Source organism: Myripristis murdjan, chromosome 4 (assembly GCF_902150065.1).
Source record: "Myripristis murdjan chromosome 4, fMyrMur1.1, whole genome shotgun sequence".
Lineage (NCBI taxonomy): Eukaryota > Metazoa > Chordata > Actinopteri > Holocentriformes > Holocentridae > Myripristis > Myripristis murdjan.
In genome coordinates this window covers 16,504,499-16,782,673 of record NC_043983.1, presented here as the reverse complement: position 1 = coordinate 16,782,673, position 278,175 = coordinate 16,504,499, and the positions used below count along the sequence as shown (strand labels likewise).

The 278,175-nt window shown below is 40.9% G+C and overlaps 26 protein-coding genes across 37 annotated transcripts; 15 read left to right on the top strand and 11 right to left on the bottom strand.

Annotated features, from left to right (window-relative positions):
- Window positions 1-591: 591 nt before the first annotated feature.
- On the top strand, window positions 592-7,654 carry rabggta (Rab geranylgeranyltransferase subunit alpha). Its single transcript, XM_030050187.1, has 17 exons — window positions 592-727; window positions 1,096-1,131; window positions 1,284-1,394; window positions 1,677-1,801; window positions 2,249-2,436; window positions 2,546-2,803; window positions 3,048-3,131; window positions 3,259-3,341; window positions 3,462-3,557; window positions 4,286-4,391; window positions 4,499-4,550; window positions 4,629-4,717; window positions 4,822-4,910; window positions 4,991-5,107; window positions 5,239-5,352; window positions 5,486-5,573; window positions 6,710-7,654. Exons 2-17 carry the CDS (start codon window positions 1,129-1,131, stop codon window positions 6,856-6,858), a joined length of 1,752 nt encoding a protein of 583 aa, XP_029906047.1. The 5' UTR covers window positions 592-727; window positions 1,096-1,128; the 3' UTR covers window positions 6,859-7,654.
- A 3,466-nt stretch (window positions 7,655-11,120) lies between these two features.
- On the top strand, window positions 11,121-22,251 carry LOC115358500 (protein-glutamine gamma-glutamyltransferase K-like). Its single transcript, XM_030050516.1, has 14 exons — window positions 11,121-11,168; window positions 13,676-13,962; window positions 14,069-14,260; window positions 15,673-15,924; window positions 16,918-17,036; window positions 17,152-17,259; window positions 17,403-17,580; window positions 17,686-17,824; window positions 17,937-18,129; window positions 18,274-18,427; window positions 19,610-19,894; window positions 20,670-20,830; window positions 20,931-21,067; window positions 21,224-22,251. Exons 2-14 carry the CDS (start codon window positions 13,677-13,679, stop codon window positions 21,372-21,374), a joined length of 2,355 nt encoding a protein of 784 aa, XP_029906376.1. The 5' UTR covers window positions 11,121-11,168; window position 13,676; the 3' UTR covers window positions 21,375-22,251.
- A 1,388-nt stretch (window positions 22,252-23,639) lies between these two features.
- Window positions 23,640-32,160, top strand: LOC115358453 (THAP domain-containing protein 4-like). Of its 2 annotated transcripts, none has more exons than XM_030050440.1 (6): window positions 23,640-24,001; window positions 27,273-27,416; window positions 28,125-28,204; window positions 29,139-29,318; window positions 29,430-29,627; window positions 31,022-32,160. In XM_030050440.1, the coding sequence occupies exons 1-5, from the start codon at window positions 23,734-23,736 to the stop codon at window positions 29,607-29,609; spliced, it is 852 nt and encodes a 283-aa protein (XP_029906300.1). In that variant the 5' UTR covers window positions 23,640-23,733; the 3' UTR covers window positions 29,610-29,627; window positions 31,022-32,160. The 2 variants fall into 2 exon arrangements, with proteins under 2 accessions (XP_029906300.1, XP_029906301.1); XM_030050441.1 differs by having other exon boundaries at window positions 23,644-24,001; window positions 29,139-29,306.
- A 6,996-nt stretch (window positions 32,161-39,156) lies between these two features.
- Window positions 39,157-45,876, bottom strand: LOC115357952 (histamine H3 receptor). The gene is made up of 3 exons (XM_030049714.1): window positions 45,377-45,876; window positions 44,289-44,455; window positions 39,157-40,250 (listed from the first exon to the last, which is right to left on the bottom strand). The coding sequence occupies exons 1-3, from the start codon at window positions 45,612-45,614 to the stop codon at window positions 39,393-39,395; spliced, it is 1,263 nt and encodes a 420-aa protein (XP_029905574.1). The 5' UTR covers window positions 45,615-45,876; the 3' UTR covers window positions 39,157-39,392.
- A 3,460-nt stretch (window positions 45,877-49,336) lies between these two features.
- On the top strand, window positions 49,337-87,988 carry osbpl1a (oxysterol binding protein-like 1A). 3 transcript variants are annotated; one of them, XM_030049622.1, is made up of 30 exons: window positions 49,337-49,347; window positions 66,023-66,286; window positions 67,883-68,012; window positions 68,916-69,001; window positions 69,146-69,220; window positions 69,341-69,452; window positions 69,652-69,737; window positions 70,915-71,059; window positions 71,478-71,545; window positions 72,064-72,108; window positions 72,206-72,279; window positions 72,576-72,639; window positions 72,824-72,925; window positions 73,082-73,204; window positions 73,330-73,411; window positions 74,937-75,043; window positions 78,373-78,535; window positions 79,594-79,777; window positions 80,850-80,925; window positions 81,485-81,619; window positions 82,377-82,474; window positions 82,803-82,985; window positions 83,117-83,224; window positions 83,495-83,584; window positions 84,798-84,924; window positions 85,192-85,305; window positions 85,494-85,617; window positions 85,716-85,806; window positions 86,302-86,322; window positions 86,766-87,988. In XM_030049622.1, exons 3-30 carry the CDS (start codon window positions 67,889-67,891, stop codon window positions 86,866-86,868), a joined length of 2,910 nt encoding a protein of 969 aa, XP_029905482.1. In that variant the 5' UTR covers window positions 49,337-49,347; window positions 66,023-66,286; window positions 67,883-67,888; the 3' UTR covers window positions 86,869-87,988. The 3 variants fall into 3 exon arrangements, with proteins under 3 accessions (XP_029905482.1, XP_029905484.1, XP_029905483.1); XM_030049624.1 differs by lacking the exon at window positions 86,302-86,322; XM_030049623.1 differs by lacking the exons at window positions 49,337-49,347; window positions 66,023-66,286 and adding an exon at window positions 65,966-65,984.
- impact (impact RWD domain protein) lies at window positions 49,744-65,680 on the bottom strand. The gene is made up of 11 exons (XM_030049625.1): window positions 65,503-65,680; window positions 64,527-64,655; window positions 64,389-64,441; window positions 64,200-64,262; window positions 63,953-64,038; window positions 62,389-62,514; window positions 62,163-62,257; window positions 60,049-60,122; window positions 58,299-58,389; window positions 53,540-53,674; window positions 49,744-50,208 (listed from the first exon to the last, which is right to left on the bottom strand). Exons 1-11 carry the CDS (start codon window positions 65,548-65,550, stop codon window positions 50,149-50,151), a joined length of 960 nt encoding a protein of 319 aa, XP_029905485.1. The 5' UTR covers window positions 65,551-65,680; the 3' UTR covers window positions 49,744-50,148.
- A 2,960-nt stretch (window positions 87,989-90,948) lies between the features above and the next one.
- Window positions 90,949-102,548, bottom strand: ttc39c (tetratricopeptide repeat domain 39C). The gene is made up of 14 exons (XM_030050150.1): window positions 102,403-102,548; window positions 101,081-101,129; window positions 99,236-99,364; window positions 97,397-97,511; window positions 96,091-96,451; window positions 95,245-95,413; window positions 94,806-94,899; window positions 94,603-94,710; window positions 94,318-94,427; window positions 94,080-94,203; window positions 93,372-93,469; window positions 93,177-93,281; window positions 93,003-93,041; window positions 90,949-92,881 (listed from the first exon to the last, which is right to left on the bottom strand). Exons 1-14 carry the CDS (start codon window positions 102,546-102,548, stop codon window positions 92,792-92,794), a joined length of 1,737 nt encoding a protein of 578 aa, XP_029906010.1. The 3' UTR covers window positions 90,949-92,791.
- Window positions 102,549-104,279: 1,731 nt separating this feature from the next.
- lama3 (laminin, alpha 3) lies at window positions 104,280-111,614 on the bottom strand. The gene is made up of 15 exons (XM_030049726.1): window positions 111,543-111,614; window positions 111,182-111,306; window positions 110,845-110,995; window positions 110,299-110,403; window positions 110,026-110,111; window positions 109,773-109,890; window positions 109,479-109,613; window positions 108,360-108,487; window positions 106,170-106,350; window positions 105,849-105,998; window positions 105,166-105,331; window positions 104,920-105,047; window positions 104,737-104,830; window positions 104,533-104,646; window positions 104,280-104,425 (listed from the first exon to the last, which is right to left on the bottom strand). Exons 1-15 carry the CDS (start codon window positions 111,612-111,614, stop codon window positions 104,280-104,282), a joined length of 1,899 nt encoding a protein of 632 aa, XP_029905586.1.
- An 11,035-nt stretch (window positions 111,615-122,649) lies between these two features.
- cts12 (cathepsin 12) lies at window positions 122,650-126,687 on the bottom strand. The gene is made up of 8 exons (XM_030049436.1): window positions 126,649-126,687; window positions 125,397-125,542; window positions 125,133-125,252; window positions 124,505-124,669; window positions 124,194-124,415; window positions 123,805-123,973; window positions 123,604-123,709; window positions 122,650-123,476 (listed from the first exon to the last, which is right to left on the bottom strand). Exons 1-8 carry the CDS (start codon window positions 126,677-126,679, stop codon window positions 123,377-123,379), a joined length of 1,059 nt encoding a protein of 352 aa, XP_029905296.1. The 5' UTR covers window positions 126,680-126,687; the 3' UTR covers window positions 122,650-123,376.
- Window positions 126,688-127,104: 417 nt separating this feature from the next.
- ankrd29 (ankyrin repeat domain 29) lies at window positions 127,105-132,227 on the top strand. Its single transcript, XM_030049513.1, has 10 exons — window positions 127,105-127,262; window positions 128,260-128,370; window positions 128,861-128,959; window positions 129,413-129,511; window positions 129,794-129,892; window positions 130,291-130,389; window positions 130,665-130,763; window positions 131,523-131,618; window positions 131,773-131,871; window positions 131,968-132,227. The coding sequence occupies exons 1-10, from the start codon at window positions 127,251-127,253 to the stop codon at window positions 132,049-132,051; spliced, it is 897 nt and encodes a 298-aa protein (XP_029905373.1). The 5' UTR covers window positions 127,105-127,250; the 3' UTR covers window positions 132,052-132,227.
- Window positions 132,228-132,797: 570 nt separating this feature from the next.
- LOC115357807 (vacuolar protein sorting-associated protein 4B-like) lies at window positions 132,798-139,882 on the top strand. Its single transcript, XM_030049512.1, has 11 exons — window positions 132,798-133,015; window positions 134,535-134,646; window positions 134,783-134,924; window positions 135,075-135,133; window positions 135,285-135,404; window positions 135,485-135,641; window positions 135,766-135,914; window positions 136,616-136,697; window positions 136,812-137,031; window positions 137,894-138,034; window positions 138,169-139,882. The coding sequence occupies exons 1-11, from the start codon at window positions 132,995-132,997 to the stop codon at window positions 138,268-138,270; spliced, it is 1,305 nt and encodes a 434-aa protein (XP_029905372.1). The 5' UTR covers window positions 132,798-132,994; the 3' UTR covers window positions 138,271-139,882.
- A 587-nt stretch (window positions 139,883-140,469) lies between these two features.
- On the bottom strand, window positions 140,470-145,801 carry plekhb2 (pleckstrin homology domain containing, family B (evectins) member 2). 2 transcript variants are annotated; one of them, XM_030049514.1, is made up of 8 exons: window positions 145,631-145,801; window positions 144,764-144,814; window positions 144,444-144,596; window positions 144,218-144,320; window positions 143,950-143,989; window positions 143,398-143,484; window positions 142,366-142,480; window positions 140,470-141,984 (listed from the first exon to the last, which is right to left on the bottom strand). In XM_030049514.1, the coding sequence occupies exons 2-8, from the start codon at window positions 144,798-144,800 to the stop codon at window positions 141,848-141,850; spliced, it is 672 nt and encodes a 223-aa protein (XP_029905374.1). In that variant the 5' UTR covers window positions 144,801-144,814; window positions 145,631-145,801; the 3' UTR covers window positions 140,470-141,847. The 2 variants fall into 2 exon arrangements, with proteins under 2 accessions (XP_029905374.1, XP_029905375.1); XM_030049515.1 differs by lacking the exon at window positions 145,631-145,801 and adding an exon at window positions 145,536-145,614.
- A 2,983-nt stretch (window positions 145,802-148,784) lies between these two features.
- Window positions 148,785-154,628, top strand: ing5a (inhibitor of growth family, member 5a). Its single transcript, XM_030050049.1, has 8 exons — window positions 148,785-148,918; window positions 150,174-150,245; window positions 150,440-150,606; window positions 150,752-150,863; window positions 150,959-151,058; window positions 152,867-153,002; window positions 153,161-153,222; window positions 153,381-154,628. The coding sequence occupies exons 1-8, from the start codon at window positions 148,882-148,884 to the stop codon at window positions 153,418-153,420; spliced, it is 726 nt and encodes a 241-aa protein (XP_029905909.1). The 5' UTR covers window positions 148,785-148,881; the 3' UTR covers window positions 153,421-154,628.
- A 15-nt stretch (window positions 154,629-154,643) lies between these two features.
- Window positions 154,644-156,796, bottom strand: cep19 (centrosomal protein 19). The gene is made up of 2 exons (XM_030050050.1): window positions 156,572-156,796; window positions 154,644-155,884 (listed from the first exon to the last, which is right to left on the bottom strand). Exons 1-2 carry the CDS (start codon window positions 156,699-156,701, stop codon window positions 155,538-155,540), a joined length of 477 nt encoding a protein of 158 aa, XP_029905910.1. The 5' UTR covers window positions 156,702-156,796; the 3' UTR covers window positions 154,644-155,537.
- Window positions 156,797-157,169: 373 nt separating this feature from the next.
- Window positions 157,170-160,558, top strand: pigx (phosphatidylinositol glycan anchor biosynthesis, class X). Of its 2 annotated transcripts, none has more exons than XM_030050047.1 (6): window positions 157,170-157,326; window positions 157,683-157,773; window positions 157,872-158,007; window positions 158,172-158,385; window positions 160,001-160,101; window positions 160,230-160,558. In XM_030050047.1, the coding sequence occupies exons 1-6, from the start codon at window positions 157,263-157,265 to the stop codon at window positions 160,365-160,367; spliced, it is 744 nt and encodes a 247-aa protein (XP_029905907.1). In that variant the 5' UTR covers window positions 157,170-157,262; the 3' UTR covers window positions 160,368-160,558. The 2 variants fall into 2 exon arrangements, with proteins under 2 accessions (XP_029905907.1, XP_029905908.1); XM_030050048.1 differs by having other exon boundaries at window positions 158,172-158,387; window positions 160,006-160,101.
- Window positions 160,559-161,583: 1,025 nt separating this feature from the next.
- pak2b (p21 protein (Cdc42/Rac)-activated kinase 2b) lies at window positions 161,584-170,981 on the top strand. Of its 4 annotated transcripts, none has more exons than XM_030050038.1 (15): window positions 161,584-161,901; window positions 163,214-163,582; window positions 163,730-163,836; window positions 164,034-164,184; window positions 165,246-165,277; window positions 165,375-165,488; window positions 165,659-165,791; window positions 165,909-165,972; window positions 166,745-166,793; window positions 167,153-167,265; window positions 167,471-167,588; window positions 167,735-167,834; window positions 167,979-168,175; window positions 169,559-169,696; window positions 169,836-169,922. In XM_030050038.1, exons 2-15 carry the CDS (start codon window positions 163,396-163,398, stop codon window positions 169,920-169,922), a joined length of 1,590 nt encoding a protein of 529 aa, XP_029905898.1. In that variant the 5' UTR covers window positions 161,584-161,901; window positions 163,214-163,395. The 4 variants fall into 4 exon arrangements, with proteins under 4 accessions (XP_029905898.1, XP_029905899.1, XP_029905900.1 ...); XM_030050039.1 differs by having other exon boundaries at window positions 161,586-161,728; XM_030050040.1 differs by lacking the exon at window positions 161,584-161,901 and adding an exon at window positions 161,940-162,620.
- A 1,038-nt stretch (window positions 170,982-172,019) lies between these two features.
- Window positions 172,020-173,877, top strand: rpp21 (ribonuclease P subunit p21). Its single transcript, XM_030049725.1, has 5 exons — window positions 172,020-172,178; window positions 172,284-172,384; window positions 172,814-172,971; window positions 173,055-173,189; window positions 173,786-173,877. Exons 1-5 carry the CDS (start codon window positions 172,122-172,124, stop codon window positions 173,875-173,877), a joined length of 543 nt encoding a protein of 180 aa, XP_029905585.1. The 5' UTR covers window positions 172,020-172,121.
- On the top strand, window positions 173,180-181,714 carry LOC115358184 (uncharacterized). Of its 3 annotated transcripts, XM_030050041.1 has the most exons (8): window positions 173,180-173,189; window positions 173,786-173,905; window positions 178,259-178,407; window positions 178,871-178,971; window positions 179,519-179,654; window positions 179,781-179,886; window positions 179,970-180,114; window positions 180,646-181,714. In XM_030050041.1, the coding sequence occupies exons 2-8, from the start codon at window positions 173,895-173,897 to the stop codon at window positions 181,447-181,449; spliced, it is 1,452 nt and encodes a 483-aa protein (XP_029905901.1). In that variant the 5' UTR covers window positions 173,180-173,189; window positions 173,786-173,894; the 3' UTR covers window positions 181,450-181,714. The 3 variants fall into 3 exon arrangements, with proteins under 3 accessions (XP_029905901.1, XP_029905903.1, XP_029905902.1); XM_030050043.1 differs by lacking the exons at window positions 173,180-173,189; window positions 173,786-173,905 and adding an exon at window positions 177,385-177,405; XM_030050042.1 differs by lacking the exons at window positions 173,180-173,189; window positions 173,786-173,905 and adding an exon at window positions 177,416-177,539.
- aqp12 (aquaporin 12) lies at window positions 175,068-176,386 on the bottom strand. The gene is made up of 3 exons (XM_030050046.1): window positions 175,792-176,386; window positions 175,298-175,414; window positions 175,068-175,195 (listed from the first exon to the last, which is right to left on the bottom strand). Exons 1-3 carry the CDS (start codon window positions 176,384-176,386, stop codon window positions 175,068-175,070), a joined length of 840 nt encoding a protein of 279 aa, XP_029905906.1.
- A 438-nt stretch (window positions 181,715-182,152) lies between the features above and the next one.
- LOC115358185 (UDP-N-acetylglucosamine/UDP-glucose/GDP-mannose transporter-like) lies at window positions 182,153-188,721 on the top strand. Its single transcript, XM_030050045.1, has 12 exons — window positions 182,153-182,262; window positions 182,543-182,576; window positions 182,683-182,769; window positions 182,886-182,953; window positions 183,071-183,142; window positions 183,315-183,383; window positions 183,632-183,734; window positions 184,459-184,551; window positions 185,298-185,365; window positions 185,659-185,737; window positions 185,832-185,914; window positions 187,134-188,721. Exons 1-12 carry the CDS (start codon window positions 182,153-182,155, stop codon window positions 187,237-187,239), a joined length of 972 nt encoding a protein of 323 aa, XP_029905905.1. The 3' UTR covers window positions 187,240-188,721.
- Window positions 188,722-191,916: 3,195 nt separating this feature from the next.
- On the bottom strand, window positions 191,917-194,867 carry LOC115358521 (transmembrane protein 205). Its single transcript, XM_030050552.1, has 4 exons — window positions 194,764-194,867; window positions 193,606-193,824; window positions 193,181-193,344; window positions 191,917-193,089 (listed from the first exon to the last, which is right to left on the bottom strand). The coding sequence occupies exons 2-4, from the start codon at window positions 193,703-193,705 to the stop codon at window positions 192,787-192,789; spliced, it is 567 nt and encodes a 188-aa protein (XP_029906412.1). The 5' UTR covers window positions 193,706-193,824; window positions 194,764-194,867; the 3' UTR covers window positions 191,917-192,786.
- Window positions 194,868-195,946: 1,079 nt separating this feature from the next.
- dhcr24 (24-dehydrocholesterol reductase) lies at window positions 195,947-204,682 on the bottom strand. The gene is made up of 9 exons (XM_030050252.1): window positions 204,297-204,682; window positions 201,658-201,813; window positions 200,601-200,706; window positions 199,834-199,952; window positions 198,497-198,760; window positions 198,251-198,394; window positions 197,471-197,668; window positions 197,203-197,381; window positions 195,947-197,051 (listed from the first exon to the last, which is right to left on the bottom strand). Exons 1-9 carry the CDS (start codon window positions 204,525-204,527, stop codon window positions 196,898-196,900), a joined length of 1,551 nt encoding a protein of 516 aa, XP_029906112.1. The 5' UTR covers window positions 204,528-204,682; the 3' UTR covers window positions 195,947-196,897.
- Window positions 204,683-213,857: 9,175 nt separating this feature from the next.
- Window positions 213,858-215,523, top strand: bsnd (barttin CLCNK type accessory subunit beta). The gene is made up of 3 exons (XM_030050253.1): window positions 213,858-214,360; window positions 214,489-214,568; window positions 215,217-215,523. The coding sequence occupies exons 1-3, from the start codon at window positions 214,184-214,186 to the stop codon at window positions 215,311-215,313; spliced, it is 354 nt and encodes a 117-aa protein (XP_029906113.1). The 5' UTR covers window positions 213,858-214,183; the 3' UTR covers window positions 215,314-215,523.
- A 712-nt stretch (window positions 215,524-216,235) lies between these two features.
- On the top strand, window positions 216,236-220,590 carry pcsk9 (proprotein convertase subtilisin/kexin type 9). The gene is made up of 12 exons (XM_030049799.1): window positions 216,236-216,544; window positions 216,746-216,937; window positions 217,258-217,390; window positions 217,473-217,606; window positions 217,801-217,942; window positions 218,031-218,227; window positions 218,343-218,526; window positions 218,655-218,834; window positions 218,941-219,089; window positions 219,185-219,350; window positions 219,775-219,941; window positions 220,071-220,590. The coding sequence occupies exons 1-12, from the start codon at window positions 216,317-216,319 to the stop codon at window positions 220,266-220,268; spliced, it is 2,070 nt and encodes a 689-aa protein (XP_029905659.1). The 5' UTR covers window positions 216,236-216,316; the 3' UTR covers window positions 220,269-220,590.
- A 1,173-nt stretch (window positions 220,591-221,763) lies between these two features.
- Window positions 221,764-259,051, bottom strand: usp24 (ubiquitin specific peptidase 24). Of its 2 annotated transcripts, XM_030048929.1 has the most exons (67): window positions 258,611-259,051; window positions 254,451-254,619; window positions 254,160-254,227; window positions 253,945-254,088; window positions 253,350-253,475; window positions 252,507-252,542; window positions 252,297-252,362; window positions 251,015-251,080; window positions 250,584-250,658; window positions 250,320-250,478; window positions 250,094-250,208; window positions 249,827-249,930; window positions 248,752-248,859; window positions 248,354-248,449; window positions 247,681-247,842; window positions 246,518-246,610; window positions 245,743-245,850; window positions 245,483-245,632; window positions 244,475-244,606; window positions 243,612-243,723; window positions 243,441-243,517; window positions 243,185-243,325; window positions 242,421-242,474; window positions 242,210-242,325; window positions 241,975-242,041; window positions 241,754-241,864; window positions 241,560-241,658; window positions 241,077-241,250; window positions 240,861-240,946; window positions 240,625-240,733; window positions 240,290-240,445; window positions 240,084-240,181; window positions 239,663-239,758; window positions 239,224-239,446; window positions 238,941-239,103; window positions 238,420-238,581; window positions 238,018-238,088; window positions 237,753-237,913; window positions 237,609-237,670; window positions 237,097-237,288; window positions 236,804-236,918; window positions 236,441-236,585; window positions 236,215-236,334; window positions 235,913-236,038; window positions 235,109-235,207; window positions 234,915-234,997; window positions 234,672-234,813; window positions 234,462-234,581; window positions 233,567-233,781; window positions 231,707-231,831; window positions 231,405-231,546; window positions 231,093-231,243; window positions 230,831-230,926; window positions 229,903-230,006; window positions 229,668-229,781; window positions 227,695-227,902; window positions 227,506-227,595; window positions 226,651-226,753; window positions 226,445-226,563; window positions 226,236-226,349; window positions 226,081-226,146; window positions 225,896-225,962; window positions 225,632-225,710; window positions 225,350-225,425; window positions 225,128-225,214; window positions 224,910-225,020; window positions 221,764-224,610 (listed from the first exon to the last, which is right to left on the bottom strand). In XM_030048929.1, exons 1-67 carry the CDS (start codon window positions 258,887-258,889, stop codon window positions 224,548-224,550), a joined length of 7,866 nt encoding a protein of 2,621 aa, XP_029904789.1. In that variant the 5' UTR covers window positions 258,890-259,051; the 3' UTR covers window positions 221,764-224,547. The 2 variants fall into 2 exon arrangements, with proteins under 2 accessions (XP_029904789.1, XP_029904790.1); XM_030048930.1 differs by lacking the exon at window positions 246,518-246,610.
- Window positions 259,052-259,432: 381 nt separating this feature from the next.
- bloc1s2 (biogenesis of lysosomal organelles complex-1, subunit 2) lies at window positions 259,433-262,228 on the top strand. The gene is made up of 5 exons (XM_030048931.1): window positions 259,433-259,630; window positions 259,868-259,984; window positions 260,194-260,313; window positions 260,466-260,570; window positions 261,302-262,228. The coding sequence occupies exons 1-5, from the start codon at window positions 259,465-259,467 to the stop codon at window positions 261,331-261,333; spliced, it is 540 nt and encodes a 179-aa protein (XP_029904791.1). The 5' UTR covers window positions 259,433-259,464; the 3' UTR covers window positions 261,334-262,228.
- The last annotated feature ends 15,947 nt before the right edge of the window (window positions 262,229-278,175 follow it).

The window sequence follows — 278,175 nt, the reverse complement described above, 5'->3', positions numbered from 1 at the left end:
AAATCTTTTTTTTTTTTTTAACTTGTGATGGCACTAGCCTTTTTTTCTTTTCTTTTTTTTTTAAAGGGGATTCTCAGCAGTGATGTAATATCTCTGTATAAGTCATCATATACAATATGTTTTGAAGTACACACACACACACACACACACACACACACTTTTAAGTGAATACAATAATTAAGCACTGCACACTGAAATAACTCCAAGAAAAAAATACAGTTACAGTACAGTAAAGTTATTTCAGTGTGTGGTTATTTTTCGTCTTCACTCACACATATCATTATTATTATTATTACTTATTTTACTTTATTGTATTTTAGTTGTTTTTAGGTGTTTTATGTAGGTATGTATGAATCGTTTGGGATTAATATCACAAGGTATATAATAATAATAATAATAATAGTAAGAAGAAGAAGAATGTTACAAGTTATCATAATATGAGTACTAGAGTCTCTTCATGCTCAGACTGTACTTGTACATTATGTTGTTGTTGTTTTTATTTATGAATAAAAACTAAAATTTCACAGTGCAGAGTCGTTACCTGCTTTGTCCAGTGGAGGGCGCTGTAGCCTCAAGGATTTGGAAACAGTTCCTCAGTGACGGCATTTTCATGAGACGGAAGTAAAAATTTGTAGTCGTCAGCCTGTGGAGAGTGACACAGACAAATCAAACCATATTCCAGAGAAGAGAAAGCGAGCGGAGCAGAAACAGAGCCGCGTGTTTCGGGGTAAGTGTTGCGCCGTGCAGAGCTGCTGACTGCGGCGTGTGAGCCGCGGCTGCCGGCCCTGTGAGCCGCAGGCAGTGAGGAGGAGCCCTGCTCTGTGTCTGTGTCTGCAGCGCTGCTCTGCTAGCCAGCTGACTTCAAATGCTCCACGAGTGTTGCTGCTGTGGTTTATAACTTTGCTGAGGGCAGGATACACACACACACACACTGACAACCAAGCAGCGCCAGGGGCTAACAAAATGTAGTTGTCACAACTTTTGAGCCAATTTGACAGGGACAAGTTTGTGTGCGGCTGTGTAATGTCACACGTTGCTGAGGCCTAACCTGGACTCTCACTCTGCACCATATATGCTGTTTTTTTTTTTACACAGATTTTCCACAAGTCCACTTCCCAGGCATAAAGGATGGTAGGAAATCATTTTCATATTAATTTTGTGTTGAAGAGTGTACTCCTTTTTTGGCAGGGTTGAGGCCAACATACATGTAGCAGTAAATTATTCATTATTTTTATGCAAAAGTGATTTATAACCGCCTGGTTCTCCCTTCATGCTACTGACAGCATGGTCGGGTCAAGATCAAATCTACAGCCCAGCAGGAGGAGGAGAAAAGGAAGGAGCGGGAGAAGAAGCTGAAGATTTACGTGGCTGCAAGAGATGCCTGTTTTTCTAAGGTCCTTTCAATGAATAAATAATAGCATGACTGGAGGCTTTATATCAAAGATAAAGTACTTCAATCTGATGCTCTATTTTGTGGATAGGGATTTGTGGAGTTTATCGAGTCTTTTAAGTAGTTTCAGATTTCTTTGGTATCATTGTTTCTAAGTGTTACCACACTCAGTTAATCACTAAATCCCTTTGTGCTCATTGGTCCTGCGTCCTTCACTCTCATCTGCCTGTCCCATCTGTCTGCTTGCCTCGCTCAAAACGCTCGCACACCCCGTCCTGTACGCCAGAGGAGAGAGGGGGTTTGGGATGACGAGGCCCTCCAGTTAACCCAACAACTGCTGTCATCCAACCCTGATTTTGCAACCCTCTGGAACTACAGGAGAGAGATTCTGCTGCACCTGGAGACTGTGAGGTTGGATTACAGGATTTTCACCATCAAATATTGTCTTTCTGTCAGGATAGCTATTCCAAAACTTGGTCCAGGGGCTTAATGGGTGGGGATTTGGTTGTTGTTTTGGATTTCTTGTTCCCTAACCATTTACTGTGACAAAGCTTGTGCGTCCAAATCATAGTCACAGGTTTAAAATGATTGACAGTTAAAGGAATATTCAGAAATCAAAATTGGTTATCTCATAAACATTAACCAATAACCATTAAAATAAATAGTGTAATACAGTGTCACCAACATCTGTTTTTTTTTAGTGAACTGACCTAAAGTAACCCTAAACAGTGCACAGCATAACCTTTTTTTTTTTTTTTTTTTCCAAATATATAGGCCTATACAAGCAGTCGATTTGACAGTAGGATGATGCTTTTTTCCTCTTTTTTTTTCTCTTTTTCTTTTTTTTCTTCTCTTCAGGGAGGAGGATGAATTGCAGAAGATATACGAGGCGGAGCTGTCCTTTTTGGAGTCTTGTCTGAAGATGAACCCCAAGTCGTACGGCAGCTGGCACCATCGAGGTTGGGTCTCAGCCCGGTTGCCTCGACCAGACTGGGCTAGAGAACTGAGCCTCTGTGATCGCTGCCTCAGCTTGGACGACCGCAACTGTAAGTGGTTGAGGGCAAAACTAGAAAAGAGGAAGGAAACGCATATATGTGACTCCTTGCTTTTTATTCCCATTCCCTTCTCATGCCATATCCTCCCATCTTGCCCCAGTTCACTGCTGGGACTATCGCCGGATGGTTGTGAAGATGTCCGGCGTGCCCGTGGATCAGGAGTTGCAGTTCACCGATCGTCTCATAGGCTCCAACTTCTCCAACTACTCCAGCTGGCATTACCGCAGCACCCTACTGCCCCTGCTGCACCCGGAGTCTCCCGAGCCCCCCTCGCCCTGCCGCCAGCCTCCCCAGTCCTCCCCTCCGCCTTCCCCGCAAACCCACTCCCACCGCGTGTGTGAAGAGCAGCTGCTCAAAGGTGAACATGTTGACCTTGCAAATGAATGATCATATTGTGTAGTCAGTGTTTTGTAGTTAGGTAATACTGAATAGAAACAGACAGGGGGCACTCTGCATCTTCAAAAGCACTGTAGGCAATTTGTTTTTCCTCAGAAAGGTCCTGATGATTTCATGTATGAATTGCATTGTAATGTTCACCCTGCAAGATGTGATTTATTACAGTTACCACAAAATAATATCCATTTGTTGATGTTTTTGTCCAGAATATGAGCTTGTACAGAATGCTTTCTTCACTGACCCCAATGACCAGAGCGCCTGGTTCTACTATCGGTGGCTGCTAGGCAGAGGTGTGTATGTGTGTGTATCTTTAATGGTTTTACATGTGTATGTACAGCATGCTTGATGTGTTTGCTGTGATCACCTTCCACACGTGAGCTGTACACAACTAAAGTTCTCTTACTCTCTGTTTCACAGCGGAACGAGAGGAGATGATCAGCTGTGTGTATGTCAGTCGGGAGGAGGAGAGAGTGGTAGTCGCCTTCTCCCGGCCCGTCAATGTGAGCGCCTTCACATGTTCTCACAAGAGGAATTTTCTCTTTCATATTCCAGTATTTACACATGGCGGCTGTGTCATAGGGTTGCTCATTCACCCACCCTCTTGTCTTTTGTTCTCTTAGGCACAGTCTGTAGGTCTGATGCTGGTGTTGGATGGCCAGCCCCAGCGAGTGGAATGGAGGAGTGTCCACCCACACTTCAAACACAGTCCGGTTTGGGTATCCTTTCCATTATTACAAACAGTTAACAGGTTATACCACATCCTTTGATGATGACTGTTACTGTATGTTGCTGATTGGACAGGAAATAGGTTTAACTCTCTGTTAATATCTTTCTTCACATACCACCTGCTCATTAATACCTTTATAATTATACCTTTATTATATAGCGCGTTTGAAAGCAAGCTACAAAGCACTTTACACACTATAAAAAAAACACAATAAACAAGAGTTAATGAGATATTATGATAAAATACCATGAAAGATAAAAACAGAATACCTGGCTGCGGTATGTATAACAGTGACAAAAGGGTTAGGGTTAGGGTTACACCATGCAAATGAACAATACACGGTGATGAAATGCTATCTCTGCTGCTGGAATGTATTGTATGTTATTTCTTTGGCAGCTTGTTCATCCTCGCAATGCACAGTCGCCCAGGCGTTTCTTAGTACAATCAGTTAAACAGCTGTTTAACTTTAGATTTTTTTTTTTCGTAAAGCAAGTTTCCACCTTGCTGAAGTTACATTTGTCAAGATACTGAATCCGTCAGCAGCAGGAACAGTTCCCGAGGTTACATGCTGTCGCTGCCCCCTACAGTGTGATCTCCCTGTGGAGGGGGGCCAACCAAAAATAGCATTTCTCCTGGAGGAATAATTACATTATCTCAAAAAATGCCTCTGTAGTAATACACATCTGGAATTTTGTCCATTTCTTAACGTGGACTCAGATCTGTGATCTTCCTCCTGGGACAATAAGTGACATCACCAATGAGCATAATCTGACTGTGCACTGGACAGAAAAACATACTCACAGAGACTGTGCTCTGTACACAGGTGATACTTCTTCTTCTTGTGTATGTTTTGAGCTTTACATGTCATACATAAAGAGTTTTTCACTTGCATTTCTTCAAGCTTTAGTTCACCACCTTTAACTTCCCCAGGTCGAAATGAGAGCTGGTGTCGAGATTCTGCTACCGATCAGGAACTTTTCAGGTACCGGGTGTGCATTATTGTGTGTTTATCATGTAGTTTGTTTAAGAAATGAGACATGACTTTGGTCTTTCTGTTTAGGAGTGAACTCTCAGTAGAGAAGACCTCTGTGTTACAGTCTGAGCTACAATCTTGCAACCAGCTGCAAGAACTGGAGCCGCTGAATAAGTGTACGTGCTTCTGTATTTGTTAACACCCACAGAGCTCTTTGTGTTTGTGCCCCTGAACATATTGTGTTTTATTTATCCACTGATGTTCTCTCTTGTCTCGGCAGGGTGCTTGCTGACTATCATCCTTTTGATGAGGGCACTCGACCCCCTGGGATACGAGAAAGAGACTCTTGCTCATTTCCAAACTCTCAAAGTGAGTACCGCCTGGTGAATTGTATTGGCCCAAAACACTGGCGCAGATCACTCAACAAACTCTCTCACTTTCTCACTCAGGAGGTGGACTCCATGCGCTCTGCCTACTACAGTGACCTGTGCAGTAAGTTTATGATTGAAAACACCATTCTCAAAATGGAGTATGCAGAAGTACGCGTCTTCAGCATTTCTGACAAGGTTGGCTCATAGTTGTGATGACGAATTATTTTGAGTTCTTATGAAATCCTCTCTGCATATCTTGTCTTTTTCAGTATGTTTGGACCGTCTATCGTGAGGTCACTTTGGTATTTCTCTCTCTTTCATAACAGAAGTTGACCACATTATGCCACCTGGACCAGCTGTTACTGGTCACCCATATTAATCTGTCGTCCAATCTACTGCAGCGGCTGCCTCCGCAGTTTGCTATGCTGCAGTGCCTGGAGGTAATAACCCTGTGATTCCAGTACAACTGTTATACATATCTACCTCTTTTTCAGCATAGGAAAGATGCATTTACATATTGATTTCTTTGCCTGCACAGCAGATCTGATTAATAGGCCTGCTTCAACCTTCCAGGTCTTGGAAGCTGACAACAATTGCATAGAAAACTTGGAAGGACTGTATCATCTTCCCAAACTGGAGGAGGTATACTTAAAGAACAACAGTATCCTTAAATCAAAGTTTCCTATTCATTAGTGTGTTGACTCAGTTCAGTTCTGTTCACAGGTGACATATGGCTTGTCTGTGGGATTTTGCTGGTTTTACAGGAGCGATGCAATAGCAACATAAAGCAAGAGACTGTCCTAACCTATTCATTTTATAGAAAAAAAGGCCGTCGGGGGCCCCTTTTTATGTTTTGCTCATGTAATACTTTGGATCATGACCCTATTGATTGGAATTTATTACATTTGGGTCCTCGCAAAAACCAGTAAGGTCTTCTCTTACACTTTGGAAATGCATAGATCAACTGTAGTGCAAAAGGCTCGGTTCCACACACCTACACTGGTTCAACTACGCTTGGCTTGCTGCTACTGAAAGGTTTACTGCAATAGAAGGGAGATCAGATGCTTACAAAGTTTAAAAACTGACAAAAGACACTGCATTTCAGCAACACTATGATTAAGGTCATACAGTGATAAGTTGGGAGAAAAAAGTTCTGGAAGTTTTACTTAATACTAGTGTTTAAATAGTGTAAATGATGCCGGCATCATTTAAAGATTAATACCAAGCAAAACTTCCAGGATTTGATTCTAAATGGACTTTTGCCTGCCTCACTAAAGAGCACCAGTCATATAAGCCACTAGAGTCATGCAGGGCTAGCTTCTCCCTTTGTTAAAAGTTAGGAGAAACATTTGCTTGGTGATCGAGTAAACAAAATCAGCTCTCTAAGTTCACAGAACAATCAGTGTCCTTAGGTTGGGACACAGACAAACAGCTACCCACGGCACACCTCTTCCTCTTCATGCTTCATTACCCTGCATCATTTCAGTTGATTCACCTCACAGGAATATGTCAGGTTTGCAGGTTGTGACACCGAGGCCACTTTCACACAGGCAATTTTCAGTAATGACAGGGGGAATTAAGTTTCAGCATGTGCATGACCTGAATGTACAAAGACTCGCCTGTCCATATATGATTGAGTTTGTATTTCTATAGATAGAAAAATAAATATTTAATTAAGACATTTTTGCCTTAATTCCACGTTTTTTCCTTCTTTTGCACCAGAGTAATTAATACCTTTACATATGCTCACTGATGCTGGTTGTAATATAAAGACTTTTCCTTAACTTGAATGCACAGAAATTTCCAAGCTGGCAGACCTTCAGCCTCTGGTCTCCTGCCCCAAGCTGAAACACCTTGATCTCCGAGGCAACCCCATCACCGAGACTACCAACATCCAATCAGAGTTAGCTGAGCTGCTGCCATCAGTCACAGACCTTCTGCTCTGATCAGACAACAGGGCAGGACTCACTGCCATCACCATTTCTTTGTGTGTATGTCCGTGTTTCTGGGCATGTATGTTTGTGAACAGCAAGTGGGTGTTTTCAAGCGTCTTGTGACTCTGTACCACTATTAATTCCACTTGTTTGGGAGAATCTGAATCACACCCACCCTGAGGATTTTGATGCCTGATGGTTTGGAGCATACGTCAGATGTCACTGAAACACCTTCACAGAAAGTCTAGATTTGTATGAGTGTGTGTGTATGTGTGTGTGTATATATGTGTCTGCATACCTGTGCATTTGCAAGTCTGTATTACTCACTGTTGCATTGGTTTGTTCAGTTGTGTGTGCATACGGATGCTTAATACAACTCCCAAATGCATGCTGCAACACTGATAACGGAGTAAATTGACTGCACACGAATTGGCAGACTGCAATGCTGGCTTATTGCTTCTAGTAAGATTTAAAAGTCAAACGTAACGGTTGAATTGTGAGAAAAGCTGAGGTGAGATGTTAACAAAAACAGTTGATCAGAGCGTTGCACATTTTATAAAAGGTTGTGTAAACCATTTACAATATGGCACTATGCTGTTGCACAGTAAGTCACTGATCCACTAATAAAACAGCACACATTGTGTCACTGCCTTCCAGTAAGCCTCTTGTGTGGTTTTCTATGGTCAGTGAGACAGGAAAATCAAGGTTTTCCTGAGTATGGACAACTTATGGCCTATATACTAAGCCTATACCAGGCTGAGTTGGCTCCATAGGTGTGTCAGGGCAATAAAAGATTGTGTCACCTGAACTGGATTTATGTCTTCGGTTACCACCTCTTTTTTTATGTTAAATTTGATTTTGCAATTTAGTCAACAGTTGACGCCTGCTTGTCTTTCACACCTGTCTGACGTCAAGAAGGCATTTTGGCATTTTCAGTGGGAATCTTGACGAAGCCTTGAGGGTAACACCTGTCCTTTGGGAGTGCCATTGCCAGTTTCATGTCTGAGACCTTTGGTAACACTTTCCTTTGTTCATCTTTGTTGTTCCTGGCCTGATGCCAGATTTTACAGCAATGTCTGTTCAAGGGGGAAAAAAAGGTGGCGATAATGATGCAGTTGTTAAAACTCTGCAGGCATAAGAAATTTTTGAAACTCACTGCTTGATGATTGTGATTTGTATGAGTGACACGGTCACGTATGGATTAAGAACAGGTGAGGAAATGTTCTGAGACGCTTGTGTAATGTACCAGCAGTACGTGAGCACAGGGCTGATCTCATAAAATACAGGTGAAAAACAGGTTTCAGAGTTTAGGGTATGGATCATCTGAAATTTTGGATTGTATGTGCTGCACACAGGAAACAAACAAACACTTTATCAGCTCATGTTCCATAAATCAAATAATGACAATCAATGGATGAATATAGATTACCAGTCACTGAAATGCAATTAATAGTTCAATATTCATAATGTCATAAACTGAACATCACTATTTCAAAGCTCAATAATTCCATTCAGTAAATTCAAATATTAAACAAGAATACAATGCAGGTAATTTAAGCAGGATAATTAAGAATATCCCATACTTCATAAATACTAAGTGTAAGTAGACATAACCATAAATGAAATTCTGCCTATTATTTCATGGTAGAGCAATAAAGAATATTTTAAATCAGTGGATGATTTGTTATTTTTTAACAGGGTGGTTGGCTCAATGGGAGTAACCCACTGCTCCCACACCACCAGCCTACACACACACCCCATATACACTTCCCAAAGGACATAATTGTGGTTGTAATTTTGATCTAAAAGAACTGCTATTAGGCTACATACATATTTTGCGTGGGCTTATTCTTCAGCTGAATGTGGACATCAAGCACCTTAATATTGCCTATTTTCCAAAACATACAGTAGTTTTGATGGGATAAACTTTATCTCAAATTATGAAACCAGCCGCTCAGTGTGATTTGGTCAGTGCAGATCCTAAGTCACATTACCCAAGTCATTTTTATTTATAGAGGCCTTTTTTTTTTTTTTTTTTTTTTTTTTTTTTTTAAGTACATTACAAAGTTACACCAAGCATCTATAGTAATAACTACATCTGTTGTCATGTCTCCTAAATTATTTTATTATAGAGGTGGCTCGGTCTGGGGTGTATTTTCAGCAGCACAGATGCTACTGAATGATCACAGAAATATTAAAGGAATATTATATGAATACCTCTTGCTCTTCTGTGACTTAACATTGCTAGTAATTTGATCATGAAGGTGACACTACCCCATACAGCACATCGACTGTAATATAGTATAGAAATGAGTATTTATAATATATAGTTTAGAGAATATTTTAGATCCAAGACAAAACTGACAGAAGGGTGGGACTGAGAGAAAAAGGCGCACTCACAGCTCCATCTGCCACTTCAGCACCATGGATAGCCCCATGGATTAATCAATACACAGCACAGTTGGTCTGCTGATATTTCAGGGCCACGGCCAGGGTCGTAAATTCAAACTTTGCAGGCTCAACTAAACAACCTCTCTGCACTCTCTCTGCAACATGGGAATGTGGGAGGGGGGATTGCAGGTTCACAAGGGAGATGAATCTGTCATTTTGCAAATAAAGGAAATGGCATCCCCCCTCAAATCGCTTGCTGCTTCAAAAGTCTGTTGGCATTTAGAAGTTCAAACAGTCAACATTTTGAGCAGTTCAGTAGTTTAAATACTATCGTCCATTGCTTTTGTGTATTAGAGTGTGCGCTCACCATGTACTGCTGTGTGTTGCAACAAACAACTGAATGGACAATTCACTTTTTGCGCTCTCCTGCACACGATACAGTTTCCTTCATACAAACTTCAAAGGAATGATGGAGATCTGTGGACTTAAGCTGTATTCATGGACGCACACAGTCTTGGAGTTTGCAGAGCACAGAGGCCGGGATGTTTCAGGTGGGTTTGATTTGTTAAACTGATCAGTAGACATAACTGTAGACACCTATCTAAATAATCCTATCCAGCTTTTGCTGAAGGGTGTCAGGACATCAGGTAGTTTCTATGGGTTTGTACAGCATAATGCAGCTGTCAGTGTGTTTGTGAAACCAATATCAGTTCAACCTCTCTCTCTCTCTCTCTCTCTCACACACACACACACCGTGAGTGTCTGTCTTTTCCAAACACGGCAATTTCAACCTTTTTAGCAGAATTGCCTATCTGAAGTATCATTCATGCAGAGGAGTGCACCACACATAATGCGCCTTTTGTAAAACATTAAGATCTTTCAAAACAAAACAAAACAAAACAAAACAAAAGATTCTTGGCTGGGTTAGAGAGAGAGAGAGAGAGAGAGAGAGAGAGAGAGAGAGAGAGAGAGAGAGAGAGAGAGAGAGAGAGAGATTTTATTTTCAGACTCTCCTAAATCTTTTTAGCAGACTCCTCTGGTAGTCATGAACCTTTTTGTTTAGATAACAGGACTTGAGGTTAATTATGCAGAAACAGCCCCCCTCTCTCTTTCTCTTTTCAACAATCATCCAAATAACCTATTCCAATGACATTCGTTAAGGTTTATGCGTCCCTGGCACTCAGTAGTGAACTTACTGAACTTACTGTTGCCTACTTAAAGACATTTCTATCACCCACGGTATGCTTGTGCAGTATCCCTATAAACTGTCATAGACTCTTATTGTTGAAAATTAACCTATCACACACTCTGCTATGGACTCGAGGCGTACCAACTTAACCTGTCAGTGGAGATAATTCAAATATTTGTCACCTTCAACCCTTCCATTTTCTGTGTCTGACAAGTCTAGGAGGCCATGTGCTTCCCGTTGCGTATTTTTCCACTTTCAAACCTGAGCCTGAAAGCCATGTCATGTCAAGCCATGCCTGAAAAAGACATTTAGGGGTATCAAAAGTATAATCATGACCTTACTCATTATTACTCCTCAGCAGCAGTAACTCGCTGATTCAGCTGTTACTGCCCCGAAATCCTCGTGAAAATCCTCCTAAAATAGGCTGCCAAAGGTTAGAAGGAACAAATAGCCTGTGAATCAACTTTTCTTCTTTTGCCAACTTTTCTTACAAATTGTCATATAAATTACAGGTCGACAACTAATATCATCTTCGAAACGAGGGCTGAAACTGAGGGCTTGTCTCTCAGGAGGAAGGCGTGTCTGCATTTAAAAAAAAAAAAAAAAAAAAAAAAAAAAAAAATGACGTGTGTTCAGTGTCTTCGCTCCCAACTTTTAAAAGCCCTGAACCTGTTCTTCTGAAACACTCACAAAACAAGAACCACGCCGCTCCAAGATCACACATCTATTGCTGCTGAACTGCGTGAGTGTGAATTTTTACCATTTGTTTCACATTTGGCTTTATCTGTAGTCTGTGACCGTGTTTATAATCTTACCAGCTTGACCATAATTCTTGACGTTCAGCATGGTAGACGGTATTTAATCAAGGCACGGTTGCATTCAGACTCAGATTCTTTAGAACATAAAAAAAAAAAAATACTGCCAAAATAATTTTGTACCATCCAGCTAAATAGGAAAATTGTATCGTTTCTAAGAAATATGAACTGTTTTCACATTACTATGCCAACATCAATATAATCCTGCGGCTTCACTAACTGCCTCTCATGGCATCAATAAATCTGTGCGAGTGTTTCAGTTTGATCTATGGCTTTACACACTGTAGCCGTAACTTTAGGGGAAATGAGTCTGTTTAAATCAGATACTCATCGGAGCAAATGCTTTTGGAACAGTCAAATTGTTGTAGTGATGTCTAATCACATGTAAGGTCTGTGCTCATGTCAGTGCAGGCTATATATTCCAGCTGACCTTAACAGTAGGTTACAGTCATTTGCAAGGAAGACTAATCCCCAAGCAAAATACTTGAAGGGGGGAAACTACATGAATTCGGTCAGAGTCTGAATGTCAGTGGGCCTTGAACACAGTGAATGCTTTAATTCTGATATGAAACACACAGGAATGAGGGTGCTTTTGTTTATCTTAGTTTGGCATGAATGCAACGGTCCTGAGGCAACGGGTCATGGGTGTAGATGATGGATGTTTACTGGATCACCACCCTCCTCAAGGGAAAAGCTTGGCTCTGATGAATAGCTTATAACACATCTGTTGCTATGATGATGAGAGTAGGGTTAGACCTCATTTGACTTGACGTTTGATATGTGACCTTGAGGACACCAAGTTTGCTTAATCTAAAAGTGTGACTGATTACCAATTCACTTGCACATGTTACAATGAGGTCAGAGAGCGGGTGCACACACCCAGAAAGGATGCAGCCCTACAGTCCAGTGGGAGTCTGAGAAAGTCTGGTCTGAGCTGCTATGCTGCAAGACAGAGAAAAAGAGATGGATTTTGTGAGGACAATTTCATCGATCATACTGGGTTCAGTTGTCGGACACCATGTCACATAGTTTCATTGCGCTGTGCTTCAGTCCCTGTGAGGAGACTACCCTCATATCAGTGTGGTGGTGCACTGATTTGCATGTGTGTAAAACTTGTTTCTGGGGATACGATACACCCCAGGCAGACTGTAATTAGTGCCATGTGCAGTACACTGCCATTCCATGCAGGTTTTCTCCTCGACCCTGTGTGTATTTTTGGCACTGAGGCAGGTTGTGGTGGATTCCATTTTCACCTCAACAGTTTGTATGGAATCACCCTGTTTTACATCTAGAGACGTCATACTTAGAGTCTAAGTCAGGTAAATGTACATCAAATGTCATCAGCAATATTGGATTTTTCCATTGTGTTATGAAGCCACCTTTACCCCTCTTCTGTCAGCAGTCAATATGAGGCACAAGCCTAAAGCGGGGAGAGGCGTTCACTTAATCTTCTATTACGGCTGTCTGTGATTTATAAAAAATGTGTCAGTTTTTTTCTTGGCTGTCCTAAATGAAATGAGAGCATGGTGGTTGTTTTGGTATTGCTTCATCAGAGCCTGTTTTGTCACCATGTAATAGTCAGTGAGGCAGAGGAATGCAGAGAGTGTGGGAAAGGCTTTCAGGGGGACCATAGCAGTTACCGGAAAGGTCTCTACAAAGAGGATTACTACCCAGGGATGCAAGTACAATCAGATTGAGGTGCATAAATGAGGACTGAGAGAGCAGAAAGCAGAAGCATTAGGGGGCAAGAAAACTGCTGGTTGTACATAGAGGGTGTGATTGAGGATGTGAGAATTTGGAGCCTCTTGTTAAAGTTTAAATCCAAGCACAATTCACATTTCCTTGTGCTTTCTTCTTGGATAGTTCAGCCAGTGTTTGTGAACATGGAAAATTATCAGGAATCTCCCAACTGCATCAACCACAGAGCTAAATGGTGCATACTTTAGCTAGCTTTGGCTTTGCTATGTAATGTTGCAATTTGGCTGAACATGACATGCAGTCAGTAACCAAACCTCAGTTTTTGTAAACATAGAAGATAGATATTTAAGAAAATCCAGGAGCTTTATATATATATTTTTTTAATATTAGGGCATTTTCTAAATTGTAAGCTCTTTCAGTGAAATATCGATAGATAGATAGATAGATAGATAGATATTAATGCATATATTTTTTCCCTCTTGTTTACATTGATTAAGACAGGTTTTAAAGATATATGCCCACATGCACTTGGAGACCTTTTGAACTTTCAGAAAATCCTGAATACTTCAGCAATGAATAGTAATCCCACAGGGTTTAAACTATGAAGAAATGATTTCACAAGAGCAGCATTTCAGGAATGGTGTTGAAAGAAGCCAGGACATAATTGATGTCAAAGCCCAGAGGTCTCCTTCTACTAATTAACTTTATTTGCTGTACATTTCTCTTTTTTTCTCAGGATGCCTGTAGAAACACGGTCAGTCAGAAACAGATCTGCGATTGGCCGATTTCCATCTGTCACTCTTGGATTTTTTGACGATATAGAGAAAGAGAAGGAAGAACCAGAGGAAGATGCAGCTAAGGAAGGGCCGTGTCGCCGGTGGTTTCGCAAGGTCTGCCCATGCTGCTATCCCGAACCAAATGATGATGATGTTACAGACACAGTTGTCACAGGGCTCGATGAGGTGGAAAAGGATGAAGGGATAAATGGCGAGAAGCCTTTGACTGGTGAAAGCGAGCTTGACGGTAACTGCCGACTTTGAAAGTTTACTGTGTTATCATTTATGAACAAATTAATTGACACCCTTATGATAAATGTCCTTCTCTTATATACATGCATGTGTTTTGACAGAATTAATTCTCAAAGTGCGATCAGTGGACCTGATAAAAAGCCAATCAGGGCAGAACCGCAAGGAGCATCACACAGATCTTTACCATGGCGATGACCTCATCATCCGCCGAGGGCAGACTTTCCAGATGTGGATTACCCTCTCACGACCTTTTAACCCCAAAACTGACCAGCTGCACCTTGAACTTAAAACAGGTCAGTCCATCTCCCTGGTAGAAACATAATATGCTGACCAATAAACTTAAATACTACACTGAATTTGAAGGACACAGTTCAGCAGTTATTCGCCAGTATTACTATAACAAAATTTGAATATATCATAAATTTACAAGGGTAAGTGCATTTGTTTTTATGCTTAAGTGCTGGGATTGAATTGAGCACTAAAATAACACCACAAGACTAAAATAGCTTTATAAGTAATGTTTCTAAATTCTGCAGGCAGTATGCATGCCAATAAACACTAATAATACTACTAAATAAAGCCACAAGCCATCCTAGTCAAGTAGGTTAAAGTTCCTGCCTGCACCCCAAAGAATAAGAAACAGTGTGCAGAGGTGCACATGATAAAACTTCCCCTTTTTTCGTCAGTCATGGGACAGTGTGTGCATGTGTGTGTGTGTTAGGGGGAGCAGTGTGTGAGGAAACAAAATGCACAAACAAGAGCGAGAGACAATGCACATCTGTTTCATGCTCATTTGCAAATGATAATATGTATGTACATAAGTGTAGAGAGAGAGACAAAGAGAGAGAGGGAGAGAGACGAGGGAGAGAAAGAGAGAGAGAGAGAGATGAGAGAGAGAAAGAGAGAGAAAGAGAGAGATTTTGGGTTACTATTGCTATGGTAACAGTTCTGAAGTCACGAGCATGGTTGCTATGCTCCAGCAAGAGTGTTTTACAGAAGCGTGGTCTCTTGTAGTCCTGCCCTAACTAAAAACCCCTTCAACTGGCAGTCAACACCATCAACACTAATGCTAAAAGCTCAGCCGCACCTATTTTCCTCTGCTTATTTCTCACTGTATTGCCTCTCAGAGTGTTGCCTGTTGTAAGATAGAGGACAGCACACAGAGGAATACACAGTAGATTATACAATTACAGCTTCATGTTGTCAGGAATTAAGTGTAAAGAGAATGAGAATGATTCCAAAATGCTGCCTAACCCTTTACACCCAGGACGCAGTGTGTGCAGTTATGTGAGTGGTCTCACTAATGTGACAAACAGGGCAGTAATAGCTGCTCAGTAAACTGGTGCCTGCGCTGAGATTCCATTTATAGTACAGCAGCATAGAGATCAGATACTGTCATGACCTGCACAGTAAGCAATGTGTGTGTGTGTGTGTGTGTGTGTGTGTCTGTGTGCACACATTCACATAGAGGATTGCTTCCACTTTGTTTGCACAAACACTCCTCTTGAGGTAGGAATGCAGGTGTGGCTGTAATTAATGGTGTTTCTTATGGTGGAAAAAAAGTACTCAGTTCCTGTTGAGACATGGTTTCAGCATCAATCAGATTTCTGCCCTTCACATGCTGCATCTTACCGGTCAAACCAGTGCATTTTCTTATACCTCTTGTGCCTCAAACTTACTGTGTGTGGTATGTGTGTCTCCCCAGGGACCCTGCCAGCAGTGGCAAAGAGCACCCATGTCATCATTCCTTTGGTAGATATGTTGGAGGACGATCGCTGGGAAGCTTTAATTGTTAAACATGATGGCAACAGGATAAAGCTGTCGGTTAACTCTCTACCTACAGCAGTCATCGGCCGATACCAACTCACTGTGGCAACAAGTTGCCCAAAAGGCGAAGCCACCTCCACACATGACCCAGCAAATGACATCTACATGTTGTTCAACCCCTGGTGTGAAGGTAAATACAGGACTTAAAAAATAATGCTTTTACATGTCAGATGCCACTCATCCTGCATCATGATTTCCAGCCTTTACCCTCCAGCAGAAGGTTTAGGGTCCTCAGGTGCAGGCTGCACCACTTCAAACACTCATTCTTACCCATGTCGATTAAACTCATGAATAGCTTATAATTCAACAAATTATAATCCACTACAGGATGTTACTCATGGATGGGTCTAAGACACGTTTTTTTGGTTATACATTTATTTACAGTCAGGGCAGACGTTTATTTTGGTAATAAGTGCAATATGAAAACTACAATGTACAATATAAGCCCATCTGGTTATGATACAACCGTATGTGCAATACAGTAACCACTGAGTGTGCATACATTATGTGTATAAACACATAGCATGTGAACGTGACTCCTGTCATGTTTCCACATGACAGGAATCACGTTCATGTCTCCAGTCTCCACGGGGACAATAAAAGTATATCTTATCTTATCTTATCTTATCTTATCTTATCTTCTATCTGCATATTTTATGTAGTTCAGTGCAACTCTTACTAGAAAATTAAAAATGAAATCTAGGCCGTGCTGTAACCTGAGGTTGGGAGTCGACTAGCGATGTCATGGAGTGTAAAAAGAATACATGAAAAGAATACATCTACATACATAGCATTAAGTTTGGCAGTTATCCAACCAGACTCATGCGTGCATGATGACCTGGCTGACTGCCACAAATTAAGGGGTTCTTGCCTATTTTACTCAGTGCCATACAATAATATGCCTTCACTGACATTATAAACCTGTCAGCTATGTGTTATTCCTCCTTCTGTTCAACAAAACTGTGGGAAAAGAAAAAGTTGAAACTTTCCAGCTAATGTATTGTATGCCAATGATGCTACTCCGCAATGTCAGAAAGAAATAATCCACTCTACCTACTGTTCAAACTGATCTGATGTTGGACTTAATAAAGAAAAACTATTCTTTTTCTCCTCTGTCTTATAGAGGACACAGTGTTCATGGATGATGAAGATGAGATGAATGAGTATGTTCTGAATGATATTGGTAGAATCTATTATGGCACAGAGAAACAAATTGGAGAGAGGACATGGAACTATGGACAGGTGAGGGGTTGTTTGGTCTTCCCACATTGATGCCTGGGTACTGGTGAAGGAAATGAGCAGGGCCAGCTGATTTGCTCACGACATCATTTTCTCCCTTTTCTGTGTTTGGCATTAGTTCGATGAGGGGATGCTTGCTGCTTGCCTCTACATCCTGGAAAAGAGCGGAATACCTCCATCTGGTTGGGGAGACCCTGTTAACGTGGTGCGAGTTATCTCAGCCATGGTGAGACTACAGCAGCTACACACAAAGAACACATGGAGTGCCACTTAGAAAGCACTGACGCCAGATCCATCCTCACAGTTCTGCTCATATCATCCCTATATGTGGCTCAAAGCTTTAAAAAAGCAATTCTCCATTTCATCCAGATCAACTCCCCTGATGACCGCGGCGTCGTGGAGGGAAACTGGTCATCAAACTATTCATTTGGAACTGCTCCAACCGTTTGGAGCGGCAGTGTTGAAATACTGAACAGCTACTACAAGAGTGGAGGCAACCCTGTCAAATATGGCCAATGCTGGGTCTTTGCTGGTGTTACTACTACAGGTTAGCTGCTTTTGTCTTATATGTGTTTATCTCACATATGTTTTTCTGTGTGAGACAAGAGATATTGATCGCTAATCATTCACCCCTGCTCTCTCACCCCTGCAGTGTTGCGCTGTTTGGGCATTCCCAGCCGTACGGTGACCAACTTCAGCTCCGCTCATGACACAGACGTCTCTTTGACGACAGATGTATACTTCGATGAGAACCTGGAGCCTTTAGATCACCTCAACTCCGACTCTGTCTGGTGTGTTCAGTCGCTGTCTTTGTCGTGATTTTTTCTATCATAATATATTTCTATGTATAATGTGCATGTCCTTCTAGTTTATGAAACCTGCCCTTCACTTCTTTACCTCAAGGAACTTTCATGTGTGGAACGACTGTTGGATGGCTCGTCCAGACTTACCTCCTGGCATGGGAGGCTGGCAAGTTATCGATGCTACCCCGCAGGAGACCAGCCAGGGCACCTTCCGCTGTGGCCCTGCCTCAGTTAGTTCTGTCCGTAACGGTCAGGTGTATCTCAAGCACGACTCTCCCTTTGTCTTTGCTGAGGTTTGTATCGTACATAATTCCCTCTATTCTCCCATAGCCTTTTGAGAGATTTGTGGACAACATTGCTGTCACACCACCACAACACAGATATCTGCAGTCTCATTAGCCAGCCTGTCTATCTCTCCTCTCTCTGTGAACCTTTAGGTGAACAGTGATAAAATCTACTGGCAGAGGAACCTGGATGGGACCTTCTCTCAAATTTACAGTGAGAAAAAGACTGTGGGCCACTTCATCAGCACCAAGGCTGTCGGCTCCGATGAACGCAATGACATCACACACCTTTACAAACACCCTGAAGGTATCATCAACAAAGCAGACACTAAAATGCAACAGTTCTCGTAAATGTCATCACAGCGGGGATTTTGGATAATGTCCAAATCCAAAATGAATGGGATTTTTTATTGTTGCTTATAAAATGGGAGAAATAATGTATGTCAAGATGGCGTGTGATGGAGTGATTACACATTGCAGTGCATTACTGAAATTTTCAAAACCACTTTGCTAAAAACAGTGGGTTGGATTTTGTGTTTTGCTCCTTATGGTCAATTCATTTCTATTCAGTTCAAGAACTACATTGTTTGTGCAGGAACAACAACATTGCAGTTGTCAGCATCAAACATTTCATTTATCTTCAAAATATTATGCATATACAGAAAAAAGGCATAAATGTAAAACTACACAATATACAAAGAACTAAGGTGCAATGGCATCTGCCAAGGTACAGTGAAGTTGAAGTGTGACAGATGCAGATATACAGAAATATTGCACAAAATCAGTGTTTTGCATGTATTCTTTAAGCAGAGATGCAACAAGGCATAAAAAGATAATCAATGTATACAGATATAGAAATACTTCATGTAATCAGTGGCGTGAGATGATATGTAGGTAATCATTCCATACACTATTCAGGAGTAAGTGAATGTATGTAAATATACAGAAATATGGCAAATGATCAGTGGCTGAAATGGACATTAAGGTAAATATTGCACATAGACAAAAGGAACAAGTAATGAGAAAGATAATGAATGCATGCAGATAAACAGGAACGCTGCCTGGTGATCAGTGCTTCAGTAAATATTGCTTTTACTCCAGTGTACCTCAGTCTCGCCAGGCTGAGGAGATACATGAGTAATTACCCCACAGCTTTCAGGAAGAAGCTATTTTTTAGTCTGTTTGTGTGTCTGTGTGTGTGTGTGTGTGTTGTTGTTGGTGCTTCATCAAGCCACAAATGCTGGAACACTGAGGGAGGAATGTCTAGTTATATTTTCATTGCAGCTTCAAAATCAATTAGAGTACACATGAACAAATAAAGAAGTAGATAACAGAGGAACCCTCAGAAGAATTAGTAGCCAATGTTAGGTGAGATCAAGAATTCCTCCATTAGGCTGAAAAATGCTGTCATGCTTGAATGGACAATCTAGACAAGATTCTCAGAGGTATTAATCTTGTTTTTTAAGATCTAATTTCTTGTTATTCCTAGGCACAGAGGAGGAACGCATTGCTGTGGAAACAGCAGCTCGCTATGGCTCCAAGCCAGAGGCCTATTCCTCTCCCACAGCAGAGGATGTCTTTCTAGATGTGAGCATGGATGGAGAGGGTCCTCGCATGGGAGGTGATGCACAGCTGAACATTGTGTTGCGAAACAGCAGCTTGCAGAATCGCAAAGTCCTCCTCCACAGCCAGGTGGCAGTCATGTACTACACCGGTGTTCAGAAGGCCACGGTGAGGAAGGATGTGACAGAGGTGGAGCTACTGCCCAGCGAGGGTGAGTGTCCAGTGTTCATGGGCTTTTTGGAGCTACCTGACCAACAGTACGGTAACTTTTTCTGTAGCATTCCTGTCATCCTAAAATATTTACTACACAAGGGCTATTTTATAATTATACCTTACTGGTGACAACATAATGTATCCTCAAACAAAACATACCCACGATAATATAATATTCCTGGCAAATGTTGTCATGACTTTGGGGCTTTCAGATTATATCTGCATCCAAAATGAATCAGAGGATTTTTGGATCCTTCCTTTTGTTCTGTTCTTAAAACATCATGCATATCACAGACCTTTAGACACACCCTCAAGGTACCATCAAAAGACACTAAAACATAATTTTTCTCTTAAATGCCATCACTTTGGGGCTTTTGAACAATGTCCAGATCCAAAATGATTGAGGTTTTTTATTCCTGCTTATTGTTCCTTGTAAGACAGGTGAAATAAAGTAGAAATGACACATGATGGAGTTATTACACATTTCAGTGCAGTACTGAATTTTTTTTTTAAAACCGTTTTGCTAAAACCCACGGGGTAGAGGTTATCCTTCATAATGCTTTCTGGTTGCATTCCAGTAATTCTGAAAAGAAGAACTGGCACAGGGCTATTTTATAATGATACTGCTCTGGTGACAACATAATGTGCTCCAATTGCCGTTGCAGAGTAACAGTGAATCCTGCAGCGAGAATCACTTGCAGGAAGCCAAAACGTACAATACATCATCTTAAAAACTGTGACCCTTATCTCACTGTGTCCTCCCCCATCTGCAGTGAAGAGTCTGGAGTGGATCTTGGAGTACAAAGACTACCAGGACCAGCTGGTGGACCAGGCTGCTCTGATGCTGACACTGTCAGGCCGGGTCAGTCCGACACAGCAAGTTGTGGCTACTCAGTTCAACTTCCGACTCAGGACACCAGACCTTATCATAAAGGTGAACCAACAAGATCATAATGAAAACATCACTAGATATGATCTTAATGCGTCATTTCAGATTTAAAACGTTTTTCTGTCTTTGTTTCCCCCCTTTGCAGCCAATTGGGGAGGCTGTAGTAGGGAAGAAGATGACAGCAGAGATCTCCTTTACCAACCCTCTACCACGGGTGCTGAAAGGAGTCATTCTCCATGTGGAAGGACTAGGTCTGCTCCATGCTAGAAAGATTAGTGTCGGGTGAGGAGAAAAAGTCCTTGTTTTGCACACCTTCCTTACCAGCTTTGTCCATCCACCTTGTCTATCTATCTACACACACACACACACATACACACACACACACACACACACAGTCTCACATTTTGATCGCACTGTCATTTCCTATCCTCCCCTCAGTGATATTGGAAGCCGTGCCTCTATGTCTGTGACTGAGCACTTCATCCCCACCCTGCCTGGACCGAGGAAATTACTGGCCTCGCTGGACTGCAAGCAGCTCACACAGGTTCACGGTGTAACTGATATCATTGTTCAGGAAAAAGCACCGTGACTCCTTGTTGGCCGCTTTGAAAAATGAGGCACTTTCACTCTGGATGTCTTTTCTCCATCTTTGTGTAATTTATGTTGAAATTTAAGTACCCAATTCAGACTTTATTGCTATTTCAAGTACTGAACCAAGTTTTGTCACTACAGAACTTCTGCTTTACATTAAATTTCCAACATTAAGTTTACCAGTAGGACGGAGAGTGAATGAATTAGAAAGCATAGCGGCTGTACTCCTCATTTTTGATTTTTATTTGATCTTATTTTTCTCAAACAGATCCAACAAATATATCATCAAGTGTAGGAATCAAAAGAAAAAGCTCTCCCCAGAGAATAAATCAAACAGTCGACGTGTAGAGAACACACGTGATGCGTTTGTGAAGGGGCAGAAGAAAACAAAAAGCTTATCTGGTCCTTCCCTGTCCTTACAATATCAAATCACTTTATAGAAAAATATAAAAATTATATCCTAGAATAACATACTGTGGTTGAACTTTTTTTTTTTTTTTTTTTTTTTTTTGTACATGCTGTGAATATCAGTGTTAGCTTCCTCGTCACGTCCCATTTAGTTTTGATAAAGAAAGTCGCAGCGGCACATTTGTACAGGATGCACTTACAGTGATGCAGGATTCCTGAGATTCCTGCAGTCGTTGCAGAGGTTGGACATGATGGCAGCTCAAATGAAAGAATTGTGCTTTTTCAAAGGAAGCCTGTAAACTGAACCTACTGTATGTATCCATCTAGCCTATTTATTCTTTATATGATGTGTGTCTCATATGTAAATTGCTTTGGATAAAAGCGTCTGCCAAATGTCAGTTGTAATTGTTGACAATAAAGTTTGTTTATGTAAATGTATACCAAATGTAAATGCTCCTGAGTCAGTATAAATAATTTTAAGTCAAGATATAGGTCTGAGCATCTATTTTTAACGCCTTACTGTTCTGATGGGCCAGCCAACTTACTGTCTTTATGAGGCTCAGTTTTAAAGCTAGAGAGAAGACTCTGGGATCATATGAACAACCTAAGGAACTGATTGATGTCAAGATTTCAAGAGGTTTATTTGTCACATGCATGGTTGTACATGTACAGCAGCATTGAAAAGGGACTACAACTACTCCAGCAACAGTGCAATTAAAAATAGAAAAAGTAATAAATATAAATGACTTGTATTTACAGGAGAGGAAAAAATTAAAAAATAAACATAAAATATAATAACAATAATAAATAAGAAAATAATGGCATATTCACAGGATAAATAAGAAATGAATGGCATATTCACAGTCAAGTTTGTCATGCAAGGTTGTCATGAAGTGGGCTCAACATCGCTGCAAAATTCTGCAAACTTTTGGTGAGAGAAAGGTGGCATGACTATTTTCAAAGGAGTTCCCTGACCTCTGACCTCAAGATGTCTGGATGAAAATGGGCTCTATGGGCAGCCACAGGTCTCCCCTTTGCAGACATACCCACCTTATGCCAATCCAATCCAGTCTGGAACACAAATCATGCAGCTTTTTGCAGGCAGCACAAATGTGTTATTTTCGCCTATTCTAAAATGGTGTATTTCTGCATACTGGGGCCTATTGGGTTCGACTGGAAAGCTGAGAATCTCAAATGTTGAATGAGCCCGGTTTTATTCATGTGTGATGATGTTAGCCTCCATAGTAGACATGTCATTGTTGTGAGACCATTTTTTGAAACTTGACGTCACTGCATAAAATGACCCATTGTGATCTCAAGGATAATCACAGCTGAGACTTGAAAGTCACAAACTAGAGACTGACAATAAGCAGGAGTGTCTGAGCAATTTCCAGAACATAATGCTCACCATCCAATCTTACAGAAATCTCGAAATATCAAGTTTTAGATACCAAATCACTGCATTGATTTTTCTATGGTGTTCCTCTGGGTCTCGGTGTCCTAACATGGTATTTTCAAGTGATTTCTGGCCATCTTTATTAATTTTCAAGTGGTCAAAAATGGCTACGCTTTGCATCATATCTGTGTAACAAATAGTATCAACACAAAAACTGCAATAACTTATGACACACAACTGAGCATGGTGAATATAATAAATAAGAAGGCGCCTAACCAAAACACAATGTTCATTACAGATTTATGACTGTTATAACTTGACACACAGGGTTGAGCCGCATCTCAAATCAATGATGATGATGTTGACCATTTCTATGTAGCATCTATTTTTGATCTTTTATTCCCCCCCTCACTGAGACGGGTCTAAGGGTTAACTCAGTGCGAGCATGTGCACACAGGTGGTGACCCGTCACTGGATGTTTGGACAGCGGTTGCCAATAGTTACCGGTGCAAACCGCCATGTTGGAAGATTGACAACAAAACAATGAAGCGGTATGGTAGAGGCAGAGGACCTGGAGGGTAAAATGCCTAATTTTTGCGCGGTGGTCGGCTGCTCCAATCGCTCTGGGAAAGGTCTGAAGAAATCGTTTTACAGAATCCCGAGCATCGTGAGCCACCAGGGCGAAAAGACGCGTCTGCTGAGCATCAAGAGGAGAGCGGGCTGGCTGCAGGCGCTGCGGAGGAAGAACCTAAACCTGAAGCAGAGCAACTACCACTATCAATATGATCAATACCGCATCTGCTCCGATCACTTCATCACAGGTGAGTGACGCACCATGAGCCCAAAGTGAAGAAAGTCAGCTGACGAAGCCAAACGAGTTCACCTGAATAACATTACCTGTGTTGCTTAGTTAACTTTAACATCTAGTCAGTGTAGCAGGGTGTTTCGTGAGGTTTAGCTGATGTCTGAAAGCTCCTGGCGAACCGACACAGGAGGTCGCGTCTTTCAAAAAAGATATATTTAATATTTGGCTAACGCTAGCAGCGGCATTCACCCTGCGTTAACTCCTTTTACCCTTTATTTAATCCTAACGCAAACCCCCTAGCCGCTCCGTATTCAAGCGTAGCATTATTCAGACACTAACATGTGGTTTATTAATTTGCCCACTCGCACTCTTATCGTCAATAAGCAGCTGTTTCATGTTAGCCGCTAAGTGGCTAACGTTAGCACTTCCTGATGCGAAGCAACGTTCGGTCACGTGACGTTTACTTTGCTGACGTGGGTTTTTAATCCGTCTAGGAAACTCTTCGTAAACAATTAAACAAACAGCAAAAAGGCATCTAATTACATGACACAGTGGAAAAATGTTTTCCAAGCTAAATGAGGTAATTTTGTTTTATTAATATCGGTCAAAGCGACTATTAAATACAAGTTATTTGTTTTTAGTGTCAGAAAAAAAGGAAACATGTAATTAACACAAAGCTCCCACAAATAAATATTGAATTTTTGTCAGCATTTAGTGTGTGCACCCTTTGCCTTGGTTCCAGCATGTGCACTTGGATTTGTTATCTTGCTCGAGAACGAACTTGTGAAAAATCAAACATTTTTCTTTGTGTTTCACAGTGTATTAAAATCTGTATAATATTCATAATGCTTTAAATCAAAACAAACCTCTAACTCCAGATGTTATTTTTTTCCCTATCTCTGAATCATGACAGCTTTATGTCCCATCTGTCCGATGGTGATTGATTTGGCAGGCTGCTGGGTCTTGCACCGTTGTTAAGACCTCCATTTTCTCTATATATTGCAATATTTGTTTATTTATTTTTTACACATTGTCTTTAGCCATTTTAAAGACACATGAAAAAGAAATGTTCAGTGAGATGTGCAGCTGTGATGCACTTTGGTAGCTGTTACTGTGAGTATTAGAAAGTGTGCTAACACAACATGTCACCAACACTTCTGAGAAGGAAATGCTTGTAACTGTTCAGATCGGAAAGATAGATGAGTTAAAGTGGCAGTAAGGTGCACAAAAGGAAAGAGTGGACAAACTAAATGATGATAGATTATACACCATGCTGGATGCTCTGTGTGATTGTCTGCTGCATTATTGTTTGACAGCGAAAAATAAATGAACAGTATTGAATGGATGGGAATCGAATGAATGAAAGGGCGAGCTCTGGCTCTTGTATAGGGCTGCACATTTTGAAAAGTAATCAGCAGTTTAGCATTTTATAAGAATATACCTGCCTCTAGGTGAAGTTTAATCGTAATTGCTCCCGCTGAGCATAACACTAACTTCCCAGATGGATTATTTTGTGTGGATGACCTTGGCTTGCTTCCTGTTCTGAGTTGGCATTCCCCATGCTGATTAAACTGCCTCAGACTTAATTGTAGGCTCTGCTGTTATTAAAGATAAGTTACATGGAAACACAGTTGTTAATATTCACACTCATGAAGGTAAAGCTCAATTCCATCGTCAGAATCCTATTTTTACTTGTATTTTTACATGTTCCCCATTGTTTCATGATATTTTTCTTTCACTAAAAATACCCAAGATCACATTTCTTTCACTGGAAAAGACATCTACTGTAAAATGAGACAATGACACCTGCCCTCTAACAAAGAACGGAAGCTCCTCAGAAGCACTCATATTGGGCTGCTCTGGTTTTATTCAGTGTATTGCTGTGGATCATTTGTTGTTTATTCATCAGGTTGTAAACTTATGTATAATTCCAAAATTACAATATTCTGCAAAAAATTAAGGGTACAAGGGTGTGCTCCTTTTTGGCATAACAGGACAGAAAATTAAGTGTACTGTACAATAGCATATACTGTTGCAGCATCTAATGGGATAACTCATTATATATTAGGCCACTTAAAGTAATAGCTTCACTTATTAGCTCCATTTAACAGAATTATGCCCTAACATGTGACAGTATTTGTAGTTTGTTAAAACACTGGCCAGAAAAAAAAATTATAATACGGAACTAAAGGTTTTGTCAAAAGATAATTTGCATAACATGATGCAGTGTAAAATCTGGACACTGATGGGAAGACATAATTACAGCTATTAGCAGTGATGGCAGTGGAAATAAATGTCTGTTGGAGTGTTGAATGGGAATTTAACTCCAGCAGCCGTGTGACATCAGACTCCCGAAGCCGATGAAGCCGCCCTGTCATGTGATACTTGGGACGTCAGCAAGTTTCCAGAGGGGTTTTGGACGTCCATTTGTAGCACCTGGATTTCAAAATAACTGATTCCATACAGTGCCACTCCTTCAGTCGGCCCAGTAACCTATAGTGCACAAGCTTGTTAACTGAACTGAACTTAATTTAGCAGTGAGTAGACAGCAATGTTTTTGATTGACTGGCTGGATCTTCATGGTAAAAATGCTACAAGCCACACTGTTCAGCATGCCCAGATTTATCGATTTTCTGATCCTGTCTGATCAGTTGACTCACCCCTACAATGCACTGCGCCCACAGTGTATCTACATTAAGTGATCAGCTTTAGGGACATTCAGTAACACTTCCCTGGACTAGAGCCTGATGTTGCTTAACCAAATCACCGTTTCACATGGCCGCTATCTATCTAAAGACACTGTTTGTAGCAATTGGTAATTTTTGAACTCTTCAGCTCAAAAATGAGTGTTTTTGGGTGGTTGTGGAACAATTATATTTTAATTTCTTCACATTTTAATTTTATTCATGATCTTAGTTGCAGAAGGGAGAGCATCGGTAAAGCAATAATTAAAAAAAAAAAAAAAATCAAAGAGCCAGTAGCTGAAGTGTTACTGGCAAGGAGTGCCATGTAGAAACATACTCGAGGTAATACAGATGAAGCACATCAGAGAGTGTGGTGTGTTTCTGGCAAGTTTTCAGATTACTTTATCTGGAATGCATAATATAGCCCACAGCGGGAAAGACTTGTATCCAAAAAATGAAAAAAACTGAATACTGTTGATCATGTAACTTTGCCAGTTTGGGAAATTAGTTTCGTGATGGGTCTGTCTGATGTGGGAGTGCCACAGATACCTCAGCGTGTGTGTGTGTACCACCAGTGTTAACTTGATCTGCTACATTTTTCAGGTGCCCCTGCCACATTATATGATGTCTCCAATCCTGACTGGATTCCCTCGGTTAATATGGGCCACCAGTATTTCACATCCGATGGCCAAGCAGGGTGTGGACAGCACAAGAGAAGCAAGAAACTAGAAAACAGAAACTTCAAAGGTAAACTGTACTGTATGTCATTAAACCAATTAATCGCTGCCAGCAAAATCAAGTACAATTGTGCTATGTTTGTCAGAGGTGCTGGTGGCTTCTGTTGATTATATCTTCTGCGAGGGTGGGCTCCCCCATGGAGACCAGTGTGTCAGATTTGTTTTTTACATAGCGCATTCAAATTAGGAATTGTTCTGAAATAACACTTGAGTTAGCCTAATTTTCTATTGTTGCATAATGTGAAATGCTGAAAGTGAGCATCAGTTTTTATACTGTATACAGTGATGCTGCACTGGTGAAGGTCATTGTTTTTGTGGCCCTGCTTGTCTAGATTTGAATCTTATTACTGTTTACCCTCCTACTCTCCCTCAACCCAAGCCTGTCCACTCTCCTTTTAATAAACTCCAGCAATGTGTAGCCTGTTAAATAACCTTCCACCATATGTAAGTGGAGTTTTAAGAGACCTGGTAATTTAGATGGCTGTGGTAAGTGAGCTGTATGGGGCGAAATCTTGCGCTGACTGGAGTCGAACCATTTGTAAAAAAAAAAAAAAAAAAAAAGTCTTTAATTTAATTTTAAGGCTGTCCTCTGTCCATTCTCTTTCTGTGTATCAGAGATGCTAATTTCCCAATTTCACTCCTGCGCGATTTTTGCGGTTTATAATTGTCAGGACAGCTCACATTTGTTGCACATGTGGTTTTGTGTGTGTGTTGATAGATCGAGTGCAGATCTCCTGTGACACGCTGGCAGACACCACTGAAGGATATGAAATAGCAGATTGCTTGGAGTTTGATCAGGTATGATTTCATTACGATGACCAAAGTTGACCTTTATGCCTGATATTTGTCTTGTGTAGTGAATCGGTTTAAATAGCCCACTCGTAATTACCTGCATTAAGCAGTAGGGCTGGGACGATATGCTTTCATGTATATCCTGATTTAGAACTATCATAATACTTGGATGCCAATTCGACATGTTTTGCAATTCTACAAGTATTCCACTCTTTGTGTTTTTTAAAATTATACTCCTACCCTGATCTTCAGGGGGGAATCAAAGGTCAACAGAAGTGATATTCGTCATGTGAAAGCTGGGAACTGGTAGATTAATTTGAGATGCAGCTCTCAACTGTGTGTCAAGTTTATCATGGTCATAGATCTTGAGCATTATGGTTGACGCATGGCCATTTCCATGCTCAATTATGTCTTTGACAATTATGTCTTTGACATAATTGAGTTTTTGAAGCAATTTTTGGGTTGATGCCATTTGTTACACAGATTTTGAGCAAGATTTAACTACTTGAAAATTGATAAACATAGTCAAAAATCCCTCCAGAATGCCACATTGAGACACCCAAGACCTTGCATAGTTTGTGCCCCAGACTGTATTGGACTGTCTTCAGGTGGGCATGTCTGCACAGGGGAGACCCGTGGCTGCTCATGGATCCCATTTTCATTCAGATGACTATTCCGGACTATTTAGCCACCTTGCCAACAACCTAGCATGACATGCTGGGTCCTTAGAGCTTTACTGGATCAGGAATGAAAAAAAAAAAAGATTTAAAAAAAATGGATTTAAAAAAAGGCATTGCAATATTTAAGTGAATTGATTTTCTTCTGTCTATTAAACAGTAACGCTTTATTAGGCAAATTTACTTGAAGCTTTTGCCTATATTTTCGGCTTTTTGATTGCATATCAGTACAGTCTTAACCTTATGACCTTTGGTGCCCTTAGGATTATCATTCATTGCACAGAAAATTACAAGTGAAGGAGGAGACAGAAGAATTTTTGATACAAGACAGCCACCCAGCATTTGGTGAAATCCGGTGTGTTACCATTAAAGAAGAGCCCGATGCCTCCCCCTCCTCCACCGTATCGGACACACAGGGAGTAACTGAACTGGTCAGTACATCTGTGAGTCCAGAGTGAGTGTGGAAGCGTTTGGAAGGATGTTTAGAGTTTTATCCGCTTGCTTTACAAATCATTTTGTGATTTCCTTATTTTAAAATGTGTCCACCTCTTCAGGCACCGCATTTACCAGACCAGCTGAACGAAGAGATGGAGAGATCGTCCTCTTTCACACAGTGTGAAGACGCTGAAAAATTTTTTGTGAAGCAAGAAGGAGAGGAATTTGTGTTGGTTAAAGAGCGTGCAGTATCAGGACTTTATGGATCCTTGGAGTCATCAGACATAGAAGAAAATTAAATTAATCAAATATGAAAGGTAGGTCTGCACAATTCATAAAAAGACAAAACGCAACTACTTCAACAAGCAACAACCTGGTTTTTAATTTAAAAAGTTTTTTTGATTGCTGAATATATACAGTAGGCTACTGAAATATCTACATCTGTATGGTTTGTTGTATTTTATCCCATGTTTGTGTGAATGTTTGTGTATCCGTGGTTTGTGTGAATGCTCATTTCTGATTGGCTGGAGGGTGTGGGGTTAAAACTGTAATGCACAAAATGTCTGGCTCAAGTTTAATAAGAACTCCAAATTCACATGTTTGTCATAAGGTTTTGCACCAAAATATGTAACCATAGCAACAAAATTAAACTTTGGCATTAAACTGCATTAGCCGTTAACCACCACAGTCTGCCTCATTTTTAAAATACTGATCATTTCAAAACTGTTATGAATGTTTTAACAGCAATACTAAGCTAGCCAACCCATTTTGTAGATATGTGTGGTTTATTATCTATTTTGCAAATTCGCAATGTCCACAATGCCGTGGCTCAAGTTGAATAAAGTTAGCCAAATTAGCTAACATTCACATATCAGGCTGTATTACTAATTTTTATTTCCAGACCATATCGCTCCCAAAATTAACCAGCTCTCCCTGTTTTGTTTTGTTTTGTTTTGTTTTTTTAATCACTGGCAAGTGGCCATTATGTGTGTTAAAGGATTGTTATTGCACTCTGAGGAGACAACCATCCTCTGCTTTGCATTTTATGGTTCTTTGCCTCCATGCCATGCAAAACTTTTTAATACATCTCATCATGGATTATCCCTTACGTATACCACTGATATACTACTCAGCTAAATATGGCATCCATTAGAGTGCATACTTCCACCACTGGTATGTAATTGTCAAGATACACCAGTTCCACATGTGGTTAGTTCACCAAAAGTGAGTTATTTTTTCAGTGTCCCATTGCAGTTTAGTTTCACATCAGGAGATGTGCACATTGTCATGACATGAAATATGTCTGTTCAAATTCCTCCCTCTTTAAAGCATTTTCCACTGTTATTGCAACACCATACAGTCAGTCAGCTTCTTTGTGTGAGGCCCTGCCAATCGCCACGCCGCCCTTCAGCCAACTGATATGAAAAGTTATTCACTTCCTTTTCCCCTTATATTTTATGCAAATTAATTCATAACCTTTTGGGATAAGCTGTCAGCAGAGGAAGGAACGGGGTGTTGATTATTTGTCCTTACCGTGCAGCTGTGATAAACAGCTGCATCTGAGTCGCTTATAGAAGAAGTTCCTTCTTAAATTAAAGTCGTACAAACAGAATTGTCCAGACCTGAAAGAAAACGATTCACCGCTTTGATTAAAATTTTTATCTTTTGTGTGTTTTCCTTGAAAGCATTTTGATGCATTTTCTCCTTACAGCTCCAGTTGGTGTCGTACCTCTCGTATTGAACTGTGCACGCTCAAGATTCATAGATGGCAGACTGAGGTGACTGAGTTGACGAGAACCTATACGGCCCCTCAGAAACAGAACCTGGAAAATCTGCTTCTCTGAAAGATGGTGACATAATCATAACAGAGCATCCTGAAAATAAGAAGTGAAAAGGTCATAATAACATTTCAGTGGTTTCCAGGCCTGCACAAGAAGACTCATACACATACAAGCCTATGTGAATTTTTGGAGAAGATGGACATTAGGACTTTTCAAATCCTTGACATTGTTCTTTTTCCCAAATTGAGAAAAAACAATTCTATCAGTATTCTAATATTCAGAAAGTGATTGCACATGTTGCTGAACAGACCAGACATTATGCCTGTCAGCTGGCTGGCTGCCTTTGCATGGCTGTTATTTTTTTTGTACAGTTATTTCTTTGAAGACTGCTGGCATTGTGAGTCACACGTTGCAGCTGTAGCAGATGTTATATCTGTGAGGAGCGTCCGCTCACTCTACTGACTCCTTCGTTTCAATTACAATACACAAGTCTGAACAGTGATTACTTCTACAGCATCCGCTCTCCGCCGTGTTGGCTGTGCCTGCTTATACCAGCCGACAACAAAGCACAGCTCTAATCACAGTGGGCTGTGACTGTGCAAAAGCAGGAAGTCTTTCTTATTACTTCAGTAAACTCGACATGATGGAATAGAAGCCGTTTTTGTGCCGCAGTTCTTCAGGCACTGTTCAAGACCGGCTACTTCACCAGAGAGACACTGCATTGCTTCGACAGAGGATGCACCAAGTTTATGCAGGAATGATTGATTTTATGGAAACAAGACTTCCACAAGTGTACTGCGGGACCACAGAACAGCTAGAAGTCACCGCTGGTTTTGTGAAACCGACTTCATTGATTTCAGCTCAACAGACAAATCCCTGCAGGAGAGGCTTGGTGTGAAATGTCTGAATTCACTAAGCCCATTTTTGGATGACAGGTGCTAGGAGAAACAAGGCCTAGGAGCATACTGTACAGATAACAGCTCACATGAAACTGTTGGAGTCAGTTTTGTGCAAAGACCAAGAGTAGGGTTCCACCATCCGTCATGTTTGACTATAATTAAAAAAAAAAAAAAGCAAGGCATCAGGCCCTCTGAATCTCCCATACCTCAAAGTTTTGCCAGTTTATGGCCAATTTACAGAAGACTTTGAAACTTCCTGTCACTGAGACTGTTGCTCATCAGTGGCAGACACCCTCTCACCAATCAATAACACTTACAGTTCCCTAATTATCAGTTTCTTCTGATTCAAAAGCAGCTTTAAGGCGGCAAGTCAAGCCCAGGGTCTCACAGCCCGTCGGTGATGTCTGGCCTGCCTGATAACAACATGGAGGATGGACTATAACTTACTGCAGTGATATTCTTAGTGCAACAGCAGCGCTTTGTGTCACACCACCAGTGGTGATGAATTATTCCGGGAGCACTGTTATGATCTTTTTAGAAAATATTATGTCATTAGTTGATCTTCATACTTTTTTTTTTTTTTTTTTTTTTTTTTTTTTTTTTTTTTGGGGACAAAATAGTGCCTTTTAATTTGATCCAAGTGGTTGGATTTGTGTAAATATGTTGTTTCACTTGAGATTATTCTTGTAGATATCTTGATCAGCCAATTTATTTTCTGACTGAGAAACACATGGAAAGCCATCAGGATGCCTGCGTGGCCTTTCATACTCTAAGAAATAACATATCTGTCTGTGTGAGCTGGAACTTAACATCTCCCACTTATCCCGGATGATGATTAAAACTTGAAATATGAAAACTGTTGAGCAGAAGCCTGTGGTATTCCTGGTGAGTACCAATGATAATGTAATTGGCTAATTATTTAAGTTCATATGGTATAACTGGAATATGACTTGGCATGTGTTAGTTTTGTTATTCATAAAATGCGATTTTTTTCTGTGGAGAGAATTGCTGTTATTGCTGCAGATTATTCCTCAGTAAAGAGACAAAACTGCATGTGAAAATAAAGCTTCACTTGGTGTGATGAGTTACATTTTTCATTCTCCTTTTTAGAAAGAGGCGATGTGGCATCAAAGTCCACATTCAGAGCCAAAGTCTGACGGTCTCTCCTAGTTTATTAAATATTCTGAGGCACTTCTGTCTTGGACTTGCACAGCAGGAGGAAATCCAACTTGTACTCAGAGTGTCTAGTGCTTAATTATCTTAAGTGCCATTAGTGTTGTCACAGAGTTGCTCACATTTTGCATGCTGTCTGCACGTGCACAGCGAGGTCCACATGTAATCAGGCAGCAAATAGGGATGAGGTTTCATGAAATCAGTGAGATTGTTTTCAGAGTACATTTGTTATGCAGGATAAGAGGACACAAAAAAAAATCGCCATTACTTTTTCGCTCGTCAAGTATTGTTTGAGAGTCTTTTCACATATGTCTATCTAATGATTAGGTGTCAGGCAGCCGCAGGAATGACCTGATTGTGCAAGAACATGATACAGTAATTGGTTTCCCATAAAACAAACAAACACACACACTGCACAAGTATGTGCATCAAGACTAAATCCTGTGTTTTTTAACATCAAAATATGTTCCCTAAATATTTGATGGCTGTCACAAAATATTTCCATGACTCTGTATTGCAACTATTCAAAAGCAAAAAGTAGATCTTTGGTTATTTTGAAACACAGTTGCAATAATATATTAAATTTATGAGACAGTTGAGGCAAGTTTTCGTGCCTCAGGATTTGTTGCTCATACAGAATGTCTAGATTAGAATACAGTAAGATTTGTCTTGTGTGTTTTTTTTTTATGGTGAATTTGCTTTTTCATAAAGAAGACATGTATTCCAACAGTATACCGCATTAAAACACACTGTGTGAATGCACAGTTTCTCCAGGTGAAGCGTTTGCCAGAAGCATCAGGACAAAAGGAGCTTTAAACAGGATATGGAGGCTAATCTACCTTTACTGCTGACCTTTGATTCTAAATACCAGGATAGGCGTTATTAACAATAAACTTATATGGCACTTGTTAAAACAGTGTTAGAAAGTGCTTCAAGGTCAATTAAGTGCATTACAGACCTATTCAAAGAGGATAGCAGGAGAAGCAGATGACGCAAAACAATCACATCTGGAAAAAAAAGGTTAAATAAAAAGCCTCCTTGATATTATATTTAATAACGTAATGTAATTCATAATGAGTTGCATTGCTGTTAGTGTCTGATGTATGTAAAATAGTTTAAAGAAGAGGCTGGATAGGGACCATCTAATACCTCACCTGTTCTCGAAATTCACGTGACACACACCAAAACACTACTTAAATTAAAATACCAAAGCTTAAATGTGATACTGACATACAAGGATGTACCCAAACACAGTTTTCCATAAGCAGTCTTATAGGTAACAAGCATACCGGGAGGGGGCAGAAGGCATACCCTGCATCAATCCCATTCATCAGCTGCATCCTCAAATCTCCCTCCTTGCATGGGTTAAAAAACGCCACAACAGTGATGTAACCTGTTACATCTGTTTTTAAAGCAGTGTTAACCTTGGCTACTGATGGGCAAAGTAAAAGAAAGAGCAGTAGCACTGTGGAGGCTTTGTTTAGGCAAATTGGCTGCCTGGCATTGTGATTGATAATGATTTTATTATTCATGTGTCCATGGCCGAGGATACCTCAATTGAAATTTTAGGAACTGGAGCTTTTCTCAGACCTAGAAACCAAAGAGCGTTACCTAAACCTGTGAGGAACAGTTTCCCTGAGCTCTCAAATTAAAATTACCTATTCAACCATATCTCCTTTAAACTGTCTTCCTGCTGCTACCAAATGAGGTTCAGAGGAATTGCAAATTAAGTGCAAAATCCCAGACAAAAAGAAGATGTTGGTTTCTATTACACAGATTACAAAACTGGAAGAACTCTAATTTTTTAGTATTAGATGTAGTAATGAAGTCACTGGAGGCTATAATGCTCCAGGAAATAGGGATTAGGCTTAATGATATGTAAAAGTCAGTGACTTTGTCCTTTAACTAGTTTTAGCCAGAGCTGGACACAGTCATACTGTGTATATGCTGTTCCAAAGGCAGCCTGCAGGTTGAAACCGCTTCCACCAGTGTGCCCTTGAGCAAGGCACTCAACTCAATGCCCAGCTGCTCTGCCCGACATCGGTAACTGTGTTTGTACTGGCAGCTCTCTGGTGTGAATGTGGAGCAGGATGGTGCTGACATTCTGTGGATAAATAAAGGTAATGAAAAAATACTCAAAGCAATGAAAAACATGTTGAACTAAATTAATGAAACCCATCCGAAGTCTAGTAGTTTGACCTTTCATCAGTTTGTTTTGCATGATTCTCTGCTTTTCACACCTCTCACCTCTGCCGCTCAGCAGATCTCCAACACAAAGCTGGAACAACAATGAAGCGATGCTGATCAATTAACTCGGTTTCGTGTCCAAATTATTTTACTATGTAAAAAGGCTGATTCACACTCAAAGCCTTTATGCATCAATAATTTATTCAAGCCAAACTTTTTCGGTATTCGTGAAATGTTTTAATCTGTGCGGGTCGGCATCAGGACAGATATCATTTTGAAATAATGATTGATTTACGAGGTTTGGTTACATATAACTGTCTGAATGTCAAGCTCATAACAAGCATTTTCCTCTGGCACAGAGATATTACTACTGCAATTCTATTATTTATTTTCACGTGATCACACTTTATGGGACATGATCTGTTTTTGTTGTTTTTGGCTGCAGTCAGAATACGACAAAACATAACTGAGGTTCATGATCTGTAACGGATGTTTCCAAAAATTTGTTTACTAGTGTCACATAATGAGGCAAATACGATCTTTCCTGCCTGCAGCCTTTCACTACATGCCACTCACCCTGACATCAGTTCACTAATGACTAGCAGTAGACAGATGAATTAACACTAGAAACCCCCTGGCGGGAAAAAATCTGCCCTTAGAGGACAAAGTCTGTCTGCCAGTAAAATGTACCCAGAACAATAAAACACGACTCTATAATCAGAGCAGAAAAGCTGAGTGAGACCAAACACTACTTTCACTTAAAAGTCCCTGAACTTTGTTGCACTGAACAGAAAATTTGGTTTGCAGGGAGGCATAAAATAAATCTTCACAATACAAAGACGCACTAAAATGAATGGTAAAAAAAAAACGACTTTACTTTTGTTGCTTTTACTTTCACTTACATAATTGAACGGCAACAGAAATGAGTGCACAAAGAGTTTAACTGGTGCAGAGAAAATTTAGGGCATGTGGGATTGTCAAAAACTTTTAGTTAGCTTCTGGTGGCCTGTTTCAGATTGTCTTCATGACGGGGAGGTCTGTGACCCTGTGGGTTTTGCATACGATGGTCTCATGAAGCCATGTGTTAGGGTTTGTAACATTCACCATACTGCTTTGTTTGTATTTTTTATATATAAACCACTAAGTTTCTGAGGGTACAGACATTTTGTCACATGTGCTTCATCTACAGCATCTCTGACATAATCCTCTATTCAAGAATCCCTTCCCAGCCTCAAGGAACATCATCTGTGTTTTGTGTTCACAAGAAGACATTTTGTTCGGTAGCAATTACATTTGTAATTCCCAGAGCAGTCCAAACATAAGCCAGTACTGCAGTAGGATGTGCACCACTTGCAATTTTCTTTTTCGAAAGGCTGTGAACACTGGTTCGTAGATCTCCCGCAGCGCGCATAAACAATGTCAATACTTGTGCTGAGCAATTTGTTTTCAATTTGCAAGTCCACCTGTGTCTCAGTGCGGGTCACCAAAACTCCCAGTCTATTCATCTCATCCACCACTGACCTTTTCAGAAATGCCTCCAAATTGACTTTGTCACCCGTTTTTCAAAAAAAGACACTCATACTCCTTCACGCCGAGGTCTATTTCCATTCTGACTGGATCTGAGAGGCGCGTGTGAAAATCTGGTCTCAAATGTCTCCATTTGTGTCACAAAATATGTATCCATACTGAACTACTGCATTAAAACAACTGTCAGCTGCCAATTGGGTAAACAACACCATGGAAAGATCTGTTCATCTTCATGCCCTCATGTCAAATGGGACAGCTTTGAGGTTTTAACATAACAGGTTGTACCATGGTGGCAACTAGAGAGCAATATACACAAAATGTACAATAATTACCTGTAATGTTTGGATTGCAGACCAGCACAATGGGAAGTGATGGGATTTTCTGTCAACAGTGATGTTATATCTGGAGGCTTTTAATAAAGAAAATACTTAACTCTCCCAAAACAGAGGCCACTTAATGTGACACGCTGTATCCACAGTCAGAGGAGATGGAAAATATGATGAATAGGATAAGCTCTACCAAAGCTTTACTGAGAGAGAGAGAGAGAGAGAAGACCATTTCCCGATCTTGCTTCTCTCCCTTAACGGGCTTAAAAATGGCACAACTTGAACTTTAACATCTAAACAATTCATACACACTGGACGCTTTACGTCTCCAGTGCAGCAGGATCACTGATTAGAAAGCTTAACCTTGGAGACATGCTGATCCTTTGCTTGGCTTCTGTCCTTGAGGAAGGACAGAAATCGCCAGCTAGTTAGAATGACTTTCCTGTCAACATGATCATTTGGTTGCACTGTGTGTCCCCAAGGATCTCTGAGGGTCTGTTTTTTCACACAAGTAACAAATCCCACAGAGTTCCCACAGGCCGCATACTACTGTTATTTCCGGGTGTTCTTCAATCCCTAAGGATGCTTTTTTTTTTTTTTTTTGGACATTTTGCGGTAATAAAATATGAAACTAAGGTCAATGCCCTGAAGTTCTGCTATGTCTGTCATTTATCTTGTTATCAGATAAGATAATAACAGCATGACAACATTCTTGCAAACAAGAATTCCTTGTTTTCAATGCAGTAATGAGTTTTCTTTGAGTTTTCTTTTTTTCATAAATACTCTACACATCTGATTACCTTTTCTAAATTCATCTGAAAGCTCTGTCGACTTTTGAAAGTTTTGAAATTTCTCGGCTTAGTATTTATATCTGATGGGAGTTTTCCTGAGATCATAAGTAATTTGCAAGGTGTGGTCTTGTATACGATACACACAGCGTATGTCGTGCCATGTAGTGCCATTCACATTCCTGTGAGTTTCCACTCCGCCCACTCACCTCTGAACCAAATGACACCAACCTGAGGGCCTGCAAACACTTACAAACCTTTAGACCTTGTAAAATCTGTGAAAGTTGATGTATTAAAAGTCGTCATATCAACTGTTGTATTGTAGACTATCTCCTTTTTATTCTCTCTTTGGGACTTATGCCACTTTTACTGAACACACATTCATAACCTAGAGATACAAAGGAGTCTAGCTGTTGGGTAAATATAAACCAACATAATATCTGAATATCTGAAAGAACACTGAAGACCACAGTAACGTAGCTAGGCATGGACATTATGGTACAAAATTGTAATACTTCACTTATGTAATAGTGCTGTTCTTTTTTTCTGCATCCACAAGAACTGCTCTTAAAATGAGTGTTGATTCAGTGCTGGCACTCAGACACAATTGATGATCCCTCACTCCCACCCCACTTTTTAGATAAAATTGTTAAAAAAACAAAAAACAAAAATGTGGTAAAAGTGCACTCAGTGGTCAGTAAACAAATGCAGGATCTCTTGTTTTCATGTAAGTGCTTTCAGGCACTCAACATTTGTAATCCTATTGCTGTATGATGAAAAGCTTGCGATTTTTTTTTTTTCAGGAATTAAGCAAAAGGTCAGATTTTCAAATTGACACCCATACATTTTGGAAACTCTCCAATGAGCACTGGATGGGTTTCATGCGCCCAAAAGTAATTAAACTTGATAACAACCGTTTAAAACCACACAAACCCTCGTGTCAATTTGACCTAAACTGGAGTTTGAAGGTTTTTTTTTTTTTTTTCAACAGCAGTGCTCTGAAAAACTGGCATCTGTTGTACCACTTAAATATCCTTTCATCCAGTCATGAAATATATACCAAAATTAAACAACTTGATGTGCTTAAGTTTTTTTTTTTTTTTTTTTTTTTTTGTAACATCTCAGACGATGTTATGGTAATACCCTTCTATGTGACTGTAAAAAGCCACTTCATAGTCTTTAGGAAGTAAAGAATTCAACAGTCAGGAAGCATGATAATATCCATGCTTGAATGTGGCATAAAAGTCCGGTGATTTACAAAGTTAAAAATAATGTTACAACTACAGCTTCATATCCTGTACTTTTTCCAAGATTTTGTTTTGTTTCTTTCAAAATTGATTTTGATTGAACTTTGAAGAAATTCTTATTTTGGAAAAGAAGAAAAAAAAAGATTTTTCCTCCCTAGCAAGACTGAGTCTCTATCTGAGGTTGGACTGATTGTCGTTTAGGACACAGGATCTTCGAAAAAGCCCTTCGAAAGCTTGTGTGACACAGAGGGTACAAGAAAGGGTTGATGGCAGAATTTAACCACAGAAGCCAGAAGGTCATCTCATACCAATAGTTCTCCACACATTTACCACTGCAGGCGGCACGGATAATCATCAGTAGTGTGTAAGGGGCCCAGCAAATCCCAAAAATACAGACAATTATGGCCAGAGATTTGGCAATCTTTTTGTCACGAGAAAGACGAGAGCCTTGTGTTCTGCGTCCAGGCGCAACGCAGGAGGCTGAGGGCTGGAAAAGCCTGGAGTCTTTACGGCATGGAGATAGCTTCTTCCTCTGCATGAAGATCTGGCTGTTATTGGGGTCCTCAATGGAAGAGGGGGACAGAGCCTCATCATCCTCAATAACTGCAGAAATAGCAGTGGGCTCGCTGGACGACACCTTCCGAGTCTTAACAAAAAATACAGACCAGCCGCCGCCGTCTTTGTGCGTCTTACTGTGTTTTTGAGTCTTGGTGTCGTCCTCCACGCAGGCTGCCCGGTTCTTGTTCCTGCGGTGGATGTTCAGGTAGATGCTGAGGTTGAAGAAGGCCACTGATACGAACGGGGAGAAGAACTCAAAGGTAGAAGCACTCAGCAGGAAGTACCAGGTAAAATAAAACTCAGCAAAACACTCGTTGGCTGGTACAATGCTCTGACCGACGATTGTCTCCCAGAAGATGATGGCAGGCCCGTAAAGGAGGAAGGCCAGCACCCACACAGCCACCATCTTGGCCACAGCACGGCGGGTCATGTTTCGCTGTGCCCTGTATTTAACCTGAGTCAAAAGAACAGCAGAGGTGTAACTGGTGAATAAATGAGTGGTAAAGGCAATTAAAAAATATGTTACACATTAAATGATATTTGTTAAAGGTGCACTATGTAAAATTACAGAACAGATACGAGGAGCTCCAGGATATCCCAATGTGTAGATTTTTCTCCTCTGTCCACTGATCTACATCTGTTGAAAATTTTCAACTTGACTGACAGAATTCACTCCTACACCTGACGGAAAGTCAGTAGCGGTTTTAGGCACGGGCGAAGCGGGCAGCCGCCAGGGGTGGCATTTTTTCATGTCACGTGGGGGGCGGCATGAGCACAAAAAAAAAAAAAAAAAAAAAAATCATCCTCGCTGCAAAGCAGTTTTCTATTTCCATATTCATCTGAATATAAGACGATATTTTTTTCCATTGAAAATGCCCTGAAAAAACACCCTCGTCTTATATTGGGGGTCTAAGCAAATACTCATGTATTGCACTTGCATATGTAAACCAGTAGGTAGGCTCGCCTGATGTCGCGATTACCGGCGAATGGCCACATTGCGCAGTCAATAATCAACCTTGTTGTCTGTGTCACGGAAGGGCGCAAGGCAGTAATTTCGCCCAGGGCGGCAACCGCCACTGTGGAAAGTGTTTTTAGCAAGAGGTCAGTGGAGAATGAGCAAAATCAGTAAGCAAATATTGATACTAGTATTGATTGAATTTGACAGTTAAAGTTGATGTATAATGTTATGTTACATGTTGAATAACTGCCGAATAAAAATGTCAATTTTTTTTTTTTTTTTTTTTTGTGGTTTAACATTTTCGTTAAACTGCATGAGTAATTTGGTCAAATATGCCAAGGTATTTCAAAAGTCAAACTGTTGACTAAGACTGTTGACTTGTGATTACAACAAACAAATGCAAAAATGAAAAAAAAACAAAACAAAACAAAAAAAAAACATCAGCGCTACATGAGGCCGACAAGGGCCAACCATGAGTCTGGCTCTTTTTTCAGTTGAGTTTTTTATGCAAAAAAAATTGTGGTAATATTCAAAATAGCCTATCAAATCAAATCACCCAAACAACCTCAGTCACTGCTGTAGAGATTAATCTAGATATGCACCCTCTAACTCAATTTGATCTGTCTCCTTAGACAAACTTTCCAATTCTGTCACTTAAATCTGATACCTTTAAAGTGGATGTGATGAGGCCACTGCTTAACAAAAAAAAAAAAAAAAAAAAACTTTGACCATCTAATCTCCTGTTTTTCTCCAATATACTTGAAAAAACTGTAGCTGTTGAGCTTTATGACCATATGTCCTCCAATAGTCTCTTTGAAGCATTTCAGTCAGGCTTCAGGTGTTTTCAATCTACTGAAACCACACTTACCAAGGTGACAAATGATCTCTTACTTGCCATGGATGCTGGTACTAACTCTGTACATATACTACTTGACCTGAGAGCAGCATTTGACATGGTCGATCACACCATACTGTTAAAGCGCCTGGAAAACTTAATAACTACAATAATGTGACCTCTGAGTGCCAAGAGTTTAACTATGGTGTTCCTCATGGGTTGGTCCTTGGCCCTCTCCTATTCTCTGTCTATATGCTCCCTCACGATAGCTTCCATTATTATACTGACGATACTCTTCATACCTATCAAACACAGTAACCCCCCACTGGCCGCACCCTGTGTGCCTTCCACAGCCACAAGCTTTGCTTCATTCAGGCATTTATGTGCCATATTCGCTCCTTCTCTATTTTTTCTTCTGTGTGTCTCAAATGCTAGGGCATAACTGCCTTGTGTGAGTGTGGCAGTCTTCCTCCCAGATGTGCCCCACCCTCCTAAACTCCCCCATCCCCCTCGTCCTTATCATCCCTCCTCTTCATCCCCCTCGTCCTCTTCATCTTCCTTGTCCTGGCTTGCCACAGCTTTGTGGCTGATCATCGGCCTGCGCTGCTATGGTTTTGCCATCTGCCCCGCTTAAGCCCCCTCTGCTGCTTTTGTTGTCTTAATTTTTTCTTCTAGTATGTTTTCTTCTGTAATGTGACTGTATTGCTTTGGTAATTTGCCCACTGGGTTGGCACATATTGCACACTAGAGTGCAGATTGGGCTGCATATTTTTGTCCGAACCCGAACTGAGGCTAAGAGCATAGTAACCAAGCCTGACGCGAACCTGACAGGTATTCTTGTTTTTCTGTCCAAACCTGACCTGAGCCTGAGATTCTGCTGGTCCTCCATCGCTAAATTACATTTATTGCCTGAAATAGCCTACATGTTGCCTTCAATGTCATCATGTAAACTCCATCACTACATAAAAAGTTTCCCCTACCAAACAGTAGGTCCATCATTTTTCACTGAAATGATGCCAGTGTTACCAAACCTGACCCAAACCAGAACATAATTTCTAAATATTTGTCCAAACCTGGCTGGATGGGTCTAAACAGGTCCAGGTCGGGTATCTACACTCAGTTGGACACCTGTCTGGCCATGGAGGCATGTCCATTCCCTGTGGTCCTCAAAATTTCTTCCATTTTCCCTGCTACCCCCCTTTTGGGGGGGAGTTTTTTCTTGCCCACTGTGAGGACTGAGTTGGGAGTGTTCTTCTGTTTTGTCTGCTGTAAACTTGTGGTCCTCACTTAAATCAACCCTCAACAATTTTGCATATTGCAGCTTTAAATTTCAAGCAGTTATGGTCGTTCACAGCTCAACTGGATGACAAACACAGTGGCAGCTCATTATAATGAGACACTGTTTGTACTGTGCTGATATATAGCAGCAAAATGTGATATGGTGAAGAAAACCCACTTGTGGGGCCGTTTTGTGATAGCATGTCAGTGAAGCCAAGGGAAAGAGGGAGAGTTTCAAGCTGAGAGCAATATTCCCTGATGCAACCCAAGAGTGTGAAGTAGACATCTGTTTTTTTTTTTCTGATCCCTTCCTCCCTAGTCATCACCCATCATTTATTCTCTCCATGCTTGCCCCATATGCATTTCACTTCCTCTCAGCCTAAACTCTATCTTTTGTCATCCACCTCTCAGTCCACTTTGTTTGTGTTCTCATTTCTTTCTCTTCAGCACAAACCAATGAATATCTCTCTCTCAGAGGTGGGTAATGCACTGAGAAACACAACTGTGCTTTACTAATGTTGCTGTGGCTGAGTATGCTAATATATCTCTTCAGCATGAAAACAACTCTAGCAAACTACTGAGATAAAACCACCCCTGAAAACTATTGGAAAGGCGTTCTTTGGCTTCAAATGTGTCCGTTACCTTGTACCATTTAGTAAGCCTATTCCAAACAATATATTTAACTAAAAAATGAAGATTTTTCATGTTGGCTGCTGAGAATTTTGATGAATTGAAAATGTTGCAGGCTGTTAGACCACAAACAGGCGTATCAACCATCAATTGAACTGATTAGTAATAAGACAGGACAATTAATGTTCTCTGAGAGACTTTCAAGGATATGTGTGTTCTTTACTCTCAGAAATGAAGCTGAATTAATGTGATGACGACCAACGCAGACCATTGTGTGAACGTTCCATGAAGTAATCAATTAATTAGATAAGGTATTATCAGGTCCTACACTGACGAAGCCAATAATGAAGAGGCAATAAAGATGAGGTTGCTTTTGTTCCAATTAGAAAGCCCTCAGTATGAATTATGGGTATATTTACCTCCTCCATCTGTAATGCTGTCACTGATAAGCAGAGTGGACAGCAACTGCTACCGTTTACTTTCAAAATATTTACCAGGAGAATACTCATATTGTTGGAACTCTGTGCTGAAACTGACTGGGCAAAATGACAGATCTAAACCAGGCCCCCAAAAGCATTAAATGTAAATGATTTTCCACTACAAAGCAAAGTGCCTAGGGAGTACCAACACATTTCAGAATTGGATGGGGTAATGCTAGCTGCTTTTACATATGCCAAGTATGAGTGTGTGTGTGTGTGTGTGTGTGTGTGTGTGTGTGTGTGTGAAAGAGAGAGAGAGAGAAAGAGAGAGAGAGAGAGAGAGAGATAATGAGCATCTCCACCACTACTTACTGCTCTGGTGACTGACAGGAAGCGGTCATAACTAATGAGGACAATGTTGAAGACCGAGGCGCTGCAGAGCAGGTAGTCCATGACCAGCCACACCTTGCAGAGGCCCCTGCCCAGCATCCAGCGGCCTGTCAGGTTGTACGGGATGTACACTGGGATGCAGAAGGCACCTGGGACAGACACCGCATGATGACTGAACCCAAACCAACACCCTTCCCTCCCTATTTGCCATAATTCAGTGCATCACGGCAGACAGGTCACATATGAGCACTCACACACCTTAAGACTTCCACACAATCTGAAGGAATATTTGGACTCAACTCAAGGTGAAAAAATTATGGATTTATTTTGGATCGACTGTATTTTAACTGCAACGCCTGCAGTGTTTTGTGTCCCAATGGCATTTTAGAAAGATAACCCAGCAGTGGTGGCTTTATTAGAGAGCACAATATGTCAAGGCAAACAAACAGGAAAGGGGCTGAATATTTTGCAAGGGGAAAAAATGCAATTCTATCATAAACTTTAGAGAGATATGAATGTAATAGCCTACAAAAACCCAATTGCATAAAGGATGATAAGGTCACCTTAAACTCACAATTGAATACCACAGACATACTTTAAATCCCTATTGGAATTGTATAGGAGTATCATAATTTGTTATGACAATGTGAGTAACATAAAGCCCCATTTTGATCGTTTTCAGTAGCAAAATCGTTATATTGATGACCCTTAACACAGTGTCTCCTCTGTAATTTGTCTGCAACTGTGGTGCTTTGGATGATAATTCTAGTTTTGTCCCGTTAAGTTTAAAAATGAGATTCTAGTGTTAAAAAAATGCCTCAATCATATCAGTAGAGTCATTGTTTCTAAAACATTTAGATGATGCTTATTTCAGTTTTAGATAACAGTAAGGCTACATTACAGTCTTTATTTCAATTTCACATTTTCTTTGTCTTGTGGTGGTGATTTCCTTGCCGTGTTATAGCACCACTGCCAAATAGCTAAACACAGAGGAAACTGCTCAGCATAAGATTAAGGGTCATTTGAACGAAACAAAAGGCAGGCACAGAGAGAGAAAGGTGCCAACTCACCCACGAGAAAATCAGATATAGCAAGGTTGAGGAAGAAGTAGTTGCTTTGATTTCTCAGGGTTTTATCCACAATAAAAGCCATGATGACAAGAGCGTTTCCAGCCACAATAACGACAACCAGAGTCACCATGAGGACCGATAAGATGACCAGCAGGTAGCCCGGGAGGACGGTCCCAGCCTCGTGCACCGCAGGAGTCAAGTTTCCGCTGGAGTTGGCCTCCAGAACGTGCGCGCCCATAGTTACTGAAGTGTCAAAACCATTATAGACCTTTGGGATTCAGCGCGTGGAGACACCGAACTACTCGAGTCACGCACTCCGCCGCTGCCTTCCACATGACCACAGAGTCAAACATGACTGGAGACCAGTGATTACATGACAACACTTCCCACAGATCTCTCATTTTCTCTTTAAAGTTTTGTGGCTCGCAAAGACACAAGGCTTTAATAGAAGTAATAACAGGTGTATCCTCTGGGCGCGCGCTCCGCTCAGCTTGCGCGGTTGGTACAATGGTGCGTGCTGGGTGTGCGCTCACCGAGGAGCGCACCGCGGCTTTTGTCACCACCGTGAAACACCCGCGAATATAAACAAACACGACTTCCGATCATTGTCTTTTCCCAGAATAAAAGCCTGGTTGATCGCAGCATATACATTGCAGAGGCTTTTGTAAGGATCATTTGCAAAAAACAAACAAACCGAAATATTAGAATATCAATCAAGAGGAAACTTTTAGGGTAGCCTATCTCTAGATTTCTTCCATCCCTGGGCCCATAAAGGAATATCCTGCCTACTTCAGAATAGTGTGACAAAAAAGCATTGCATCAACTCTGCCAGAAATAACATTCAAAACATTTTTTTTTAACTGAGAAAATGCGCCTTTATGACCAAACGCTAATTTGGTCATAAGTCCTAGTGTTTAGAACGTGTAAAAATAACAGTAAAATTCTTTTTTTTTTCCCCCAAGAAAACAATAGGTTAGTAGGTTATATTGAAAATATAGTTTGTCTTCAAAATATCCTGCGCAGTAATGTGTAGGCTAATCATAACTGTTTGGTCTCAGTAAAATACACACAGTCCAGAAACACAGCATGTAGTCTGATTTTCATTATTATAATCGATTTTAATCTGTGATACTGGGGTCTATACTCAATGTTGAGCCACCTACAAGGAGAAGTGGAGCACTTCTCTATGCTTTTATTTTGGCAAAGTCATTTCCGGCCTTCATCTGCTCTTTTCATCCAGATTGACGCTCTGCCTCTTTGTCCAAGGCAGAGGTGGAGGGGAGAGGCAGGCTGTCCGGCACCTTCGGCCAAGGTGATCACTGCTTTCACATGACTTGAACCGCCTGCATGCTAGTGAAGCAGCTTCCCGCGGTTCGGCGAGCTAGATATTTACACAAATTGTAAACTATTGTTAGTTATTGATTCAGTGATCCGAGGTCAATCTCCTCATTTGTATTCAGCCAAGGCCGCTTCACAAAGGCTGAATAAATGTAAACCTACCATCCGCCTGTTTCCTTTGCGTTCCCAAGATTCCCCTTAAACTAATACCTGTGTCACAGCTTGAGCCCAATTCATTTGATTATCCAAACAACACACTAATCCGTTAATCAGCATATGAAAGGCAAGGCCTTCCTTTATGAAATTCAAATGTACTGTTTTCACGGGAAGAAATTACCTCAGGACCCTGTTGTTGGAATATGGAAAGTGTCTGTAGGGAACTTGTTTGTGTTCAGATTTTGGAAAAGGTCTTGTGAAGACCGACGTTTATCAGCCTCTGAACAATAATCACTGCCCTGATAATATGAAACCCCTGAATGGAAGCGGTATCAATGAGTTATTCAAAATCACAGGCTTAATAAATTAAGTTACATAGTATGAAATTATTGCTGTACCTGGAAAAATTAGGCCTATTTTTAGTTGAGCTCATCTGCACAATATTTGAGACCTTTTCTAATCCCCTGAGACAATTCACAAGTTTAAAAGCCCTATGAAACCTGCAATAAATGCACATTAATATATTTTCATATAGAAAACAGATACAAAAGTATGATGAATTTTTTTCAATTCAGAATAGTAGCATAGCAATAGGGGAGAGTGGGGTAATTTGTGCCAAGGGGCAAGTAGTGCCACCCCTGTTATCTAGAAAACCATAGAAGAAGTTGGTCATGTGACCACATATTTTTGAAGAGGCATCCATTTCACTCATCCTGCAAAGAAGGGAGACACATGGCTTGAGAGGTAAGCATATTTAAGTTCAAAAAACATTTTTTTGCCCTTCAAAGTAAAATTTCCATGATCAAGGTTTTTTGATTGCTGTGTTTGAACAATTATAGAAAACTTTGAAAACAGTTCACACAGGTTTTAGTACTTTAGTAAGCTACACCATGAGTCTATACAGTTAGCATGATGTTAGCTCAAAACAGCTGGGGGATGCATTTTTTTCAAAATGGTGAGCTTGGGGTAATTTGTGCCAAAGGGCCTTGGGGTAAGTTGTGCCAGTGCACAGCTTGTGATTATATACTATATATTACTTTATTGTATTTTATTGTTATTGTATGTTGTCTTCTTACCTTTGATCACTAAAACTATTCAGATTCAGATGAAGATGATTTGCAGGTGCTCATTTTTGAATTTTTATTTTGTTCTGGGTATGTGTTCATGTGGCGCTAGGCCTTGTTATAGAAAAGTGGCCTGTGATCTTGTTAAAATAATAAATAAGCGTTAAATAAATAATTTTGTATTGAATTTGTTTTGCTTTCATATAGCATTATCATTTGTGAGATTAAAATGATCTGTTTTACTTCAATTATCAATGGCACAATTTACCCCAGCGTATTCTCTCTAATGGCACAATTTACCCCGCACTGGGGGCAAGTTGTGCCACAAAACCACTTTTTTTTCGAAAGCTGTATTTCTCAAACAGTTTATATAAGATCCAAAGTGATTGTTCCCAGGGATGCACAACATCCTAAACTATATGTGCATATTTTAGTTGGAGGCATTACTGTAATTCCCTTGCTTTAAAGGCACTTTAAGTAAAAACTGGCACTATTTACCCCACTCTCCCCTATAGTTTTTTCTGATATAAAAAATCGCCTCTAGTACTATTGTATGCTGACCCAGTTTAAAGAGTTCTACCACTGTATACAGCAGATTTTACTATATTTTCCTCAAGTTTTATGTTGTTTTTTTGTCCTTCCAATATATGCCAGTTGTCTCAATCAGCATGACACACAACTGACTGAAATTGCATGGATCCAACAGAAATTTCAAATCTCCTAAGTAGGCTAATTATGCTCCCCAGGGTTGAGTACAAATTTAGCCACGAGTTCTCCACAAGACACTAAAAGATGTGATTAGGGGCTGATAGTTCAGTGTGATGACAGCTTGTCAAGGAGGAGGCTCTCAGATAAATGAATTGGGGTGCAATTACTCTCAATGGCTGAAAAGAATGTGGAGCTTTAGAAATTCAAATCCAGAGTTGGAACTTGAGGATTTTACGCACTTGGCCTGCCATCTGTTTTGGCCCTGATTCAACTTTTTTTTTTTTTTTTTTTTTGGACAATTTGACACAAGCCTGGAAAAATACTCGGCGTTATATCACAGTCAAACTTTCTTCCTGGATAAGATCAGCATTTTCATTCACCTAACACAGCACGCTGAACACAGAGGTGCTCCAACTGTGGCAAAGGAAGCCAAACCGACAAGTGCACCGATGAACGGGGTATTTTTAGGTAGAAATCCTCTGCTGTCTGAAACCAACCCTGACGTGGTTAGCATGCAGACCACGTCTTCCAAGGGATTGAATGACACAAAAATGGAGAGGTGAGGCAAAACCCCACAGGAGCCACAGGGAGAAGAAAATGCTCCAAAAGAGGAGCCAACTGTGAAAAGCTGAATATTTAACAGCCCTGAAGTGGACATCAAATGCAGGGGGGAATAGGAACAATATACGTGAAGTGTGTGTGTGTGTGTGTGTATGTGTGTGTGAGAAAGAGAGGGAAAGGGGGAGTTGTTGGTGAAATTCAATGAAATTAGACATTGGCAGGGCAACAATGTCTGATCATATTTCTTGGGAACAACACGGAATAAACTGTGACTGAATTTGAGTTGCAGATTTGGCTGAAGGCTGAATTAACATTTAGAAGCACCGAGCAGTGCAGTAAAAGCAAGAAGGTGAGAAATGTGGAACAGCATTTCAAGCATCTTATGCGATTCATCAAAGTCAACTTTTTAAGTGTGCAATGATTACAATCTCATTAAACAAAACAAAAAAAGCCCTCATGAATAAATAGTCCTTGCATGAGACATCCACTGGTAAACAAAAAGAAGCACATGTCAAATTTAACTCAAACTCAGATATTCTGTATGGATCCCGAGGCTTTATTGTTTTAATGTAAACATGTGCACTGCATGGCAATAAACACAGCAAGGCTTCTCAAACCAAAGGGAGTAATATAAAATCCATTCCTCTAAACAAGATAACAGTGACCACCTCCTCAATATAAATTAATTCCAGAATCAAAGACGAGATTATAGCCCTGGGGCACCTGGGGGTATTTGGGATGATGTGACAGCTCATTAACTGCCAAAAATAAATGGCTTTACCAAGATTATCATTTTTATTGAAAATAATTCCCCGATCAACTCTGTTGGGATGTCTCTGAATCAGCTAAAATGACCTGCCAAATAAACTGCCAGGTGGCACCAAGTAAGAGCATTACTATTATTATCATTATTATTATTATTACATTTTTTTCTCCCTCCTGGATTCATTTGGTCTTCTTGTTTCGTGTTTTTTTTATCTTCCCTCCTGATTTCGCGGTTTCATCCTGTGCAACAACAGAAAAAAATATTAGGACATGATCACAGTGATGATTCTCTTACATAAGCTCTCTTCTAAAAGCTTTTTCCACGCTGAACAGTTAAGTGTCATCTTTTAGCAGCTCATGACTCAATTCTGACAGACACTTTTGTCTGGTTGCCTGTTGTGTTTTCCTGCCATACTGAAATGTGCAAATTACAATGAGCTGATTGGTAATCATCATACCATTGTAATGTATTCCAATTACTGCATCAAGCCAAACACTGCAATCTTAAGTACTATTATCAAAACTGCTGTGCTAATATTTGCCCTGGCAGTCACGGCTGCAAACTTGTGGTTCATCTAACACCTCAACAGCTTGTTTGGAGAAGCATTAATTATAATTGTTCCAAATGCAGCAGCACTCGGGCCAACAAAACAATTGGGATGTTGTTCATACAGCTCTTTCAGAACTTATCCAACCTCCTTGTTTTTTTTGTTTTTTTTTTCTGCATTTTACAGTGTTTACAGCCTGAATTCAAACAGGATTTCAATCTGTTTTGAATATGAAGTTTCAATTTACACATAACAACCCATGACAAAGAGCGTTTTTACAAAATGGTCTTTCAAATAAATAAAAAATGAACAGCTGAAACATTTCGAGTAAATGGATAGTCAATCCTTTGGAGTCACACTTTAACTGACTGTGTGAAGGTGCTTACAGATTTATTCAGATGTCATGAGGATGTCGCTGTGACTTGACTATATACGGTTCCTCAGATGACAATACGCGTGGGATGAACAGAAATTCTATTGTGAAGTCCAAGGAACTGTCTGTAACAGGCAGAGACAGAATTGTGATCTGGGATGTAAGTAATTTTCCAAGTGTTAGACGTTTACAAGAGCACAGTGGGCTCCAGCATCAGGACACGGGAAATATAATGCAACTATGGAGATGTTCTCCCTGGAGCTGCTTGTCAAACCAAAATGAGCAACCAGGACCAGGAGAGACTTGGTCGGAGACGTGATGAGGAACACAAAAGCTGCTCCGACAGACCCAGAGGTCCTTGGCTGGGATGGCAGATCTTGGCAGACGGACAACAGTCAGTGTTGCACATCATCACGTCTGGGCTGTTGGCAGAGGGGCCAGAGGGGAAGCCACAAAGAAAATTTTAAATCCTCAGCTGTAATAAACGGAGCGATGTTTGGTGAGCATGAGATACAGCTCATTACCCATATAGCTTTTAAAATACAGGATTAGTCTTGAGGAGAATTAGGGGAGATTATTTATGCTGTGCCGAGGATAAAGATCCCAAGCATATAGCTCAGTTAAAAAAAGAATGGCCTCACAACAATAATGTAAATATCATGAGTGACCCAAATAAAACCCAGCCTCGGATCTCATTGAAAATATGACTAATAACAGAAGAATTGCTCCTCACAGATCACAGATTCTGCCTTTCAACTGGACCAAGCCTGAGCAACAGTTTGTTTTTGTCGCATTATTTTTAAATCAAACAGAATAGGGTGGCAATCAAAAAATAAATTTGAGAGCAAAACTATTAGCATTTCAAAAAAAAATGTTTCATTGCCAGTGAAACAAATCTGTGATCTGAATGTGAATCTGAAAGTTTTGCTTGTGATTCCAAAAGTTTTGCTGTCTGTTGGCTGGCATCAGCGTAGGTCCCGCCCACGAGATTCAGCTCAACAGAACGCAAAACTTCTGGATTCGCTAATAAAAATTTTGGATTGGCAAAGGTTTCTGATTCACATTTTAATCACAAATTTATTTTACTTGTAATAAAAAAAAATGTATTGCAGTGTTGATAGTTTTGCTCTCAAGTCTTAATTGCCGTTTTAATTGCAAGCCTGTTCTGTTTGATTGCATGATAAAGAAACAAAAAACTCTACATAAAGAAAATCTGCAAAGAGGGATGAGAATCCTAAAAATGTGCTGTGCTTATCTGAAACTTATTTAAGTTAATTATTTCTGTATTTCGTCTTTAATAACTTTGCAAAAATGTCTAAAACATATTTTTGCTTTGTCATTATGAGCTAATTTGTGCAGACTGGTGGCAAAAAAACAAGAAAGCGACCAAAAAGATATCTAATTTCTCTGTAGCTCAGGCTGCAACACCACAAGATGCCAAAACAATCAAAGGAGTTAAATACTTTCTGAAGGCTGAGCATCGTTTATTTTTTCTCCAAGACAACACCCAAGAAAGTTCTTCATGCCTCCTGCTGCGAGCAGGATCCGATTTTGTAGGAGCAGCTGTAGAATTTGGGTGAGGTACAACATTGGCTTTTTGTTTTGCTCTGTGTTCTCAATACACAGATAACAAAAGATTTAAATCTCTTTGAAACCGGCAAGACATGCATCTTAAAGCTGCAATAATAGAAATCAATGATGGACAATTTAGGCTAGATGAAGACAATTTAGACTTGTCCAACAAAAAGGTGGAACGAGGTTGTGATTGGCACAACCTGCTATGAAATTACCATGCATATCCGATGTTTTTGTCAGCTGAGTATAAATGGGTCTTGTTTTCTCCAATTTCAATTACTGTAGCTTTAACTAGAATATAAAAAGGCTGCAGTTAGGTATGAGGCTGTGCTCATAACGGTTATGAATGAATCTGCTTTGTGTTTTTCATTTGAATTAACAACTTTCCACAATAACAGGACAAAAAGCTACAAAATGATGTCCTCTAACATGGGAAGCACTACAACTACAAATGCAGAACTCAATAAATCAATAAAATATGAACATATAGAAAGAGGGGAGATCACACAGAGCGCAGTCGGGTTCTGATTTTTTTTTTTTTTTTTTTTACAGTGATTTGATGGGGTTTTAAAGTTGGCTACTTTTAAGTCTAGGTTTGCACTACCTTTAATCTATATGTGGCAACAGCTCAAAGGTCAATTATGCTATCAATGGGATGACTTAGCAGCACACAAAGAACACTTCAAAGCGGACTGCCCTAACTTAGGCTGGTGAAAGCAAGGAGAAAGTGTTTGATCTTCAGGACATGTGGTGTAGGCACACAGACGTTTCAAATGAACCGATATCCGTAATGTTACGGCCACTGTATAGCTATAGAGATATTATGTTTTACTGTTACAATAATCATTTCCTCTAATACTATATATAGCACACATGTGGGACACTTGGAGCTCTTACTGTCTAACCTTGCTTTGGTTGTCAGCAATGCTGCCAAATGCAAAATGAAAATCCATTTCCTCTCAGATAATAAGAGAGAGGACAGGGTCTTTGGCAGTGAAGCCACAGGACACATAAGTGGTTTTCAGTATCTGAGAGCTGATTGCAAAGTTTAAAAATTGTGACTGTAGTGTCTCACCGCAGAGGACGTGTATCCTTCCTGGACGAGGATGTTTCTGGCACAGTTGTTGATGTGTTTAAAGCGGTCCGGACCCAGCAATATTCCCCCATACCATCGAGACACAACCACCATGACATTACGCACGTCAAGAATCTGTGGTGAGAAACGAAAATTAAAGGCAGTGTTTGTGAGAGGGTGTGTGTCCCCGTGTGTGGAGTGAGTGAGTGTAACTACAAACAATGTCATCACTGGTTGTTGTTTTATTTACACCTGTATATTCTGTGATTCTGGATGGGAATATGCACTAATTTCTTGTCCTACATGTAATGTCTGCTTTGGCAGTACAAGTGCCTATCCATCATGCCAATAAAGCCCTTTTTGAATTTTAAATTTGGATTTCAGTGAGTATAAGGAAGGGGACACGGAGACAAACACGGAGCGGGAGAGGGGTCAGGGAAATGAGTGACAAGCTGTGCAGGTTGCACACTGTGGCACAAACATCCTTGCTTGGCAGCCGGGCTCCACCAGGAAAACAATTCACACCAGATGCAACACAGAGAACACGGCCGTCAATCAAGAGCTTTTAACATATACAGAGGCAGAATTTGGCTCTGCGCTGCCACGCACACACAAAAGTGCAATCTGAGGGCTCGGGGAACTCATCCTCATCTGGCTGCTAACTGTGTTAATCAGAGCCTTCATTTATTCATTACCTCACACTTCCCATTCACAGGCAGAGATGAATAAAGCACACATCTAAATGAGGAAACGGGAAGAAAGGGATAGAGGGGAATGAGATTAGAGAGGAAAAGATTAAAGACAAAGCTCTTAATGTAAATTGTTCAGTATGTTGAGTGTCACAAGAAGCAGATTAATCAGTATGTTAACCAGAGGGATGAGCAGGAGGACAGAGGACCCGATGCTATCTCTTCACTGGTATACACAAGGTCACTCATCTGGAGGAAGTCACCGCCTACGATCTGATAGTCTCCCATGTATCTTTGAGTTTGGTGTCACATTCACATAGATTAAGAACAATCAGCATCGAAGGAGCAAGCCGGGTTCATATTTTAGTTTACTTTAATCTAGCTGATAGGATTTATTGTAACTATTTAATGGAGAGGAATATTTATTTTATTTTTATTTTACCTTTAATTTTACCATTTAACAAGGAAGTCCCTTGAGATAAAATCTCTTTTCGAGGGGGAACTGGCCGAGATAGCACACAAAATAAAAGGTCACAAAATAATAAAACAGAGCTCAACAAAAACAAACTAGGGATAAGTAAAGCATTTTAAAAACAGACAAGGGACAACAGATACATAATACAAAGTCTAGTTTAGGAATAGCAATTGCATTCTTCTGCTGCACAGTTTTTTTTTTTTTTTTTTTTTAAATCAGAGCTTTAAACTCTCTCAGGAGACAAACTCATTAAGCTGTAGTGTGTTTTGAAGGTTATTACACGACAAGGCTGTAGGCAGACATAGCTTTTCAACTTTTTAAAAAATTAATAAAATCATAATTAGGAGCCAAGAATGTTGAGCTGATTGATGCAGTTTATGAATGACTTTCTATTTTGGCTGGGACTGGTTATTAGTCAAAGGCAGCTTGATTCATCTGAACTACACTCCTGATCAAAATCTTTAGACCAGTTGAGAAATTGCAAGAATTTACATTTTGCACTATTGGATCTTAAGAAGGTTCTAAGCAGAGCTTCAAAATGCAAAAAGAAGAAATGGGAGTGAGACAAAAAAAAAAAAAAAAAAAAAATTGAGTAAGCAATTTATTGCAAACAACCATTAAACTGAAATAGGCTGTTCATCAGCTGATCAAAAGTTTAAGACCACAGCCTTTAAAAGCCCAAATCTTGGCAAAAATGTGGATTCAGTGTCATTTTCTGTCAGGTATCCACACTGTCATGACCTCCTGATGGCAAAGGCAAAAAAGGCAAAGGCTTTCTTGGTAATCACCTCAAAAATTAGTTTCGGCATGCTTGATGCTAGTGATTCCAGGAGGCTAGTGAGAATGTTGCTCCAAGTGGTGAAGATGGCTTCACGGAGGGCATCCACTGTCTGGAACTGGTGTCCATTTCTGTAAACTTCCCTTGCCATCCAACCCCAAATGTTCTCGATTGGATTTAGATCAGGGGAACACGCAGGATGGCAGGCATTGTGAACTGCAGCGCTGTCCTGTTGAAAAACCCAGTCATTACCACACAGACGATGGCCTTCAGTCATGAGGGATGCCCCCTGCAACATCTCCACATAGCCAGCTGCCGTTTGATGCCTCTGCACAACCTGAAGCTCCATTGTTCCATTGAAGGAAAAAGCCCCCCAGATCATGATGGCGCCCTCTCCACGGTGCCGTGTAGAAAACATCTCAGGTGGGATCTCCTTGTCATGCCAGTAACGTTGGAAGCCATCAGGACTGTCAAGGTTAATTTTTTTCTCATCAGAGAATAAAACTTTCTTCCACCTTTCAGTGTCCCATGTTTGGTGCTCTCGTGCAAACTCCAAACGGGCAATTTTGTGCCGTTGAAGGAGACGAGGCCTTTGAAGACGTTTTTTGTTCTTAAAACCCTTCTCTTACAGATGCCGTCTGATGGTTATGGGACTGCAGTTGGCACCAGTGACAAGCTCAGTTTGGGCCGAGGATCGTCCCGTGTCTTGACGGACAGCCAATTGGATCCTCCGGCTGAGGGCCGGTGAAATTTTTTGGGTCTACCACTTGACTTTTTTGTTCCATAACCCTCAGGATCTTTTAGGAAGTTTAAAATGACTGTCTTACTGCGTCCAACCTCAGCAGCAATGGCACACTGTGAGGGCTTTGTTGTTGGGCCTTGCTTATGCAGCTCAACAATCCGACCGTGTTCAAAGAGAGAAAGCTTTTTTGCCTTTGCCATCAGGAGGTCATGACAGTGTGGATACCTGACAGAAAATGACACTGAATCCACATTTTTGCCAAGATTTGGGCTTTTAAAGGCTGTGGTCTTAAACTTTTGATCAGCTGATGAACAGCCTATTTCAGTTTAATGGTTGTTTGCAATAAATTGCTTACTCATTTTTTTTTTTTTGTCTCACTCCCATTTCTTCCTTTTGCATTTTGAAGCTCTACTTAGAACCTTCTTAAGATCCAACAGTGCAAAATGTAAATTCTTGCAATTTCTCAACTGGTCTTAAGATTTTGATCAGGACTGTATGTACAGTAAGGCTCAACATCTAACAGACACACCAAGAGCCCAATACAGCATTTCAGATTGATTTTCCTCTCTAACAATGTCACACTGGCATTTATATTGCCTTTTATTATCTTGTATATGAGTATAAAGTTGGGCATGAGTCATGGATCTCATGTGGAAAAGCTTTGATATTTAGATCCCATGGCAGTCCCTGCTGCTATTGTATGACATAATTATTATAACTCATCATTCAGCTTTGATCACACAGAACTTTTTTGTTTTCACAAAGCTCGTACTGGCCTTCAAACAAAGCCAAGAGGAAACCAAAAGTCTTGTGTGGACAATGGCACACTTGAGTGTGATGTGGGTGTCTGTGAATCATAATGCCATCTGACAACAAACCAATGACAAGTGGCTCCATGAAAACTTTAAGGATTAAAGAGTGGTGTGAAATTACTCTCATGGAACCAAATTTGTCTAGAGATGGACATGATGCCAACCCGTCACCGTGGGGAAGCTGCACGGTGGAGTAGAGGCATAGATGTGTGGTGGGAGACACTTAAGAGGAGGCAATCCACAGCTCTGTGCACATAGCAAACAACAACCAGCTAAATACCGATGATGTGTTTGTCACCGCTCCTGTCATTTCCCTTTGCAGAACTCTGTACGAGCTCCGTCTCTGTGCAGACGCCCTGTTGTCACAGGAGCCAATCTGATCTAAATGAAATGTTTGCCTGTTGCACTGCTGCCTTAAACAAAACCCCTTCATCCCTTTGGTTTAAGGTGCGTCATCTCTAATAGTCACCTGCGATAGTATTTACTCTCAAAATTGATTTCAATTTTGATGCTCGCTCGCTGCTTCCCTTTCCTTTCATTTTTCAACATAGTTTTGCTTGGAGAGACAGTTGCCATGGTCACCAGTTTACCATTGACAAGAAAATTAGATTTTGGTGCAAGTGCTTGTCAGGAGTCAGTGGAAAGCTCCATAGCCATACCAATCATGGTTTAAAAGGCGCAGCAGGTGTCAAATTATGTGGACCATAAAAATGAGTGACAGGAAGTTGAATTCGGCATCCAGACAGTTTACGGTGAGTTTTTTTTTTTTTGTGCTGCACCGAAGACTTAAACATTTTTCTTGGTATTTTTTTTTCACAAGCTCGATATTCAATACTGTACAGAGCTTTAAGAGTGATCTGCTGGTCAAGCACTGCAGATTAACCTCCTCATCCCTGTTGGTGCCATCCGTAGGGTTTATCATTGCTGCATGGCTGAGATTTGTTCCAACCCACAGAACTCTATTTTAAATTCTAGTGGAAATGTCAAGGTTTCTAAAGATACCAAATATGCTCTGCTGAGTTATGGGCAGATGTATATAAAAAGATGCACACGACATCTCAATATTTTCAATTTGATATAATGGTTTGAATATTCCACTCAATATAGGCATGATGCAGCTTCAGTGAATCATTGCATCCAGCAGATACAGAAAATATTCGTGATATTGTTGCTCAGTATGGAGTATGTTTTCTATCTTTGGTTCTACTTCAGGGGAAATCTGAGGGAAAATCAGAGTATAAGGGGTTAAAAATATGCAATAACCTGTAGTAGATGGAGAAGTCTCCCCCCCGCAGCAGTCTCGCCATCATCTTCACAGTCCTGCAAGAAGCTCTGCTTGTCCTCGCAATAAATTCTATGACAGACAGAATCACAACAGTTTGGCATTAAGTGACAGAATATTAGATGTTTTGGACAGAGAATGACAGTAAGACCTGGCAGCGTCTTCAGAGCAACATTTTTAAAGTGGACTAAATGTCAACATCTCCTCCCTCTGAGTAAGGGCCACCCAGGCAGTGCATCAGCGGCTCTTCATCGACCTCATTAGACCAAGCTGAAAAGTTGTGTACACAGGAATGCATGACACAAACAGACACACACACATACACACAGAATACACAATACTGTCCAGAATCCAGCCCTTTCTCCATTGTTTTTCTTGACCTTTAATTGCAGCAATGGGTGCCTTTGAAAAAGCTGACAGTCCTTGAATCTTTATTGCATCCATTTACACTTTGCACAGCGCAGAGTTTATGTGTTCGGCCCTGCCTGTGTGTATCTTTCCTGCCTCATCTGCTTCTTATGCCCATGTTACTATATATTTGACCGTTTGTCCTGACACCTACACACTCACCCATCTGGGAAAGACGGGAAAGACCAAGGTAAAGTAGGATTCCGCTTTACCTTGGTCTGCCCAAAATTTTCTTCCTAATAAGGCAGGGAGTTTTTTCTTGCCTGCACTGAGAGCGAGCTAGGCCATGTAGGATAGGTACGTGATTGTGCGACTGTGTGTCCTGTGCTTCGTTTTGCCTCTTTGCTGTGCATCGTGTTCTGTAAATGATTACTAGTAAATTACATCTAGCTGGGCTTATTTTTTATAAATCCCTTTGGGGTTTATTCTTGTGATGAAGGGCTATAGAAATATAAATGAAGCTGAACTTGAATTTGGCATGGCTCATTCTGTTCTGATGCACCTATCAGATTTCACAGAAATGTTCATATTTAGGAAAGGACTTGCACTACTGATTTTTTTCCCCAAATTTGGGCAAAAATTGTTGGCTCAGTCCATGATAAGATCTTACTGGACCACCACCACCATGTTGCTTTGAAGCAACATCCCATAATACCAGTGCCTTAGCGGTGAGTGAGAGTTGACAATTTTGCTGTTGTAGTTCTAGTTAACTGTGTTTAAGTGTGTTTTGGTTTTATGAAGTAGGTGACCATATCATTGTTTATATTGTTTTGTGTGGGTGACTGGTCTGTTGCTTTGCTGTATCGACTTCTGATAAAAGCTCCCGTTGAGGAAATAATGTCTGTAACCATGGAGACAGACTCTCGGGGGCTTGTAAACACTAGGGATGAGCTGAGTGGTCAGACTAAACAACTGCATGATACGGATATTGTGCTGTTTTTCTTATGACTACGATTGTCATGCGATTATTTTTGATTTTCATCCTTATTGGGGAGATCACATTTGTTTGCCGGTGGATCAAGGTGGCATGAACTCGGCGTACTCCGCTGTGGAAGCATTTGGCCTCTTACCAGCAGGCTGCAGGCTGCAAACCCTTTCACAGAGTCAATCACAATAATCACTTTAATCACAGTGTACAGGTCAGACTCGCTCAGCTCCTTTCCACTTTGTAAAACACGACTGCCATATGACCTTTAAATTACATTAAATACCAAGCAACCTGTCTCTAGTTTATATACCGCAGTGTTATTTTCCACCAGTGACAACAAAACGAAAAGACCAACCAGTGCAGACATAAAATCATGTATATGTGACGTTGCTGACCTGTATGCATAGATGTTATGAGTGGCACTGGCGATCTTCTTATTTTCATACAGCTTGTCCAGGACCACTTTAACCTGCAATGCAAAACAGACACATAATTTCATTAAAAGACGAGCGCCTCTTCCTTCTTCACTGAACTGTGCCTTGAGGTTTGTTCCCCACACAACCGGTGGACACGTTCATGTGCAGTAGGGGTGTTTTTGCAAAGCTATGGCCAATGTGGATTCACTCCGAGACAGAGTGCAAATTTAATGCTCACACACCTCTCGCATTTAATGCCTGTGTGATGTGTAAAGACAAGGGAGTTATGTTCAAAACAAAAATGTCAGGTTGAAACTGATGATGTATTCGAGGAGATGACAGGGGTACTTAGGGCATCAGACTGTCTGCTACGCTTGACAAATGCACACAACAGCATTAGAGGGCTGTCAGAACATTTTATTGCTTCAGAGAGAGAGAGAGAGAGAGAGAGAGAGAGAGAGAGAGAGAGAGAGAGAGAGAGAGAGAGAGAGAGAGAGAGAGAGAAATAAAACACTATGCCGAAATCCTGCTTTTTATCAAGCTGTTTTAGAGCTAGGGTGGGGACTTCTATACCTGATCATGTTTTGTTTCATGTTAAAATTTTGGGAGATCTACGGTCACTTGTGCAATATCAAGTAAAATGCCCTAAAGCAGAAATGCATCCAAAAACAGAAATTCTGTTTTTCTTCTCATCTTAGAAAACTGTCTTTGTGTTCATCTATCTTGCCGAGTTTGCCAAGGATTTGACGGTCACTGGATCAGTCCATTCAGCACGAACTGTGTTTATTTAGGATTTAGGAGCATGAGTCAGTGTAACCTAAAGCTGGGGTGCTGGTGACGCAATCCAGTGTCATTTTAAAGGGACACACATTCCTGGAAGAGTTACACCAAAATAAAACTCATTTGGATGCAAAAGCTGGAAACATTAAGTTCCCAGTCAGTCTCCAATTTGTTGTCAGCGGGGCAGCTCTTGGGTTTCGTGATTTAATCATATCATCAGTTGTAACATTTCGTATCCAATTTCTCATTCAGGAGGAGAATTGCTTAAGTTCACAAATATTAATCACACACTTCAACATCATAACGAGGAAATATGTTAACTGTGCTTGAAGGTGGATGGGAAACTCTTAATGCATACAATGTGTTGTGTAATTACATGTTTCATTCTCCTCAGATCATCGACACTCTGGAGGATGGCAGAGTGTGTAATTATTTCTGTCCAAATAGCACTTCATAGCAGGTGGAAGCTTTTAAGAGGAGCTGTTCTGTTACCCAGAGTGTGAGATTTAGCTACCAGAAACCAGCCAGAGGAGGCTTCACTTTCCAAATTGGTGAGTCAATCGGCACATTCAGTCCTACTCCTTTATAAGATCCTCATCAGAGGGATGGTTTCCACCCCAAATCGCACCTGAAGTTTGCATATTCTGCATATTTGAGGAGAAAACTCCACACTGGCACACCATGAGATAACATCCTGTTTGCTTACAGAGTAATTTTACTTTTCTTATCACAGCATCTGACATATATTGTTTGATATTTTGATTAATCAAGTATATTGAATGCACATGCATGCTGGTTCGAGTTGGTTTGAGTCAAGATTCTTGTAACCGAGGTGCAAAATGAGGAACTGGCCCGTATTTCAACCAGCATTTGGAGAGGAACCATTGCATCATCGATGGTGGGTGTGCACAACAAAATTTATTACTCTGGCAGTGCATGACCACGGTGCTGTGGTGAGCCAGCCTGCCTGCTGTCGCCTGCAGCACAGAGCCCGACCCCGCATTCCTGTCGGAATAATTAACCAACATAATCTGAGCTTGATAGGGTTCAGATTGAGAATAATAAACAGTAAATTGTGTCAGTGCCTCAGCCGGTGTGCTGATTGTATCCCAGAGAAATGAGCAGGATGTGATGGGAGAAGCACAGCTGCTGCACATAGAAAGGCAAACGGTTAAAATTTTGGGGTTCGTGTGGACTAGAATGGAATCGGTTCTTTGTTGCTGGAAAAGGGAGAAGATAACTGTCAACCCTGGGATTTGTATAAAATGTGATGAAATGTTAAAAAAGAACAGCATTGTATTTATTTGCTGTACCTGTCTGGGAGTCACCACAGGTGCTAAGTGAGGCTGGAAGGTGCTGCGTCGGTCTGTGATAGTTGTTCCATGTTTTATCGGAGGTACTTCTTCATCTACAAAGATAAAATGTCAGGCGTATTACTGTGAACACATTGATTATAACAATAAACTGAGCTTACTTTAGACCACTGAAACCACTACAGCACTGCTGACCACACACTGTTGCTGATTCAAGCGCCTGTACCGTTTGCATGATCCATGAAGAGATGAGCGTTTTCTGTGTTCAGTCTCAGAGTCGTGAGGTCTGGTGTATCTTCATCATCATCCACTTCCTCCTCAGTTGTCATTTTCACCTTTTCAGGTTGCTCCACTGAGGAAGTAATATAACAGAGGTTATGTCAGGACAAATTGACACATTTTTTACAGCCAAACTTTGTCTCAGTCTGGGAAAGTTGTAAAAGGGGTGTTTTGCCCACAATGTTGGAATATTCCTTTAAAGGTCCTTCAAGCTCGTCTGCTGGCCTTTGCAACTTCTCATTAAAATGGACACCTATTGCGCAACTCATGACCTAATTACCCCATGTGACCTTATATATACATTATCATCAATATAGTTTCTTGACCAGATAATGGCATTAATTAGGTACAAGTACACTGTATCAAAGATGTGAATTTTCTGATTTTTAATGTCTAAGATTTTTATTTTCTTCTAAAAGCTTTTAAAGAGAACAGGGAAAGCTGTGATTGCAAGACACATTCAGAGGCAGGCGCACGTCTCTAAAATCCACTCTTTGTAGGCAAGCATTGATATTTAGATGCAGAAACATTAGGTCTCTGTGCCGCTTTGTCTTTCTGTGCTCTCTGGTCTCATTCATCCATCTAAACTTCATTATCTGTCCCGTTATTTCTCCTTCGTTTCAATGTCCCCTCTGCCATGTTTACTCCTTTTTCATTTCCTTCTCTCCGACATGTGCATCTTCAACCTCATCGCTTCCTCTCTCCTCGAGATGTTCTTGTCTTTTGAATGAAAATAAGCTGTCGATTCCAGCTCTCAGGGCTGTGCCGCTGTGACCAATTACACTAATTACAACATGAACTATCAAGACAAAAAGGTGGGAGCCTCACAACAGGAGTGAGGACAGTTCATATTTTTCAGCCTTGTTGCTTAAATGAGACTGACCCGTCGATAGACACCACTGGGCTCCTCCGCAGACAACTGAGAAAGACTCCCCACAAAAAAAGCCAATTCAGTCTGACACATACAAAAAAATCTTTAATTTGGATATCTTCTACTCTTTTTTTTTTTTTTTTTTACTTCAAAGATTCTGTCAAGGTAACAGAGACCATTACCTAGATATGGATCTTAATTCAACACAGTCACTCAAAGTCAGACACAGAGAGGAGCTTTTTTTTTCCTCCCCCCACAGGCTTTTGTGCTCATCTTATCACAGCCACATTACCAAATAGACGGGTACCTTGGCACAATTTAAGACGAAAAACTTACTAGACAAGGCTTTAGGAAAGGGAGTGGGTTTAACTGGATGTTTGATGTAACTATTGCATTTAAAAAGAATGGTCCAATTACTGGCCTAATGCTGAGCAATGGGTCATATCACAGCCAAGTCATTAGGGCCTAACATGCATTAGATGTCACTACGTACTGCAGGCTAATGGAGAGCATGGCACAAATGGATGCTCTCACAACACCAAGCCATTTTAGATCTATAAATGCCAGTGAAGTCATTACATATTGGTCACTGAAGTATGACCTGTCATTATAAATCTCTCATAATTTTGCCACACCTCACCTGTTTCGGTGATTTGGGATTTCTCGATGAGAAATTCTCTGATTTTTTCCACCCAGAGGAAGAGGATGCTCTCACCTGCATGCTCTCTGTTGAAAGGTAAATATTTCCCTGTGAGGGTGTTGCCCTCCAAGAGATACACAAGATGGAAACACTGCATTGTGCACAGACATAATCGTAAGCCTGTGCTGTTGTGGCTAATATCTCTCCACTATACCTAGCAAAGTCAGAAATTATGAAAAGCACTCACACATAAAGGTCTTCCAGGCTGTTTGCCAATGTCATCCTCTCCAGGCCTCGCAACCACGCTGCACTATAAAAGCAGGGGACAATGAGAGGGCTGCTGAGTAGGCTGAGGAGTGGGGTTTCAAGTAGGATGATGTGCTGTGAATTCAGCCTCTGACCTCAAAAATAACATTTTAAAAGTAAATGAACTTACTTAATCTGATATATGGGCGGTGCAGCGCTTGGATAATCAGGTGGGAGAATTATCTGATTTAAAAAATAATAATTATAAATATTTAGGCTCATATGAATTGCAAGGACACAGATGTGGTTGATAAACAAGATTTTTCACCTGCAAACATGCGGTCAGTTTTGGCTCCTCCAAGTCACTGGATATTTTGATGCAAAATATCCTGGATGCTTCATCTATGACACACCATTCATCGCCGTATATGGAGGAGAGTGCCTCAATCTCCTCGATCTAAAGGAGAGAAATCAATAATGAACCAGCAGCATCAACATTATGGTGGTGATGCAACTCTGCATGTAAAACTATACAACAACTAACCTATAAAAGTTAGTTATTGGACAGTTGGTCAATTTACTTTCTTTTACTGCAGGCAAAAACTTCCAACATCTCACATTGTAGAATAATATCAAAATGTGCCCAGCTGTGCAGCCTATAATCGATGAGGAGTTACATTAATGGTGTAAACATAAACTTCAATGAGCATGGCACACAGAAAAACAACTAAATAAATAAATAAAAATGTGATCAAAGTAGTGTCCATTATTTATGTTGTAGCTTGTAATCATGTTTGGTCTTTGTGTGCCTCTTCCATCCTTTTGAAGTTAAGGGAGCGAAAACTGCAGCCGCTCCTCTGGATGGGGCTGCACAGTTCAATTAGTGAAACCTGATGAAACATCACATGTGCAGATGTTTCATGAATCCGGACACCTTGCAGTGTTTGTGCTCTCCTCCTTCCTCTGTGGCCCTGCACAACGCCTCGGCTGCTCATACAAATGTATTTTTAATTAACATTCGTGCAGTCTCTCCTGGGCTGGCATTTGTGAGGCGCACACACACCGAGCTGTTGTGCTGCAAACATCTGCGAATTGTTTATTAGAGATTTGTCACTTTGACTTGGGACACCCAGGACCCTGAGACAGCCAAGTCAGTCTGTCTGCTGCCACATATACACACAGTGGAGCTGTGACTTACGCTCTCTGCAGGCCACCTCCAAACACTACAGCAAAACACGCACCAAGCAACAGTGTGCCAGGCTGAAGGAAGTGTAAAAAGGTGTGGGGACAGACACACAGCTTACTTGAGACTGGAGATCCCCTGCATTCTCCGGACTAATGGTGTCGGCCATTTATTTATTTCACTGTCATGCCAGCGTGGCTGCACAGAAATCAATCAGTCAGAGAAGCTGCACAGTCGGATAACAAGACAGCTCACAACAGCCCATCACACACAACAATCAGCATGTCTGTATGGAGATGTTAAAGTACTTCCAGGGCGACTTGGATTGGGTGCGTGCGTTTTGTGGTCTAAGGTTTGCCGCATGTTGACAGCAAGGCGGTGTCTTGCGCACAGTGAGAGGGTAACAAACAACATATGCCACTGGATTTGTGCAAGTCAACTCAGTGCAGTTGAGTTATAAAGCCAAGTGTGTGAAGTGAATCTGGGACGTGATGATGTGCATTGAAAACAGCTGATTTAGAGAGGCGTCAAAACAGGAGGGTCGAGCTTTTATTTTGAAATGTGAACAGGGGAGTTCCGCAGGGCGAAGATCAGCTGATAGCGGTGCGTATATGTGCGAGTGTGTGTAAACACAAATAGAGGTGTGTGAGGCGCGTCTTTGTCCAGCGGCTAACGTCGGGTGTAAGAGCTGAGGCTGGGATGGAGCTTGGTTGAGAGTCATGTTGTGTGAAGGGACGAGCGGAGGTTTGTGATCCGGCGGTGTCAAAAGCAGGAGGAACTGCCTCAGGAGGCTCAGAGAAATCACATGCCAACCTCCTCAAGAAGTTGAGCAGCACACTATGTGAGAGCAGCTCCCCGACTCTCTGACTCCTGACTCTCTGGGTAGGACTCCTGGAGTTTGATCAGTAAGTGCACGAAGGATGGTTTCCCCATTTTTATTGCTGTAGCCACATTACCGCTGGATTATCATCACCGTTCAAATTTTGCTTAAAAAAAAAATGAAAGACTTAATCATTTTCTTGTTTGGCGTCACCTATTTGTGTCTGCTCCACTAACCTGGCATACATTCAGCCTGATTTGACGCCACAAAATCAGCCCACCGGAGTGTGACGGGCGTCGAACAGGGAATTAAAGTTTTCAAACTGGAAAATCATCCTTAAGTCTAGATTCATCTCCATTCTCAAAAACTGGAGATAGGCGGGTATTAAGGGAAGTCACAAGAGAATTTGATTTCTTGATCAGCTCCAAAATGTTTATCTCAGTACGTTAAGCTCTTTAAAACTGTAGAGCCTGGAGCTCTGAAAAAGACAGTAATACTGCCACTATTACTTCTTCTTCTACTACTACTACTACCAATAATAATAATATAATGAACTTTCTTTGTGTAAAACAATCAGTTTAAATGGTCATCATCAAAAGGAAGAAAACATAAACATGAGACACAACAGTGTGAAACACATTCAAAGGACAATTAAACATTTTATGAACACAAAAAAGTAAAACACAGCAAATGCAAGATCAAAAAGTTGGGGAAAAACAAGAGAATAACATGTTAAAAAGTGAACTTAAAGAGTAAAATTCATTTACAGACAGCTCATTTTATAATGTTCTTTGGTTACTTTGTTATATATTGAAGTTGTTGATCCACTTTAAGTTGAACCCTGAGATTGCAACAGTGCAAAGACTAGTTGAGTAACTGTCACATGATTTTGGATCCCAGGTAAACCTGTTTCAATGCAAACAGGGTTTTTTTTTTTTTTTTTTTTTTTTTTTTTTTTTTTTTTTTTTCCAGCACCTTGGATACACGGTAGACAGAATGAAGCAGCATATTTGGCACTTCCTTTTTGATGGGGTTCATTAATCCTCCCCAATCCTCATGTGACATTCCCTGACATCACAGAAAGCAAGCTTTTTTTGCTGCATACCAGCGTTTTCTTTGCAAATGCCGCACGTCATGTGGACTTAGACTGCACGAGGGAGAGTGGGAAAGACCTTTTCCTTCCTGCAAGGCTGGTCTGGTGACTGCCTGCTACCTTTTTTTTAGTAATGACTACAATTTCCTCCGTCTCCCTTCTGAGAATTGTTGTGAAATTTCCTCACCTTCTGACAGCAGAGGCTCTTGTGACCTTTTCTCATGTGGCTGAAGCAATTAAAAATTGGTGGGTTCTCAGGCAATACAAGCCTGAAAAAAAAAAAAAAAAAAAAAACTTACCCAAAACATTTAACATTTGAGACTTTTCAAGAGTTTACAACACAAACATGTTCCCTCGAGCCAAGGTTTTATGCTTCAGTCGGCCTGGAGAAAACAGCAAACATGTGATGCTGCTGATAAAAGTAGACGCTCATCAATTCTCTCTAGATGCTCCACTGAGCTCTAGTAGATTAGAAATGTGTCCAAATATTAAATGCTCAGGGCTGTTTCGACACACACAGTTATCATGGATTCGAACGTTTCCTTTTGAACACATCTTATTTATTGGTTCATGGTGTTTCCTGTGCAGGGCTCCATGGACGAGCTGGATCCGGAGGAACAGTTCCTGCGTCACGCCAGGAATGGAGACCTGCCTGGGATCCAGAGGCTCCTCATGTCCACCATAAAGGAGGAGACGCAGATCAACATCAACTGCAAAGGTACACATGACTACCAGCTGGGTAATAAACAAAATCAAAATCAAATGCGTGTTGGTGTCAACTTAAGGACCTGCAAACACTGAGAAAGTCTTAAAATGAAAGTAAAATTGACACATTTGCGCCTAGATAGTTCTTTAAACAATCTTGAATTTCAGCAGAAACATTTTATCACAGTTTGTTCATCCATTTATTTCTTTTTGTCAAATGAATCAAGTTCTTCTGCATTAAAATAAACATTTCTGATGTTATAAAATTCTGAAGCTACCACTGAGTCTCATACTGCATTTCTGCTGACCTGCTGCACTTGCTTCCTGCTGGGAAAAGGCCTTTTCTAAATGAAACCAACTCACTTCATGCCTACTTGTCGTACTTGCATGTGAAAAGACATCCAAGAAAATCCTTGTCCTCACCTGCTCCAGTAATAATGCAGACACACCGTTGCACAAAGCCGCCTTTACTGGAAGACACGTGCCGTTAATGTTTCCAATCTGGTTTGAGTTTATGAGCTTTATCACTTAATCCTTGCTTTTCTTTTTTGATAATAAGATTTGATTGTAAAATTTTGTGAATTAACCTCATTTTATACTTTCCTCTCACATTTCTCTCTACCTACCTGTAGAGAGAAATCCAAGAAAATATATGTACTTACCTTTTCTATGTTCTGTGGAAAAAGTGATAGTTAGATTGACAACAGTAGCATCTTGCCATTTAACCTAAATGAAACCTAAAGGATAATTCCATCATTTTTCAAACCAGGCCCTATTTCTTCCACGACTGATAGGGGCAAAAAAAAGCATTAAATATAATCCTCTGATGCCTATGGACATCCTGAAGGGGATACTTCACTTATGCTATTTGTGTAACATCTAATTAATCGAATAATTTATCCCCTAATTTGTCCAGGTAAGAGTAAGTCTAACCTGGGATGGACCCCTCTTCACTTGGCCTGTTACTTTGGACACAAAAATGTAGTGGAGGAATTGCTTAAGGTAAAATGACTTTTATTTTAATTTAACAGAGATTTGGGATATTTTTTGTAGCAGGATTTGTATAACTGCAGGGGTAATGTGTGTGTGTGTGTGTGTGTGTGTGTGTGTGTGTGTTTGTGTGTTGTGTGTGTGTACATACTGCAGGCAGGGGCGGAGGTAAACTTGCCCAACAACATGGGAGACACTCCGCTGCACAAAGCTGCCTTCACGGGAAGACAGGTGCCGTCATGTGTTGCTTAATTTTCCAGTCTCATTTAGTCCAATCACCTTTGATTTTGTGAATGTATTTATTTATTCATCCAGTCATTTAATCAATCAATGGCATATTAATTTGATCAGGAGGTTGTCATGCTGCTGCTGAGATTTGGTGCATGTGCCACTGTCATCAATGGGACAGCACAGATTCCCAAAGATGTCACGCAAAACGCAGAAATCAGAAACATGTTAGAAGGTGAGAGAGATGCGATGTCCTATAAGAGATCTCATACCAGTCCCCATAAATGATTTTTGTGCATTTTCAGTTCTTAAAATTTTATTTATTTTGCAATTCATTTTTTTTTGTTGTCATATTTTTGTTGTTACTATCATTGGGATGTTTATCCATGTAATATATTTATATAACATGTACTGCTTTTTAAAATCCATATCAGCGGCTGAGAGAACAGAGGAGAGGATATTAGAAGAACAACTTCTGGAAGCTGCGAGAGAAGGAGACCTGTCCGCTCTGACGCAGCTGGTTAGTGACGCACTCTGCTTTGTCATCTTCAGTCAGCTCCTGTCAATTATCCATTCACAACATATATGTTAGTTCACGGACATTATATTGGTCAGTTGATGTTATTGGCCAGTATCGGCCCATCACAGATATATTTATATTGGTGCATTTATTGACCGTTAATCTGCAGCAGGCTCGATTTTAGCCGGAGCGATTATACTCCAAAGTTCACTTCAAAATTAAGTTAAATTTGGCGAGGGGAAAACTGCCATAGCCTTTATCAAAGGGGTCCCTTGACCTCTCACCTCAAGATATCTGAATGAAAATGGGTTCTTTTGCCACCCTCAGGTCTCCCCTTTGCAGACACGCCCAGCTTATGCTAATCCCATGGAGTTTGGTGCACAAACTTGCAGCTTTTTTCACCCATTCTAAAATGGTGTGTTTGTGCAGACTGGGGCCTAAACAGCCCTGGAGTTGCATAAATTGGTTTTGACTGGAAAGCTGACACTCCACTGGGTTCAGTGAGCCTGACTGTATTAATGTGTGTTGATTTCAGCTCCCATAGTAGCCATTTCATTTTACTGAGACGGTGCTTAGACTTGGTTGACAATGTACAATAATGTTGAATATTCTTTAATAAAGTCATTGGTGCAAGAAAGCAGTCTTCTAAGTGCCTTTGCATAGTCATATCGGTGCACAAGCAACATAGAAAATGTCTAATTTCATTCCAGCTCACAAATTATACAATATCTACAACTACGTCGGCTGCCATATCGGTTATCAGTGAATTTTCCCCTTCTAAAATCAAACTTTGTGAAGGGTAACACCAGGAGGGATCCCCCTTCTCAGATGGTTAGGCATGCAGTGGATGCAAAGAGCAGGCAAACAAAGATTAGATGTTGATCATAAAAAGGAACCATTTCATCAACATTACCTAAATACAACAGTGTGCAGGTACTGGAGTATTGCAGTTTTGCTGTGTAAGTTGTTGCTCTGTCACATGTTGGGCTGAAAGTGAGGAATTGAAATTCCCACTTGGTTCTTTCACTTGTAATTAGGCCAAAATATCAGCCAGGCATAGTCAGATTCATGCTTTAATGCTTCAAGGAACATTTTGAACACTCAGGCCCAGCCAATCATTCTAGCCCGGTCCAGTGTTGTGATTCACCACCGTTCCTGTTTTGTCTGTGTGCTGCAGCTCAACAGAAAGAAGCCACCTGACATTAACTGCACTGATCTGCTCGGTAACACTCCGCTCCACTGTGCAGCCTACCGTGGCCAGAGGCAGTGTGCGCTGAAGCTGCTCAAGAGCGGAGCCAGCCCGCTCATCAAGAACAAGAATGGTAAAATTCATTAGCCGGAGCCATCTATCAAAAACGACTTGTGTCATTCAATCCGCCAAGCCCCAGCAGTTCCCAAAGTTTCATGATAGAATGTCCCCCAAGCTAAACCTGTTATGCCTTGTTATGAAAATCCAGTTGCATGGACTAAAATAGAGTTGGCAGCGGTTGGATAGCAGAGGCTTAACATTTTTTTTCAGATTTGTTTGCTTTGTTTTGTTTTCTGTGTACCATGTTTAAGGAGCATAGTGACTGTTTTTGTAACTGTTATCATGACATGTCAGGTTCAGATGAAATGTTCAAATGTCAAAAAGGTCCAGACGTCAGCATCACAACCTGCTGCTCTCACCCACTGGGAATCAGGTAATGTTTATCGCTTCCATATCTAAAACACCAATTGTTTTGTGTTAATATCTCACAGACCAGACTGTGTTCGACCTGGCCAACGATGCCTTGATGAAGCAGACGCTTGAAGGCAGTGTTCATCGAGTGAGTAATCTTATGGTGTCCTTCCCAAAGCTATTTTCAGTGTTGTTACGTCTGTCAGTGGAGCTGGATGGGGTTTTTGTTTTTGCCCCATTCCGTCTGTTTGTCTGCGTGTTTGTTTGTTTGTTAGCATGATATCTCAAAAAAGTTACGAACAAATGTGCATGAAACTTGGTGGAAAGGTTGATCATCTGCCAGGAGAGCATTGAGTATTTTTTCATGCTGACTGGTGCAGCAGTGGGCGTGGCCTCACATAAAAACGCATGTAACTTTCGAACAAATTCACGCAACATCATGAAACTTTGGTTTAAAGGTTGGTCATGTAACAAGGGAGCACAGATGAGCTTTTTGCACTGATTTGCGAGGGTGTGTGACAGTTTCTGGTGAATATTCAACACATGGAAGTGTCCTATCTGGACAATTGCATAGTCTTGGTGGAGCTTTGCTGAGTGTTTTTATTTTTCTAGTTAATAAGAGTTTTTTTTAAAATTATTTATGTTCTTAATCTCTGTCTGTTTCAGGGTCTGACACGCCATGTCAAGACATTTGAGGGACTCATCTGGAAGGTACACAGAAGGAGGGATTATTACGCACAAATAAAATAAAGGACAGAAACCTTTGAAAATGAGAATGCTCATTCTGCTCTTGTGACTCATCCTGCAGAGCTCCAGGTTTTTCGGCTGGCGCTCCTACTGGGTCGTCCTTCAGGATGGAGTTTTGTCCTGGTATTCTAAACAGTGGGTAGCATCTCTTGTTTCAACACGGCTTGTTTAGCCATATGCTGCAACAGATAAATAGGACGAATGAAGGCTTTTGATTGCTTAGAAAGGTGCTGGAGTTTAAGGATGAAGTAGTTCAAAAAGAGAAAAAGACTTCAACACACTCAACTGCAAAAATAAAGATGTGCCGTGCAGCTGATGTGGAATACTCGCCTCTTTCACTACAAATAAGTTGGATTCTGTTCTTTTATTGGTCGATTTTTAAAGTTGAGCTGAAGTTAATGATTGTGCGATTCTCTAATGTTCTCTTGAAGGTCAGATGCAGCTGCCAATATCAGGAGGCAAGGCTGTAAGTCCCTGACACAGGCTCACTGTTTGGTAAGGCCGCTTTTCAAAGTGATGCTCTCTTTCTCACTGCAGTGTTGAATATGTGTAAGAAAATCTTTTGTACAGGGTGTCTTTATCCAGACCGAACCCAAAATGTCAGCACTCTGTGAAGCCTGCAATTAAGTTTGGGTCTCTGTTGCAATGCTCCTTTTAATCTGTTAGTTTTGCTTTGCAGATCAGGGCCAGAGATAACTGCTTTTTCACCCTGAAGTGCTTTGATGACAGCGTGCATCACTTTAAAGTGTCGCCAAAAAATGACCCAGAGGCAACAAGAAGAGTAAGAGTTTTTTTTTGTTTGTTTGTTTGTTTTGTTTTTTTGTCTTTTTTTGTGGCTGTGCTCTCAATTGCCCTTTCTACTAGATCAATTAGATAACCATATTATAGTGTTTGGTTTACATAATGACATGAATCAGGAGATGTTAACGTCTGGCAGGCATGGCTGGAAGCATTAGAGGAGCACGCTGCTTACAGCACACACTACTGCTCTCAAGATCAAGGCAGCGAGGAGGAAGAAGAGGAAGTGATGTCACTCGGGGAGCTAACAGACTCACTACAGGTGGCTGTAAAAAAAAAAAAAAATCTGCAATTAATATGTCAATGTAATTACAGTGCTCTCATTCTGCTGCAGCGCCTTCATAGTGTTCCTTTATTCATCCGTTGTCTCTCTCTTTCTGAAACCAGGCAGCTGAGGCCAGCCACAAAAAACTGGAAATGGAGGTGGCGGCTTTCCTGGCCATGGTGAAAAGTGATGGGCTCACAGAAAGTAAAACCTTTAATTTCACTTTTTTATTTCCTTTTCATTCGTTTTTTTTTTTTTTTTTTTTTTTTTTTTTTGTTAAAGATGTAATATACCAGAGGATCAGCAGTGTGACCTGCTGATGAATAGATATGGAAACCTTAAAATTACATTTACAAGCATCAACATGGAAATTTCACTGTGCAGAGTTGATGGAATATGTCTGAAATCCATATTGTTCCAGCTCTGCACGCCATGTGTGTCCGTCATTTAGACCTCTCCTTACACTGCTGAACCAGCTCAAAATGCCGTAGCAGAACCGTGATACAAAGATCAGTTTGCACACGCCTTCCTTATCCGTCTTTTATCCACACATATCACACTGTGGAAGGAGCAACGACTGTATTTCAGAATCAGAAATACTTTATTGATACCAGAGGGGGAAATTGGGTCATTTGCTGTTGCTCTAATTCTAGAGGGAAAAAATACATAAGCAGTAAAATTTGTAAAGTAAAATTCGAAGGAAAATAAGAAATCTAAAAATACGGGCATTAGAAATTTGCAAAAACATGTGCATTATGTAAAAAATACGTGCATTAATCCTGAAACAATATTACAACAATACATACAGAAAAAATAAACTTATACACACACCACATATACACTGGGGTATTGAATTATTGCACAGTTATACAGGTAATTTCATGCTGTCGTAAACTTTATTATTCTATGGCATTGATTCAGTACTACGATTTTTATAAATTTGGTACATTTAAGATCTTATTTTTAGTTTTGCCTGCTTGAATGGAAGCAAAGTCTGCATTAGTCTAGCCTTGATTTTTCTTTTCTTGCACTTCTCCCTCATCCAAAGCAGACTGCACTTGACAGTTTGCCACAGTTTCCCGCTGATCGCTCACACTCCACACCTCTTTACTCACAGGTGATGGAGTGCTTGATGTGGCAGTAAATGGTTACCATGGTATTTGCTCGTGCTGCGGCTTCCATTTTACACACGCTGCATCAGGTCATCTTTTTTCTTTTTTCCTCAGTGACAGGCCGCGTCAGGACAAGGTTATCATAACCTACCCTTTTCCTCAGGCTTGACATTTTTTTTACGCTGACGTGACACTGTGGGAGTTTTCCACAAAGCAGGATGAGAAAGTTGGAGAAGATGTTCCCAGCTCTTGTGATATCTGTCAGACGACAACTTGAATGTGTGTAGGAATGTGATTCATTGCGATTGATTATTGCTAATAATGATACAATTTAAGAGGATATTTTGTGACTCCATTTTTCCCCCAGGTTGGATGCAATGTGTGTAAAGCCAGCCTAGAGCTGCTGATGTTTGCAGCTTTTCTGAGAGCTTTTAATGGAAAGGACGTTAAATAAGTTTACATGAGTTCATCTTCAAGTAAATTGCAGTTTATTTTTGTGCTTATTCTGCATCTTGTTTCATAGAGTGAGGATAGAGTGTGATGTTTTTCTTGACAGCTAGGATTTTGAAATGGATATGCCTCATTAACTAATCTTACATCCGTCTTTGTCCCCTCAGAGTTTCCGTCCCCCGTATTGCAGAAGATGCAGGAGGTGTGTGAGCTGTCACAAGAGACCTGCTCCAATCTGAGCGTCTGTCTCAGCCTCTTCTCCAAACAGGAAGGGGTGAGTGTCACTTTCCCCAGCCAGATGGCTTCTGTCTTAATGACCTTTTGAGTTTTTGTCTCTGTTCTACTAATGATTATCATGCCTTTATTCCTGCGATCAAAAGGAGAGCTGTATAATCTAACATAATAACCATCAGACACAGTGGTGCTTCATTTTTTTGCTAAGAACCACATTACCTTACAAAACCTTATATTCCACAAGGTCGTGATGACATAAATGACATTTATGAAAAAACAAAATTTTAGTTGAATAATAAGTTGTCAGATGGATTTTTTTCTGTGTTATTCAATGGAGTTTTTTGTAGTGGATAATTTCAGTGGATAAATTATAGTATACCGCCGCGGAAACTACTAGAAAACTATGTGAATGCTATGCTCCGGAAAGCTATGTAAAGCGCTATGTTAACTCTGTGCTTTACATAATAAAAACGTCCATTTTCATAGTTTCAGAGTCTGCTGACGTAATATAAACTTATGAATGTATTTCCAGTGGCTAGTAAGTGAAGGACGCTCTCAGGCATTCAGTGTGGAGGCGTAGAAATGTCGCTGGCAAAGTAAATGTAAGCCCTGAGCCAGCATGATTTCACCGCAGCGGCATCCAACACAGCAGCACCCTGTTTTCTTAGCTTTCAGACACAGCTGCAGAAGAAGGAAGCTGTAATGTCGAGGTCTTGTTTGGCCATTTGTATGTCTGTGTGTGTGTGTGTGTGTATATCTGTGTGTATGAATGAAAAGGCATGTGTTAAAAGATACAGAGGGTTGTAAGGTCAGTGTTTCCTGGCACACACGTTCTGTTGTGTCCATGTAAACCCAGAGATAATCTGTAGCTTGTGTGAGGAGGTTTTTCACCGAGGCTGTGTACTAGAGTTGAATTTTACAGAGTGCAATGTGGTGTCACACTGATGCCGCATATGATTATCTGAGCATATTAACGAGTGCAAATTAGCGCCCAACCAATATGGGATTTTTGAGACTGATGCCAATTTTAGAGGGGAAAAATTCACTGATCACCGATATGGCAGCCGATATACATAACATCCCTGAGCTGGTGTGAAATTAGACCTTTTGTACATGAATTGTGCTCTGATTTGGCACCAATATCACTATGCAAAGGTAGTCAGAGGGAGAATAAAGAATATTCAACTTTATTTTGCATTTTCAACCAATCCTAGAGAAAATAAGAATAAATAAATAGCTAAATAAATATCAGTATTGTTAAGTAGCAGTCAATAGCTGACTATTTTAATTAAGATTAAATAAAATTATATATATACAAAACTTGAATTAAGAAAAAGGATCAAATATTAATTTCTAATTTACCCAGAGCATCTTTTTCTGCATCATATTCAGTTTTTTAAAGTTTTTGTATCTGCACATATCAGTCAACATATACACCAATACTGATATGATGCTGATATATCTGTGATATATCTGTAATAATATCGGCCAACCAATATTTCAGTCAGGCTCGAGTGCAAATAACACTTTTTCATATTGATGCTGTAATATAAACATCAGGATACCATCGGTATTGATCTCGGAGTTGTACTGAGTGTTGTTTTTTTATGTGACTTCCAATTAAATCCAGGGATCCTCTGGTGTCTTTTTTTAGTGAATTAGAAATCAAATGAATGGTGATTCTGTCGTAGACTGTTGTAAGGCATCTTTTTTCCCGTACCAATAAACATGAAAGACATCCAGTAAATCCCGCAACTCAAACTAGTTTCTTTAAATTTGTTAAATATTAAAATGAAAGGAAGGATGATTCCATTCCGCTAAATGCTGGGATGCCTGGAATGTGTTTGTATGCGCACGCTCTCTCCTCTTTTCCTGCCAACCTGCTCTCATACACACCAGCACAGCTCAATTGCAAAACATTTGAATTTCTAGGGGGGATGCATCAAAAGAGACAGCACCACCCGGGCGCACAGAGGGAGCCAAGAAATCATTTGAATGTGCTCAGTTTAATGGATGCCCCATGCATCCAGCTACTTCACATGGCCGTGGCCTTGATCGCTCAGCTGTGCCATTTTCTAAGCGATGATTTGCAGAGCCAGATCACACAGTTGATACTTCATGTGCAGGGGACGGCACCCAAAATGGGCAAAGTGAATAGGCCCAGTCTCAACACGAACAGCTCAAACACACACATGTCAGTCTGCGTTAAAGCCATGTAATGCCGCACAGTTTGAGCCAGGCTCATTGTGAAAACATTCTGGGCAACAGGCAGGCGTAGCGAGCAACGAGACCATCCTTGATTTAAAAAAAAAAAAAAAAAAAAAAGTCCTCTTTGGGCTTCAGTGTAGCAGCTTGTTTGGGATTCATCTGTTGAAGTTGGGGTCTAGTCATTATACAGCTCTTTCCTCCCCACTCAGTGTTCCCATTTCATCAAGGTTAGTGTTTTGGAGAGTAATTTCCCTTGGAGGCCTTTCTTTTGTGCCTTTCTTATCTTTAGAAAAAGAGTAAAAGAAACACATCCTGCATGTCAACACACCACAGACAGGAAACAGAAACATGCTAGATGGTCCACACACTGCATAGCTCCCAAAATATATTGTATTAATACGACTGAAGTGTCATTTCAAGGATGGCATGACATCTCAAGAAGTCATGCTCTTCTGCTGGAGAGTGTACTCTTCAGCAGAAGAGTACTGCAGATTGAAGAGCCCTAAATAAAACCTGGCCTCTTTCTCGGTGTCCAGTCTTCATGTGTCACACATTATCAGCCTAGTCAAAATATTTTGTTGGAAACGACGGGGTGAGAGATCGGAAAGGGGCACTTAAAAAATGAGCACATCTTCATATTATACACAAGAATGCATCGCCTAAAAGGGAGGTTTGGCTAATTGTTTATGTCCTAGTCCATTACGGTCATTTGATCTCTTTTCCTCCACGGGAATCATGTTCTCTGGCAAGCCATTTGAGCTCCCGGCTTCAAGGCAGCTGTCCTCCATTACAGATAAACATGGCTCGTCCCTCTCAGCGCTGTCTCCTTCTGGGTCTGCTGGTCAGGGGACAGTGCAGAGGGACAAACAGTCAGTCACTAGGCTCTGTGTTTACTGACCTGCTACTCTGACTCAGTTTGTCTGATGGTCATGCACCATTTGTTTAATTACGAGTTTGAAATAAGCCTTGTAATAAAATTGTGGTTATTATGGTTTTGCCTCTCATCCAGAATTATCTAATCAAATTTGGCGACTGTAATCCGTATGTTGGTGTATGTGGGTTTTACGTGCAATTTTCCGGTTCCTTATGAGTGTGTGCGTGCTTTTGTATGTTGGTGTGCGTGTTGGTGTGTGTTTGTGTGTGTGTGACTGTGGTGTTCAGGTGCGCAGCTTGAAATTGGAGCAGGAGGTAGAGAAGAATAAGATCCTTTCTGAAGCACTGCAGACTCTTGCCACAGAGCACCACGAACTTGAGCAATCCGTCGTCAAGGGATCTTCACCACACAGCGCTCTCAGCGAGGATGAGTTCTACGACGCTGTGTCTGGTGAGTTGACGCTTTACAAAAACAAGATTGGACCCGGGGATTGTTGTGGGAGACTTTGTGACCGACTCCGCTCCCATCCCGTTCTCCATCATTCACCTGTAGGGCACTGGAACACACTTTCCTGGGGGTGAATTGTGTTGGTATGTCCACAGCTCCTCAAGCGTGACATGAACTGAAGTGTTTACCTGTTGTGTTAAAATAACTTGAAGCCTTTTCATAGGATTGATTTTTTTTGGTGTTGAAACCTGCATGGTAGTAAAATAAAAAAAAGAGCCTGTTTTCACACTTAGTCCCTAACTTTAATCTAAAGAAAAGCTGAGGTGATGTTATTTGCATTTTAAAGTTTACTCAATGAGGAATGTGCATTCAAACTCCATCAGCGTTAAGCCAGAGAGGGTTTATTTTTCTATCTAATTTGTTTATTTATTGATGCCTTATGCACCTGACTCTCTGTGTAATTAGATCCGACTTCCTGGATCTATAAAGGACAAATAAAATTGAATTGTATTGTAGATCAATGTCCATACGATAGTGCTACATTCATTGTTTTTATGCATATGGATCTGTTACTGAGCATGATGATGAATATACTAATGACTGATGGGTGACTTTTTTTTTTCCTAAAATAAATTCCTAAGGCTGTCATGCATGCGTGCATACCTGCTTGCCACTGAACTATGCAAGGTATTTGTGGGTCTTTTAAAAAGTCTGAAAAGCTCCTCTATTATTTAAAGTTTATTAGAGGGCTTATTTTTCACCATGCAGTGACCTTTATCTTTTCACTCAGTACACAGAGTGGAATACAGTTGAACTTAATGTCCCCTAACAGCTCCTTTCCTGGTGTCCTTTCCCTATACTGCCAGTTTATTGCCTCAGAGATTTCATGAGCTGTGCCAAGTCACAAGTGGGTTGGTTTTGCCAGCTTTTTATTTCTTTATTTTGGTTTTTAAAATTGGCTTCAAAATTGATTCCCGGGCAGTATTAAAAAGTTTTGAGTTTGGCAGTATGAAGCCAGCAGATACTGTGCTTACGTCGCTCTCTGCCCATTTTTATCTCAGAATCGGACTCGGAGCACTCCCTGAGTGGCTTTGAGACCGTGGCCAGCCATTCCTTTGAGGAAGACGAGGAGGAGGAAGGCTCTGTCCTGTCGAGCAGCCGCCGCAACTCCCCCACCAGCATGTTACAAGACGATCACCATGGCAACCAGGAGGAGACTCAACCTAACGGGATCACAAAGCATAGGTCAGTGGCTGTTTGCCCCCACACAGTTAACCACTGACCCCTGCGCTCTCACCCACCTCGTATCAACTTGTATTTTTTTCTTTAGCAGCCATTTAATCAAAAACCCAAAAGTTTCGATTTATGTTTTCACCCGTTCTGACGAATATATATCACTAGCAAATGTAAAAACAAGTGCTTTTGGCTTTTTTTCCCTTCCAACTTCCATAACTCTACTCAATAAACACCCAGCTCAGTCAATACTTAGCGTCTCTTAAGTAAGGAGTCACTGTTGCATTTAGTTGTATTCATATCTCTTTATCTTTGTTTTTTGCTGTATGTAACTTTATTCATCTTATCTTACCTTATTTTACCATATGTTTTATTTCGATTTCCATATCTTTCCTCAGGTCTATGCAGTGCAGAGTGAATAATTTAGAGAGAGGGCCAGCCTGGTGGAGGAAAGAGAATGGCTTGTATTGAAAAGACTGAGCCCTGTGTTGGACCTGTTAAATATTGATAAGGTCACAGTGTAATGCAATAATCAGGCTGCGGTACAATCTGACGTTGACTAATCCTTTCGGCCTGCGGTGCCGCCAGGGAGTGGAGTTCAGACTTTTAAAATTAATATCTTTCTTTTGTAAACCTCTCATTTCATTTCTTTAAAATTCACATTCGCCATGCTCTTCTTATGTAAAGAAACCATCTAAATTTAAACCTTTTAAAACTTTAAAGTGAACAGAGTTCTTCCGCTTGGCTGGTCCTCCAAATGTATTATACTTTTAGGAAATAAATTAGCTGCTGTCAAACTGTATTGCTGCAGGAGTCCTCCTCGTCTGCTCGATGCCTTGTTTATTGGTGTTGATTGTCTCTCTGGGCTGCGGTCCAGTATGTCTTTGTTACCTACACTGAGGGCTTTTGTTGTGGCCTGAAGACTATATTCGCTTGAATAAGATATGACTCCTGCATTCATTATATATCTGGCACATTTAATCTAATGAGACGAGCCTTATTTAGCAGCAGGGGCACAAAGTCAAAGTCAAGACACGTTGCAAAGCCTCATAGGAATAATTCAGCTTTGTGTGTTTTGTTACAGGAGCAGTTTACCTGCGCCTATGTTTTCAAGAAATGACTTCAGCATTTGGAGCATCCTGAGGAAGTGCATTGGGATGGTGAGTTTTCATTCGCCACTGCATGATGGATATTTGTAAAGTGGCGGTGATGTTAATTCACTGTCTGTCTCCCAACCAGTCAAGCAAACAGCATCTTGGAAAATGTGGATATACTGTGCTGAATAGCAAGCATGCCTGTGTACTTTACTGTGCTGCCAGCTTAGGGCATGAAATGGTTCAACATGCCATAATCCTGATCTGGAATGTGGAGTGTGTGCAGAGCCTAGCGTTCATACTAATCATACATTTGAAGACTATCAGAAGCTTTGTTTCTTTTGGCTCTGCAGGAATGATACGGTGACACTGTTCAGATTCCACACACAAGCCCTGTTTCGCTTCTTCTAACTTCATGCGATGTTGTGCAATGCCGTGTGTCATCACCAGACACCCCGGTGTCTATTCAACATTAAACACATGGAAATCACACACAGTGATCACATTGTGTGGAGTGCTTTTATTTCCTCTCTGTAGTGCATCGTCATTCCTCTCAGTTCCGCTTCCTCTCTCTCTTTCTCTCTCCCTCCCTCTCTCCCTCTTTCTTTCTTTCTTTCTTTTTCAGGAACTCTCCAAGATCACAATGCCTGTGATTTTCAATGAGCCGCTCAGCTTCTTGCAGCGTCTGACAGAGTACATGGAGCACACGTACCTCATCCACCAGGCCATCGCCTCCTCAGACTCCATTGAAAGGATGAGGGTACGCGCTCAAACTGGAAAATGTTAACGTGCTGCATGGCTGCTTGCTATTATGAATTATAAAACAAGATATGCCATGAAATAACATCCAGGAATCCTGTTTCCCAGGTCAAAGTAGTGTTGATGGGCAATATATCAATATTACATCAATATTGTGATATGAGACCGGATATTGTCCGGGGTTTTTAATATCATAATATCACAGCAATAGCATAATTATCGTCTTTTCCTGGTTTTAAAGGCTGCATTACAGTGACAAGCAATTATTCTTATAATATCATCACAATATTTATATCAAGGTATTCAGGCAAAGATATTTGCCTAGATATTTGATTTTGTTCACATGGCCCACCCTTAGTGACTATTACATATCTGATTTTTTTGTTGTTGTTGTTGTTGTTGTTTTAACTATTCTGTAGTGCTGCATAATTAACCAAAATCACCATATGGATAAGGGTAAAATTCAGATTGCAGCAGCGGCAATTTTGGTAAAGGTTAAATGTAAAAGTTTACATACAAATCATATTCTCTAGATGTAAAAAAATCACATTTTACATTTTTTCCCCAGTTTAAAATAGAAATTATGACACAAAAATGATCACTTCCACTAAAATTGGAGATGTTATTGCAATCATACTATCTGTCAAAATAATCAAAATAGGATTGATTTTCCATTTTGTGCAGCCCTAGTGTTCTGACTGAATTTACTTTTGAATTAATATGGATGACTCAGAGTTTGTATTCATTTGACTTGTCAGTGTGTAGCTGCGTTTGCTGTGTCCGCTGTGGCATCCCAGTGGGAGCGGACAGGTAAACCCTTCAACCCGCTGCTGGGAGAAACCTATGAACTGGTCAGGTGAGAGGGAGTATAAAAAACACATTCAACACTTCTCTATGGATATTCTCATTTATCCAGGTCATCGTTCTCTTTGGGCAAAAATGAATCGTAGGCAACTGGACTTGTATTTGTCTTAGGAAGACGTTTCGATGCGCATGAACTGATGAAGCCCCTTGGATAAGAGGCGAAACGTCTTCCTAAGACAAATACAAGTCCAGTTGCCTACGATTCATTTTTGCCCAAAGAGGACATTCAACACTTGTTTTTTTGTTTTTTTGTTTTTTTTTAACTCCAGTACATTTGCTCAGTCATTTATACATCACATCTGTACACTTTGTTCTCACAGAGAGGACCTGGGCTTCCGGCTGATATCGGAGCAGGTGAGCCACCACCCTCCAGTCAGCGCCTTCCACGCCGAGGGCCTGAAGGATGACTTTGTCTTCCACGGCTCCATCTACCCCAAACTCAAGTTCTGGGGGAAAAGTGTGGAAGCTGAGCCAAAAGGCATCATGACATTGGAGCTGCCCAAGTAAGCCGTGTAGCAAATAAAAATGAACTTCACTGACAAACTGCAGAATATTAAGCCCCTTATAGACTTGTTGGTGCTTGTGTATTAACATTTTGCACATGTGGACACTTTTTTTTTTTTTTTTGCTCAAGGTATAATGAAGCCTACACATGGACCAACCCTACATGCTGTGTTCACAATATCATTGTGGGCCAGCTGTGGATTGAGCAGTATGGGAATGTGGAGGTGATTAACCACAAGTAAGGGAACAATGAACATTGCTACTTTTGAGTGTACCTTGCTGGTGCAGCATGATTTATTTTTTTCCATACATTGAACACCATTCTTGTTTAAAGATCATAATTTAAAGTTAGGTGGTTTTCTTAAGTACACAGAGTCTGACATAGCTGTTGTAAATATATTGAGGAAGTTTGACCAACGAGAAGGAAGATGGACTTGGTGAATGGGGAAGTTTGCACATGACACAACAGAGAGTGAAAGGATATGCTGTTGTTTCTGTTTTTGCTCAGAACCGGTGAAAGGTGCTGCTTGAATTTCAAACCATGCGGCCTCTTTGGTAAAGAACTGCACAAGGTGGAAGGGTATATTCTGGACAAAAGGTATGATTTACCTTGCAGGAGCTCAAAAATATTCCTTACTCTTTGAAAAATGATGATGTTTTGTTTTGGTCATTGGTCATGCATCCAACCCCAACCCCTCAATGAGTCAGACAGACAAGGCTGCAGGAGGACACAGCAGCAGCTTGGGCCCTGAGAAATAAATTTCACAAATTATATTATTAATTCCTAGTAATCCCACTGTAATATATCTATATCTTTTTGTATATCTCATAAAAATGCAGCTACTAACTTTTTCTGACTGATGCATTCCAAAACACCCTTATTTTTAACCCTATCACCTCTTTCCCTCCCAGATTTTTCCTCACATAGCCAGATTTGTTTCAATAATATTCCCAACTGGTTCGTTTGTAAATCAGGATCTACAAAGCTAAGAAAATCAGCTGGTTATAGTTTTGAGCCAGAGGTATCCCCTGAAGCACACCTCCAAGTGTAAGATATCAATGTTAGTATCCTAAAGATAAATAAACCAATCATGCAAATTATGTATAAACAGTTTATCCAGGCAAGACATTTATGAATAAATTGAAGAATAAATTCTTAATTACCCTGAAAGGCAGTTCTTGAAGGACATTTTGTTTGGTGGAAAATTCAATTTAAACAAAACAAATACAACCGAGGGAAAGACAAGTTAATACATCATGAAAGCAGGAGAGGAGAGGGAGGACGAGTATTGTTTAACACAATCATGCAAATGACTTTGCATTAATACAGCAGTGGAAGATTTTAAATGGTGCATAGCAGGAATGTGCAAGACCTTGAGTTCAAGACTAAATATGCAACACAGTAATATGCAAATAGGGCTCTAAAGTTATACTGCAACAAGAGACATAAAAGATATAAGGCATGTAAGGACACATAAAAGCAAAGCGATGGGGAAAACTCAGTGTTGGCAGGTTCATCAACATTTTAGTCACGACTGACTCACACATAACAAACACACCCTCATAAAAACTACTTACTTTTCCTAGCAAATAATGCATGACACTGAAATTGAGAAAAGCAATGACTTGCTTCACGAGACTCTTAAAAAACTGTTTTTTTTCCCCTGACAAAGTGTCATTTGGCTGCAAATTCCAGCAGTTTCCCACTGAAGTCCGAAGCAGTTTCGACACTTTTGGCATGTGAAAATGTGTTTGTTTGTTTTTTCTTTCTTTTTTGAAATCATTATCTAGTGTTCATGTATTTTACACAGCAAAAAGAAGCTCACCGCTCTCTATGGGAAGTGGACCGAGTGTTTGTACGTGGTAGATCCTGCTGCATTTGAAGCTCATAAGAGAAACGATAAGAAGGGGACGGAGGAGAAAAAAAGCTCCAAACAGGTACCTTAGTAAATCACTGCATATTATTATTATTAGGAAACATGAATGTTTTTATTTGCACTTCAAAGCTCTGTTTCACAAACATCAAATAAAGATATTACACAGCAACCAAAGATTAATGGCAATTCTTTTTGTTACTATATAATACAGTTTCACAGTGTAACACTGCAATAATGACACAAACACAAAGCAACAAAGCATCTTGCAAAGAATTATTTCTCCCGGCTGAGCTCTTAGTTCCTGTGTGTAATTGGGGCTGATGTGCAGGGTTGTGGCGAGGAGCCGGAGGAAATCCCCCTGCCAGACGCAGAAACTGTGGAAGTCATCCCTGGCAGTCAGCTCCTGTGGAGAATAGCACCTCGACCGGCCAACTCTGCTCAGGTCAGAATGATGGCTTATTGTACGCCGTGCATGAGCTTTAATTAAAGCACAGTCTCAAAGATATGATGAGACAAGCACAACATACAAATCCCTGAGGTAATCAGCTGTGCCTTGCCTTAGTGAGTGTGTTATACATATCTGATGTGCATTTTTAGTACATGAGGTTAATTATGTATCTTTACTTGAAGATGTACAGCTTTACGTCCTTTGCAATGCAACTGAACGAGCTGCATAAGGAGATGGAGGGAGTCATTCCTAAAACAGACTGTAGGCTGCGACCAGACATACGAGCAATGGAGAACGGTGACATTGGTAATGCTTATTTGTGACATACCGCATCTGCAAACGTAAATCTTTTTAGCTATAGACTGAAACTTTAGCTATAACCTGAAAACACGTTCCCCTTGTAGACCTTGCAAGCGAGGAGAAGAAAAGGCTGGAGGAAAAGCAGAGAGCTGCACGCAAAAATCGCTCTAAATCTGATGAGGAGTGGAAGACGAGGTGAGACTCTAAATGAAAATGATTTACTCAAAGTACTCTCATTAAAATGGTATGCTCAGCTGCCTCTCACATAATCAGCTGCTTAATACAAAAAAAGTTTTCCCTGTGCTCTAAATGCAATCACAATCTTTGTGACTGAATGATAATGGAGCTGCAAATTAAAAGCAATACATAAACAATGCATATTAACATTATCGTCTTAATTTGTTGTGCATTATGCTGCCATTAAATGACATTAAATTCTTACAAAGTGTAAACCAGGTCAACCCGGTGTATTCTTCTGCTTAAATGCTAAGGTGAACTGGCTTTCATATGAACTCAATCCTTATGCACATTTTCTTTGTGGTGTAATTGCAATTGCAAAACTTTGATACTGCATTTCTTCCAGCTCTTTCTCTGCTGTTTTATGTTTTGTTGCTTTGAAATGCTCATGTTCCCATCTTCTCTTGCATTGCCATGATTTTCCGTTGCACCCCGCCTCACTTTGATGTTAAGGAGCCCTGCCCTTGGCCCAAGGTTAGACTCACTTGCTGTTTGGCCGATGCGCCTTGCATGTGTGATGTGATCACGTAGCGTCTCCTCATTACTTTCAAACAACTTTTTACTCGCTAAAACTGAGTCATCTACAATTGTGCGCCTTTTGATGTGGAGATGTGTTGCAGAATCACTGATGATTAAGAGTCATTATGTCAAAGTGAATAGTGGATGCAGTGCAGCGAACCTTTAATCTGCTCGTCCTGTCACTGGAATGACAGCTCCACTCTCTGGTGCATGATGGAATTACTTAAATACTATAATAGACTTCTTTCTAAATAGTTTTAACTTTTCCCTGTCTGCTGAGAGAACACAGTAGTGAAGTTGACCATGCAAATGATACCTGTGCCTTTAATTTCCTGTCTGATGGTACTGAATTTTGATAGGATCTTTCACTGAATGACGGCCTTTCTTGTGATTTCCAGGTGGTTCCACCAGGGGCAAAACCCCCACCTCAGCTCCCAGGACTGGCTGTTTTCTGGTGGATACTGGGACAGGAATTACAGCCAGCTGCCAGACATTTATTAATGGACATTTGTTGGGTAGTGAAAATTAGTGCAGTATGACTTTTACTCTGTTAACTGCTCTGTCAGAAAAGTTGCGTTCAACTTGTTTTTTAACAGAAGAGCTAATACAAGCAATATGCAAATAGTGTACTTTAACAGTGTGGCCTTAATCTGTCATGATAATACTGTGCATACAAATGGAAATAACTCTGATATTTAATAGTTACGATATACGTAAAGGTGTTTGACATTGCTTTGAAATGTAGCATTTGTATTTAAGTGTCCGTCTGTTTTGTTGTCCATAATCGTGTTGTGACTTTAAACAATCTGCACATCTGTGTGTGTGTGTGTGTGTGTGTGTGTGTGTGTGTGTGTGTGTACGTATATATATATATATATATATATATATATATATACGTACACACACACACACGTATATATATATGTATATATACGTACACACACACACACACACACACACATATATGTAGTGAAATTGCACCTGCAATGGTCTCATCCCATTATTCACGCTGAAAATGTTACTGACTGTTAGTACTCCCACTGTTTCTCCAAAAAACATGAAAACCATTTCTAACTATTGATGAGATCCTTAGAGGAGTACTAAAATATACATCAGGATTAAATAGTATATTAGAGTTGTTTTGTGTTCATGTCTTCATGTTCTTCTAAAATAGTGCACACCTGAAAGTACCAGGGATCTGGAGGAATGAGTGTTTAACTTGTGGAGGTCTCTCCTTTTAATGTGAAACCAAACAACTCTCCAATGTTACTGCTATAGTTTCTAAAATTTTATTTTTTATTTTTGTTTTGTTTTTTTAATGTTTTCATACTTCTATAATGCTACTTTGGGAGGATTTCGACCTCTTGTTACTCCAGTTATCCTCACAAAACATCGATATTTGCTAATCATCTAGTCAGCTACCTCTTTGGTTGTGATTGATGTGCATCACCACAATGACTCAAAATCGCATTCAAAAATCACATTTGAACAGACTGATGACTGTGGTATGATCAAAGGAAGTGTAATGAATGTTTTTAAAGTATTTTTTCGCAAGCTTTGATCCCATTCCATCTGTATTTTCTATACCAATGCAACCCTTATAAACTACTTTACAGAGAAATTATCACTTTTGACTGTGTTTTGTCACTGCTGAATACTTAGTCTGTCATGAAATTATATTTTCCAGCGTGCATTGCTTGTTTATATATTTATATATATATATATATATATATATATATATATATATATATATACACACACACACACACACACACATATATATATATATAGATAGATAGATAGATAGATAGATAGATAGATAGATAGATATTGTAAAGCTGGGAATTTTCTGAACAGGCTTCTGTTGACTTGGATTTTCAATTCAGGAATTAGCAGAAGTTGCATATCTTAGCAGGAAAAGATGCAATATAAACTGGTATTGTAAAATGTCAGATGTCTCATCTCATGCAGACATGATGATCTCAAAATGATGCGATGATGAAAAAGTCTTTTCAGATCAGTGTATCTTTAAAAATGGGTCAGTTGTTTGTTACATAAATATTAAAGAATATACATTTAGTGGTAAGTTTATAAGGTATATCACTTAATGCTCAAAAATCAGTTGTGCCCATACACAGTGATTCACGAGGCTGTGGTTTACCACACACATCAGGAGAACTGCTATTAAGTTGTTTGTTAGACTGTGGGAAAACTTAAGTGGTTTAAGTCATTTTGACAGAGTGATATGCTTTCTAGTTTTCATCCTGTAGCAGGTGAAGGACTCCTGACCTCCTGTTGTGTCTTGTTGGCCTTGAAGTGCTCTCTCTGTATGTGGTGTGCTAATAATCTGACATCCTTCATTGTGACTTTTTACATGAGAATCATAATGTAGACTGACGGGAGGTTGGCTCTTCATTTTATAGATCAGCTAATAATGATGGATGGTCTTGAGTTATATGGCAGAATATCAGCCTGTCTCAGATCCTCATCATAGCCAATTCCACACAAATCCTCAGCTAAAGCAAACAAGGCTACAGATTTGTCTGCATGCGATGTGAATTAAATTTTATTGTATTTGGCTAAAGGGGACATCACGAATAGTGTCACATGATCACACCCGGTGTTTCCAGAAAGATAGAATATGAGCTCCTGGTGTTGTGTGGAGCTCAAGCACAAGCCTCTTTGATCTGCAAGGAGGATTCTCTGTTTCTCAAGACATCAGCACAAAGCTTGTTTTACTGGCAGGGCGTTATGGAATAGAGGAGAAATGCCGTGCAGACTGTGTGTGCTGTCTGGTTTGCATTTCTTGGCTCAGTCGAGTTGTCTGGTTTCCTCATCAGTGAGACAATACCTCTAACATACCACCCATACCAGAGACGAGGGTTGTGTCACACTCTGGCTGTGCCTGTTGTCTAAAAGTTAATGGCTAAATAAAATACATTCATTATAGTCATAGTTACCATGCACAGGATAATGGCACAGTTTCCTCACATTATATGAAGCTTACGAGACACAGGAGTGCCACTCAACATGTTAAAATGGGCCAAGCATCTTACAACTCTGAATAGATTTAGAGGTTGACTCAAAAGGTTAAAAAATGCTATTGAATAGAAAAAGTCTGAAGTAACAAACTCTTAAATGAATCCAAACTCCATATACTCATGTAAACCCACCACTACACCACTGCTACCAGCACGTCTGTGGGATTAGAGTTTGCATCATTTCCACAAGGCACTCGAATCAGTATTTGTGAGGGTGACGTTTTAAAATATTTGTCTCTTTTTATTTTGTATTATAATGTGACTTTGTCTTTTCTGTGCTGCAGAACAGGAGCCTGCTAGAAAAGTCTTTAATTGAGTCAGGCCAGGTTAATACAACACATTTTAACATCTGTCATGTTACTTTTCCTGTGTAATGATACAAATAAAATGAAATGAAGATGAAAATGCAGAATCTGCAAGTCTGCAATGTCTTCAGGTTCCCAAGTCAAGGGCAGGTAACAGTAAAAAGCGGATCACCCTTGGCTCTCAGCCTATAGCGTTAGCACATTTAGGACACACATAATTTTGATTGACTTCAGGCTGCCGACCAGGTAAAAAAGAGAAACACGTAGATGATGTAGTTTTTTGAAAGTCCTCGATGAGTCTTAAAGATAAAACTGTGAGGTCAAGCCAATCCCAGTAAACTGAGCTAATTATTATGGTTAATTGTAAATTATTAGTGATATGTTGGCTTTATTTTTCTTGATTAAAAGCTGGCAGCTGAACTCTTGCTTCAGACAGAGGGAACCTTTGACTAAGGCATAAAAATCAATTTTTACATAGATCAACACATAATAACCCAAGATGTCAGTGTGTGTTTCTGTGGTTATAACAGTCTGAAAGTTAATCAAAAATGAAGAGCTGAAATGTTTTGAGTCAGTAAGTCAGTAACCAGTCTCCAAATTGAGTTATAAGTGCATCCAAATCCTGTGAAGGTCCTAGAAATGCTTTTATACATTGAGTCCATCTGTGACTAGTTCAGTTGACTGATTTACAATTAGCTGTACTGTATGAAGCCATTAGGAAATAAATAATAATAAAAATGTTTCGCAGGCCTTTTCTTTGATTTACATTTGTGGGGCAAACTTTCCACTTGACAGTGCTAATGTTTGGTTGGTAAGTCTATTGGTAGCCTGAAATCACGCTTTACAGTGTCAAAGGGCTTTTCTGGCCCACAAGTTTACAATAAAGAAAACAGGACGACATCCCGACTTAATCCGCATAGCGAGCAAGAAAAAACCCACAGATTGAGCAGGGAAAAAATGGAAGAACTTAAATTGAAAAATTTCCTTTTTCTTTCGGTTAGGAAAAAAATAGGTGATCCCTGCTCCTTTCAAAAACCCTTTCCAAACCTACTGGTAATATACAAAATGCCTTATAATTTAAAGGTAAGGGTTTTGGTCTGAATGTTCTTCAGGCAAGACAGACCGTATTTTTCATGCCCTCAGCTCTTTCTCAGTGTCTTCTTGTGTCGTTCACATAGCATCTACCCACCAAGTCTGAGAGAAATGCTCACAGCGAAAAGCAAAATGCTACAAAGTTTTGCAAGATTTATGGACAACAGTTTATTGTAGAGTTCACATGGGAAAAGCGATCATCCTGTTACACGTAACCCCGATTTCAACAAGGTTCCAAACCTCATGACAAAATGGACAAAACACAGTCTTTCAATGACAAAAGTAGCTCAGTTTTTTGGGGGTACAGCAGAAAAGTGACATGTTAACCGGTTTTTCAACGTCACATCACTTGTACTGTACTGACCACTTACTCTGCCTCGACATTTACCACAGTTTACATCCATCACAATCACAGGGGATGACTGGTTGTGTCTAATCAACTAAGTGTGATCAAAACAAATCTTTCCATACACGACCTCGGACATGGGACGAAGAAACACATTGTGATCATCATCTTCAAAAACCTTGACAAAATAAGATGCCCTCCTTACTTACTTATTATTGCTTGGGTGACCATACCTCCGAGCACTTATCAGTAAAAGGCAAGAATTTTACACATATTAAATTTATGAGGCCGGTAAAACCTCAGTTTAATTGATAGAACAGAATTATTGTCCATATAGAAGTATTGTCTCTATGTCCAATTGAAGAGCACGCTTTTAATCCAGCTCGATTACTAACAGCACTGCCTGTCATGCTGGCCGTCACAAGAACTGTGTCTTTCATTAAGTTATATTCTTTAATAGCATAAATGACAACTGCAACATTAAGTATAACCTCTGTTATGTGATAAATAACCAGTATGGACTGATACAAAAGCCTGTATCACTAAAATACTATCAAAATACATTTGCAGTAATTTGTTGATCATGCTGACAGTTAGCAGCACCTTTTGATATTGTTACAGTACTATATGTAGGTCAATACTGAGTGCATGTGAGGGGATGGATACACGGGTACGTCTGATTTACAGTACAGTCTTAGAGCCACTTTTACCCTGCCATACCATGCATAGTGCACAGATCAATGCCCGCTGTTTTCAATAGAAAATGCATGTTCATAGCATCAGTAGGGCATCGTTAAGTGTGGTGATGTCACAAGTATTTTACATGTAAAATGACAAACTACTTGAAGGTGAGTAATACTATTCACGACAGAAGGTAAGTGTGTGTTTAGGTGACCGGTTAAAATCGGATTAACATTTTGTACTGTTATTAAACAATATAGGGGAAGTTAACTAACTGAATAATAACCTAGTAGTTCAAAGTGATTTTTATTTTTTTTTTTTTATCCAAGTGTAAATATGCACCACACCTTGTTTAAATTACATTATAACAAAGTCACGTTAAACCACTGGCAATTTGATAGGACAGTGTAGTTGAGAATTTCAAGTAGTTGATTCGGTTATTTCTAAGAAAAATCTCTGCATAAAATATTGATCAGCCCATTGAATACTTTTCAGAACAAACATGAAGCAGAATCAAATATCAAATTTGACAAATATTTCCCTTACCTTGTTGTGCAATACTGAACTACTGTATGACAAATAACTTGCAATTAATTCTATTTTGATATTGAAATAACATGCTTAAATGTCCTCTGCATGTTTTGAAAGAGTGTTAAAAAAACAGTTAAATGACAGTTAAATGAGATTATTTCATCAAAAGGCTGTTATGTGCTGAATGGCTCACCAAAGGGAGGGGGAGACACAACTAAAGTCCTCTAAATACACAAGTTAATGAGAAGAACTGGCTATGACATTGTTAGCTATTATATTTAGATGTGTAAAACACTTAAAATGAAAAAATAAAGCAGCCTGTCCACTAGAATGTCATACAGTGGTTTTGAATGGCTTTCACCATACTGTAAAAAGCCATGCTTTCAGTAAGAGCATCGCTTCAGTCATTGCAACTTCCCGTCCTGGAGTCACTGAGGCACGACCTCCTTCAATGAGGCCAGGGCCGAATGGATGCGCACGTGGAGCCTGTTCTCAAAGTCGTAGCCTGTAAAATCCTCCTGAAAATGCAAAATAAATGCAAGAAATTCAACTATTGAGGAAATCAATAATCATTCATACTGCATGCAATATATTCCCATGTGTAAATTAAAAGAAATGCTGCCATTCTAAACATGTTACCTTTGCTTGAAGAAGCAATGATCTCCCCTTTCCCACGGTCTGGAGTGACATACAAATAGCACAGTAAGTATTTATATATACAAAGATTTAAAAAAAAAAAAAAATCAACAACTCCTTACTTTAAAGTTAATCACATAAACCCAGTGGCATGAACGCTATGTGAGACAGACTCACCTCTGGTTTTGCAAGCAGTATACATCCAAGCTCATAGAAGGAGTAGGGCTGCACGTACGAGTTGATCTGTCGTCCATACTCGTCTCTAGCAGCGAGCTGAAATGACTGGATCACAGAGGAAGTATTTTTCAGGCTAATCATTCACATTGTTGATTTTAAGCATAATCATTCACAATTTTCAAATGCAAAGCATACCTGAATAGCATCTTTCATATTTCCATGACATTTGTGAATGGCACCAAGAAGGAGATGTTTCAGGCCTCGACATGAAGCATCATCTAAACACTGTAACACTGAAAAGGAACAAGCAGAAAATATCACACACTGCATAAATAGAGTTTTGTTTTTTCAAAATACTGAAGGATCCAGACCGTATTAAAATGTGCAAATCTGTCTTTTATAACAACGCATGGCACAACATCACCACAAGCAGGACACAAACCATTAAAAATGTCTATTTTGAAAATGGGAAACTCTAAACACAGTCACAGTCCAGATGATGAGGCCATGAACCCAATGTTGTTGCAGGTCAGAAATTTGTAAGAGAAATTCTGAGGTCTGAGTTCGAGTGAGGGCAGCATTAGCCGAGTTAGCTGGCAACATTTTTTTGGGTGGACAATTTCATGGTGTATTTGAGTGTGCTGGGAGTTTTCTGTTTTCAAAAGGATATTTATTATGCATTTTGACACTAAAAATAAGTGCCTCATTGGACTGTATTGAAGGCTAAGAAGCCGCAGCTGTGTGGTAAGTTTCTGGTCATTAAAGCTATTGGTGAGGCTGTGTCAACATTTTAATATGGCCTGGATTGAAAAATAATGAACCTATCCTTTAACCACTGAAACTAAAATAAAAAAACAACCCTCTACTACAGCTACAATGGTCGTCTCAGTGGGGATCAGTTACCCTGATTCATCATCTGCAGCTTGGAGGACGAGCAGTTTGGAAGTGCCTTCCACAGGTACAGCACTTCAATTACACCAAGGATGCATAGCTCTCTGGTGGGTGAGATCTTTCTCAGTCTTTCGGCCTGCAGAATAAAGTCAGACAGAATAAAATGTTTTGTGACAGCGTCATGGTATGACTTTCTTAAAAAAAAATAAATAAATAAAAGGACCAGGAGGATCAGCAAAACATAACCCACCCTTTTAAGGGCAAACTGCTCTATCTGGTTGTTCTTTCGTTTGAACAGTTTCTGTACATCTTTGAACACACCGCTTGCTCCGTCCAGGTCGCCCGAAGCGCCCTGACACACTGAAAAAGGACAAACAGGAGGAGTGTTTAGAATATTTAGAGACTTCCCAGCATTTTAAAGCTGCATTCAGACAGAACTACTCCCATTCAAAATGAATGAGGTTCCTTGCATTTTTGCCGCAATGCCCGATCCTGTGTGAATGCAACCTAAGTGTTCAGGATGGGACAAGCTCACCTCCAGTCAAGTAGGCATAGTAGCACTGCGACCAACGCGACTCATTCTTCAGCCTCTCAAATGACCTGTATGCATCTCCAAAGTTCATCTCTATCATACTACACCAACCTGAAAAGCAAGTGCATACAGACAAAATAAAAGTAATTCGCCACTGTACGCCAACTGCCAGTATGTCAAGACTAACCTAATGAGAAAACACGTACCAATCTCATAGAGACATACATGCTGGATCTCTCTTTGGTCTGATGCAAGCTCTAATGCATCATGGAAAGAGGCCAAAGCACTGTTGATATGGCACTGGGGATAGAAAACAGAGCACACAACCAAATAGGTAATGATAATTAATGTTAGATGCACACTACATGCACATGTTGCATGGGGCAGCTAGATAAGTAGATGGCAGATCAAACGCTGGTCAGTAAATGGACTGTCACACATGCATATTAATTGTATGCTTGAACAGACGCTTGCTAATGAACGCTAAGCCAATTCCGCATTTCAGATCCCATTGTGAAAAAGGTACACTTCATGTTATGGTGTTTCTTGACATTCAAAACACAAACCATTCGCAGTCTCACAAACGCCTGAGGTTACTCTCAGCGGTCACGAATTGTCATACAACGCTTCGTTTCCAGTACATACCTCTAGCCTCTGAACGCGTCCTTTAAAGAACATGAAGAGGGAGGAGTTGGGGTAAACCACCGACTTCCTCTGCAGGATGGCTTTGGCTTCCAGCAGACCTGCGTGTGTGTCTGAGCCATCCAAAGCGAAGAAAGGCAGCACTACTGTGTGGTACCACAGGAGGGCCAACCTGAGCAACAAAACACGAGATTCATCTGAGACTGGTCTGACACACGAAGTCCAGATGGGCTAAAAACATCTCTTTCAGCTGAAGCTCTGAAACTGTAAATTAATGAGGATACATTTGTGTTTCCTAATTTGGCACAGCAGCTCATTTACACATGTAATAATGGAAATACAGGCTCAATACAGTCAGTCTATTCAATTCAACTGCTGTTTCAAGTTAACACCGCTTTACTTTTAACCTTATGTGGTTTGTACATTTCTGTACAAGTTAGATTGCAACATGTGAAACAGCAAGAGGATTACCAGGTCTAGTGTTTTACAGTGGATTTTGGGTAAGTAATGTAGTTTAAAGTTCCCATCAGGTTTAGTGTTTTTGTATTCTGAGCCTTTACCCACTATCTTGTATTAACTATAATTATAGCGTTGTGGCTTGGCAAAAAGAACAACAACATATCACCCCAAGTCATTTTAATAATTAAGTTTCCAATAGCTTTTAAACATTGTTGTATTGTTGTAATGATAATTATTAATAATATTTTGATTAACAAGCCATTAACAGTCTGAAGACAGACCTTTCTACACCGTGATTGGCATCTCTCTCTCTCTCTCTCTCTCTCTCTCTCTCTCTCTCTCTCTCTCTCCCTCTCTCTGTAAGTAGCGACAGAACTCAGGCCTACTCACGTAGCTAGCGGCGCCTTCATGTCCTTACTCTCACTTGCATACATCAGGGAGGACAGGCCCTGGAGGCGGTCACCAGGGAAACCGAGCAGGTTGATAATCTTGAGCAGGTGCGGCGGCACCATGGAGATGCAGAGGTGGAAGAGGCCATAACCGAAGCTGACAGAACCCTTGAGCCGGTCCAGGGCCTCAGCTGTCACCCCGTTCTCCACCGGTGAATTGTGGTTGGCGTTGTCAGCAGAGAGCGACTCCTGGTGGACGGAGGACCTCCTCTGACAGGCCTCCTGCAGCTGGCTGATGTCACTGTGGCACTTGTTGTACATTTTCCAGGCCTTACGAAGGATCCAGCCTCCTTTGATGTATGCTGTCGGTGGAAATACAACGAAAATGATAATTCTGAATCGTGATAACAATTAGAGTATTGCAAAGCAATGTCAGTTATCTAAGAATTAAAGTGGTGGAAAGTGCACAATAAAGAAGAGGCACTGGAGCTGGATTATACCTAATGCCTAATGTCTGAGAGCTCCACACAATCATTATTCAAACTGCAAAATAAGAAATATGGATAGTTAATAGTGTAGGATTTTGTGAACATAACATTTTAAAATGTAAATGTATAAGGCAAGCAAGAAATCAACAGATAGATAGATAGATAGATAGATTCAAGGGATTCAAGGAACTTTATTGTCATACCAGTTCACACTTCCATGCTAGTGGTACGAAATTAGCACTAGATAGATAGATAGATAGATAGATAGATAGATAGATAGATAGATAGATAGATAGATAGATAGGGCTATTCTTGCTTAATCTTTAATATATGTCTTTTTTATTTATTGGTCTACAAGTTCAAAATAAAGCCTTATTTATTGATTCATTCACCACAATCACCATGATACACCAAACATAACCAGTCAAGTCAATGACTTCATTATTTAAGCAAGTTAATGCATTAATGTTAATATTAATGCCAACTTACTTGTCTTAAAATAACACATGGGTGATATTAAATATCAACCCAGTATCTTAAAACATTAAGGAGTTATAGTAATATCAAGAAAATAGTTTTTCCTCATTAATTTTGAAATGAATATCAAGATCATTAAGAAAGACGTGTCATCAGTATAAACGCTATTATGTGCTTAGTGTCTTATTGTGTTCACAAGGATACATCTAAACACAGAAATACAGATGCCACCATGATGATATAATTTCCTGTACTATGTAGCACGTGACTGAACGTGACTGAACATAAAACATCGCACTAAACCAATTATCCAAAGTAAAGCCTTCATTTCCATCTGATTACCTGAGAGTTCCTGCTTGACAAAGGAGAGCACAGCGAGGTAGACCTGACAGTCAGCAACAATAATCTGTCTCTGCAGACGGTCGACAACCACAACCCCTGACCTCTGGGAGTCCATCTATGGCACAAACACACAAATTCAACAAACCGTCACCAATTCAAACAGCATTACAAACACAGTCTGACAGTGGAGATTTTCCCCAGTGGCCAGCAGCCAAATGATCAGGGAGCTCCCTGCATTTGGAAGACAACACTGCCTAATGGACCCCGCACTCCTCACGTTCTTCCTAGATTACATTTCAGAGAGCGACTAATTATATTTTAGGGTGGGTATGGCATGATCTCACTATCGCCAATATGATTAGGCCTCATTTTGAGGATCTACAGATTGTTGTGAATTGCATTCTGCCTGTAATGTAAAGACCCGCTGGGATGCTGTTTATCCAGTGGGACCAGAGAGCAAAAACAATAATGTTGACCTACTTTTGTAATGTTAAATTTCTGCCCTGCTGCTGGAAAGCAGAGGCCTATACGTCACTGTTTCAGCCAGTCAGCAGTTTGGTCCAGAGGGGCACAAGTCCAAATCTATTTGGTGCATGGCCATAAACGTTGGTGACAACATTCATTTCTAGAGGATGAAACCTGGCAGTTTTGGTGACCTCATGACCTTCCCTCTAGCACCACCAGCAGGCCACATTTTTTAATCTTGCTCAATAATTCCTAAAAAAGTACTATGGCATTGCCATGTAATTTGGTGACAGCATTCAAGTGGTCTAAAAGATGATATTTTAACTTGGGGTGACCCCATGACCGTTCCCATAGCGCCACCAGCAGGTCAAAATGTTGTAACCGTGGTAGTTGTCGTAACGCTGATAGTAAGAGTTGAAATATAAAGACAAATTTGTGTTTGAACATTTATGCTGGTTACAGGATGAAACCTGGCAATTTGGGTGAGTCCATGACCTTCCCTCTGGCCCCACCAGCAGGCCCAGTGGGGCACCTGCGTTAGAAATGACGCACTTGTTGTTGATTTAAAACAAAAACCAGAAATGAACACAGAATTGCACATTGGCTGGAATGCTGGAGAGAGAGTACGTCTTCAACAGGCCATCAGAAGTCTCTGGCAACAAGCGAAGCTGCGAATCCTCACTCCAACAAAGTTGCTATGTTTGAGCATCATGTTGTGTTAAGCAAGCTGTCTGGAGTGTATTGTCTTTCTCTCAGGCTGAATTCCTCTCCAAATCACACCATTTGTTTACTTAAAAAGAAGTATGCTTTCCCGAACAGCATTGTTTGTATAAACTGCAATGTTTGACTTAATTTGTCAGATTCTTCTCTTGGTTTACAGACGGAGGATTGGTTTATCTTGGTATTATTGACAAATGTGTTGAAAAGCTCAAACGCATTATATGGTGTTCCCAGGCATCTGTATTTGTGGTACTGCACTGTAGAAAAGCTTAGTTCCTACTATTATTCTTAAGTAGAAGTACCACTAGTTGTTCATCTATAATAGTGAGTTGTTACATTAGATTTAATTTGATTTTTTCAACATTATGTTTTCATTTGTAAAGATGCTCACAGCTGTCATGCATTTGAAAAGCAAATTTACTTAGTTATAGCTGATGTTGTTTGGTAACCTGCTATTCTCAACATGTATTTATTTGTAAATGTAAATACCTCATCTTTCCCTGATAAATACACTGCACGAAAGATCAGAGTGAAAGGAAGGGTTAAAATAAATGCTGACAAAATAAATGACATACCTATCCACTACAGGATTTGATGTTACAATAGCCCATACAATTTATGCCGGATTTCTCTGGACAGTATTTTTGCACTCACGCTCTTCTTGATCTTGTTTCTGATTGTCTCTATGACGCCGGCGCTGTCACTTTCACACAGCTTCTCAGTGGTCCGCAGGTCGTCACAGGCCATCTGCATCTTCTCCTCCTCAAATGTCATCATGGCGTTCTGCAGTGCAGCAAAGTAAACCATTATAAAACACGTGTTTGGTTTTGCCAACAAATGCCTATTTACATTACTAAAAAGCCATAAATGAAAAAAATTTAATGTCTTTATTTAAACAACACTATTGCATTGATGTGGCACTACTGTATTACTAAGGTGTATTGTTATTTTGCGGTTAAACTGTCCTGGGTTTTAAAAAACAATATTAATGCTAGAGCTTATAAAATGAAACATGTTGTAATATGAGTGAAGGAGGATTACATAAGAGTCTTATAAAGCAGGACTGGGACAAACGGACAAAGGGCCCTTTCTCTATAAGAATGAATGGAGGAACCCAGTGACATCTGTATTGCCGGTGTTGTGTGTTATATGAAAAATCCATACAGCTTTTCATAGAATCGTTCACCCTCTATAGGTGCACAAAATACTGAGATAGAAATATTCTACCAAGTTGGCAATATCATAAAGTGTTTGTGCAGTTGAAACTTTTCAACAACTAAAAATTAAAGACATATTTTCCGACACAAATTTTGTGGCGTCAGCTTACATTGTGTGAATTCTTCTATTGTGTAACCAGCGTTCTCGCCATATGCATTTGTATTATCTAACTATTGCTGTGGGCATGTATGATGCCATCCCACCCCCCACCTTCAAGGCAGTTTTGCATGTGTGACCAGAGGATGACATCATCTGTGGCTTCATGGTGCAACAGAGCCCAGACGTGAGGGGCAGTGACAGGGACTCTGTGGCTGCACAGTGGAAAATCCTCTCTCCCATCAGTGACCAATAAATCGTTACAGTGATTGTGCTTTTCTGCAAGAACAATGTTCTTCAGATGAAAATGCATCCATTATGGTAATGGATGGAAAAGCAAGAGAGTGCACGTCAAGGGTGACAATGATGTTATCAATTTGATAAATTAGACTATTTAAAGTCTTGATGCTGCGCTCAACACTGAGCTCACTCGAGGCGGTCTGTGATGATGCACTGATGACACTTTTGCCAAATATCACAGCATGCTAATGCTTCAAGGTTGTGGAATTTGCCTGCTATATCTCTTCTTCACATGCTTTCTTTTTCACTTTATATTCTTTATTTGCTTTTGCTTTAACCGAAGTATCTCTCAAGGCCTTTAGAGGATTTTTTTTTTAAATTCAGAGAGATGTGAAGTGCCCTGGAGGTTTCAACAAATGCCTGCAAATACATGCATCGATAGAGAGATGGGTAGATAGAGAGATCTAAGAGAATAAAAGCATTAAAAACGTACATTAATTCCTCTACAGACACCTGACCACTTAACTTGTACACATATGACACTGACTAATTGTATTAAATGAAACAGTGCTGTAGGCCAGTCACCTCTTATTTCAAGAAAGTTAAACCTGTAAAACCCCACTAATCTAAACCAATCAGACATGGCACATGCAAGGACGAAGGCCTTGCAAAGGCTGATCCAGAGTTTGAAAGACTGAATAACACTGAAAAACAGGGTAAGCTCATTTGGGAATATGGATATACATATGCATCCATTCCATGCATTATTTGGATGTCTGCAGTTTATGTGAACTAGGTTATGAAGTAATGATTGTCTACTACTTTGTTTTCGCCCATTTACATCTGTATTTATTTGAATTGTTATTGCCACATGCATACAGTATTGGTATTTCTTCTCATCACCACCATTATCAATACTTTATCGTCATCTAAGAGGAAACTCACCAGGAAACTGACAAAACTGGCCCCAAAGCTCATCAGTGGGCTGTGAGTCCTAGGGAGAGAGAACAGAAAGAAGGAAACACAACTGAGTGACAGAGCAGAGACTTTAAGACCATAAAACAAAATAACTACAAATGAATCAAGTAAAACTGCAATACAGTTCCAAATATCAATATTCCCTACACTACTCAAAGGAGTATTTTGTGCTCAGGGCCTATGAGAGGGACCTTTTCTGTCTCAGCATCCAGAGACATGGAGGGTGAATGGCTTGCTTAATTTAGCCCTGAGGGCGGTGATTTCTCCTGTTGGCACAAATAGAGCTTGATAACTAGGAGCCCTCAAAGTCCCCCATTAGCAGTCACACTCACCCATTCAGCTGTCATGAGGGATGTCAGGGGTGTGACTCACAATTACACTTGCCAGTGTCTTAAAGCTATGGCCGGCTGTTGGGAAAGGACCTCACGATACAATAGATGTCATGATATTATTTGTAGGAGGATGCATCGCAAAACTTTTCAAAATTACCTTAAAATGTATAAACAGAGAGATCCAAATACAACCTACTGCAAACTAATAAAATATACTTAATATAGAATCAATGAGGTGTCAGACTTACTAAAAACAATTTAATTCTGAACTCATATCCCTATTTATTAACACAGGGCTCTTACATGTAATTTATGAAAATGAAGTGGATAAAAGAAACGTGTGCCTGTAGATACAAGAGGTTAGAGAATCAGCACAGTATTGTAATGAATAATATTGACTCCGGGGTGAGTCTTTTCAATATTTATCTAAAGAAAACTCACATCTGTGTCAGCAACTGGTGTCTGAGCTGCTCTGTCAGATCTGTCAAATGGACGGCTGCCAGGCAATGAAAGGTGAGACTGACACCTAGAGGTTACTCACACTCACTAGTAGGAAGTACTGGATATGGACTGTCCAAAGGTATTCTGATAAGGTCTTGCAAATAGATTTCCGCTGTTATCTTGGCAATAAACACACTTCTGGGCTTGATGCAGTGTGTGAAACAGTCCCCAGAGCTGTCAATCAATTATATAACTGTCTTAATCATATTATAATTGATACAGTGTGACGATGGATTAACAATACACTTGCTAATTAATGATACTTTGTGCAGAAAATGATACTTTGTAACTGTATACAGTGTTTTGAATTTCAGTGTTTTATAAAATACACATTTATAGGATTTTGCTTAGAAAGCATCCTCTCCCTCTCACTATCAGCTTGCGTACGCATCATCCCAACAACACACTGTTGTCGTGCTTTGTCCTGTGATGACGAACGAGCAAAAACCATCTCACCTGTATCTCCTGAAGAGCTCGTCGCTTTCCTTGAATCCGTTGTTGAGCAGCATGTTAATGCCTTGGAGAGCCAGCTCAGCATCATCTATGTGCTCTGCCTTCTCCTCTACCTGCTTCTGCTGCTGGGACTGCTCGGGGCCCGCCATTATTTATCCAGCTTACTGGCTGTTTGAGGAAATCAGTGCAATGAAGATAAAAATTTAATCCTACTTCTTCTCTGAAACAAACCCGCATTGGTTTATGTCAGCTGGAGAAGACAATTTTAAACAGAGACGCGCCCCTGATCGGCCAAAAGAAAAAAAAAAAAATGTGTGCAGCTGTGTGTCTCCAGACGTCTGAGCACCCCAGGATGGGGCACCGGATGCCCAGACGGGCTCAGTTAGGCTGCACCCCAGCGATGTACACTTATCATTGTACCTGCCAAGTGCAGACTTCTGTTACACTGTCATTCAGTTGCAATCAGATGAGCCATTCGTCTCCCTCAGCTTCCCTCGGCATTGATGCGTCCGATGAATTACATAACGAGAAGCCAGGCTGCTCCGCTTCTCTGTCCGTCCCACGTAATTCCCGTCAAACGGCCTGTCGTCATAACGCACAACGCATCTCAGGGATTCATTAAAGATGAGGCCTGCTGAGATAAACCAGCATCCAGTCAGACAGCAGACCGTGTGCAAACCCAGCGCTCCCCCAGACGGCCTCCCTGCGCATCCACAGGCTCGGCCCTCTCCTCCGAGGATCAGCCAATCAGCGCACTCCTCATGCGGCCCACCGGTGCGGCCTTGTACCGTCACACTGCACTCACACTGCACGGCTTCATGAGAGGCAGGTGAAGAGGATAAAGAGGAAAACATAACCGATGATGCTGCGAAATTATCCTCTAGGTCCTCACTACCCATTATCCTGTTGCAGGCTTGCATGACATGACATGACATGATCATGCATGATGGCGCTGTTTTATCCTGGCAAGGGAGTTCTATGATAAATATGGATTCCTTAGTCACTGAAAGACAACATCAAATGCCAAGAAACTTTCCAGTGCATGAGCAAATATTTGGTGTGAATGAGGGAAGAAATAAAAGTACGGCAAATTTAAATGGACAGGTGTATTTGTGATGTAGGTTGTACTGCGGTTCATTCTGCTCTGCACATTGTGGATAAGAGAAGTGAGGCCAGATATACATTAGACACACATTAGTGCACCCGCTATGAATAAATGATAGATGACAAACTCAGGGGTCCAGGTTTATGTGAGACAAACCACTGTGAAGCAGTCTCTGAGAGCAGTCACTGGAGTCCCACAGTGATGAGGGGGCATTAGGACTTTTTAGCAGTGATCTCTGCATATTACGTGGAAAAAAAAAAAAATAGTTTTCCCAAGTGTCATTTAGGTTGATGATCTAAAAAAATTACACTAATTTGGCATTGTCTCAGCACTACACAGTCTAATGCCATGTGGCAAATTAGTTGGAAACTAACATGCAAACCATATCTGCAAATGCTAATTGACAAAGATCTGTGCCCACAGGGTGAGACTAATTCATAATAAATAGGAGTTGTGTTCCTTAGAATATGACAGTGAAACCCGCCAAGACCAAATTATATCTAAATTATAATCTAACTACTGGATTTATTTCCCAAACACTCACAGTTTGTCAGATTATTTCCAAATAACAGTTCAAGTTAAACTCGAGAAATGTGTTTGCAGTACCATCCAGCATACACATTACTGATTCAACAAGTTCTCAGAAATGTCATTTACTCATTTACTGTATTTATTGTTATTTCCTTTCATGTCTGGACAGGCAACAGGCAAACAGACTGACAAAGTAGTTCAGAGAATGAGTTAATTTGGCGTGTTACTCATTGATTACATCCCATCAGGCTGCAGGGCATTTACTGATGTTCACAGTGCCAACCACACTGGAAGCAGCTTTGAATGCAACAGGCCTCCCGTTGAGCCTCACTCTCCGCAAGCAGCCAATAAATGAAGAGGACACGGGGGCTCTGCTCCTCTTTGTTGTCCCTGCATGGAAGAGAGATCAAAGGAAACCAGGGAAATTACATTCTTAGCTGTTTTTCTCCATAAATGTTGATATTCAGCAAAAGGTTTCATGGATTTACCAACCATACCTCCAATGTAAAGGGTATCCAGTGTCGCTGAGGACGAGGTGGACGGGGAGGGACCCAGTTTCTGCTCAGACACGGAGTCCACTGTTACTTTGACAGCTTCTTTCTGTTTGGACACTGAATGACAAGAAAGAGCAGGAATTTAAAATTCATTGCCACACAAGTATGAAAACATATGCATGTTCCTGTTAGGGTGAGAAGTCATACCTGTAACTGCATGAAATTTGCCGTCACACAGGCTTTGATGAGGCATCACTGAGACACTGACAGCACCATTACCATCATTCACCTTGACTCCCACCTGTCAAAAGATTAAATGTGAACAAGTAGTTGCTGTAACTGTCTTTTAAGTCACTGACTCCACACTGTTTACAATCTCCAACATGTTACCTTGTTTTCCACTAAGAACACGTCGAAGCTGGTCTTAGGACTTCGAGCGTGGAAGAGGAGGCCAGTCAAGTGCTGCGGACGCAGCTCAAAGGCCAAGTCAAAATCAGAGCCCACAGTGAAGTACTTATCTAGAATACAAATATTTTCAATCAAATTTGAGGTCAAGGTTCTCTTGTAACAAGCATTGAGTACATCTGATGACAAAGTGGAAATAATGCCATGCATTGAAATAATGTATAGTCAAACCTAAGACAATGTGGCTGCCGTCTCCCCCAAAATATGTCCCAGCCTCTGAGAGTCCATCAAAGCAGGATGAGGCTCCATGGTGAGCCACTGGTTCCCCAACTAACACCTCATTCAGTTTGAAATCCCGAACACAGCCAATAACACTCTCTTTGGGGATTAAATGCCCCTTAGACAGGCAATTTTAATTTTGGAGAAGAGAAGGGGAGAGGAGAGAGAACTTTAATGTCTTAGAAAATATAAAGGAGGAGGATGCATTTAAAATAGAACACGTGAATGAAACTATGGGATAAAGTTTCGATGAGTTATTTGATGAATTATTAGGGACTGCAAAATAAAATAACAGCAATAGGACTTACTTAGACAAATAAAGAATGACTATGGAGTGTGTGTGTGTGTGTGTGTGTGTGTGTGTGTGTGTGTGTGATATGAATATGTGTGAAATGCAGCAAAGACATGAAATACACATATTATGAATGAGAGGAAAGTGCTAATATATAAAAAAATGTGCAATATTTAAATGTGAGGGTGGCATGGGAATATGAATTAAATATCTGTAAATTTACATACAAACAGACATGTTGTGGTTACTTTTTTGGGCAGTATCAATTTGGTTAGAAAGGACTAGAAACAAAAAATGTGCAGGAAAATGTGTGTCGGGGTGTAAAATAAGGTGAGAAACACACTTTTGACAATTTGCGTATTGGAACTCCTCCCAAATACACAGGATTCTGCAGGTCTAGAGATGATCCCGCATCGTTAGACAAGTGACCATCTGTCACACGGATTCCATCAACCAGCAGATGGAAAGTGTTTTTCTCCACACTGAACACAACCTGAACAAGCAGACAAACCTGTCAGACAAGTGAACCGATGCTAAACAAACCATTCAGCTACATGCTTTAATTAAATCAAAATGAAATCAAATTATCTTTGGTCTGTAAGAGACTAAAAACTGAAGAAGCAATACACATGTTTTCTCTGTTTGCACGCAGAATTGTAATTACTCTGTGCCAGTTTCCATCATTGCTCTTCTTCTTATGGTGGATGATTCTGTTTTGCCCAAGCGAGAGCTTGATTTTGCCGCCGGCCATAAACAAAGCTAGCAGGGAAATGTCTCCCTTCCCTGCAATGTACAGCAGCAGTCCTTTGGATGACCTGGTTCTGACTTCAAGGGAGAAGTGAGGCCTAAGACACAGAAGGAGAGGGAGCACAACATGAATGAATGTATCAATGAATGAAGGAATGACTGAAAACACAAAATAAAATAATAAATGTTTATTTAGGCAACATATAATGACATTGAAGATGACATATAAGAAATCATTCACTCCTACAATATATCAAGTATATGGCAGAAGACAAGTCCAATACTTCAAAAAATAAAAATGTATATGTGATGTGAAAACATTAATTTGTAATTTGGACAATTAGGGAAAGATGAGACACTAGGTCATCTGGCACTCACCTTTCTGTTGAGTAATATAGAGAGACAGTTGTAGGCTGATAGTCTATTTTTCTCAGGAAATTTAGCTTATCCTGTTTGGCCAGTTGTAGATGGGAGTCAGCTTTCTAGTTTATTTAAAATTATGGAAAATGGTGTAATTCTTGTAACTCTATGTAATGTTATTCATGTTTTTTTGTTTGTTTGTTTGTTTTTGAAAAATGTTGAGGACTCGTCATGTTTTTGTATAATGATTCATATTTGAAAAAAATGTTGAAACACTTTCAAAAAAAAAAAAAAAAAGAAAACTGGGTGGTTGGTCATGTGACCTACAGTACAGGCCAAAAGTTTGGACACACCTTCTCATTCAGCACTCCATCACTCTCCTTTTTGGTCAAATAGCCCTTACACAGCCTGGAGGTGTGTTTGGGGTCATTGTCCTGTTGAAAAATAAATGATGGTCCAACTAAACGCAAACCGGATGGGATGGCATGTCGCTGCAGGATGCTGTGGTAGCCATGCTGGTTCAGTGTGCCTTCAATTTTGAATAAATCCCCAACAGTGTCACCAGCAAAACACCCCCACACCATCACACCTCCTCCTCCATGCTTCACAGTGGGAACCAGGCATGTGGAATCCATCCGTTCACCTTTTCTGCGTCTCACAAAGACACGGCGGTTGGAACCAAAGATCTCAAATTTGGACTCATCAGACCAAAGCACAGATTTCCACTGGTTTAATGTCCATTCCTTGTGTTTCTTGGCCCAAACAAATCTCTTCTGCTTGTTGCCTCTCCTTAGCAGTGGTTTCCTAGCAGCTATTTGACCATGAAGGCCTGATTGGCGCAGTCTCCTCTTAACAGTTGTTCTAAAGATGGGTCTGCTGCTAGAACTCTGTGTGGCATTTATCTGGTCTCTGATCTGAGCTGCTGTTAACTTGCGATTTCTGAGGCTGGTGACTCGGATGAACTTGTCCTCAGAAGCAGAGGTGACTCTTGGTCTTCCTTTCCTGGGTCGGTCCTCATGTGTGCCAGTTTCGTTGTAGCGCTTGATGGTTTTTGCGACTCCACTTGGGGACACATTTAAAGTTTTTGCAATTTTCCGGACTGACTGACCTTCATTTCTTAAAGTAATGATGGCCACTCGTTTTTCTTTAGTTAGCTGATTGGTTCTTGCCATAATATGAATTTTAACAGTTGTCCAATAGGGCTGTCGGCTGTGCAGTAACCTGATTTCTGCACAACACAACTGATGGTCCCAACCCCATTGATAAAGCAAGAAATTCCACTAATTAACCCTGATAAGGCACACCTGTGAAGTGAAAACCATTTCAGGTGACTACCTCTTGAAGCTCATGGAGAGAATGCCAAGAGTGTGCAAAGCAGTAATCAGAGCAAAGGGTGGCTATTTTGAAGAAACTAGAATATAAAACATGTTTTCAGTTATTTCACCTTTTTTTGTTAAGTACATAACTCCACATGTGTTCATTCATAGTTTTGATGCCTTCAGTGAGAATCTACAATGAAAATAGTCATGAAAATAAAGAAAACGCATTGAATGAGAAGGTGTGTCCAAACTTTTGGCCTGTACTGTATATGTATTTATCACACCAGTGAGTACTCAATCTTGTTGAGCGAACCTGGGGAAGCATTGGGCGAAACGCTTTGTTTGCTCCTCACAAAATTAGAGTAAAGTTATCTCAGTTTGTGGTGGTTAATTTTCGTATTTCAAAGGTTAAATGTGGCTAACATTACCTGTAATTAAGCTCCTCAGGAGGAACGCTGTAACTGAGCCAGCTGTGTGGCTCAGACAGCCTGTATCCTCCATAGAGTGTCAGGCGCTGTCTGCACTGCTGACTTGTTGATCCTGTCTGAGCATGGATCTGAAACAGAGCGGAGACCATAAAGGACCTGTGTTATAATATTATTACAAAATAACAGAACATTTAACAAAACAATATTATTTATTTGAGGTATGTAGCATCTAATATATCTGGACTACTTTCGTTTCTAAATTGGTCAAATCCAATTCATTCTTTAATAAAGTGGAAACATAATATTCTTGTGCTCACTTTTCTGTGTCTCTTTGTGTCACTTTGCATAAGGGGTGCTGGCAGAAGTGTGGCTTGTGGAGGAGGACTGAGCCTGCACACACCAAGGACTACATCTCCCATGAGTGACAAGGAGCTCAGATCAGCAGGGAGAAAGCCTGAGTCAAGCCTGTTATTAGATTAAAGATTTTTTTTTTTTTTTACATAACAGAGAATAATGTAATGCAGCTATTTTAAGAAATCAAACAACAATACATTACATCTGTACCATCTGACAATAATGCAAAGTAGCATTCAAATGTAGCCCGACCTCCTTGAATAAAGGTTAGCAATGCAACCTTTGAATTTCTCTTCTGCCAAAGATAGCTGCAAGGGCTCGGTATGATGTGCCTGTGCCTGCCCCACATTTTCATTATCGACGCTCATCTCCAACCTGAGGAAACCACAAGAGGTTTAGCAATATGCCCTATGCATGGAAGAAAAAAATGCACATCACAGCCGAGGTTTATTTATTATATAACAAAGAAGAATAAATTTACCAGTGCCTGCACAGCTTACCCTGTTTGACTCCTCGCTGCAGACAAGTAGTGCCAACTTCCGTCATTGTACATTTTGTGTGAGTTCAAGGTGTAATTATCACAACTAAAAACTACATGGCCATCAACCAAAGACAGCTGGAAGTCATGGAAAGAGGTAGAGTCCTAGAGACAGGAAATTATGAGTATGATTTATTAAACAAGCAATTGATTTGTTTTGTCACACTAGTTTTTGATTTTGCTCTTGAGTCGGCAACTGTCACTTGAATCTGGAGCTGAGAGATTACCTGATAGCTGCTCCTAAGAAGAGCACCGTGTTTCTCTGTGCTCCTGAAGCCCAGAGAGACTGTGACTGGCACCGTGTCCCAAACACCCAGAGAGTTCACAGACACAACTGAGTTATATGTTGCTTCACGAACACCCTATAACACACACACATCATTTACACAATATTGAGATTCTGTGAAGTGCTATTCAGTTCTAATATAATTCAACATATTTAATGGACAATTTACAGAAGATATTTTGTGAAAATGTTGAGAATCACAAATGAATCATGACATTTCTTGCTGGAGGTTTACCAGCAGTGACAGTGGACATCCGACGCTGACACCGATGGTCCTGTTGTACTCAACGTACATACCATCTGCCGTCAGGTGATCCACACACCCTCTCAGTGGTGGGGCTGTGATGTTATCCCTGAGATTCAGAGGCATAAACACATGGATAAATGTTCATGTGCTATAAATGTTTAAATGCTGCATATTTAAGCCCATGTTTTATCACCTCTCTCTCAGATGTGCCGGTAGACCTCCAATGTAATAACTGCTGTACTCTGCTTTGGTGTAATTTGTGGAGATTTGCTTCGCTCTGTAGTTCACAATGAACTTGTCATCCATGGCAATTATAAACTGCATGTCCTGAAAAAGAAGGCTATTTATCAGTAATAGAGTTTATCAATGGAAGAACAAAATGTACAGTTTTGTGACCTGAGCTGGAATTGCTTTGAACAGCCTGTGATAGACTTGTGTTGTAATGTCCCTGTTGATGATGATGCACAGATTATTTTAATCTGAAAGTAATATTTTAGCTGTTGGATCAACTTACAAATAGAGACACTTTTTCACCGCTCTGAGATTTTAGCTCTTGACCGGCTTGTCTCCCTTGAAGCACAAGGTGCCCTCTCTCCATGAAGACACAGAAGTAAGAATCCTGTAAAAGACGAAAAAGACAGTAAATGGTGACTGCGATTTAGTACTAAAAATAAATTAAGGTTGTATTTATCAATAAATGTTAACAGACACAATGCAACCCCAAACCAGTGGTTCTCAACCTGCGGGTGAGGTGCCCCATAGGAGGTCACAAGATCATTTTGGGGGGGTGCAAGATGATTAAGGGAAAATAATAATAATAATAATAATAATAATAATAATAATAATAATAATAAAGGTAGATTGTTCACCACTCTGCACATACAATCTGCAACAGGGGTGACGCAGGCAAAAGGTTGAGAATCACTGCACCAAACTAACTGTTTTTCTGAGTGTCTATGTGTATGTAAGCTGTATAACTGGAATAATTAGCTCAAGTCTTTGACTACTGCTCCTTTATTCATCAAGTCTAATCTGTTATATTCAACTGGAAGCACCGTACTTCGTTTCCAATGTAGAACAGCAAGGCGTTTGTCTCTCGGCTGTTGGTGTGGAACCTGAACAGTCGTCTCTTCTTCTTCTGAGGGTTACTAGTGAGAGCCATGCGGTAACCAGTCCCGTCATAATAATCAGACACCTCTGACTGGGAAATCCTGAACAAATGAAAGAAATTATTTATTCTATTATCACACATACAGTTATGTTAGGTTCATGTCTCCATGTCACCATTATCCTTGCCTTGGTATGCTTGGAAATTACTTTGTTTTCACTACCTAAAGACCAGTAAATATGTAAAAAGATTTTTTTTTTGTTTTTAAATTTCATTTATTGTTACTTACTTCACAAAAGGGTGTTCACCTAAGTTGGCTGCATGCTTGTAGTTGAACAGACACACAGGATTGTCATTGACAAAGGAGAGCTTTATGGCTCCTCGATATTTGGGGTATCGCAGTGCCGCTGGAGGCTGAAAAAAGCAAAGGAGAAGGAACTGAAAATAATAATATATCACAAATGAATGATAATGCTTAAAAGGACTACAATGTATTTTCCAGGAGACATCTATAGGAAGACATAAGTTCTATTGATAGAGAGCTACAACATTAATATTTTGCTTAAAGCCCCTTTAAATTGCTGATCCTTTTGCCAGTGTGAAAATAAAATACATGCAAATAAAATGAAATAATAACAGTGAATGATTACAGTGAAGTCCTCAGGATAGCCGCCCACGTAGAACACTACGCTGTCTGGATCCAGATTAAGGACGCCCGTCATCGTTTTTGGAAGGTTATGCTTAGGAGATTGTGTTATGGGCATGGATGATGTGAAATTTTGAGTGATATTAACTTCAGCATCTTGGTAAACCCTGAGGGAATTGTCGGCAAAACAGAGATAATTACATGTTAATTACTCTTGACTTAGAAACTTAAAATAGAAATTACTGAGGGTGTAGTAAAGCAATCAAAACCTTTTATAGTGTCTTCTGAAATGAAAACATGAGATCTAACACATTCAGCATTCAAACAGGCAGAGTGGTGCCTACCTGTGAAAGACAACCCTGTCAAGAATGGTGGAGTTCACATTGGTGGTTGTTCTTATTTGGCTGGTTTTCACTTCATGGACAAATCCGCCCAATTTGTAGACACACACCAACACGTTACCTCTAACAGCCATGCCAACATAATCCCCAGAAGGCTGAAAATGAGAGAGGAACAGGTAAAGTTAAAGGTGCTCTATGCAAAATTGCCAAGGGTCCATTTAAGTAATAAAAAAAAAAAAAATGTGGACTAAACTCTAATTTGATGGTCTACATGGTTCTCATAATTGACACAATTCACTGATAAGTTTCTCCACATTTTTTTTTTATCAATTGAGTCTTTCATTTAGGTCAGCTCTCAGCAATTTTGCACCTTTCATACCATGATTTTAAATTAATGTTTTGATTCCTGAACTGATTTAGAGTAAATGAGTGATGATATCATATCGAACTAGACAGTGTACGGAATCTGTTAATATCAGACACAACATGTTTAACGGGACTAAAAATCGCTCCTAAGTTAGACAAAATTTTGGCGAGGGAAAATCTAGCATGGCCATTTTAAACAGGGGCCCTTGACCTCTGACCTCAAGATGTCTGGATGAAAATAGGTTCTCTGGGCACTCAGGGGTCTCCCTTTTGCACACTTGCCCACCTTATGCTACTCCTATTCAGTTTGGGGCCAAGAAAAGAATGCATGCAGCATAAATGTGTTATTTTGGCCTATTGTGAAATGGTGAATTTGCGCATACTGGGGCCTAAACAGTTTTGGAGTTGCATAAATTGGGTTTGACTGGAGACCTGACTTGTGGATTCAGTGAATTATACTCATTTGTAATGAAATTAGCCCCTATAGCCATTTCATTGTAGTGAGACCACTTTTTGAAACTTGGCATCACTGTATAAAATGACCTATAGTGACTTTTATAATAATCACAGGCTCATGAAACTTTTCAACCACAAACTAGAGACCCTGGGTATTCAGAAGATGGATGGTTTTCCAGGTATACTGACAGTTTCTGATCAATTTCCTAAACAGATCATAAGTGGAAAATTCAAAAAACCAAAACTGCAATAAATTAAATCACAACAAATCGCAATCCTTGTAGAATCGCCATACATATTGAATTTACATTGTCAAAGTCAGAGTCAAAGTGTATTGTGGTAGTATCGACTCAGAAAATAAGTATATATCACCCCAGCCCTACCATCTAAGTCACTTGACAGGTGAGCTGCGTTAAAACTGTGTTTCTATTTATGGAGGCCAAAGCTTTCTATTTATCTTCTACCTGCTATAATTTAGCAGGGTGTGATGCCAGCTACTCACATCCTTGTTGCCCAAATATAAAACAAAGAGGTTATCATCTTTGTTTGCATCCTGCCGTCGTTTTCGACTGCGGTCAGCCATGGAGGGACTGTTTTGATGCCGATTGAGAAGGAGGTCAAAAGCTGTAAATGCTTTCACATCTTCAAGGTCCCTTGGAGGACGAAGTTCTATATGTCCCTTTCCGTTGAAAGTGGTGACAAAGGAAAGCTATAGGAAGATCAAGTCAAATCAAAAAAAAAAAAAAAAAGTGTAAATTCAAATGTGTAAAAGATAATAACTGTTGTTTTTTACTTGAATCTTGTACACTGCAAACAAAAATCCATATTAACAAGTCATCTGGCATCATATTCAATTGTGAAATCTTGTTTTCTCTTAACATAAGTGAAAACAAATCTGCCAGTGGGATGAGATAATGCCACTATCTTTCAACACTGATTAACTTATTCTCCAGAATTTTCTTGGCTCAAGTGTCATTTTCTTGATAGTAGTGGGCTGATGTGCCTTATTCTGCCTTGTTTCAACATATTTATATTTATTTTCAGAAACATTCCTGAAACAAGTGAAATTGCATTGGGAATACATGGGATTATCTCACTTCACTGACAGAATTTTTCACCTGTGTTAAGAAAAACAAGATTTTGAATATGAAACTGACTTATTAAGATGGGTTTATTTGTATTTTATCAGTCCATACTGCTTGATGAGTTATTTTACCCTGTTGACAAAATTTCTTGTCTCTGCTATCACATCCTTGATTTTCCTGATGCTTTCTGTCATATTGGCACTAGGGGGCGTCTTCTGACTGAGCTCCTCAACCTGTGTGAGATTACTTCTCAAGGTAGGCAGTGCCATATTGAAGTTTCTCACTGAAACAGACAGAGGAGACAAACCAATACATCCTCTACTCAACCAAAAACATGAATGAAATTAATTTTTCATCCTCAAGTTGCAAGTCACATGATGACAGAACAGAAAATGACAGATGTTTTGTACCCTTGAGTACTCACATGCCTGCTCCGCATCTCTCAATATGTCATTTAAATTTGCACTGGCATTGGTAAAATGTATTTTGTCCACTTCTTGGCTGATAGTTCTCACTCTGTCCGATGCTTCACTGGCAGTTTTATTGGCAGCAGAGGCAGCCGCCTTGGCAGAATCTAACAGAGCCTCTGTATCATCTGAAATCAAACGTCAAATATGTGATAATAACATGTTATGGATCTACTGTAATAATCTGTTGAATGGCCTCTTCATAATTTCTTTTTTCTCTTGCAGCAAAAACTTAGTAACTAATCCACCCACCTCTTTTGATCTTTTTGAGATCATCACTGATTGTGAGGAAGTCCTTTTTCAGTAATTCTCCTTTCTTATTTTGCTTACGAATAGTTTCTTTGTTGGAATCAATTTTAAGTGACAGCACTGTATAAAAGAGCAAATATTAAACCTTATATGGAAAACTTCTTCATATTTTGGCAATTTCAAAAGTCATATATTTTTACTTGTTATGCATCATGATGTTTACACACTTTTAAGGTGGTTTTCAGTTTCTTTGGCCTCCGTTAGTAAATGGCTTGCCTCCTCTTTGAGACCCTCAGCTCTGTTGACCAGACCCCCCTGCTCCACATCCTAATTAAAGTGAACAAATAAGTTACACTGAAAATTAGTGGATTTTTAACAAACTATTAGTGTCTGAGGAAGTACACATACCTTGAGGGCTTGGTCAGCAGCCACTTTGGATTGATTTGCTGCCAACTCTGCCTTTTCAATAGCATTTATAATACTGTTCTCATCTCCGCTGCCCATGGCTAGACCAGCCAGGCCACTGCTGTTAGTGACATTATGAAGCAGTCTGCAATAACATTATCAGGAAGGAATCACTGATGAGGGCAGATATATATATGTAATGACAGATCTTCAGTGTTTCTCTGACTCATATCCACCTCTGTTCATTTACATTTTTTTTTTATTTGATACCCACATCTGAAGGTCTCTTGCCAGTCTGCTCAGCTCCTCTGCATGTTCCTCAGCCTTGATGACAATGTCCACCTTCCCCAGGGCTTGTGAGATCCTGTTTAACTTCTTAATGAGGTCAGACTGGGCGCCATCCAGCTGAGCCATAAGACGCTCCAACTCCTGCAGGTTACATGTAATAAAATCAATTTGGAATGTGTACATTTTGCATGTTCAAAATTTTAAAAAACAAGGGTCACCCTAGGAGAAGTTAGATGGTGGAACTGTAACCGCTGAAGACATTTATCCATTCATCCTAACTTCTCCTAAAACCACTTTTTTTTAATTCCAAGATGTTTTTTGTTGTTTGTTTGTTTGTTTGTTTGTTTGTTTTTTAAATACACTGAAACACTGTGTAAATAAGACCCCTTTGGAGTTGCTGTAAGGTTTATATTTGACTTTGATGGAGCTAGGCTAATGACTCCCATAGACTTCAAGTCTTTATGCTAAGCTAGTAGCTGGTATGGAACATCTTGTCTCAGTCTGGGTAAAAAGAAAAATGGTATTTTGCCAAAAACACTGGAATAATCCTTTAAAGATGGGCTCATAAAAGCTCTCTTACCTGTCTGCTGTCCTTGAGCATTAACCAGAGGTCTGTAATATTCATCAACTGATCTCTAATCATTTGAATCATAGGACGGAGAGCACCTTGTTCTTCTTCCAGCTGAGCTCGGAGTTTCTGGCAGACGGTAAACAGAGAGAGGAGAAAGCATCAGGATGACACTGTATCATATCAGGCATTGGGAGTACACTACAGGAGCAGCTGCATGATACTGCACATGACTTCACATTACCTGCAGGTCTCGTAGGCTAGCGTTACTTCTCAGGTTCAGGCCCACAGCTCTGCCCACTGTATCCTCTGCCTCTGACAGCAGCCTGGCCATTTCCCTCAGAGAAGAGCTGGAGTTCATCAGAGAGCCTGCTACCTGATTAACAACAGGCTGGATGGAGTCCAGAGGATCAGATATACTGTGCCGGATGAGGTCCAACACTGAGGAGAACACGCAGAGTTTAGATTTTATTTGCTGATTTTATACACTGCATGTTATGGGCCAATACTGACCTTTTAATAATTAGCAAGTCAGATTTATCCACTTCTCATAAGACAGATGGTCACCCTGACTACAGCTACATAATTTTAGTCTGTAAACCTTGCCAAATATATTTTCTCATTCTCTTTGCACATTTTATTGGTTAATTTAATTGATCCTGTCTTTGTAAATCATTCATCATTTTAAAACATCGAATAGGTAGGGTGACTCACTCTGTCCTTAGGACCTGCCAATCCTGAAAGTATTTTTTATTCTGGGTTTTAGTGATGAGTTTTAATGTTGCAGAATGAATCACAGTACAAAACAAGAAAGAAAAAAAAAACTCACATTTGTGTGCCTCGTCTTGCTCATCAATAGCCATCTGCCTCTGAGCGCTGCAGCCTCGCTCTCTCATCTCCTGCACCATGCGCCGAGCCTCCTCCAGCATCTTGGACACCTGGTCCTCAGAAACAGAGGTGGAGTCTCCAGGCTTCATTTCACTCAGCTGCTTCACAAGATCTGTCAAATCATGGTAAGAGGTAAAGCATCAGAACAAGTCCAACACACAGCAAATCATGTGGCACAAAGCGTTGACAGGACCTGCTGGATTTGGCCCAAACTGCAGTCACTTGGCACAAAAGGTTTATGAATTTAAATTTAATCAATCTTAAACTAATTTACAACTACTTTTCTTGAGATCTTAGTAAAATCTCTAAGCAGACCTGTTTTTATGGTATGGCAATGTAAAGCCAGATTTTAATACTCAATAATTTTACCTTTAGCTTAATGCATTTTTGCTTGAGTATTGTACTTCACTACATTTTAAATCACATCCTTTACAGGGAACAAATGATCAATGCCAGAGTGTGGGGCCTTTCATGATGAACGCTCAGTCAGCAAAGATGAGAAGAGGAACCTGCTTCTACTTTGTTGGTTCTACTTTTTGTCATTTCTCAGCTTTCATTAGAAGGTGCACAATGAAAAACTGCAGATGGTCAGTGGAAACGAGGACCATTTAGACTCAGCATGCAAAAATGTGGAGTAAGTGTGGGAAAAAAGGAGAATAATATCAGTGAGTTGACCTGGCGATGAGATTCATGTAGTCTCAACCATCATATTATGTGCTTATTCCACATTTGTCAGTTGAGTCTACAGGGTCCTCAGTTCAATTTTCCACAATGCCCCTTTAAAAGAACGTAACAGTGACTTTTACTCCTGTGCTACATTTTAAATGAGCTACTTTTTACTTTCAGTTTTACAGCAGTACATCAGCTTCTACTGCAGTAAAATATCAGCAAAGCAAAAGCACTTCTACTTGAGATGCAATTTGTAGCACTTTTTCCACCACAGCTCACTGCTCAGTCAGTTACATACTTTGTATTGCTGTGAGGAGAGCCTCGACCTCCGAGAGAAGATCCTCTGCTCTCGTCTTCGTTCCATTCACGCTCTCCAGGACTTTGAGAGAATCTGATAAAGTTTTCTGAGTCTGTAAAAGTGAAGACACCTTATCAGTGTCAAATTAGTGTAAAAGCTTGTCAATTGCAGAGTTTCCAGATTGCATGACCTGTAAACACTCTGCTCTAGAGAGAAAGGAGGCTATTCACTGAACTCAGTGCCGGGGTTAGGCTGACGTTATGAGCTCATTCTGTTAGGGTAGTGTGTTTTTGTTTTTATTGTGCAAATTATAATTTTTTTGCCTTCTTTGCAGCAGCATCAACCCCTTTTGATCACTGGCATGTCATGTAAGCAATTTAGAAAAACATTCATATTTCTGAATTATTTATCCAAAGTGCAATTATCCTCATAAACTCTACATTTAGCTCTCGTATTGCAAATGCAACATCTTTGCCTCCTTCAGTAGGCTAAGATGCCAACCTGTACATTCATTTTCAGTGTTTACAACATGCAGCATTGTGTCTATGGGTGTTAGTTAATGATGTTTCTTTTTGTTTTCCATGGAAGACAATATACAGTTTTCTGAGATTCTATTTTTGTTGTTATTTTTTTTAACTGTGGGAAATCTAGCTGCAGATACCTTGAGCATAAGCTGACTCAGATCCTCTTTGACAACATCCACATCTGCTTCAAGCTGGTCAATCTTTGGATCCAAACTATTCACGGCAGTACTGTACCGTCCAACCAGAATCTGAAAAACAACATACAGTGCTCTGAACAAGAGGGAATATTGTTTCCAGCTGTGTCATAACAAATGCATTTATAACAGGGATTGTGGGTGAACATTTGTTGTAAAAAATTAAAAAATAGGTATTATGACCAAATGTTTTCATTCAAGGCATGTTCAAGTCCCACACTGACACGCTTGATACCTGTTTTGCAGCGATATCCTGCATGAATCAGTACCTTGGTTTCAGAGATGTTAGCCTCCAGTTTGTTGAGCATGGAGAGAGAACCTGCACCTCGACTGATGTTCTGCAGCTGCAGCTTCAGCCGATACAGTTCATCATCCATCTTCTCCAAGTCATTCAGAAAAGCATCAGTGCAGCCATCACATTCTGTCAGTGAATGAAAAGACAGTACAAAACAGATTATCTAGTTAATTCCAAGTATCAATTAAAATGCTGATGATGCAAAGAACCAAATGAAAGAAGGAATTCTTCAACAAAAGTCAGCATTGCTTCAGTGCTGGCATGTTTTGCCAGCTCAGCTCATCCTTGAATATCATAGCGTGAATGTAGCATAAGACACACAAACCATGGCAGTGGTCACCAGAGCCAGCGTCACCAGGTGTAATGCACTCTGTTAAAAACACAGGAATTTAAAACTTACTAACTGCAAGGGGAGAAATGGAGTGAATCACCAACAATGTTTCATAAGAAACACATGCAATACATAAATAAAACTATATAACCGGGTGCAAAGGTTTATATTTCAGTGACAGGAGCAATTAACCGGGCACTTGTTTCTGTTCTTGTGAGTGTGTATACTTACCGCCAGTCAGAGAATCACAAATCTTGGCAGGCCCATCATTACAGTTGCAAGGCTGACAGCTGCCCCCATATATCATTGGATTGCCATAGTAACCAGAAGCACATCTGACCGAGTAGAAACCAAAAAGGAAAAGATTTACATGTTTGAATGTTGATGCTTTTAGAGACAGACCCGCTTTCAACCACAATGTACCCACATGCATTGAGTTGAGCAGTACACAGCCCAAGGCACAAGATTATGGTGTAGCGATGATTATTAAAAGTAAATTATATTTGTGTTTGATTATGTGCATTTTTTTTTTTTAATTGCAGACATACCTCTCACACCTGGCACCATGGTAACCTGGTTTACACAAACATTCAACCACACCTGAGCCGATGTCCAGACAGGCCAATGCAAAACTACAGAAAGAGTACACATGCAAGATTAAGCATGAAATTTTAATTCTTGTTGTTCTTGTTTGTTGGTTGTTGTTTTTCAAACACTGAAGATGCTCATTATGATCCAGGGTAACATCTGTTTTAGATAACAAAGTTGTTAAATGGTGACTGACTTGTTCCATGTTAAGGGGCATGGACAGGCTTGGCAGGTCTTCTGGGCTGCGTCGCCATAGTAACCCTCCTTGCATCGCTCACATCGATCCCCGTCAGTGTTGAATTGACAGTTCTGGAGGCCAGTCAGGTCAAACATGTAAGCAACAAGTTTTGCACTTAATTTGGCAATATGCCCACAAACAATGAACATATTTAAGTGTGTTAACAATTGTGTTTAAGTCAGCACCTGATCATGTGCCTTTGTTTGCATGTGTGTGTGTGTGTGTGTGTGTGTGTGTGAGTGTACCTGTAAATGCCACATAGTGAGGACTAGAATGAAGTAAGGACATTTTGGGCTCACCTTTGCAAGGTGAACTTTTGTTAGACAACACACTGTCTTGTGATTTATCCATGACTTATTTGCCACAACCCTGAAGAACAACACACCTCAACATCGGCCTGTTAACATGAAACCATGTGGCAGCCCCTGATGCCCAGCACTGGGCTGCAGGAGCTGTCAGACTTGGTCCAGCCTTATGGAATAACCTCATCCCCTTAGTCTTTATGTGTTGCAAGAAATTGGGGCGCTAAGCCCTGTCAGATAAGATACACATATTGTCAGTAATTAATATCGGGTTATTAGGAAGGTAGGGCCTGTGGGTTCTGTGTGAATCACAAAAGCCTGTGACCCCTCCCCTATCTATCCCTGGCTGTTGGTTGTTAGGAATTCAATATTAGCAAAACAAATAGGAAGGAATGGCTCTCCTTCATACTAAATCCACCATGTGGGATTGGTTTTTCTATTGCTTTGTAAGTCCTCTTCCTGAAATGCAGTGCATTACCCTTGGTATCCAAGTTAGTGTGAGTCCATGTGGCTGTCCTGATGCTTAGTAGAAGTGTGTTGTGGTTTAGATTAAGGTTATGGTGACGGTTTGCGTTAGGCATGTGTTGGTTATAGTTAAGATTGGAGAAAGACTGTTGAAGGCTATAAAAATGAATGGAGGTCAATGTAAAGTCTGCACAAGTACAAGTACAAGATTATGCATGCATATTTCTCTCTCTCTCTCTCTCTCTCTCTGTGTGTGTGTGTGTGTGTGTGTGTGTGTGTGTGTGTGTGTGTGTGTGTCTATGTGTCTGTGTGTCTGTGTGAAGGGGAGAGCAAACCAACCACACAATTCCCTGTATGTGAGTCACACTCATTAGAGAGTCCATTGCAGCTGCAGGGCACACACTGACCCCTGAGTGGTCCGGTCCACTCCCGGTAGAACCCAGAGCTACACCTCTGTATGGACACACAAAACTAGACTCATAAAAACAATAATAAAAACATCAAATGACTGCAATCAACTGACAATGGGTACCTAGCTTATATAAGGGATGCATTTTCTTGGTGAATTTGGTATTTAAGGGACGGGTGGTTATACCTTGATGAAGAAAAGGTGTAGTTTTAATGAGTTTCCACTAAAGACTACTGTCTCGTTTTACTTTTTTGGAGTAGTTGGAGCTTTTTTTTTTTTTAGTACAGACAGTACTCCAGTATGTTCTGGTTGGGAGGGATCCATTAGAGCAACGTAATCAAACTGCAAAAATAATGAACTGCATGAACATGAAAAGTAAATATATTGTACATGCCAGATACATTTTGCTCCCAAGAAAAGACACTGTCTGAGGGTGCAGCGTGTTAAATAAACAATACGGAACACTTATATCTTCAAGAGGGAGTGGATGAGAAATTTAGCAAATATACTTCATAAAATATACAGTATAACATACAATACTCAACATGAAGGCTTTGGTAGCCAAAACATGTGCAGTGGAGTAAGAGGGGATTTTATGCATGAGCAGTAATGAAATAAAAGCTTTTCAAATACAATATCACATGAATACCTTACACTTAATGTTTTTTGATACTCTGATCCATCTCAAAGAGCTCCAGTGATGGGAATACCAAGAATCACTCCTTTATGTTTGACTGTTTATTGTGACCTTTACTTTCTCTATTACCAATATTGTCAGGACTTCTACATATAGTGACATGAAACAGACTTTGACAGGGGTGAAACTGCAGGCACTAGCTATCTTGGATGTAATTAACTGATAACATTGTTTTGTATCATTGCATACAACATGCATTAAAAAACTGTCAAGTTAATGCAGCAGAGATGAACAAAAGTTACCAAAAACCCATCAAAGAAATTCTGAAGAGCCGCATTACCTGAGTGATAGCGCCTGCTGTCTGATTGCTGAATGAAGGATCACAGTACTTTTTAGGGCCGTGCAGCCTCTGATGGGGATTACGATGCTGACGCTTTGCATGTCTCCGTGTCGCACTCTGTTCAGCTGTGCTGGTGCAAATCAAAGCACAGCAGAGCAAAAGCAAACGCAGCGCACAGCAAAGCCAATATATATTCCTTTGCATTATGAGCTACCCATTGAGCTTACAATCATCTGAGTTTTGCAGTAAAAGCTGTGAGAATGAACCCCTGTCTACAAGCTCCTCCTCCTGCAGGTAAATCTCAGAGCAGAGGGTGTGTGTGTGTTTTTATCTGATACACATTGAGAAAAACTGGACTGTGAGAGGTCTAAAGTATTAATGAGTACAGAGTGTAAGCATACGGTCAGGTTCAAAGTTCAGTAAGGTGTGGTTGTGCTTGGAAACATTAGGTGCTTTTAAAAGCGGTGGAGTGAGTGGTGCACGGCATAGAGAAAGTGAATTGAGTGCCACAGGGACGTGGAAGGCTTTAAGCACAATGAACTGGTCAAACAACACAACATGCACAGCATTTGACAAATACAAGCAGAGAAAAATCTTTTCATGTTTATTATTTTCCTAGAAGTCAGTCCATAAGTTAATGTTTACACATTTTTTCCAGTACTTTACTGAAGGAATATATATTGTAATCCCTAATTAATGAAACTACTTACACTTGTCCCACAAGAAACACATGAAACATATTTTCATTGGCATTACAAAGCACCATCATGTTTGGTCTGTCTTGGTATGGATCTGATTGTGGCTCTGAATTCAGAGACCACCAGGCCCATCAGCCACTGTTAAGTGTTTGATACTTTTGCAAGTATTACTATAAGAAAATATACCAAAATTTTGCAGCCTCAAGACACAATGTGTGAAATAAAATAAAAATGTGACCAACATTGCTCACTATAGACAGTGAGTGAATTGTTTAGAAGGGTCAAACAGGGAATCCTGAGTCACTCCATTTGGCATATTATTATGATTATCACTGTATTTCATACTTATTATTGTGATGGTTTTCCATATTTGATTATGTCTTTGGACCTTTTCTTTGCTGAGTTTTATTGGAAGACTAATTTAATCTCTGCCAAAGGAGACAAGAAATACCACCCCACAAATGTTGGTGTATGGACTACATCCCTGAGAACAGCCATGTGTTGACTGCAAAAGACCGATGGGATTCTTTGACAAAACTACAGTGTCTTCTCAAAAGTCCTGTGCAGAAGTACAGACAAACACAAGGAAATACAGAATGGACAGTAGAAGTACTTTTGAAATCATTTGGCATGACTTAGATGAGAAACAAATGGCATTCTTTTCTGATGCTCCATTGAAAATCCATTCAAAGAACCCCAAATAATACGGTACTTCACACTTAAGCATCTAATCAGACTCATAGAATCGGGTACAAGGCGTAGCTCGCAATGCCACAGGTGTTGCTGCCATCCCGGATCAGTCGCATGTAGCCACCCTCACCCCAGCTGGTACCCCAACTAGGAAAAAAAAAAAAACAGACAAAACAAAAATCATATTGATATATCCCTATAAAGGAACGAATGAAACACTCATACAAGTGATCTGTAATTTGTCATCTCTTATTGAGAGTAGGTTGTGTCCTACCTGTTCTTGATGATCCAGTAGTCCTGGCCTTCCTCAGAGCCATAGCCAACCAGGAGGACGGCATGACTTAGATTGTTGGGGTTACAATTAGGCTCCTCATATATTCCTGTAGAAGAAATTCATATTGAAACTATTCCATTGCATTTCAGCACAAATGTAATTATTAAATAGAAGTATAAGATTATGCAGTGGGTTATGAACCTGAGCTGTAGAACAGGAAGCTTGGATGGTCTGCATCAATAGCTACTGTGATTGGACCGATGGTTGCCACAGCATCAGCCAGAGCCTGCTCATCTCCCTTGGGTATGAACCTGTAGTCTGAGATATGGGCGACTGAGAGTCTGCTGTCATAGAAGCAGGGCTGGGTGTCCTGTGGAGAAAAATGTGAGGGTCAGTTTTTACACCACAATCCAAGCTCTGGACATAAACATTTTGCTCTATCTGCTTTGACAGAAGAGGAGCCACTGGATGTAATCTTAAATCTGACTTTAGAGTTCAGGTATTTTCTTTAAACTGTGATGCTCTATGGCCTGTAAAGCTCTGTGAAACTGTAAATGGTGATTAAGAGCAAGAAATGAATTTGAATTTACCACTGAGGTGTATGGATAGGTGCTTGTAGACTGCAGTCCATTGTTGATCACATAGTCGTACGCATTAGCCATCCAGGCACCATTGCAGCCATATGTACCATAAGGTCTGGAGCAATCCACCAGGTTTTGTTCACTCAGTGATGTCAGCCGGCCTGTCCTCTTGTAGATTTGTCCCTCAATAGCTCCTGTAGTGCTGAAGGCCCAGCAGGAGCCACAATACCCCTTTGCAGAACAAAAATTTGCATGTTTGATGGTGTTCAGGATAAAGTCATCATTAGTTTGCTAAAACCAAATGGAAATGAATTTCTTACCTGATCTTTAACCTCAGTGACATAGCCCATGGCCCTGTAGTCAACTAAATGAGCCCCCAACTTCTCAGCATTGTGACGCAGCTTTCGAGCGGAGGCGTTTTTTCCCCTCCTCACAAACTGGGCATTCATCATGGCACCTTGCAGCACCTGGTATTCCTGTCTTGTCTACATGTGGAGAATAAACAGTATCTGTATTTCAAGTTATTTGACAATTCTGTTCATCAAACCAATTTATCTAATTTATTACAGCCTATAGATATCGGTGTTAGACTTTACAATCATCTTTAGCTTTTGGCCTTTGTAGCTTTTATATTTACATTTACATTTATTATTTGTTAAATGTATTGATCAGTGTCTAATAAGCCAATGAGGGCTGGGCACCAATCATGGTGTTTGACACTTAAATAAACAAATCAATCAATCAATCAAAAAATACATCTACAAATACAGCAGCCATTTGCCTATTTTAAATTATGTCAACAGCTTAATTTTAGTGGCATGAACAAATTAGTTAAATATGTATTGTTTTAACTTAAAATAGCATGTCTGGAGTATTTGTGACTGTAACCAGAAAAAAAATTATTCAAAAAAAAAAAAAAAATCATCAGTAGGAGTAAATAATCATTACCAGGTCACCATATTTATTCATGGCCATAGTGAACAGCCGTGTCCCCATGAAAAATCCTTGATTGTTCTCATCAATCACCCTCATGTTATTCTCCCAGATGGCCCTTCGCTCTATGTCATCCTACAGGAATGACAGAAATCAGAAAAAGACAAAACACTGTGAAGTATAAACCACAAGTGAAAAATATACTTTCACCAGGATATAACCAAATAAAAACACACTTCTGCTGTAGCTATTGCTGGTGTTTGCATTTGAGAATCTAACCGTTTCATCGTGGGATATGCCATGTTGGATCTTCCAGATCTGCCACTCGGACAGCACCTCCTCATCTGACTCGGAGGCCACATGTTGAGCTCCACACAGCAGGACAGTGAGGAGCGCTGCTCTCACCATGTAGCTGGCCCTCTGCACTAGAAGGAGACGAGGATCATACTGTGTCATGCCTTTTCAAACTGTTTGTACCTCTTTGTTGTTTTGCTGATAAAATCTGTGAAATGTTATATTATATACATTCAATGGCGAAACTGAAATTTACAGTTCTGATAAACAAATGAATAGCCAGTTGAAGTACTGATATGCTTGCTGTCAATTCAAACCATATATCTGCTTACATATCAAAACATATGAAAAAAAAAATGCCAGTTGTTACGGTCAGTCCCCCTGAGCAGAGCATAAGAATGAAGAGAAATTCATTCAAAGCAAAGTACAGTCTTAATGCCTGTGACCACATCAAATTTGTAATCAGAATAATAATGCTACATTTGCAATATTTTCCTTTTAGAAGTTCTGCCAAGTCCAAAATGCACCTTCTTGCAAACACTGTATCTAAATGAGAAGCTGTGTTCATTGTGCCCTTTAAAAAATTGTGTTTCATACCACTTTGGTAGGTGAAAATTAGGGGAATGACTATAATTGATTAAATATCCACTGTGTCAGCAACTATAAAAGTCAAAACACATTATGTTCCTGCTCCCATGCATCAGGTAATAAGATCTCAGGTCTGCAATTGGGCACCTCCAAGACAGAGAGAGCCCTTTGGAGATGCTGCACTGCTGACATGGCCCTGCATAATCTGAAAAGTGATGGCAGTGGAAGAGCAACTGATTTGTTTGTCAGTCTATTCAGAGTCTGGACATTAAAACATGCATGAACATATACCTACACTTTACCACACTATCATAAGAGTCAGTTAATGGTAGTGGACCCCAAAATGTGCAGTTTTTCTGTATACAAAGAGTAGTCTGTGAGATAAAATATTAAGCTTTGTTTATTTTAATTTAGCCTGCTTTTAATATCTCAAAAAGTTAGCCTGAATCTAGAGGGGCTGACCTCCAAAAGAGCATTTTCTGAGCAGGTTTTAACATAAAAGTCAACTCATGTTCTATAGCTGACAATTGACAGCTATCTGATATTGTTCAATGAAATAAATTAACTTGAAAATTTAAACATGTCCCACTTATTTTGCTACCGACTGTATTTACTCTAAAAAAAAAAAAAAAAAGCCTGGCATCCTTACCTGCATGTATGTGAGGCTGTTTTGTTCCCATGTTCTGAGAGTAACTCTGGACTGTGATACAGCCATATTATCAACCTCCCTTATATAGCACTGCACAAAGTGTGTGTTCCCTCTATACTTTACTGAATTCCTGTGTCAACAACTCCTCCAGCACCTGAGAGGAACATTCATCAACAAAAATAAGATGCTTTCCCTGCTCCTCCCTGGAAATTTCTTTATTATTATTTACAGCGAGCAAAAGCTGTTATATGTTAAATCCCTCAAATACCAGTTTATAATTGAGCATAACACCTGACACCAATTACCAAAAACCGCAAACACAAGAATCCACAATTACAAGGGCCTGACAAACCATGCCAACATGTCCAACAGCGCCAGCTAGCGGCCGGCTGTGTGCCTGCTGTGCACCACTGCAGAGGATGAGCTCAGCTGACCGTCTTGAGTTTTATTATGTCCGCTAACGGGCCGACGCCGCCAACACCCAAACACAGTGCGGCAAAACAGGCAAGTGGCGCTTATCGTCTGTGTGTGGCCTCAACTACCATAATCTCTAATGAATGACTGCGCAAGAAGAAACATGAGTCACGAATGAGGTCTGCAGGATGTCTTTTAAGGTAAATCACCATCTTGCCTTTTTCGTCATAGCCGGCAAGCGACGATTTAGGCCCATCTAAGAAAAAAAAGGATCACATCTAAGGCTGAGATGCTTCCTCTCAAAGTGTGGACTGCACTTTCCATCATCTCATGGCTTTTCTCTAACGATGTGGTGCATGGAAGTTTTAAATGACTGAGAGGGTGGCGGGGTAATCTGGGCTTAGATCGGCTGCTTCATTGACTTTAATGCAAGTCCAGGTGTCCAGTAGTGAGTAAATGCGCTCATTCTGTGCGTGCGGCCATGCGCGCGCGAGTGTACATGTCAGTCATATGGCCTGTGGTCGTGCCTCCCACAGAGACCAATATAGGCCACTGGACATGTGCACGCGTGTGCGTGTTAGGAATTTGCAAAAAAAAAAAGCCTACTATTAATGCTATGTAGTGTTATTCTGGAAAAGAGGTGTGTGTGTGTGTGTGTGTGTGTGTGTGTGTGTGTGTGTGTGTGTGTGTGTGTCTGTGTGTGTCTGTGTGTGAAATAGTGCATGTGTGTAGAGTGATGATCAATTAATTGACTCAGGCTCCCATTCATCTTTTTAGTTAGGCTACTTCTCAATACACAGTTTTATAGACTTGCATTTTGTGGCATTATTGATTCATTGTCTCCTTACATGTGTTACATTTTTGTAAAGAAAGGGTGAAAGAAAGAAAGAAAGAAAGAAAGAAAGAAAGAAAGAAAACCCCACAACATTTACAAAAAAAATGTGCAGGACAGATTCTTTGCACTCTATTATTTACTCATCTATTTTGGTTATTTGGATTTGAAAAGCAAACTTTTTTTTTTTTTTTTTTGTTAAAAGCTGCTTTACATAAATATTATATTTGGTAGCACCTGAGAAATAATGATAATAAAGCCATGACTCAGAAATGACACCTGGACAAGCTCTCCTGCTTTTTTGGGCACACTAGTGTGTGTCATACTGTAAAGCTGTCTGGTTGTTGTGTGTATTTACCCTACAGAAGGAAACGCCCCTGGCTAATGCTGTGTTTTGGGCAGCACGGAAGGGGAACTTGGCTCTGCTTCAGCTGCTGCTCAACAGCGGGCGTGTGGACGCAGACTGCAGAGACAGCGTACGGACACTGCATGCCCTGGCTGCTCAGCTGCACGCTTTAACCATAACCCACCTGTGGTAGGGGAGACAGACTGTGTGTGTGTGTGTGTGTGTGTGTGTGTGTGTGTGTGTGAGTGAAATAGTGCATGTGTGTAGAGTGATGATCAATGAATTGACTGAGCATGTGTGGGGGTGTGTGCACCTCACATATGTGTGTATGTGTGTGTGGGGGTCAGCATATATGTACTCTCACAATTTCATACTCTTTATGTTTTTTCATTCATAATAATAATAATAATAATGATATGTTTCAATAAGTTGTGAATGAGATCATTTAAGCATGTTGTGTACTCAAGCCACAGTTCCATATAAGAGCAAACATGCTAAATATTTAGGTATTTCATTGTCATGTTTTATTCAAGATGCAACAGGTCACCATAATGAAGGGCCTACAGAGGTTGTACATTTAATCTGTCAAGTTCATTTTTTCCATATTCTGTATTTTTCAGTATGGAACCACAGCGCTGATGGTGGCTTCATACAGTGGCCACTATGAGTGTGTCAAGGAGCTTATCATGCAGGGAGCAGACATCAACTATCAGAGGGAGGTATGGTCTTAAAATGATTGTTCAGCCCATAATAAAAACAGACTGTAAGCTTCACTGGATTACAAACTGGAATTCAGAGTCAATACAGAAAGTGCATCTTTCAAAAGGCTGCTGTCACTTTAGGATCTTGTTTGAAGTTTAAATGGCCATGAGCAAACACATTCCAGGGCACAAAGGCCTGATCTGAAAGTGGAGAGTGAGGACAAGCAGGGAAAGACTGTGTAATTGTATATTGTGTCACATTTTCTTTAATTAGGCTAACTGTAGTGAAACCAAGTTTTTTCTGTTCTATTCTATATATGTCTATTCTATCACAGTACATTACAGTACCTTTTAATACATTTAAGGATATTATGTTTTGAACAATTACATTTTTATGAACATGTTAAGTTGTTTTCAACATAGAAGTAAAATATGTTTCCCCTTTGTTTTATGCTGTTGTCTTTTTTACAGACAGGTTCCACGGCCCTGTTCTTTGCCTCCCAGCAGGGACACCAAGATGTTGTGAAGCTCCTCTTTGAATTTGGTGCCTCTACTGAATTCCAAACAAAGGTATGCTATGGGACACCGTGACGTGCACCGTGGTCAGAATAATAGTGGGCGTGAATAAGAATGTTGTTATCTCATCATCTCAGACTACAGAACAAATAATGCAGAGATAAAGAAGATACTCAGACAAAAATATGTTGTGCAGTCTGGAAACTGCCACCCTCCTGTTGTCAGAGGTTTCTACTGCAGTGTGTAGCTCACAGTGGTGTGGACCTGCTATTCTTTATTAATCTATTATTGACTATACTTGTTGTTTCTCTTGTTTACCCTCTCCTGTTTGGGCAGGATGGTGGCACTGCTCTCACTGTTGCTTGTCAGTATGGCCACTCCAAGGTGGTGGACATTCTCTTGAAGAATGGAGCCAGTGTTCATGACCAGCTGAATGTGAGGCCCTTTCCAGTCTCATCTCCAGCCACTTTAGTGGCATCTTTTCACAATGTCATTACGCCAATGTGCACCTCTTGAAGCTTCACTGGTTGTCAGGAATATGATGATTAGTTGAGCACAATGTCAGAGCAGCTGGAATCCAACCCCTCAGGTTTCTGCTGACTGCTGAGTCAGACCGCTGTGACATTTTGTAGGATTAGGCTGTCTGTCCTCAGGCACAGGAAACACTACACGTAAACAACCTGACTGTATACACTCATGTTTATGAAAAACTGATTTTTGATTCAAATCAGTAGATGAACTGGCAGTAGTGTGCTTTCATATTTTATTATTTGTCCAACTATCCGTGCATTGCATGAGCTTGCAGATGAGCTGGCTTTCTGGTCATGTTTTAGGATGGGGCCACCCCTCTTTTCCTTGCTGCCCAGGAAGGTCATGTGACTGTGATACGTCAGCTGCTGTCGTCTGGTGCCAAGGTTAATCAGCCAAGGGAGGTAAGGGCCGCGCCTGTTAGAATAATATCACTGCATGCACTGATGGCTCTGAAGCACGCAATCACAGATGGAGGGTACAGGGGTGTGTGTGCACACAGGCTCTCTCCCTTTCCCTCTGTCTCTTTATCACACAATTTCATCTCCTCTTTCATGTGTTTTAGCATTATTGTCTCCCTGCTTTCCCTACTCATGCGCTGTTTTTCTCCATCGTTTCACCCCCTCCCTCTTTACCCTTGTACTGCTGCGTCCTCCCTATCCCCTTATTCACTTTTTAGGATGGCACTGCCCCCCTGTGGATGGCAGCCCAGATGGGTCACAGTGAGGTGGTGAAGGTCCTCCTCTTGCGTGGTGCAGATCGAGATGCTGACAGACATGTACGCCATGACTTGAGAATAACTTGTTGGAGAATGATTGTGTACTTTAAGGATAAGATGTCAAGCCCTGTGACTGGTGTCATTTAGTCGTCATGTCCCATCACAGATTGAAATAAGTTTAATTTTGTTTATTTAGACTGGCAGAAATTATGTAGGAGAGGTGAGAAACCCCAAAGAGTAAAAACACAAATTGATATTAATAGCTGTAATAATAATACAGGAAACAGATGTAATCACACAAGCATAACATGGACACAGATGCTGAACAAATTAACAGAGGTGCAGGTGTTTTTTCAAGTTAAACATAAATACTGGCAGTGATGGAGAGCTTCTGATGGAGAGGGGCAGGTATTCCAGGTATTCTGTATTATGGCATATTGACCAAGAGTTATGCAGTAATAGGGAAAATGAAAATCTTTTGCTTGTCTGGTTGGACATGTTTGATAGATATTAATGTTGGAAATGGTTAAAAGATTTAATTTCTTGAACAGAGGAGATGGGGGTTCATTGCGATCTGACATAGTGGCTAAATACCTAGCTGGTATTGGTTGATTCTCTCTTCGCCATCTTGACTTGGTCAGCTCTTAAATTCTTTAGAATAACTTTCTCAAGTATACATTTTAAAATTGCACAGCACAGATACACATAAACCTTTTGGTGTCATCGCTCTTTGTGCCATTTGTTTTCAAGGGTCAAGAGTGAATATGCGATTTTAAAAATGACTATCTTCTAATGTGAAGTGTCCTCTGCTGTCTGAAGGACGGATCAACAGCGTTATTCAAGGCAGCTTTCAAGGGACACAACAGCGTCATTGAGGAGCTCCTCAAGTTCTCGCCTTCCCTTGGCCTTCTCAAGGTAGGAGATGCTGCAGTGTCTGTTGTCCTCTTTTAAATCTGTTACAGCAACAGACATGGACAAGGAGCAGTTTTGTATTTGTTTGTTATTGCAAAATCTCAATATTTCACTGAAAGTATGAACGCATTTTTAAATGAATATTTGCTCTCTCCAGAATGGCTCCACAGCCCTTCATGCTGCTGTTATTGGTGGTAATTATAAAACCGTTCTACTCCTGCTTGGGGCCAATGCAGATCCCAACCTACCAAACAAGGTATTTGGATTTGAAATGAGCTGACATACATGCACCAATAATACATGACAGTCAGTGTGCTCATATTAACTGCTGCTTTGGATGTATTTTCTGCAGAACAATGAACTGCCCGCAGACCTTACAAAGAGCGACCGCATCCTTAGACTTCTACATCCCAAAATCTTAGACGCAGATAGTTGATGACAACCTCAGACTCCCGTCATCAGATCATCAAGGGAAACGGAGCAACAACAAAGTGTCAAATCAATTCAACCAGAAAGTATAAATGGTGCTTGCTTTTGATTGTCGGCTGAAATGGAGTTGTCATATTTTGATTAAACTAAATATAGAGAAATATAATGGACGACCAAAATGCATTTGTTTGCCATGTGCATTATTTCATTTGTGGTGTTGTTCTCTATGCATTTATTTTTTTATTTAAATGTTTTCCCCCTGAGTGTTGTAAGATTTCTAGATATTTTGCAACATTTTATTTGCCTTTTTAGTAAATGGAATAAAGTGTAAATTTGTTAATAATGGAGAAGTGGAAATCTGTCACTAATTGCTTTGGCTCCGGGATGAGGATTTCCAGTGCAGACCAGGAATATGATACCAACCATAACCAATATTCACTAGAGGTCAGTGTTTTCTTCAGAAACTCCCACAAAGACACACACCTCCCTGTGGAAGTTTGCATGACACCTGTGCACCACCCATGTTGCAATCCACCAATGCATCGTATTTTCTTTTTTTCTTTCTTTTTTTTTTTTTGTACAGATTGCTGAAAGCACAATGTAGTCTAAATTATAAGTACCTTTATATGTTCATTTGCATCCTTGTATTCCTCTCAAAAATGCAGGAAATGTGGAGCACATTACAGTAGCTTGTTTTCAGAAAGTAGTCCATAATAACAAGGTCATGTGATCACCACGGAAGTAGCACTCAACACGCTGACGCGGAAGAGAACATCTGTCGGGAAGATTTCAACTTTTTGCGCTCTAAGTTATAAGCTAACTGCTAAAATATACAATGAAATACCATAGTTAATAGTTGCAAAAACGAGAAATCACACGTTTATCAGTTCATTCACAGTAGAAAAAGAAGACGCCGCGGAAGACTATAGAGTTAGACCATAACAACACCTATGGCCAGTAACAATTTACAGGTGAGTTGCAGCTCCGCGTCAAATTCAAGAAGCTACTCGGTTACGTAAGATAGTTAGTTAATCATCAAAACAGACGAAAAATCAGCAAATGAACCAGATGAAGCCATGCATTTATGGTGTACATTGTGGCGGAGTGATATAGCTTCCTTATTTCTCATGACAAGATTATTTGTGAAAGACGGCTGAAATGATGAGCCTTTAAACTTTTTTCTTTTTTTTTTTTAAAGAGGTTATTTTTAGTGTTTTCACTCTAAGATATCTGATTTAAGAGGCAAACATATGACAAAAGAGGGGTAGAAACTGAACAACCAACGTCTGAAGACAAGATAAGAAGACTTGTGCCATTTTTTAAAACATTGTTTTGGCTGAATTAATTGTTTTTGTTAATCAATCACGGTCGTTTTAACCTGTCAGGCGTGTGCCCGAAGTCGCTTATTAGCATACAACCACGCCCACTTTATCCATATAAGGAGATCAGTTCCTGTGAGGTGTGGCGGCTGGAAGAGCTGCCATTACTACTGCTACAGAAACACATTGCTAAGGGGGGAAAAGAAAATATCACCTTCATGCTACTTTTTTTCCTTCCTAAAACTAGGTTGTCAGCATATCATACCAGCAGCACGTCTGCAACAAAATTAAAGCGTGTAGATTTGTAGAATTGATCTAAATAAATCTCTCTTACCTTCTGTGTCCATGACAAGCTGTGCTGAAAGAGAGCCATCCCTCTCCTGTGGCTGTCAGACTGTAGGAAACTGCACCTGGACCATGGTGGTGTCATCTGGTGGGGGCTGGAAATTAATAAGTGTCACATTACAGTGTGCCACTTTCAGTACACTTTACTGTCAGCTAAAAGTGGAAACAGAATGTTTAATATATAAACAATTATTTTTATGATGATTATTTATTGGCGATAAAGTCTTAGCTATTAGTTGTATAAGTACGAAATAAATTGTGTACCAGTATTGCTATCTATATTATTATTATGGGTAGTAGTTATTCACATGCATAATTAGATCCCATTATTTTTTAAAGTAATTGTGATGGTGGTTCCAATATACAGTTAATATCAGATAAAGTTGGATTCTACGATTTTCTGTGTCTCTGGGATTTTTATAATTTTTATGATTTGTACGTATGTGTGGTCTGATTTGTTCACACAAATTCAGGTCAGAACATTCTGATGAATACCAGATATTTTGCTTAAAACATTCGCACTAATGGTTTAAGAACAGATTTGTGTGTATGCATTGTTTGCGAATGGGTCACCATACTGGCTTCTTACCCAACCAGCACACATCAGATCATATTTACACCTTGCACACACCAATCCCAAACCATCTTCAGAAAAATACAAAGGGAAGACAGTAAGATGTGATGTAATTATGAAATCTATTGAATTGAATTGAATTGAATTGAACTGTGAACAGTCATTTGCTTATGCCAAGACACTGAAAAAGAGTCTGATTATGTTCTAATATATCAACTTAATTCCTCCCTTGTTGGCTCTGTATGTCCACAGAAAGCTATAGATCTTGCGAGCAAAGCTGCAGAGGAGGACAAAGCACAAAACTATGAGGAGGCTCTCAGATTATATCAGCATTCAGTGCAGTACTTCCTTCATGTGGTGAAGCGTGAGTGGCTTGAATTTTGACATCTATCAGCATTTGATCTTTATAGTGTTGATGTAATGTATCTCTTTCTTTTCACCTGCATAAATCACTAATCCTAATCACCAGTGGCTCCCTGTTTTGTGTCGTCTTGCCTCAGATGAAACTCAGGGAGATCGAGCAAAGCAGAGCATCAGGGCCAAGTGTATGGAGTACCTGGACAGAGCGGAGCAGCTGAAGGAGTACCTGAGGAAGAAGGAGGCAGCTGCAGCCAAGCCTGTCAAAGAGGCAGATGGCAAAGGGTGAGAGACACTGCACAATTGTTTCACTGTGACTCTTGTTTGTGGAAGTTATATCAATAACGTCCTTCACCCTCTTCCTAAATTCTGGTTGTTGCTTTATAGCTGAATGTATAATAAATCATTGCATGTGCTTTCGTGGTTTTCTTTTAGGAGTGAAAGTGACGAAGGTGATGATCAAGAAAAGAAGAAGTTCCAAAATCAACTCTCAGGTGAACTACACAGCCACAGCACTGAGCGAACATACTGACAGATGCAGCAGTCAAATCTCATGCAAAAATACAAGTTGTTTAGCAGGTTTGTTGGAAGATATTTCAGAAAAACAATATTAATGGCTTAATCTGTCTTGTTTGTCTCTCATAGGTGCTATCGTCATGGAGAAGCCAAACATTAAGTGGGATGATGTAGCTGGACTCGAAGGTGCTAAAGAAGCCTTAAAAGAGGCCGTCATTTTGCCTATTAAATTCCCTCACCTCTTCACAGGTATGGGCAATAAGAACTAAGTTTAAATCTCATCAAATACCTGTGAGGTTTTTCAATAATATGTAAATATGTTTGTCCAGGAAAGCGAACTCCTTGGCGGGGCATCCTGCTGTTTGGTCCTCCAGGAACGGGGAAGTCTTACCTGGCCAAGGCGGTCGCCACAGAGGCCAACAACTCCACCTTCTTCTCCATCTCCTCCTCTGACCTGGTGTCCAAGTGGCTGGGCGAAAGTGAGAAGTAAGGACCACATTCTCTACATGTTGACATGCAGAAGAACAGTAATTCCTCTCAGTGTTGTAACCTGGCTTTTCCTCTCTCTCTCTCTCTCTCTCTCTCTCTCTCTCTCTCTCTCTCTCTCAAGGTTGGTGAAGAACCTGTTCAGTTTAGCGAGAAAGCACAAGCCCTCTATCATTTTCATCGATGAGATCGACTCTCTCTGCGGCTCCAGGTCGGAGAATGAGAGTGAAGCAGCCCGCAGGATCAAGACAGAGTTTCTTGTCCAGATGCAGGGTAAGAGGGATGAAATTTTGAGCAAACATGAATATTAGAGCTGAGTGATTACTGGAAATATTATTGAAATCTCAGTATAGCCAAGTGCAATATACAAATCACAGGAGATGTAATTTTTTTGATAAATGTAAAATGTGTGACAAAACATTGTTATAACTAAAGTGGTTATACAGCGATGCCCTGGCTACAAATTGTATTTTACGATGTTATACAAAAGCAAAAATTGCCACTCTTACTGAAGTTGGGAATCAAACCAAAATTACAATTTCTGTAAAGTTACGGTAATCATGGTATGATTTTTCTCAAACATTTTGTTCAGCCCGAGTTAAGATATGATTATCAGTACTAGGGTTCTAAATCGTTGTAAATTTCACTACTTGATTAGTTAGTATCATTAACAATCCGTTAATAAATTAATTTCTTAAAAAATGTACACATTTTTGCTTATGAGCGTAAAGGTCAAGTGTGTTTTTAAGTATCAAAGCTTTATTTTTTTAACATTAGAGATATGGAAGGTGTTGATGTATGAAAATAATATATATACATCTATATAATCAGTCATTGATTAATCCATTAGCACTAGCATGAAATAATCAAATGCTTAAGAATTATTAATTGATCATTGATTAATCATGATCAAAGTCTCTAATCAGTACTTCATCTTGTATATGTAAAATATAAGAAATGTCATCTCTTCTCAGGTGTTGGAAATGATAATGAGGGAATCCTGGTCCTCGGAGCCACAAATATACCATGGACATTAGACTCAGCTATTAGAAGAAGGTCAGTTCAAATTTTAAAAAAAAATAATTGAAAAAATGGCTGTAACGTCACTTGGTCTAGTCTTTCCTACCTCGAAAACCAAAAGGCTGTGAGAGTGTCCTGTCTGTGTCGTAGGTTTGAGAAGCGGATCTACATTCCCCTGCCTGAGGAGCACGCCCGCTCCTTCATGTTCAAGCTGCATCTGGGCTCCACCCCCAACGACCTCACAGAGTCCGACTTCGTGACTCTGGGCCAAAAGACGGACGGCTACTCGGGGGCTGACATCAGCATCATCGTCAGGGATGCCCTGATGCAGCCTGTCAGGAAGGTTCAGTCAGCAACTCACTTCAAAAAGGTGAGGGGAACGGCCTCTACAGGTCAACTGCCCTGGAGAGTTAAGCATTCCTAGTTCAAAATGAAGTCAAAACATCTTTTTGGAAATCCAAATGCAGTAATTTATAGCTCTAATAAGACTCCTGGGATCTTTTAGCCAGTGCGTAAGGATTGTATCCAGAACTTGATAGGTGTTTTAGAGTCCTAGAAGAAATAGTCAATTTTGAACCGCATGGTTGTGGATTTAACAAAAATATTACAGCATTTTTTTTACTTAAATCAACTAATACATACAAATTAAATTGCCTGGTTTGATGACCAATATGCCCATCCCAGAATGTTTTGACATGGGAACTGTTTTTTCTAATTCTCTTGGAGATTTTTACCATAATGCAGTGTAAAGCAAAAATTCAGTCTAAAACATTTCAATGCAAAAACAGCTATTCAGGATTGCCTTGCCTTTCTGGCCACATTTCCTGTTTGGTTTGGTATGTATATGCCCACCACCCCCAACTTTGACTGAAATCAACAAAGTTGTGCCTGTTCTCCGGTGGTCGTTGAAACATCTTTCTGGAAAATGAAGGAAATCACTGAATGTAGAAGTTAGAGTATGGAAGTAGAAGTGTGTATATGGCTGGTTTAGAGAATGTGCTGCTATTCGTCTTTGCTCAGCCAACTCTTCTCCTTCTTCTTCCTCTTGTTATATTATCATTTGTTTTTAGATCTGTATTCAGAGCAAAAGCTACTTAAAAGACAAACTGGGAGTTGTAGTCTTACTATCCATTTAGCTTCACAGTCCAAACGTCATGGTCGAACTGCAAGGTTATCACTCGTAGTGCTTTCTTGTGCTGTTAATTCTGCCCCTGCACTTGGCACACACTCAGGTCCGTGGCTCATCCTGGAACAATCCCAACGTTGTGGTGGAAGACCTCCTGACTCCATGTTCACCAGGTGATCCCAATGCTGTAGAGATGACGTGGATGGAAGTTCCTGGGGAGAAACTTCTGGAGCCGGTTGTTTGCATGGTAAGAGAGGACACTTTTCTGTCTACAAATTGCATATTCCCACAAAAGAACATCTTGGGGAAAAAGCAGGTGTTTTCTACCATGCGATTTTTTTTTTTTTCCACTTGATAATCAGTCTAATGTTCTGCATGCAGGCCGACATGTTAAGATCCCTGTCCAACACCAAGCCGACTGTGAATGAGCAGGACTTGAAGAAGCTGGAGAAGTTTACAGAGGACTTTGGTCAGGAAGGCTAATAATACTCAAACTGTACTCACAAGTGTATCACTCCTCCATATCCTTTTATGCATCCACTGAGGCTCACAGGTACTTCTCTGCTGCTTATTCACAAGGATTCATGTTTCTTTAACTTTAGACTGATATTTTGTTTCCAACCCGAGTTATATCAGCTTGTTATTTTAAGGATAAATGAAGCTCATCAGAATTACTTTTCTTAAAGTATGTAGATGGTAATGGCTTCAGTGGATAAATACATTTTCTATGTAGTTTCAGAAATTCTTTCCAGCACTTAATACCTCTTCTTTTAGTCCTAGGGGAATTGTATTGCACTTAAAGCATTTATGTTATGGTATGGCTGTGGAATTTTTGTGACATGATTTTCGCAGTGCAAATTCATCATTGCTTTACAAAAAAAAAAGGTCAAAGAAAACTAGAGAAAATCCCCACTATCAGTGGTAGCATTTTGGGTATTAGTGTTTGCCTTTAAAGGAAAAATCTCAGTCAGTTTTTCAAAAAATTTCCCTTTCAGACACGTTGCTGTGATGGCAGCTTGCTTTTGAATCAATCCACTGGTTCACCTGTTCTGCCAAGATTTGTATCCCTTAAAAATGTGTTTCCCTCTCCATGTTCCAGGAAAACACACACACAGCCAGGATCTCTGTTCTCTGCGGGGAAAATCAGTAGGTTGTTTGAAGTAGCTGTAATGCCATTAAATCTCTTTAATGTCTGCTTTTTTATGTGTGTTTTAAAAGCAAGCAACAGGAAAACAGTCTGCTAAAATGTAAATATTTTTTGATGTCTTCTCTGGCATGAAATTAACTGATGAGGATAAAGACATTTTTGAGGTGATACAAACGCAGGCGTCTCCGGTCCATCAGTTCCCGCTCTGATTGCCACTCAGTGCAGTAAAATATTTAAAGAAGCGAGGCAGTTTGTTTGGTGCTGCTATGGCAGAAAGGACAAAACTCCTCATTTCAGAGTCGTGTACCTACAGCCTGGTGGCAGGAGTGGAAAACGTGGGCAGAGGGGTTGATCGGGGTCATTGACTATTGTGAGTGCAAGGCGTGTGATGGTTCTGTCGTTCATGCCTGAGATATTGGGTGTGGGGGAGTGGATGATTTTGGAGGCAGCATGTTGGATCCTGTTGAGTTTGTCCTTGTTGGAGATGGTCAGCAATATATTTGCTCTTGCTTAAAAATCCATTATTTATTCCAGCTGAATCTTAACTAAAACCAAACACACACATTTTGCAGATGACAGCACTGGTACAATCTTAATAGAACCCAATAAACCTTCGCCATTAGATCATAAGAAATTTTTAAAAACTCAGAGTGTAACTATCACAGAAAGTCAACACTGATATTTAGCATGGAAGTAGATCACTTAGTCCACTTCCATAAGCCCTCCATGGGGATTGTTATGGCTTTATTTAAAGACTCTAACACACACTGCCTATAAGGTCAGGTATACTGTATTAGATTATTCACATAGTGTAAGCAGATGAAAAATGGTGATGGAAAACGCTGGTTTACCAATCATTTTTAGGGAGAAATTGAGATTTGGATAGCACTGTATAAGAAGGCTTTGTACATACTTTTCTAGAGCCTAATTAAGTTTTTTTTTATTATTATTAACAGCTTCAAGAAAGAATGCTTAGTTTGAGTTGTTACTGACCTTAATGAGAAAGGTAAAATATTGTGCAATAATTCTTTTATCTGCCTCATTTGGATTGTACTTTGCACATTTTGCCAAATCTGAAATAGTTAATAGGAAGTGCCAAAGTGCTAAGAAGCTCGTACACGTTCTCTTTTTCATGCCTTTACAGAGTTTGCACTTTTTCCTCAAATCTTTTATGCTAAATTCCTTGTTATGTTATGTAAAACACATGTACTGTTCTGTTTTATGTATGATGTTTTTTGTTGAAAAGTGTCAATTCCTTGTTGTGAAGAGCCGTGTTACTGAAACGGCTCCAACTTTTACAGACTTTAGTGCTCAGCAGCCTCTCTAAGGTTCTCTTCTGAATTATTTATGGATCCTGTCAATGTACTGAAAATAACTTTGCTTTTGGGTTTACCTAAAATATATATTTTCTTTTTCATGGAAATTACAGCGGTTACATAAATAAAAGTTGTTCTGCTAAATAAGGCGGTCATTTGCACTTGTGTCCTAGAGATAGAGATTTTTTTGTTAAAAAAAAAAAGTCAAAGACTCAGTAATGACTTTGTGAATATATTTAGTAGTTAAAATACATTTCTTAGCTAAATGTCAGATATCTTAACTTCAAATGTCAGGTAAATACATAATTAGATTAGTACATAAGAGGATTGAAGTAACTGGTTTGAACTTCATTTCACATCTTCAAACAATTTGTAAGACCCATGGAAAAAAAGACAGTGATATTATGCCTATAGCACTAAGGTGCAAGGTTTTTCAATGGCAATCCTTAGGAGATGCAAGTTTTCTAGATTTTTTTTTCAGTAAATCTCATTCCTGGTGATGTGTCATTTATCAGTTTGAAAAGCAGACTAAACCAATCTATGCCTTTTCTATCAAGCACAAATGAGAATTTCAAAGTACATAAGTAAAATCATAAATAACATGAATCATGGCAAAACCTGAAAATATTCAAGTCATTTGGAGTGTGGAATACAAGTTAAGGCTAACTGAAATGTAACTAAACTTCAAAACACCGGCTAACGTGAAATGAAATGAGTGAAACCTTAAGTATCATCAGCTGCCAGTGAAAAATCATCATATAAATGGCATGCAAATTTAAGAATTAAGAGTGAAGTCCCTTTTCACGTCAAAGCACAGTTTACGCATGCACGTGTTTCCCAAATGCAAATGTATTTGTGGTGACAACATCAGAAAGGCCACCACAAGCAGATTTCCCCAGAACGCCAAATGACACTGATTATTGCTTTGCACATGCACATTTCCTTACACTACACATCACCTCAGCCTGCCTCAGCCACAAACCATTTGAGCATCTGGAAACACGCTGTATATTGACAACCAAAGTAGTCACACAGTACACATGGAGTAAAGTAAAACAGCAAAGGAAAAAAATATACAGGGACAATGACAAAACCCGTGCAAAAGCAAACACAAATTCCTCAACATAATGAACAAACAGCAAATGTGGACGAAATGTGCTCAGTGAAATTGGAATAAACCCAGGTATGACTCAAACACACTGCTTACTACAATGAACTGTTTGAAACATCTGCTGGGAGGACCTGAAATGTACATAACCTGAAAGGAGTCACTTTTCTGCTATTTAAATAATTCTGTGTGTTTCTTGACAGGTACATTCATATTTAGACAAAACAAAGGGAGTACAACACTGCCACAGCAGGAGGACCTATTAGAAAGTGCTAACAGTATTTAAATATAGAAGCCTTTGGTAGGGACACAAGAGGAGTAATTCACTGGCACATCACAATCATGCTTCAGCGGTGGAACTAGCCCAACACAGACACATTTTACTTCGTCTCCATGTGGCGGCACAGAGAAGAAGCCAAAATGCTGCAAATATGGGATATGCTGTGCCACTAGATGTACATTAGTAGGGTTACAGTTCCTATAAAGACTTTAAAAGACGGAGAAGAGAGAGCCGAGTGCCAATCCAGTCGCCGCCCCAGCAAGCATGCCCAAAGCCACGTCTCCTCCGTCGTCACGCTGGCGCTCTCGAAGGATGACATGATTCACTCCAGGAGGCGGGTACGCACCTGGGAAACATGCAAGAAGGTAAGATTCATTCCTAGACAGAAACATACATACCTCATGCACCTCAGAAAACACACAGCCAGTGTTTCATGTGAAACACTGCTATCTCAAAGCCTGCTTTAACATAACATTTGACAAATATACCATCAACATCAAAACTTCAAGGGTTCAAAACGAACATGCGACTCTTAAATCAATATGTTCAACACAGTCACTTGCAACTGCTGTTTACTGTTTAAAAGGCATAGAGAAGGATATATGAGAATAATTGTATACTATGGTGTTTACTGAATCACACCAGTGAAAAAAATCTCTTATCAATATGTTTTTAATCTGTACAATTCAACTTGCAAGTCTTGAACCATCACTGCCTTTCTCTTTACCTTGGTACTGATAGGGATATGCAACGGCATAAGGCTGCCCATCAGCGGAGTAGACGATTTGTGTACCATGTGGTGGAGGTGCAACGTAGTCTCCATAAGGACCTGGGGCATAAACCTGGTGGAATTTTTTTTTCAAAAGTTATTGAAAAAAAAGCTATTTCAAATGGAATATTGTGTTGTGTTCTTAAAATGAATAATCAGATAAAGTCTTTGAATAATTTGTTCTTATCTTTGACCTTTAAAGAATAAATGTACCGTCAGACACACTCACACATCAGTTAACAAGTTAAATGCAATCAAAATGCCAAGAGCTGCTTGAATGTTTTGAGAGGATTTTTCCTTTAAAAGATGGTTCTTCTATTATCAAGTTTTTTCCCATCTCAGTTAGCTGGAGATAGGGGCTTGTTTATATATGTAAATAAGAGTAAAGCAGTATTGTACTGAGTTATGATTGATTAGGAGTTCACAAAAAAGGTTATTTTCCTTTTACTTGTCAAATGTTCAAGAAAATATATCCAGACATTGTTTGACAAAAACAAACAAACAAACAAACAAAAACAAACAAACAAACAAACAAAAAAATCAAAATGAATTACTAGTCCAGGATTTATGAGCATGATTGAGTTTTCAAATTAATCCTTTGAGCAATTTTTTTTTCTGCAACACAGCAAAAAGGGGATGAGCATATTAGTAAGAAATAACCTGAAAATTAGCATGAAATTATTAAGAAATTACAAGATTATGAATAAATAATTACCAGAAAATTGCCATACAAAATGGAAAAAATTACCTCCAAAATACCCCAAAGGTGGTGCCTAAACCAAGAAAAACGTGGGACTGGTATTCCACTGGTTCAAATCACTTTAAATTTAAATCAATAACTCCAGAGTCCAATCATCTTAAAGTGGACTTTAGACAGTCTGGATTCTGGATGTAGAACTAGTTCTGTCTTAATTAAATGTCTGTCCAGGAAACTGCCCCCAAGACTTCTGAGCAAATTAATGTCATTTTCAAGTTATTCGCTCACGTTACCTGAGGTGGGGCTGCATATTCTGTGTAGGGAGGAGGAGCGGAGGCAAGCACTTCTTGTGCAAAGCCAATCTGAGGAGAACCGACCACCTGAAAAATATAAAATAAACCAATGAGTTTCCATCTCCTGAAAGGTGAGCATGATGATAACAAATATGTGTTATATTAAGATTGGTCAAAGGCAAATATTGGTAAATTTCAGCATTAACCAATGCTACTCATTTTATTTTCATGAAATGTAAAATTTCCAAATGAATAGACTGGAACATATGCTGTCATTATAGCCTTCCTGATTTGCTTCCAAATGGAGGTTCTTTACTGGTACTTCATTATTTCTCTCCCTGCAGAATTATCAATCCAGCACCAGGGATTTTTTTTTCTGAGACCATTTCAGTCACATTTGTAATATCTCATGGTTAACTTGGTTCTCCAATGTAGGTCATACAGTATATTTGTCTAATAAAAGATTTATTTTAGATAGAATTATTATCATCATGTCTTGTTTTTGATGAACAAAACAAAAACTCCAGCATCTCAGATTAAGCAGAAACCTACCGTATTTATTCTTGCATCTTGAAGTGCCATGGTCCATGCCCTGCAACAGAGAGTCGCAAGGTTTTCATTTGTGAATTGATGCCAAGTTTATTATTAAATTAAATAATAATATAGCTTTTTATAAGCAAATATGACGACATTAAAGTTCATCACCACTAAGGTAAATAAAACTAAAGGACCCCACAGTCAAAAGTAAAGACACTGAAATTATTCATCAAATTGGCATAATGACAATAAGAAGGATAAAGGGATCTTAAAGCGATCTTACAGAGCATCATCTGCACTGTCTGCACAGAGGCTGATGACCCGTCCATCTCTGCACACAATCTGCAGCAGGGCATCACGGCTCTTGCCCTCTGGAGGGTTCAGGTCTGAGGACGCAGACAGCAGGACAAAGGTTCAAGCGGAGCAAATTAAAATCAGCTGGACAGGTTGCTGCTCAAAATGTCCATTGAGGACACCATGCAACAGATAAGCCTTGTTAAGATAAGTACCTTGACATGCAGTGGAACTGCGGATATTAATGCAGTCTACCCTCATGTGGATATCATCTTCCATGTCTCGGCGTTGTTGGTCATCATAGAACACCAGTCGCCCGTCAGCCCACAGGTCAAACCAGTTTCTCTTCCACCGACGCAATATGGTGCCTGACATAGAAATGTGTTGCAGTCAAACCCAATCCAAACCAAAATTATTTATGCAAGAATTTCCACTCACTAGATATTTGACATTTGGGCACAACTGCGCCTCACTATTTATCACAGGTTTATGCAACATGCAGCAACAATGAAGAAACTGTTGTAGGCCTACTCACTCTGTCGGTGGAGCCAACCACTTTTCACAATGGACATCTTAGAGGACACACCTGAAACAAACAAACAAACAAAACATTAGAGCTACTACAGCTTTCTATACATCCATGAAGCCCCAGTTATATGTATATATATATATATATATATAAAAATGATGTGTGTATGGGCTTTGGCAAGGGCGTGGCGTTTTCCCTAACACAATCCTCAAAGGCAAAAGTCCATGTTGGTGCTTCCAATTCAGAATAAAAGCACCAACAAGAGCTCTCGCTTCGAAGTGGTACGAAAGTTTATTGTTCAAAAGTGACATATCAGCAATGACCATACACAATCACATGATTACTGTCAGACTACACCCAGGATCACAAATCAGTTGAACATATCACATGACACATTTTGAGCATGTACACCTCAGTCATAAGCCAGGCTGATTCACAGTTCAGATAGCGGTCAATGCCAGGATTTTTATTTTTAAAATCGAAGAAGTCGGTTACTGTGGTTTCAAGTCTTGGTTGTAGCAACTGACTTCAAACGTTAGCTAGCGTTAGTCGTTGTACTTTGCATTAGCAAGAGGTCGCTCATCATGATAAAGCCATCTGGAGTGGAAAAAATAATGATGTAAACACCACAGTAACCCAATGAGAGCATATTATATTGAAGAAGTCAAGTCAAAATGTCAAGTGTGATAAGCTTATTCTGTGCTCTTCAAGTCGGCGGGGCCTAATGTCAGGGAAGTTGTTCAGTTTGTAAGGATTCGTAGATCAGTAGCTAACAAACCTGGCAAACAGTCTTCGTCACAACACTGAAACGTCTCCTTCTCAGTGGAGAAACAGTAAATTTGTTAACAGAAACGCTACAGTCGATTTACTTACTTGATTATCTGGAGGAAAATGGCAGTGTTAGTTGACCAAGTTGAGAGACAGCTACCAAGGAACAGAGATGTAATATAGCAAAAGATGACTTGCTGGAAGCAGAAAAAGCCTGGCCAGTTTAGCGGAAACAGCGGTTATTCGTGCCTCCACCGCGGGCCCGCCCACGGAGCCTCTTCGCGAAGCTTCAACCTCTTCGGAGAGACGTTGGCTGTTTGTTTTGAATGACGTAACCGATCAGCTGACTGTGCTGGAAAGGAAAATGCTAGCAAAATGTAGGGCGCGCTTGTTTTTAAGTGCACCCGTTTGGTCACGTTGACGGGGCGAGCACTGATATTTGATATTGTGAAACTTATAATGAAAGAGTCTCTAACTGAGGCATCCAAATCGAGTGCACCCGGAGATAATGTAGGTCATAATAAGACTTTGCCCATAAAATTTCAGTTCATATTATGCCCATTCACATCAGCACTCCTGAGTTGACATTTGTCATGAACACTCACAATGGCTGCCATAACTTTTTGATGATTTTGTTATGAAAAGGAGTGTTGATTTGGTGCGGAGTATGCAGAGAGGTAATGTGTTTCCATGGCAACGGCGTCACATGGATTGACATTCCAGTGGCACCTGAGATGAAAGTGGCATATTTTTTCTGAGTCTCATATACCGTCACCACTTGATATAGTGTGAATGCATGACAAGATTATCACAGTGCTGTGGAAGTCATGTGGGTGCACAAAAGAAAATTACCATAAACGGTGCATATGGTGCAGTGGCGTGCACAAACTTTGAATAGAACTGGGGAAAAGTCTCTAAATGGCCCCCCTCTGCAATGTCTGGGGCTCAAAACTTGCCTGGTTGCATGATGCATTCCCCCAGTCCTTTGTTTTCATTGTGAACTGTTATATAAATGAAATTCCTTTAAAATAATCCATAACAGAGTTCTTCAGCAGAAATGTTAGTGAGGGACAGGGACAATTATTTTCCTTAAATATATATTTAAAAAATCTGCTTTCAAAAACTAGTTTCTAATTAGTTTCTTACTGTGTCATGTATACCCTTTCAATGGAGAAAATAGACTACACTTCTGACCTCTCACCAAGATTAATTTGTTATCCAATCTAAATATTCCAGTTATAAAATGAAATGCAATATCATATTGAACAATTTAGAAGTATTAAACAGAACTGTATCAAAGTATGTTAGTTTCTTTGTTTTAGCAAGATAGATTATTTTTCTTTTTCAGAAACAAGCAATTACAACAAAAAATCACTTGTAGTCACTAGAAGAAAAAATGAAAAAAATCTGCACACTGCACATCAGCACTGATGAAAGTGATGTCGCTGAAATGTTTGCTCTTTTTTCTTTAAATACTTTATTTTTGACTGGCACCTCTCTGTTGGGTACTTCATGTAATACATTTGTTCGTTACATTTTTGTCCCAGCCTTCTATTTTGCAGTGTACCTATTTTCATTTCTTCCATACAAGATAAGAAAGTGTTCAACCAGTATTCAGTTATTGAAATTTACAAATTCACCCACCAGTTACTCCCTTTCTGTTAGTAAGTTGGTGCACAGCTCTAGCCTGCTGAAAGTCAGGAGACATTTTGAGAATCATTTTATTGACAGTTTGGCGTTTCATTTTAAGAATGTCGCCCATATTCACAGCCAAAGTAATCATACAGTTAATACTGTAAAAACTGCATGTGCAGGCAAGGATTTATAATTCTGTTTTGAACCTCAGCAGCTGCTTTTCAATGCATTTCAGCATCTCTCAGAATTTTTGGCATTTCCTTGTCCAAATGGGCTACAGACATTGTTTCATGTCAAGTATCTTATGATATCATGGAGAGGATGGAAACATTAATGCAGCCTTTAATGCTCACCACTGACCTGTCGAAACTCTTGAAAATAGATGAGGAATGAGCACCAGGTTTGAATAGCCTACATATACTAGAAATACTCTGGTGAAAATTCTCTGCAGAATGTTTGGAAATGTTTTTAGCATAAAGCTGTTCAGGTGGTCAGCGTTAATGATGTCCCATTTAGAAGCTCCATCTCTGTTTCAATCTGAAAAGGACGGGAGTCGCCCTGCCTGCACATCAGTCTGAGCCTATAGATGCTGTGGTGGCATTAACCAGCCTCAAGAGATTATCATTAGCAGATGTAATTTGCTGCAGAAATGTTATTCTATTATGTATAAGCAAAGACAACACTGGGGATAGCAGAGAAGGGGAAACATTTTAAGATATTCCCCAAATGAAATATTAATTAGATTAAGCTAAATGTTGCCATTAAACAATTATTCAATTTGCTGGGGACACTCCCTGAAATTTCTTAAAGGGCCACACACACATGCACACGCACGCACGCACGCACACACACACACACACACACACAGACACACACACATGCATGCATGCACGCGTGCACACACAGAAGCAGAACAACATAAGCAATAAGCTCTGTGATTGTGAGCTGAAATCATACAACGAGATGAATGAGATGAATATTCAGATGCCATTAGAAGAAAATAAAGTTTGACTGGAGGCACATGCACATGTACCAAGAAATGCATAAAGCTGCTTGGCTTTATGCAGCTGCTGGACAGACTCTTGATGTTTTGAGACGAGCAAAGGACAACTAATGCACACATTGGACCAAAACCACCAGTCTTCAGGGTCTTGCTGTATAGTTAAATCTCTGTCCTGTCAAAGGTCAAACAGCAGAAGTACAGTGGTTCATAGTGGGACTTCACATAACCATCTCATTGAATCCATTAGTAGTGGCACCAAACTCTGGCACCAGTGCAAACTTACAAGGCTGTCAACAACACATTTCCCCTTCCCTATTTATCCTTTCCTTGGCATAGAGACCTTTTTTTTTTTTTTTCATCTCTCTTATTATAAGAGTATAGGATAATATTATACCTGAAGTGTTCAATATCCATATAAAATTTAAACCTATGTAAAATATAAACCTATAAATACAGGCTTATAAAACAAACTTGAACTAATACAAAACAATTAACATTTGTTCCTCTTTGTTTCTATTTTCGGCATAAAAATCCAATAAATAAACGTTTTTCATAACTGTATTCACTCAAGGTAAATTTTCAGAGAGCTTTGCAGTGAAGGCGGGGCGGAGACCTGCAACCTTTACCTGGCGGACAACCCGGTGTACAAAACGCGCGCACCAACCGCCTGGCGAACTTAGAAGATAACGCAGCAGCAAAGCTACATAGCTAACCTGAAATGGCGACGGCGATTTACTTGGAACATTATCTTGACAGTAAGTGTCTATCAAGCGGCTGTACTCTTCTGACGTGAAGTATTTTGAACATTTCGTGTCATTGTGTAATTTAAAGTCTACTAGGCACCGACTTCCCCCCATGGATCGTTAGGAGAAGGGCCGACTAACCGCCTAGCGCCGTATCAGCTAACTAGCCTGCTAGCAGCTGCTACCATTATCATTTAGCACAGCTTGTTAGCATAGCGTTAGCTTTCACCCGGGGCGCTACGCAAACTTGTGCTCTATTAATTTTTTCAGAGGGGGGTACTGTTAACACACATCCAAGAGATACCGCTATATTTGAACACGTACTGACAGTAATGTTGCCATTTCTGTGGCTGAAACCTCAGCCGTTAAGTTAACTAAATGTTATTCGTTGTTAGATAACGTTACTTCATGCGTGCTTGTGCACATAAATAAAACGGTTAACATTGCCGTTCAGAGGATATTTGTCAGTAAACTGTGTGTTGCTGATCTTTTTTAGTTTATCTTAATTACAGGTTTCTTGTTGTACTTGAGTCTTCATATAATTTTGGCCCATGCCTGTGCTTGCTTAGCAAACATTAACTATTTAAGCCATTTGCAACTTGTTGATAACAGCCCGCGTTTCCCGTAAGCAGCGGGGCGGGATATTTGAAGTACGTCACATGAAGAGATAAACGAGACTGTGTGCATGACGGAAAGGGCAAAACAGAGACAGCGTGCTTGTTTTTATGTCAGGGAACGCCCGCATGCAGATTTTTGGACTTGGTGCAGCCAAAATGTACACACCTTAATACTCTATACGGAGAGCCGTCTAGTTCAGAAGTGGAAAACCTCAAATTCTTTGCGTGTTGCATCAGTGATGCGTAAATCCAAACTGATAATTTATCAGTAATGCAAAAAAAAAAAAAAAAAAAAAAAAAAAAAAAAGAATCCGTATAAATATCTTATCCTAAACATCAATCCATATGACTCTATTAAAATTTTGATTGAGTGGGGAAAAAGTTAGTCTGGAGCTTTGAAGACTGCATTAAAAAGCCCAAAGCAGAAGAGGGAATGAAAATTGACATTGGTAGCTGTTGATGTGCACATACCAAAAAAAAAAAAAAAAAAAAAAAAATGGAGGGTATATCTGAATATGTCTATTGATTTCAATTTTTTTGCGAATTGATGCTAGGACTTGAAATATGAATTTTGATTGTTGGTTTCATATGACAACACTCACACATACACCAAGTGACATCTTCTTAAATTAAGTTGTTCTCCTATCCAGGTATTGAGAACCTACCATGTGAACTACAGAGGAACTTTACTTTGATGCGGGACCTGGACAGTAGGACTGAAGGTGATAACTGCAATTAAATTGTATGGAATAAGTTTAGGCTGTATGATTCAAGTCTAACTTTCTTGTACTGGTTCATTTTATATCCACCAGCTAATGTTACAAGTAATTGTTTTAGTGTTGTGATAATTATGCACACTAGTAATTTGTAGTTTATAAAGTATTTCCAGCACTGTAATTATCTGTCTGTTGTGCAGAGAAAAAGGGAGAGATTGACAAGCTGGCTGAGGAGTACATAGCCAATGTGAAGAACCTGGCCTCTGAACAGAGAGTGGAACACCTGCAGAAGATCCAAAATGCTTACAGCAAGTGCAAAGAGTTCAGTGATGACAAAGTCCAGCTTGCCATGCAGACCTATGAAATGGTCAGTGTGAAACAAATTTACCATCATTTGATTGCTTGTCAGTTACATTTCACTGTCAAAAAGTTTCTTATATTTTTTTTCCATTTCCCAAATAAAATAAAATTGAAAATCAGGCTCTTATCTTCATGAAATTATTTTACTGTAGGTGGACAAACATATCCGGCGATTGGATGCTGATCTGGCACGGTTTGAGAATGAACTGAAGGAGAAACTGGAAGTGAGCGGCTATGAAAGTCCAGATGGAAGAGGCCTGAAAAGTAAGCTGATATCTGAAATGTTTGCATTTGTACAGCAATGTAGAAGAGCAAATAAATACATTGTACTGATGAATATTGATGAATATTTTGCTCAGAGGGTGATTCCCGAGGGCTGAAGGAGAAGCGTGGGTCCAGGGGAAGAGGAAGGAAAGGTTCTGATGAGGATTCTCCCAGGAAGAAAAAGCTCAAAAACAGGTACTGTGGTGCATTTGGCTAAAATGTACACTGTGTAACTGCAGCATTCTGGGTTAGAATCTTTCTCACATATTGTCACCCTGAGTGACTTACTAAACTTGTCCTGCTTTCAAGCTGCTGTTTAACACAGCAGCATGAGGAAATGTCTACGTACTTGTTGTAACTTGAGATTGACTGGTTTACTGACACTCACTCCTGACGGGGGAGCTTGCTCTGGATCATTAGTCATGAGTTTGTGAGTTTCTGTCCATAAGTTTGCTATCAAGCCCTGGGTCTTCACATAGTGTGCAAACAAAGCTGTTTCTGTCAGAAACTGTGCACTTTGCCTGTGCAGACATGACAAATTTAGGTTTTGTTTCCACTGACCGGCAGGCTTTACGTGAAGTTCAGTTTTGAAAATGACAGCTTTATGAAAATTGTTGCCTAGTATGCATGTTGTGTCTGTCTGATTACTTAGTTCCACTAACACACAAACAAGCAGTCCACTAGAGGAAAAAATATCAACCTGTCAGGTGTGCATTGTTCCATATAATCTGTACTGTTCACTCTATTCAGAAGACCACATTCACTTCACTCTGCTTGTTTTAAGTACATTCAAACTGATGGGAGAGTGGCCACCAGGTGGATGGAAAGTGGGTGTCTATAGCGTTTTGTAAGGCAGAGCACTCTAAAGTGTTTAAAAAAACAAACAAACAAACAAATAAACAAAAATTTTTTAGTAGAGAGCTGATGAATTGTTTTATTTTCCAGTGCAAATCAAGAAAAATGGCAATGGTGTTATAGTATGTAGGCAACCGATTGTTTATGACAACAGCAACCAGAGAAAGAGAGGGCACTAGTACAAATGTTGGTAGCTGTTGTTACTCTGATGACAGATTCGCTATGGTGCTTATTTGCTGTGTTGTGGGACTTAATGGTAAGTGTGTGAGAGATGGACGTAAATGCTGTTGGCTCATAATGACAGTTTGTCATTGTGGTAACTACGTTTGCAAGGTGCAGTTGAGGCAGTGCTTTTTCTACAAGGCAGAAAAGTGTTAGCGTTCCCCACCACAATTCTGTCCCTGCGCCAAGCAGGTTGTCACTAAACCAGCCAGCACAAGCTGTAAGCACACACTCAGCAGTAGCCTACATCTATAAAAGTTTACCAGTATGTTGTTAATACAGATTTTTCCAGGTAGCTGTTTACCTTAGACTTTAGGGGAAAACGTGGAAATTGAAGTACACTGAAACCAACTTCAGTTTTGTTAAAGTGACCAGTATGCCAAACCAACACAAGGGTGAAAAGTGGGAATACAAAACTCGCCACAGATAATATTTTTTATGTGCTTGACTGCAAAGCAGTTTGCAGAGTTTTCATATTTTGACAAGATTCTTGTCATCTTGAACATTTATTGGTCTGAACCACTTACTGTATATTCCTTATAAGCCTAGACTATGTACTGTTCATTACCAAATTGGCATCTTAACATCTAGACATTCAACATGGGAGAAAAGCCAGTCCTCTACAAAACCCTACTACACTTTGTAACATTTGGGCTATATTTAGAGTAATGTGTAGAATAGTTTTTCAAATATATGCTTGTCTATCATGCAGTCATCCGAGAAAAGCTGAAACAGCAGATAAAATATGCATCTTTTTATTGTCGTCAGTAAATTGATATTGGTGTCAAATGTGAAAATTCAGAATTGTAGAGGCCATACAAGAAATAAAATTCAGATTTCAAGTATTATTTTTGGCTGCTCCCGATATTATATTTATGATTGCCATCTATTAATCATGCTGAAAATGCATTCTTTTCTACTTATAGCCCAGATTTGAGTGATGCTCTCCTGCCAATGCAACCGTCAGATGTTTTGGACATGCCGGTCGATCCCAATGAGCCCACGTACTGCTTGTGCCATCAGGTGTCATACGGAGAGATGATTGGATGTGATAACCCAGATGTAGGTTTTTCATAGAACTTATTTTATAGTGTTTTTTTCCCCAAAATTTTCTTCAGCATGATATTTTGTTTATGTGTGATTTTTTTTTTCGTAAGATATTTTTTTTATGTGATTCAGTGATTCCAAATGTTGACATTGTTTTTATTTTTTATTTTCAGTGTCCGATTGAGTGGTTTCACTTTGCTTGTGTTGATCTTGCCACAAAACCCAAGGGGAAATGGTAAGAGCCTTTCACGGTGATTAATATGATCGTAATTACACAATGCAGTGTTAATCTAGATGTTTATTAAATTTGCCAGTCAGTATTGGAGCAGATACTGTAGCTCATAGTCATCTGCATCATGTCTGAACATTTTCTTTTTCTCTCACAATTTTCAGGTTTTGTCCGAGATGCACCCAAGACAGGAAGAAAAAATGAGATTTCATATATTGAAGAATACTTAATGTATGTATTTTGTTGATGTAGTTGAATAGTGTAATATATACTTCTTTTTCTATAGTAACTCTCCATAGAAGTGGTGGGTCATAAAGCTTTTATTTAAAGGCCCAATCCGGAATTGGAGTATAGCTCCTCTTGTGGCACCACTGTTCCACCTCAATTGGCTTTGCTATGTTTGCTTCATTGGATTTAGGACAGTTGTCTGTCTTCAGCTGTTTTACAATAGTAAAATTACATTTGTATAGTGTACTATAGGGGAAAACCAGCCTGGGTATTTTGAGCTAGGGTGGAATCAGAAAGTTGCAGAGCTTATTGTTCATCAGCAAGTTTTTCCTTTCAAGAGTTTGTGTATATACTCATTACTGATGTACTCAGAAATCCCGGATTGTGGCTTCAACATACTTGAAATGAAAATTTTATAAAGAACTATTTTTCAAACAAATTAATAACCTGCTGAGAATTTACAATTTTAAACCCCTAAATCCTGACTAAAATAACAGTGGTAAAAGGCATGATCATGTGTCTGATTTTTAAGTTACCTACCTCCTTAGGGCATGCATAAGCACTGTATAAATGACTGCAATTGATACCTGTGTAAAATTTGCATTTTGATTAGCTTAAACCAAACACATAAAGCATTGTAAATTTATTCTGCCCTGTCTTAAGCTACAAAGCTTTCTGGTTACAGGTGGTGTACTATATTTTTTATTGATTTGCAAAAACCTGCGACATTTTTGAATGTATTGTGGTACTATTGATCAGTCAATCAGTGTCTTTTGTCAACTGAATGAGGTATTGAAGCACTTTTAATGAAATTTGCCCCTGAAGAGGTTGGATACTGCAGGCTTGGTTTTATGATATAATTTATCTCATTTAAAACTTTGCCATAGTACATCACTTCAAACAGTATGAAAATATATATATATATATTTTGTATGATATGAAACAATATTTTGTGGACAAACTTTCTTTCCAAAGATATATTTGTTGTATTTCTTACTTCTTGGTGAACACTCATTTAAATGATTTTTATTTAATAGGATTTTTAGCATCTATTTGTCCATATTCAACTGTGAATATCACTCATCAAAGTGTAATGTAAATGAAAGCCACACATAAAGGAGCCAAAGTCTTTGTATTTTGTAAATTTCAGTATTTTATATCAAATAAATATTCACAACTATGAATTTATTGTTTTTGTTACATTGAGGAAACGTGATGCAGCAATTCATCTTGATCTTGGGATTTTTTTTTAATCCAATCAAAAAAAAAAAAAAAATTACAAAATGATCACATGAATTATTCCCAAAAATTGCATGAAGGAACAGTTTTACTGGTAATCCCCAAGGTCCCTTGCTCTTATTTTGGCAGCATCTTTGGTGCTAATGAGTCATTATGTGTGGTGATTTTTTGAACTGCACTTGCCAGAGGTCACTTGGAGATCAACCAGCAGGCCCAGTGCGGTCATGACTTATTTGGATTTTCTGTTGAAGTAGAATGACGCTAAGATATTATTAGTTGCAGTTATGATATTGGCCATTTACTTATATTCTTGGATCAGTTATACAAAGGTTTCCAATATTTTTTACATTATTTTTCCAGTTCTCTCTAGCTAATGCTCCTACATTGGCTGCCTGTATTATATTGCAGTTTTGGTATTGCGAATGCCTAAATCATCCTGGTCAGTAGGCTAGCAGGAAGATAGAACAAACACGATGGGAACACGATAGGCAGTTTATAGACTAACGACTACTACCTTATCTACAGTCATTCACAAATTGTCTCAATTTGTTTCAATAGACCAGACTCATTTTAACGTGTTCATTACCTGTTCATGTATTACATGATGTGACTGTATGAAGGAGTGTTTGTAGATGTATTGTTCACTCCAGACATCAGCTACCACTCTAGCTGGGCCACTTGACAACCAGTGGAAACATGATGCATTATTTTCTGTGCACCATAAGATTCCTCTGTGGGGAAATACTGACTTGGCATGAATTGAATCACTTTTGATCTATCAGTCAAAGACTGAGAAAAAAAGTTTTTTAGTGCAGTCAACTTCAGCCATTTTAAGGTCATTTCAGAGAAAATCTTTAAAACCCATCATCAGACTCTTCATCCCAGCTGCACTTTTCTTGCCCTGCCTTGGTAAAGTCCACTTCCACTTCGTAAATGAAGTCAGGGTCATCCTTGCGCCTTCGGTTACGCTCAAACAGTTTATCCATTTGTCCCTTCTTGCGGGCCAGTTCATCATCATCCAATTTATTGAGGTCTTCGTCAGGGTTCAGGTGGAATGAGGCCAGGCTGTGCTCCAGACTGTGGCCCCGCATGTGATCTCTCAGGATAATGTGAAGCCTCTCCAGCTGGCTTTGCGACACACCATCCAGGTATTCCTTGTGCCGAGAGTGGCTCTTCAGTCTCTCAGCAGCCATGCCACAGTCTGAAGGACAGGGATCACAACATTAATCACTGCTCTGTGGAAGCAAGAGCTTATGTAGCCATCCACATGCTGATCTGATCATAATAATCCAGCTGACCCCGTTACCTTCAAATTTACTAACAATGTTTTTATCAACTAGGCATTTTAAGCCCCCGGGAAATTATTATAGTAAAATTTCTTAACCAGGTTTATGGGTCAGATACTTTGTGACTTGTTGAATACCTAATTAGCCCTTTAAATAAAACATAACCTCCCCCTTATACATCAAAGTTCTTGTGGGAATCATGTTTTTCCCTCCCAAATGTCACATCAACTATCAGTGGTTCTCTCACTACGACAGGTGTGATTATGTTACCTGAGGGCCATAAAGCAGAGGGAAGTTTTCTGACTATTATAAGTGTTTTGACACTTTCATGATTACTCATTTGTCCTAATTAAATGGAATATGGAGCAAAAAAAAAAAAAAAAAAAAAAAAAAAAAAGATGTTAATTATGTATTTAGGGACGTAAAACACTAAATGGGGTCCTCAAAGATAACAGGAGGGTAAATAGCAGCAGTAAATAGCGTTACACTCTTAATGTTGGCTACAACCAGGCATAGCATCTGTTATCATCCTGTTAGTCAATACAGCCACTAGTGATCATGTTAACAGCTAGGTGTGTTTGAAAGTAGCTGTCATGTCTTACCTGAATATTTCGAGAAGTTCCTCACCGGTATTATTCTTTTTCGCACCTTTCTGCTGTCTTTCTCCTCATAGATCAAAATAATGGAAGGAGGGTTGAACTGCACTCCGCAACGTTTCGCCTCAAAGGACATCTCTGTGTTTTTCCCCAGGCCTGTCTTATATAAACATTATATAGCAGTTACTAACCACAGCTAATCCATGTAGCCTCCTCTTGAAATTTAACACGACTACACTTTGTTATTTAAGCGCTATAAATCACGAATATCGGCCCATTGCAACGAGGGTTTTCACAAAGCTAAGAATCAGAAAACGTTGCCTTGGTCACCGATGTCGGACCCTTCAGTATGCGCCGATGGCTGAGTAGAATTACTGTCAATATTTTAAAATGCTCACACAGTCGCGTTATAATGTTTTGATGACGGATTATGATCAGTGTAATTGTTTGATTTAGCATACAATTTCCACAGGTTCCCATCGACTTAACAGTTTCGTTCAAAGTCTGTTTTTAAATCTTTTTTTGACCTGGCACTATGACAGCTACCACAAACTACAAAAGGGTCCTTCAGGGCTCTCTTCCGTAAACAATTCCTAAGAGGAAGTGGGATTCACGGTGTGTCTGGTTACCGTTTAGCTAAAGAGAAGAAGTTTACTGGGAATAAAAGCACTGTTTGTGGTTCTCAACTGGGGTTTTCATGTATTTTTTGCTTTTTTTCACATTGGCCTGTTTATCGACATGCTACTGTCGGACCGAAAACGGTATGCTGTTCGTTTGAATTTCTAAAAATGAATATTAGAAATTTTAGCACTAGGTTTCTGATTGGAGTGGAGAGGATTTCCCGCGCTGATACTTCCAAAGAGTTAAATAAAGTGTTATTAACAATAACAATAACAATATAAATAATTTATGTATGCCTCCGTGCTCCCTAAAAATAGCTTTAGTTTTATTCATTTTACCTGTTATTTGTTTCCCTTGCCCCAAGATTTTATTGCACGCAAAGCCTTTTAAATATTTTCTTAAATGGGCAAAAGACAAACCCAGATTTTAGTTATAAATGTTTTATTACCAACTAATTTAATTTCAAAATGTTTGCTCATATGAAATACATTTTTAGATGAGAAGGCTGAGAGCATGTGTGGTCTTCTGAGGCAGAGTCTGACATCAACATCAGTGTCAGTGGAGATCGACAAAAAGGGTTTCCACAGGTAGTATGAGGGGATTTTCTTAGACAGAGAACATAAATAGCATCAATATCAGTCACTAAAGTTTTCAATGACTCTGATGATGACTTAATTATTTAAAGGGATGTGGTAACCACTGTGGAGTTCAGTCCTGATGGGCCCAGTGACCTTCAAGCTCTGGTGGTTCATAAATGGCCCCGAGGGATCTACGTTGATCCTTACCAACTTGCATCACTAAGCGAGCACACTGACTGGCAGGTGAACCTGAAATTTAATGATGAAATGAAATGTTGTTGCAGTTCTATCAAAGACTCCAAGCAGCTGAGTGGCATCATAGCACCATGGCTCTGATGAATGAAATATTACAAGCCGCTCTGATCTATTTTTTCTTTTTTATGTCTTTTTTTTTTAATAACTGCAAGGTGTTACTAGATTCAGCCATTGACCTTGAGGTTCCTGCTCACAAGACTGTGGGACTGGTCGCTTTTGTGTTTCCCGCTCTGCATGGACGAATTCCCAGACTCCTAAAAGTTACAGTCCCGGTCCATGGCCGCTACCATGAACCCTCTTTTGATGGTAAAAAGTTCACATCTATTGACTTAGACCCTCCTGAGTTGCTGCTGCGTACGGGCAAATGTAAGTAGTCACATTTTTGTTTTCTTAAAACATATTCACTCTCTTCCTGTTCTCAAAATCAGCTCCAGACACCAGTTTATCCCAAAACACCAAACTCTTCTGCTAATAAACCTAGATCTCTGCTCCTCGCTTGTGATCTTTGTGCCGACCCTGACTGATGCACAACTTTGGGATCCGATATTGATAACTGGGGAGTGAAATGAAGGAGTGAAGAATGAATCCTCTGGTCAAGATTTACCTTAGCTGAGCTGTTTGAACATGTACTATACTCCTTTCTGTCAAAGGGTAATTGAGTTAAAGGGCTGCACTGAAAGCTGTTTGATTGCTAAAATAGTTCATTTAATCTTCATTTCATACTTCATTTACTCATGTTTACTCTGTTACTCTGTTTGTATCTACTTTGTATACTGCTACTTGTATTCAGTATTTATTATGTCTTTGTTAACCATGTGTATTTGGAAACTCTAAGACATAACTTAATATGATAAGTTTTTCAAAAGAGAGTGCTGTGAAAAGAGAGTGAATAAACTGAGGGAATGTCTGGTAATAACTAAGAAACAAGCAGGTGAATCACTGAGATTCAGATTGATATATGCCAGTGTTTCAGTGTGAAATTAAAATGAACATTGTCCTTGCGTCTCAATATTATCTAAAACTACAAAAAGTATAGTTCAGTGTTGTACAGCTAATGATTATATGATTTCAAATATTTTTAGCATTAAAAACTCAGTTTGAATCATAGCTTAGGCCCAAAAGGTGACAGATATGGGACAAATGTAGAACTGTCTCTCAAATCGCATAAATAGCAGCATAAAAGTTGTATATGCATTCATGCAAATGAGATTCATAACAAACAAGTGGTCACTACATAAAATGACAACAATGATTAAATTAATAAAGCATAATGCTCAGCTCGACTGTATTTATGCACTGACCCGGTATAAAACTCCACTTAGGGTGGAAATTATATTGATACCATATCGATATTGTGATATAAGACTAAATATCATCTGAGATTTTGGATATTGTAATATTGCGATCTCAGACTGCTCAAGGTGTTCTACCTGTTTGGTCATCAAATCCACATTACTAATATTTATCAAAAATATCACTGGGTAAATATTTTGTAAAAGCACCTATAGTCATCTCATTAAAAATGCTGAAAATATCGACATTGAAATATTTAGTAAAAATTTTGTGGTATTTGATTCTGTACATTTTGCTTGGCCCTAGCTGCAGTATATATTCAGTGCATTTTCTTTCCAATTCAATTTATTGGTTGTTAGAAAATCTCAAAGTCAAGGCTGGGTGAGTCCAGGCCTTTGTAAAATAATCAGTGAAATGTGGGGTCAGATGGAGGTGGCAGCTATTCTCAGTGTTTTGTTGTTCAAGAACAAGAACTATAAGTACAATATTAATATTCTGTCATTTCACAACAAAATGACCTACACTATACATTCTGAGCTGATTTTTGGTTCCCATTACAATTGAAGACATTTCATAGTTGTTTCTGCAAACACAGACTGGAAAAAGTAGCCAGTGCAGCCAATTACTAGTGATGTCCAGAAAACAAAGTGTTTGTTTGCCTAAATCTAAAACTCTTCCTCCCTTTAAGGTACACAGCTCAGCTACTTGGACCCTCATACGATTGTGGACGCCCCTTGCACTGCCGACAACTCAAGTATATGTCAGTGGGCTCGAATCCAGCATAAGCAGGTGATACTCAAGGTCTTTACAAAATTTGGGGCTGCATTGATTGGAAACATTGTCATATTTTTATTATTCTCATTTTACAGTTTACAGTTTGACTTCCTTTTGTCACTCCCAAATCCCATATCCTACAGGGCCAGGCCAGTTTCCAGCTTCCAGTTGGTGATGGGTTGTTGGTGATCCCTGTATGCAGTGCAACTCTGCTGGTGACACTGGTGTGCTGTGTGGCACTGGCAAAAACCGTTTGGAAACATCAACTGTTTACACACTGATTGTCACTGCATCTTGTATTAAACAACTTGGATATGAACCATGAACACAGCATCATGGCACAGGGTTTTGTTGTTGTTTAATAAAATCACTTGATTCTGCAGATTTTGCATTGCACTACTGGACACTGTTGGATTTGTAGATAATGTTTTAAATAATCCGCGTAAATAAACTATGAATCCTGTAATACTAAGGTTTTTGTGGGTGGTGTTCTCAGGTTTTTATCCCTTGTCAGGATAATCTACATAACAGCAGTAATGGAGTAGCAGGAAGTCAAGATGCAGCACAGATGTAGGCTATTTAATCTAATTTACATTTCAAATAATCTCAAAAAGTACTACATATGGCTACTCGAGTACAAGTACTGTGACTTTGCTTTTACTGCAGTACAAGTAGAAGTACTGCTACTAAAAATCTCCTGTAGTTAAAGTAAAAAGTAGCTCATTTAAAAACAGTAGCTCTGTTAGGTGTGATCTTTCCCATGCAGTGAATACGATTCAAACTACATTCTTTTAAAGGTGCATTCCACAAAACTGCCAAGGGCTGATTGAAGTGAGGACCCTGTAGACTCAACTGAAAAATGTGGAGTAAGCACATAAAATGATGGCTGAGTCTACATGGTTCTCATTGCCAGGTCAAGTCACTGATATTTTCCCCCTTTTCCACACTTATTCCACATTTTTTACCAGTTGAGTCTAAATGGTCCTTGCTGTCTTTTTCATCATGCACCTTTTATTGTGAATGTGGAAATGACAAAAAGTAGAGCCAACAGAGTAGAAGCAGATTCCTGTCTTCATCTTTGCTGACTGGGCGTTCATTGTGAAAGGTTACATAGTCTGCCACTGATCATTTGTTCTCTGTTATGGATGTGATCTAAAATGTAGTGAAGTACAATGCTCAAGCAAAAATGTACTTATGTAAAATTACCGACTTAAAGAAAAATACTCAAAAAGGTACAAGTACACATTAAAGCTACTCCATTACAACAACATGGGTGAATGTAATGAGTCACTTCCACCTCTGGTCATCCTGGCTGCTTGGTTGTTCTCCTTTGTATGCAACCGGCTCCAGCGCTTGAACTACATTACCTATAATGCATTTCGAAAGCATTCAACTTCTGAAGTTTCAACACGCTTTACTCTTTCGTACTGTCTAAACGCCACAAAACGGGCATTAATGCAGCTAAGCTTCTAAAACAAGCATCTCCAGCGGACTGGGTGTACTTTTAGGGTGCAGAAGCCAGGCCACACACCATTCATTTGAGACATTTGTCGTATCCACTAGGGCTGGGTCGGTAGTTCCGCTTCCCCTTCGCCATAGCGGAATTATCCAAGGGCCGAAAAGACAGAAGAAAAGTTGCACTGTAAATAGTTTAAATCACGTTTTTACTAAGTTATTTGTACTCGCGGTGTACCACATAGGCCCTACAACACACAACAAGTACTTTTTAAGGATTTACAAGGGTTTTTCCCCAGCGTCGAGGAGCAAAGAGACAAGTTGTAACGTTATTCAAGTTTGACTGGTGTGGAGTCTCCGGTGAGCTTTGCGGGTCCTGCGTCGTCTTCATTAGCCTGCAAATAAAGCGAATTTCTACTGGGTAGTTTGTTACTGGGCAACTCTTTTAGTGTTGTTTGAGACACCCCTTGTAAAACTTGATTTTTAAATAGGGAACCCACGCTTTGGTTCACTGGTTAGATAGTTATAACGTTAGCTTTAATCTCTCACGTTTGCAAGCAATAACAGTTAGTAGCCTGTAGCTGTCATGCTAACGTTAGCTTATAGCACACTTGTTGGCCAAGTAATGCTAACGTTAGCTTCCTAGCCGCTATGAGTGGTTGTACATTGGTGTCACTTGAATGGTATTGTTTCACTGTAGGACACAAATGTCTTGGTAGCTGGTGAACAGAGCGTAATTATGTCGGTATTTTTCTGGCGTGAAAGTGACTTGAGAAGCCCTGAACTGTTATCCGCTGCTCGTCTGAGCATCAGCTGCACTGAAAGAAAAGTTATTTACTCTCCTCAGACGATAGAGCTGCAGACTTTCTCCTCGCCCGTCTAGGTTGACCTCACATTCAGGATAGGACACAGAAGAGAAAACCAGTTTTTGCTCAACATTTTCAGCCTACTTTTGGGAGGTCCATAGAGAAACTATATGCCGAAAGTGCATTGGATTAACTGTTTGCTCTGCAGCTGCTTTGTGACAATTGTGGTCCTCAAACTAAAATTTGTTGTCCCTGCTCTCAGTCTCCTTGGAGGTTAGTTTATCGGTGTAATTTTTTTTTTTTTTTTTTTTTTACCAAGCTTGCAGCTTAAACCACCCGTTGTTTATTCTCATAGCTGATGAGTTTTGTATTCATCGTGTTTTCAGATTGCTGCTTCAGTCTGACCGCCAGCCAAACAAAAACAACCTAAAGTATTAATTTTATAGTGATAAGAACAGATAAAAGAAAGCAGATCATAGTGGTCTCAGCATATTTGTAATCAGCAAGTGTTTGTCATTTTTACCTATCAACTAATGATTTCCATACTATAAACCAGTGGTTTTAAATCACTCGCTAATAAAAGAGAACACAGGTATCATCATAAACCAACACTACAATAGCTCACTTCACTTTCATTTTTCTGGTGAATGGTGTAATAATCCGTGAAATCAGGCTGATAAGGAATTTGGATAGAAAGAAAAAGTACATTTTTTTGTATCAGTGGCACATGGCCTTATATTGGCTTGGTTTTAAGGGGTGAGAGTAGTTCTCTGATTATTACTGCAGTATGCTGTGTTAATAGCATTATTATTTTGTTTATATTTCATATATATATTTGATTGTTTATATCTTTGATTTTTCTCCAGCTATCACCTGGTGCTTCTGTTCTGCTGGCATCTTCTGTCCAACCTCCCGTGGTGCAGCAGCACATCTGTATCTTGCTGATGTGAGCGTTGCCTCACTCCCTGCTGACCTGTCGCCCTCTCCAGCCTCGCCCATCGTGCTCCCCCGCCTCGTAGCCCCGTGAGGCTCCCAGCAACCCGTAGCCATGTGTGATAACGGAGACCCTGAGGATAAACCCCCTGCCCCTCCAGTCAGAATGAGCAGCACCATCTTCAGTACTGGCTCTGGCAAAGACTCGCTCTCAGTCAATCACAGCTCCAAACCACTACCTTCTGTCCCAGAGGAGAGGAAACCCCGCAACAAGATCATCTCAATCTTTGCTTCTGATAAAGGTCAGAGTTCGGCACAAGGAGAATTTGGGAACAACAAGTTAGCTGTAATTCTTAAGATCATTAATTAAAATATATTAATTATAGTTTTTGGTAATTTGGTGAATTGCTGTTATGTGTGATTTTAAGAATGCTTTCTCGTGTTTTCAGGTGGTAGAAAGAAAGACCGAGATAAAGAGCGACCAGAGATCTCACCACCATCAGATTTTGAGCACACCATCCATGTTGGTTTTGATGCTGTCACAGGAGAGTTCACTGTGAGTCCCTGCATTTTGGAATAAGTTCACATTAACTTAAATATAAGTTTTGGTCATTCTCTCATTGACAGTTATACTAGATCTTTCTTCTAAATCCTACTTGCACAAGATTTGACCAACCATTGATCCAAGCAGTCATCCACATCGTATATTGATCCAAATCATGTAATATTTTTTTCTTTATCTCTATTTCACAGGGTATGCCAGAGCAATGGGCTCGACTACTCCAAACCTCAAACATCACCAAGTCAGAGCAGAAGAAAAACCCACAGGCTGTTCTCGATGTTCTTAAGTTCTATGACTCTACAGGCAACGGTCGTCAGAAGTACCTCAGCTTCTCTTCGTCTGGTGAGGCTCTTTAAATAGCGTCACTGATCCCCGTTCAACCCCCATTCTTGGTTTTATCATCCTTCTCGGGTGAGAACATCACAAGTGGGCAGTACTAAGAACAGGTGTGAACGAGATCTAGTTGTGTTACAGTCGCTGAAACCACCCTCTGAGGTGGTCATGGATGTAATGGGCTACATCACATTTGTAGTGTGAGTACTAATGCATCCTGATATGTCCTGATCATCCTTTGTGAAAGGGAGGAGCATTTGATAGAGCAGGCTGTTGGTGTGAAACTCAAATGGGAAGGAAGCTTGTTTTTAAGGTGAGATGGCAGCATCTTTGCGAGTGAGCCAAAGTTAAGCAATACAGTAGGATGGCTGAGGAATGTTGGGAAGATAGAGAAAGCACTGAATGTAGAAATGACGAGGAGGAAGGGACGGGAGGGAGTTGGAGTAAAGTACAGAGGAGTCCAAAAATGAAGAAAACCCTCCAGTGGAAGTGATGTGTGTAGTCACAAAACGCAATTAGCAGTGATCTGTCTCAGATGCCCACTTTTAATCAGATGACACAGATGTTAATACCGATACCGACAGAAGTGAACACCTGCACTTGCTTACCTGCAGAGTGCTATATATGCTATATCGGTTAAGTCTTTTTCTTGTACTTGGAGGGACGGGCAATGTTGCTTGGTTGCTAGAATGTGCTGATTTTAAAAAAGGTCCGACCAGTAAAAAGTGATTCTTTTACCATGGACATAAGGAATATTATGTGTTAAAAAAAATCCATGTTCCTCAGGTTCCACATTAGGTACAAGAAAATTATGTAGTCTCATTTAAAAGTGAAGTTTTGAGGCCTACAAGATGATAAATTGATACTACTGACTTTCGTTTCCTATTACTGTTAAAAAGTAACATCCATAAATCATGTGGTCAATATTCTCGAGATTAATGCAGTGTGTGGCAACCTGGTTACAAAGTTCAATTTTTGTGTTGGAATTAAATGTATTAACTAGTTCAATCTGTGAATAGCTGCTAGATAGTAAAAGATCATAATTTTTTCTCTCTCCCTCCTTCTCACAGAAAAAGATGCATTCACTCCAGGGCCTCAGTCGGTAAGTATTAAAAGGTCGTACATATCTCAAATCACCTCACTTTTTCCCACTACTTTGACTTAAAACCATACCAATTTGTTTGTTCATTCTGAAATAGCCGGCCAAAAAGGGCACTGAACCGTCATCACCTAATATCAAAGACATTGATGATGATGATGATGATGAGACACCGCCTCCCGTTGTAGCACCGCGACCGGAACACACTAAGAGTGTAAGTGCCCCACCACAAGCTCCCTTGACAGCATCACGATCGTCTGAGATTCAATTAAAAAACAGTCTCATCATCATATCTTGCTTTCATTTATGTTCTTTGTAAAGTTGTGATTTATTTTATGCTAATTAGCTGAATTTTTGGGGTTGTTGTTTCTGTGTGTCCTATAGGTGTATACTCGATCTGTTATTGACCCCATCCCTGCTCCAGTCACCTGTCCAGACGGAGACGCTGCCTCCAAGGCTGTAGACAGACAGAAGAAGAAGGGCAAAATGTCTGATGAGGAGATCATGGACAAACTGAGTAAAGCTCATCAATATCACAATCCTAATTATAATGTTGCAACAATATGACAATGCAAGTGACCATACGCTTGACATGATTTTTTTTTTTTTTTTTTTTGTTCTTTATGGCTTTCAGGAACCATAGTCAGCATTGGAGATCCCAAAAAGAAGTACACCAGATATGAGAAAATTGGCCAGGGGTAAGTGCAGATGCATCATATGCACAGAGAATGTGTCTGGCAGAGATTTATTCATGTGGTAGGTATTCTGATGTGTTAGTATAATTTGTAATAGTGCTGTAAGATTGGAGTCAGGGCCCCCCTTAAGGTGTTATGCAGCTTTCCTGATGTTATACTGAAATTTAAACTAACAGAGCATTCCACAAGACATGCAGTCAGTTCAATGAAATATGATCAATTGGCTGCTTTTCATTTATGGAAAGTGTTCTGCCAAATATTAGATCATTGATCTTATCCCAGTGTTTTAGTCTTAACTTGTAAAGCAGAAAATATGTCTCTGCTATGCAATAGGCAATGAGCAGTGTTCTGTGCACGAGTTTCCATGTACATGGAAACTCAGTATTTTATATTTTACATTTGTTTAACAATGTTTTTTTGTAAGTCAGGATAGTAAGAGTAGTAAAGACTGCAGTGCAAACAAGGCAACACCTCGTGCCCGTGGTGGGCACGTCATGCCTCCAGGCTTTCACACTATTTAACATGATGGAAATGGATGGCATTATACCAACCCATCCCAAAAAGTATTGATTATTGTGACCACTGTGTCATTGCCCCAGGAATCAAATTGTGTAGGTGGATCAAAGGAAACAAATGACTGACAGTATTTCCCCTGTTGTTTCATTATAGAACCCCTACATTTCTTCAGAATAATAATGAACAAATGGCTCTGTTTTACATGGGTGTGCTATGCAGAGAAATTAATTGTTCGTGTTTAATATTACTCTTTTCACAGGGCTTCGGGAACAGTATTTACAGCCATTGATGTTGCCACGGGACAGGAGGTAAAGATCCATTGACTAGGTTGATGGGATGTGTAAACAGAAAAAGACTAACCAGGGACATGGTGAGGGTAAAGTGGGGTAGCTCATGGTAATGCAGAATGCTAGATACATGTAAGTTGAAAACTGGTGATACTAATATACACATTACAAGTATTAAATTGATAAGATACTTTCATAGTTTGTTATGTTATCTGGAGATGAATTTGACTGTCACAGTAGCAACAAACTTGGGATAAAAACATGAGAGAAACAGAAAGATAGATTTAACTATTGCAGTCATTAATATAAGTATTGTTTATAGATAAGACCCCAAATCTATTGATAATCTAACTGATGCCTCTCCTACTGCCTTTAAACAGGTTGCCATTAAACAGATCAACCTACAAAAGCAGCCGAAGAAGGAGCTGATCATCAATGAGATTCTAGTGATGAAGGAGCTGAAGAACCCCAACATTGTCAACTTTTTAGACAGGTGACAATGAAAATACTGCATCTGACTTTACAGAATTAACTAAATGTTGGAGCTGTGTATCTAATGTTGAAGATAAGAACTCTAAGATGGCACAATAATACGAATGGATCTGATGCAGAATATCCTAACCAGCCTGCTGTGTGTGTGTGTGTGTGTGTGTGTGTGTGTGTGTGTGTGTGTGTGTGTGTGTGTGTGTGTGTGTCAGTTTCCTGATGGGGGAAGAGCTGTTCGTGGTGATGGAGTACCTGGCTGGTGGCTCCCTGACAGACGTGGTGACAGAGACTTGTATGGATGAGGCCCAGATAGCTGCTGTCTGCAGAGAGGTACACTGTATACTGTGACCCGCATCGTATGGCAGGAAATCTAAGCAAAGCATGTTTTTGTGTGGAAGTGTTTTAGCTTTTCCATCTGTACTCATTTGCCACCCCCTGTCTCTCCCATTTTTTTTTTTTTTTTTACAAATCTGCAGTGTTTACAAGCACTGGAGTTCCTGCATGCGAACCAGGTCATCCACAGAGACATTAAAAGTGACAACGTGTTACTGGGGATGGATGGCTCCGTGAAGCTCAGTAAGTCCTGCACTGCTGTAGTTGCTCCTGAGAATCAGGAGCCGGATAGCTCTCAGTTTACAGTCAGCATTGACTTATAATCTGCTTATCTCCTTTCACTGTAACTATATAACAGCTCTTGCCTGTTCTCCATCTCCTCCACAGCCGATTTTGGCTTCTGTGCCCAGATCACTCCAGAGCAGAGCAAGCGCAGCACCATGGTGGGCACGCCATATTGGATGGCTCCCGAGGTGGTGACCAGAAAGGCGTATGGGCCTAAAGTAGACATTTGGTCCTTGGGTATCATGGCCATTGAGATGGTTGAAGGAGAGCCTCCTTACCTGAACGAGAACCCACTACGAGTAAGTCTAGAATACTTGGTGTATAAACTGAAGAGTTTACCCACAGCCTCTCGACTTTTAAAGGCCCTGTGACATCTGGTCATAGAATATGGCAACAAAAAAGAAGAGAAGAGATTGTGGTCAGGCAGACCACAGTTGGAAAATAGTGATGCTCCATTCAGGATTTTCTGAGCCAATTCTGATCACTGATTTTTTTTTTTTCCAGGATTACCTGATACTGTAAGTTTTAGTTTCTACGTTTTGTGTTGGCCTCTGTACTGTAAACACAGATGTGAACATAGATCTTTGTGTTATAGAATGGTTTTCCAGATCTTTGGCGAGTACTGGTTAAGCCGTTACAAATGAAAATCAGCAGATCTAAATCGGTGGCGGATCTATTGGAGCATCCCTATTGGAAATAAGTTCCAGTCTAGCACCTTGGTTTCACTAACATGTCCATCACAATGTTATGGCACCAAAGGCTGTTTGCTGCCAGCTGCCCTCCTCCTAACAACCACAGGCAGAATGGAACAGATTAGATGTGCTGTTGTATTAATGCTGAACTAAGTAAATTTGGTGATTTGGTTTCATTTAATGCACATATAGAAGTTTATAGCTACATTTATGGCATTGGAACCCTAAAATAAATGCTGAAAGTGCTCATAGTTTTTCCACTTTAGATAATGTAAAATTCACTTGAATTTGTGTTTTGTGCCAACTTTACAAGCAGTGCTAATGATTTCCCCTGTTTACACTGTTAGTTGCTATCCTGAATATTATGTTAAGGTGTTCATACATGATGTGAAGGTCAGATGTTGTTTAAGGTGTGCAATTAAGACTAAAACATAAAATGACATTAGACTGATGTAGTATTGTTGAAAAATGGTAAATGTTGATGTCCTGTGACCAGGTGCAAAGCTGCATCTGCCGCTGTTAATTTACAACTAATTGATAGCACAAATCTGCCAGTGGTTATTTGCATGAGCGGAATATTAATGCCATCTAGCTTAGTCCCAGAATGAAATGCGTCACTCCAGAGGCTCTGATGATTGGTAGTTTTATAAAATCAGATGCTCATTCTTGTGAATGTGAATTCTGTAAATGTTTGTGTACTTGACCTGAGAATCTGACAACTTGAGTTTACATTTGCATCACAGAAATTTCACAAAGCCTTGAAGGGAGGAATTGCTGGATCCAGTTTTCTGAAAGATTGATTGCTATTCACATATGATGCTGGCATGGAAATTTTTGATCAATACAGAATGAGCCAAGGTTACAGTTATCAGTTTCAGTGCACACCAGGCTCTCGTTGCTCTTATTGGTCCTGTTGAGAGGACAAATGGATGAAAGCAAATTGTCAGAGTTGGTGACTGAAATGAGTTTTTTTATTTTCACATTTTCCAGGCATTATACCTGATTGCCACCAATGGCACCCCTGAACTTCAGAACCCAGAGAAGCTATCTCCTGTCTTCAGAGACTTCCTCAATCGTTGCCTGGAAATGGATGTAGAGAAAAGAGGCACAGGCAAAGACCTGCTGCAGGTGAAAACATTTACTGTTGTTGACATCTCTTTCACAGTTGTTGTAGTTGTATCACCCTTATTGTTTTGGGTTTTAAAACCGATGTCTCCTCTCTCCTCTCCTCTTTATGTTGATTTACCTGTTTGGTCCCGTCATCCAGCATCCTTTCCTGAAGCTGGCAAAGCCCCTCTCCAGTCTCACACCTCTCATCCTGGCAGCCAAGGAGGCCATGAAGGGCAATCGTTAGTCAAACAAACAAACAAACTACCCTGCCTTCCCATGCTGTGCACAGATCTGTGCCAACGATTTAGGTTTTGTGCCAGACAATAGGCTGAGAGTGGCCTCCCCGCTCTTGATGCACCAGCCTTGTAAGCCCTGACAAACCTCACTGTGAAGAAGACCAAAAATATAGAGCACAACCCCACCGCTGTCCATATGAACTCTATTCTCACTCAGACGTCAGAAGACAAGTCAAACGTAAGTGCTTAGTTTCAGGGTCAGGCTTAGATATTTTGTACAACAAAACTTTTTGGTGTCAAGTTAGGGCTAGGCTTATATTTAACTTGGAATGAAGAAGATGCCTAGTTCGATGTAGTTTTTTTTTTTTTTTTTTTTAAATCAACTGCCTTAAACAAATGCAAAATGTTGCCTAATGTATTGTTGATTGTGTCAATGTTTCTTTTCCCGTGATTTTTACTACCTTTGTAATTTACTTTTTTCAGCTTGTCAGTGTCTTAGTTCTTTTGATACTTGAATTTCATACGTGTCCCCCTTGTTATTATATAATGGGTCTCATTCAATGAAAACTCTTGTTATTCCCACATTGACCCCCGTTTTACAGAGATTTCTCTTTATCTGTTATAGGAAACACTTTCAGTACATTCATCACCTTTAACTTTATGTATTGTGATCATGACGATAACGTTAAAGGATTGCCACACCTACTGTACCAGTGTTTTACCCTGTGTCATTAGTCTATTGATAGCAGAGGTGCACCTTACAGGCAAATTAAATGTTAGATTGACAGGGTTTATACTTTCTTCTCTATTGTTCTTATTAAAAGTGAGTATTGTATGTTGAACTCTGTCCTTTGTGTTATTCTGGACCGTAGCTAAACAAATGCGCTTTCCTCATGTGTATATTGTGTACTTTAAGATTAGCCGTAAAAAGAGTGGTTATATCGTACTGGTTAGCTGTCGAAGGCTGTAGGTAAAGGCAATGTATATTGACTGTTTCTTTTTCTTTCTGGACAACTAACAACCTTGTCTGCGCACTCAAATAAATGCAGCTATTCTTGCCTTTGTGACTTGGGTGTGAAAGTGATTGGTGTAAATTAATCGCAGGTTCTCTGAACCAACAAGGGGGGAGATTTTTCCACTCGAACAGGATTTCGATGACCTTTCATACCCATGAATTTCCAATGAGCAGCTTCAGTGTGTGTTTGGAGCTAGCAGGTGTATGATGTAGCTATTACAAGCCGCATAGACTGTAGTGCCAATATCAGCTCATGTATGCTGGTTAAATGGTAAGATGATTATCTTGGAGAATTTAATCAATATATATGACTGAGCCTATCAATTTATTTTGCTTGCGGAGTACTTCATCTCAAAACTTGATGGTGCTGTGAAATCTTATGAGCCTCAGGTCCAACACCTGTTGTTATCTAATACTTACTAATACTGCAGCATTGCACCCACCTAAATAAGATATCTGGGTTTATGAGCAGAGTCAGTTAAAACAAAACAAACAAAAACAAACAAACAAACAAACAACAACAACAAAAACAACTTATCTATCTAATTTTTTTTAAAAACTAAATATCTTTATTCCATATTCTTACATATTGTGTAACACGTTTTTTTGTTTTTCACTGAACCTTGAAGCCTCAAAGACATGAAAAAGATTAAAATGTCACTTTAACCTAGAGGGCATAATATAACCCATAGCACAGTAAATATGTGCTAATATACATTTTTATTGTCATTGAAAGCGATATTTTCCCTTCCTAAATCTAAACTGTTTGTCTTGTTTTATTTATTTACATTTTTCTTTGCAGGTGTCAGCTTTTTAGGTTTTATTTATTTATTTATTTACTCACTTACTTAGTTACTTATTTACATTTCCATCCCCAAGACTTCCCTGTGCCTTTCGGGATTTACTGACCCTAACCATTACAAAATCAGCCCATCAAATCGTCACTACACCCCTTTCCCCGTCTTGCTTACTGTTTTTTTTTTTTTTTTTTTTTTTTCGGCACGCGACGACGCCGCCCTCGTCCACCCGTCACGTGAACAGGAGCCCTTAAACGAGCGCACCTCATTGGGAAAAGGAACTAGCCCTGTTGTGACCCGGAAGTAAAACAGAGGAGGCTCCATGAGGAAGACAGACCAGCTGAAATCAGAGCGACAGAACAAACTTGCTGCTTTATTTTTGTGATCGTGTGTCAATGGCAGGACCCGTGAAAGACAAGGAGGCCTACCAGAGACTGAACTACTTATACCAGGTAGAAGAATCCAAATTGTGGCCATGATCATTCACGTCATGGGATGGGTATGGGGTACTAACAGATTTTAGCTGGCCTGATGATGATGATTATTCCCCTCTGCAGGCTGCACATTGTGTTTTATCTCAAAACCCGGAGAATGTGGAGCTGGCCCGTTTCTACTGCTTCACCCAGAAGACCATTGCAAGACGCTTAGTGCTCAGACAGTAAGACCCTCTCATTAATATTTCCAAAATCCTTTTATTTCATGCTTGCTTATTAACATTATTTTGAATGGCATGGGCATGGGAAAGCCTCCCTGACTATTGGATCCCCAGGTCAACCACTGGCTTTGCAGGTTTCCAGGTGGCTGCACATTAATCCAGTTACTGAAAATAGGTTTTGACCCAGGCATTTTGCTTTCATTCCCGTTTGATTGTGTTTTTGTCCCATTTATACTTGGCGCATGCTCACTTACCTGCTTGTTACATCCAAAGACACATCTGAGTGTGTATCAGAGAGAAGCTGTGGGAGCTGCAGCAGCTGTAGGCGGGGTGGACACAGTCTCAGTGCCCTCAGGTCCCTGTGTAAATAGCTGTCCACATGTGAACAGGTGTTTCAGCATCTGTTGATTAGTGCCTGTGTTTACTCTGCAGAGACCCATCAGTGAAGAGAGCCTTGTGCAAGAAGTGCTGCTCGTTGCTTGTTCCAGGTGTCACTGCTACTTCAAGACAAAGACGTAAGTCACCTCGACTGTCCACGCAGTTTACAGGGCAAACCCGGTGCCATGTGGAGTCACAACATATTCACTGCTGTCTCTGTGATATTTATTTACAGTGTCAAACCTAGCGTGATGTTTGGATTGCTGACTTTGAGTGTGTTCCCTTTCTCTCAAAGGGAAAAACAGCCAGACACGCTTCACAGTGGTGCGGTGCCTCAGCTGTGGGCACAGAAAGACGCTCCTGAACAACCCAGAGCATCGTCTGTGGGTCGACCAGCCTGAGGCCCAGCTGGAGAGCCACAAACAGTCAGGTGACACACCTCAACTCACCTCTGACCACCAATTTCATGGTAGTTCTTCTAGACCAGTGGTTCTCAAATGCGCCCCTAGGGGAATGTTGGAGTACTGCAGGGGGTACATGAGTTTTTTTTTTTTTTTGAGTGTTAAATTTAAAAAATACCAGTCATGCATATTTCCTAAAATAATAAGCCTATGCTACAATAAATTCAGTACAACAATGTGAGTGCAAGTTTGATAAATCACATTTTATATTCAGTAATCCCTCCAGGTTTCTGGAAGGTTTCAAATGTGTGTGTTTCTGGTTTAAATCTGCTGCCGTGGTCGTCAAGTGAAAACGTTTGCTCACTCTGGGAAGCCTGGCAAAAATCAAGAAAATGATTTTGTCTTTGAAACGTTGCAGCAATACAGCTGACAACAGGGAGACATTGTTTTAGACATTGATGCAGCTGGGTTGCATACTGTTATTCTATTTTTTTTCCACTGTGCTGGAGGAGCTTATATATTTCAAAGGGGGTACATTATTGAAAAAAGTTTGAGAGCCACTGGTTGAGATGGTTTTCTTGTTTATGAACATAACCTTTAATGGTAAATTCTGTCTCACCCACAGCTCCAGGCCCTTCTCCTCAAGTATCGACAAAAGACACAGACGGTGACGGCTCCCCGTCCACAAAGTCCAGCGTGAATCCTGCGGGCAGTTAGCTCCAGGTTCCCATAACATGAAGACCAGGTGTTTCTCAGTTTTGACATGACTTGGTTGGTAGGTTCGGAGTGTAACATGTTAACACTGAGCTACCCAGTCAGGGGACTGGGTAGCTGAAAGTCTGAAGCTGAAGGTCTTGTTAAGTTGTCTGGTTAGGTACTATATCCACTATTTAGGTTTTGTCTCTATAGCATCTAAGGTGATCTTATGTAAGAAATCAAATAGGCAGAGTTTGTAGATAAATGACAGCCACAGCCACTGAGAAACAAAACACACCAGGGTTAGAAATGTATGAAAAGATATTACACTATTTGCATCACATTTTATTAACTTTTTTCACAGTGATTATAAAACCAAAAGTACAATTTTATGAGATGTTTGACAAAATGTAGTTCTAAAATTTATTACTTCACAACCCTTGCTAGTATGTATCAGGGTTGCCCTTTGCATAATATTAAAGCTGCATTTTCAGAGTGCTCAAGCTTTTGACACCAGACCAAACTGATTTATTTAAAGGCTGTAGCGACGTGACACTTCTGCTCTTGTCAATTTTTGTGTGGCTTTAACTGACAAGTGGTTTTATAGATGTATTTGTAACTTCTGCTGTATCTGTGGCTGCTATTTATACACAAACTCAGTGACAAGTTTGACAGCTCATTGTGACTGTGAATCTGGAGAGCAGATGCTTTGCTGAATTGTGGGTCTGTCTTAGTGATTGAGGAGTGTTTTTTATTTGTTTGTTTGTTTGTTTTTTGGGGTTATCATAAGACACACTCCTCCACCACTTTGTACCATTACCATCTGCTCCCATTATTTTCCTTTTTGTCAGTGCTGGAGGCTTAAATGGATGCTGGTGTGATTTCAATATAGGCGGAACTTCATGGAACAGTTTAATTTAAGTTTATCTTGCTGTTGAATCAAATAATCTTTTGCTAAATATAACACTCAGAAGTCATAGAGCACAGTTTTACTGAAAACAACTGGCAAGAATCGAGTTGACACAGTTTTGTCAAGCCTTTTTATGTTAAATTATTTTACATTTTATGTGCGCACAGGTCTGTATTTTACCATGAATGAACGATTCTAGGCCCATTGGATTTTCATCAGTTTCAAGTATTTATTTCCCAGAGGATACATTAAAAAAAAGTTGTTTTTTTTTTTTTTTTTGGGGGTCTTTTTTTTTTCGCTCTCACATTTTCTTTTTCTCTGCTTGGTTCCCCTTTGGCACTCGGAAGCGCGTCTTCTGAAAATATAGAAGGTTCTTGGCAAAAATCCTGGGAATATGGCCCATATACAAGAAGAGGGCCAGAGTCATGCCTAGAAAATAAGTTGTTTTCACGTTACTGGTTTGTTTACATTAAACAATTTCATAGTTGATGCACATCAATATGGTATTTACTGTATGCTGATGTACTTTACCTGTGAGAGGTCCAAGCCAATAAACTACTGCATACTCTGTGAAGGTGAACCCAGGACAGTGGAAGGTAACACCGTAGGCCAGGGATGGATTCAAGTAAGCTGACGTGTAGCCACTGGCTGGAAATTTGAAAAATAATGTGTTAGACCCTCTTGATGATTTTTTTTTTTTTTTTTTTTTTAAAGAAACATGGGACAGTGTGAAATTGACACAAGTTCTGTACCTATACAGTGTGGAGTTGCCAGAAGTGATGCATAAAAAATATAGTTTGTTTCATGATACTGTTGTCTTATTTAAATAAGAAAAAGATGTTTATTGGTCAAAAAAATAAGGTGCACAAAGAAAACATCTAAAGAACAGAGGTGCTCTTATTGTGAAAAAGCTCAGCAGAGCTATATGTTTGCATCTTTGTATCCTTTATGAAGTCTAGATAGAAAAATTAGCACAATTTCTATTATTGCTACCACGGCTGAGTCCCGGTTCATGGGAAACTTACCTGCAGAGGACAGGAAAGTTAACAAGATAGCAATGACGGGCACCTGGATGAGGGCAGATCTACGACGAAGGTTAAGGTGGAGTAGGTGAAAAACAAACGCACACACAGACTCAGTAAAAAATCCCTGCAGCAAAGAAACCAGGAGGGATGTGCTGCACTCTCGAGCCATCAGGTTCTTGATCATATGCATGTCTGTGAGCTCCAGGCCCCAGTAGTAAACCGCAACCACAAGGGCAAGGTGGGCTCCAAGGAACTGGGATGCAACAGCTAGGAGAGTGAGAAGGGTGGAGGTCTCTAGCTGCAGGAAATTTCGTAGGATCAAAGCAGGATTCCCTGAGGCTCTGCCACAGATCACACCATGGGTCAGCAGTACCACAAACAGGATGGTTACAGTGACATCAGGACCCAAGCCCCCAGCCCACTGGCCCACCTCCACAATGGTCTGCACCTCCAGCCAGCATGCCACCAGCATGAAAGAAGAAGCAAACTCCATTATGAAGCTGAAACGTGGCCATTTCGCAAGGAGTGCTCTAACTGCGGCTCCAAAAGTCACTACAGCCAGGAAATATCCAAGAGATGCATTCAGTCCAGACATGGTGCTCGGATCAGGTGTTAAGCCTTGCTGCTCTGCTCATTGGAGCATGAATGAATGAAGGGGTGAGCGCTTAACCCATGACTGTACTTTGTATATGACAACGTGGCGCATGCAGAGACACTTTTCTTATCAGAGAAACATCAGGTTTTTGTCCCACAACCACCTGCCAAAATACACACAGGCCTTTTCAAGGTCATGTCAGGAGTGCGACTTTGTTTGGAGGGCAAAGTGCTGCACCTCAACTAGTAGTCATATATTTATATGAAATCCTTCATCATGTATATCCTCATCCTAATGAATATAGAATCCATGCTCTTTGTTCCATTATGTTGATGACTATAATTATATGATCTAACAAGCCGATAAAATGATGCTTTTGAATAACAGTGATGCAAATGATCACATATCTCCGGTGGATCCATGTTTATAAAGTACATTTTGGGGATTTTACTATGTCTGATTTGATAGTGAAAACTTAATATTGTTCAACAGAACAATATTTGCGGTAGCTTATGGCAACTTAGAGAGTTCAGGAAAGATCAAGATAAACTACTGTAAATATTTCCATCATATCCCTTTCTTGCTTCCCCAAAGGTTAAATCGCTGGTAATTCAAGAAAATGCAGAAAGGATTAGCGCTACTGTTTAATTCCCCCATCAAAGCGCCACAGATAGTTTCTCAGCGTCTCTGATGTTTTGGCTCCATCTTGTGGTCGAAACCTAACTGCAGTCTATTTTGTGGCATACATACTCCAGCAGCTTGTGACCATGACAACAGCTTTATTTCATTAACATTTTATATAAACGGCTGACAATTATGCTCTCACTTATAGATATTATTTAAAGAAAAGTTAGAAGAGTATCCTTCTGTTATCTTTTTTTTATTATGATTGATTATTTTTCATGTTTTAAGTTATGCGTATGCTGCGGTGTTGCTATGGCAACATAAGCGTTAACCGCACAGCGCTAAGTTCTCTCGGGAGCGGTGCGGTGTTGTTGGCCAGCCCAGTGTCAACACTGGTGAGTGAGGCAGATAGGCAGTGTAATGTTAGGTCAGTAAAAGGTCAGTTTGACTCAGCTGAAGTATGTTGGACCTTTGGTAGCCATTGTAACTTGTGGTTAACTTCAAAATGCACGGCTGCTCAACACTGAAGGTAGGCCTAATTACTTCAAACAACTTGGCAACAGACAACAACAACAATGATAACGCGAGTCAGTTTAGCACAATGACAACAGTTAGCATTAGTACAAGCCGCAGGTTAACGTTACCAGCCTTGTAATAAATGTAAGAAAAACGTTACCCTGGCTCATTCCATTTAATTTACGATAATTAAGAATGTATTAATGTTAGCTAGCTAATTTTAGTGTTATTTGTTTGGTTACCCAGCAGCACAAAGGCATTAAAGTTACAGAATTTGTCGTGAGATGAAAACCAGGCATTTCACTTCAGTTCACTTCACAAAGATGTCCTCGAAAAACGCGTGTATAATCAAACTCTATACGAGGTATAATCCTTTCTGCTCATACTATAACAAACAATGATTTCCCTCAGAAAACGGCTTCTCACTCAGCTTCCTGGAGTCTGCTTTTCCCCTGCCATGAGTCAAGCCTGTCCCTAACATGGACTGTGGTGGCCGAGGCTGTGACTCCTCCAGAGCCAGAAGAGCCACTATCTCTGAACAGAAAAGCCACAGTGAAATAATCAGCGTTGAACAAGAGCTGAATCACAAAATAAGGCACTGTTATTATACAGTGCAAGATGTGGACTTGGCCCACTTACTTCTCTGTTGGATAATGCTTGAAGGACAAAGAAGGGACATTACAAGCATTTTTAGTGTTCCTAAAAGTCAGCGTATATCTGTGCCTTTTCCAGATGCCTTATGATGAGATCATCCAAGTCTGTGAAAGTCAAAAAAGAAGCTGCCACCTGCAGATCAGAGTATACAGCCAAGAATAGCAAAGTAACTCTCCGGCCCTTTACCAGCCCACAAGATCTGGCTTTAAGGACTACCTCAGTCAAAGGTGTGTCAGAACTCACAGAATGGATCTAACTGTAATTATTTGCACTCATACAAGCTAAAACATCTCTCATTGCTTGGTTTGATTTCTGGTTGCTGTTTTCACAGAATATCAGCTGCCCCTGAGTATATTTAAAAACTGTAGTTACCTAGAGGAGTGTTCTATGTGCCAAATGGTTTCTCAGTGTCTTGGAAACAAAACAGACTACAGAACAACTTTGCTCTGACCTCTTAGCACTTCTTTTAGTACATTTTGTAAATTAAAAAAAAAAAAGAAGAAGTAAATTTTCCATTGATGACCTTTATTGATTATTTTCTCTTGATCTCCTAGTTTATATTTCTCTATCATACAGAAAACATGTTTTAGTTTGCAGTATTTCGGGTGGGTGCTGTGCAAACACGTATATGTATAGGCAGCTTTTTTAACCAAAACTGACTGGCATCATTCAACATGACTGTTTTCACAGGCCAAGAGAGAGATTCCAATGGCTTTGCAGTAGTCACAATTAAAAAGAAATCGTCCAAGCCCACAACATATTTGCCGCAGAGACAAACGTGGTCAAGAGAGGTAAATACACAAAAATGATTGCACATATACAATGCACACACACACTGGTGTAGGGTTCACACATCCTTCTTTAAGGAGTGCAAATTAGTGAAATTAAGTTTACTTGGAAGAAGTAGCTCCTCCTGTAGGCCTGGTTTGACCTAACTTACCATAGGCTTCAACACTCTTCTTTTTCCAAGTCACCATTCTGAGGAAAATAACATTTAAATTAATGTTTAATGGTAGGATGTAGTAGCTTTATTAGATTTGAGTTTGAGTTTAGTATTTTTTTTAGATTATGCATTAGAATAACAAATATAAAGATTAATGCAATGACCATAACAAGAACATCATGAATAAGAAAAAAAGGAATAGTGACTAGGAAGTGTATCAAGAAGAGGAAAGAAAAAAACTACAACAACATCAATGACTGTGCACTGAACATAGCACAAGATTGGGATTTTTGGTAAAATGCTCATTCACATCCCCAGGTGTCCAACCACAGTTACAGATGGATGTGTGTCTCTTTGTGCTGTGCTTATGTTGTATCTTGTGTTTATTCTTCAAGCCGGAGAGAGCACAGTTACAGGGACTGGGCCTAGAGAGGAGCAGGGCCCTGGTGGGCGGCACATTGAGCCACACAGACACGTCGAACTGGTGCTCTTCCCTGTCTGCTCGGGACACGTCACTCACCGCCTTCACAGGTAACACACCAAACAGGTTGTTTAAGGAACAATCAGGCCTTTCTGTGTTACACAATCAGTTACTAAGGTACAGTATTCCTTAGTCTGATGTTGGTCTGAACTGAAATTGTGTTCATGTCTCCACAGAGGATGAGGAGGAGCAGTTTACTGTGCCAAAGTCAGTGGGCAAGGTGGTATGCCAGCAGCTGGATCATGGGAATGTTGTACGTGTGTGCACCAGCCGCTCAATAAGGCAAGCCAGCCTGGTTTTTAAATGGTTGATCAGAGCCTGTGATTGGTTTATGTCTCCATAAACGTTCATGTTTTTTCTTTTAGAAATGAGGAGTTTTCAGCGATTGATGTGGAGAGAGAGGATGAGGCCTCAAATGAATTAGCGCCTCTAAGTTTTTTAGATGAGCTGGAGAGAAAAGGAGCAAAAATACTAACCCCCCGGTCTCTGTCAGCCTACACCCCACTTCCAGTGAGTTCAGTTTGGATATTATTATACTTTTAAGAAATAAAGTTAGTTCATGCTCATCTGGACTGTCTTCATTCTGCTTACTATAAGATTACAGCAGCATTACTTGTTAGATTACAGAAGAGGTCTCTCTTAAGATACTGTGACAAAATGTGCTGAAATTAGGATGATTAGATGTGTACATGTGGTTGCTTAGGGTTGCATTATCATGATTAAAAAAATCATTGCAATGTACTATTTTGTTTATTGTGCTTCCCCTATAGTGTAAATATAAATACACATTTAGGCACAACTCTTGTGCATATAACTTATGCACATGACAAAATATCCAAGAGTTATTTTGGAAAGCAAAGGAAAAAGGTACTCTGCCTAGGACTAACTAATTGTCATGTTTAGGAAAATGTACATTTTTTTATGGATAAATGCTGGCAAGCTCTTGTTAATTCAGAGGTGGTGCAGTGCTATTTTATCACAACTCTTGCTGACCTTGACCAGGACACCACTCCAGTGTAACAGTTGTATGTTTTTCCACAGATCGTCAGTGAGACATACCCAGTGTTGTGCGGCAAAGATGAATACATGCACAGACCATTCAGTTCATCAGGCTTCCACACCCTCAGCTCGTCTCAGCGCCCCACCAGCAGGACTATCCACACTGCCATCGTGCACATCACCGAGTCGCTCCAGGCTGAGGCCATAGTGAGGAAGCGGAGAGAGAGAGAGAAGGCAAAGAGGCTGGAGGCTGAGGCCTTGCAGAACAAGATTTGTCAGACACACACTGTGAGCTTCAAAGTTCTCCCCTCTGAGAGAACCACTGCTAAAGACACAGACCTTGGATCAGGGAGTCACAAGAACCTGTCAGCCCCCCCAACCACTCCACCCCCTAGTGCTAAGTCCCCTTGTGAACTCCCAAAGGCCACCAGCATATGGACACTAGCGACCCCCACACAGAGGCAGGGCTCCTCCAAAGCAGTGGGGCCAGTGGTAAATGGATTGAACCCAAATAAAGCTGACACTCCTGTCAGCACAAAAGAATCGTTTAGACCCCTACTGACTCTATCAAAGAAGACTCTCACTCTGTCCACCTGTAATAACATTCACAGAGGGCCAACCAACAGCCAGAGAAACAAAAGGAACTTCCTGTTCATCTCCAGGCACCAGGCAAACAACATGAGGAACATGACACAGGTTGTTTCCTCCAAGCGACAGCCCAACAAGGAGCCCCAGTCACACTCTGTCTCTTTTGGAGCTGTGGAAGATCGTTCACAACGAGCAACAAATAGTCCCTTTAACCAGGAGCAAGTCATAAACATCCCAACTGCGGACAGTTTGCCCTAATATGACTTGACAGTGCATCCTCTTGGAATTACATATGTAAACACGTTGTTGTATGCTTCATTTAACCCTCCTATTATCTTTGGGGTCAGTTTGACCCCATTCTGTGCCTGTAAATACATGATTAAGATACCTTTTTTCTTCATATTTCCTGACTTTTCCTAATTCCATGGGGACAAGTGGACAAACATAAAACTAACCTGAGGATGTTTTCAATGTCCTGTACACATTTTGTATGCATTAGTTTCTTTGGGGTCTTTTTACTATATAAAACATAAAGAAAATATCACCATATATCACATATTTATTTTAAATATTTTGGATGACACTGAGGAACTAGAACATGCCATTTATAATCGTCAAAAAACTTTGCCTCTGCTTTATGGCCCTCACCTCACATAACCACACCTGTAAAAGTGAGAGAACCACTGATAGTAAATATGACATTTTGTGTGAGGGGGCAATTGATTAAAAAGAAACTCTGTAGGTTTGAGTGTAACATGGGGGTTAATGCTGACCAGCTTTGCATTGCGCCCTGTTGCTGTTGTTTCATAAGGGGCCGCGCTAGATGGGGATGCAGCCCTCTTCGCCCGTCGAGGCGGAAGTTGTGAAACGTCAGTCAACGTTGCCTTTCAACGGTACGCGAGGAGCGATGTGATGGCAGGGGAAGAAGAGGCAGAGAGGGAGGAATGAGTACTCGTCGGGGATGGCGGACAAATCTCTGACGGTGTTTCTGAAGCTGTTCGCTGCTGGATTCTACGGCCTCAGCTCGTTTGTCATCGTCGTGGTGAACAAAAGTGTCCTCACCAACTATGGGTAAGGCTCTTGTTTTGGGACCGAAGCCGGTCTCTCTGAAAAGGCTGCCGTGCTAGCTAGCCGTGCTACGTCTCGCTATATAGTGGGGCTTAATTCGCTAGCGACCAGCCACTAACTTTTAGCTAACCTAGCTGCATGCCCCAGACTGCATCTTAACAGGCTGCATCTTGTAACGGTACTGAAGAAGTGTTTTTTCAATCAGAACATGGATAAATAGACTTGCAAGCTGTGATATTTGAGGTAAACCGGGACTTTAAAGTTGTCTGCCGTGCCGTTACAGGTTCCCCTCTTCGATATGTGTCGGCATTGGACAAGTAAGTTTCACGCTTCTTTCCCTGTCAGTGCAGTGATTTGGTCACTTGCATCACACCTCGTAAATAATTCACATTTTGGATACGATTCTGTGACTATGACCCGCAGATGCTGGCCACGGTGGTTGTGCTGTGGGTGGGCAAGGCTGTGAGGGTGATCAGCTTCCCGGATTTTGATGAGAGCATACCTGTCAAGGTGATAATTTCTGCCTCTGTTGCAGTCATACTCACTAAACGACTTCCATTAACGCTTAGTGAAACCACTCTGCTGTTGTTCCTTAATACAGTATCTGTATTTATTCCGTTTTACAGACTTTCCCTCTACCTCTACTGTATGTGGGAAATCAAATCACTGGCCTGTTTGGAACGAAAAGGCTGAAGTAAGTTGTCTTAGTTGATAAGAAAAGCTTGTTGTGAGTCTAGCAGGATGGCTTTGTCAATGTTACTTTTTTTCCCAATGATAATATGCGGTTGCAACTTGTGCTGTCTTTCTCCAGTCTGCCGATGTTTACTGTCCTCAGGAGGTTCTCCATCTTATTCACCATGCTGGCCGAGGGTTTTCTGCTCAAGTAAGCTTTCATATCACAAATAGCCCACTGTTCTTCATCTTTTAGTGCTCTGTTAATTCAGTGGGACACAGCTAGAGCAGAAACTCTAGTCCACATCTTTGTATTGGTGGTCACTGTTCATGGCTTCATGCTGTCTGGTTTTTGTTGCTCTACCTCCTTTGGACTTTTCTAGGAAGAAGTTCTCTCGGCCAGTCCAGCTGACAGTATTTACAATGATCCTGGGGGCGTTTGTGGCTGCAAGGTAAGTTTGATTACATCCAGGTGTCTCAGCTGTAAACCAAACCAGAATTATCTTGACTACAAAGGCTTGGTTTATACTGATATATGTCCTCTCTTATCTGACATTGTCAGGGCCATTAAACATGATGTACCTGTAATTAAAGGAGGTTATATTGGACCAGAGCATGCCCAAAGCTAAAGTGTGACAGGAGCAACACTTATTTACCTGCCTGGCACTTTCTAATAGCCCCCTCTCATCTCTGTTCATAGTGCTGACCTGTCCTTTGACCTGCAAGGCTATGTGTTCATTCTTCTGAATGATGTGTTGACTGCAGCCAATGGAGCATATGTGAAACAGAAATTAGATTCAAAGGTATGTGGCCCCACCGCTGCCAGATGAATGATAACCATTGTTTGACTGGAGCGGCGTCTGGCATTGAACTGATGTTGATGAATTCATAAAGCACAAATTGTCCTTCAGTGAGAGATTTAAAGAATGTCAGTGTGTGAAAACACAGCGAGTCATTTCTTTTTACTGTCCATCAAGTAGACTAAATGGATCGATTACCCAGATCAGCTCTTGTACAATCTGTATATTCTGTAAGCTTGACATCAGTTGCTTTTCTGACTAGTGATTGCTGGGTTTAGTCATGATTTGTATTTCTGCTTAGCTCCCGATGCAGCAAAGTGGCTTCTGTCCTCAGAGTCAGGTTACTTACTGTTGGACCATTGAACCAGAAATGGCCTGTAGCTCAATTTAGTCAGTTTTTATGTGACAGAAGCAGGTCACTCGGCACTCACGTTACAGTGGAGGTAGAACTGGAGCCAGATTTAGAACATGATGTGTATGGAGCACCATGCACTAATACTAAAATAGACAGAGTGAGTGAGTGAAAGAGGGAGACAGTGTGTCACAGAGAATCAAATGCCATCAGAAAGGTCTGATTTGTGCAATAGGCTGGCCATGTGTGACGTGTATGCTAGTTAGTGAGGAATGTAGTAGATGTCTTGTGAATAACCCTCTCTGTTCTGTCTCTGCCCTCTCCTTGATTTTCATGTTCATGCAGCCTGTCTGACTCCATGCTCTCTTGTCACAGGAGTTGGGGAAATATGGATTATTATATTATAATGCATTATTTATGCTAATTCCCACCCTGCTGTTGGCTCATGTGACTGGAGATATGGAGAAGGTAAGCAATATGTCATCTTGTCTCTTCTGTCAGTCTGTTGGTTGGTCTGTTTGTTGTGCCCAATAACGTCTAATTCAAATCCTCCTTATTCAAACCTCCACATCTTCATCTAAAGTACATTTGATTTGATTTGTGAAATGAAAGTGGTTGTACATAATTTCAACCAACATATTAAACGTTTTGTAGTAGATACATAGCCGTGATCCGTCTGTTCTTGCCAGTTTTAGTCTCAGTGGTGGTGAGTGTGCATATGTGTGAGTGTGGGTGTGAGCTGTATAGGAGCTGTTTTTTGGTTGGTCAGAGTGGGCAGGGACCTTCTGGTTTGCCCAACTCCAGAAGTGGGGGGCCTGCAGCCAGAAAGGCACAAAGCTGCTATTATGCAGCTCGCAGAGTTATTACAGTGGCTCCTAGAGCTTCTCTTGACTAAATAACCACAGATACAAACAGCTTCACTCATTTACTTTTCTTCCAGCGTGTATTTGACCATGCATACTTTGAGCTTTTATAGCCAGCTATTTTGTAATACAAAATTGTAATTGTTATCTAGCAGTTACCATTCTTTATTTTTAGATGGTGTGTGTGTGTGTGTGTGTGTGTGTGTGTGTGTGTGTGTGTGTGTGTGTGTGTGTGTGTGTGTGTGTGTGTGTGTGTGCGTGTGTGCGCGTGTGCGCGTGTGTGCGCGCGTGTGTGTTGTTTATGTGACTGGAGATCTCCTAGTTTCTCACTGTGTGCGCCTCTCTTGCCAGGCAGTGGAATACGAAGGCTGGTCAGATGTGTTTTTCCTCACACAGTTCTTCCTCTCCTGTGTCATGGGGTAAGACATGGGCTGGAGCTTGTTAGTGTGTGAGCCTGTGAATGAAGTGCATGTGTGTGCAGCCAATGCAGAACTTTGTTTTGTGTGTAGACTGAACATCTGGATGTATCAAATTACTGTGGTAATCCTGATGTGTCATTGGCCTTAAGTTTAGTTTCTAGGCCATAGCAAAATGTGAGTGTGTAGCTCATAGTACTGCTCAGCCTATGATGCAACATCAGTAGTGCTTAAATTTAATTTCATGTTCAAACAAGTCTAATCATGTGCAATATGGTGATTCAATTGTTTTGCAGGTTTGTTCTGATGTATTCCACAGTGCTCTGTACACAGTATAACTCTGCACTAACAACAACCATCGTGGGCTGCGTCAAGGTAAGATTCAGGCTAATGTGAGTTGTGAGATTATTGTTCAGATACTCAGCGATACCATGAACTCAACTTGTGTCTATATCACCTCTTTTTACAGAACATCCTGGTGACATACATTGGGATGGTGCTCAGTGGAGACTACATTTTTTCATGGACTAACTTCATAGGTTTGAATATCAGGTATGAAACTACAGATGTTTCCCTGTGTGGTCCTCGATAGTATTTTAGTAAAGGGGAACTTCTGATACAAGAAGTAGTGACAGCAATACAAAAACAGTCTGTCACCCTGTTCATTAACTTGCAGAAGTGATTTAGGGAACATGCAGTGAGGTTTATCATCTCATTGTATTAGTGCCCCATTAACCTGGGCATTTGTCTATAAGACAAAGATTTGAACATTGTGCAAAGCAAGCAGGGTAGGTAGCAGGTACTTAATGCCCACCAGCACCCCTGAAAGTAATTATGTGTAAATTCCTCTCTGGTCTAGATCTGTATCTGATGAAAACTAAAAAGCATTGCTGCTGAGTGTCTCATACAGGTGCAGGAATCCCTGAGTGCAAGCTGGATCCTGTTTGTAACGATGGCCAGCTTTATGACTGGTGGTGCGCTGCAACATGTTCACCATGTCACATGATCATGATCTGTAGTGCAAAACCCTAATGGTGAATCCGAGATAACGTTAAGTCTTTTCATTAGACTTCACCTCTTCAGTTGAGGATATTTCACTGTTTATCCAAACAGCTTCTTCAATCATGAGCTGAAGAATTTTCCCTTGGATATCTTCAGACTTGGATGACAAAGATCAACACAGACTTCCCATTACGGCTGCTTGCATCTGTCATATATTTATTTATTTATTTTTAACAAACTCTCAAGTGTTATTTCCGATATTTTACTAAAACATAACACAATGAAAACCACAGTTTAGTTATTCAGTGTATTGCAAATCAGTGTGAAGTTATATACTGTACTAATAACAATACTATATTAGGGCACAATTTAAAATACAGTGCCTGTTTTACGCATTCACCAGCAATGGCTTTGGCAGTAGGAAGAGAGGGGAGGATTGTACACTTTGGGAGCTGCCCAGTACTGCCACAGTGTGTACTGTAGGTGACTCAGCAGCTCCATTGGAGTAATCAGCAGATCTTTGGCTTGCTAAAAGGATCTGTGATGGTAGTTGTTTAGGGTGAGGACAATGTTTTAGAGTTTTGTGACCTGACTTTCCAGCTTGTTCAAACCAGCTCCCTGGAAGTGGAAGGGACTTGGTGTTCATTTTCAATCAACAGAATAGTTTTTTTTTTTTTTTTTTTTAATGTAGGCCTACGTGTTACAGCTGTGGATGTGCATTGTGTTTTCAGAGTTTAACGTGAATATTTGTTGTTGTTTTTTTTTTCAGTATTGCAGGCAGCCTGGTCTACTCTTACATCACGTTCACGGAGGAGCAGTCCAGTAAATCAAGCGAAAACACCAAACTGGAGATCAAGGGCAAGGTCGTTGTATGACAGAGACACTGGATTTCTTTTTATGCTGATGAATAAGAGAACAGTCTATTTTTGGTACTGCTTATATTTATTGAGCATGTCTGTGGCAGAGACTAGGAATTCACTGGAATAGTGTCTTGGTGATTTCCTGTCTGTCTGTATATGGAGGTGGAGCCTCACAGTCCCCTGAACCTCTGAGACTCTCCTCCCGACTGCCATGGTTATGAAACCCTCCAGAGGGAACATGGGCCTGAACTAAAAAGTGGGCCTTTTTTCTTTTTTTAACTTGATTTAGTCCTGTAAAATTGGTTGATATTATGTGTATTTTTAATCTTTGGATTTACTGTATTTGTGAGTAGCGCTAAGAAGGGAGACATGGAACCAATATTATTTATAATACAACATTATCATGGGAATGGACATTCCTGATATTCAGGTCAGCTGAACCTTTGAGGTTGAATGTTGAGCAAAGAGTGCTTTCTGTAAACAGGAGTGAAAACTGGATTTTTCAGTCATTTCAAGTACAGGTGTGCTTTGCTCACTTCAGTCGCCTGCAAGTATTAAGAATTATAGTAATTTAAAGGCACAATCCTTACCTTTTCTACACAGTAGATCCTATCCAATGTGCTGTTTACACAGAATGTAACTTTTGAATGCCTTCTAAGCAAAGTGGGATGATCTGGCCCCATCAGTAGCTGTAATCTATTGTTACACTCCTCTATTATGTTGCTTTTCATTTTGTGTGTACGCTGTTTTAAATATATTACAAACGGATGATGATTACAGTTCTCTGCAACCTCATCCTTTAAACAACCAAAGTGGGTGGGACAGTGGGCTGCCAGTTCAAATTAAGGATTGTGGCTTTAAATGTATTTGCCGTCTGTTTTTAGGGGTCTGATCCATAATTAACGGTTTACATTGTGTTCACTCAGTATTACAGAATGTTTGCTGTGGTTCCTATCACAGGCTGGAACTGGTTTCTTCTCTATGCAGAGGCAACAAGCAGTCGTTACGGTTTGTCTGTTTGTGCAACAGGATCCACTTGTTCTTTGAGACAATGTTATTATTGCACTTTCAACTGTTTCCAAGGTAGCAATGGTAAAAGGGTGGAAATGCTTCACCTCAAGTTACAGTCGTTGTCGAGAGATTGAGGTTTATGTATTTTCAAGAAATGTATGTTTCAGGTTTGTTTGTTTTATTATTTTTTTAAGAGTTACGATTTCAGCGCAGTTACTTTATCCCTAAATAGTCAGGTATGAGTATTGACATTTTTACATTTTTATCTACATGTTCACCCAAAGTTATCGGATGGGTGTGCTTTGTACCTTTTTATATTTATTTTTTTGTTGAAACTAATATTCATAATGTAAGTGGAGTAATTTGTGAATTGTTGCTGCTGATGTCATTTTAAGCAAAGTAACATGGACAGTAGATGGAAAAGAATAACATGAGACAGAGGCAGAACATATTTTTTACATGAATAAAAAAAAACCAACCATTTAACTCCTGCTGTTGATGTTACATGTACACAATCTTTGTAATTTTGGTAGGTTATACTTTAATTATTTTAACACGTGTCATTATTTGAGAAATCTTTATTTATAAATATGGTGTCAAGCTAAGTTTGACATTAAAAAAGCAAAACCTGAAGGGCCCACTGCATCTTCTCCAGCTTCCTATCATATATGCAACAATCCTCCGGCATTAGGTAGGAGTCAGTGAATAGTTGACAGTGAACTATTGTCTCACTCTCACCTTAAAGTTGTGTCTATATTAAGAACTTAAAAACATTGCTGATAAGGAAAAAAATAAGCTTATGAGATGTGAGGTATTCAGTGTTAAGCTGGAATTAAACAGTTCTTGGTTGCACGTGGAGGAAATTTTAAATTAATGGGTAATTTAATAATGTGAAGCTATATTAAGCAATATTATATGCTATTTTAACAGCAAAATGACCAATTGCAATGTGAGAGTCATTGTGTTGTTTTACAGCCAGCCTGTTATTTACTAGTTTAGCTCTGAATTGGCTCCTGATTGGCTTGAATGAGCTCCTCTGCCATCTGCTTCACCCGCGCACTACTTCAGCTTCATTCAAAGTTTTTCTGAAACTGCACATGCTACAGTCAAAGGTAGCAATTGCATAAGTGCCTCTGCTGCTGCAGGAAAAAGTTCATTCAAAGCTGTTTACCTTGTAGCTGAGAGTCTGCAGCTTCACCACATTTTCAAACTGGAGGTTAAGAGACAAAATGAGTGAAACATATTCTTAATTTCCATCTGGAAAACACTTTTCATTTGCTTTAACTTTGGGTTTCATACAACCAAGCTGCCATGAACCTGGAAAAAGATCTGACTGTTGGCAAACTGAACTCTAGCTCTCAACACCCTCTTGTGGTCAGAAATTGGTTACTGCAGCTTTAAAACGAAATAGACAACAGAATACAGGATGTTCTTTAATACAAAAAAACAACAAGAGATCAGACATGTCCAAAGATCAGGTACAAACCCACTCCCCTAAAAAAAAAAAAAAAAAACCTCATGAGCTCTGACCTTGGGGAAAATGTGAATGGAGATTCTAATTAATTTACATTCAGCATTCACAAAGGTACAGTATCTGCTATAACCCATTATTTGGAAAAAGAGTTGCAAAACCTATATATCAATGCAAAAATGCCCAATAAGATTATGTTCAAATATAGCTTTTATATTTACTAACAAAACGGTCAAATGGCTAAACTGGCTATTTTAAGTTAATATAACACAATTAGGCCAGCTGACAGCACTCAGAGAAGACAAGAAATGAAGTGGGTGGTATAATTGCATTGTTTTTGCCAGGAACATCACCTCATCCAGTCTAAGTAAGGCACATGTGGCTCTAAGTATCTTCATCAGTCCAGATTGCACAAATAGACAGGCATGAGAAAGAGGAGTTTCAGAATCCTTACTGCCACAGTCTACATGGGGAAGCAGGTGTAGTTTAACAGTTTCAGTCCAAAGATGGTATGGCAAGATGTGGCCAACATGCATTCCACAGCAGGGAGGGTTTTTTCTTCTTAACATGTCATCGTGCGAAAACAAAACATAACTGACATGAGATTCTCACCGCCAAGTTGAATAAAACAAAACAAAAACCTGAAATACACAAACTGGGAAAGCACCTGAGAGAGGGATTAAAACAGTACATAGCCCAATGGTGAGTATAACTTGTACTCTTTGGCCTCAGTTCCAATAATTAGCGAGAAACAGTCCTTTTATAGTAGAATACAGGTGTGCTGTTAGCACAAGATCACCTCTGGCCAAACAATTGTAACCTCATGCTTTATGAGAAAGGGATGAAGTCCAACAGTTTTACAATCAAAAGTCCTAACAGTGTGCAGGTTACTGCTGTTTGGTGCCTTCATAAATCTTCTGCTTCCAGCTAGAAAGAAGTGAAGCATGAAATAATCTCTGATTATGTACACTCCTGATCAAAATCTTAAGGCCAGTTGAGAAATTGCAAGAATTTACATTTTGCACTGTTGGATCTTAAGAAGGTTCTAAGTAGAGCTTCAAAATGCAAAAAGAAGAAATGGGAGTGAGTGGTCATGACAGTGTGGATACCTGACAGAAAATGACACTGAATCCACATTTTTGAGAAGATTTGGGCTTTTAAAGGCTGTGCTCTTAAACTTTTGATCAGCTGATGAACAGCCTATTTCAGTTTAATGGCTGTTTGCAATAAATTGCTTACTCGATTTTTTTTTTGTTTGTTTGTTTTTTTGTCTCACTCCCATTTCTTCTTTTTGCATTTTGAAGCTCTACTTAGAACCTTCTTAAGATCCAACAGTGCAAAATGTAAATTCTTGCAATTTCTAAACTGGTCTTAAGATTTTGATCAGGAGTGTACCAACATGTAGAGCCTGTAACTGCTCTGTGAACAACACTGTCTGCTGACTGTTTGTCTGAACAGATGCAGTGATTTAAGTTGATGTTAAAGTGCAAAGTAAAAAAAAAAAAAGTTTTCAGGTACAGGCAAAATGGCTTCTTAAATGTATATATATATATATAAAAAAAAAACAACCAGGCTTACTCTAATGTAAGCCTGTACAGTAGGTATGCCTGGATCCTTACTGAAAGGACTGAGTGCAGGTATGTCATTAGGGTCCTTGAGGGCTCATCTCATCATGGATGTTTGGCTGAATTAGACCCACGTCATCTCCAGAAGCCTCAACAATTCATTCAGTCATCCAAACTAAAATCATCCCTCTATACCTGCACTCTGGATTGATCAGACACATTGCTCCTCTGAACAATAGACAATACTGCGCTCATCATCAGAGAGCGCTGCACTTTGATCCCTATAGGGAAGTCATCTTGTCAGTTTCCCCCATCAACAGCGAGCTCAGGGATCAGGTTCAGCTGCAGAGCAGGGCCTGGCTGGAAGGGTTTCAGTGGTTTGCTCAAGGACACACTGATCAGGGTGGACATTTGCCCTGGATAGACATCTGAAACAATGCAGTGGTGCCAAATCTGTCAGACAAAGGACAGACTCTCGCTGTTGCCCAACACCACATTTGCAGAATTAACTACAAATAATGTCTATGATGATTCATATCTTAAACAACTATCACTAGAACTACTCACAAATTTGCTTCCACTGTATCAACAACCACCAACAAGCACTATTTGTGATAAACCAGATGGTCAAAGATTTTCAGTACCTTTTTTTTTTTTTTTTTTTTTTAAATGTCACAAGTAGCCAAGACAACATGAATAACTAAACACAGGGGACAAAAGGTAGAGTAAGCCTTCCTACAACATAACTGAAAACATAACTCAGACAAACCTGCAACACTGGATCAAGGCGTGATGGTGGCTGGGAGTGAGCAAATCATTAAAACTCTTTGGGTGCATCTCAAACAGGAAGAGCAGGATTGAGCAGTAGGCCAACAATTCCTTATTACAAAAGTGCTGTCCTATTGCTTGCATATAAAAAGTGCAGTGCATTTGGGTGTTTTCTTTTAAGGGGTCTCTGGTACCAATACAAGCTTTTTAAAAACAATCCAGGTAATATAAATTCCTATCATAACATAAGGTCCTATCGTATTAAGTTCCAACCATAACGCAATCTCGATACAGGGAAATCTCTACACTGCAGTTCACTGCGTGGGACAACCACAGCTCCAGGCATACCAGGTGAAAGGTAAAGTGTTTTTTTTTTTTTTTTTAAGTTCGAGGGCATTAATCCATCTATTAATCTGTCAATCTCTACAGTTTCCACAAAAGAAATGCAGCTTCGGTGACCATGGTTGTCGAAAACCAACAAAAAGCTACAACCAATCTGATAGGACTCATTAAGTCCATTAAGCCTAAATCCTTTCAAAATTTCCTTTGGCAGAGGGACAATTACCTCAATTTTCCCCTCATAACTAATAAAAATGACTGTGTCCATGTGCATTGCATATACTAGTTGCATTCTTGCTTTGATACAACAACAACAACAAAAAAAGTTTCTGCAGTTGTATGGCTGAGGAGGAGGAGACATGGGAGTGACTAAGTTTTAGCAAATTTACAGTCCAGCAGCTGTTTGTTTTACAATGTGACCAGGTTCTCTGCCATGTAACAGAGACTGTAGAAGTTACAGCCTATACAGCAGAGGTTAGAGAGAGAGGACAGGAGTCTGTACAGCCACAGACGATTGCTCAGGTGTCTGTATTTGGCATCCGTCTCGCACAACTTGGCATAGGCTTCTCGATTGGATGACAATCCTATATCCTGACCCAATCCACATGCTTGTTCAATGAGGTGCATGTCTGCCATGATTTCTGATGTCATCTGGCCAAACCACTGAGCATTGACGGCGGCCACAGTCACAGACACAAAAAAGATGAAGATCTGTTGGAAGTGGACAGAGTAGAGACACATTAAACAAACTTTATCAAGTTGGTTTTACGCATTATGTGTGCAGACTGTACAAACTACACACCTGAAAGGCTTCCCTCTCATCCAGCAGGTCACTGGGATGATACACTGCGTAGATGGTGAGGTTAAAGAAGGCACAGGCTGAACCCAAATGGAGGTAGAATGGGACTAGACGACTCTGAATGAACCCATAAGTATGTCGGTTCAGGTGGCTGTCCATCACAAAGCCTGCACAGAAATCAGCATAATGCATTAGGACCACAGTGGACCTTCTGTTTCCTGTTACATAAAAAGCATGCACTCATCACAGGCGAACAGAGACTGGGGTAGAATGGTGGAAACCTGAGATCTAGATGTGGATGTAAAGGCTATCCTGAAGTCTGGAAAAAATGGTGTCAGAGATGAAAGGGAGGTGTGTCTTTGAGGTACAAGGGAGAGATTACGTATGAGAGTGAGGATGTTTAGAACCAGTGTGCATGTCTTACATACTTGATATAAAGGTGACCCAAATCTGCATGCCCCAGTAGGTGGAAAGCAGCAGCAGCTGCAGCAGCTTCACTGTGAACGTGGGCTCTTGGTCAGTGGACATGCTTCCTCCTTACTACCGCTCCAGTCCTGCAAAACTGCACTGTCCCAAAAGGCCAGTGATACTCTTTCCTTCCAACTGGCAGTAAAGCCCTCCTTCCACCTTCACCACCTTGTGGGTTTCTGTAAATGTAAAAATCACTTCGCTGCAACTGACAGCATGGAGACATTGTGCATTGCATAATTGCTCTGGATAAAAATAGCAATAATATTCATTTCCTTTCCCCAGATTTACAAAGCAATATGGAATAAATCCATTGTTGATGCAGCCTTCATTGGAGGAATAATGTCAATGTGTTTACTATAACATAACCAATCCACATAACCCTGTGTTTGCAGCAGTACACCAGTTTGGGGTTATTGGGACAGAGGGCAGCATGTGTAGCTAGCTGGACATTCAGGTGAGAGTTCAGGTGAGGCCTGGGCAGATCAGAGGGCACAGCTTTTCAAACAAGTCAAGAGCTGAGCAAATCAACAGGCTGACAGAAAACCAGTGTTTTACTCCCAGCTATGTTTAAATTAGTGCAGCTCCTGGCACTGTCCCATGGCGACCAACTTCCGCATTGTTGTCAAGGAAACTGGATTACTGTTGGTGCCTTGACCTTACCCACTGTGTACACTGGACGAGTGCAGTGTATCCAATGGCACAGTGAAGTAAGCACAAACCAACCTTCAGCTAGTTTACACTTAAAGTCAACTATCACATGTTGTGAGTGATTTACGTGCAACAACCAGCGAGATAAAGACTGATTTGACGTTTCCCTGCTGCCGGGGTGCAAGTCAAAGTCACCTTCACAACACCAAATGCTTTCCAAAAAGCTCTTAGCTTATGCAACTGTAGGTGGGGGCGAGTCTAAGTAAACTGTCCCGCGGCTAAAGTTAACGCTAACGTTAGCACGTCACCTAATGGGATCCTGAACGCAGCGCGGCTTGACGAGGAAACGGTGAGGAGGTTCGTTTTACTAAACTTGGCTGAATGCAACAGTTCAACGTGTTAAACGTTGCGACAGAAAATGTGAAATTAATGTCCCCTAACTGTAACATAACGACAAGGTAACTTACCTGTGTTGGGAATACGAGGCAGCTTGTTGCTGGCTCCTCGACGCAGCCCACAGTCCGTGACGTCGCTCACGCACAGACTTCTCCCGTTTGAGGCTATGCGTGTTTTTTTCCGTAGGATGGCGAAGTCATAACCCAATTGACTTAACATTCATTCTCTACAGCCTCTTCCAAATGTCAGCCAAAAGAAATGTATGCCTAATATTTACCTTAACCTAAGCCCAACTATAACACTGACTAATAAGTCAAAATGACAACTTTAATACCGTCACCATCCTAGGGAAAAAAATGAGGAGGAGGGCAGTGCCGCAGTGACTCTTTGGTCATGAACCTACCAGGAGTTACCAGACTACATTCCACGCTGCACTGATTTGGCTTAAGTGATCAAATGGGCAATGACATCTTAAGCAAAAAATGTAATTAGTGAAATCACCGGATAAAATATTTAGTTGGAATGAAAGCGTGCACAGGCTGGGTCCTCCACATGACAGGATCTGCCCCAGACCTCCTGTAGCACTTTAATAAGTGCCTGTTATCAGCTGATGTAGCGGTGGTCAGTGCAGTTTCATTACATGATAATGTGGCTCTGGGATATCATGTGGGTGAGCAGCTCAGAGCAAAGGAAATAAGTAAACAAAGACTTAAGCAGCCTCTCAGTGGCTCTAATTTCTGCATCAACAGATTGTGAAAGATCTCTCAGCACAGGAGCAAAACAGGTAAAGGCAAAGGGAAACAATTTATCGACTTGCATTTGCTTAATTGTTGTGCCTATGTATATGCATATGTACGTATGTTTGAGTGTGTGAATGTCTGTGTGCGTTTATGTGTGTGTGTATGTGTGCGTGTGTGCTGGTGGATGCGGAGGGATTGTGGTAGGGGGGCAGTTTTACTTTACTTATTTATCTATTATTCTGCTTTTCTTTTATTTGTCTCTGTCTCCACTTTATTGATGTAAAGCACTTTGAGTTGCACCTGCTGTATGAACTGTGCTATATAAATAAAGTTATTATTATTATATTATTATAAAATTTAAACTGTACTGTAATTTAGACAAATGCAGCAATAACTCAAGGTGTATATTTCAGTGAATGACTAGGCAGTAAATTGATAAAATCAGCTCCACCAGAAACACATACTTGTAATGTGATAATGTGATTATTGCGATAATAATAATTCAACTTGTGCATATGACAAGTGAACACATTTTTAATTAAGGTTTTCAACACAAAATCTACAATGAATTGAACCAGGAGATAATTAATAGTTCAGAATAGTTTTTCTTTAATTAATACAAAACAAATCCATACTCCTGACAGAGATTGTTTTTCCTCTTGGATATCACGTATAGCGTACAGTAACTTACATTTTTTTTCTTACAGATTTTGAATTTCACATTGGTATTATGACATTTATATTCTGAAAAATTTGCATACATGCTTTATTAGGAATTTTTTTTCAGAGGCATATGGCACTTAGGCACTGACTTACAAATGAACGAAGGGTACATAGAAAAGTATGCAAAATGCCTGCAATGGTAAACACAAGATGAGATGGCTAAACATGGAAAGATCCTCCACCTTACACATTTAAGAAAGACAGGAAAAAATATTATAAACTGTGCAATTGGTGCCTTGTAGACTCTATGAAGTACAAGATGAACAGAACCAAAGGAAACTATCATAACATTAATGATATTACTAGAAGATAGTTATGTTTGGGGGAAGAAAAAAAAAAGGATATGTGACATTTAAGCTTAAGGAACTAAAATACTTCACTGATTCCACTGGAAATGATGAGAACATTGTAAGGCTGTTGCAATAAAGCTGGTGTTTTTGAGCTGAACGATGTGTGTGAGTCACGCAGCCTGCTTTGCCCTGATAGGACGTGGTAGTCTGAATATACACAGTGTGAGTCCCGAAAACATTACAAAAATATTTTAGCTGATACTTGTATGTGCAGTGCTTCACTTCACCTTAGAATATGCTGGCATCTAGTTATGTGTAAACTGTCTAAAACACAGTTAACTGGTCTGTAGCCCCACATGTGAATGGCTACAAAGGCACACGGGGCCTCAGTCTTGTCTTGGAAACAGGTCTGAGCTCAGGTTGAAGATGTAGGTGTCAGCCAGCAGATGGGGTCAGTGTCGAGCAGATTTGCAGATTTTGTCGTAAACCTCAGGGAACGCCTCCTTACAGCCCAGTTCCTCCCTCAGCCTGTGATACAGCTGTCCATCAAACATCTCCCAAAACTCTTCTCGGTCCATGTAAACATCTGCATACAGCATCTGGAACCTGCAGGAGGCAGTGAACACAGTGACAAGAGCAGGGGTGCACAATATAAAAAGAGGACACACTGTGCGTTTAATTCTAATTTAAATCCTCTCATATAAAGTGGTTTCTATGGCTACTGATTCTGATCGCCAGAGCAGCATTTGAGACTTACCCATGCACTTCCCTAACAAACTTCTCCAGCTGACGTGTTGAGGCTTTGGCCTCAAAGTGTTTGACTTTGGGTTCCCCGTACGCTCCGATATCCACATACAACTCCTCCTCTTGTCCTTTGGGATGAACCATTCCTCTGCCCGGAAGTAGCATGAACGGACACAGCCATAGAGGGTAAACCTGAAATAAAACCAGGCAGGGAATGGATTAAAGGAAGTGTATGTGTATATGTAGTGTATTTTGGATGCACCTGTGTCTCTGGGTCTTACATTTATGTCCTGGTGGAAGCGTGTGATGGCAGTGTGTAGGTGCTTCATGGGGATCAGCATGTCCTGGACCACGTGGTGCTGCTCGTAAAGCCGCCTGATGGTCTCTCCCTGGGTGAGCTTCAGCAGAGAGATCTTAGGAGGGACCATCCATCCAAACAGCCAGCGGAACACAGGGTTGTTGCCAAATGGAATGATATCCTAGAAACAGGATGCAGATATGCACACCCACCAGCACACACACACACACACACACACACACACACACACATCAGTGAAAAGACCACGGAGGCATTCTCTGCAGCGTATTGACAGTGTAGTGGATTCAGGCCTGATCCTCCACCTCTACCTTTGCTGTGTCATCCTCACTCTCTACCTTGTTCACCCAATCACTTTGCTGTCGGCCGCCCACAAAGGCAAAATGCCTCTCAAAAAAAGCAGCGAGGACCCAAAAGACCACAGGAAGCCCCGGCAGACATCCATCAAACCCATACTATGCATAATTCATCACACAATTTACCGTTATGGAAAACAAGACCTGCAAAACCTTGCTCACTAATGACTAATGGTGTGTGTGTGAGTGTGTCTGAGCGTGTGTATGTGTGTGTGTCAGACAGAAACAGAGAAAGACAGCATTAGAGTGTAAGAGAAATAAGCAGTGAGTTGGTAAGATAAGTGACAATCTGACAAAAATAAGGTCCTTCATTACAATCCTGCTATCACTGACGGAAACGTGGTATCTTGGTGTGTGGGTGTGAGTGTGTTTATGTGCTTTGTGTGTACCTGAAGCTCCCAGAAGATGCTGCGTGTGTGTCTGTGATAGTATTGCCTGAGAGGGATGTATTCCACTCCAGTGCAATCGCCTTCAAGGTAGCTCTCCACATGTTTAAAGAACCAAGGTTTAAAGTGCAGGCCAATTCTGTTGATCTGATTTTGAGAGAAACACACACAAACAGAAAAAGGGAATTACAGTTAATGACACATTAATATTAACACAGATAAAATGTGGAGGCTCCACCAACATCTCACCTTATCTGGCTCTGCATGGTCGGTCATGGTTCCCGTCATGATGACTGCCGTGTCCAGAGAGTACTGCAGCCCCTCAACAAATGTGTTCTCCTTGTTCTGCGACGCTTCGGTGAAGCGCTTGCAGATGTTCTCCAGTCCTCTGACTGGCTCGTAGTGCAGCTTCACCCAGGCCTTGGCCGGGACAATCTTGATCTCTGCTGCCACCAAGAAGCCAAGAGTGCCACAGGACCACGGCACAGCATGGAACAGGTCGGAGTTTTCCTCCTGGGTGAGAGTCACAAGGAGAGTCAGAGAGAAAATACACTCTTTTTCAACAATTACATATTCTGTGCGGTTGTGATTAGTGGCAAAAAGTACAGCTAAATAATGTGAATTACTTGGATGTGACCTCGAAGTGATTGGAGTTTGGATTTTTACATATACAGTGGTATTTGTTGGTCTGTGTGAGTGTAATACATCCATAAGTTTTGGTCTGTTAAATCCTTCCCTGTTGCAAGAACAGGAGTGTGCTGCTCCAAAATGAATGAAATAGAAATAGATGGGGAAAAAACATGATTTTGAGCAGCAACGCAAAGTTGAAAAATTGTTTTGAAGGATCCACAACAAGTAGAAAGAGAACAATTATGTGCACATCACATCCAGTAGGTGCAAGGCTATCAAAAAATGGTGTCATTGAAGGAAAAAGTAACACCTGCACAATTTTATGAGACGTTCAAGCACTCTTTACAGCCCCCTGGTTTCCAAAATAGTGGAACTATTTTACAGTAACATTAGGCTATTTGGCTTGCTATGTACAGTGAATATATGTAAGCACTACCTTCACAGCCTTAACATTTATTTGTTCATTTTCATTCATCAGCTTTGTTCAACCTTTGTTGTTTTGTGCTATCATATAAAATTAATTTTCATATAAAATGATTACCAGGGGAGTTTACTGTACATTTAATGCTACATTTTCACAATAATGCAACCTTTATATCCCTTAATCCATTAGATTATACTCAACAAAGAACAATGAATACCACAGTGCTTTGGCAGCCAGACTGAAAACAGTTCAAAGTTAGATTTGCAGTAATTATTTCATGGGTAATCAATATCAATATTTTATTACCTTAGAAAATGGCCATTCTAAGTGATTACATCTCTGTGCTGTGGTCAGTATTGATACTTATGCGTCATACACTTTAGCTAGTGAGAACTTTGTCATACGTCTTCCTCATGGAACTATGAGAGAAAGTACAACAGGACTCTGCCTAACACACACACACACACACACACACACACACACACACACACACACACACACACACACACACACACACACACACAATGCTCACCTCTGTGCAGCGAACCAAACTGCCATCAGCGAGAACCAGTTCATATGCAACACAGATGTGCTGGAAAAGCCCATAAATGTGAGAGGATGACTCAATGCCTGTACCCATCACCAAACCGCCTGAGAGGGGGAGAGAGAGAGAGAGACAGAGAGAGAGAGAGAGAGAGAGAGAGAGAGAGAGAGGGAGAGAGAGAGAGAGAGAGAGAGGGAGAGAGAGAGAGAGAGAGAGAGAGAGAGAGAGAGAGAGAGAGAGAGAGAGAGAGAGAGAGAGAGAGAGAGAGAGAGAGAGAGAGAGAATATTTTCTGAAGTAATTCAATCACGTTCCAGATGAGACCTACAACAATGAGAACACACTCAAGCAGAAGGCCGCGAGTGTGTATGCGTGTGTGCACACGTGGACAGCGAGATAAATTGATGTACATTTGTCCTGATGGGAAAACGTTAGGCTGTTGATGTGCAGTTTATGGCAACAGGAAACCCATTACGAAATCTGATCCAGGGGTGCTTCCAGCATTAAAGCCATTTCCTCCCAGTTTCATCTTTGGAACTACAACATCAATCCTGTAACACGATTAGAGAAGTCGCTAAAGCCCTGAACAGGATACAGTGACTGACGGGGGAGATGTGGGCTCTACATCACAGAACAATGTGCTCTGGAAAACATCCCTGCGTCTTTCATCTCTACAAAAGACGGCGCAGCAGATGTTGACGTTGCTTGTATACTTTATGAAAAATAATTCAATGTGATCCGAACATGCAGAACATACCCACAGTGAGGTCGTCCAGCTCAGGCAACACTGGCAGTGTCCAGCCAATGGAGTTGAGGAGAGCAGTCACCTGACCCATGTTGGCCAGCGGCTCAACTCGCACCACCTGCAAGTGCAAAGATCACTGCTGGTAAAGATCTTTCATCATCATCACCATTGAAAACAAACTCTGACATATGCAGTTTTATCAATAACACTTAATTTCTCGGCTGCCTCCAGCCTGCAGCAGGTGTGTGAGTTGCTCTTATTATCACTGGACACACACTCTTGGAATAAGTAAAGCTGACAAGAAAACAAAATAATAGAGGTCCTCAATATTTCAAAAATGTTTTGAACTAACTTGTAGGGGCTCTGTCTGTTTTCTCAGTATAGAAATTATATAATAAATAGGGATAGGAATGCATTTATTGAATAAATGATTTCTAATACATTTACTTATTTATATTGTATAATGAGGCATGGTAAGCCCAATCCTGAAATGTCTCTAAAATATCTGTCCAATACAACCTGCAAGATGTTTCTTATTTACTGTGCTTCCATGTATAAGGTTCCCAATGTGGTTGTATAGCACTTACTACTGCAATATACACTCGGTGGCCACTTTACTAGGTCCACCTGCACAATCTAATAAAATCCAACACAACTGTTGTGCCATCAAGTTTACTTTTATGATGCCTATAATGCTCAGGTTTTCTTTTTGTCACAGTAATAGACATGCTCAACTTTATGTTTGGCACTGAGCTCATAGTTAGTGGTGCTGTTGTACTGGACTGCATTTTATTGAGAAGTGTTTCTACTATTCTGTCCCCCCTCATGTATATAAATAGGCAGGACAAAAAATTAGAAACAACTCTAAATATAATGTAGTCCAGTACAAGACCTCTGCAAATTACAATCTCAATAATTAACATAAAATTAAATTTACACATTCTCCACAATGTCAACAAAAACTGAACATTATAAACTTTCTTAAAAGGTAGAATTTTATTTATTTCAAATTTGCTGGACAGTGGGATGAAAACACAGCTGTGAACATGTGTCTGACAGTTTCTCCTACCTGCTTCTTTGTGTCCACCTCCAGAATGTCCATCATATTGATCATGATGTTCTTGTGGGTTTTCTTGTATTTTCCCACTCTGAGAGACACAGTCAGCCACCCGGGCCGTCCCGTGCACATGTAGTTCTTACCCCCCTGCTTCTTCCACTCACGCACCTGAAACATTTGTCAGAGTCCTTGTTACTGAGAGGGACAGAGCAACTGCAGCAATAACAGCAGTCAAATTCCTCAGTGAGAGTGGATTATCTCTGCAGACAGTAAATACACAGCAAACCCAACTGTTCAGCCAGTGGACCAATTGAATGATCGAGGTGTTCATGGAGCAATTTTTGATTGTTTGCTCCTAACCCCACCATGAAAACAACACATCAATTTGGTATTAAACACACACACACACACACACACACACACACACACACACACACACACACACACACACACACACACTTTTTAGCACACATATCTTTGAATAAGTACACAAACAGTATATCAGCTGCCCTGACTGTTCACGGTGAAAACACAAATTTAATGTTGTTTTCAAAATCCAGCCTGTCTAAGAAACATGATGTGGTCTTGATAAATAATTAATGTCATGAATATTTGATTAGCAAGGTGAAAGAACACAAGTGAATAATATATTGACTTTATTCTCACAGCCTGGAATTTACCTTAAGAAAAGTAGCATTACTTGCCAGAAGATACACATTCCTGGTGTTAAAGGTCTTAACAATTTGCCGAAACTGTTCAAAGTACACCTGGTGAAGGTTTTTGTTAAAGTAAACTTCACAAATCTGAAAGTTTCCTGTAGGGAGCCACCTGCTCACTGGCTCTTCCTTCACGTACCACATGTTGTGGCTGAGTCTCTATGATGGGCTACTGCTCTCCCAGGCCTGTGCAATGAACCCTGCGGTTGGTTTGGTTTAGCTTTGCTTCATTTCAAATCCCCCTCTCTTGACTGAATCCTTTTGGGAAGCAGGGTATTAGTCGTCTGGCCTGCTCTCAACCTAGGCTTCTCCCAGCAGCCTCTCTCACAGTGACAGTCAGGTTTGATCGAATGTTGCATTGGACTAGAAAATTCACCAAACTTGAATTTCCAGCCCCATTGAACCTGTTAATTTACTGTAACCTGGACATTTTTATGAGATCAACTCATAAAAAAAACTCATAAAATACAAGTCAATGAGTGCTCAGTCCCTGTTTTTATTGAGTGCTGTATTAATTACAAGGTCATCTCTATTGCTAGTATTATTACTTCCTTGGTGTGTGTGTGTGTGTGAGAGAGAGTGCATCGAAGGTATTGTTTTATAGTGTGAAGCACTTTGAGTTATCTTTGTTTGCATGAAAAGTGCTATATAAATGAGTATGAATGATTGATTGATTGATTAATATTCCTATAGCTGGATTTCACACACCAAGATTACATCTTGCGTGCTCAATTATAAAATTATATATGCTTTTCCTGCTGTCTTCTTATGCAGTTCAAGACATGTTTGTTGCATGATTCCCATCCATAATGTCATGACTGTAAGCTTTTTCATGGATACAGTCAGTATGTCCCTGCATTAACCTGTGCAGGAGATGCTATTGTATGTGCACACTGTATGAAATGTGTCCTCGAGTTGTGTAAAAATGTACTATTAGATATGAAACATTCACACAAAGACCAATAAGTTAACAGAGCAAGAGAAACTACGCCAACACCTGTGATGTGGTTTGAGTGTTGAAAAAGACAAGTGACTGTTTGATTATGAAGTCTATAATATCTGTGTCCCGACAACATGTGTACCAGTTTGTGACCTCAAGCTATTTTTGACCACTGACTACACCTACAGTAGGCAATATAGCAGGTGTAGTCATGTGGTTAGAACCACAAATTAAACAAAATCCAAAACAAAATGCTCTGTTTAAGATTAGCAACACAAGAAACCAGTGATAAAAAGTTTATCTACTCGATACTACCCATGATTCCCCTGTCCAGACGTATTTCCCCTTACCTTTACCTACATCCAGCCTTATCCTTATCCCTTACCACAAGTGTTTTAAGTCTGTTCCTCCTCAATTAAAGTTCCCCTCCTGTTGGTTAAGGTAAAGGGAGACACACCTTGACAGGGAGACAGGCTTCAACATAACACTTGCAATAATTTAAGGTAACTCTTTCTTCATCATGCCAATAATAATGCAATCTTTTTATTTTTTTGTTGCTAAATTACACCTGTGCAATCCCTTGCATTTACCTTTTAGGCATACCATGAAGAGGCACTAATGACCAAATTCAAAATGCATGAAAAAATATGTTTCCACATTCTACTAGATCTATCTATCTATCTATCTAATCCCAAACAGAGCAATCAAACAAATCTAATTTAGTTAAAATTTGACCTTACTAAAAACTCAAACATTAATTAGATCTGCACTATAACTTCACTCTAAAGCTATTATCTCTAAAGCTACAGATTCTACATTGTTTTGGTGACATTAATCTTTGAGTTACATTAAAGGATACCTGAATTGCACATCTTTTGACTAGAATCATCCCATTTTAGCAACTGAATGTGAGAATAAACGTCAGGTTTCATGAGGGCACACACACACTCTCTGTTCACGACGGAGAGGGGCGGCCTCTGTTTGGCTTTGCTCACCTGTCGCTGGATGTCCCGGACGCGCTGGTCGTGCAGCTTTGGCGCAGAGCACATCTTGAAAATGAGCCATGCCCGCAGGTAATAATACACATCAAATATGACGGATAGCGGCAAGAGGAACAAACACACGAAAATCCACCTCTGGTGAATGATCACGTAATCTAGACCTTTGACCTTAATCCACAGTAAAAACATAATAGCCACGCCAGCTAAATACAATAACGGATCCATGGTTTCCACAAATAACTGAAGTCAGTCCCAGTCTGCAGTCACTCTCAGAAGTCAGGCTCCGGGCACCGTGCTCACTCTCCGTCAGACTCCCACCGCCGGCGGACACATTCACGCAGTCAACCCCGCACAGATAATCTCAACCCGCAGACCTGACTCCTCACTCCTTCACGACGATAGGTGAGCTCGGCTAGGTGGTCGGCGAGCCCCTTCTCTGCTTTACTCTGATTGGCGAAGACTGCTAAGAGGAGGGACTCGGCCCTCCCATGGGCCGCTCTGATTGGTCAACAGCACGGTAAGGATGTCTCGAGTGGAAGCGTCTCTGGTCTTCAGCCAATCACAAAGTCGAAAGGCTGTCACACCATCCGCCCTCTCTTCATTGCTTAATAGTTAAGTAATGTGTTATCAACATTTAATCATCAAAGTGCATAATCACCCAGCTGCTATACTTTAATCACACCTTCAGCAACTCTTAAATAACTACTTTCAATAGAATAGACTAGAATAGAATAGAACAGACACTCTGAGGTGTCTTAAAGACTGTTTAAGGACTTGATACATAGGTTAATGGATACTGTGTTGTAGCTCAGTGCAATAAATACACAAAATGTTATAAATACACACAGTCCAAATTATAAATTAGAAATGCTCACTGTATTTGTAGTCTACAGTAAAACAGCCTGTGCATGAAACAGTGGCCTGTTGCCCACACTACACATTGGCCCAAAGCAATTGCGTAGTCTGTAATCCTGACAAATTAGCTCATGCAGTAGAAAGACACAATAATAGAGTAAAAAATGAGGCGGCTGTTTACCAGTGATGGCTGAAAAATGGTTATTTAACTGTTTGGTCTGCTTTGAAAATGGAATGAGGTGGGTACATTTGTTTACTTGCTTAAAGGTGAGCCTGTCATCAGGGTTTAAACTTGTGTGTGTGCGTGTGTGTGTGTGGTTTCCTAATGTGATGTGGCACATAGATGCGTCACATCTGTGTGTTTTTGTTTGGACAATGCACATTCATGTCACTTTTCACCACAGAACAGCCTAACAACACATGTTGTTTATAACATATCATGGGTTGTAAAATCATCCCTTGAGTGTCCATTAAGCTGTAATCACTCTCAGTGAGGTCAGGATTACTTTGCAAACACAAGATGACATTACATGCGGAAAAGGGAAAATGGTAAATGTTGCCCATATTCCCACAGTGGCTGTAAGAAAGGCTATTAGCAAAGGTTCAATAAAGGTAATAAAATTACAGATGAAGTAACTGGCAGGCGATCTAAAAAGCAAAACACTTTTCCCCAAATGATGCGTCAACAAAAGCACCTTTTTCTACTATTTTTTTCTACTTTACTATAGTGTACCCTGTTTTTGTGAGTGATTGTAGCTGTTCACTGTGCCAAATTTCATAATAAATATGAAACCTTTAAAATGATTCCCCAGATTTACCTGACTTACAACTTTAAACAAACATTGAAGTGTTTTTCAGACTATTTCATATGCAGTACATTTAATATGGTCCCAACTGCAAATCACCCCAACCCCCCTTCTCTCTCTCTCTCTCTCTCTCTCTCTCTCTTTCCCACAAACACACACACACACACGCACATGGATAAAGTGGTACCCTTCAGACACATTAGACAGAGGGAGGGTGGGGCTCCAGTAAAGATTCCTTAATGGGCTGCCGTCCTCTCGTCCATCTTCCTTGATGATAAACACACAGTCCACACAAGCCAGGAGAGCTTCAATCCGCTCACGGAGCCGCTTTTTTTAGAGACTGCCTCCAAATAAAGTTATTGTTTTTCCAGAGGATCCACCTGTAGGGAATATCTGAGCCTCTATGGACTATTTTTCAGCCCTCTTGGAGATGAAAAGGATGGAAAAAATAAGTCAAGAAGGACTCAGGTAGCATTTCTCTCTTGTGAAAAGATTTCTGTAACTGCACAGACTGAATTATTTTAGTGTCTGATCATTACTGGTGCGCATGAGGAGTGCACTCTACATTGAGTGGGGTGGTACATGAGTAAGTGTCACCACAGCTGGTCGTAGTCTAGTCATAGCTCTAGTAACCTCTTAGCACGATGCCTTCTCTGCACCATGGAGCAATCTTTATCGGAGTCTTCCTCATTGTGACAGGGGGCTGCACAGCCTTCCTGACCTCGTCCCAGAGCCGTCTGCAGGCCTTCTCCCTCTGCTGCGTGGTGCTAGGAGCGGTCATGCTCATTCTGGGACTGTTTTGGGCTATGAACAGCAAGAGTCCCGTGCGAGAGTACGACTCAGAGTGCCCCTATCCATACAATGACTACCCCAGCTTCGGGAGCCATGTCCTCTTCACACCCCCGGGGAGCCGCTTCCCGGAGTCCCAGTCAGCGTTTCTGCCTAGGTGGGTCAAATAAGAATACCACTCAATCTAAATATTCATATGTCTATGGTTTTGTACAGTATAGTCAATATTTCTGAACACAGTTACATCAAGTGTACAATTTTGAGTTTCTCAATCGGTGATAAAAAGACCTATTTTGTGAACACATAGAAAATTTGAAGGTTTATATACCAAATGAACTTAATGTAACATAGTATAACTTCTGACCCTATGTGCAATCACAATCAACTTTTCCACATTCTCCAGGTCATTCTTTGCAATGTGGCTCCAGTAGGTCCATATTTTATGCTTTATTGACATCAGAGGTTCTCTTGGGAAAACATAAACATAAAAATAGCCCTTGATGGCACATGGTTGCACCACTGCTATAATTCTTTGCATCATCATCCACATCCAGGATGTCCATTCCTTTCATGAGGCTTAATTCTTGGTCATAGCAATGGAACACCACCTCTCACTGAGAGCTTCATCTGCCATCTAGTGTCTGATGTCTGCAACAACCAGCACCACAGATGAAACTGGATATACAGTATAGAAATGTGTGATCTGGTGTCACACACCCTCAGTCTCCATGTGATTATCTAATGTCAGTGCTATTTTGTTCATAGGACCCAGGACCGCCTGCGGCATGGTGCTCGTGGTGAGGAATTTGACTACCCTCCCATGGACCCAGGGTGTCTCAGTCCATCGGCCCACCCTCCTCCATGGCTGGGACCCCCGCCTCCCTATGAGGTTGCGATCAAGACGACGTGCAGCTCTACACACTTGCGCCGTGCATACTCAGACACACAGCTGGCAACAGAGCCCCTGTTTGGACAATCAAGAGAGATCAGCTTTGAGGTGTGATGTTGGATGATGTCAAAACTCTGCCTCTTTCTACATCAGACTGAAGAATGAAGAGGCTGAGATGGGGTGGGGGTGGGGGCATTAGTCTACTCAGGGTCTACAACCACCCGAGCTGTCTGGTTTGGACTATATCAAATGACATTAACAAAGTTTATTAAAGGCAAACATTTGCAGCATGCTTCTTTCTGGTGGTAACAAAGTAGGTTTTAGCATGTTTTCCAGTGTTTCTGTAAATATACTGCAGAATTACGCAGACCTAATTCCATGACACAAAAGAAAGGTAGATTAAGCAAATGTCGCCCTATCCTCAGGTAACCTAAATAAAGGAAACACCAACAAAAGGTCTTAAGAGATATTTGGGCCACTCTGAGCTAGCAGAACGGTTTGAGTGTGTCTTGGCACAGATTGCACAAGTGCCTGAAACTCTATTGGACATGATCCTTCCAGAACAAAATTCTGTAATTTGGTGTTTTAGAGTTGGCAGTGGAAAATGCCCAGCTTTAGAGTCTCCCAAAAACTGCTCAATTGCATTGAGATCTATTTTTTGCAGTGGACATAGTATAAGACTTACATTGTTTTTGTGGCAAGTTGATGATTCCGGGATCAGTTAATCCCACAGATGTGGGCATCATCATCCTGGAAGACTCACCCCCATCATCAGAACTGACATGCGTCACCATAAGATGAAGTGGTCACTGAGAGTGGCTTGAGTTTGCTGGCATTTACCTTGTGCTCTAAGGTACTGGGTTCACCAAAAAAAGGAAGGCACTCCACACCCTCATAAAGCTGCAGGGACGATTCACTGTGGGAAACCAGCATTCAGGCTTAGACTTCTCTGGTGTGTGCCACACATACATTCATCTGCTTGCAGAGAACAGGGGGAAGGATGACTCATCTGACCGTATGACTTTTTTCCACTGCTGAGTAGACCACTGCAATTCACTGGCAAAAATGCCAGGGGTTTAAGGGTTTAAGTATTGCAACCTGACCACAGTATCCCTCTCTGTACACTTCTTGATGGAGAACTTTGTTCTTGATTAACTGCCTGTTCATGTCTTAGATTGACATTTGCAGTGATTTAATTCAGAGCTGCTTGTCTGTTTGAACAATTGTTTTAGGAGTATACACGTTCACATCCAAACTTCCATCCATCCTCTCAAGGTCACCAAGCCATCCTCATTGATCCAAAACAGTGAGTAAAAGTAGAATAGGATGCCAGCAGGTTGAAAGGTCTGCACCTGTATGAGCACCTGCTTTCAATATACTTTGCATCCCTTAGATACAGGTCAAGTGTTTCTTCTATTTTGTCAGTTACCTACAAATCTGCTGCAGTCATGTGAGTTGTCCACAATTAAGAAAGAGTGGCGTGGGATAAACCGTGTCCTCTCATGATTTCTTTTCAAACTCATCGTTGCATTGAATTATTTCTGCAAGGAAGACAATCATTCCCTTCATTGCCCCTAAAATGAGATGCTGCACTATGCTGAACTTTAGGGGGTGACTATAAATATCTATACTATCCTAATCTTTAAGAACACAAGGATAGTTCACTTTTAGACGGCTCTAATGGGTCTACATGAGCTTTGCACACAACAAACTACAACTTCTTGATTTTGATACAGGTCACAGGAAAGAGGACTGGCAAACAGGTTATTGTCAATTGTGCCTTTTATGAATGTGCATGCTTCCAGGCTTAACATGTTTTAGTCTTGGCCAGCTAGGCCTGGCTGCTTATTCAAGGGAGACAGGTGTGTCATCTTTTAAATCATGTATTCAACTTTATTTAATAAAACAATGATTAAGGACACACAAGCTGACTCTTGGTGGTCTCCTCAATCAGCAAGAGCTACTAAGGGCCAGGGAAATTTAATGGCTACACTATGTCAATCATGAAGGCCTCATATTCACATTCCTAAACTTGGGTACATGTGGTCTGCAAATCAAAGGCTTTAATTTATTGCTAGAATGTAACAGTGTAACGGAAATAAAAGTGGGGATAAGCAGTTAAGGGTGGAGAAGATCACTGCTCTGCAAAGTATGATATTAATAAAGGTTTGAGTGCTTTCTGGAACAATTGCAGTGCTTTTTTGATTCCTTTCAGAATATACAAACTAACCACTGATGCAAAGAGATTTTAAAAAAAGAGTAAAAAACAGTGGAACAGTTGGATTTGTGATGAATGGAGATGCCTGCAATGCTCCGATGAACAAACTCTTAATCTGATATATAATATAGCCTACATTTGGCTAGTCATTGACAATTACATTTTTTTTTTTTTTTTTTTTTTTTTTTTACTTCAAGCAGACCTAAACTCATTTAAAAGTAGCCTGGCCATTAATAAGTGACTCTGCTCCAGCCCCAGCAGAGCCACAGCCAGGCATCCGTCCAAAAAATGAAATAGGCTGTTTGGTTCATAGGTTTTATCGGTTCATAGTTCAGGCTATAATTCTCTCTCCCCTCTGCAAACAGCATGCCCAAACAGAAGGAGCCTGACATTGTTCAGACCTTGCGCCCGCCCTGCGCTTTATTCCTCGTCACTGAAAAGCCTTCCTCATAAAAAGACTTCCTCGCTCAGTACGGGGCTGCTGTAGCCAGATGAAGACCAGGGAGTGCTCAGCCCACATTGCGAGATTAACTCATATCCTAATGATTTTCAATGCCTTGACAACAGCGAACCGGATATGCCTCTGCAGAAAGAGAAAAGCAGGCGGCAGAAGACCTTTTAACACGGGCGCGGTCTACTTTGATAAGCCTGTGTGATCGTAGGACGCGCACTGAAGTGGAGAGAGCGTTTTTCCTTTTACCCAGAGTTTTTGTAGGGCTCGGACGCCATATGGGCATCCTGAGGGAAGTGAAACTTGATGAAGAGGAGAAGACGCGGCGCTGATAACAATAACAACAACAACAACAACAACAACAACAACAACAACAGCCTGGCTTTCAGTCCTGACACGCGTCTGCTGAACAGCTCCTCGCTCTAGCGTGAGTTCCTATCAGGTATCGTGGATCGATGTTGATCGTCAGCCTTCACACACGCACTTACGCACGCGCACACACAGATAATTAACATGTTCGCGGAATGTATAGAGGCTATTGTGTCCGCGCGTTACTCGCGAAATCACCTCGCCTTTTTGCTTCCTCGCTTGTTTGAGGCAAAGCAGGGAATGCCTCTGTTTTCTTCTTCTCTCTATCACTCAGCCTCACGTACTAGCAGTTTGAGCTGAAGTCTTGTACACTACCTCTCTCTCTCTCTCTCTCTCTCTCTCTCTCTCTCTCTCTCTCTCTCTCTCTGTGTGTGTGTGTGTGTGTGTGTGTGTGTGTGTGTTGCAGACTGGCAGTAGTGGTGAAGTGGAGGTGCAGCTAGGTGAAGAAGCTGCAGTGCGGCCAAGCAGGGATGCCGTTCCCCCATGGTGTGGTGCTGTGCCTGGGCCTGGTGCTGATGACCGTGGGGGTGGTCATGGCCCTGTGTATAGGCCAGGTTCTCCCCCTGTTTATACTTGGGTTGTTTCTGGGCCTGGGGGGCACAGGGCTGGTGGTCACGGGGCTCTGTGTCGCCATGAAGAATCTCCAGGTGGCGGTGCCCGGTCACTTCCTCCTGCACCCACGCACCGGCACCCGCTTCAGCCCACATCAGGCCGTGGCCATACAAAGGTACACATGCACACAAAGCCACATGCATGTGCGAGGATGAGGAGATCCAAAGCAGTCCAAAATAGTTTTAAAGCGTTATTCTCTTTGGCAATGCATCATGAAAAGTTTACAAACCATGTCCAAACTTTTCATAATGAATGCCAAATAGAACAGAGGCCTTTTAGGAGTGCCTTGGATGTCTTTCCCTCATGACTAATGGGCCTTCTTCTTTACAGTCTTTAATATCAGAGGCTGTGAAGCTTTCAGGCCTCTCATCTGTTTTTCAAGATATGCATTTGTGTTGTATACCGATAGTCTTTTTCTCAGGTCACCCTTTAGACAGATGAGCTGTCAAATAGTGTGTTTAATCAACCTCTTGGACACAATGCAAAATATATTGCAACACAATAGTGTGACAAGAACTGTGAAATGCAGCAGGAACTGGAAAACACCGAAATTGTGACCCAGAGAATTGGAAAGCAATAGATGTTCTGATTATGGACTGATTATAGAAGTAGGTCACGGAGAAAACAGAAGGCACACATGCAGGCTCACAACTGCACACAATGTGGCTGACAGACTCCCCTGGCATTGTCTGAGGTAATCTATGATGGCTTGTGAATTTAAACAAGACGTGCTCTGCTCATTGTCCGGCCCAGTAGAGGAGACAAGCCAGGAACACAGTTTCCATCATCAAGGCTTTTTCTACCTCCAGACACTGACCTGAGAGAGTCCATATTCACTCGGAGGCAGTGTCTCTGAATTCTTCTTTAAAAGTGAGGGACAATGGATGTTTGTGCCTTGGATTTTCAAAGATAATACAAAAGTGAAACTGTGCTTGCAAGGAAAGCAGCATTAAATGACTAATGATGGAAATAAATGGGCATTTCCTGTCAGGCAGCCAAAGCAAAGTCAGCACACACCCACACATCCCACTGTCTCTCTCTCTTTCTCTCCTTAGGAGGTTGGACCGGATTCGGCGAGAGATGTCAGAGGACTCTGTAAGCAGGAGGCCTGAGCCGGAGCCCTCCCTGCCATCCACTCCACCTCCATGGGACATGGAGCCTCCTCCATCCTACGACACAGTAATGAAGAGCCAAGAACATGCTCCACAGCTATGACCTCTCACTTTGAGGGAGAGCAATGATCTGGTTGACATCTTTTCCCCACGCCAGTGCCTTTGTCTTTGGGTCTTAGCGAGAGCCATGCAGGGATCCATCTTACTAAGAGTGAACTCGCTTTATCAGCCTGATCTGTGCCTTACGACAGCCATCCTGAACCCAAACAAACATTAAAAGGAACTACAGGAGGTAGACTGAAGACTTTCACAGACTGAATCTCAATGTGGCCTTGCTGTCTAGTAACTGTGTTGTGATTGATTGACTGGAGAGGGGGCAGGAGATCACTACAACTCTGCTTCACCCCCCACCCCTGATCCTTTCTTGAGAAGACCATTATGTAACTGTACAACTGAGTGAAGGGATTAATGTCAACAGACTGGCTGCAACCCCAAATTTATAGAGTTGTAGACATCAAGTAAGGATAAAGCTAATCAAAGGGCTCTAGTGGCCCACTGGAATCTGTCTATGTGACCTACTACTGTGGCTGCACGACACTTTTTCTTTCCTTACACCCAGCTATACAACGTGTCACTCTGTGTCTGCACTCTTTCCGCTCACAACTTTGCACAAGATTTACTAACAACTTATTCCAAAGCAAAATGCCTTAATTGTCGACAGCAGAATGTTAAACAGAACAGTGTTACTCCATAAGGTTTGTATCCAGTGTTGGAAGGAACATTCAGTGTTGTGTTATGTTGCGATGTTACTATAAACTTGAGTTAAGGAATAGCTGTCCAGCTCTCTGTGGGTGGTGTTGCACTTAAAAATGATGGATTGTTTATTTGAGAAGGAAACTCCGGAAACATTGTGATGAGGAATGTTTACTTATCTATGAGTCACCTCCTAACTAGCACTGAAAATCCTACACGGTGCTAAAAAAAACATACGCAGAAACTATAAAATGAATGGCTGAGGAGGAGAGAGAACACGAGTATGGAAGGTTGATGGGGCAAAATCTGTCTTGCAAAATTCTTATTATTACCTCTCAACACAGTATAAAAATAAAAATGTGACACTTTTGCCTGTGTCAGTGCGCCTTCAAGCACTGTTTCGTAGCAAGCCCCATGAGTCTTCCTATGACATACAGCTGTAATCACTAACTACATCACTTGCTCATTAATGTAACAGTGTTTTCGCGCAATCTACAATGTGTCTAGGTGTTTACATACAATGTGATTAAGTCTTTGTAAAGTAAATATTAACTGAAGTGCTTGAAGATGAAATGACACTGACAAAAGTGCCACTTCAGTGTGTACAAGTGTTACTTTTTCCATTATTATTACATCTTATCATGGTCTAAAACTAATAATAGTAATAAATAAATAGCTGTGTTGGTGAGTATTATGCAAGATGGTTTTTGCCCAATGGGCCTCATAGGTGAGAGGTCCAGGAGCTGGGTTGTGGCCCCCCTTATTGCCCACAGTTTGAGGCAAGGTGACCCATTACACACACCTGCAATTTTAGACCTGCAGGCTGTAATAGGCAGCAGAGTGGAACCCTAACCTGGCTTTCTCCACCCTCACCTTCAAGCCCTGACACAAAACACAAAGTCTCCACACACACCACCCGACTATTGAAGCCTAACCAGCAGGCAAGGCACTTCAGTATCAAGCCCAGCCGTTTTCACACAGGCCAAGTTTGCAGTGTTGACTTCAAAGGGTTGCTGTGGCTGCGGCAATGGTAGAAGGGAAGCCATATCGCTATGGACTGATAGTGGCAGGGCTGTGTGTGTCAGCGTTTGGCTTGTTCATCATGACTGAGGAGCGACCCCATGTCTACGCCACTGTGTGTGTCCTGGGTGTCACCATGGTGGCTATCGGGACTGTATGGAGCCTCTGCCAGTGCTACCCCAAGGTAGATAAAGCTCATGAGTGTTGGAGAGAAAGTGATAAGAGATGGTATGCAATATCAAGTGGAGATTTGATTGCTAATGGATTGTGTGTGTGTGTGTGTGTGTGTGTGTGTGTGTGTGTGTTTCTTAGGTCATGTTGGCTCCTCAGATTCAGGAAGAGAAGAGGCTGCAGGATAGCGTGTATACTTCAGCTGAAACAAAACATCAGAGGTACCGTAATATCAAATACACACACACATACACACTCTGGCCTAATAGCCAATTGCCGGGAAAGCGTTCACTCAGGCCTTAACGACTCCCTGTGGTCTGTCATCTCAGGACACTAACATGGAGACAGCAGCAGTGCAATATGGTTCAGTGACGGGAGGGCGACTGCACTAATTATACCGTAGATATTAATGTTATTATCTTATCTTTAGGGGAAAATTAATGATGATGTGATGGAGTAGCGGTAGCAGCAGAGCATAAAGGAGGTGGGTAATGAGGAAGTGGTGAGGACAGAGAAAAGTAGAACAGATAAAAGGAGCAGCGTGCTTGTGACTGGAAAGTCACTGGCTTGGAAATCCAGACCAGCTGGGAAAATGAGTAACACCGTCCCCTCCCTCAGAAACTACCATTAATGTGCCCTTGATTAAAGCGCTTAACCCTCAGTTAGCTTAGTGGCCAACACATGAAAACAGTGGTTATACTGGCCAGCGCCCACACGTGAATGTTAGTAATTATGTGAATGTGGAGCAGGACAGAGCTCGATAAGAGTGTGCGTGCTCAGGAAAACATTTCACTGGATAAAGAAAAGGTTAAAAATGGCATTAAAAGTTGTAACTTGACTAAACTTTTTTTTCTGTCATCTCGTTTCAGAATTATTCCTGGCTTCAGTTGGCAAAAATCCAACAGTCCCCTCACTGAACCCCTGACCAGTCACTGTCACAGCTGTCCCACTCTGCACCTGGTCTGATCTGCTGAGGGGGCACAGAGGAGCGTCCAGACACAGGTGCACCATGGGAAGCACCTCATCAGTCCCATCACAAGACTCCCGAGTATCTTTCTGCTTAGGACACTAGGACAGAGTGGTTTCATATCTTTTAAAGAGTCTTTCCCATAATGTCAGCTCCACTCAGTCATGATGCTGTTTGATAGTGGATTTTTACAGCTAATGGAAACCTGTTGGCCCCATCCCAACAGGCTCCCACCACATCGTGTCAATGCAAAATGCGCAATAAAGTAATAAAGTTACCTCTGTATGCTTGGTAGTCCCAGAAGATGGCACTATTTGCTATTGAGAGAGCGAGAGAGAGAGAGCGAGAGAGAGAGAGCGAGAGAGAGAGAGAGAGAGAGACGCGCTCAACACCTAAGAGCGCAACTCAGGACCACAACTATGCAAACTTGAAGAACCTGAAGAAAACGACAAATATTAACTCACCATCATCCGCCTTATTGTTTCCGCACACATTCAACCAGCCATATTCGGAAGAACCTACATCTTATACATGACTTGTTTATTATCTAATTGACACACAGCATTAATATTAATTGCACATCTTAATAACCGCATTAACAAATAACACTAATTATAGGCTAATTGATCTGAAAGTAGCTACAGTGTAATTTGGGATGCAGTAAAGTTTGAATCAAAGTGGGTTAAATTGAGGATGGCGGCTGTCCCCGACAGTGTGAAACATGACTCCGCCACAGATTCAGGCAGAGGTGTTTTTAACGGAGGAGAATCATTCGATACTAAAGCGGTGGCGTGAGCCCCTGAGACGTCACCAGTCCCCGCCTTCAATTGTAAGAATCAATTGTTAGATTTTTTTTTTCCCGAGTACATTTTATAACGTGTTGAAGACTTTATCCTACTGTTGGGATACAAGACACATGGCTGGCGGAGAGACCAAAAATCCCGGGCAAATGTGAGATTATCATAAAATAAAAAGTAATTAGTGAATTTGTACAATTTTATAATGAATGCTGTTAAATTTACTGGAAAAAATCCAAGAGTGGTCGCGGGAATGCGTTGCGCCTTAGACTGGACCTGCTGGGCGCTGTGTTTGTGCGCATTCATGTTTTTGGCCGTGAGCGCGCAGGATTATTCTGAGGACGACCAGATGATACTAGACCTGATCCGCCAGGACGAGAAGAAACCCGAAATCCTACCCGAACCTGCTGCTGAGTTCCTCAGGTGCAACAAGGTGATGCAAAACACTGTTCCAACATATTTACATATGAGATTATTTGACAACTTTGAAGATGCAACATCTAACTCTCTAAGACCTTACTTTTTGCCCAAATGGTGCATCATTCACCTGTTTGAAAACAGAATATGCTTTGTCACCCGCCTTCTCTTGCACATGTGGATATTGCATCTGTGTGTTCTGTGTTCTGTGCTCTAGGCAGCATGGCGTATGCCAGGTCAGTACCTGGTGATCCTGCGTCAGGGCTCCCATGACTCTCAAGTCCAAAGGACCATCAGGAGGCTGCAAGCCAAGGCAGTCAGGAGAGGATACCTGCTGGAGATCCTGCAAACCTACTCTAGAGCTTTGCACGGCTTCCTGGTCAAGATGAGCAGTGATGTCCTTCACATGGTAACTTCTGACCTCCAGCTCCTGTGCATGCTGCGGCACCCCTGAATAACAATCTCTAACACATCACAGCTTATCTGACCTCTTGGCTCCTCACCTTTGACCAGTGACCGGTAAATCAAAGTCTGGTTTAACAATGACCTCCAGGTGGTGACCATTAGGAGATTTTTTTCCCTTAAAAACATGTTTTCTATACATTATGTGAGCTTGACACTACTTATTGTGGTCCATCATGAAGTTTTATAAGGTGGCTAAATACTGAGCTGAAGGTAGGTTTGCCCTCCAAGTTGTGCATCACTTATGTTTGACTGTGTTCTCACTAGGCGGTGAAGTTACCTCATGTGGATTACATAGAGGAGGACTCGTCTATCTTTGCTCAAAGTGTCCCCTGGAACCTTAAGAAGTTACTGCAGCCTCACACCGCCACATCGGACACTGGGGAATACACACCACCTAGTGAGTTCCTCTATCTGTCTTTCACTCACACATGCACACACACAGTAATGAGATTTTGTGCCCATACACACCTCCTCTGTAGATGATGGCGGCATGGCAGAGGTGTATCTGATGGACGGCAGCGTTCAGAGTTCCCACAGAGAGATTGAGGGCCGTGTGCTCATCACAGACTTCAGCAATGTCCCTGAGGAGGATGGAGTCAGAGTTCACAGACAGGTTACACACTCCCACACACAAAGAAACTAGATGACTGCATGCTTATTTCTCAGTTCATCTTAATAATCTTTTTATACACTCTCTGCTCCCAGCTTAGATTATCAGCAAAGTCACTGACTGTCCAGTTGCAGATATTTCACTCTGCTGCTACTCTCACCAGATCACTCCTAAGTACAAGTTTGTCTCTGCTATAGGCCAGTCAGTGTGACAGTCATGGTACACACATGGCTGGGGTTGTGAGTGGGCGAGACTCTGGTGTTGCCAGGGGCACCAGTGTTAACCTGGTTCGTGTGCTCAATTGTCAAGGGAAGGGGACTGTATCAGGAGCCCTGGCAGGTATTATGCCCTCGAACTTCTCTCTTACCAGTTATCACCATTTTTCTCTATCACTCAATCCATTCAATTTCTGAACATCACCATGTAGGGTTGGAGTATGTCCGAGCAGCCTTACTGGCCCGTCCAACGGGTGCAGTAGTTGTGTTGCTGCCTTTCATCGGTGGCTTCAGCCGTTCATTAAACATGGCCTGTCGGGACATGGTGCGTGATGGAGCTGTGGTCATTGCTGCTGCAGGCAACTTTAGAGATGACGCTTGCCTCTACTCACCTGCCTCAGAGCCCGAGGTGCATGCACAGGCGCACACACACACACACACATTTAATATGGCAACTTTTGGCACCATGATTCTATCCAGACACGTACACACAGGCTTTACTTTAACTGCTCTCCTCTGTGTAGGTCATCACTGTGGGAGCCGTGAACTCAGCAGACCAGCCCGTGTCACTGGGAGCAGGTGGCACCAACTTTGGTCGGTGTGTTGATCTGTTTGCACCAGGCGATGATATAGTCAGTGCCAGCAGCGACTGCAGCACCTGTTTCACTTCCCTTAGTGGGACCTCCCAAGCTGCTGCCCATGCTGCTGGTATGACCACAGACATGCACACACAATAGCAAAACACAAAAAACACACTAAAAGAAAAACTTGTGTAACTGGAAATAAAGCTGTCTGTATTTTTTATTTGCTACAATAGTTTTTCTTTGCATGTGTAGGTATAGCAGCAGTGATCCTGTCCTCTAGTCCGAATGCATCATCAGTGCAGGTCCTCCAGAAGATGCTGCGTTACTCCATTAGCAACACAATCAACCCCCTGTCTCTACCTGAAACACACCGTCTCTCCACACCAAACCTGGTGGCAGCCATGCCACCTGATACAGCAGACAACAACACAGGTTAGCACCTAACACCCTCACACACGCGTGCACAGTAAATTAAATTTATCATTTGAGTGCAGTTTGCTCTGTGTGCCCATCTGGCTCAGTGTTACTGTATGTGTAGATGTGGAGCTTCTGTGTCGGTCAGTGTGGTCTGAGAGGTCCGGGGTCCTGACTGCTGACAAGGCAGTCATCAGCTGTCGTCAAGGTGAGGAGATGATGGGTTGTACCAGCTACGCCCCTGATGGGGTCCGCATGGGAGAGGCCATCATTGTGAGTTCAAAAAGACATTTCTTTATTTAAAAAAATCTGATGCAACCATTTGAGCACACTAGAAGGTGATAAACCTTCCATGCTGTTTTCCACAGGAAAATAATGGGCAGATGGATTGTGTTGCTCATAACGGGCCAGGGGGTAAAGGGGTGTATGCCGTGGCCCGTTGCTGCGTTGTGAGTGGTCTGCAGTGCCAAGTCCATTCCAGTTCTGAGGCTGGACAAGATGCTGAGTGTGTCAGCAAGCAACACTACCTGACTGGTAAGGGTACTCGGCACAAGATGCAACTACAGTCCTTGCTGGTGTGAATGACGTGTAAAAATGCTGCTGTTAACCTGAATCGCGCTGTAAGGGCGGCTGTCCAGCTGGGGTCACTGTTCTAATGTGGGAAGTTCAGAGGGATCAGTGTAACTGAGTTGGAGAAGTCAGTAAAACGTCTCACCCCAATGTTTTCATCGCACTTTTTAACCACTAAAATATGCATATACAAATCTGACATTTTTGATTTCTGTTTCTCATAAAAGCTTGCATTACCTGAAACTGTATTACTGTCATGATGATTCCAGGTTGGAGGTTTGGTCAGTGCTTTTTGCAGCTTTGTGTGAAAACCACTAATCCAGTTCAATGTGTATTGTAACCATGTTGGTGTAATTTTGCCTGACCATACTGGCTCATCTCTCCTTAGGCTGCAGTTCTTGGTTTGGTGCTGAGGTCTTGTCTGACTCACGTCCTCATCATGGTGAGCGGAGGCGTTGCATGGTGAGGGAGGGGGTGACATCGAACGCAGTATGCTGCCATGCTCCGTCTCTGGAATGTCACCTGTTGGAACACATATCATCTGATAGTGAGCAGGTGCGTATTTTGATAGGTAACATGCAGAGGAAATGTGTAAATGTCCATGTCGGTCCTTCTCTTACATTCCCTTTGAAATCATATCCTCTCCCTTCTTCACTGTTTAATGTTTTGGCTCTTCTCTCACAGGCTGAGGTGTCCTGTCCCTCTGGCTGGACTTTGACAGACTGCACTGCAGTCTCTCGGGGCTCTGCTATCTTGGGGCCGGTTGCTAAGGGCAACAGTTGCTTTGTCCGGAGTGCCACAGGAGTGGAAGGGGCAGCTGGCATCGCTGTGTGCTGTCGCATTCGACAACCACAGCAGCCTACCACGTCTCCTCACTCCTAGGCTCTTGCCACTTTGATGTCCAACACCTTGGAAGCAGAATATTGTCGGTTGTCAGGTGCTGAGTTGTCACCTTTGTCTTTGACCACTTTTACTCCTCTTTACTATACCTCTGAAAACACCTTAACCATTTGTATTCCGTCATGACTGTAAGCATCTCTGCAGAAGTGCTGGGTGTGCTTCATGGTTTAGGATTAGGTGATATGTGTTCCTTTAAGCATCTTGTACTGATGCTTCAGATTTATGAATGTTGCCTCATCTTGCACATGTACACTGACTTGGTAGCTTTTTTGAAACCACGTCATATATGATTCTTTATCCTTGAAACATGAGCAATAATTTTGTACCTTTATAAAGCATTTCCAATAAAAATGTTATCCTGGAGATGTGCTCTTTCATAACTTGGGGGAACGACATACAACAAAAAGTAGCAAGTCATGACCCCTTTCTATGTAGCAGATAAGCAGATGTATGTTTCTGATTGATAGAGGTCAATCCAAGTTAAAGCTACAATCACCTTCAGATCTTTTAAATCCATTTCTTTAACTATACAGAGGAAAAGAGGAAGAAGAGACATAGCATTTGGTTTGAGGCAGATTTAGTGTAGTAGCAATTAAAGTGCTTTTGGACAGGATAAGACGATAACGTGCCAAGCACATCAGCTTCAGTGTGTCAACAAGTGCAATGCTGCAGGGGCTTGTAGGCAAGTAGTTTCCCGTGTTTTCAGAACATGATCGTCCTAACCCTCACCCTTTCCATGGCATCCAGGCCAAAGAAAGCCTGGGCTCAGAGCAGCTCTTGGATGAAAGAGTGAGAGATAACATAGACTGCATAGAGCAAGCCACAGCCACAGTCATCTGACAGTTTGAAAAATTAGAAGGCTACTGAAATACTCATACTCAAATATAAAAGAATGCACAACTCATTGTACCTTGACATGAATGTGGTTTGGCAGAATTCCAATTTTTCCCAGCCAAAGCCAAAAAAAAAACCTAGACTTGCAGTAGGTTTACGAACAAAAACAAAGGGTCTTTAAAAACTCGATGGTCTGATGAATACGCGATACACTTATATCACACTTGTGTATGAGGAAAACCACAGGGACAGCTATCCATTATGTTGTGTAACAACCTATGCCACAGTGCATTGATAGGTGGAGACAAGTTTAATTGCCACAGGATACCTGGACATCTTTATCAGGAGCAATTCCTCATAGCAGCCGTCTGTCCATCTGTGCATGGATTACTGATCGAGTGAATTCAGTTCATGTTGGATTGAGCTGCTCAGGTCACCTGCTCTGAGAATCTGTGGGAGATATCCAGTAAAGGTCAACTTGAGAACCATATAATTCAACGTGGATCAGAGGCCAGAAATAAGTATAATCCAATATTGGGACATTAGAACATTTTGTACCATAGTTATCTGGCACTCGCCAACTGAACTGAACTACGTACTGAATACTTGGACCACAACTGTGAACAACACACAAAAAACAATGTTTGCAAAAGGTTGTGCATTCCAGTTTATTTTATATCAAATTTCCCCATAATCAAACTCTGATGTACAAATTAAAACTGGGTTTTAACATGCATTACAGAATCCTGCCATGACTTTCGGAAGTGAATGTTCAAAATTGAATGACAGTAAAAACCCGTATAGATGCCAATCCCTACCCACTTAACCATCCCTCCCTGCATCCCAGGGATAAAAAGAAAAGATTGTTTGGAAGCCTTTTAAAAAGTACTTCTGGTGCTGTATAGGGGCGAACCTAGACTCTGGGCTGAGCTCGTCTCATGTTGCCATGGCCTCTTGTCACTCGGCGCAGACTGCATGCAGCTCCATCAGAGAGCACATAGCCAGCCACAGAGAAGGGGTGTGGATTTGTGAAAGTAAGTGCGAATTTGAGAATTACACAGCAAACAACACAAGGGGCTGGTTTATCCTCCATCAAACAGTACAGTAAAGACAAACTTCACCACCACTCACTGTCACACATGCAAAGGTGCCAGAGAGCACAGGGTCACATTCACGTCTAGTGAGATAAGAGAGGAAAATGGGCTGAGTGGTGCCGAGAGGCAATCAGAGTGATTTCCCTATCCTAAGACCCCATGGCAAGGATGCAGAGGAGCCTTAGCAGATTGACCTCATGTTGACTCCAACTGAAAAAATAAAATTTGCATGATTGCTAAGTAGGTCCTCACACTGTAAACATTGACCTGTTAAAGCTGAGAGCTAATATGCTAAGCTAGTTTGGACTCTTTCTGATACCAGAGCCAATCAGAGGGTGAAGAGCCCTTCAAACTGACTGTGAATGCTCAAGAACGCACAGAATGTGGTTCTCTTTCTGAACGTCTGTCAAACTAGTTAGCATAAATCGCTATCTAATCTACAATGTGTCTCTGCTCTAGTCTACATTGTGTGAAAAGAAGCAGCATTTTACCATCGCAAAAAACCCTGTCCTGTCCAGCTAAACCCTGTTTTAATAGGGCATAGACACTCGCAAATCCCACCCCCCACCCAGAATACACACAGGATCCAGATAACAACCAACAGTTACATTCCTACAGTCCTTGGCTCGGAACACACAGAGGAAATTCCCCCATCGTTTTGGGTCTAGTGGGAATGAGGAAGCCCTATTGCAGTCCCAACTGCAAGATTGTAAATGACCAGATGAGAGACTGATGTGTTGTGACAGTCAGGACAGAAGGAGCAGACTTTAACCTCTTCTCAGAGAGAAGTGACAATACAGTGTCAAAGAAGTGGGGCAGGGGACCGATCGGGAGGTTAAGGCACTTCAAGTCTCCCGATGACTAGGTTAGGGCAATGGTTTACATGGGAGTTTTTCTTGGGCTACATTTGGGTTAGATTCCTCTGTGTGTGTTTCCAAAGGTAGACGAAAGCAAAGGCAAAACAAAAAGAAAATCCATTGGCAAATCAAACCTGATAAAGCACAGAGGTAACAGTGAAGCGAGGAGGACCTGTTCTTTGTGTTTTTGTGAGTGAGTGAGTGAGTGAGCGAGCGAATGTGCATATGTTTGCATGTTGTTCTAGCATAGTGCTTTCGTCTGTGCATATGTGTGTATGTATGCATGTATGTGTGTGTATAACATTGGCACCAAAAATAAAACATGTTCCTGAGCTCCCCTCCAGTCAGCACTGACGGCCCACCACTGCTGGTCTGTGCACTCACACAGCAGCTTTACTTGCATAAGGCATGAGTCCCTCACCCTAAACTTCCTTTCCAAATTCATCCCAACTAGAAGAAGCCAGCAAAGTAAACACATAAAACACAGAGAAACGCAAGAAAAGAGTAAAATCCAGCAGATGAGCTGCTCGTCAGCCAGAAAAGGAAAAGAGAGTGCTGACCAGGGCGTGGCTCTTTCCAGATTTGCTTCGGGCCTGGTTCTGTCCAGTTTCTAGGACAAGGCCTGTCATACTGCATTCCCATGGCTACACTGCGGATACCAGGGTCAAAGATTCAGTCACAGGCTGAGTGGCTTGCTATAAGGGCTTGCTATCATGTGTCTGCATATGTGGCACTGGGGATATAAGTTGCTCTAATGTGTCAAAAAGCAAAAGAGGAAGAGGAGACACGTGTGAGGAGGTGGGACGTGCCCTCCTCTAGAGGAACTGACCAGTGCTGCTGTGCATCACAATAGACTGGGTTGGACTATAAAGTGCTTACTTAACTCCACCACTGTTGCGTGCTAGTGTGTGTGTGTGTATTGGTGTTCCTGTACATGTGCACACACTTCTGTATGCAAGTTCCTCTAGAGCAGGTGAGGTGACGCTACCTCTTGCAATTACATGGTTGTGGAGAAGAGCACAGGAGACTTTAAAATATTATTTTACATTGGAAATTACATCTATGAAACAAATCTTTACAATATGAATATGTCTATGTAGATACATTGGCAAATATGAGCAAAAAAAATTGTTAAAACACAACACAACCCCATCCTCAATATTTTTGTCATTCTGAGTGAATGAATGAATAAAAGGATAAACTGAAGTCATCCATTATCATGGAAGGTTTCCACTTCCCTATAATCAGCTCTCCTGCCCTTAATGATGATCCAGCTCCAGTAACTCCTGGGCTGGTCTGGCAGGAAGTGATTCATGTTTTATTCACAGCTCCTTCATTGCCATAGCGACTGAGAGAATAAGTGTTCTGATTGGCTGTAGTGGAGTCCTGACCAATCAGAGGTGAAGTGCAGTCTTTCTAGTGGCTGCCGAGAGCTGTGCTGCCTCTCCATTGGAGGGATCCTGCTGGTTGGATGAACTAAGGGTCTACATCCTCTAAATCGCTCTTCGAATCACCAAGCATCATGGGAGACTCAGAACCCTGAAAGAGAGACAGAGAGGATCGTTAGAAAGAGAACAGAGTGATGCGGCCTTTTTATGAGGGACGGAAACACAGTTTGTGCAGGAATAGCCGTACACTACGTTGTGTGACAGTGGGACCGTAATCTCTAATCAACACACTCATAACTCCTCCGTCTCCATTAGCTTTAGTATTCATGCATGTGCCACAAATAATCTGTCAGTATTAACTGTTGTGTGGGCACGCTAATACGGCACAGCAGGAGTGCTTTTGACAGAAGCCAGAGCTGAGCTGGTCATGGGGACATGGCACAGGGATACCTGTCGGAGACTGCGGTCAGCATTTTCATTTGCTGGGCTGCCATCAGAGCCATTACTGCTGCCAGACTGCTCCTTCTCATTTAACAGTGCTGTGGCATAGGCCAAAGTATCCTAGAGAGATGGAGACACACACACACACGCAGAAGATTACACATACAAGTAACTATACAAGAGAGGGACAAGAAAAAAAAAAACAGGTACCAGCCACGTTTGTGTACCTGTGCTGAGATAGTGCGCTGGAAAGTTTTATTGGTGGATGTCTCGTTGGAGACGTTGCTCTGTGGAGTCCAGTAATGTTCTGACATCTAAGAGAAGAAGAAATATGATGGAAAAACACAATAACAGGTGCTATATTAGAAAGAGTTTCAATCACAGTGTATAAAACTGTATAAAATGCGTTCATCCCATATAAGCACTGATGTGGCATTTTAGAGGCTTACTTTTTTCTGTAACCACTGCACCGCCCAGCTCCAGTGACCAGACAGATCCTTAAAGTAATCTTTAGCTGCGGTGCACCTGGTGAAGAAAGGTGATTCAGAATTCTGCATTGCCCTTATTTTATCTAAGATAATAATAACAATGTAATAATAATAATAATAATAATAATAATAATAATAATAATATAATATATAACTAAAATTGCCCAGAATTAAGAATTAAGTATTTCTCTGAGAATTTCTATTCCTGTATAGCCCTGACCTCGGACCTCAAGAGAAACTCACTTTTGGGCCAGTGTGACCAAGAACTTGACACACTGGTAGCAGCGGCTGCTGTCAACATTGTTGCTCTGGTGCATCAAAGCTGTGGAAGGAGAGCAGTCAGTTACGCCTTCTTACACACATACTATGTGGATTTAGCTGTCACAAAAATACAGATGTTAGACTATGTTATAGTGGCACAGTGGTTCACCAACTGTGTTAGTAAGAAAAAAGTTCACTCTGAAGTCTTTTTTGCCGTTTGCTGTTGTTTGACCTAACACAACCTACCTAATAGGCCTTTCTCTGACTCAAAAGCATACTTGAGTCTCTGGGTTTGCAGAGGGTCTTCTACTACCTGAAGATGAAAGATTAATGTAATGGTTAATAAAGCTGATCATAATTTGGATCAAACTAATCATGAGGTGATTACTCGCTGAGTTAAGGATGGAGACAGACTGACAACTGCCACTCACCAGCAGCTCCTGAAGCATCTGGAAAATGTTCTTTAGCTCGTGAGGTGGAGCCGTCTCCAGCTGGGTCTGTGACACACAAACCATTCGAGAGCTCGTCATCGACGTGTTTGATGGCTCAGACAGCTATGCATGTAAGGTTTTAGCAGCTTTCTTACCTTGAGTAACTGAAGGACTCCCAGGGAGAAAGACTCGTTACAGTAAGAGCAGTAGGTGATCATCTCAATCAGGAGGGACAAGGGACCTGACAGCTCACGCATAGCAAACATCACCTGATGGATACACAACGTAAGAGAAATTTTACTCCCAGGCTGATAACCTTTAACAAATCCTCACCTAAACACTATGAGCTGTTGGTCTATGTTACCTCTAGAAGATAGGGCTGCCCCTCTGGAGTGAAGAGTGAGGCCATGATGTCTGAGTGGAGGGGTAGGAGAGGGCTGGCGGACGGGATGCTACTCACACTCAGCTTCAACACTCCTGGAGCTGAAGAACACAACAGGTGAGAAAATACAGTCAGACTGTAAAGGTGGATCATAGGAAAATATCAAACCTGCAGTGATTATGACTCACTCTGGGTGCGGTGTGTGCTGAGGTCCGAGTGCAGAGTGATGAGAGCCAGAGTGCTATGGAGGTGAAGGAACTCCCGAGCCTGGGCTGGACTCCACCGCCGGTTCTGTAGCAAGAGAAAGATGTTGCCAAAATGTCAGACTGGAGCCTGTGTTATACCACAGTCAGCTGAACTGTTGCTTTGCTCACAAGCGATAAGCTGTGTTCAAAGACAGAATGTTCCAACTGCATAGAAAAAACGATCAACTTAACTTGTAGGCTATTTGTGGTAAGATGCAAAAATGTATGATCAATAATGCACAAGCCCAAAACCACTACAAGGAATGCATTTTCATTTTTTTATTTTTAGGTTTTTGCAATGCAAAACAGAGTACAAACAAATGACACATAAAAAAAGAGCATATGTACTTCAGCAGTCAGTTGGTCTGAATGAAGCCTTGTCGGCTTCCACAAACTCAGATTTACCTGGTTATGCTGCAGCCTGATTAGGGCTAAAACAAAACTGATCCTGGAAATTTTTAGTTTTTTTGCACCTTATATCAGCATTTTATTATTTTGTGTAACAGAGCAAATTTTAAATGAAATGGTATCAAACAACGTTTGTTCCAATACCACAAAAATTCTGTGACTAATCACTGTGAAAATGATTAACTATTTACATTTTAGGCATTTTGGTGATACTACTTTCAGAAGTGTCCAAAGTTTCCAAAGAGAGCAAGGCCAGAATAAATTTAAACAAGATGAAAAACACCATAATCAGAGTGACTTAACAGCAAAAAGTGCAAGGGACAGAATCACAGTGACAAAGTGACAAGAATCGAGGTGCAGTATTAAACACAAGTAATTATGCAGCCCTACCTGGTTGTTCTGCCTGTTGGGGCCCAGCAGGAAGATGAGCATCCGCCGATAAGCAGAGTGTTTCAGCAACAACTGACAAGGATTGTAACCCTGGGACAGAGAGAGAGAGAGAGCACAAAAAGAATAAGAAATAAAATCTCTTCAATTATAGTGCACAAATATTGTAGTTATTATTTAGTGCTTTCTTACCCTCTGAGCGAAGTTACTGAAGAGGCTAAAGTACTGTGCACAGTTTTTGACATTCTCAGGGACGTCTTTGTCCAATAAAGAGAGCAGAGCGTCAGTCAGGCCGTCCAGTCCTGGGTCACCAAAGTGAAGAGCGCTTTCTAAGGTCTTCTCCAGGATAGATGCCACCACTACCCTGACCTCCCTCACGCTGCATTCCAGCAGACAAACCCTAAGAGGAGAGTGAAAGGGGAAATAGGAGGTGAGGCTTGTAGAACATATGGCATTCAGCATTTTACATCCTCGATGAAGGAGCAATATAAGGGAGGATCACTGTATATGCAAAACGTATATGCTGTTCACACATTACTACGCTGAAAAACGGACACCAGGACCTCTTCTCATCCACACACAGTTCTGCAAGGACAGTACTACCACTACAATGTACTGCTGTTTGTGTGTGGGAGAGAGCACGCTAATTATTCTTTCCCAGAAGACGTGGTTGTTGTGCTGGCAGGTTTGGCCTCGAAAAATACGGCAGAGTATGAGACCATGTTTCTCCTCTCTGTTGTGAGGGGCTGGGGTGTGCTGTGGCCCAAAACGTCCGATGTTCGACAACCAATCACATCTTAGAGCTGTATGATCACCCCATGCCTCTATACAGAGTGGTGGAAGAGTGGAAGCCAACACCTTTCTCTCTTTCTCTTTCTCTCTCTCTCTCTCTCACACACACACACACACACACAGTGGGGTAAACTATACCCTTCCACCGGCTGGTTTTACGTGTTTACATTCCAGAGACAGGCCTACTCTTTCAGCCAATCAGCATCTAGTGAGCAGGCCGCGCCCGTACAAGTGGTTTTAATCCTTCTGTTGGCACAGGCATGACTGCAAGTGTGCTCAACAGTGCTCTAGGTGCCATCACAATTTCAGATGGTGTGGGTCGAATTAGAAACATTAAAGAGAGCTTGGGGCACCCTCACATTCTGAAGGTAGAAGATCTAAATGAGCACAGATAAAAATGAGGCAGGGGAGCTGTGCTGGGAGCTGCTGACTCTGTAGTATTGAATATCACCAGAACAGCTACAATAGTGCAGCAGTGATTGCACTCCTGACTCAGGCAAACCCCCACAAAATCACCCTGCCAACATACATTCTAGGTTGCTCAGAACTGTACAGATGAAGAAACTGCACTGTATCGTTTTGTCCACATCAGTCTGCGAGTACAGTCTTAATGCTTAAGTTGACCGGCAAACATTTGAGATGGTGCAGTTACTTAGACACCTTTTCTCCAGCAGGTAGACATATAACTTCCCATCTCCGTTTCCATGATCCTTCGAACCCATGCGAATTAAAACAGTAAGCTAATACATGCTTGCATACAATCAACAATTTCAACTCAAGCTTGAAAATATTTTTTTTTCTCCACTGTTACAACCTACTCTGATTAACTGGCAGGTCCACCAACAATTTTTTAACACCATTTGTACATCTGTGCTTGGTCTTTGTTATTATGGCAACTTGTAATTCCTGTTGATATTCACATGTTCTGTCTCTTACTTTTACTTCTCTTTCAATATTGTTTTACATTCTATGCATCTTGCTCTATGTATTGCTGTGTTTGTGCATTTTATGTAGCTTTTGCACTTGCTCTTATTGTGTAGTGCTATGTGCATTATATCTATTTTTCTATTTTCTTGTTACACTGCAAAGTGTTTTGAAACCCATGCTGATGATACGGCACTTTAAATACATTTTGACTTGACTTCCATCAGTTCAGTAAACTGCAGGTTGTGCTGACTTCTTGTACTGAAACAAACAGAAACATCTAAGTTGTTTGGCTAGGAATTTCTCTCTGTAGTTTGCATGACACACAGCCTCTGCTAGATTCCTCTTGCTTGTGTTGGTAAAGTGTGACAACAAGGTTTAAGAAGAGGTGCAGGCATGTCATACTGTTAGTAACCACAGAGGTTAAGCAGCTGGGTAACAACACTGACCTGGTGATCTCTCTCCCCTCTGGTCCAACCAGGTACTGCACCATCCACTTGCACGCCTCACTGCTCTTAGACAGCAACACCTCCACTGTCGCCATCCACTCCTCCGTGTCCACCCTGAGAGACACACAGAGAGAAACAGTAAATATTCATGATTTACGTTTCATGAACATGTTACAACCAGAGAACATGTTTTCATGATAATATGTGGATGAGTGTGTGCAGTATGTGTGTGTACCTGAGTTTCTTCTTAGTGTGCAGGTAGGTGTGAAACAGGAAGTGAACAGCTAGCTGAAGACTCTCTTTGGCCATGGCCTGGTAGTTTGGATGCTTCAGCTTTGTCTGCAACATACACACAAAGAATTTTAGATCAGTTCTTTATTTACACATAACGTGTTAGAACTGCACAATCAACATAACTGCAAATAGTGATTTTATGTTTCCACACATAATAATCATGTAATTTGGCAATATTTAAAGTGTTGTATTTTAATTGCCCTGAAAATGCCAATGTGGTATTTCATACTTTCACTCTGCATGACAAATCACAAGCTTTGATTGTGCAGCTTGCATCTGTGTGACCAAAATTAAAATTAAGCTAGAAAAGTAGGAAGCTTGGATGAGAAACAAAGAAACCTGCAATAGGGCATCTTAGGTAAAACACAGTGATCATTAAAGTAGAAATAAATAAATCAGCCCACGCTGGATGGGAAATCCCTCTGCTCAGTCTGATCATGAGAACATTCAATTCAAAAAAGCTAATCAATGTCATTTTGATTTTTGACATTTGACTTTTGTTTTAAATGAGGTGACAGCTAAAAAAATTCAAATGCCTCTAAAAGTCTGCCTTAAGGTTGTAACTCCATTCCCAGTAATAAAGCAGCAATTTTTGTACAACAACAGTACAAAAAAAAAAAAAAAAAAGATTCTGCTAATAAATAATGAAAAACTGCACTGAAAAAGTGAAAATGCATGTTGAAGAGCAATAAAATAATTTTGTTTCCTGGAACTGAGACAAATAATTATGATTAATGATCCCAAAATTTATCAGGGTTAGCATGTTTGCCATAGCATCGCAGCCCTATGCTCTGTTTACTGTACATAGTCAGACACACACACACACACACACACACACACACACACACACACACGGTGCAAACACATACTGCATTGACAGAGGCCAGGGAGAGCGTGAAGTTGAAGTAGTCACTGTTGTAGACATCTCTGTTCCTCATGAACTTCAGATTTTCATCTCTCACCATCTACACAAGAGACAGAGAGGGTTTGAAGTCAGACAATCCCATGACTTAAATCATTTTAACTTTGACTGAAGTTAATGTTGAGGTAGAGTGGAAACACGCTCTTCTTCACTACAGCTTCCACATTATGTCCAGAAGTTCTGACACTGGTAGCCTGATGCCATTTTACCTGGTAAATGCTGGCGGGCATCTTCTCTACAAACAGGCCCTTCTTTTCTCCTTTTCGGACCAGACGGGTGAGGAGGGTGAGGCGGTCATTGTTGGCCCTGGGAGGCCGAGGAGACGATTGAGGGGAAACATCAGGGGAGGAGGGGGCGGACCTGGGAACACACCAAGGTGATAATGCATCATCATTTCATGGAAACTGGAAATCAAGTAGCTTCAAATTTGTCAACATTAACATCTTGCTCAGGAACTGCTCATTATTATACATCTGTGTGTGTGTGTGTGTGTGTGTGTGTGCGTGGGTGTGTTGACTTACAGTGTGAGGTCCTCAGCCTCCTGCCTCATGACGCTGACTCTGCTTTTCTTGGGCAGGACAGGAGAGTTCTGGTCACTAATCCTCTGATAGAACAACATGTAGGCGTTCCAGTACCTCCTCCGCACATCAGGGTATGGATTGGCTGAACACACACACACACACACACACACACACACACACACACACACACAAACAGTTTTGCACAGTGTCAGTCTGTCATGAAGTAAAGTGTACAATATCGCTGAGAAACACACATAAACACACACCCTTACATAGATTCAGACTCAACAGGAGAGACTTACATTGGTCATAGACTTTGGGGCGGTACTCTCCTCCAAAGCATTCATACTCCAAGGTTTCATCATTCATATCAAACTCCTCCACCACGTTGTCATTAAACTTGTACCAACGTCCACGAGCACTACCTCTGAAAGAACGATGGATAAAGAGTGATGAGGGACAGATGTTGGAAACAGATAAAAACAACAGCTGAAATGAGACTATCATATTTCCCCAATTAATCGCCGCCTGGTTCTTTTAAACGCCTGCGGTCTGCACCCATTTTGCGTATTAAACGCCCATCCGAATAACCGCCGGGGCGATTATTTGCATTATATTAAGGTAACCCAAAATAAGGCTATTCACCTTATTTTTGTAGAAGTAAACAGTTAGCCACACAATAACTGTGCGGCACTTCTGTTTTCTGTCAAAATAAGAGAGCTAGCTAACGTTAGGAAAAAAAGCGTGTACCGTAATCTTAAATCGACCGACTGTAAATATGTTGGACAGTAACTGTCATCACAATAATGGCCTGGTGCAGGTCTGTGCAAAAATAAATAAAGGCCTGCAGCGAATAGCCGCCTGGTTCTTTTAAACGCCTGGGGTCCAAGTTGATTTTGCGTATTAAATGCCCGGGCTATTAATTGGGGAAATATGGTATTTACTCTCTTGAAACTGGAAACTCGACATATCCTTCAAAATAAATAAATAAAAACACACATATATACATAAGATGCATATTATTATACTGGATCAGAGAAAGCACTGACATGACAAAACCCTACTACAGCTCTCCTTGTCACACTAAGCTAAGTGTGGATTAGTAATTTGTCACTGTTGTGATACAACCTGATGGCTGTGGGGACAAAACAGCCTCTCTAGGAGTTAGTCATTACTCACTTAGTTAAAACTTTTTAAACACAGATAAAGACATTCTGATTTAAAACAGTTTATAGAGTAAAATAGAGTAAAAATTCACAAATAAACTGATTCACAAGAGCAATTCTTTGAGGCAGGCGCTCTGTTTCAAGAGCGCCTCACTGGAGTACAGCTGTGTAACTGAGACCCATCACCTGTAAGCTGACCTGCCAACCTGGTGACTTTCGTGAGCTCTGTCTAAACCCCCTATAGATGACCACCAAACAAAAAGTCACTGACTGGATGACTGGATTACTGAATTAGAGGCAGCTCCAGACAGTGTCCATCTTCCTGGCAAAAGTTCAACTTCCTGAGAACAAACTTTCTTTGTTGTAATTTTAAGTGGAAATTGGGGCAAGAGAGAGAGAGAGAGAGAGAGAGAGAGAGAGAGAGAGAGAGGGAGAGGGAGAGGGAGAGGGAGAGAGAGAGAGAGAGAGAGAGAGAGAGAGAGAGAGAGAGAGAGAGAGAGAGAGAGAGAGAGAGAGAGAGAGAGAGAGAGAGGAAGAGCGAGAGAGAGCAGGGAACCAAATATTAGATTCTGTGGTCTCTTCACATTCTAGTTCTCCAGTGAGTGTTCTGCCTTCAAGAGCCAGACATCTGGAGATGGTTACAGAAGAAACCAGGAGCCCACACTGAGTCTAATGCTGCATTCATGTGCCCCAAGGAGGTCCACTAGCCTCCAAAAGAAAAAAAAAACAAAAAAAAAAAAAACAATCAGACTGAAAAAGCAAGGTATTTTGTTCATCTACACCACAAATCACTGGTTATGTTTGCAACATCAAAGCTGGCGGGGGACCTGGGGCATAAAACGAGAGAACTTGGTAGTACTAAGTCCAACCAAGCACATGAAACCAGTGTTAGTTTTAAAGTTGGTTACAGAGAACATTACCTCTTGAAAATGTATTCATCCAATTATGCATGATAGGAGGAATACTTGAAATACTGTGCATCATGGCGTTTCTTACCGTCGGTCCTTGATGAAGGAGTAGTAGTGTCCGGCATGTGCCTGGCCGCTGTGGACAACAACTCCCACCAGTTCATAGTTTTCAGAAATGGTCACTTTCTTCCTGGGTGACCCTCCTGCTGCTCCATCGCCCCGCCCCTCCCCTCCTTCTCCGCTGCAGTCCTGACGAGCCATGCCGGAGACTGTGTATGGCTCCATGTTCAACACCCAAGGAAACTGCACACATAGAAATAATAAGAGTTAATGGAAATGACCCTTCAACCCAAGGAATTGTGTTGGTATCAACAATTAATATAATTCTTAGTTGAAGAAACAGTTCACTCCGACATACCAAAAAGTTTTCCACATTTTTATTTTTTTTACCCTGATACAATGATCCCAGTTTCCCACTACCCAAATACAATGGAGCTGGATGGGCATTCATTTGTGGAGGTCAAACAGTGATAAATTTGGAAAGCGACAGTTATTGTCAAAAAAATGATGATGATACCCAGCAGACTCCAACCCTGAACTGTATAGGTGAGCTAACTGTGCTGTATCACAACCCTAGTAGGTGAAGACTTTTGATGGTAACTATTTCCTGGTGAAGAACACTGGCAAATTGTATCTAGTATCTGCACCCAATGAGTATGAATCAGAAGCAGTCTGTCATGTTCTTTGGCAAGAGACAGTTCCCAAAGCAACTCTTTGCCCCTTAGTGCTGTGGATTTTGTGAGTTATATATGTCACTGTTTTGGCACAGACTTTTTGCTGTTGAGTTTTTCACATGTAAATTTTTGACAGGTAAGATAGATAAAAAAAAAAACAAAACAAAACAAAACACATATCCATATATATATATATATATATATATAGAATTAGGTAACCTCAAATTAGATGTAGGATCTGGATCATACCCTGATCTGCTCGTCATATTTGATGGAGCGACCACTTTCCCAGTCAAAGCCAAAGCGCATGAGGTGGATACAGAGAACGCTGGGCAGGGATTTGATGCATGTTCTCTTCACAGTCGTCCTCTGTTGAGAGACATAAGCATATGCACACACTCATCAAGGATGCACAATATCAGTGTAGAAAAATAAAAGCATGCTGACAATTATACAGACCTTCTCCTTGCATTTCTCACAATAGTAGGCATTACTGCCCTCCAGCACCTCCCCCCTGACAAATTGGTCCAATGAGATCTCTAAACTCTGACAGGAGGTCACGCCCAGGTTCAGGGCCATGAAGGTTTCCTCACGCTCATACCTGTGTAATAAAGGTCGAGGGTCACATAACAGTCAGGCCATGATCGAAATGACTCACTATTCTTGAACTTTATCAATAAACTAGAAAGCATTTGGGCTCACCGGTGAGGACAGTCTTTGCAAATCTTCTGGTCAGAGAAGATGCCCTGGAAAGTGTTTTTGAAGATCTGTTCGCGACCAATTTTCTGGCAGAAAGGGAGTCACATCATTATTATGTCATTTGGCCATTATATGTCATTGTGTTATTATATTTGATGCAGTTTGTGTGTTTAGGTGCTGATGTGTGTGTGTTTTACCTTGAGATGTTCATCTAGCTGGTCCACCAGGCTGGTGAAGAACTCATAAGCATCTTGCTGTTCTCTCACGTACAACTCCTTGTTCCACATCTTGAAGATCTACAAGAGACGTAAAAATTAAACACATACAACTCCTTAGACAAAACAAAAACACAATGTACTGTACTGTCAAAATGAACATATCCGAGCTAAACAGTGAGACAGTGAGATACACTGTACCACCTTGCCAAAACCTGGTTCAGTATGTCTCAATCTTAAGAGGTTAAAGGAAAAGTCTGCTATTTTGGAACCATGGCACAATTTACAGATTTGAGGAGAACTTCAAGAGAAGATTCTGAGCGTATACACCAAGCATTGTTATCTTAGTTTTTCAAAACCGATTTACAACTGTCCTATTGAGCAATGTTGTAATTTAGCGGGAGCCTGCAGCATATCGATGAGGCTCAGTGCTGAAGCGACCAGTGAAATGACGGTCTCTGAAACGGTCTCATCGTCTGAGGATGATGCCAGATAATCTGTAAGTAGAGCCTAGGTTTTAAAATACCGAACTTGTCCTTTAATAATGATGTATGCTGGGAGCGGTGAGAATGGCGTCACTGGCGAATTAAAGAGAATTCTTCATAAGTATTACTGTAACTACTCTTGTTTGAGTGACATATCTGGCAACCGATAAAAGTTAATGCTCAAAGGCTGAACACATTCCAATTAGAGCGCATCAGTCAGCTTGGTCTAAGGTTCACAGACGGTCAACATCCAGCTACAGTTGAGTGAGAGGTCTGGCTCCTCAGGCTAACTGTGTGCTACCTTCCAGAAGTTTTCAGGTACGTAGTACTGCAGTTTGCTCTCCATCAGATGGCCAAACAGAGACTGGACCTGGCAGAAGACACTCTCCTCTGGCTGCTCTGTGTCATCTTCAATAGACAGGAAAGCCTGAAGACAGATGCAAACATTAACAAAAAACATCCAAACAAAAGGATTCACCCTATAAAGCTGCTCAAAGAATTGTTATGAAGGTTTTGTCTGAACTAAAGGAGCTGATGGAGCTGAGAAGTCTCATGTCCCCTAGTTAAAACATCAGCGAAACATTAGATAGACAACAGGAGCACCTCTGGCAGGCCTGGCTGCATGTAGAGCTGCTGGAACACAGCGTTCATGTAACACGTGGCTCCACCGTTCTTCAACCCAACGAACCCTGAGACTGACCGGCTGTCTACTGGGGGTAGGTACTGTAATGAGGGAGAAACTGGGAGTTAGGTTCATATAAAAACTGGTGAAGCTGTGGGTAAATGTCAGGGACATCATTAGTCAAACATTATTTAAAGTGAAGCTTACATCAAACTCTTTGCTAAGGGAAGGGTCAGACTGGTGGTGCATTGAGAGCAGCTCTCTGGTGATCAGCTGCAGGTTGGAGAGCGAGCTGTCTGCCAGCATCACCAGCACCTCATAGGCTGCCAGCCTGCTGCTGGCTGTGCTGCACCTGAACATCAGAGCCAGAGGAGAGGGGGAACATTACTAACATCATCAATATTCAACCGAAACATACAGCGCTTCAGAGACTGTTCCAAAAATTAATCTGACCAAATTTAGCAGAAAATGGCAGCAAATTACTGAAATTTTGCAAAATTATCATTGTTTTATGATGAGCTCACAGGAGAAAGATAAATGTAAATGATGGATAGGTAAACAATGCCGTACTTGGGGTGGAAGTCATGGCTGGGGGCTGGGGAGGGTGTGGGGTTAGAGCTGTTGATGATAATGCGTGAGGCTCGAAACAGGAAGTCATCCAACAACTGCTGGATCAGAGATGGACCTGGGGAGACAGTACACATACTCACATTACACACTAGTGCTTTCAACTTAATTCGATCAATTCAGCCTGTAGATGCAAGATCAGTTGATTTTAGTAATACAATCTTGCGGCACATCCCTCAATGAGAGTCTATGCTTATAACAGATGCTGGGATGAAAGTGTGCTTGTGCTTGCTCACCAAGATGTTCCTTCTCGTTGCCACACAGTGACAGCAACGTCTTGATGAGCCGGAGGTGTCCTGCCTGGAGGATGTTATCCGCCTCGCTGGTCTCCATCTCAGAGCTCCAGCTGGGCTCAAAGTTGTCGAGCCAGGAGATCTCATCCTCCAGCATGGTGGCTGCACTCACCTTCAATACCTCCATCTCTGAGGCTAGGAGGGTGGGAGGCAAGGAGGGAGAGAACAACAATGCAATGGTACAAAAGAAAGCAAGAGACAAGAAACGGAGGGAATGTTACACTGACATCTGGTGGATGAGAAATAACCTGTAACCTCTCTTTAGATGGAGTTAATATTCATTTCAGAAAAAAAAAATCTGAACTTCATTATTCAATACCTCTTATATATATATATATATATATATATATATATATATATATATATATATATATATATTAACCACTGTCTGAAATTACTTTAAAAAGCACCAAAATTTGTTTTGATCTTGTGCAACCAGATGTCAATTTACTCACTGGTTAGATCGTCCAGAAGCTGGCATCTAAGGTCAAAGTACTCAGTGCACTGGGACAGCAGTCTGTGGAGAAAATGCACCATCAACACAAGAACTTGGTAAAAAGTTTCAGGGGTTTGTGTCTCCGTGTTTACTAGTCATGTACCTCTGGTTCACTCCTCTCATGACGGATGTCGGGCTCCATAATGGCAGCTGTGCGGTGAGGATGACTGAGAGGAGGAACAGGTTGGGCTTCTGAAGCTCAGGGAAGGCTGAGGTGTCAGACTGGCTCAGAGTGTACAGCTGATCACAAGCAACACGACGTATCTGACACAGAGAGGGGCAGAGTCACGATGTGTGTAAAAACACTCTAATGTTAGGGAGATACAACTTCAATATTGACAAGTGTGCAAAATGAGGTGTTTGTTTACCTCTCCACTGGGAGATCCGAGCAGAATATCAATGATGAAGTCACTGACGGAGGGGAGGTTGTAAAACGAAGCTAAAGAGAGAAGCAGAGCACACCCTGTAAACATTCTGTGTGACTGTGGGGGGGGACACAGGTTGGCAAAAACCATTAAATAACCTACATACTACAAAAACATACATATTAGAGAAAAAGATACCAAAGGAGCAGCTTTTAGACAGTGAGATGCCAGTGCAGGACTATTGTGGGACTAATGCCCGATTGTGTATTTAAGGTGATCAGCAGAACACATGTATGTTGGGTTTCAGCTGACAGTATAGCTCAAGGCAGGTAACTAGACGATAAGGTGAAAAACAGTGAGCGAGGCTGTGCCTGCGGTGTGTCTGTGTTCTTGCATTTGTCTTACAGAGCTGCTGACAGCGTAGCTGCAGACAGGTAACCAACAGTGACAGGGCTTCACGGGCGATGATGGCATCTTTGATGGAGACGCTCTGCTGTCTGACACAAATCCCTGCATGTAATGCTGTTGGTGTAGCCTCACCCTCACTGCTGGAGCTGCAATTACTTCCTGCACATACACACACACACACACACACACACACACACACACACACACACACACACACACACACACACGCGTACCATTTGTTACTGCTCCATTTATAGCACTGAAATGCTTCATCTATGTCATGTTTGCAAACAATTTAGAAAAGACAGGTTGCACACTAAACCAGGATTGCAGCTAAACAAAGTAATTTCTATGAAGCTCTCACACCTAATAACTTAGCAGTAACTATTAATTGAGCAGGAAAAGAAATCAAACCTTCGCATCTTTTTGTAACTATCAAATGGAGGCTGAGAAGAACATCCAACGGACACATTATCAGTGTCATTATATAAAAGTTGTCAGTGTGTTTTCTGTCTCACCTGTGCTGCTGACTCGGGTGCGAATTCCCTGGGGCAAAAGTGAGCTGTGGCTCTCTCTGATTGGCTGAGGGCTGCCCACTAGATCCAATCGCCCGGCTGCAGCTGCCCATGTCAGACGCATGAAACAGGCTACAGTGGAGGTGAAGTCACCTACCTCCATGGTCTAGCACAGAGAAACAGAAAATATTCAACTTTGCATTTAACTCTGTTAAGCATAGGCACTGGTTTAAAGCAGAATCAGTTGGATACTGAAATGGTCTGTGTACATGTGTTTGTTCTTTACCTGAATAGCTACACGAGCAGCAGGTATGATCTCCTCAACTCTTATAGAGGAGCGCTCAGACAGGGACATTTGTCTGTAGGAGGACTTCTCTGGAGTTCCACACAGGGACAGCTGTCGCCCAGTCCGACCAGCGTTACGGAAAGGGCGGGACGACAGCGCCTCTCCATCCCTGATGACATCATCATCTAACATTGCTGGCATGCTCTGGCCAACCAGAAGGAATCTGCAAATACAGTCAGTTAAGTAATACTCTGATCAAGAATAACTTGTTTATAGAGTACTTTTCTGAGCAGTTGCGTTGTGGAAATGAAAAGTTTTTTATAGTTGTAGTTTAGCAACAATGACATGACAACAGTCACTGAGTCCCCTTGGCTCTGAATGTGTATGTGTGTCCTGTGTATGATGCGTTGTGGTTGAGAAAGAGAGAGAGACTATGTACCTGGCCAACTGAAGACAGATAGAGTAGACTCCTTGTCTGGTTTCATAGTCCACCTCTGAGGGGATTGAATCTCTCTGCATAACGTTCACCACCAAACTGCAGTGGACAGAGAGAGAAACATCAGTGCCAGGGAGCGGTTTTCCTGGTTGTGAATGGTGGTTCGACATGTGAACAGGTCAAAGAGTAAAGCAAGGTGCTAAGACTGTCAAAGATAGGGGTTTGACTCCACAGAAAATACACATGGTTAAAAAAAGAAAAGTATGCAGTCAAGATTCTATATGTTTTAGATGAAAACATCCACTAAGTGGCATGTGTATGCCAGTATCCAGCGCAGCATGACAACTCTACTCCGATTTCCACAGTAGAACAAAGCAAACAACAGTCATCTATTCCTTCAACTGTATTTGATTTGTATGATTACCTGAGGCCGCCTGCTTTGAGGAAATTCTCACAGAAGGACTTGACACTAGTTTTGGCCATCTCATCATCTGATGTGGGCATCAGTTTGGAGCTCAACACCTGATGCACAGACGGGTAAGAGGAAATGATGAAAAAGAGACACTGAAGAGGTTGGATGGTGCAGAGGAAAAAAAAAATTAGGTTGGATATTGACACGTTCATATGTACCTCGAGATTGTAGAGCACTCTGAAGGTGGACATGCCGGGGGCTGAGGATCTGAACAGGGACTCTAGGATGGATGCGGCACTAGGCTGGTGCTGCTGCTTAGAAGACAGAGATGGAGAACGAGAGCCTGTGCCTTGACCAAGTGTGAACAGCGTCTTCTGCAGGAGAGAAAGACACAGGTTACAGAGACACAAAGAGAAAATGTACAATCAGTGTTTCCCATACCAGTGAAAATTGTGCCAAACGGAGAAACACAACACAGCAGGAGACAATGACTAAGACAGGGACACAGGAACAGAGACAGATATCACAGCTGAAAACAGACAGACAGCACTACCTGGTGGCTCCAGACACTGGACTCTTTGGGAACAAAGTTGTCTAAAGCATCCTGCACTTCTGGATCTGTAGGGATCAGCAGCAACAGCTTCCGCACACGCAGAGTAATCCTGCAGGTCACAAACACAGATTTGAGAAAGACTGTCCTTGCCTTTTTGCAGCCAACAAGGTGTACATAATTTTGAAAAAACTGGGAAATTAAAATTATGAAAATTATATTTCCATTTGTTGTCTCACCTGGGTTCATCAAGGTTAGCGAGCTGGTAAAGCATCTCAAACACATTACACACCAAGGCCATCACCACACCAGGCAAGGACTTTTCCTAGAAAACAAAAACAAAGTGGGCACAGGACACACTGTGTCAGAATCTATGTGAGTTTAAGTATGCCTATTGAAGTGTAATGTCCTTCTTCTTGCGCATGAGGGTGACTCAGGGTTGGGGAGGGGGGTACCTGCTCCAATGCATAGGCAGAATTGAAGACAGCAGAGCTGGAGCTGCTGGAGGCAGAGGCTGAGGACTCAGAGCTGCCAGAGGGAGTGCCGGTGCCAGAGCTCTTCACAGTCAAACTCTGCTCGTCACTGAAGCCAAGCTGGGACAGGAGCTTCTGGTCCCGATTCATAGTCAACTAAGACGAAGAGGGCAGTGAAGTGATGGATTAAAAGAAAAACAGTGATTGAGGGATTTTGTTGTTTAACACTGTTTCCGTCTGCCACTGAGTGGACAGGGTAGGACAACCTACTGAGAAGAAGGGATGACACCCTGCCTAAAAGAATTTACTTTGGAATGATTTATAGTGTGTAATTTTATTGTACTAAGCGTAAAGAATGGACTGGGAGAGGGATAAAATACTGCGTTGAAGAAATGAATGAAAATTTGCAGACCTAACAGAAACATAAAAAGACCCTCTCTTACTTACAGAGTCAGCACTACTTACCACGCTGTCGTTGGCAAAGATCTGAACATTGTCTACTGGGCAGCTCAGGTGTTCAGAAATTTTCCACCGGATGCTTCCTATTGTCTCATTGCTATGTGCCTGCGGGACATGTACATACAATGAGAAGAACTGTTTCCACGGCAGACTTGTGTTTGAAAGAAAGGTGCCTTAAAGTGGGGAAGGAGCCACTGTACCTCCAAGGTGAAGGTGTCTTTGGTTGACTCATAGGTGATGTGAAGGGAGACAGGGTGACCGTTGAACGAGGCCCCGTGAGGTAGAATGGTGCGAGGAACTGAGTACAGGTCCTACAGAGAAACACACATTTCAACTTTAACGTCTATTCTCTACAAAAAAATTGTTTTACTAAACATAGTTATTGTCTTAATGATAAAGAGATGAAAAAGACAGGGTTTACCTCTATAGTGATGACGTAGCGCTCAGCCAATAGCAGCAGTCTTTCGATTATCACTAGCTTTGTAGATCTGGAAATGACAGATGCATTCAATAGGACTAACACAAGGTTATCGGGAACAGAAGAGGTCATAAAGTGGATTAAATGCTGTGAACTGGTGTGGTCAAGTGTAAAAAACGCTCTAAAAGAGGGTACAATATTGAGTATGCTCCAGCTTAGCTTTCCCCAAGCCCTGTACCTGGATGGTGACTGGACAGAGGTGGCCACAGTCGGCATGGCAGTGGCTGTCAGCATCTTGGTTGCCCTGGTAACAGCATGTGTCAAGGTGGGCCCACCCAGGGCAGAACTGGCCGCCTGAGAAATAAACGAAATACAAATGTGTTTTCAGATGTTGATGCGGTGTGAAAAAAGCGCTGTCAGTTATGGCAGTGATGAATTTAGTGACTCACCTCAAGTCTCTTGTAACAATCAGCGATAAATTTCTTGTGCAAAGACACAGAATCCTGTAGGGATGTGAAATTAATGAAAGCATTAATAAACAGTAATGATGGCTGTGAAATAGTCTTGCAGGTTTCACTTTATGAGTGATTTCAAAAAGAGGGAGATAAGCACACCAACTTGTCAGACAGCTTTACACGGAGCAAACAAACACCTGCCAAGCCAAAATATGTCTTGGACAGTTCTGTCCAGTCATTAGTCTCTGCCTGTTCTAAAACATGGATCCTGCTCCCAGCACGCACTGTCTGATCATCAGTCAATCACAGCAAAGTGATAGCTCTGTATCAAACAGGCTGTTGGCTGGCTGCCTACGACGCAAAGTGATGGCATCTAAACTTATGCACCTTTCCCTCGTGTTTTTCTGCTGCCTGGATGTTAGCTGACAGTTATGATTATTCCCTTTTAGCAAGAGCAGGTCTGAAACCACACACAAAAAAGGCTGAAGCAGTTTTACATAAAACTAAATCTATTCACGTAATACCTTACACATGAAATGGCACTGAAAACAGATGGAGTGACATAGTCGTATGAAAATGTATCTGAATGAATGTGTCTGGTTTATAAGCCCCTGACAGGTGAGCCAAAAGTTAATTTTAGACACTGCTTACAGATGTGCAAAACGTTTGCCTGCCAAATGGATACACAGGTGCATGCACACAGACACACTCAACAGATACACACACGCACAGACTCAAACACCCATGCACACACTGACCTTCTTCATCTTGGGGTTGAGGTTGGTGTAGCTGTAGGTGATTATGAGTTGGATGGCCTCATTGGCGATCTCTTCATCTGGGGTCTCCATGGCGATACGCCAGATAAAATCCATCCCTGTTAGGTCAAGGCGCTCCACACACTGCAGTCAGATCATAATGCATTAGAATAAATATTAACAATGACTCCAAAGTTGATAATACAAAATGTTAAACAGCATGCAGAGAAATTTGTGAGGATTATGAGTAAAAACTGACCAGCTGAGTCCCCTGCCGTTTCAGGCGATGGTCACACAGATTGACGTTTTCAAAGAAGGTCTTGAATAGATTGAAACCTGAAAGATGCATAAAACAAATGAAGTGCTACATCACATGTAGGCTAATTTCCTCACAGCATGAACAAATTATGCACGTGCATGTGTTCCTCACCATTCATGGTGATCTCATACGGCTCCAGTTTGAGGATCTTCTCCTTGAAGAGCTGCTGCTGAACATCACTCTCTAGGTCATGTTGTCCTTTAGTGAACCACTCAAAACACATCTGCACACAACAAAACATCATGTTACAAAAATATTTTGAAATGAATCAGTCTAGACAACTGTCACTATGGTCAACCAGAAAATAGACTTAATTTATGCCCCTTAACAATGGGCTTGTTTTACATTTTTACTATCGGTCACTGGGTAAAAAAAAAAAAGATGTTAGTTTTTGCTTTTTGCAAATCATGTTTTTACACCTGTCATTAGGGCTAAACAGTTCATCGAAATTATTGTGGAAATTGCAATATGGACAAGTGCAATATAAAAATTGCAGGAGCTTCAATTTTTTGATAAACGTAAAATGTGCATAAAAAAACCTTGGTGAAAACATTGATAAAACATTGTTGTAAATAAAGTATTGTGGTGACACAGAGATGCCCTAGCCTAGAAATTATGTTTTCCACATGTAAGAAAGCATGTTTGTATGGCAGCAAAAATTACATTGTCATTCTGTTTTGTCATTTTATTGATAATGAAAATTAAAAATATGGTACAAAAATTACAATATTGCAATTGTAATACCTGTAAAATTAATCGCAATCTGATTTTTTTTGCCAAATTGCTCAGCCCTACTTGCCATGAAAACAGTTGTAAATTAATTTTTGGCAGTGAACTATGACAGTGGCTATGGTCCAGCTTTGGGGCCCCTCAAGGAATCATCTTGACAAGGTGCTTCTGAGCACACACACATACACACATATAAGACGATTCCTGCTATCACACAACAGTGTAGGGATAACGTGTGTTCCTACCTCTCTGTCAAGTTCACAGACGTCAGGTCCGGACACCAGGCACTCCCAGATCTCCTTGGCTCTGTTCCACACCAGGTAGAGGCTGGCCTCCTGAAGGAAGAAGGCCAAGAAGCGCAGGTGGCCATCCAGATACTAAACACACATAAAAGAAAAAAAAAACATGACATCATAACAATTAGACACACTTCACCAACATTTAACAATGTCCTGTTTATCACTCAGTTCCACTTGCAGTACAGCCTGTGTGTGCTAGCTCATACTGAATTGGGGCTGCAGTGATTATTACATATTCTTGACAATGTCGACAATGCTGCATCATCAATTTCTATTTCCCACTGTCGATACGCAAGCCTTCCTCCGCTTTCACTTTGTACTCTGAAAACGGCTGATGCATGCAGCACATCTGAGGATGATGAGTCCTCAAGCATGCCTTCACAACCCAGACTAAATTACAGCAAGTCTGGGAATGTGGTAGTAATGTAATAACATTACTACAGCCGAACAAGCTTGCAGGACCTGTATCAAGCCAAATCAAACAAAACGTTCTCAAATTGTATATATGAAAAATATGAAAAATAGAACATACATATGGTGGAATCTAAATACAAATTTTAATCCAAAAACTGGGTAGAATACAAAACACTGATGAAATATTATGATTAAATATGACAAAAAAAGATCCATTAACTTTGCCCATTTATTAACATTAATGTTTTTGTTTTAAAAGCTGCTCATCTGTGCACTCATACAATTGATGGATACAATGTTTGCATTTCACGTTGAGGTGCAAAACAACAAAGTATATGTGATGCATTCAACTATTAGCGTCTCAAAAATTAGTCAATCATCAGTCAATATTACTGACAATATTATAAACAACATGATGGAAAAAGTAGATCCATGAAACGATTAAAAGTAAAAATAAAAATGAATTAAAATAGACCAGATGCAGGAAATGGGAGCAGCCTTTGGAAAATGCTAAGAAAAGAACAGACAACAGAAACAAACCTCCTGGTAGGTGTATCGACCGTCCACCAGGGTGGAACCTGAGAGACCGTTGTTTCCTGCAGCTGTCACGGCGAGTCGATGGCAGCACACGAGAGATCCCGTAATCAGTTTGACGATCTCAAAGTTCTTCTTCAAGTCTTGGATGATGCTCTGTGTGCAGAGCAGGGAGAGGTTGCCACAGCAACGTCAGCCTGTTTGTACATCAAAATCTTTTTGATGGTGATGGTGTGTGTGTGTGAGTGTTTGTGTAGGAGGGTCACCTTGTCTTGTTTCTGGTAAGTCTGCTTGATGAAAGAGCGTGTGATCTCGTGCAGCTGACGAAGAGCAGGGACAACCCAGACTGCCTGAGGACTGCTCTGCTGAGAAGCCTATTGAGACACACGTACACATACAATTGCCAAATATCAATCTCCAATAAAGCACAGCGTACACCTGAACACAACTGGGGTCTGTGACAGCCTTTGCTCGTCATGTTTAATTGCAGTATTGCTATCACAGACATGCCATTTTCCTGGTGAGGGACTGGAGAAAACATAAGAAACACAATCAGGACCACAGATGGAGAGAATTTGGCAAACTGTCTTAAGTTTGTCGTAGTAGGCTCATATCATTTACTCTCTCATGCCGTGTTTACATATAATTCAAACATCTACTTTCTTTGCCAAATTTGAATATCCATGGCTCTGATAACATCCCTCTTTGACTTAGCTCTACTAAACACCCGCACCAAAGCTAAATATTCACCCGCAGCAAAAATCACACCACATCTAATTCAGTCAGCTCTCACCCACAAGATCAACAATGCTGTGTTATTGTTAGCTAGTGCCAGAAAGCGTTCTTAGTTAGGCAAGCAGAAGATTAACGCGCACCCTGTTGATGTTTTTCAGGTTAAAATCAAGTGTGAAATTACCACCCTGTGACCAGTAAAATCCCTTTGTGATCAAGCGCCCGTCCGCTATTGGCTGGTTGGCGTGAAGCAGTGAGATTGTATAGGGATTTGCCAGTAGAGGATTTAATGACATGGGCTTCTCTTACTTTGGCCAATGAGCTGGCTTTCCTCTTGCCCCAAGAGCCAGTAAGAAATGAACTTTGAGTGTCGCTGCCTTTACTCTCCTCCTGAGTATGAGTCTAGAAACATAAACTTTGTTTAAGGTGGGACATTTGTACATGTGGGTACTTGTATAAAAACCCAGTAACACGGTCTGGAGTGTTATGGACAAGCAATGGCCGCAAGATCTGTAATCCAAAAGGAGGAAAGAAAGAAAAAAGAAAGACAGAAGAACAAAAAGTAGATGTGGCCGTTGTGTGCACTTGTTGTGTTTGTGACAGAGAGAGACCGAGACAAGAAAAAGTAACTGGGTGTGTGAAAAGTGTGTGCGTGTATGTATGTAGAGTTCAGCATATTGACTGTACAAATATTGTGGCAGAACAGTCAAGCCACATGGAGCAGCAATAGGGAGAAAGGACAAAGTAAAAAGGGAAGGAGTAAGTGACCTTGTCTTCCGTGGTCACACATGTTCAGAGGGATGGAATCAAGCCGGAGAGGAAAATAGAGGGGTAGAGTAGGAGAGGCAACTAGTGACCTTTTCTTGGCTGTCAAACAAAAGCTCTGAAATGAGTAATGAATCCCCTGACACACCAAAAACTTCTCATCTCCATATCCCACTGCTGCTCCATGGACCCTGGACTGAGGGCACACTCAGAGGCAGGGTATGAAAACAGACTGAAGTTAGAGTTGTGTACGCAGCACGAACAAGGGCACACTAACTTTAAACCAAAACTGTCAGAGAAGGCAAAGGGCTGCCGGGCAGCCTTTGCAGTATTTCCATTATATGTATTTAGCTGTAGAAGCCCCCCCCAACAGCTGGAGAATTACCGGTGCAGCTTGGAAAATTTAAAAAATCCAGCCTTAATGCTCAGCCAGCCTTCAAACATCCAATTACAATTAAAGCTCAGTTATTCCCATATCATGATATAAATGAGAGTAATTATTCATCTACGGTAACTACCGGAACGGACCCTGGACTGGGCCCAGGAGTAAAACTCAGTCACAAAACCAAATGACCTTACATGTCACACCAGCCTTCACATCTAAAAGAAGCGAAACACTGGGCCAGTGAGTATGCAGGGTGTAATCAAACTGGTGCAGCATGAAAGACAGATGCCTAAAAATTTGTTAATGTGTATGCCTTTGTCACCTTCTTAATGTCCTCGATGCATTTGATGATGTAACTGCGTTTCACAGTCTCTTTGACAGCGTAGGCGTCACTCAGGATGCCAAGGTGCTCCTCGGATGCCTGCTGAACCAGACTGGTGGGCAGTGTGGGGAGGTGGGCCAGCTCCCACAGCACCTCCAGCACCTACACACACACACACAGACATGAAAATACATGCAAGATGACTAAGACTCAAGTGTATGCCTTTGCAATCAAACCTCAAATACCGGGATGGTTCCTCTTTCATTTTTCCATTGGATATTCTCAACTAGGGCTCAGCAATATAATGATATTATTTCGATACTGTGATATGAGGCTAGATATTATGAGGGATTTTGAAAATTGTGATTATTATGGAATATTGTCTCTTCTTGGTTGCATTACTTTAAGGAGAGGCAATTTCCTGAACTTAGTAGACTGTTCTATCTGTTCTGCTCTTCGCCTCTACCTCCTTGGTTATCATATCCACATCACTGATGACTGTTCATCAAAAATCTTGTGTAAATGTCTTATGAAAGTACCAACAGTCATCCCTACAACACTGTCACAGTAACAATATCAAGGTATTCAAAGAAAATGTGATATTTGATTTCATCCATATCGCCCAGCCCTGTGCTCAAGCCTCACTGCTTGACAGACAGACAGACAGACAGACCTTTCCTGTTGTAGCTTCAGAACGAGCTTCTCGGCCAATTCTTCCGATCAGGCTGAGTAGCTTCTGCCTTACACGGTCACTCTCCACCTCCCAGCTCTGCAAAACATGCACACACAATTATTAATATAATAATAAGAAAATATATTTTTTTATTTATATAGCACTTTTCAGAACATCAGTTAAAAGGTGCTTTACAAACACACAATAGACTAGTACTAAAATATTAACAATTAACAAAAAACATAAAATAAGACAAAGACAAAATGACAACTGGTTAAAGGAAAAAAAAATAGTACACAGAAAAAGACACTGAAGCCATTGTATTTGGTAAATTACTATCTCCCCACAACTCTGTGAAGTCACACAATCAACATCCCAGTCAGAGCGACAGAGCTGACCTTCTGTATGAGCACAAAGAGGTGAGTGAGTTGATCAAAGTTGAACTTGACAGCAGCGGCAGCGATGATAGTGTGGATATTCTCGATCACTGTGGATGACTGACCAGCCTAAAAGACGCACACACACAAGATGCATTAAACTAAACACATTTGTCTTATTTTAATATCTGTCACATTCATATACATGCAACCATACATGTAGATCTATATAGACCATCAGCAGTGATTCTCTTATGTGCAGTACGTAAGTCAGGCGCCTCATGTTGCTGCATTCGCAGCCGAGGAGCTGGAGCACACTACTGATAATATACTCCCCGCCATGCCAATTTAGCAATACCATGTTGCACATTATGACTGCATGGTTGGCTTGAATAAATACATTCTGGGATTTCAAAGTGTTGGTGTGTGGGAGTTTTATAGCCTATGCAATATTTATTATTGTCAACATGGCCTGTGAAATGTGCTACACCTACAGCTTTTTCTCCTGCAAAAAAGACACAGTATTTAGAGCAGACACAGCTTAGATGTGTGGAGTTGTGCTGCGCTATGTTCAGTTAAGTATTCAGATATGTCATGGGCCACAATTTTGCTTGGTCAGCAAAATATATCATTTCAATCAACAGGAGGATTGAAGGCATTCTCAACTATAAGTGAGAAATGAAGAATTATTTGCTTTTGCTGTTAAGTAATGAACTGTTTTGCATGGAATTTGATGCCACTGTGATATAACCAACTTGTGGACCAGTTGCTGATAGGCAGTGGAAGTCTGCAAACTGGAAAGAACAAATGACAAAGTTTACAACCCCTCCTCCAACTCCAATCCTTGCAGTGTTCTGGGATGTTACAGAGTCTACATTTGGAAATCTGCAAGCACTTTAAAGCAGCTGATATATTATTGAGCCACGGTGGTGAGATCAGACTTAAATAATCTACTAACTAATTGGGTCTACATATCACTGCCATTAATGTTCTGTGGGGCAGTGTAAAATCAGTACTTGCTTTTATGCATTTATTTCTTTGTGTTCTCTGTAAAGCATAAAGTGACAAACTTGTGTGTGTGTGTCCTTGCATTTACCTGAATCCTCCAGATCTTGGAGAGTTCATCCAGGGACAGTTTACTCCCCAGTAGCTCGATGATGCCTTTAATTCTCTCACAGTACTGAGCCTGGTCGATGTTACCTGCAACAAGCCAACATTATATACATCACACTGAGTGATGCCGGCACATTCTGCAGTTGTGTTGCAGTGTCTTAATTGTTTATCCTGATGCTCTGTATGGGACTTTGTGGCAAACCTGGCTTGTAAAAAGCACTTTGTAACTGGACTTGATATATTTCCTTACCCTCCAGTGCTATTGACAGGACAGAATTCTCTACCAGCCAGTCTAGCAGTTTATCTGTGTCAATGGCATTTTTCACCGTCTTAGACACTGTGCTCTCCTCTATCAGCTTGGTCACCTGAGAGACAAACAGACAGAAAATCAGAGTGATACTCTGACTGATCTTACAAAAACATAAAAAACAAGACCATGCTGTTAAGTGCCGCCTTGGAACGCTGAAAGAGCCAACCTCTTTGAGGGAGTTCATCTTGGTGGAGAAATGGGGGGTTTTGAGCATACGCAGTAGTGTGTCCAGCCTCAGGTCATCCACCACAGTGACCAGCTCCCGCTGGAACCTCATACACAGCAGCTTAATGGCCGACAGCAGGTCTGGAATGCTCACCAGACGCTAAAAGGATGAACAAAGGAGGACTAAGACTACACTGCTTCAGGAGTCACTTTATCAGCACAGAAAAAACAGGACAAAAAACAGGACACAAAACTAAAAAGCTACCTTGTCTTTAAGGTCCTTTTCCTCCAGGTTTTGTACATAAGTGATCATCTTATGGATGACTGGGTCTAGCATGGGCTAAAAAGACAATAGGAGATGTTTTTAGTCCTTGTGGGAAAGCTGAGCTATTGAAGCAGCAAATATTAACAGGATACAGAGTTAGAATAGTAGTTAACCAGAACATTGTAAAGAGTGATCTGATAAAACATAGACAACCAGCCATTTCAACACCAGCCCCTGTTGAAATCATGAATTTAAGTATGACAATGTATGAATTTCAGCATAAGAGGGTGTGCAAGATGGCAGTGGTAGAACTGACACAGCAGAAAGACACAAATAAAGTATATATACCACTGCACAACCTTTAAGTGTGTGTGTGTGTGTGTGTGTGTGTGTGAGTGTGTGTAGGGGTAATTATAGTTATGACCGCTCACCTGGACAAGGCTGGAGTTGAGGTATTCTGCACAAACACCGAGAGGCTGGACCAGAGCTGATACACACTACACAAAGAGATAGGGAGAGGCACAGAATAACACAGGCTTGATGACACACAAAACAAAAAAAGACTAGTTTTAGACAACAAATGCAGCATGATTAGCTGTTACATGAACTGCTCATTCTACCTCTCTCTCTTTAATGAGAAAACAATGTCTCCATTAAACTTCCTTCATGCTTGTGGGGAGGGGAAGTGTTACTGAGTGTCACCTCTGATAGCTTATGAAAAGAGAAACATTGAATCATCTCAAATGAAAAGTTTTTAGGCCGGAGGTCAATTTGTGACTACAGGGATATCGTGTCCTAACTAATGCATGAGCATGAGTGTGTGTGTGTGTGTGTGTGTGTGTGTGTGTGTGTGTGTGTGTGTGAGGGAGTGAGTATGCAGGCATGTGTGGGTGGATTTTCAACGGCGGAACCCAGCTGTCATTTGTCATTCAGTGCCAAATCAGTGGAGTTTAATGAATGGTTCCCGTGTTCCTCACTCTCGCTCTCTCTCTCTTTTTTGACATTATCCACCACCTCGCTCCCATCTCCTCCACCTTCCTCCCTTTTTCACTCAGTGAATTCCTTCCATGCACTTGACTTCCTGTTCTAAGCAGACAAATGAATGAATCACCCTTGGGAGCCGGTAGAAGAGGGAGCACTACTCCCTTTCTCTATTCTCCTTTCACTTTCACTCTCTCTCTCTCTACTGTGTTTTGAGTGAGTCAGGGACCTGACAGCTTACACACTCTGCTGAGCTCCCACTGCCACTGGGGAGGGAAACAGTAGTTTGTGACCAGATTCTGCCCTATTAACATGCTAATGGATGGAGAGGGAGAGGGAGAGAGAGGGAGTGAGAGTGTGTGTATGTGTGTGTGTACACTTAATCAATGGCTATGCACTGCTGTGGTTCCGGCCAGGTTCCCTTAAGGAAGCATCAGTACAAGGACGCCTCAGAACACACAACACAACAGAGCATTTCAACCATCGCACAGCGGGGGGATGAGAGAGTGTGTGTGCTTGTGTGTAAGTGAGTATTAATGGGAGAGAGAGAGGGAGAGAGACAGTCACCACCCTGCGACAAAGAGAGCAGTGGTGGTAAACATGATGACCTCTTGCCTATATAGGCTGTCCAAAAGCCTCTGTCTACATTCCTGCTCTCTCTATTTTATTATTGAGAAACAGCATGAGGGCATTTGTATGGATGGGGGGGAAAGTGAGGGAAGACGCTCTTACTGCAATCTCAATTTCCTCTGCGTTGAGTTTAGTCTGGATGGCAGTGAATCCTCCCAATTCTCCAAACTTATCAGGAAAAGAAATGAGGGGAGAGAGGGAGAGAGAGAGAAAGAGAGAGGGAGGGAGAGAGAGATGAGGCCAAGCAATAGGTGACACTGAGATATTTATGGCATGTATGAAGACATATCTGGGTGACTGCTCATTACTCACTCGATTCACTAAGTCGACCAGCCAACCGTGAGGCTCCTGAAACAAACAATTATGTTTTCAGTCAGTTTATTCAGCTGTGGGACAGCATGTACTTGTGGGGAACTCCATTATAAAGTATAGGCTCTACTCGCTTTACTACTCTGGATTTTGTTTTCCCAGATAGTACCTCCTCACCTGTTGGTTGCCTGTGGGCATGCTGACTAGTTTGTCCTCCCCTCTCTAATAGAGCCCCACAAGATTGTTTGATTTAATTAAAAAAAAAAAAAAAAAAAAGGATAGTTTAAATGGATAGTTTGTCCACTATGACACAAGTTAACTAGCTATGACAGTAAGATACAAGCAGCAACCAACAGAGTTTTGCTGTTCAATTTTTCTCTGACCAATCATTGGTCCGCAGCGTTTTCACATCACATTTTAGTAATGGCTCATCTTGCTTTGAACCTCAACAGAGGTGGTACCAAAAATAGTATCTGGTACCAGATACTATCCCAAACTCTTGCCTAATAGAAAACAAAAAAGCAGCGCCGCGGCGAGTAGAACCGATACCATGTAACAGAAAAGGGGCGATGGAGCGGTCTTAGGTTCTCCTACAGCTGTTGTGTGTCAGTCACACATGCTCAGCTGCACAGTCCCTCTGGCTCAGTTACACAACTTTTGGGATGAAGAACCTGTTTGCCTGCCCTCTGACTTGGCTAAACACTGTAAACAAAGGCTACCAAGGAAGTGTGTATACAAACACTTTTCTTGGAAGCACAGCTATACATGCTTACATCTGCCCCAACCAAACTTAGTACTCAGTAGCAGAAGTACAGTAGATGTCAGGTGGAAGTGAGAATGCCTTACTTTCTGGTAGGTGTTACTAGGAGAGACGGCGAACATGTTGGCCTCATCTCCAAAAACTTCAGCCCAGTTCCTCTGACAGGCCTTCATCCGGTTCTTAAAGTGGTACTCATTATCAGGGTTAAAGGCCTTGATGCATGAAAAAGACAAAAAAGCAAAAACATTATGTAGCTGAATTTTTTTTTCACTTTGCAGATTCAGTGGTCTTACATTTTATTATTTGGAGGGGGTGGACATAATGTGATCACAACAGGAAATAAATAAGTAAATAAAAATAACTGAATGCATGATTTTTGGTTAACATGTACTTACTAATTTCTTCAAAATGAGGCTGAAAAAACATGATACTTTGTACATGTCTTATCTTAGGAATTTCATAATTTCCCTGGCTTCCCACGTCTAGAATAGACTGTTCCTAATTTCTATGACTATCCACAAATTCGATGAGCTGTGGTATTCCACCATGCTATGTCAGATGTCAGACATATTTTAACAACATATTTCAAAATGTATGTATGTGTATTTGACAGGGAGAGGAGTGAACTGAGAGATCAAGAAAAAAAAGGAAGTGAGACAGTGAGAGCAACGGAGACCTCACCATGGTTAGTACCCCCATCAGGTTCACAGGTATGGGGTCCTGCTTGACTCTCTCTGCCACAAGCTCCACCAGTAACATTAACATGTTGTAGATCCCCTCGTGGATTTCAGTCCCCCATTTATGGACTGCACTGCTGGTCAGCAGCTATGGAGACAGACAGGCAAGAGAAGGTCATTGCAAATACACATTAATTAATCAAGCACTCTGATACTCACTTTTTTGAAGGCCTCTTGCATGCACCGGTCCATGAACCGCTTGCAGTTCTCATCAGCATCAGTGAGACCTGACAGTGAAAAAAGGAAAAGTTTATTTCTCATGTTAATTCACAAAGAAGTTGGCTCTAATGGGATATCTACAGATTGAGGCATGTAACACCAGTGTCCAAAATAACAACATGTGAAAAGCACCCCATGGTCCAAACAAAACATACCACCCACATAGTAATAGTAACAATAATAGATATTCAGATATGCAAATGAAGATTGTCCTCCCACAAAAAGTCTTACCGTGCCGGGCAAGGCAGGTGGACGCGATGAGACACTTGCCCAGGGACTCCTCTCTCTTGTAAGGTATGGACCAGTGGTCAGTGAAGACTCTGCTCTCTAGCTCATACAGGTTGGTGGTGGGGAACTCCATGCTTCCCCCAGAGCAGTTCCCATTCTCATCATTGTTCCTCTGCAACACAAGAGCAAAAACATACACATAATGAAATTACAACCAAATGCACTGGGTGCCTTTTTCTCAAAACAAGTGGTCCCTGCATGTCCCACTGTTGTCTAATGATGGGGCGACTGTCCTCTGCAGCTGTTAAATGGATGCTAGGATAACACTAATGGCTTCTGGCAATGATAGTGGCAAGATCAGTGAGGATGATGCTTGATTCTTTCCCTCCGGGACAAGAGTGATAGCAGTCATTTGGAAGGCGTGTCCCCTCCACCACAATCTGCCCTTCATTTCTGCATCTCTCTGTCCCTGTCTCCCCGCCTATGCACTTCTCCTGAATCTCAAAAACATGCCCTTGTCTCTCCAGTGTTTCACTGTGCAATTCTACTTTGTGATCACATCAGTACAGTTGTGTGTGACAGCATATTACACTCCGATGTAATGATCATGGACCGCATTGCTATAGCACTTTTCTAGTCTACTGACCATTCAAAGCTTTACAATGTTTGCCTCACATTCACCCATTCACACACACACACACACACACACTGATGGCAGAGGCTACCATACAAGGTCCATCAGGAATGGGTTCACTATCTTGCTCAAGGACACTTCGATACACTGGAGGAGCCGGGGATTGAACCGGAAACCCTCTGATTCCCAGACGACCACGCTACCTCCCAAGCCACGCTGCCTCCACGATGCCACCTGTTTTGTTAGCCAAATGTCTGAAAACTGAGGCCTAATTGAAACAATCAATTCAATTTCATTAACCATTCCAATTTTATCTTCCTTCATACATACTTAAGGGACGCTTAAAAATTAAACACCTGGTCTGATTTCTGCAGGAAAAGTCTTCTTTAAAACTTTGTGCATTTTCCAATTATTTGGTTGTGTGTGTGTGTGTGTGTGTGTGTGTGTGTGTGTGTGTGTGTGTGTGTGTGTGTGTATGTTTGAGAGAGAGACAGACAAATTCATGGTTGAAAACGGCAACCTCTGGCTCAGCATACGACTGCTGAGAAAACAAAATGGCCAGCAGTAGTAAAAGTCTGGGAGTCTGTGTGGTGAAAGCAACAGCAGACAAAGGATTATTAAATTATTTACATCATAAAGTTGTTTGCATATTCATGAAGTGGTCTAAATATTCATGATTAAACTGCAGAACTCCCTCCTCTGAAATATTGCTGCCCAGTGGAACGCCTCTCCAACCCAAATCACTGAAGAAAACACTCAAGCAAGCCTGCAAGCCTTACTTGGAAATCGACTGATGATTTATGCTGGTGCCTTACTGGCCCTATTTAAGTTACCGTACACAATGCTGTTCTGATCTGCTCTCTGAGGTGCAAAATTATCTTATTACTGTAGTTATGTTATATATAAAGATGCCATAATACATTTGCCCATTCTGCCTGAAACTACTGTCCTGTATAAATATAATACAGCAAAATGCAGCTAGGTTCAACCTTACCTTTTTGAATATATTTCCACATATTAGCATATGTAATGGTCAATATGTTCAGTCCATGATGCCCCACATACTGCAGTGCATATTGATATATATATATATATATATATATATATATATATATATATAGATATATAGATATATAGATAGATGCATGATGATGAATTCAGCAGATGAGAAAAGACAAGAGGAGAAAAAGGACAGGGGGAGAAAGCAATAGAGAGACAACATATTTCATCCTCTCCTCTCTAGAGATGAGAGATGGATCATAGATTAGAGGAGGGACGGAGAAAAGAAGAGATGAACCCTGCATTCACCTTAGAAAAACACTGAGGTCAAAGAGTAACTGTGGAGAAACATTTCACTGCATGCAGAATTATAATTATCAGAAATCACTGACCATTAACCTAACATTTAGGTGTCCCAAACATGATGTTTTAATTCACACAGCATCAGGAAAAAGGAATTTCCTGCACTTTGTTTAGAATATACTGGTCCTACCAATATTAAACAAAAGAACAAAGCATGCAGATAAGCTGCAGTGATCTCAATGTTTTGGGACCTGAAGCCACAGGAGAACAAGCTCTGCTCTCAAAGGAACAATGTGCATGTGCAGTTGCACAGGACTGTCGAGGTAACTCAGCGCCAGTCTGTTACTATGCACCCCACAACCCCTCTGGGACCCCCTGCAAAAACTGCAGCGTGTTTGTGTGTGTCAGGGAGACTGCAGGGCTATATTTAGGAGAGTAACATGGGGCCAAAGACCTATGACACGCCTCTGAAGCACAAACACAGCAGACAGACAGAGAGAGAGAAGGCTGTCTGAGCAGCCTTTCCTACAGAACTTTTCTACTGAGGTGTAATGTGTGAGTGAGACTTTTTTCCATGCAAAGGCAAAAACATTTTGTAAATCTACTTAAATAACAAATGGGAGAATAATCAATTACACTTACAGCTCAAGAACTGACATAAAACAACATTTATCATGTTGTATTAGCTGCAAGGAAGTGTTAAAATTGGACTACTGCCAATGCAGAGACTTCTCAACATCTAGAATACGGAAAAAATAATGTTAGCACCTGTCAGGGATGCTGAGTGACATAATACAACTGTCATTAGCATTTCTGGAAAAGTAAGCCTATTTACTATTTACAGTGATCTACAATAAAACATTTATTGTTATTTACTGCCAACTGTAAATGCCAAGTGTTACTTATTATTACAATAACAACTTATGTCAAAGTGTGATGGTGTGATGACAGAGATTGCAGAAAAGAGAAGATAGGAAAAGGATGGGAGATGTGTCTTTTGCAGCAATAGGTCTGTCTAATCACTTGAATCTGTTTTGGTTACTCACAATCACTGCCACTTATTCAGAGTGACACAACAAACAGTGCAAGTTATTTCACTGTGATGATTTATCATGTCAAATGGAAGGAGACAACGGCTCTCTTTTGGCTGCATCTCAAATCTATTCTGGACATCTTGGAAAGCAACAGGTCTGAAGACACAAATCACTGAAGCCCAATAGCTTTAGGTTCAAGTATCTTGAGATGTAAATCAGAGTAGTATTTCCTTGTCTTGTGTGTGTTAATGAGTATTTTTTGAGGCTCAGTATCACAGCACTAGAGGATCAGACACATACACAGACACGGGGAATCGGGACAGAGTGGTAAGATGAACATGTGAATGTGACCTCTGTAAATAATTGACAGCTGTCATATGGGTGACTGTCTAATTCATCGGATGGATGATTGAGAAAAAACTTGGCAATTCAAGGGAGCCATGCATGGTCGGAAAGCATCAAATGCGACAGTCGTTACACACAAATCATCCACACAGACATCACAGTACTACATACTGACATTTTGACGGTCGAAATCATTTACTGAAATGGTCTAAGATGGCAACATATGCACTTGCGAAATCGCTGCTGACTCGCGGGTCGAGCACACCGCAACCCCGGCAGCTGGCAACGCTGGAGGCTGCTCTGACTGATAACGCTAGCTAATGTTAGCTTGCATGGCGATGCATTTACCCCCGGGTAAATCAAACATGAACATGCCCAGATAAATGTCCGTGGGGTGACGCTGAGACGAGATTACTGAGCTGATTCCTGTGTGTTAACTTGCTGAAATCAGTGACTCCCCTCCCCCAAGAGCCTCCGCGCTACCACCGCTGGTCAGTTAACTACTCGCGCGTTCAGCACTACGCTAGCTAGCCAGCTAGCAGCCAGTGGAAGCTAGGTTAGCTAGCAGGTTAGTTTAAATGTGTCAATACCTTACCATTTATAAAGCTTTATATGAGCAGGTAATATCCCAATCATTACGTCCACAATGAACAAAGCAACCTACCTTACCCTGCTGTCTGGACAGTGCATACCGCGACTTTTCTCCCTGCTCTGACAGCTAAGTTAGGCTGGGTGTCTAAGCTAGCATGGAGTTTGCTAAGTTAAATGGGCGAGCCCTCTCTCTGTCCCAGGAAAACCAGAGATAATTCAGTAGATGCTCAGGAAGAAGAAACACCAGCTGGTTTTACCTCGCTATCCACTACATCGTGGTATGCGGGCGGAGGGTCAAATCCTCCGGTCCCGGTGCGCCCGCTGTTTTCCCCGTCTCCACTCGACCCCAAGCCCGGGTTAGGCCCGCTCTCCATCGGCTCATATCCATACCCGAGTCCCGGGCTTTCGTTCGTCAGAAGCGCAACTGCCTCGTTGATGTCGTTCTTCGCCAACCGGAGTGCTTTCCGTATTGCGACGGGGTCTGGAAACCCCATGCAGAGGAGCGTCGTCATGTGCTGCTCCTCTTCGGTCTCCATGTTTGGGGTGTCTCCGTCTCACAGACTAATAGTGATGGGGTGTGCAGCACGGCGCTGTAGCCGTGCACGCCGCCATGTTTACAGTCCGCTGCTAACCTGTCACGATGGCTTCCCACAACAGAGCCCAGCGTTTCCGTAGCTGCGTAGAGTGCGTCACCCCGACCCACCCATAATGTCTATGCCCCGCACTTCCCAATTTCCACTGACCTGAAAGATGAAACACTGAAATGAAATTTTTGATTTCGTGCACAAGAATTGTTGAATTGAATATGCTCAAGTGAATATGCAGCGCACGTGATTTACTGAGTCATGGGTTGACATGCATGTTGAACAATGAAAGACATAGCCTAATGATGTTATGCATTCTTAATGGAGTGCATTCAGAATATGGACATTACTGCCATTTGTAGTCTTCAACATTGTTGTTTACTGTGACGGAGCCACCTGTCAAAAGAAAAGGGTGTGGCATTGCGCGGGCGCGGTGTGTGGTTGTGGTGGTGGTGAGGGGTGGGGGTGCAGGTACGCATCACGTGCAAACTAAAACCATGTGACAGAGCAAGGCAAGGAAGAACAAAATGGCTGCGACGGGTGACGAAGCTGCCGCGATGGACAGCATCTCCAGGGTCCCGGTGAGCCATCCAGCGGGGCTGAGCCTGGCCGGAGCCTCCAGCAGCCACGGGGAGGGAGCGGAGCCTGCTGCGGAAAGCCTGTTGTCGGTGCCCAAAAAACCCAGCACCAACAGTGAGTCGTGTTTCTTTGTAGCTTCCGTAGCTCGGTGGCTAATGCTAACAGTCCCACAACAATTCCAGCATAACATAGATATCAATAAGAAGTTGCAATATGCAGAAACTAGCACAGAAATAGTTTTGCTTTATGCGCCTGATGGATATAATTATGACCGGCCTCTTGTTATGTGGCGTAATGAGATTTGACATTGTTTTGTGCTGAAATAGTCTCACTCCTAATGTTTGTGTTTAGGTGATGGTGGTGTTGAGACGGCAGAGGAAGCTGTGGAGCCTGCAGAGCCTGACATAAACGAGCTGTGCACTGATATGTTTGAGAAGATGGCTGTCTTCCTGCAAGGAGAACTCACAGGTCTCAGCTACTTTGTCATAGCCCATCTTTGTTCTCCCTCAGCCTTTTTCCTGCACACAGCAAAGATTATTCTTAGGCAGAGTACTTTTTGGCTTATGCCCCCCTTTCATTTCTCTTCTTGGTGCTTCCTCCTGCATTTCATGACTGTCGCAATTCTCTATTCTCGGTTTTTCTAACGCACATTACCTTTTATCTATTTCCCTATTCAGCCACCTGTGAGGACTATCGCCTCTTAGAGAATATGAACAAGCTGACCAGTCTGAAGTACATGGAGATGAAGGACATCAGCATCAACATCAGTCGTAACCTGCAGGATCTCAACAACAAGTGTGAGTGAGGCACTCAGAGACTGCAGCTGTATGAAAAGAGACAAGGGGGGAAAGAGTGGGCATTATTGTAAAGGCACATTTCTGTTCAGCAGATATTTTGCATGATACTACCACCTCATTGTGAACATCTGAGTGTTATGTGTTTGTTTCAGATGCAAGTCTACAGCCTTACTTGGACCAAATAAATCAGATTGAAGAGCAAGTGTCTGCTCTTGAACAGGCTGCCTATAAACTGGACACATACTCCAAGAAACTGGGTAAGACATTGAAACTGCAGAAAATTCAGACGTGTGCATGGGATGTGTTAATCCCAAAAGGATATGCTGAGTAAGATCAATGTAGTTAACTGACCATCACAAGTGTGAAATGTCACAAACTCTTCAAACTCTTTAAACTCTTGCAATGTGTTGGAACTTAGTAGGCACCTTATCCAGCCTGTTTTTGTGCCAATTTCTTGCTTTCAGGTACATGTGTCTTATAGCATAATGATAGCAAATTGTTATTATTATTTTTATTATTTGGTTTTGTGCATTTAACAGTTTCCCACCTGTTTTATTTCATGTATTCTAACCCACTGGGAACCTAGTATTTTCCACTGTAACTTCATGTGGATGAGTCAACATCTCCCCTTTCAGTTATATTCTTTTATGCCTCGTACTGTGGTATTGGGCTGTAACATTATCAGCTATTTATCTATGTTTTGGTGGTCTTCCTGTCTTGGTGTGCTATTGTAGTCTCGTTCAATATGTGTCAAGCTTCTTGTTGTGGTATTTCTGATATTCCCACCACATGTATTAGGTCATGTTCTAAGATGTCATGAACTCAAACAGCAGATGGCGCTCTGACACCAGAGATGATTCCTCATCTAGCCTCCTCTACCAAAACATCACAAGATAATCCAGATTATGTTGCTGGAAATGGGTAGTTTTGCTTCTCTTGGTGCAGCTTTTACCTACAGTGGGTTCTTCTTCTCTCCCACTCTCTGCAGAGGCCAAATTCAAGAAACTGGAGAAGCGATGAAGAGGAGGGTGACGGTTACAGCGCCTTTCTCACCGTCTTTCACCCTGCCATGCCTCCCCTTTCTCTGCCAGAGCCAGGAACTGTGGGGAGGGTGTAAACTGAGACTGAAACAACAAAAAGCCAAACCCACTTTGACACATAGAAACAACTGAAGACGAGCAGTTCAACGCACTTGAAGTGCTGCAGTGCTTCGGTTTTATTAAGCCAGTATTCACTGTTTCTGGCATTAGTTGTGTACTCAAAGTGTAAGAAGGTATACAGCAGATACACTTTATATGGAAATCCGCCTGTTACTTTAATTAACCATATCTCCTTACCGTACTCACCTGTGAAACAACCACACACCACAGACTATCAGATTATGAATCTAACAATTACTATTGTAGCGTAGTATATAGGTAGTGTGGTGAAGCATGTTAATAGATCTGTTGTTACTGGAAACATCCCAGGTTTGATGTATGATATCATGTATGATATCCAACCTCTTGTCAGACCGAGCCCTACCTGCAATTAGGTACTGTTGCATATTTCATTCTCCCTCATTATTTGTCCTGGAGAATGAAAATTGAATGTGCGCTTAATCTAATGGCTTTACAATAGCTTCATATGTACAGTGAGAAAGTAAAAAAAAAAATTCTAGCTGCCCATAATTCTAGCTCAGTATGAACAGCACTACATAGCGTTTTTCTTTTTAAGACTTTACTTTTCTAACAGCTACTGTGTAGAGGGCAGCTGAAAATCACATATTTGTATAGAGAACACTTTGAAATGAACTTGATGAAAATTCTATGATATTTGATATGAATGAATTAGTGTGTGTTTTATCTGTGTTGGGTATGTTAACATGGAAAACTGTTCAAAGGGTTTTTGAAATAAACCTTGCTATGCTTATGTATCACTGCATCACTAATGTCAGAGCAGTTGACAGACAACACTGCTAGGCCATTTCACAGCCAGCAGATGGCAGACCTACATCGTGTTAATCCCAATCTCCTAAGAAAATTGAATTGTGTGAGTGGGATAATCCTTATGAAACAAAACAAGAAAAAGAGTGTTGTTGAATCTTAGTAGCACTTAGTGCAGGACTTGTATGGCTTTATTGGACTGATCCAAATGTTATTGAGCTTTTGGGGAAAACACCCAAGTGCCAATGGGGGAGTTGGGATCAGAAGAGAGCAAGATATTCATGGAAGAGAACAAAGGACATATATTTGACAGTTTGAAGAAAACAGTGGGAGGATAATGCATTCACATGTGTCTAGAGATGGTCTTTTTCCTCTTCTATCGCTCTTCAGCTGTCCCAGGGTAAAACCACTCAGACACCATTACCTTTGGGAAACTGATTATCTGAATCGACAGGATCTGCTGCACTTCACTCCCCTGTTTGTGTGTGTTTGTGTATATCTGTGCGTGTCCATACATGTATGCACATATGTGTATGTTTTTGAGAGACCTAATTTAAAACAGATCTCTGTCATTAGGCCAGTTGAGGCCCCAGTGCATGGGAGCTCATTATTCATACTGTAATAGTATTTACTGTTGCACTGTGATCCTTCCATCTCTCTCTCTTTTCCTTTTGCCTGCCTCTTTGCAAGGCCCTGAGGGAGAGTTCAACTCCCCTATTTTACCGCCTTATAGGCACTGAAATCAGATCTATTAAGTGATTTTCTGTTGTTTTCTGAAAGCTACAGAGGAGTGCCAGAGGGGAGTCAAGTGTAACTAGCTGGAGAGGATGGCGGAAAAATCATAGTTTAACTCTCTCTCAGTTATTAAATGCTTGAGAAACTCTGAATAAAGTCCTAAGATGCACAACTAGTACAAGTGGAAAATTACATGTCCAATATGTGTATCCACGAGGTTTTCAGACAGCATGGGCGGAAACTGTTACTCGGTCATTGGACAAACATGCTAACAATGAAATATGCATAACTGTGATGGGTTGAGGCCAAAGAAAGGGTCTCTGGTCATCCCATTTTCCTCCAGTGACTCAGATATCTTGAATTTTCCCTAAGAAAGGGCTAAGGAAGGGCTGTTCCTCAATCGTGTCTCTGAGGTGTAGCCTGTATGGAAGCCTAATGAGGAAAGTGTTCCCACGTGCAACTGGGTTAGGTAGTGTGTGTATTTGTGTGTGTGTGTGTGTGTGTGTTACTAAAGAAGACCTAACTCTGCAGCATCATCCACACTAATGGGAATAAGTGAGTAAATACGGGGTGGTTTTGGTAACTGAAAAATGGTATCCTCGCTGATTGGGATCATTTGCCTGTGTGTGCATGTGTGCACATACCTTATGCACACTGTGTTTGTGATGTGTGTATTTGTGTACCAGAGTGTAGCTGGAGAGTGAATGGAGCTCAGTGGTGAGTATATGCAACAAATAAACATTAAAGATTAAGGCTGTTTGTAGGCTTAGAAGCATTCTGTTTCAATAAAGTCCATTGGAAAATGTTACGCTCATACTGGAATCTGTTTATGTACCTGTGTTAATGATTGTTTATGTGAGGATCAAGTGCAGGAGAACAGAGTATTGCAGAGGCAGAAGGTAATGTGTTTCTTTAGACCTGACAGACCCATTAGGAACCACCTGGTTTAGCACTGGCGTCTGTTTCTCTGTCATCAGTGAGGTAATACAATAATGTTTTACTCTGTAAATTCAGACTGAGGATCTCAGCTGGACTCAGTGACCAACAAACCTGTTTTAGCTCATTAATAACAAGCAAACATATGCTTTTTCTCTATTCCAGAGACTTTTGGGCTGGCGATTTTTATCACCAGTTTGGAAAGAAACTGCTTTCCTTTTTCTCCTTTTTTCACTCTGTTTGGCAGATTTATTTTTGCTGGTCCCTATTCAAGATTTTAATGCTAGATAGAAATACATCATAGGCTGCAAGGAGACAATGAAAATAATACAAAGCTTTTAAAAATCTCTGTATTGCAACTTTCACACTCTTTCCATGCACTACTAGACAGACAGCAATGGATTGTGTGAGTGAGATATTTAAACATTCGGTATGTCACATACAATGGCATGTTATTTAAGAATGACATAACAAAGCTGTTGATTGCATTACATATACTTTGTTTTATATTTCAATATAATTAGCTTCAAATATGTATTCTCCAAACATGGTCCGAACAATTCAACAGAGGAATCATTCCAAGTCAGGTCTTTTGAAATGATATAGCCTCAATTTGAGTTTGGCCTTGTGGACTGCAGAAGGTGCCCAGAAATGTGACTGCGAGATTGCGAAAGCATCAAACATCCTGTCCATCAGCAGCAGCAGTAAAGGAGCTGTTTTCTCCATAAGTCACCAGTAGAGTACTGGCCAGCTAGCAATAACAGGGCAAGATGCCACACCACAGTGTTGTGTAACTGACAAGAAAGCACGAACTGTGGGAGATTTCACTAGTATACACGAATAAGAGAGAACAAGGACATTTACGATGCAATTTTCAAACCACATTTGTTCTGTGTTTTTCAACTCTGTTCAAAGTTAGCATTCCACTTAATTGACCAAGTCAACCAGTTTAGTGATATTGTGAAATCTCTCTATCCCTGTTCTTTTGTGTTTCTCACTTTTCACACACTGACCACAGTGGAATAAAGACACTCTAACTGCATTCTGGCTTGTTAAAATACCAACCTGTGCCCCTTTAAAGCAGTGAAGACATGAAGACAACCAAATGGCCTGAGATAAATGACAAAACAGTACATGTTTACATCCATTTCAAAGCAGTCTGTATATCTAGGAGGTATTTCAGCACAAATACGAGCCATATGTGAGATCTAAGGGACTGAGTCAAACTTCAAATACTTTCTATGAGAAAAGCCACATGAGGTCAAGCACTGGCACTACATTCATTCACTTCACTATGCTGCTTGCACCTTCATCATAAACTGTGCACATATGTGTGGGTGCAAGCACTTGCTCACAACCTACGTGTCACCTTTTGCACGCACCCACTCCTGACCCCTTTGAAACTCTAAGCCAAAAGGCAGTGTATATTGGAGATGCAGCTATTTCAACACTTTGACCAATGCTGGGTGAATGCAATCCATTATGATTACGATCAAAATGTCCACCACCACTACCACCACTCCATTATTATGAATCCAGAATGATACCAGATGGGATTGCTGCTCGAACCACTGGGGCATCGGTTCTTCTAGATGTGAGACAAAGCCAAGCCGCTCCCAGCAGGTTGGGGAGTCAGAGTGTCAGACTATGGCTCCAGCCCCTCATCCAAAAGAGGACTCAAGAGCCTATCTCTGCTGGAAATCATAACCAACAACACCTGAAAACTGGCCTGTGTGATCCTGCTTAAGATTGGATATTAGTCCAGTCCCTGGTGCATCTCTGTGTGCGTTGTTGTTGTTTCTGTTCCCATTATGGGATCTTTGTAAAGAATCCTCCTTTCATGTGCAGCGTGTCCAGCACCATGTCTAAACAGACCCAGTCTTAGACACCCATTAGATCCCCACTCAGACTCTTTGGCACCACAGCCATCTGTGTGTGTGTGTGTGTGTCTCTGTCTATGTGTGTGGCACATATGTAGAGAAACTGACTGTAAATGGAAGGACATTTCATGCACAAAACATGTCAAATTTCCATCATAATATCCCAGCAAGTAGTCTAGAATGGGCCTCTCTTATCCTGATGTTTTGGCACAAGGGGACTTTGTTTCAATGATATGTGCACTTTTAAAAAGATGGTGAAGGACTAAGGCTAAACAGGAAAATGCAAACATAGGCTGTGGAACAGTAAATAATCCTGCACAATGCACTGACACTTACACTTTCCTCTGCACTTTGAGGAATGGATAAAAGAAGGAAAGGACATAAGATCATGGCAACTGCTTTCTAAATCTTCATTGTTGTTAAACTTTGGTGCCACTAATATTGAAGTCAATTGGAAGGGCAAAGAAACTCCCTCTCTGAACCACAATACGTATGCTGTTTGAGATTCAACTATATAACAAAACGCAACAGACTGATGCATTTTTTTTAATCCAATGTGTGTATTAGTTGTCTCAAAACATCAGGAATCTGTCCAGCAGTGGCAAATAAAAGCCTAGTCTACCTAATGGGAACCACATTCAAACATAAATTTACATAAGCCAATATAATCGAATGTGAGCTACTAAACAATATAACAAATTGCCAATTATTCCGACACCTGGCTGGGGTTATAATCTGTTCAACTAGGTCATAAACAGAGTGGTGGCAAACCCATTCAACAGCAGTCAACCATTTTGAAAGTTTCTACAGATCATGAATTTGGGCTCATATGCTGCACAGTGACATAATGTCCTTTCCTTCTTTTATATCTTCCTTAAGACACTTTTTGAGTGGATATATTTGTCCTCAAGCAGCTCTCAGCTTTTCAGCTCTTAGCTTGACTAAACTTTGAATTTTTTGACATTAGACATGATTCTTCTCTGCTTACTTTTCTAATACTCGTACCAAACAGCCATTGTTGGTATCAAACAGTTTGGATGTACTTATGAATGCTGCTTGTAATGGTGGTGATCTATGGCTCTGACCCCCATGTGTCAGGGATAATTAGGCTTGACAGAGGCGACACAGATCATGGCTTTGTTATCACGTCATATCCTGTGTACCGGGAATATAATGTTTTAGTTTTGGGTTGACGGAAAACTCAGAATTTGCCCAAAAACAGCTTTTGTGCTCTGCGTGGTGTCTGTGCGTACGTGTGAGTATGTGTGTGTGCATGCTTGTACAAAGTTGTGTATGTGTTGTTGCCTCAGCATGTGTGCATTAGATCATCCAAATGACTAATCAGTGTGCGGAAGCCATAAAGGAACAGAACTGACTCATCTTGGTATAAGGGCCCCGTGGGCTGTCCCGACATGAGACGGGCGACTCAGAACGACAAAGTAACTCTTATACAGCACCAAGTGAGCAGTTACACACGTGCAAAGATACTCCAAGAATTCTGACCACTAAAGTCCCACAACACTGCCAGCTGAAAGCTCCCTTTATCCCCATTTCATCTCAAAACTGAAAGCAGCACTGAGGATGTCAGGAAATCAGGAATGTTCTGCTAAGTGTTCCCTCGGACTGCACGTGAACAGTGTTGTTGTGAGAGATTCAGCAGAACATTGAATTAAGCATGTTTTCCCCTCTGCTTAGACGGACAGCATAGATGGTTTAGGTGGCAGAAATCCAAGGTACAAAACCCTACAAAGAGGCTGAGACTTTGAGAGCGGTGAGCGGTGACTTAAAACATCTATTTTAGATTTTATAATTGAATCTCTTGAGAGACTAAGTGCACCTTTATCCTCAGAGTGTTGTGCTTTAATTTGTATAATGACATAACTACAGGAGTGTATATATGGAATATGGGCAAAATCATGTGGAATTGCTCTGACTGTGCTCTCTCTCTCTCTCTCTCTCTCTCTCTCTCTCTCTCTCTCTCTCTCTCTCTCTCTCTCTCTCTCTCTCTCTCTCTCTCTCTCTCTCGACTCTCTCTCTCTCTCTACCACCAGTTGTCCAAGCTAAGCACATCAGCAGAGCAGTCCAGGGCGGCAGGTTGCAATAATATTTGCCATAATTACCCAGGGAACATAAACATGAGTGCACCTGGCTCAGCTGGGCTACCTGCTCAGATCTGTTGTGTGTATTAGCCTCTAGTCTCTAGCTGGCAGTGTTACAGTAGCACTGCGCTCAGGTCATGATGGGGTCAGGCCTCAGTCTGCCAACAGTATCAGGTGCTGCCTTTGTTTCTATTTGGTCTCCTACTCCAGCTTTCACAATATATTTTTAATGATTTTTTTTTTTTTTCCTATGTCGAAGAGCAAACATAACATAACAGTGTGTGCAATAGTTCACAGGGGGAATGCTGCTCAGGCACAACATATCACTTAACATGACAATAAAAAATAAATATGATGTTCCCTTTCCACTTTGTTAGACATCAAATGCACAAAAGTCCACGTGTGAGTCAGTGTCAGTCCAAGTGTGAGCCTGCACTTGAGTCATTCTGAATATAAATCCATATGTGAGTTCAATTGTGGACCACAATTGAACTCACATATGGATTTATATTCAGAATGTAGACCCACATTAGACCCACATTATGTGGGTCTACTTGTCACTGTGAATTTGGATCTAAACGCAAGTCATAGTGCCAGTTCTGACGTTCATCGAAGTGCGATTGTTAGTGTGAATCCTAATTTGTCTTGCGTGGATAACAGTGCATCGTATATGATGGACCCCTGCCTTCATGTGTCCTGTCTCCAAGCCCATAACATCTTATCACGGCTGAGTCTACAATTACACACAGCATCATTTTGTCTTCATATTGAGTTAGGAGGAGTGTGGCCTTTCATCCGGATCAATGAGATAATGTTGTTAGCTCTCCATCTCTTGTTTTTGTGGTAGCACGGCAGGATGACTACACTTACCCTCCATAGAGGCCACCGATTTTTGCCATTTGCAAATCACATGTAATTGAATCTCCGTTCAACCATTTACTGTTCAAACTGGACCCTAGCTTACCCTGGTCACCCCAAGTTACCTCATCCCTGACGACAGTCCTTGGCTGTGATTTAGAACTTTGATTGCCAATAACCAGCTCAGCTCCCAGTGCAACCCCTTGTTCCCTCTGCGCCGAGTTACAGCAAGAAGGAGCCTCTGCTTAGCTTTACAGTCACAGTAAATGCAAGTAACATGTCCTCTCTACTTGCCTAATTGTCCTGGAGAAAGAAAAAGAGTCAGAGAGAGAAAGGGAAAGAGAGAGCAACAGAGAGAGAGAGAGAGAGAGAGAGAGAGAGAGAGGGATGAGGCATGATTGATGGCAAGACCCCCACAAGTTCTGAGATTCATACACTTTATAGCAGATCTAACTTACACCAGATGTGAGGTGTATGTGTATGTGTGTGTGTGTGTGTGTGTGTGTGTGTGTGTGTGTGCGCATATACGTGTGTATCTCCTTCTGAATTGTGTCCCCATCTTGAGACCAATTATCTCTTTCTCAATCTATAATATATGAACCACAGCCCTCTCTATATGATGCATTGCATTACTGAGAGGTGGTTGAGACTATTTACAAAATGTTCCATTCACATTACATCAGGTTTTATCACATGTTTACTGGTGGATCAAGACTAGACAATAAGCCAGGAATTCTGCTGCTAATATTTTTTTCTTGGCAGTCCTGCACTGCCAAGAAAATGGTAAAATGATAAAAACCATTCTGCCACCACATAAATGTAAGAGTGGCAAAACTGAAATATGGGCAAAATAACACTTCAGCTCCTCATGCAATTTTAGAATTTAATGAAATGTTATGATAATCTTTCCTGGTAAGCAAGACTCCACTGTATCTCTCTCCACTTCGAACAAGTAGAACAAGTCACAGTGTTTCAATCACTCTTGTCAATCACAAAATTGATCAATTCATAACCCATAACAGGCCTTGAATAGATTAATTACTAAAACCTATCAGGCAGCTGCTCAGCAACATTATCAGCCTGACAGAATCACTGAGCTACTCATACATTTGTCTAAATATCCCAAATATGTCATGATTGAACTATCGGTAATGTGAGGTTTGTGCCTTCTAGTCATCTTTTAGTTGCTTGTATCAGTGATCAGTAACATAATTTTTCCTGAGAAACTGTAAAATCCACATGAAGCTGTACAGAATAAAAACACTAGCAGTCATATTGCCCATGTGAAAGTCAAAGTTATGCATTTATGCCCCCCTTTTGTGATTCTGTGCCACATCCCTAACCCAAACCCACCCACCCACCCAAAACTGGTCTGGACTCTCTTGATAAGGCAGACTAAATTCTTGTGGACTGTGGCAAGAGAAAGACTGAATGGATGCAAAACATCCTTATGATTCCCTCCACATGCTGCAGGGCATTACCGGACCACATTTGTTTTTCCTGTTGAAAGAAGGCAAAAGAGTGTAAACAAAAGTTTGCAGCACTTGGAACATGATGATCACAGATGTATGTTGCAACCCTCTCTCCTGATGAGTGACAGTATTCTATTCTATTCTATTCTATTCTATTCTATTCTATTCTATTCTATTCTATTCTATTCTTGTCTTGTTGTGTTGGCCAAGGTAGTATTTGGATGAATGGGAAGTGGGTTGTTTGTGTGGTAAACACTTCCTGTAAACAGAACAGGCTGTAGTGAAAACTCCTCCTCGGAGTGAATTAATTTGCCAACAGCAGTGTGGCTCATGTGACCAGCCAGACTAACAACCAAAGGCACAGCAATCTCAACAAAGCCTGTAACACCACATTTATTTTACTGCATCGGGTTGAGCTGAGAGTATTGAGAGACCGTTTACATAATCCATGTTACATCATAGTTTATCACAGGATTACAGGTGGATCGAGCCCAAAACAGATACATCCTTTGATAATGCGCCATAGATTTCTTGTGAACTGTTGGATGGATGCAAAACATCCTTATGGTTCTAATATCAGCAAATAAAAAGGCAGACAAAAAGGAAATAGCTATTTTGAGATCAGCGCAAGGGACCTTGACGATGTTTATCAAATGTGAGTGTGTGTGTGTGTGTGTGTGTGTGTGTGAAGCAAGCATGTGAATGTGTATGTGTGAGATTGTTCCATAGGCGTGTCCATCATGCCACCAGTGACCCTCTGATTCCCTCCTGCGCGACGTCATGTCACTTCCCTCCTTTGTTTCCCTGCTCAAGAGGACCTTTCTATAAATGTCTTTTTGTTTAAAGGTTCTCAACAGCCCTCCTTCCTCCTGTGCTTTGGCTGAGCGGTGTGTGTGCGAGTGTCCATGTGCGGTGGGACGTTAGTGATACCCTATATAGTTGGTCCCAAAAACAGGAACTGTTGAGATGCAGATGAGGATGCTGAAGGGTGTGTGTCTTCCTCTCCGGTTTGTATTTATATACAGTCAAAGATCCTGTTTCATAACTCACTTTGGGCACGTTGGAGTTCAAATAGTGGGAACTTACGTATCATTAACACTTTATTAGGACACGCAATCCAAATCACACATTAGCAATAAGTGCACATGCTCACACGCATGCATGCAAACATAATGTAATGAGGACCAACCTCTGCACAGAGTAACCTCTAGTCCTGACCACCGCAGTGTTTTGGACCCACGGTGTCTCCTGAGGGTGTTTGGGAACAAGCGGTTTTGTTCGAACAGGCATGATGTAATGTTCTCTCTGGATCACCCTGACAGTGCTGAGGTGTTGCAGTAAGAACACAATGTGTAAAGCCGATTCCTGCATATAGACACACAGGAACACACAAATGCACAGACACACACTAATCTGAAGTAAAAAGGAAGCACAGATGCTTTTCTGCTCAATAGAAAGTGGCCTTTGTCCAGGTAAATAAGTCCCTTCCAGACTTCCAGGACCTCCAAAGCTTTCCTTGCTGTAGCATTACAACAATGAGAGTCTGTAGTGGCTATTGAGAAGCAGAGGTATAGGATGCTTCAGGCCGGAGAGCTGATAAGACGACCTCTAGGGACGAACCCTGCCCTGTTTATGTGACTGGAACCAAATAGGAAGAGGAGAGCGGTGATTGTTAAAACAGATATGAATGTAGGTGTAGGTGCATGTGTGTAATCATACATGTGTCTATGTGTGTGTGTAGAAAGTTTGATTATAACCTGGCCGGCGGATGTCTGAGCCTCAGGGAAAATCATTGTTTTCATTCATTTCTTTCTCATAATAACAACAATGACAACCTCAGTGTCCTTACTTCAGCATCAACAGTGGCAAGTGTATGTGCATACATCAAGTTCAAGTTCAAGTTCAAGAGTTTATTGTCATGTGCACAGTAGAACAGTATTGTGTAATACTACACAATGAAATTCTTACTGTGTTCATTCTCCCTGAAGACTTGCATCAAACATAAGATCTACTAGAAATAGATAAAAAACAAGAAAAACAAGAAAAACAACAACAATAACAATAATAGTAATAGTAATAATAATGGTTCACATTATAGATACATCGTTCACATTATAGATGGTTCACATTATAAATACACACATGTGTGTGTGTGTGTGTGTGTGTGTCATTTAGAGGATATAAAGTAGAAGACATGCACATCAATAGTGGGCAACACTTTTTAACGCCCCAGTGAATCATGTATAATTCTTTTTTTTTTTTTTTTTTTTTTTTTTTTTTTTTATATACAGGGTATTTGTCAGGGTTGAGATTCAAAAGGTATTGTGTGATAAAAATTCAACAAAAACATCATACCAGTTTAAAAAATGTGTTCACTTAGGACAGATGAACCAGATAAACTGACAAAATGAAAACTGAGGACATTTATTATTTTCGTTAGTTTTCATTAATGATATTAACATTGCATTGTGCACCTTTAGTGAATTCACAGTTTTGGATAGCATGCCAAACAATATTCTCCAAAAACTGTGAATTCACCATTGTCCTTATATGAACTTAAAGTATGTCATAGTGTGTTAGAAAGCATTTGTCAACTGTTTACATAGCATTTTTGATTGTTTAATTAGGGAGTTAAAAGTGTTACTCATTATTTTTATTTTTTTTTGTAAATATTGTGTATTATGCATGTCTTCACAGTAAAGTGTAACTAAAATCTCTCTCCCTCTCTCTCCCTAGTTCTCATTTCGTGTTCAGTCCTCTTCTGCACTCTTTCCCCCTGCTCTGCCCCTCATCATGTCATTTCCATACGTTCCAAAAAGGTTCCTGCCTTGGATCCCATCAGGAAATTCTATTCCCATCAAACGGCTTCCCACTCAGCTTTTTAAAGGGCATCAGAGTCCGTCTTTCTATTTACAGGCCTGTAAGTGTGTTGTGTGTTTTCCGGTATCACAGTTCTGAAATAGCTCTGTCACAGTGAGCGCCAGGAGCCAGACTGGCACCAGATCATACTCTCACACATCTGTCTGTCCCAGGGGAGCCCCACTGACACTGGCACACACACACACACGGGATGTCCACCTCTACCGCTCCGAGGAGTGATCGTACAAAACGCTATCACACAGAATGCAGAATGAGGTTACCATATGCCCAGAGGTAGAGGGATCAGAGGGAAAGGGAGGGACACCGAAACTGTAAGAAAGGATGAGGAGAAGGAAGCTGAAAGTGAGAGGAAGTGAGACAGAGGATGAATGGAAGGGTTTTTCTGTGTTGGGGCTTTGTGAGGTGGACAAGGTCAAGTCTCAGGCCTGCTTTGAAGAGACTCATTGGGGGTTAGGAAACAGAGAGGGGACTGTGTTTGGCGAGGAAACAGTCTGTGTGTGTGTGTGTTTATGTGTGACAATATGTATATACCGGTATGGGCTTAATATCCCATCTACTAACCCTGTGTTGCTGCATCCGGGCTCTGCTTATTTGTATGTATGTGTCTAATGTAGTGTTTGTGTGTTTGGGCATGTGTGCATATAGGGATGAGTGTGTGTACCTATGTGATGTGTGTGTGCAATGGGATGATTTGACACATCTCCAAGACTGTGTGGATTGCAAATAAAATACTGACTCTCACTATTAGAGCCCAGAGGAGCCCTGACCAGCAAACTGACCTCCTGGTCAAACCATTACCACCACCCACTGAACCCAGATCAGTTACTAGAGACAACCCGGCAGGCCTCTTCTAGCCAGTTAGGGCTATTCAATTCCCTGACATGGAGCAGATGGAGAAACTGCTGCTTTACCACACAGTCCAAACTAAACACATTTCAAAAGCAGGGGCCTACACACACACACACACACACAGACACAGACACAGACACAGACACAGACACACACACACACACACACGCACGCACACTCGGTGCATGTTTGTGTACCTGGCTGTGGATCAGAGGATGTCAGTTCTGCAGTACTAACACTAGCCTTTGGAAAAACAGCATCTGGTGGGAGCATTGAGTCAAGTCCATCCATCCACAGCGATGTGATAACACTGGGCCTAAACCCAGATATACACAAAGACACACAAACCCCGTTTGCACTTAAACACCCACACACACTCATACAGACACACAAAGCTCGCAGACAAGCCCCCCACCCCCCACCCCACCCCACCCCATCCCACACACACATACACGCACACACATATACACACACATACACACACACACCTCTCTCAGCACTCATAAATACACCGGGCCTCTGGGCTTTGATCACTACGAGCCAACAAAAGACCAACTAATGACTTAACAACAAAAACATGCGTTATCGGCTCTTTCTCACTCTTTTTTGTGTTTGCCAGTTTCTGGTGGTCATTCTGTTGTTTAAAGGGGAAACACAACCATTCAGCAAACAGCTCTCTGGCCGCAGTCCTGCCACACACCTAGAAATAAGAAAAACAGAGTGGAAGTCGTTGACAATTTAATGACACTGCTGTGGACTTTTGAAACCTGTCTAACATATCCTGCCCCACATGTATGGTGGGTGGGAAGGCTCAAAAACATTTGTTTTGTTTTGTTTTCTGCAGTTTGACTAGTCAACCCAGCTTGTACCAAACCATAACGCATTGTCCTCTTACAGGCTAATTAAAATGGCCAACCAGAGTACTATATAGTTAAACCCACCTTTCCATTGATACTGAATGGTGCAATGCTTTTGAGGTAAAAGCAAATGTATGTAGGCATATAGACATTTATGAACAAGTTAAAGAAACAAAACCAAAAGCATGACCAATATGCAAACAAACATATAGCATAAGACAGGTTCTCAAAGTTTTGATGACTGAAGGTCCATTTAAGGACCCAAAAATGGCCATGAAACTATTCCTAACTTGACAGCTTAGCCCAGGGGGTGCAGTTTTACCATTTTAAAAAGCAAAGCCCTGTGTGATGTTCGCTTAAGTTACAGTAAAGTCATTTCAGTATGGTTAATTTTTGTCTTTACTGTGTGATGTAAGGTGGTTCAAAATTGCTGGAACGGGACCAAATATAACATGCATTTCATCATGTTACCTTAACTCATTGCGGGCCACCATAAACATTTCTGAGGGCTGGCACTGGCTCACGGGCAGCACTTTCAAAATATAGCAGAAGACATACATAACCAAGAGCAAAATATATGTCATAGATATTAGCATACACAAAAGCATAGATAATGTTTGTGAGCCTGCCATACTCCTGAGATTAGCAGTAAAGCCAGTTTAATGAAATGGAAATGCAGAATGTTGGGGATCTGTGTTGTGTGTGTGTCCTCTGGTGGGACCGTGTGGGAGGGGAGCCATGGCCAGGTCAAGTTGAGGTCCTCTTCGGAACTAACATGACCAGTCCGGGGATCAAGGAAGGAACCAAATGGGAGGTGTGTGTGTGTGTTGTGTGTGTATTTGCATGCGTGTTTGTTTTTAGAGGGTGGGATTTCTCGTAAATGGTATGCAAGGAAATGTGAGGTGTATCGCCAGGAATCTGTTGGTTCAAATGCATCGACTGCAGTATTTGCACATCATCTTTTGGTGCTTGTGTGAGACAGTGTGTGTATGTGTGTGTGTGTGTGTGTGTGTGTGTGTGTGTGTGTGTGTGTGTTTATAGATCTGGAATTGGAGATTACTCCACTATTAAGCTAAAAGCTAAATTGCAAATTGCTTAAGACAACAACATCTGATGGCATATAAACACAAAATTCAAATGTGTATATATGCATACGTGTGTGTATGAATGTGTTGACATGTTGATTCTCTGTGATGGAGTGGCTGGGCGTGGGGGGTGAGCGGTGGATCCTGGGGGTCAGGAGTCTGACGTCACTGCCTTGCTGGTGTTTGACAGAGAGGAAATCCTGCTAGCAGGTTGTTTACCTGGAGCTCTGAGTGACCGAGGGATGCAGAGCAGTATCAGAATCCAGGCAACAGCCACCCTGCCTGGGCCATCTGGACTGTGTCTGCCCCTGCTGTGCCCTGTGCATCCAGGGCCTCCCGGGTGAGGGGCCCAATGGAAGATCTACTGTTTCTAGCTGTGACTCTACAACACTGTCTGTCTGTATATTGCAGGGTCATTTCCTGTTTGCTGCTCATGTGTTGTCTAGTTTCTTTTGAGCCCTTTTACTGTTCAGTTATGGTTGTCAGTGTAATTCAAGCTGAAGTCAGTTGGGCAAGCTCTGAGTGGTCAGCACATGGAGAGACATGTGTCTTGTTTCCCGCTGGGTAGAAGGAAGATAGAAGAAAAAACTAAAAGAGAAAATAGAACAGAAAAGAACCCCCCCTTCTCTCTCTCTCTCTCTCTCTCTCTCTCTCTCTCTCTCTACTCTCTCGTTCCCTCTCCAGGCTTGGGCCCCTAAAACAGCCTCGTGGTACCAGGAGCAATTCAGACCTGTCACTCATACAGGCAGGGGTCCTCCATGCAAACACACACACATACAGTCTTGCCCCTCCTCCTCACACACCTGTTTTAGTTTTTGAGGGGTCAGAGGTGAGGCATAGAAGGATCATTATCATAGGTCATATGCAAGGCAGGCATGGAGAGCGGGTGACTGATACCAAACAGACACACACACACACACATACACACACACACAGCAGATCTCGCAGCAGTTGTTCTGGGCTCTGGGCTGGATCTGTTGATTGACATGGTTGATCTGGCCAGGCTTCAGCATGGATTTATTACTTATCCTTCCCTATCATCGACTGATAAGGCATCTCCCTATGAGGGGGGGTGGTAAGCTGGTTCCTGGAAATATGGCCTATCAGTGTGTATCCCCACCCTCCCTGGTGAATGGACCATTGGCTGTGCGTTCTTCCTGTTGCACTAGGCAACAATGTCCCCTGCTCCCCCGCACATTACAACATACTGTATATATGGGCACATGCACTCACACATGAAAGCACACACCCACACTGCAAAAAATGACTTTAACACGTCATTCAGTTTCATACTCAGTCTTAAAGAAAAAAAAAGGTACCAGTGGGGTGACATAATCCCACTTGTTTCCAATCCAGTTTGAATTTTTACAGGATTTTTTCATGGAGAACAAATATAAATAAGCTAGAATAATGCAGATCAGTCTAAAATCACGAAAGTGACACTTGAGTCAAGAAAATTCTGGAAAAAAAAAATCATTGGTAGCAAATGGGGTTATCTCATCCCCCTGGCAGATTTTTTTCACTTGATTTATAAAAAATAAAGATTTTTAGGACTGAATGTGAGACTAAATGACTTGTTATGAGCATTTTTTTTTGCACTGATAATCACTAATTGTAAATTATCACAGGCCAATCCTGACTGTGGATGAGGCATTACCAATGATGTTCATTTTGCTGAGGCCTTTGGTTTATGATTGTTGTGGTTGTCTTGATTTAAACACACATCTTAGTCTCAAGACGTTGGCCTGGCCGGCTTCTTTATGAGAAAGTGTTGGCCAGGCCTGCTCTATTTCCTCATTACTGACGGGGTGTTTTAGGTTACATGGATCAGCTTGAGTGGATTAGTTTTTGTCAGTGTGACCTCATAAAGAAAGCACCATTTCAAATCGCTGTGCATTTATTAGGTTATGTAACTACTATTGTTTTAGTCCCACTCCCTCCCCTGGACCCACACTTGTGTAATTTTGTCTGGGTATTATTACAAGTGTAACTTTATGCTACTCAGCAGGGTTGAGGGATCAATTCACGAAACTCTTCAATTCATCTGTTCTTGCGAAAGGATTATTGATAGCACTGCACATCTCCCCCGTTGACTTGGCTTGCTCAAACCATTGCTGTCAGGGCATGGAGATACTGAGATACATAGTGTTAATGACACAGCTATTTGTATCTAATCACATGGGGCCACAGACACATGGAGCTGCATAACTTACTTGAATAACATGGCGGCTTGTCAAAATTTTGTTTCGTTTTGAAACAATCCCGTCAAACTCGGTCAATAACAAT

Bases quoted from the DNA above. Each gene is read 5' to 3' on its own strand.
- LOC115358453 (XM_030050440.1), top strand. From the start codon at position 23,734: ATGGTAGAGGCAGAGGACCTGGAGGGTAAAATGCCTAATTTTTGCGCG. The intron at 24,002-27,272 runs GTGAGTGACGCA...TACATTTTTCAG, and splicing joins CTCCGATCACTTCATCACAG to GTGCCCCTGCCACATTATAT. The intron at 27,417-28,124 runs GTAAACTGTACT...GTGTGTTGATAG, and splicing joins AGAAAACAGAAACTTCAAAG to ATCGAGTGCAGATCTCCTGT.
- bsnd (XM_030050253.1), top strand. From the start codon at position 214,184: ATGGTAGAAGGGAAGCCATATCGCTATGGACTGATAGTGGCAGGGCTG. The intron at 214,361-214,488 runs GTAGATAAAGCT...TGTGTTTCTTAG, and splicing joins TCTGCCAGTGCTACCCCAAG to GTCATGTTGGCTCCTCAGAT. The intron at 214,569-215,216 runs GTACCGTAATAT...ATCTCGTTTCAG, and splicing joins GCTGAAACAAAACATCAGAG to AATTATTCCTGGCTTCAGTT.
- usp24 (XM_030048929.1), bottom strand. From the start codon at position 258,889: ATGGAGACCGAAGAGGAGCAGCACATGACGACGCTCCTCTGCATGGGG. The intron at 248,860-249,826 runs GTAAATGCAAGG...TGCGTCTTTTAG, and splicing joins CCAAGATCTGGAGGATTCAG to GCTGGTCAGTCATCCACAGT. The intron at 230,007-230,830 runs GTATGTGTTTGC...TGTATGTTGCAG, and splicing joins CCCTGGCCTCTGTCAATGCA to ACAAAGCTGAAGCATCCAAA.
- pigx (XM_030050047.1), top strand. From the start codon at position 157,263: ATGTATTTTTTGCTTTTTTTCACATTGGCCTGTTTATCGACATGCTAC. The intron at 157,774-157,871 runs GTAGTATGAGGG...AATTATTTAAAG, and splicing joins GACAAAAAGGGTTTCCACAG to GGATGTGGTAACCACTGTGG. The intron at 158,386-160,000 runs GTAAGTAGTCAC...CCTCCCTTTAAG, and splicing joins GCTGCTGCGTACGGGCAAAT to GTACACAGCTCAGCTACTTG.
- rpp21 (XM_030049725.1), top strand. From the start codon at position 172,122: ATGGCAGGACCCGTGAAAGACAAGGAGGCCTACCAGAGACTGAACTAC. The intron at 172,385-172,813 runs GTAAGACCCTCT...TTTACTCTGCAG, and splicing joins AGACGCTTAGTGCTCAGACA to AGACCCATCAGTGAAGAGAG. The intron at 173,190-173,785 runs GTGACACACCTC...TCTCACCCACAG, and splicing joins GGAGAGCCACAAACAGTCAG to CTCCAGGCCCTTCTCCTCAA.
- LOC115358500 (XM_030050516.1), top strand. From the start codon at position 13,677: ATGCCTGTAGAAACACGGTCAGTCAGAAACAGATCTGCGATTGGCCGA. The intron at 17,825-17,936 runs GTGTGTTCAGTC...CTTTACCTCAAG, and splicing joins CTCAACTCCGACTCTGTCTG to GAACTTTCATGTGTGGAACG. The intron at 18,130-18,273 runs GTTTGTATCGTA...GTGAACCTTTAG, and splicing joins CTCCCTTTGTCTTTGCTGAG to GTGAACAGTGATAAAATCTA.
- pcsk9 (XM_030049799.1), top strand. From the start codon at position 216,317: ATGAATGCTGTTAAATTTACTGGAAAAAATCCAAGAGTGGTCGCGGGA. The intron at 218,527-218,654 runs GTATGACCACAG...TTGCATGTGTAG, and splicing joins AGCTGCTGCCCATGCTGCTG to GTATAGCAGCAGTGATCCTG. The intron at 219,942-220,070 runs GTGCGTATTTTG...CTTCTCTCACAG, and splicing joins TATCATCTGATAGTGAGCAG to GCTGAGGTGTCCTGTCCCTC.
- rabggta (XM_030050187.1), top strand. The intron at 3,132-3,258 runs GTGTGTATGTGT...TCTGTTTCACAG, and splicing joins TCGGTGGCTGCTAGGCAGAG to CGGAACGAGAGGAGATGATC. The intron at 3,342-3,461 runs GTGAGCGCCTTC...TTGTTCTCTTAG, and splicing joins CCTTCTCCCGGCCCGTCAAT to GCACAGTCTGTAGGTCTGAT.
- pak2b (XM_030050037.1), top strand. From the start codon at position 163,396: ATGTGTGATAACGGAGACCCTGAGGATAAACCCCCTGCCCCTCCAGTC. The intron at 166,794-167,152 runs GTAAAGATCCAT...GCCTTTAAACAG, and splicing joins ATGTTGCCACGGGACAGGAG to GTTGCCATTAAACAGATCAA. The intron at 168,176-169,558 runs GTAAGTCTAGAA...CACATTTTCCAG, and splicing joins TGAACGAGAACCCACTACGA to GCATTATACCTGATTGCCAC.
- dhcr24 (XM_030050252.1), bottom strand. From the start codon at position 204,527: ATGGATCCGTTATTGTATTTAGCTGGCGTGGCTATTATGTTTTTACTG. The intron at 201,814-204,296 runs GTGAGCAAAGCC...CAAATGTTTCAG, and splicing joins TCCGGGACATCCAGCGACAG to GTGCGTGAGTGGAAGAAGCA. The intron at 200,707-201,657 runs GTAGGAGAAACT...TTGCACTTGCAG, and splicing joins AGGTGGACACAAAGAAGCAG to GTGGTGCGAGTTGAGCCGCT.
- aqp12 (XM_030050046.1), bottom strand. From the start codon at position 176,386: ATGTCTGGACTGAATGCATCTCTTGGATATTTCCTGGCTGTAGTGACT. The intron at 175,415-175,791 runs GTAAGTTTCCCA...TCAAATTTCCAG, and splicing joins AACTTTCCTGTCCTCTGCAG to CCAGTGGCTACACGTCAGCT. The intron at 175,196-175,297 runs GTAAAGTACATC...CTTATTTTCTAG, and splicing joins TTGGCTTGGACCTCTCACAG to GCATGACTCTGGCCCTCTTC.
- LOC115357952 (XM_030049714.1), bottom strand. From the start codon at position 45,614: ATGGGCGCGCACGTTCTGGAGGCCAACTCCAGCGGAAACTTGACTCCT. The intron at 44,456-45,376 runs GTGAGTTGGCAC...TGTCTGTCCCAG, and splicing joins TATATCTGATTTTCTCGTGG to GTGCCTTCTGCATCCCAGTG. The intron at 40,251-44,288 runs GTAAGTAGTGGT...CTTTTGACTCAG, and splicing joins TCCTGTCAGTCACCAGAGCA to GTTAAATACAGGGCACAGCG.
- impact (XM_030049625.1), bottom strand. From the start codon at position 65,550: ATGGCCGACACCATTAGTCCGGAGAATGCAGGGGATCTCCAGTCTCAA. The intron at 64,039-64,199 runs GTGAGTGCTTTT...ACCTTTCAACAG, and splicing joins AGCCTGGAAGACCTTTATGT to AGAGCATGCAGGTGAGAGCA. The intron at 58,390-60,048 runs GTCAGCAACGTC...TGTCTGTCATAG, and splicing joins CATAACATCTATGCATACAG to AATTTATTGCGAGGACAAGC.
- LOC115358184 (XM_030050041.1), top strand. The intron at 178,972-179,518 runs GTAAATACACAA...TTATTCTTCAAG, and splicing joins GACAAACGTGGTCAAGAGAG to CCGGAGAGAGCACAGTTACA. The intron at 179,655-179,780 runs GTAACACACCAA...ATGTCTCCACAG, and splicing joins GTCACTCACCGCCTTCACAG to AGGATGAGGAGGAGCAGTTT.
- bloc1s2 (XM_030048931.1), top strand. From the start codon at position 259,465: ATGGCTGCGACGGGTGACGAAGCTGCCGCGATGGACAGCATCTCCAGG. The intron at 259,631-259,867 runs GTGAGTCGTGTT...GTTTGTGTTTAG, and splicing joins CAAAAAACCCAGCACCAACA to GTGATGGTGGTGTTGAGACG. The intron at 260,571-261,301 runs GTAAGACATTGA...CACTCTCTGCAG, and splicing joins CACATACTCCAAGAAACTGG to AGGCCAAATTCAAGAAACTG.
- LOC115358521 (XM_030050552.1), bottom strand. From the start codon at position 193,705: ATGTCCACTGACCAAGAGCCCACGTTCACAGTGAAGCTGCTGCAGCTG. The intron at 193,345-193,605 runs GTATGTAAGACA...ATTTCTGTGCAG, and splicing joins TTGGGTCACCTTTATATCAA to GCTTTGTGATGGACAGCCAC. The intron at 193,090-193,180 runs GTGTGTAGTTTG...CACTTCCAACAG, and splicing joins ATGAGAGGGAAGCCTTTCAG to ATCTTCATCTTTTTTGTGTC.
- cts12 (XM_030049436.1), bottom strand. From the start codon at position 126,679: ATGGGAACAAAACAGCCTCACATACATGCAG. The intron at 123,974-124,193 runs GTAAATTCAAAT...TTTTCTCCACAG, and splicing joins CCTATCCATACACCTCAGTG to GACACCCAGCCCTGCTTCTA. The intron at 123,710-123,804 runs GTTCATAACCCA...TTTCTTCTACAG, and splicing joins CTTCCTGTTCTACAGCTCAG to GAATATATGAGGAGCCTAAT.
- LOC115357807 (XM_030049512.1), top strand. From the start codon at position 132,995: ATGGCCAGTAACAATTTACAG. The intron at 135,134-135,284 runs GTGAACTACACA...TGTCTCTCATAG, and splicing joins GTTCCAAAATCAACTCTCAG to GTGCTATCGTCATGGAGAAG. The intron at 135,405-135,484 runs GTATGGGCAATA...ATGTTTGTCCAG, and splicing joins ATTCCCTCACCTCTTCACAG to GAAAGCGAACTCCTTGGCGG.
- ing5a (XM_030050049.1), top strand. From the start codon at position 148,882: ATGGCGACGGCGATTTACTTGGAACATTATCTTGACA. The intron at 148,919-150,173 runs GTAAGTGTCTAT...TCTCCTATCCAG, and splicing joins CTTGGAACATTATCTTGACA to GTATTGAGAACCTACCATGT. The intron at 153,223-153,380 runs GTAAGAGCCTTT...CACAATTTTCAG, and splicing joins ACAAAACCCAAGGGGAAATG to GTTTTGTCCGAGATGCACCC.
- LOC115358185 (XM_030050045.1), top strand. From the start codon at position 182,153: ATGGCGGACAAATCTCTGACGGTGTTTCTGAAGCTGTTCGCTGCTGGA. The intron at 182,770-182,885 runs GTGATAATTTCT...TCCGTTTTACAG, and splicing joins ATGAGAGCATACCTGTCAAG to ACTTTCCCTCTACCTCTACT. The intron at 185,738-185,831 runs GTAAGATTCAGG...CTCTTTTTACAG, and splicing joins CCATCGTGGGCTGCGTCAAG to AACATCCTGGTGACATACAT.
- cep19 (XM_030050050.1), bottom strand. From the start codon at position 156,701: ATGTCCTTTGAGGCGAAACGTTGCGGAGTGCAGTTCAACCCTCCTTCC. The intron at 155,885-156,571 runs GTAAGACATGAC...CCTGTCCTTCAG, and splicing joins GAACTTCTCGAAATATTCAG to ACTGTGGCATGGCTGCTGAG.
- lama3 (XM_030049726.1), bottom strand. From the start codon at position 111,614: ATGACGGGCGTCCTTAATCTGGATCCAGACAGCGTAGTGTTCTACGTG. The intron at 105,999-106,169 runs GTAATTACAATT...CTGCTTGTTCAG, and splicing joins ATGATGGAAACTGGCACAGA to GTTGTGTTCAGTGTGGAGAA. The intron at 104,426-104,532 runs GTATGGTTGGTA...TCTTCCATGCAG, and splicing joins GGATACCCTTTACATTGGAG to GGACAACAAAGAGGAGCAGA.
- plekhb2 (XM_030049514.1), bottom strand. From the start codon at position 144,800: ATGTCCATTGTGAAAAGTGGTTGGCTCCACCGACAGA. The intron at 143,990-144,217 runs GTAAGATCGCTT...TCTCTGTTGCAG, and splicing joins GACAGTGCAGATGATGCTCT to GGCATGGACCATGGCACTTC. The intron at 141,985-142,365 runs GTAAAGAGAAAG...CATGTTTCCCAG, and splicing joins ATATCCCTATCAGTACCAAG to GTGCGTACCCGCCTCCTGGA.
- ttc39c (XM_030050150.1), bottom strand. From the start codon at position 102,548: ATGGCGGGCCCCGAGCAGTCCCAGCAGCAGAAGCAGGTAGAGGAGAAG. The intron at 101,130-102,402 runs GTGAGATGGTTT...CTCTCTCCCTAG, and splicing joins GAGCTCTTCAGGAGATACAG to GACTCACAGCCCACTGATGA. The intron at 94,428-94,602 runs GTGAGCTTGTCC...GTCCTTTTTCAG, and splicing joins CTATGCCTACTTGACTGGAG to TGTGTCAGGGCGCTTCGGGC.
- osbpl1a (XM_030049622.1), top strand. From the start codon at position 67,889: ATGGACGAGCTGGATCCGGAGGAACAGTTCCTGCGTCACGCCAGGAAT. The intron at 69,221-69,340 runs GTGCCGTCATGT...TAATTTGATCAG, and splicing joins CTGCCTTCACGGGAAGACAG to GAGGTTGTCATGCTGCTGCT. The intron at 85,618-85,715 runs GTAATGCTTATT...TTCCCCTTGTAG, and splicing joins AATGGAGAACGGTGACATTG to ACCTTGCAAGCGAGGAGAAG.
- ankrd29 (XM_030049513.1), top strand. The intron at 128,371-128,860 runs GTACGGACACTG...TGTATTTTTCAG, and splicing joins ACGCAGACTGCAGAGACAGC to TATGGAACCACAGCGCTGAT. The intron at 128,960-129,412 runs GTATGGTCTTAA...TCTTTTTTACAG, and splicing joins ACATCAACTATCAGAGGGAG to ACAGGTTCCACGGCCCTGTT.